The sequence below is a fragment of the Bombus fervidus genome, chromosome 7 (genome assembly GCF_041682495.2).
Source record: "Bombus fervidus isolate BK054 chromosome 7, iyBomFerv1, whole genome shotgun sequence".
Lineage (NCBI taxonomy): Eukaryota > Metazoa > Arthropoda > Insecta > Hymenoptera > Apidae > Bombus > Bombus fervidus.
The window spans coordinates 8,790,485-9,053,832 of NC_091523.1; the positions used below are offsets into that span (position 1 = coordinate 8,790,485).

The window sequence follows — 263,348 nt, forward strand, 5'->3', positions numbered from 1 at the left end:
ATATCGATAGTATATGACGAAACTTTTACATTAATCATAATGATTTTTCAATAAGAATCTCGATTATCATTCAACTTTGATCGAAGAATTATTATATTTATATACCATAGTAATTAAATATTCATTTCGTGTTTCGTTCCTTGAGTATCTGCTACTTACATACACATCTCTATTGATTCTTCTAATTTACGTAAAGCTTCCCAAGAAGCTGTTCTCCGAATGAAGGACCATTCCATTCAAACATTCACGCCCCCGTCAGAGACGGCTGACTCATCGAGATTCCAACTTACATATATACCAACATATATAAATTCAACGAAACGATCTCTTCGAAATGTAACTAAATAGAAGAACGTTAAATATATACGACACAAATGCATTTATTTAAATCCATCGGTGAAGAAACAGTTCACAGTAATTAGAATTCATCGACGTAGGTACTGGACATTTCTTTCTAACAACTTTTCTCAAAGAAATAAATTTTCCAATCACGATTCCCGTCGATGGTGTTCAAAGCGTTTCACGGTGGCGTCTCTCGAGTTAAAAATGCCGATCGGCCGCGTCCCATCGCCATGGCGACGAGCGTAGACGTTATAGAGTGCGGCGCTCATTTGTTTGTCATTTCCTCGCGGCGACTCGCGGAAACAAAGGACGAGGCACAAAGCGCGAAACAAAAAGCAATCCGGCAGCGACGGGCGAGCAAGCGCGAAAAGCATCGAGGGGGTGGTACGGTTGGTAGGTTGATGGGGGACAACCGTTGTTGTTGCCTACGGTGGAGGAATAGAGGGATGACGCGATGGGGCCGACCGCGACGAAGCTTGTGTAGGTAGGCAGGAGGGAGAGAGAGTGAAATATCGGGAATTACCTGTTCGGAAGAGAGCATTTCGTCCTCATTTTTATTTCATTTCCGCGGAAAACTCGCCGACCGGCGCGGCGGAACATCCTCTGGCGGATCCTTGCCACGATCGAGCCGATCGAGCGATGCCATCGGTTCTCGGGAGATTGAGGAAATGTCGCGGAATGTGCATTTTCCTGATCTCGTAAAACTTTGATAGATTTTTTATCTAAATGTAAATCGTCAAGAGATACGATCGTGACACTCGTCGTCACAGCTCAGGCTGTTTGCTCGCGGTTATCTCGTTTGATACATCTTCAACTGAAGGAAATATTGGTAGCACGGGATAACATTGGTAGGAATGAGTTCTTATATTTGTAGGAAGAGTTTTGCACTTTTTACAAGAGGTTCTACGTTACATGGACATCTGAAGATGGGATAAGAACGATGCAAGCAGAGACGAGGAAAGAAAATGTTCCCAGCAAGGTCGTTTGATATCATTAAGCGTGAAGAATAGTATTAATATTACAAACAGTGATATCTGTACAAAATATGTTGCTGTGAATGGAGTAAAGAAAGTAGCTGATCCATTGCAATGTAACCAATGAGATACTTCCTTTTTCCTATAAATAGATAACTAATATACAATAAATAATAAAATAAAGACGTCATTAGGTTCGAGAATTTCATAATCGTAGAAATAAAGAGAAATTTTTTACGAATGTTCACTCGTACAACTGTCAAATCTTAGCTACTGATACTTCTCATACGATATACCAATATTATCTCAGTTACAGGTTCATAAATCGGAGTAGATTAGTTTCGAGCAGTTTAGACTATCAGGATCTAATAAGTAGGTTCAGATATAAGTTTAGATGTAAGTAAAAGGATGTTAGCAGTGAGTATACATTAAGTACCAAAGTGACGTCCAAAGAATAGATATGTGTATCCGTATACAAAATAGAAGTGCAAGATCCGAAACATGTGATACGGAATAGAATGCTGTGCGATTTAATATATTTCGTGAATTACATATTAATAAAAAAAATATTATTTCAGTTACAGAGTACCTACTATATTATTATTTCACGTCGAGCAGGTTCGCGTGATAGCAACGTGTCAACTATATATTTAAAAAGGTTTCGCGGGCGAGCAATTTAACGGTAATGATCGCGCTGTATTATAACGTTGGTGATCTGCATCATGGGATCTTAACAATGGCGATAATATCTGTCGCTAAGAACGAAGGTATTCTCGAAGGAAGAACGTCAATAATGACCACGGCTGGCCGTCGTCGTCTCGTTAGCAACGATGACTCTTCCACTTTTTAGATCCGAACAGCTATGCTTCGAAACTATTTCTACCTTTTCGTCTCACGGTAGCCGAGTGTCGATTACACACGCCGTGGTTATAAATAAACCCGCGTAGAAATTAGTTTATGGAGCGTTTCTTTCACATATACGATCCTGGATTAGCCGTCAGTTCCTTTCTCGTCGCTGACAGTCACAATTTTAAATAGACGCTTGTGCAATGATTTCCACTTTAATTATATTGCTTGTCTCGTTCGTTCGCGTTAGTAAGGGAAGGAATTCAATTCTAATACGACCATTAAGTAATTATTTTTTACGTCTGTTTTACCTCGTTCACAATCGTTACACGATTCCAAACGAGATCGTGCAAACTTTTCTCCACCAATGGAATTTATCTAGGAGCGGAGAGTTGTTTATTTTTAACTACCGACAAAGTTTTCGAATAACGAGCTGTCTTTATTCGTACATTTAATTGAACGAGAGACTTACTTTCGCCCGACGATTTCCGTCAGTTACACAAATGTTTTTTCCGTTCCATCGAAACGTTTGGCTACGATAAAAGCTTCTGCAGCTACATTCGTAATTATCGTAATTTTTTAAATTACTATTTTAATTAAAATAAAACATATGTTTCTACATTCACAGTTGCGATTTTCGTTAATGAGATCCACCTACAGTGGAAATCTGTGCTGTTAAACAATTATTTTAGTTTCATTGGCTCGAAACGATCAACGAATAGAATCGGAAAGTGATAAATTTTCCAAGTATAGAAAATTATAAATACCAGTTTTATTTGAACGCATCCACCTCCGCACAGTTTTTACGACTTCTTCGAGAAAAACAGACAGAAATATAATTTTTAAATTTTCGTGATTATTGCAGACATTTTCTTTATATCGTTCATCGATAATAATTATCAAAAAAAATTTCTGATAATGTCACACAACATTCCAAATTACAATTTTTATATTAATTCAAATATCGCATGTATGAGCGGGTTTCAGAACTCATTAAAAGGAAACGTTTAACGCATCCACTTTCACACAGTTTTCACGACTTCTTCGAGAGAAAGAAACAGAAATATAATTTTTAAATTTTCGTGATAATTACAGACATTTTCTTCATATCGTTCATCGATAATAATTATTAAAGAAAATTTCTGATAATGTCACACAACATTCCAAATTACAATTTTTATATTAATTCAAATATCGGATGTATGGGTGTGCTTCAGAACTCATTAAAAGGAAACGTAATCTCTAAAGTTTCACGATAATCATGGAAATCCATCGAGAGAACTTTATACTTGCCATTCATCGATGCTTTCGATCCGTGATACTAAGTAATTAACAAGCGTATTATCCAGGGTATATGACGTGTTGCAAGCCTATATAATACTCCTCCATTCTCCATTCCTTACTCTTTGGATAACCGAACGAGAGACCCATTGACTTCGTTCATTGATTTTACGTCAATCTGTGGAGAGCACCCTTGTGGGGTCTCCGTGATGCATTTACCATACGCGATAAGGGCGGTACGGGATGGGTTAGGGAACCGTCGACACACCCCATGAAAGGGAAATAGAATAGAAATGACCCCCCACGGGAGTCGCATTAGGGACACATGGCCAGGCGACAAAGCCCGATTTTCTGCCAACCCTCCAGGATCTTAGGCATGTATACGGTTACATAACGTTACGTGCTTGTTACCCCATGGATCTGAAGGGGCTGGAACCGAGGGTTGGAATATACACGCGTTACCACCCCTCGAGGGTAGAAACGCCATTTTGTATGTTCAGGATGAACGTCGGACGGACATTTTTCTATTCAAGATTTCAGGCCTTCGTGATCGTCGATGTGTGGACTTTATCGAAGTCAAGATCTCTCGAAATATTTTTACTTGCGTTCGAACAGTAACCGTTGTTGCTTCGTCCTTTATATTCCGAAAGGATCTAAAGAATCTTAAGTACCTTGGTCCGTAAGAGTTCGTTAAGATCGCGTCGTTTTAAACGTTTGAAGGAATCATTTTCGCTATTATCTTTCTATATCTATTAGCTATGATCAGAGAAGAGAAAGGACTGCTATAACCGGAGCTTGTGTCTTCCTCGAATTGTCCAAGATCATCTGGAAGGATTCACTTTCACGGCTCGAAGTGCTGAAACGACAGGACTGATCGCGGCAAATGGATTCGACGGAGCGTACCGTGTAAACCGGAAGATTTGTCGATCCATATCGCGGCTTCTATGGACACCTGTTGTGTCACCAAGGATAGTTTTAGTTTCGCGTTATCGCGACCGGTTGAGTGAGTTTTCGTGTAAACTCGACATATCAGCTCTGCCAGGGTGGTGAAGCGGGGCAAAGCGGAGACAAAGGTTAATTTGGTACGAGCTGTAATCCGTCTCATCCGTCGGATAGAGCAGCAGGACCCCAGGACGGATGACAGGAGCCCGGATTAGTGCCTTGTTCCGTCAAGGATTATATCGAGCGCGAAAAAAAAGATTAATCGATATTTCTAGTTTAGCAGGCTGCCACCATACTTTTAATGAAGTTACCCCTGGGACCATTCCGCGTTCGTGTAAAACGCAAAGAATCGGTGTCGGTGTTTATTATCAACAGAAGCAATAATCAGCAAGTTGAATAATTCTCATTCGATATCGTCGAGAGATACTTGCTTTTCCTCCTTTTTAATTCATCGTTTAAATCGACGCACGTATCCACCGGCGCAATTCGATGCGTAATTTAAATAAATCATTGTTCGATCGGAGAACGAAACGAGAAACGGAAGCATTTAGATTCGTGAAAATTCTACAATTCCGTGCTGGCAATTATTCAATCAAAAAAATTCCATTTTTTACGCAACGTTATCGCACGTCGCAGAAAGACGAGCACCTAAAGTATGAAATTTGGAAAATGGTCGTCTTCCGCCGGACTTCAATTAACGAGGTACAGTGTGCCGGTGCCGCTACCGCCACCGCCGCCTCCGCGATTTGCCTCACCACGAGGTGGAAACGTGCCCTGGATCGCGATGTTACCATTGTTCGTCATGGTAACATTGCGATACGCGTGTAACCATTGCGGGACTGGGAAGTCGAGACTGGCGTGTTCGTCTCGTCGTTAATATAATGACGAAAATGGTGAAACGGTCCGACATCACGTAGAGGTAATTCGGCACGCGTACACTCGTCTATCAAATTGATTTCCACACTCTGCGTCCTTACCAACACGTTTATTTCGTCACGTTTGCCGGACGTTGGGTAATGCAACATCGTTGGCAAATAACGAGAACATTGACAAATTTTTTTTACTCCCATCGAGGCGTGATTGTCTTTCCAATCTCGTTATACCGTTATTATCATCAACATGAGATTGTAATCGAATTTTTAAGAAGAAGACAGAAGAACTGTAATTATCTAAATTGGAAAATATTTTACCTATACACACACACACACACACAGTGTTTGAAACTGATCCTTAAAGTATGTTTCAAAATAAGTACGCATTAAAAGCATGTTATTGCTGTTGGTGTTGAAACAATCAAGATCGTAATCAAATTTTCTGAAATGTTAACACATTTAATAATGCTAAATGGCATGTATTATTGTAATTATCAATCTCAGATTGAAGTCGAATTTTTCGAAAAAAGAAAGCAATCTAAGATAACATTTTCAGTTATTGAGCCTGGCTTTTAAGTATACTTTAAGCCAAAAAGATTACGTTAGATGGTATTTACTGATTTCTGTTAAATGAGCATCTTTTGGTACAGGTAATTTCATTGTTCAGAACAGGTCATGGGCAACGTGTATTTTTTTCTACAGATGTTGCACGTAAATGGCTGGTAGAACTAGAAACGGTAGCTCGAGCACAGGACGTGACGGATCACTTTTGGAATATATGTTGGAGAATAAGGATCGAGGAGCGTAAGTGCAACCGTCTCAACGCTGGTTCTGCTTCCTTTCCTTTCTAATTGACCAACGTTGCCAGTCAATTGAGTGGTAAATTATAGGTCTCAGAGAAAGGATAATGATTATTAGTCGAATGCTAGACTATAAACAAACGATAATAATTTCGAGTTCCGGCAAAGGAAGAACACGTTGGAAATCATACACGTAACAGGAGAAACTATATCTACAAACTTGTACGTTATTTAATTATTCCAAACAAATTCACCCCTTTGTTTGTCTGATTAAAATTTTGATAACTTCATTTGTCGAATTAAATCAATATCTACATATCGGTATACATAGCTATATATACATGAAACATTCTGACCGAAACGGTGGCAACGATTTAGCGGGTTAAAGGCGTTCACAATGGGGTTCGACTAGGTTTGAGGTTTGAGGAACGATTGAAAATGGTATCTAGATAAAGCTGGGCACATTTAAGAGTCGATCGAAATCTTATCGGTGATGGCGATCATAGACGCTGTGGGTCACACTCGAGTTGGCTGTTTAATTTATCGAGCGTGACGATAATAACTCGGCACGGGTTTCGACGCTGCGGAACGAACAAGGGCGGTCGATGATGACGATGATGATAATAATAACGGTGCCGGTCGTAATAATAAAGAGCCAGTGGAGGGCCACTCTCTGCGATTCGAATACGCCGTGTGGTTATTTCAAAGGTCTACTTAGCATTCGGTGTCACGTAGAGCCCACGGTTTAATACATCAAAAACTCGGGAATCCATCGTCTACCCTCTCGGTCCTCCTTACCGTCGCGACACCCCTGAGGGTACCACCGTATTCATTTGTTCAAACTTGCAACCCTCTCGAGGACTGTGCGTGCCTTTTGTTTTGGCCGACACGAATTCTGATTGGATCGTTCGCCAGGTACTGCCGGCCATGGCAGCCTTTTCCCGGACTAGGGTTATCGGGCCAATAGTCTCCTCGAGGGCGTTTCTGGGCGGGGATTCAAACGCGTCCTACATCTGTCGCTGTTGTCATCATTATTATTATTATCATCGTGGCTCGTTGGACGTACACCTTTATGAGTTTCCGGCCGAACCCGCAATGTCGGTAACGCCACCCTTATATGGCGCTTCCGCCACTACCTGCTAGGTGGCGATAGTTACATGTCTGTTGACGTTTGATAGAAACATGTTTATAATCTATAACGATATTGATATTAATGGATTATTAATTATTTTGATATTAAAAGTAGATTTTATCGAAGATTGAAATTTCTTATAAGATAAAATTACTGTGGCAGATTGATGAGAATAATGAGTTTATCGCGTTTATCACGATAGGACATTTTACTTTCGATTAACATTGCATTAATATGTCTGTAGAATAATACACATGTAACGATACGTATGTAAAATATGTAGATATTAATACTGTAAGATGTTAATTCAATCTTTAGAAAAATACATCACATTTTCAATTATAGTCGTTATTCGAATATTAAATACACATATGTAAACGTCCATTTATGGAAATTTACATGACGATGTTTCCCGCGGTTATGTCAAAAAATTAACGGTCATCCCGCCATCTATGTAACTCATAGTTGTTACAAAACGGCGGTACACGGTGACGTGCTCTTGTTTTACAACGATAAAAATTACAACGAATTAGCGAAACCGGCCGTTTTATCCCCGGTCTGTGTCGGGTTGAAGTATCGCGCGAGTAAATTCGAGTGCGTTTAGAGTACTGAAGTGGCTGAAAGTTCCGTGGTAAATGCAATTTTCGTCGAACGTCGCGATCACGTTGGTCGCGTTGACGGGCATATTTTTAAAAAACGGAGAGGAACAACGCGCTCGGGGTTCGTTGAATGACGTTAATCGCTTTTAGTGTTCTCGTGCGGATCGTTTAATGGCATCTAATTTCACGTGGTCCTGGGAGAGAGCGAGAGAAAGAGAGAGAGAGAGAGAGAGAGAGTATTCGGTAGAGTTTACAGCGTCGTAATTTATCGACGTCGAGGCTTCGATCTGCTGCCTGTTGATCGTGGGAGCCCAGTGTCCTTAACGGGTAAGTGAATTTCGCATGCATGTCGATCCAGCTGAAAGAAATACGCCATGTCAGAAAGCGGAGTCGAGTGAACTTCGGCACGATTCATCCTGTCAAAGGTCAGAGGTTTTAATATCCTGTGCTGGACACCCACTTGGCAGCGATAATTCGAATTAATAAGCGCAAATTGCCGAGTCGTGGTTAATACAGGCACATTTCGGGACTAACTCTGTACCGCGCATAGGGATATTTTAACCTCAACGAAATGGATTCTCGGAACATATCGGAACGACCAATCGTGACAGACAGCTTCCGCAGTCCTCAGAATCGTACGTTCAGAAATTAATGCCCGTAGATCGGTCATATTGGAATCAAACGTATAATACGTTCGTTCTATTCCGAAATTACATGCAATATGTAATTACATCGATATCGTTGATTACGCGTACATGTAAGGAAAATGTTTAGGAACAGGTGTTTACATAAGATATTCAAGAATTTTGGTGTTACTTCGTGGAAACTCTCTAACGATGTAAATAAACGAGAGGTTATGCAAACATACGTTATATACATCGATCTATTTTTATCTTATTGTATAGTAATATTCAAATAACTTCTTTGTATTTTATGTATTTTTCTTACAACATTTTAAACAATATAAATTTATATAATATTATTTTTTTATTTATATCTATATAACATTCAGATCAAGTTTAGATCAGATTAGTCAGAAAAAGAAAAACTGGAAAGTATTCAGAACATAGGATTTTCGAAACGCGTGTTTAATCGTAGTTTTCAAAAAGCTTATTTAATATTGATATTCGCCCGATAATGTTCGACGTGGCCGCGGTTTCCAGACGAAACATGTTTTCGTCATTAATCGATACAGTTCGCTGGCCAAGAGTGCCAATATTTTCCACAACGGACTTTTAATTGTCTGGTGCTTGCCGCGGTATATTGCGTTGCATTGTGCAGCGTTGAAAGAAAACGTGTCGCGTGGTCGAATCGAAATTAATATTTTCTATTTTCGCGGACAATATCCCATTTTGTATAGCCGAGCGCATTCGCTTATTGTCTCGTCGTGTATGAACGCACGAAGCGTCGATACAAGGCGTGGATATGCGTGTATAGAACAACCAGCTAGAGAAAGTGGGAGGGAGAGAAATGGAAAGGAAGAAAAGCAGAGAAAGACGCGAGCGTAGTAAAACATAGTGTTAGGTAGAAAAAAGAGGAAATAAAAAAAAATGACGACACTTGTAGAGACGCGTCCATACTTTTGTATCCTATTGCTGAGTCCGGGGTACAAATGACACTCATTTGTACTGATAGGGATCGTTGCTCGTCTCGCAAAAAGCGCGGGGCTTAATGACCAAGATGCACCTATACGATATCTCGTCACAGATCCGTCAGCGATATCGAGCGTGGCTCAACAATGCGTCCGTCGGAATTAAAAATGTATTATACAAGCTGTCGTTCGGCCTGTGTTCCGTTTAATCGACTCGATCCTCGTTACAACGCGAAACGGGAAAACACTCCACTCGAATGTGCTCGTTTCACGTTTTACCGTTCTGGTCTTTTTTTTTTGTATGAAACTTCTTTTCGGCACTGTTAAAATTTTCTTTCTTCGTTAACATGTATGGAAATGAAAAATTCAGTTTTTGAAAGTTAAATAGAAAAGATAGATAGATAGTTATTGATGTAAAACATGTTAGGCTATGTTTGATTCATAGATGTATAAAATATCTGGTTTCGATGTTACATTTATGGGCGTGTAAAATATAGATTATCTGAATGTAACTGAATAAATGAAGTAATAATATAAGTGGAACTTTCGTTTATCTCTGCAACGATATCTTCCCGAGTTTGTTTCATATAATACATTACAATTGAGAAACTTTATTAAATTCTGATTAACCGATCCTTTGAATTCTAGCATTTCAGCATGAACCGAATAATGTTTATTCTTCGTAATTATAATACGTCATAATACGTCATTCATCGCTGTTGAAATAATATTTAGATAATAAAATGTTAACATTTGCATAATAATACACGTCATCTGCGAAGATAGCGTACGTGTTTGTATCATAAAAATGATCACGTGTTCCACACAAACGAGTAAGACGTTTATAATAATTTATAATAATATGAATATGTCGATGCTAGTCTGACACTATTCTGTGCTATTAAATGAGCGATACTTTTACTTTTAGTTTCGTCGTATTCGCACGTCATTCGGGAAGAAGCAGCAATAATAATCGAAGTAATAATAAATCATTCGTTATAACAAAAACAATTATCTGACAATATCTTAGGAATATTCTGTAGAGTGCAAAACGCAGGGAAATCGGTGGGATAAGATAAGTGAATAGCTGTTTCTCACGGAGTAAGTATATTTTGGCAGCTACATTTGGTTAGAGCGGAGATTAGCCGCAGTAATTATCGGGGTAGCATTTTCCTTTGAATCAGGCCTAGTATCGAGCGATTTAGCGGTTCCCGCTCGGCCAGAGGTGATGATGCAAGCCGAAGACGATAATCAGCACGATAATGCGAATGATTGTGTAGAACGCCGGTCCGTGTTAATTATATGTTCGCCGATATATCGCGCGACGCGCCTCCGTGCATTATCCGATTTATCGCCGGCGGACGTTTGAACGGATACGCACTGTTGTGCACGCTGCATAATGCGTTGAGTTTACGAGTTTGCAAAGTCTCCTTCTTGCATTCTTTGTCACATTTTCGTTTGAAAAATTCGTGAACTCGTATTTCGTACATTTAGGTACATTAAATTTATCTCGAATCGATATCTCGAATATTACAAAGTTAAAGATAAATTTTTTGTGAATGGTTACGTTATTGTCCCGTTAACCTTTCACATTGCGAGACTCGTGAGAAGGTTTACGGATCAGATTTAAATATGAAAAGGCACATTCGATAGGATTGGTATTATAAATGTGTTTAGTTAACTAATCAAGCAAACAAATACGTACGTCTTGTAAATAATGTAATGTTAATATGCAGACAGCTACTATAATATGATATCCTCTAATTGTTTTATAACAAATTCGGTATATGGATAGATATTGTTTGTTACAGCGTGTAAGGGATTTTCTTGTTTAAAGAGCTAGGAAAATGTTTCTTAAAGCGACGGCTACAAAATACCGATGAATAGATTACCTAGTTGATTAATTTGATTAGAATTCGGTAAACTTCGAATCTTCTATCTATCGCAGCTGTTCCTATTTTCCAACAGGAACTAGATTATATATTCAAGTATATTACCGAAGAGTTTGCCAAAGAGACATGAATTCTCGTTAAAACACCACCTTATTCCTGTTATAAATCGGCGAATTAAACGTTTCAAGCTTCACGCGCACGTGAGTTTGCTTGGGGACGCTAGCACGCTTTTAACCATCGGCCTAACCGTTCATCGAGCCTTACCTCTTTGCCTCTGTGAAACCGTTAGTTGTTGCTTCGACCAACGAAAAATCGCCGCGAAGAAGCGTAAAAGACTGAAAAGGCGAACGAAAAAGAACGACGAAGAAGCGAGAGAAACACGACTGTAAAAGAGAAATGGGTGAAATAGGGACGCTGACGAAAATAGAAAAAAAGAGAAGAGGGAGGAAGAGAAAAGAAAGAAAAGTAGAAACGTCGCGATGCGGCGGAGGAAGTTGAAAAATGTCAGCCGGTAAATTGGAAGTACGGGTCGAGTACGGCAGCCCCGACGTCAAATAAACATGCCAGGACGAGCAATTTCGTATATTAGAAGGTCCCGCAGGGTAGGTGCATCCTGCGTCAGGGCGCGTGAGCTACGGTGATGATGTTTGACCGCAGGACGCATCAGGGACTCACTTGCACGGCCGATGCAATTGCATATGCCGACCGCAAAGTAAATGGGCACTGGCTGGTGGGAATTAAGGATTCTCGCCGGAGAAATCGAGTGTTCCCTGTGCGCAACGTTCGATCAGTTCATGTACACGAGATACACGGTGACGATTTTCCATGGTTCTTGGGAACGATTTGAGCAAACAGACGACGGCACTTCGTTTAACGCCGCTGTTACGAGACGGCAGATTGATGAAATCGTCGGTTATTCCTGCGGTCTTGCGGTGAACAATTTAATGCACGTCTTTAAAGGACGTCGCATCGACCAATGTTTCTTTTGCACTAATAACTGGACGTTGCATAATCCGAACAAGATTCACGGATGCGTGATTGGATCGTAAATGGAACATCTTTGCATTGTTTCCAGTTAGTAACCGCATAATATGGAACCTCGTGTCAATTATGTAACGTGATTGCATCAGATCGCGTAGAATATTACTTTTTCTAACGGAAGAAAAATATCGGAGACCTTCGTCGATTACCCGTGTTATAAAATTACCTATTCGTTGACTGTTTCAACGCAATTACGAGAGAAAGACGTGAAATATGTCGGTCACGTAACGATCCGAACGTCGAAACAAAGCTCTTCGGTAATTTGGCAACGAGTTGGGGAGAGAAGGTGAAAATCTTCGAGGTTAAATTCGAGACACGCGAAATTTGAATAATCTTCAGACGAAAGTCGATCTGGCAAGGGTGGCGAACCCTGTAATCTCGGCCACGTGCAATAACGACAACAGAAGGGGGAAAATGGTCGGAGAGTGCAAAACGGGAGAGCGAACCAGTCGATAGCAGCCGACTCAACCGTAGGAGGTTCGAGCGATAAGTATCTAATAGGAATGTAGTACGAGCTTGTAATAACGTTACACAACGAACCGGTGTAATACGATTGATCGTGAAAAAATTTATTTGCCCTTACCTGCCACGGATCCACGGAGCTACGTGAAAGTCCCTCGAATATAAGATTCGAGGGAATCGAGCGGCACTCACGAGTGCAATTCGCCAAATCTAATTTGCATGCGATCGAACGCGGAACCCACTTAAGCACGGAGTTCCGCCGTGGAAACTTCCCGCGGGGGAAAAAAGTTCTCGTCATGACTGCATTTCGTTTCGAGCTCGTTGAATTAGATGCCGGTATAATGCCGGCTTTCTGCCATTTTGATTATTTCGTTCCCCCGTTTGCTCGATACGGCTTTAATCCGTTTGTACGCTTGCTGGAACAAACCGTTCTGAATTTCATTTTTCCGAAAGGAGTTCATTCCTCTTGAATCGATTCTGCGAGTTTGATTTTACTTCACGATTAATAGAAAGTATTTCAATATGATATAAAGAGTATTTTAATACGGTCTGCTAGGTTTAAAGATAAGATATAGATAAGATTTAAATATTATTAAAGACAAGATTAAAATAGAAGAGATACGAAGTTTTCTTAAGGATCGATATTTAATGTTACGCTAATGAAACATATTTAAAATATTCGAGAGGAAAGGATGTATTTAGTTAAAAGGACATATTTTGTTAGATTGTCGTGAAATCAAACAAAAGAACAATTTTACTAATACGAGATCGATCAACCGCGTATCATGTTTTTCTTTTGGTCTTCGGTTACTTCATTAATAGTACATCGATAATTACTAGAATCATCTTAGTATCGAATACGATCGACGACAAGGGAAAGATATCGTCTTGAATGAAGAATATAAAAATAATTCTCACTCATCGAATATTCGTAACACGTAATTCTCGACCGACTAGATCGGAATCGGTCCTCTGACAATAATTCTTACGGAAGAGAATCTCAGCCCGTGATTCGTTTAAATTATAACGCCTAACGTTGTCGAGGCAAGCAAGCAAACACGAGGGCGCCGGGATCATCCCGATACTATCGATAAATTCAAAGAAGAGAGGGGTCCAATCCATTCGAAATGCCAGATCCATTTCGCGCCTGCTCGATCTTCCCGGAGGGCACACCAGTGCCGTAAGGACTCGTAACTAGTTAGAGGGGAAGTGTTTTGTCCCTTCCTTTTTCTTCCTCTTTTTACCTCTTTCTCATCCTTTCGCTGCGACGCAACGATTGCTCGTACCATTTCCATGATGAAACAGCCGATGGTGGAGGGGCCATAGAAGGGGGCATGTAACGTGTCGACGACGTCTCGACGATGACTGGTGCATCCTGCTCGAGAGACGCGAACGAGAGACGCGTGATTCTCAGAAAAGGCCAGGTCTGCCTTCGGCCCGTCCGATAGAGTCATCACGTGTCGGCGCTAGGATAGTGGTTTTATTGTAACATATCGAACGTGGATACCAGTTGGGGGCCAGGTTCCGAAGGAGAGAGGGCTGCGGGCACGTTCTTTCAGGCCAGCAGCCACAGAGAAGAAACGAATTGCGGGGCTAGTTGTCCTGTATCGCAGCGGGATGTCTGAATGCACGGTGTATGATTGATCTGACACGTAGTGGGGGCACCGTGGTCTGGTCGCACGTACCTGGTACTTCGATTCGTTCAGCAACCCTTCGCCTTGGATCCTCTTTCTATCTTTGTTCGCGAACCGTTTGTCGATATTGCAAACCACGCATCGTGACGCGTTTACAATGGAAATCCAAAGGATCTTGTACTTAACGATCGCGTCTCAGTTGTAAGCGCTGTGAAACGTGTTTGCTCGCGTGTGCGCGTCCTGGGATAATTAGACCTTCGAGGAATCGTTTCGTGAATTTCCACGGTTGTTGCTGATCGTTCGATAACGTTGATAGACCGAAATTGGTTTCATCCTACGTTAATGACACCTTTTCAGAGAGCTTCAATTATCCCCCGCTTGTTCCCCTGCGGTCTACTTGGTCGGTCGGTCTCGTCGTCCATACGTGGTGCCGCGACAAAAACGCGAGCGAGAACGTGAGACGTGTTAATTAGAAAAATGACGAAACGAACCGCGACACACGCGGTGTTCTCGCTAACGCGAGAGCACGGCCCTCGCCCGGGCAAAATGCATTATCGTAAGTACAAGATTGCGTGTTTCAATTATGAGAAGGCTCGCTCCGAGGTATATTGGGATTGCTTCCATCCTTCTCTTCCCGTTGTCTTCTTGGTCCACACTGGGAGAATCGCTTCATCATAATCGGTCATCCAACGTTTTTCTACAGAGCATACCCCCCGCTGTCTCTACGCCCGGATATCTTAGCATCGAAATGCCGCGCTGACAGGCAAAGAATTTGATATCGTGATTAGCTCGTTACGGTATTGTGCGTTAACGCGTTGCCACGAACCCTGGACCTTGCCCGATTGTTATTTCACTCGAAACGCGGCCGAGCGAGACTTTACAAGCCCTCAATTCGTTGTCGAAGATGCGGAGTAATTGATTTCGAGCCACCATATGCAAATAGGGGATGGAAGCTGTGGTTCGTGGCCGATGTAAATGTTTAATTGGATCGTGCGGGTACGTCGAGGGAAAATAATCCTGTGGTTAATACGTGCGTGGGAACCAATTAATTATTAGAAAGGCAACGTCAGCCTCGGGAAAGCGTACATTTTTTCTATTAACTCTAAATATTTAAATATCTTGAAAACACGTATAACAACATCGCAAGTTTTTCTCTTCTTCTTTCAAGCGTTCCACAATGTCTGCTAGTTTTCTTTTCTTAATCAAATTGAATCTAGAACAACAAAATGAATGAAAAGAGCTATTACGAACTAAGTCGAGTTTATTCTACAAATATTTAACTAATTGCTCATTTACCTATATATAATTACTTTTTCCTTTTCAAAAGATCCGCACGATTAAGTTTACGTTCGATAAGATTACTTCGTAGAATTTCTCGTATAAAAAGGTTCGTATTATAATAGTACTCATTCGATAAAGGTCAGTGTTGAAGGTGTATACGTCTTGTTTGCGAAAAAAGTGGCGAAGGAGTTTCTTGGCAAAGACTATCGGGTAGATCTGTCGGCGAGATTCGCGGAGTATTCGAAGGTGTTACTGGAACTCAAACTCGGCACTCTTCTATTTGCCGTTTGAGTCCTTTCGACAGGGGTGCAGCGGCACAACCCCCGCTGCTCAACCATGGCCTCATTACCAAAGCAAATATTTTATAGACGAGCCCTCGGTGACGACTCGAGCAAGAATCTGAAGGAGGCGAGATGCTGCCGGAATCGATGTAAAAAAAGGCCTCGAATAAAGCGCGAGTTCCTTTTTCCTGTCTTCCAATCTCTGTCCTCAACCGAACCCCCTGGCTCGACCTCGCTCCGTAGGCGGCGGGAAACGACAGGGGAGGAAGAGAAAGAAAATAGAAAGAGGAATCTCTCTTTTCACTGGCTCTACCCGATTTACTTTTCAACTCGCTTGTTTTATATCCACTGTCGGCCCCTCCTTGTCCTCTCGAGTCGTCGATATTCCGACGTGAAACGATCGGCGTTAAAAATTAGATAGGTCGCGCGGCCTCTCTTCACCCTCTTCGCCCCTGTTTCCGTGCTTGCCGCGAAGTTGACTAAAAGATGGAAACGGGAACCACGGAGGTGGAATCTCTTTCTTTTTACCGTGGACGTCTGCGTGAAATGAAGTCGATGATATTATTACGGCAACGTAAGCTTAGCTTCACTCCGTTCTTCGTTTAGTTTGGATCAATCGTAGGACGAGTTCCGTCAGAACTAAAAAATCGCGATATCTTCTGCTTGATTGGATATACCGGGGACAAGCGTTTTAGCTTGTGTTTTACATGTTGAGATTTAGTTGAGACAGTGGGGTTTAGTCGTCCTACGAATAGACACGCGTGGAGGAAATATGAGACTCCTCCGCTACACTCATTGCAGGATCATCGCTGTTAGTAGGATGATATAAAACCGTCTCATCCCATCTTATACTGATCTCGACGAGTATATTTCTTTTTTCGTTTATCATTTCTTGAAATTCTTAATGACGTTAGAATATTCCAAGTTTGAAGATCCCCTTTCGTCGTTGCTGTAATGCACGATATTCTGGATCGTCAATTTCTATAATACGCTTAAATTGATCCTTTAGGCGACGCTGGCATTGACGCAGTGTGTCCTTTAGTGTTCGACTGAATCGTCAATTTGTCTAGCATTATCCAGAACGTAAGGAAAGGATGGAGGGTCGAATTGTAGAGGGGTGGCGAACTAAGGAAAGGAGGGAGGAGTGGGAGCAAAGGCGGACCCAGCGTCTCCAAAGGATTTCGTGTATTTAGGATAACAAGCTGCTCCGCCCCTGAATTGGTATGCAGAGACCCACGAGTAACTCCTTTATATTGACATATCGTGGAACGTGATCCAAATACATGCGACATTATACCGAATTGCGAACAAAGCTGGCGCCGCTGCAACGGCAGCAGCCTCGTCAAATTGTCCATGAATAGAAAACAAATCGTCCGTAAGGCAAATTCGTGTTCCCGGGGAACGACGTAGCCGTACGTACGAATCGATTACGAATGCGACTCGATGTCTGCGTCGATTTTGCTACCACTGCGTTTCCACATTTATAATTATGAATTACGGTGGATCGTGGTTATATACGCAAATTTATATTTTTCTTAATTGAATTTGTTTCGCCCTTTGAACATTCTAACGAATATTTTACATTGAGTATCTTTTTTTAATAATACGATCTTTTATTACGACCGTGTAGATACGAATAATACACTTATGAACGTGACGTTACGTTCGACGTGGCTGCGACACGAGGGTCAAAGGGGAAAATTTCAAACGCGAAACTCAGGAAACTGATATCGATGGGTCACGAAAAGCTGACTGAAAAAATAATAATAGGAAATGAAGGTCCTTTCCACGATCGCGCCGGCCAAATAACAAAGTAACCGAAGATGGATATCCGTTTCAAATATTCACGCCCTTTTCGCGCCATGGCGTGAAATTGATGCGTTTAGGAACCCCTTTACTGGTAGGCGGACAGTTACGCCGGCATAAATATTGCCAAGAGCCCTGCTGACCACATGGCACAGATACGGCCCTGAATAATGTGCGTGCTTGCGTACTGCGTTTCCGCAGGCTAACCGAAAGATTTAACCATAGCCGAAACATAGCCAAACATCAAATAATTTATTATTAATTTCATTGTTTTGTCTATGCAATGAACATTATCGAACAACGCGATAATCTTCGCAAATGCTTCACGTTGTATCTCTCTGTGACAATTTTAAAGACAATAGAGAAATGGCGTTTCGACGGGGAGGAAAATCTGTACGTTGCGCGCCGGTGTGTTTACCTCGCCACGGTTACATCGGCTTTGCGAGGTAGGAAACGATATTTGTTCAGGCATCCCGCTAGGAAATTCAAGGCGACTAAGAGATTATTCGCGGCACCCGTTGCGTGAATATATAATAGCGTGGCGTGTTTATGTATCCAGCTATGACAGGCACTTCCGTTTCCGTCGAGCGCTCTTGACTTCGTTCCGTTTCTGACCGCGTAAATGTGTTTACACCACGCTGTCGTCTGTCGCTGGTCTCCCTCGTGAGGAACGTTCCTTGTATTCGTCATGCACGAATTCCCAATTTTCCATTTTGTCAAATTCCATCGATTCGTCGAGACGTACTTTACACAGCGTTTGTAAATTTTTTACGATGCAGCATTGCTGACGATCATCATATAATTTTAGCTTTTCGCTACTTTGAAAATGACGATCAGCAATCAACGTCCCGCGAGACGCGTCGTAGTTATTAATTCGAATATAATTTCCGCAATTATTTCGAAGCAGTCGCCCGTTATAGAGCGTTATTTATTTTTCTTTTTCCATTTACGGCTCGTCCTTCCGGCCATTTTCCTCACCAATTTATCAGCTTCTACCGCCCTCTCACGTCCATTAACTTAATTAATTTTTCTCAAGTGTTCGTTCTACGTTTCGGACCGCGAAAGCTGTGTGCCGAGAAGTGTCAAACTAACGAACGTGTTCTGAAAAATGGAAGGCTCCAATGGTGGCTCAGGTGTTGATTGTTTCGTACACGTACAAACTCGCGGTTGCTCGCGCGCGCGCGCGAGCTCGAACGCTCACAGGGCGGCGAATGCCAACGGTTTGTACGCTGCTAATCGCCATCTGTTCCGCCAAGTGACTCGACACATTGCAATATTGTTAATTATTCAAATTCGCGTTGTAACGCCATGCTTGGTAGATGTTCGGTAATCTTATCGAGGCAACCTCGCTACCTTTTGTACACACATGCATCCACTTCGCACCTCATTATCAATTCTTAATTGAATTTTACCTAAGTGAATTCCGTTAACCCGCTTGATATCTCTAACATCATCCTTACGCGAAACTCGTCCTCCGTGTTCATTATTTCATCACAAATATGATCTTGGTAAATTACATAGTAAGATCCTTGAAAAAAACGGAGAAATCGCTGAAAACTTGCTGAAAAATTCATGAAGAACCCTAGCTTAGGAGCGACGATGTGAACGAAGAAGTTCAGTTCGTCACGCTAAAGGAGTCTAATATTAGAGTAGGCAACGATCATATACTATGAAATACGTACCAAAGAAATCAGAGTGAGCAGCATGTGAAAAGATAATAATTCGAGAGAAGAAACTAACCTTGGGCCATGCGTTTCACAATAGATCATTAAAATTTCTAAAAATCCAATGAAACGGAAGGCTATCGAATTGGTTATTTTGACCATTCTGGCATTTCTATAGTCGCGATTATAATTCCGATCTCAGGTGTTATCTATGTTATGATTCGTAAATGAAACAGTTGCAATCGATAACAAAAATGCGCGTGCTCTATCATTATGATTGTTCCAGGAAAAAATGGTCGTATGGTAACGAACCAGTTTCCCTCGCCAGGCGCAATTAAATAGAGAAATACGCGCTCTACGTTCATACATCAGCCCCAACTGCCCCAACTCTACGTCTAAAAGTGTCTTCCACTTATCCATGGAACGCGAACTTTTACTTTTGCTGACGCAGATATGAGTAATTAACCCCGCGAGTAATTTCCATCCGGTCTGGAGTCGGAGCACGAGCTCGGAGCGGTCCTGGGCGTCGATCATAATTCGAACTGGCCAACAGCAACGACAGCAAAACCGCGGCAGCAACGTAGAGACACAGAAGAGTTCTGACACTCTCTCGCCTCGCGTATGGTACCTATATCATTGGCTCGGGTTGGGCGGAGTACGGCGTGAAGTTGGCGCCGCCAGCGATAGATACCGCTAATTATCGATCGTAAATAACGTCGCGGGGCGCACGGCAGCCCGATCCTATCGGTCCTTCGGCCGGTTTCATCCCCCCTCGTGTTCCGCAGTCTTTCGATGATATAGGTGCTATGTGTCGAGTCGCCTCTAAAACGGGGTTGGCCGAACCTCGGAGGAACAGGTCCCTCCTGACCACTCTAACGTCGTTCTCTTGGGTGTGCAGTCGCCTCTCAGGGTGGCTTGGATATATTACAAACGGTGCTCGTGCACGGTTATTACAACTTGTACGCGGTTATAATTGCGGGCAAGAGGCCCACCGGCTCGAAACGTGTGATTTGTGCTCCCGCGGGAAGCAAAACGGCTACCTGGCACGGTTCTCTACGGTGCCGCGACACGCATACATGGCTACTCTGTAAAACGTTCCCGTATCGATTCTCATTCCGATAGCGGTGGCCTCCTTTTCAGAGAAAATCGGAGCTCGCACGTTTAATGTACGATCCTGAATGCTAGCCTGTCTAGCAAAGTATAAATAGCCCTTTGGCGATATCGGCCCGTTCCTCTAGCTACCTATTGCTCTTCTGTCTAGCGTCGTCGTTGTTTACGAGTTCGATATGGTAATGGACTGGCTGTTGGACTCGCGTAATCGAACGGATATTACCGGACGGGACTTTATAAAATCTAATCTAATCTAATACGTTGAATCGAAGACAGATCGAAAGGGAGACGGTTTTGATCATTCGCGTTTAATCCTCTTGATAGCTCCGTAGCGGTTTAATTTACGTACTACGCTGCCAGGTTCGATGAATGCTTCGTAGATAGCCAACGGGGAACGCGGTATCGATTTTTGTCTTGATACGGTTCCACGGCAGTTCTTTGGCCATGTTCAAAGAACGTGCCCGACGAATACCACAAGTTCGACGAACTTAAACGGATGCCATAGAACAGCGACTCTTCGTTTCGATACTGTGCTTTTAGAAATCTTTCATCGAGTTCCAGTCGTCGATTCGTCAAACGATATCGTTCGCGAATAATCGATGAATTTCCTACGTCGCAGAACAGCTTGTTGACACTGTGCTTCATATCCCACGTGGATCTTATATTTACGTATAACAGCATAGATCATTTATCTAATTAATTTCCTGATCTGCAAATTTAAAATTAAAGTATCTCGTTCATCCTACGTAAAAAAGAGTTTGTCGTTCGTTTGCCTCTGTGTAAAATTTCTGTCTTTCCAGTAATATTCATCTTCCTACTTCCTAAAGATCAAAAAACCGAAGGAAAGGTTTCTTACTCGACTTTGTTCATTTACGAGCTTCTCTTTAACATTAAGCGACCAACGCTCTCCCTACTCTTAATGGCTGATACACGATTACTCGTGTTCGTCGTGCTGCAGTTGACACCTTCTGCGAGGCTATATTTCCTTACGTGCCCCACCCATCGGCTTGTAAGCAGAGGAAGTGCTTGTTCTCTCTCGGTCCCGTGAAAGGGATGGTCGTTTGACACGGTCGCCTACGCTGGGTGTCGGGATAAAAGGGGGGAGTGGGAGGGGGTAAGTCGTGCCCTATCATGCGGGGGCGATATCGCGTTACTAGAGCCGGCTTTGATCTCGCGACACTTACAATTTTCCCGACTGGCGATACACCCTTATTTCGCATCGCGCCACGCGAGTCCTAATGAGAGGCTATGTTCTCTGCACCCAGCACCCGTCTCTTGCCCCGTACCAGGGGTTACCGGTAATCACAAGGCATGATGGCTCGTTCCTGGTGCTGTGTAACCCACCACCCCTGGCTATCCACCACCAGCTACCTCCTCGTCCTTGTCGCACCGCTTCCGCGTACCAACGCCCCCTGACCATGAGGAACAACGTTGTCCAGCCGTGCTCGCCATTACGCCGTGTGAAATGCTAATGCGAGAAGCTTCGCTGGCGTTTATCGTGTCAGACGATAGCACGAGACAAACCGAAGATTCATTGACGATGTTCACGATGCTACTAAATTTGTTTATTTAAAGCTTTTTATTTTATTGAAATTTTATTGGAATTATTGTATTGGATATTCACAATGTTGCTAAATTTGTGTATTTAAAGCTTTTTGTTTTATTGAAATTTTATTGGAATTGTAGTTAGTAGCCTGATTGATACTTATGGAGTTAATTCCGGATTATTTCTTTGTAGTACATTAAAAAAAGCAGGTTGCTATCTGGAATACCAGATCCTAGAAATATACAATGTGCTATTTTTCACAGGATGCACACATATGAAGAAAATTGATATATTAATTTACAAGTGTCTTTTACATTTTAAGATTCAAGGTTCTCCTCCTCTTACGCTCTTCTATCATGTATAAATAATTCGTATCTCTATGGTGTATTTGAACGTACAATAGGTTAGCTATTCAAGAATCTAAAATAAAAACAGAATAGCTACATATATCTAAGAAGAGTAATAAGCAAGTGTAAATTAAATAATATGCTAGGTGGTTATAAAGGTATATAAGGTCAATTAAGACTGTTTACTATTCTTATATCACTCTAATTCTCCAAACCAAGAATATTAAAGGTTATCTACTGATCACCGTAATTCATCGCCAAGAAACAGACGACTGAAAATCTTCGATTACGATACAAATATCAAATTCGAAGATCATACAGATTCCTCTGTGTGAATAAGAGCAAGCGTTTCCCATTGCGTACACACGTGTCAGAGCCATCGCCCGAAGCTTCGGTGTAAATACAATAACCCTTTATTTGTTCCCTTTTCCTTACGGGGCTGGCCGTGATTCAACAATACTCGACGTGTAGGCGGCAAACATCGCAGCCACATCGGGCCACTCGCCCTCGGCGATTTTCGCGAAATTCACCCAACGAATCCACCTATCGACGATTCGGAGATGAACGATGGTCCGTGTCGAGTGAGATTCGAACGCGTGAGCTTTCGACAGCCAGGATGAACGAAGACGGGAGCACGCGTTCTCCTGGATAGAAGCGAGAGTGACGCGTGATAAACTTGAGGAAACTTCGGGGTGGAGTTGGATAGAGAGAGAGAGAGTTGGTAGATGGGAGAGTTAAGGGTATGGGGAGGGTAAGCGTTGTTGGACACACAGAGCAAACACTTCAGAAGATTGCCGTTTCTGCGTTGCAACCACCACCCTTCCATCCTACGGAAATCCTTACTTTCCCCGAAATCCGTAATCTTCCTGAAGGGCGGATTAATTCTCTGGACTTATCACGTGTGCCAGCTTCGCTAGATCTAGATGGAAGCTATTGCCGATCTCCTTTTGTGGATATTGTACTTGCAGATGTTTTGATCATTGGATTGAATAACGGAGAATGTTGTAGCGTAGGTATGTTGTATGAAAAGTACATAGTGTAAGGGAAAAACAAGGTTCCATCTGAAGTATCCCAAAAATTCACCGTAACGCAAACCAGAAAGTTTTTATGAAACATTACGGAATTATCATTTTAACTAATTCCGTAGTTTTAACGTTAGAAACGTTGGACGCACAGTACACGTTCTTGTCATGCACAGTCAAATCCCTTTGCGTGCATTTTAAACTCTTCTTCGCTCGCTACCAAAATGATTTAGCATAAAAGTTCAGTTTTCGATCGAATTTTCTCGCCATCCACGATCGAATTTTCATTTCCATGATATCGAAACTACAAAACATTCTCGGCAAATTTCTCCCTACTGGTTTCCACATTTTACACCGTTTACCTCCGTGATAACGCGTATGGTTGAGAATTTCGCTTTATCTTGGCTGGAAACTCGGTTTCGTGCAGGTGGAATGCTAAGAACTCGTTTGGATATATCCTTAGCTTCGATGCTGATTCTGCGCTTCACGGGCCGCCGGGGGAGGGTCCTGAAGGAGCAATTAAGCCTGAAGTGTTTCCTGCAAGGTGTGACTCGTAGAAACGGACGGACGGGAACGAGAACGCCAGCCACCTGACACGAGAGACGACTTCTCTCGCACGTCAAACGGTAGTAATTCAACTTTTATTCGAGAAGGATGCGATATATTCAGCAGCCACGTCTAGAAGTCAGAAACCGATGCTCATCGATGGCTACGCGAGCCATGCGTAACCGTAAAATTACGACTACTGTTGGTAGTCGATTTTAACCGGCCGAGTGGATAGAAAATATGACTTACAGCGTGTCTTAAAGGAGCGTTTTAAATAAAACTGAATGGAGAAAAAGCGTATTATACACCGTAGACATATTATACATTGTGAGTATAGGGGTATCTGAGACAGATTGGATAGTTTGATGAAGAGGTCTGGATTTAAAGATCGTTCGTGCGTGTCGCGAACGTACTGGATAGAAATGAAATCCTCTAAACCGTTGTTCAGTGAAGTAACACGTATCGTAAGAAACTGTAAGTTTTTACGAAAGATCTTTGTCGTCTTCTCACATATTTTATGAGCCACCGTTCCCTGCACCATTGTATGTATTTTCATTTTTCCACTAAAAGAACGTCCAGCGGATCGTGAGAAATTCACCGCGCAACCGGCTACGCTTTGTGTATCAGTGATTTCCTCCAGAATGATGGTTACGCCGGATAATAAAACAAACGTGTTCTTTTCAACAGCGACAGAGAGAAAGAGAAAGAGAGAGAGAGAGAGAGAGGAGAGAGAAAAAAAGAAGAGAAAGAAGAAAGGGAAAAAAGGTGTGGAAAAGTAAGACAGTCGACGTGACGCGACGAGCATTTTAGTTTGCGACCATTCGTCGCGCGAGCTCGTATTTTCTTTCCTCCTTCTGGTTGCTTCTTAATTGCGGGAATAATAATCACGAAGTTGTCACGTTGGCTACGTGCTTCGCACAACCGGCGGAGGTTCCTGTCTCCTCGGGACAGAGAGAAAAAGGAAGCTGGCATAAAAGGGAGAATTGAATAAAATTTTGGCCCGTCATGCCTCGGATAAATCTGAATTAATTAAGCGGTTTCGGACTAGACTTTCAATCGTTTCTCTTTCTCGCTTCATCACTTTATCCTCCGCCCTCTTATTTCTCTCTTTTTATCTTTTTCTTTTCTTTACTTCCTCCTCCTGCTCCTCCTCAATGCTTCACTTCGCGTCGACTTCTCGTATTCGTTCTCTTCTTTTTTTCACGTGGAGATTTCGTGGTAACTTAAACGCGGGAGCCATTCGGTAGCTGATGGGTTAATTGAGAGTCGAACTAGCCCTTAGATACAAAGGCCTTTCAAGGAACAACGTGAATGCGATGACGAATTGCGCTCACATAGTATACACACTTTTGTGTCACGTTTCATTGCTTGAAAAACCAGTACGACAATTGCCACTTTCTTTTTTTGTGTTTGTTGTCAATTCAGTGTTATCTGTTATCTTTGTATCTCTGTTAGTATAATGGTCGGCCGAACGTATTTACGCTTTTTAAGGAGAATATTCTGATAGATAGAACAGCTTGTTCTACCTCGTTGTCTGTACGAGAAAGCTGTAATAACAACATGAATATTTCATTCTATCGAGAGCTAAAAAGAAAGCTAAAAATCCTCTTGAACTGGACCCTAGTTGAACCTTTTCGGGTCATCAGCAACCGTTAATTGTGATCAGTAGTCGAATTTTAGCGTCCTTGAGACTGGTTCATCCACCCAATGAATTCAATGTTTCCGCAGCTTGCGACAGCATCCGGTAATGAGATGGTTCTGTATCAGGTTCCTGGACCAGTTTGTCTTTGCTCCGCTGTTTTTCTTTGCTTCCTTCCCCTCTGCTGCTATACGATGGACGATGGTCAGCACAGTGGTTAAGTAACTGGTTCGTTAGAATGTTTATTTGCTTAGGGATCTTTTGTCAGGCCTTCGACTAATGTTATGACGACCTGTTACCGTCCCCGGTTTCTCTTCGTCGCATATGTTTCGTGAGCACAACGGACGTCTTTCAGCTATTCTGGCGGTCTTTCTGAAAAAAATCTCACGTTTCTCCAAGACAAATCTGTCGAAAAAAATGTCGACTTCCCAATTCTTGTCCGTCTAGTTAGTAATCTACGTTAAGCTGCATAATTTGCTCATAATGGAATAATAGAGTATTCAAATCTTTCTTTTTCTAGTTTGACAAAATTGTTAGAAGTTTGCGACAAGCAAAATTGTTTGGCACGATTACAGCGTAAAAGTTAATATTAATTCAAATAATTATTCATTTTTAAAAAATCATAGGAAATCCTTTAAAAGATTCCTTCGTAAGAACCGTTGTGAATCTACACCATTTCTACGGAAAGTACAAATCGGATGTTTCGATAATTTTGGAAGTTGTAGTATCAATTACCTAAATATTTTCTCCATTTAAGCTATTAAATTAAAAAGATACGACTTGCTTGTCAAGTTAGCCTATGTTCTCGATGTTCGTATCATAGAAAGGGATAGGTATAGGTTGGGACTGGAAATGAAGACGTTTCAGTCGTGAAAATTCCTTTCATCAATTATAATCGTCGACGTGCACGGGACAGTAGCCGTTCATTAAAAGCGTATATACGAGTCTGCTCGTTGCTTGAAGAAAAATACGCTAACGATACCGCTCGTGAACGTGTTCTGAATACTCGGTTCGCGCTCTCTTCTGTATTCGTAATCCCCCCAGTCGCGGTGTCTGATTCTTGGCCGAACGTGGCCGTTCGGGAATAATGCAAAGTGTAGAGTCACCCTGTGGATGGTAGTCAGGTATCGCTTCTGCTTCTTATTTATATAAATGACCAACGCATAACTCGCAGCAGCCGAAGACTAACGCAAGCCTATTGCCAAGTTGAATGCTCTGCTAACGTGTCGACTCGATGATAAATTAATTGTGGAAGGGAACGGTTGTGTTATGGTTAATGTCGAGATTCAGTTTTCAACCGGTTTCTTTTGCTCTCCTGCATTATTTTCAATCTACCTAGAATTCAATTTATACCTTTGTTACCGTGATATTGGTTTTTAAAATTATTATTCCTTTTTTTACATAGGAAATAATATGGATAATCGTTTAATGTTTTGGAAGCAATCATTCCTTTAATAGAAATATATCACAGTTACCGGTGCCATGAATCGATAACTGGTTACTCGTATGCTTAAGCGATATTGTGGACGGATCCGACTATGGTATTCATTGTTGACTCGTCACGCTTTTCAAGAGACGTCTTCCTGTTTAAAAGCGCCATAACTTGTCACGTTGGATTCGCGGGCTACCGGTGGCTTAAGAATCGCATTCTGCTTTTCATCGTTCACCTCTCGGTTAATTAGCAGGAATAAAAAGCATATAAAAATGCAGCTGTGTTTAAGTGGTTATAAATTTGTTCCTTCCTCTTTCAGTATTCTGCCGCACAGAATTTCTCTTCTATTCATCCCTTTCGAATCTTTGACGATACTCTAATATATATATATATATATATAGGTACCACTACCCGAATATCAAATCTACGAGCTACGAGTAACCCATACAAAACTCCTCTTTACGTTTCTTTCCGCGAAGATGCGCGAAAGATTCGTGTCTTCATTGTGTGTATCTACCCTCGAAATAATAGGCCGCTCAACCAGCGAGCTTGGTTAACCCCATTTACTTTTCATTCATGGAGGAATTGGCTTGTTCCTTTTGTCGAAAACAATCGTTTTCGTCGACGTACGTAGACTTGTATTGAAAATTTCCTTTTGGAGGCAGGGGAGAGGGACACGACACGTCTCTCAATCCCGTTAGTGGAAAAAGACATCCTGGGATTGCCTGAATCGCGTACGATTATTCCTCTGGTTCATGTTAAGATCTTGGTCGACTAGCGATCAAATCGATTGTAATCAGAACCCATCGAAAATCATCCCCGGATCTGACTGGGTGTATGGCAGTAACCGATGAATATTAACCAGCAAACAGCGCTGGCCAGAGTCTGCTGTTGGAATGAAGCGTAGCCAGAGCGTGGTGAGAGTGGACCACGTTGGAGTAGCGAGTGCCAGAGTAGGAGGGTACATATTCATGACGTTAACGAGCCTCCGTCGAACGTTTAATTCCGCCAACCGCCTGAGTTGGGTTAGGGTAACTCGCTCGGCAAACACGAGCCCTAACTAACCGTGCATCTCCCAGTCCTGTTCTCGCTCCAACCCGCTCTTACGCTCTCTCCGTCACTCACCTTCTGTTACCATTGTGCTCGTCATCTTTCATCTCTTTCGCTCTCTTTTCGGTCCCTATACCCTATGGTCCCCTATTTGTCTTTCGACACCGCGAAAGAACAACTCTAGCGACGATAGCAAGTGCGGTTGCGCCTGCTTGTGACGTTTATGAATGCAGGTATTGCGGAACTTCCGTTCGGACTGTTTAAGAGAGGTGTTTAATCGACGATTCAACTCAAATATTGGTAGGTGTGGAAAAAACTTCGGCCTTTCGATAATCAGACCAACGATGGTTGCAAATGAGTTAACGATGTTTACAAATCCGCGACATTGACATAGTTGTTCCGTGTATAATAAAGCTGACTTGATTACGTTTTAACGTAGATACGTATCCTAATGTAGCTGAGCGTTCTATAAACTTCTAGATAAAGCACGATGAAATATAGGTGTATATTTAGCTTTAATTATGATCCAGTCTGGCGAAGGTACTTTTCATTACGAAAAAACAAAGAAGAAACAGAGAGTTTCGAAAAAAACTCGTGGAGTTAATGCGTTTTGCATCGATCAATCGCGTCTTGTTCTTGATAATGCAAGATAGCACAGCAGCAGGTAACTTAGGTAACACGAGAACTGGAAACGAGCACAAGAAACAGCACCAGCTTACGTACATTCCAGCGATCGGATATCTGGAACCCACCTTCTCCCAGGACGTCTTACTTATAATACCAGAGCCTGGACGAGTCTCGGGTTAACGTGTTACAGGAGTGACTTGCGACTTGGTAATTTCATCCCTGGCGTGGTGCCTCCTTCTCTTTCCTTTTTTATTTTACGAGCCACTACCTCCGTCGCCATCGCCATCATCATCATCTTCGTGGTCCTACTTCGCCTCGGTCGCAGTCAGCGTCATTCTGGCTATATCGTACCTGCGCGTTGGCTATACACGTATCAACCACATTTTGACTAACACACCGAGATCTTGAGCGAAGAGTCAGTCGTGTTTGCCTACAAACAATCCACTTCAACATAAGCTACGTCTCTTATAAGCATTTCCTCCCTCTCCTACGATCCTTCCACTTCGATCCTTCCCGTCGTTGCGTCCTTGTCTACGACAGAGTCGAAGCAAGTTAGCCGAACGTAGACATCTTCAAACAAACGCATTTTCCCACGTGCAACAGTCCAATCTGTTCTGACGATCATCGAATTATCTTTCGATTATTAAATCACTGAATTTGAATAACTAAACCAGATTCTGGCCGAGACTATTTGTAGACGTTAAAGCAGAAGAATCTGGTGTATTTTGTGAGATAAGCGTGGATCAGATCCCTTCGAAGGTAGCTAACCATACGATCAACTCATCCATTATTAGGGGCTCTTTACAGATTATACGTGTCATACTTCGATAAGCGTAGGCGCAACATCGTTCTGAACGAACTGTTTAATGCGGATCAGTGTATCCATGCAATGAGAGAGAGAGATCCACCGATACCCTCGAGATCCATTTTGACAGTTGGCCTTTTGTTTTACTCGATGGATGATGATGATGACTGAGAAGGTTTCTCGGACCACCGTCTCACCATCCCTTGTTAGAATATAATATGAGAAGACTTCGTCTAGATCTGGTGGGCGTCCGTAGGTGGTGTTAGTGGCGCCAAAGATAATCCTCGCGATAGTTTCCCCTCTTCTTTCCCTCACGTCAATCAGGATTGGATTCGGTTTAGAGCTCTCTATAGCTGAACCCGTCGTATCAGAGGTGCTCAAATGGAATCCGATAACTGTATAGTGAAATATCGATAGATCCAAGATTTTGCTCCTATCGTATTAAAAAATTCATCGGCCACTCGCGATCGCGTGTTATGTTCAGACGTATTACGCTTCTGTTGTTAAAAAGAAAAAAAAAATATTCACGAACGAACGTACACTCGCATGCGTGAAACACGTTACCTACAAACGAACAAGAAAAAAGAAAAAAGCTGTCCGCGGTTAAACGAATTACGCTATAGTTAGAACGAATATGTTCTTTGAGGAATTAACGCTTTGAAGTTCATGTTTTATAAATTTCTCAATTTCATTACGCAGATAACACGATTAATGTCCAGTTCTGAAAAAACAGATGATTTACTTCTATACGCCGACTTACTATAATACAAGGAAATGGCGCAAACAACGATAAGTGCCAAAGTCAATTTAAAACATAACATTTGTAACATTATTTTTCTCTATTTTCCAATCTATGAAGTCGATCGACGATGTGGCTCATATCCAGATTTATACGCAAATGGCTACATTGTTCTTCAACTACTTTATCTATGAGAACGGCAGTTCGTTGCAGAAACACGTTAGAGAAAACATTCACTCCGATCATAGCTTTAAGTTAAATTAAACGAATATATTACGATAATATCGATTATCCTTTAAGAAGGAGACCCGACCGGTCTGCTCCGGAATCAAACTTGCCCAGGTGCACTTGTACATCAAACTCACTTCCGCTGAGAAAACTCGTGTACTTACACGTTCCAACCAGTATGTATAGGGTCCGTTAAGGGGTACTTAATGGCTATTTAATTCCTAATCCAACCGTGGCTGCAGCTTCGCCGACGGCGCTACTTTCGCAATAATCTGGCTGCCGCCCGTTGCCGTCTTCCTCGAAAACAGAAATACGGCAAAGACGGTCTAATCCACCGCATCTGCGATTCATGAATCCCTCTGACTCTTCCACGCGTCGCACTTCTGCCGCCCTCCACCTCCGCCACCTCTTTTGCTACCTCCTCATTCACCAGCGACGCCGTGGTACTACTACTCCCTACCAGCTTACCCGGTTTACCCAATCGGCCGACGGGGCTCCCACTCTTCCACTTTGTAGAGAGCTACTTCCATATTTACATGGGAGGTAGTCGCAAAAGCGAAGTTAGTGTGGCTAAGCTGATTTAAGCATTCGTTATTATAATTCTTGGAGAAGCAACGGCGGCGCTTTCCAGTTTGAGCCGCGCTCAACTTCCAGCACCATCGCCACCGGGCGGAGGTGGGATTGCCGCTAAAAGGATGCCGCGCGCGTCTGCTACAGCGGTCGCCACCGCTCCGCGCTCTTTACCGCTTCATCAGGCTAGAATTCTAATTTATCCTATGAATTATCCGGCAGAAATAAACTTCAACGTTTCCCGTGATTACGTTCATTGTGACTCGTTGATTTCCCTTGTTTCCCTGCTGGTTTTTAGCCGCCGTGTCCGATGATATTGCCATGTCGTTAATTATCGCGTCGCGGAATAAAGTTTGTATCGCTTGGTATTTGATTTCTTTTTTTAATGCGCTTCAAGCACGCTGTTAGAGCTCGTTAAAATCTGGTCGATTTAGAGAAATTAAATTGGAATTAGAAGTTGTAAAAATTGTATAATTGTAAATTTTCCAATCCGAAGGATCAAGCACGAACGTTCGAGTCGTAAGGTCGTTTGAAAACGATTCGTCTCCGAAGGTAGCCGCATCAAGTTTATCGGTGATGATTCTTTGATGAATTTCACCATTAGACGGTTTCGTACTAATTAGCAGCCGTAAAACACTTTTTCCTGTTTCTCTGTCTATCCCGTAAGCTTCTGTGGGTTCCACGGCGTGTATTCGACGGTAATTAAGTTTTGGTGTTGCTAGCACGCGTAGTCGTAGCCTAGAGGTATCCATATCTCGGCCCGGTCGGTCTTCTAAGTTCAGAATCCATCGTGCACGATTAATTTCCCGGGGTCCCCTGGGCAAATTTCAGGCTGGTACGATCACTTGGTCCGTTCGTCTGTCCGTATTCTTAATTAATAACCGAGGCAGCTGCCCTGACGCTGACGTCATTAGCCTTTTTGCCTTTCTTCCTCTTATTCGTATCCCTTGTTTTTTAATTCCCGTTCCCGCTTATGAGATATCGCTAATATACATCACTAGCGCCACCAACGGTGTACCGTGGAAAGCCTTAATGAAGCCGTACACCGTCATTCGGCCATGTTAAACCTAACCTCTAAGCCGACAATGAAACGACCTGACGAGATGATCGTGTGGCCAAGCCGAGAGATGAATGCAGCATGCACCGTGAAATTCGCTAAACAAATGTCGCTCGTTTATGACGCTTCGAACGCTATCGACATAGGTACCCGCGTTTCTCCTCTCTACGACTCTAAAAGAAACAACTCTCTTTCCCGACTACCTGCGTGCCAACGCGTGGCTCTCGAATCCAGCTGACTGTTAGCGGATGCACAGTAATGGCGATAATGATGATGGTGATAGAGGCTTTATGGGTCTTCAGAAAAACTGACGCTGGAGCATGTGTGGAAACGGATGAAGTATAGGCAAGCCTCTGTAGCGCTCGGTTAAGCCTGTTGACGCAGCCTCGCTTGACTGATTGCTGAGTCGAAGCGATCAATTCGAGTTATCGGTCCGTGGTACAGACGCGTTCATGGATTCAATAATTTTATGCCAAGCGGAAGATGTCTTGTAGCTAGGAATAAAAATCACGTTATAATCTATGTAGCAAAGTAAATGTTTGTCTTGCGTTCGTTGTGTCAAACACTGGTGGAATCAGGTTCTCTTGGTAATTGGTAGATTAGGCTCGCCAACGAACGGTAGTTATGGAACTTGTATAATACGACGAACTTTATATATATATATATATATAGTTCGTGGTTCGTTCATCATTTACCCGAATTCCCAGTGTCTGAGTCTTGAAGCAAACGTTAGCGGGCATCGAAAGAGATCGAGAGAGGCATCAACGGGTTGATGGTATCTACGACCTTCTCTCTGTTGAGAATTCTGTCGGTGTCGCGGTTCCTACAGAGGTTAGGCAAGCCGGGGACTCGATAACGAATGGCCGGTCGTTACGGTAAATGTCTTACTCGAGGCCCCGAACGACCGATGGAGACCACTGGGATAATGATATTATTACGGCCATCTTGATTCTCCTGGGCTACACTATCATCATACGTCACCCGTTGCGCGCGGACGCGTTGAATCCACGCCGTATTACGGGCATATATTTCCTGGCGTGTCCTGGCCCGAGCAGTTGCTTTTTGCCGCGCGGTTACAAAGTATGATGATCCTGCGGAGACGGGCCTGATGAAATCATCAGGACGCGCCAGATCGTCCGTGGCTCGAGTTAATATCGACTAGAGACGCCTGCCAGGACAAAACGTTCCGTTTCTTCGTGCGGAATGAGGCAATTTGCTCTGCCTCCACGGATGGTAAGGGAAAGAGGCGAGAGGCCTCGCGGTGAGAAGGACCTGCTGCTGCAACTTCCGCAATCATGAACCCTTTCGCTCCTCGGAATCGTTTGGATTCGTTTCACCGGTTCGGGAAGAGCGTTATAATTGATTACAGGATAACCTGGATGCTTCGAAGGACCGATTTATCGGGAAAGTTTATTTCTCAAGTGGATTTACATGTACACAGGAAATCGAGTGGCTGGCAGGATCATCGAGGTTCAGATTTATTCGCTCGGTTCGACGGTAAAATGAAATAAAGAAAAAGAAAAAGGGAGAAAAAGGAGAGAAAAAGAAAGAAAAGCAACGACGTCTGACGGTTCTCGGAATCCATTAGAGAAACCATTCGCTGTTGGACGATTTTAAAAGCCGAAGTATTGCTTTAGTTGGCGTCGATATCGACGATAAAGATATACACGTATATTCTTCCCGGTAGGTGGAAAGGAATCGCGCGAGGATCACATCGTTTAATCATCGTTTTAACAAGCCTCCGTGCTTGTCTTTCGTTCACGCGACCGAGTAATTTGGCAAAAAAAGAGACGGCCATTTTCCAAGAACAATTTCATTCCTTTTTGCAAGCCTGAAATTCAGAAATTAACCGGACACGTGCCGTTTCTGCTTCCTCGAACAGTTGCCGTATAATTATCCGCACGAAATGTATCTTTTAAGGACTTGGTTATGAACGCGTGTGCTGGTTCGCGTTCGTTCGCAAATGTGGGTCAGCCTGTTTGTCAATCAATCCTTAATATAGCCTGCCTCCCCTCTTGTCGTTTAGGTTGCAGTCAGTCGTGGCTTGCGTGCAGTTACGTTGATGAGAGTGAACGTCTGCCATTATTGAATTCTCCTGGATTTTAAGTGATTTAAAAGAGGAAGAAAAGAAATACCAAACTATCTTCGAATGTCGCTTGAATTTCCTTGAAACCACGACACGTTGGATTTAAGCTCGTTATCGGTCGACGATCTTTCTCAGTCAGCGATAGGTCGGCCATCGATTTCGTTTTATAAACGTTCGAAACGAGGTGACCAACGACGTTTAACGCCAGGATAAGAACGAAAGAAGCGACAAATTAACCACAGACTGCGGCGGCTTGACCTCGTTGGCCGTCGTCGAAGTTAGAATACAACAGGGATACGACGAGAGAAACGAGGATAGAAAATGAGAAACGATAGAAAACCTCGAAGAAGAAGAGGGAGGCGGAGGTCCGCCAGTCCCAGCATCCTCTCTGATGAATTACTCCTCTGGCGATCAGTAGTTCCCAACTATTCCTCCCTTCGATCGCTAGATATCGACAAGGAAAAATATTCGATTGGAAGTTACATTGGGAACCACTGGCAAATACTGATCCGGATAATAGGAGTCCTGAATCCTTCGAGGCAATGTTCCGCAGACTTCCTTGTGCCCGTACAATGTACAAATACAAAATGAAGAGTGTATATTTTACTCTGGAAATATTTACGCGCAATACCTGGTTTTATCCGTGTTTGATGCAGCAAGAATCAAAATTATCTATTTAGAGAAGAATTAGTTTTTAATATCTTGAAAATTTTTTAATTACGAATTCGTAATTACCCAATTTTGTTGGTTTTGTTCGACCATGATGTATTTATGAATCGAGGCGGAAGATCAAAATTTTTAATATCGTGCTTCAAATACTTATAATTTTCCTGTTATTTAAATTACTTTGCTTTTATTCGTACCCGTTATATCGACTGACGCAAAGGATCGAATTTTGTCTAAATAAGGATCTAATAAAGGATTTATTTGTCTAAATAAGAATTATTATTATTCATCTTAAACTTGGAATCCTTCTTGTTTCAAATCGCCCAATCGATACTCTCTAAAACCCATAAATCAAGGTTAAAAATCACGCAGTGTCATTGATTAGAATCACGTCGAGTTTACTCCTTCCTCGTTGAATATACATCCTCTTGGATATTCTGTGCGTTTTTCACGCCGTTCAATGGTAGAGCGCACCGTGTAAAAACGGTCGACATCGTCAACGGCGACGTCGTCGACGTCCTCGAACAACGATGCCTCACAATGAAACATGAAACGTCGAGTCGGGCTCCTCGCTCCACCGGGGAGGAACTTACCGATTAACTCATCTATCAGAGGCATTGTTGCCCTCAATGAGAGGATACCGGTCGCATTTATTATGGATATCGCGTTATTATACTAACCTACTCGCTTTTGTGCGGCGATATAAGTTTTCCGGTCGGTTGTTCGTCGACTGACCATAGGGGCAGCATCGGTGGAACGTCACCGAGATCACTTTTATAGCGGTAGATCCATTGAAGATACATAGGAATTAATTATTCGATAATTGGACAATATTTTCTAAACACATTTACATTCTCAAAATAATTAGGTACACGCTTTATGTAATTTAAGGAAATTCGAGTAAAACCAGGATTTTCAAAGAAACATTAAATAGTTCTAATGTTAATAAAGTAAAGAAGTTGGAAAAGCTGTGGTTTATGAAAAGGACCTCGTGGGCGATGTATAATTTTGAAGAAAAGATAAAATGGGAAATAATAGTGATTTTAAACGTACTTATATCATTATTATATTATATTATTATACTTATATATTATATAAATATAATTACGATTTCGTAGTATGATTTGATGAAAAATGGATATCATAGCTAATATACCATTTCTACGATTTATAGTAATAAAAATTCATCCAATTCATTAGACTTCCGATTAACGTCATCTTTACAAATCTTTATAAATCCACGCAGAACAAGTCAACGACATTTTCTCGATATCTTACGACTGCCGTATTGTAATTCCTTCGTAATTACGGGTAATTTCGTTGGAATTTGAAAATAAGTACAAATATTGCAATTAGATAACGTCTAAGATATTGTATAAAATTACGTGTGCAAAAACATATTACTTGATTATTATGATTAACCTAGCACTTGACCCATAAGCAATCGCATGATCGCCGGGAGATACGTACTTTCCCTTCGACGAAATAATCCGCTGGTACAGCGGCATTATTAAGAGACGAATCTTCGCTTACTGTTGAAAATTGCAGGCAATCGCGTGATTTAATCTGCAATCCGTATGACGAAAGTCGCGGTATCATTAAGAAGATTTTAATCACCGCCTATTAATGTCGCATTAAGAAATCAAGATTGATCGTCTGCTCAGGCTCGTTCAGCCTTCCGTAGATCTCTTTTTTCATACTCTATATTAGTATAACGCGGCCGAGATTGCTTCATCCGATGATACAAAACGTCTTTCTCTGTCTCGACGCGATGGAACGCGTTTGCACCGAGGGGATATAATAGTTTGAGGACTAATCGTCGTTAACACAACGAACGCTCGCTAGTAAGATTAATATAAACGACCACGCGATACAATAATAGCCGTGTAATAAAAGAATACTCGATCACTTTCACGGAACGTCCAGGCTTATACCAATAGAAATTAATTACGATCGCGATTATATGAGCCGCGAAGAAGCGACTTTACTCGTACCGATCAACTTTATACTTGCAAGAACAAAAGAAATTGACGATATTCCGAATATTATTATTTTAAATTTACTTTCAATTATTTACCTGTAGATCATTATTTTCTCTTACTATCTTCCTATGATAATTATACGTAAAAACGAAATCGTTGTCTTCCGAGAATCTCGTAAAATCTGCCAGACCGCCATCAGTGTATCTATCGCTACCAGATTATCCACGAAATTATATTCTTCCTTTTGCTACCATTATGCATATATGCTAAGAAATTCGATTCTTCACCATCAATGAGACCATTTTTGCGAATGTTACCATTAGGGAATAGTTTCATGTTGAAGCGGTCGATAGACACAGCGAAACGAAGATTCGCAGTTTGCTCGTCTACCTTCTACCGCTGAATCTTGCCGTGTCGATCCTGGCCTGGGGATACCAACACCTCTTCAGCAGCGGTGAGAGATCAGATGTACATACACGCTTGCCGGATAAGTATCAAGTATACAGGTCGAGCAGATATAGTCGGCCAGTATCGACCGGGTAGCCAAGTTCAACAGCCAATCCTCGGCTGCGCGTTAAAACCACGCCCTTTATTTCGCGGTTGCATTAACCACATCTCGCTGTCTGTATTTAAGTCAACCCGGGGATACTTAAACTTTTTCGCCGACGCGGAGGCAGGGGAAAGGGTTAAAAAGCTGGCGACGCAGAAGCACAAGTCACGTACGTTGAATTAGGAATCCTTCTCTCGTCACGTTTCTTTCCTGCGATTTCGTTTGGATTGGCGATCGAACGGTTTCCTAGAGCAACGTCTCGCGTACCTCTTTATCTCTTACTCTTGCCACAAAGCCACGCGACGAAGGGAAACTTTGATTCTACCCTGCAACGAAGTAGATATTTTCACTTCGAATGAAATTAATGACGTTGCGCGGTAATTGTTCGTGGAAACATACATACGTGTCGTTAACGAACGTTCCACGAGTACCGATAGCGGAAATACGTGCACAGAGAGAGAGAGAGAGAGAGAGAGAGAGAGAGTTGGGGGAGAGAGAGATGCTCACCGTTTAATTGAATTCATTCGATCGTAACGAAGAGGAATAATTACGTTCGACGCGCCCGTATACTACTATTACAAGTCACCGAAGAAAGTGTCATTAAAAGCGACAGTAATCACGGTACGTGCCAGTTCTATCTGCCTTTGTAAGTTTGATTGGTTTTATTGCCGCGAGATCGACACGGAATTCGAAGAAATCGATGGTCCCCGATGTCTGTACCATTAACGTGCCAGATATGTTTGATGGAGCTTATTAAAAGAACGAGCTGTAGGTTAATCGAAGAGAGTTAAGCTGGCTGTATTTTTATCGCTGAAATATATTATCTTTGTACCGAATGTTTATTGAAACGAATATTAACACCCTTAACTGTACACTGCGTCGATTGGTTGCATGAAACGATCGCGTTGCAAACGTGCGTGCAAGACGTTATATTGTTTAAACGGTAATGCAATTGCGAATAATTTTACATAATAATTAAAGCCACTTTGACACAACTTTATATTTTCCTCTCGGTATTTGGATTAATTTAAAGTTACTGTTCGCGATATAAACACCTCATTAGTTAAGCGTTAACGTAATTAGAGACGTTTTTCATTCTGTTTTTCGAATGTATCCTATTGAAAGCGTCGAAGACTTATTTTATCCCGGCTGCACGAGTGGAAATTACACACGTTGCACCCTATGAGGTAAATTTACCGCAATTTACTACCATTAAAGCTCTCGTATTTATGTAAATAAGGAATTCGGCTCGGTTTGGTAGGAGAGGAAATGCAAAAGGGGGTAAGGGTGTATTGGTCTCACCCAGCTCCGTTAAGGATATCGGATGCTAAGATGGAAGGTGCGTCGATGTAACCAAGAGAGAAAGAGAGGGTGAGAGAGACGGAAGAAGGAACAGAAAGCTCTCGTTAATGAGCTTCCTCACCCTCAAAGCTTTGAAAGCCGGTTACACTCGTCTCACTCGACCTGGCGGAGCAAGAGAGTTGTTCAATTCAAAGCTTCCAGGAAATTATACGTCTGTTACCGTTCTATCTTGAAGTAAAGGCTCAAAACTCGTCTCTAATAACGGCAATAGCGTATTTTAATCTCGGTCCGAGGTAGTGCATTTGTCATTTTCCTGTCGTACAAAAGCTTCTCGCCTTAGAAGCTGGAATTTGCCTCGATGATTATTCGTTCAGCACGGTTTAACCACGGCGACACGTTGGATATCAGAGGAACTTCCTTCTCGCTCGTCAGGAAGTGAACGTTTCGCGACTATGTTTCTATATTTCCGTACTTGAAAGTATAAAATTATTTCCCTCGATGGAGAAATTTACCATCCAGCATCTGTTATGCCGTTGAAAAGGATGCGTATTTTATAAAAGGAAAGGAGGAAGAAAAGTGTGTCTTTCACGTAACGTAGGTATCATAAACTACAGAAACATCGATTCATATGAATTCATACGCTATGAAAGAAATTTTTATCTTGTACAAAGGAGCAACACAAAGATCATACGTTGAAAAAGAGGAAAGAAGATAATCCCAGGAAAAGCACTTGAAAAACTATCAAACTTTCAAGTATCTATAAATAATAATATTAATATTGCAAGTAATTATTCTTACAAAATATATTTCTATGGGGTAGAAAACATAGGAAGAACCAGATGGGTTGCCATGTAGTAACGATATCATTTTTAGGCCTTGCAATTTGTTCTAGTAGAATGTCTATCATAAATGTCTAATCTATGTGTATACAGTAATCATTAACTAATCATTTTGTGGACATTGAACCGATGATAATCATAATTTGTCATTATTTAACATTTATTATTCACCTATGTTACACAAACTAGGCAATGCTTGTAACAAATGTAAAAAGTGTGAAAAAGTCTTCTCGTCTGCGATATTTGTCGAAGAAAATGAGCGATAAAAACGTGTCTTACGCTTGACGTAAGTCAGTTTCACGGTATGCATCGTTGATAAACGACGTCGAAGTTTCCCAATACTTCGAACGTGTTACCTTTCTTGCCATCGTGTATCATGACACGAGCGCCTGGGTTTTCCACGATGCTTCCCTAAAAACGGGGTATTAGGAGAGCCATCTGGACAAGGCACTTCGATGCTGAAGTATTCCACGCGAACGGAGTTTCGACTTGGGTACGATGTCATCACGGCAATTTCTCGGGGGAATGGTTACTTACAGTGTTGGCTTAAACAACATACTTAACCGGGCTACTTAGTACTCACGGCCGCAGACGTACCCCTTGCAATAATAACATTTCACCCCCTTTAATCCGTAGCCTGCTGTTAGTCCTCGGCTAAGTATCTGGCCTTCTCTTACCCTCCATTCTCGTTCCATCGCTTTTCGAGCGAAATCAAAACACGGAAAAGCCGATACAGTTTTGCGTAATACCCTCGTCAGAAACTTTCTCGAAATGTTGTCGGTCCTGTTGCTGAAGGGGGCAAAAGATCGTGGCTCGAGAGAAAAAAGGAAACTACGGCGACGAACGGTTGTTTTATGTACAAACTGCAGCTACAATGAAAGTCTAATTAATTGGCCAATGTTATCGTCGCTCGTAAATACCAAGGGATGAGATTTTTTTATTTTTGCTAACCGGGCGATTTTTATACGGTTACTTCGTATTGAAGCGACCGTTGTATGTTACTTGCGATATTTATAATTATTTGTGGGGCTGAGCTCTGTCCATTGATCTTTGGAGAACGTCGTATTGGTACCTCGCGCCTATGACTGAAAAATAAGATAGCGTATATAGCAGGCGAGATGCGGATTCCACGTAGGTTTTACAGAGTTAGAAGGTACCCCATCGAACATAATACAGCATAAACTCCAGAGTGGTAAGCAGCTTAGTACCTCGCAGGGGCAGTAGTGACGCCTGACATATCCATATATGTTGCAGATACGTGACAGCTTGGACGTAGATGTACCAAGAATTTTCTTCTTACCTCGAACATATGTAGATATACGTATTTCCACACCTAATTATGCTTTGTGATATGAAACGCACACTTTTAAATTTCTGTTGCATTTGAGCCACGCGGCAGCTAATCCGATAAACCTCATCAAGATATAAATCATTTAATCAAAAAAAAAAAAAAAAAAAAATACTAAACGTTAATCGCACCTTCTATTACGTGAAAGAAATTAAGGAATTAGAGTTATTTGAAATTAGGTTGATTTTAGATAATCGGAAGTTGATAAAATTAGTTGATAAAGTTGGAGAAATGTGAGGAAATGAAAGTGATCAGCTTGGCTTCTGAGTGTCTCACTTATTATCTCTTGGATTTATCGAATCGTTGACTAAAACATCGATCAAAATTCATTATTGTTCGATTCGATAACAACGGTGTTTGTCACGATACAATAATCTATCGAAGAAAGAAAATATTTTCAGCCAGTTGTTCCAGTTAGCTAAATATTTTGTTTTTCCCATGAAGTTGTCGCAGGCCTGGCCGAAGGGGCCAGGGGTGACGCGTGACACACCCCCATTGAAATCCTATGCACGGGATATACTTAAATTAAATGGGCGCCGGTGTCGCATTATGGTCCAAAATGGCAAGTTATATCTAACCTCTCATTAACCCCGTGTGAACTCGGATACGATACGAGACCCCCGATGAAAGTCGACACGCCGATTTTCGAATTTGTAATTTGCAATGGGGCAGTTTATTATGGGTTGTAACAGGTCATGCGAGACGCTTTAATCGACCAGGGGTATATTTGTCCATCATCGGATGGCTGAAAAGATTTCAGAAAAAGTATCCAGAAAAAAATGTTTGATTGTAGACATTGCAGGGTGAGAATAAAACTCTATATAATAGAATTATACCCTGATATACGTTCTTTCTTGCTTACGACGTTTCTATGCAGCATTTCCTTAAACAGATTCGTGTCCACGTGCTTAGTTCTCATGGAAGTTTCAAAGAAACATTTAGTATAATTTACTATGTTATTTTAGTTTATACGTAATCGTTATTTCTAGTCTGCACGATTAATTTTACAACTACGTTCACTTTTACTAATTAATAGAAAAGACATCTCTTAATTTAATCAAATATTAAAACATACAACATGTGTATACACCGTCGCATGCATCATGTTACGTATGTCTTACGTCTGATTTACATGTCTTTTTCTAGTTGAATCGATCGTTTCGCAGTCGGTTATCACACGTAAGACTAAGGTACGGCTGTATCTTATTATCACGCATGGAAACATCGTTTATGTCTTTGGAACTTCTAACTTTTACAAAGGCGGAGAAATGAAAATGCGATTTGCCGCATTGTGGATCGTTCCGCGTCACCGTTCATGCTCCATTATTCCTTCTCGCGATCTCTCCAGCACAATACCGATTTCTCTCGGTGAGTATCGCGGCTTTTCCCTCTTCCTTTCGAGTTCTGATCGCACCCTTAAGCAGCCAAGAGTCCATGATCTCGCTGACACTGCCGGAAGGGCAGATCGAAAATATAGAACGTGTGCACGAGCGAGCGAAAGGGAGAGGAGGAAACGGGGATCCGGGAGTGAGAAAGATCCGTAAAGCCTGAAAAACTTCTTACCGTAACAATGGCGAGTAGCGATTTTAAAAAGATCCAAGGAAGATTTTACCATCACTTTCACACCTCTCCATGGCACCCCAGTGCCTGCCTAAGACCTACAACAAATACCTGGTGGGCATCGTAATCTCACTAAGGCCTCCCATAGTGGGGATCCTGTGGGCCCCCATTATGGTTTTCGCGGCATTGTCACGTCGTCGAATTTGTCTACAAATAACCACTAGAGAAATAGTTACTCTCTGTCGATACTCTTCTTCTGATCTCGCTTCATCCTGCTTTCCTCGATCACCATGAACGTCAACCATCTCTGTTCCTCTTTTTCCTCTGTCGACGCTTCTCCCCGCTTCCCTTCTCGCCCTCCCGCTCATTCCGGGTCTCCCCCATTCAGAATGGACTACATTATTTTGTTGTAAGGCCCCGACCACACCGTATTATCCTAACATCTAAATCCGGACAGCTGGATGTCTATCAGAGTCTCTCAACTAGAGCGCCTCTCCTTCTTAATAGATTACGCTCCCTAGTTTTATCCATCTGAATGCTGATAGAGAAACAAGGAATTCGATCGTATCGATAACGATCACCGAAGGAGATTTTTACACGAACGTTTTATTACCATGGTGGCTTGAAGAGCAAATGTTCACACGGCAAGGCATCGAAACGTGGTAATTTTTTTATTTGCGCGTAGCATTCGTAAATTTGGATCTTCACGGTGGGTCGTGTATACTCGATAATGATTCGATTAAACGTTATATGCTATTTAGGATAATTAAGCGATGGGCCGTGAAATTATTAAGGTGGAAAAATGCGTATATTATACAAAGATATATGAAATATCCAAAGTATTCGTTAAAATATTTTAACGAATATTTAACAAATATTTTAAAATATTTTAGATCTCTATTTCCTCAGTTACGTCGATGAAGATATAAATTTTCATAAACATTCTCGATATTAGCAATTAATAACTTCCATAATAACACCGCGGAAATCCGTATTTTATGTTAAAATCTTTTTCAATTCTCCATCAAAGTATAAAAAAGAAAAACAATAATTGTGAACGCTCGAATATCTGTTTACATCAACTTTCAAAATTAAATTATACTGCACCCTCCACGGTTACCTGGGATTGAGAACCACTTTCTAATGAATGTGCCAGAGGTGTCAGAGCAGCAACTGTCAAAACACGACCGGCAAGACGACCGTGCCATCCAGTGTGCGACAAAGATCAACGTAGAAATGGAAGAGAGCGAACAAGAACGGCCCTTTTCACGTCATATTGGGTATGTATCTTGAAAACGGTACACGGAACCGATGCGTATCGATAATCGTGACATTCATCCTTTCATTTCCCCGCCACGAAATTCTTTTCGCGTATCCGATACGTGGCGACGCGACGTTGAAACGAGGCATTGTTCAGGTTGCGCGTGTTTGTTGCACAACGGTTGCCCGCCTTCCGCTCGTTGAATTGCAGACGATGCTTATCGGGAAGACCAGGACGGATGTTTTTAAAAGAACGAGCAGAAACCAGAAATTAATAACTCGTCATCATTTAACGCTTAGCTCGTCGTACCATCGAGAATAAACATTCCTCGTGAAGTTATTACGATATAAATTCTCCGTTCTTTGTCATGATACGGGTAATTCGTCTTCGATCGAATCAATGCAACAACGTTCGTACAAATATCTAAACAAATTACTTTACAAATTACATATTGTTCTTTGATATTCTAATTCAATTCGTAAACGTTTACAAACATTTGTTGCATCGTTACGAGAATGTAAGTTTTCCATTTTCTGTCATGATACGAGTAATCCATCATCGATTAAATTAATACAATTACGTTCATAGCAATACTACGACAAGCTACTAGATACTCAACAATATTGCTATATTGTTTATCGATAAGTTATTTCGATTTATATGTTTTATAGATATTTCTCGTATCTTGGTCGGAGTACAAGTTGTCCAGTTTCAATCACGATACGCGTAATTCATTTTTCATCGAATCAACGCAATATCGTTCGTCATAAACACCAAAAGAAATTGCCGCGCGAATAGCACTGTCGCGTTCTTCGACGAATTTTAATTTAACTTGTAACCATTTGCAAGCGTTGTGTCGACATCGATCGTTCATCGATTATCTGGCCGGTGATCAGGCCGTTACGCGGCGATTAGCTCTCTCGAAGCCTGGCTCTAAACACATTTCGCTCAATGACCAGTTTCAATTACGGCAACTTTATCGAAGTAATTTAACAACTCGCCGGTGAAACGCGCCAGCCGCGGAGAATATCTCTCCATTCCCGGGCAGCCTCTAACGACTCCATCTTCCATCGAGGAATCCACCCAGCTGTCGAGAACTTTCGCCAACCGGTGCGACAGAGAAAGACAGAGCCTCGACTGGTGCGTATATACCGAATGAACGAACGCAATGCGAACAGCGAACCGCAAGGGCGAGACAGAGAAAGACGAAGATAGAATGTACGATATCATGGTGAGAGGAACGGCGACGTATAAAGTAGACGCGTGGAGAGTGGAAGGGTGAAAGAGAAATATATAATAGAGAGGGAAAGAGGAAGTGGTCGCATGTGGAAGCATCAGCAGGCAGCAGGGTGGAGTCGGCGACGAGGACGGTTAGGCGTGCGCTCTGGGCATATCGGCTTTTTGGAGAGTCTTGGTCGATGTTCCTGGTTCCTGGTTAACCCGCGGGATCGGTTACAAGGCAACCCAGCCAGCCGATTGGTCCATTTTGTCAGCGACACCCGCCCACGCCACGTTATCGCGCAACTACTCTCTTCCTCTCTGTCGCTTGCCTTCGTTCACCCTATTTTTCTCCCTTCCACCTTATTCCATCGCGTATCCCCTTACTCTCTTTCGCTAACTGCAGTCCGTGTCGATAACCTTCCTACGCCTCGTCTCCGTTCTCTTTTCATCTCTCCCTCTTCTCGCGCTCCTTTTCGTGCTTACGTTTTCCATGATTCGCCTTTCTTCTCTCTTTTTCTCCTATCCCTTCGCCGTTATCCCTTCGCCAACCATCGACTCGCTCCTATTGACCTTCGACGAGAAGAGAAAGATTCGTGTGTTTCGAACGCGATCTCTTCTTCCGTTGACTTCGTCGGGTTTGTTAACAGGGAGTCGAGTGACTGTGCGAATTTAGCTGGTTACTATAGCCGTGGGTAAGAAGAGGAGACCTTGCGAGCCGTTTAAATTGTGGGAAGGACGCGGCCACCTGAATCGTCTCGCTCTTTCTCGCCTTCGAGTTATTGTAATCGTTTTACCCGCGTTGCCTGGTATTGCTCGTATGCGCGTACCCACACCTAGAATTTGCCAGGAGTGTCGATCAAAGGCTAGGCGTGAATTAGCCTGGCTCGCGGAAATAACGATATTAATAGATACAATTGGCACGAGAAAATTGGCCGACGAGCGAGCACGCGAAACGCGAATGTTAATTGCGCGGGGCAAACCGTGTTGATTTTAACGGGTTAATTCTGGCTAATGTTGGGAAATTTTGATAGGCCACGCGAATTTTGGCAGATGGATACCTTACTGGGTACGGTATCGAGTTCCATGGATGGAGACTAGGTGTTGTGATCGATTCAGGAACAAACGATGAATTGAAGACTCACAGTATAGTTTTGTTGTAATATCATAATAATCTGTTAATATATTTTCGCGTGAATGTATGTACAGGCGCAAATAATAATATTAATAATAATATTAATAATATTAATAATAATAATGAATCATCTTCTTTTCATATATTTATATATGTATAGTTTCGTGTTAATATTTTTTACGTTAGGTACTTATGTATACGTGGGCTGTAGTATGTTCATATTTATAAGAGGGAGAAAGGGCTGATTATACAAGAAATTCTGCTAACGTGTGTTGTATTTATGTGTATATCTACAGAGAGAGAGAAGGATATGCGAACCGACGTATGTTCGCGCTATTTCTTCTACTTCTTTCTCTTCTTCTTCTTCTTCTTCTTCTACTTTCGTTTCCTTTCTCTTCTTTATCGTTACCCAGACTCAAGTTGGTCGATCGATCGTCTTTGTCTCTTGACAATCGTGATCGAGCCGCGTATTACTCCGAGAGTAAACGATTCCTTTAACGAGCGTACCGATTAAGGAAATTTACAAATCTCTAATCTCTACCTAAAAGCTAAAGGAGGGGAACGTTTTGCGAAATACCTTAAATTATATTAACCGGTATTCAAATTATTTACCTCCAACAGACTGTTTCTTTATTTTTATGTATATCGATTTGTGCCGACAACAAACGATACTGTATCACTTGGATCCACTTGAGACGGGGTTTGAATCGCGATACATACAATCGTATCTGAATGTGGTTGATGGTTAGCATCATGAATGTTTTTCAAATTTCGTTTATTTTTTTTTTTTTAACAAAAAAAAAAAAAGGAAACAAAAATAAAAAAATATTTCGATACGAGACTTTGATGTTGTAAATAGATAAAAAGGCTCACTTATAATAGTCACGTACAATTTTACAGAACGAACAACGCGTTATTTTCGAAGCTCGGCCTCAGTCTACGTTTAGGCCGTTCATAGTTCTACGATCTTGGGTTAGTGTCCTTTTTTATTTGGATTAGCCTAAGATTTGAAACAGATTCACGTTAAATTTTCACGTTCAACGTTGCTGGCCAACATATTTGAAATGATAGTTTTCAGGCCGATTCTTACATTCAAACAGCGTCTTTCTGTTTTACCGGAGATATTGCTATTGTACAGACTACAAAATAGGGAAAAAAAACGAAATACGAAATTTGTTATTCTCAAATACGAATCGATCTCGCGTTCCGTTTTCATTCAACGAAAAAATGTGTCGTTCAAAGTGTGATCTCGTTATGTACATGCGATCATCGTTCGCATCTGTTTCGGATAATTGCACACGTCCGCTTCTGCCACCTACCGACGCATCGTCAATTGGAACATTCGGGTTGCTTTATATTATCGTGCAACATACAATTACGAATTCTACATCGTCAGCCGCATTGCAAAATGTTCACCTTGTTTTACTACTTGGTAACGAACACTTTTAACGTAAATTTCAACAACAACATCTTTGTCCAAGTAAGATTTTCTATTTTTGTTGACTTTTCCTTGATATTCGTCTTTTTAATAATTATTTCGTAGATTCTTAGAGCTTGAAAATCTTCGTGTTCGCTTTACTCCTTTCATAAAACCTCGAAACGTTTGTCGAGAAATTGACTCTCGTCGCTAGCTATGATTTTTCTCGATACAATGGATCGATCGTGTTCATTTTCCCTTGAAGTGACATTTCCCAATTCGTCGTATCACGCTGGCGAGAAAGGTCTGTGAATCTGCGGTGGTTTCGGATTCAGTGGAGGTGGTGTCGCCACCCTTATCAATCCCTGGCCTTGAGACTGACCCTGGGGAGTCTGTTGACTGGCTGTTGGACTACCCCGCGAGGAAGGCGTGTGAGGGCTCGGAACTGCAACCCTTAGCGGACCCGTCACAGACAAGTTCGTCGCCATTAATGGTGGGCTGTGAGCTTCCGATAGGCTGTCTGACAGGCGCGAAATTCCACCATCGGAGAGACGCGAGCCTTCCGATATCCTCGACATTCCTTCCGGTAGCTGATGCTGTATTTGCGGATGATGGAGCAAACTATCGTGTGGGTGCAGCCTTGGCGGTGGTAGACCCAGTGGATCTGGTAGTCTGCAATTGAAAAGTGTAGTTTCAAATCAATATTTTTTTAGAAAAAATATTTTCTTCGTTGCTTTCGAAGAAATTCCTTTCATCGATGATAACTTTAGTAAGCTCGTGCGCTGATCGTCGTGGTCGTCGTTAACGACACATATTGCACTGAATCTTTCAGAATGATTGCAGTATGTTAACATATTTGTCAATTATGCAAGGATTAGTAACTTGTATGACGATATAATACTTTAGAAAAATAGTATCGTATTGTACTCTAAATATATCAAAACATTTCGATCAACATGCATCGAGCACTAAGCTCCTTCAGCATGTAATTTGCAAATGGCGAGGAAACTTGGAAATACAGATACCGTCTGTTAACAGGATTGTTCCTTAAATATATAGCAAATTCTACAGTCACGGAATACGAATTTTATATGATAAATTACTGTCATCAAACCAATTGATTTATTTTGTCCAGCGATGAGGCATTGTCAATTCGAATAACGAGTTAATCTATAATCTCCTCCTGTTAACAGATTAAAGAAAAGACTTTTACAAAAAATCCTCCCGATCGATCCAATAGATAAAACGCGAGAGGATTTTGAAACGTTTAGTTTTGAACTTTCGAGATCCATCAAACGCGGATTAATCAGAGAGTGCACGATTAAGGATAGGTTTTTAAAAGCTACTCACCTCGACCCAAGATCACCTCTCGGTCCCACAGCTTGGAACGGGCTCGTTTCCGTCAGCCTGAAGATTCCACCGCCAGAGATGTTCGGATGATTGTGTTGCGGGCTGTGCGGTCCAAATCGGAAACCCGCCGGCGGGAATTTGAAGGCCGTCGCGTGGTTGAATCGAAACTGCGATTGCGAAGGATCGAAGCGGAAATTTAAGGATGGTGGAGGTAGAGGACCTAGAGGCCCGAGAGGAACAGGAGATGGTTGATGAGTTGGCGGAGGTGAGGAACTCGGCGACGCAGGCGACGTTCCACCAAGCGAGATGTCAGAATCCTCTGAATCGCTTGCTCCTGGTCCAGGACTCAGAGTGCGTCGTGTACTCCCGTTTCCTGTACCAGATTGCTGCTGCATTCTGAAACACAACATGGTTGAAACACAGAACGTGTTTTCGTGTTCATAAAATTTACGTTAATTGCAGTCGAAACATGGACTTGAATGATTCGAGTCTTCCAAAAATGTATTTTTATTTTCTCCTATATTCTCTGTTACGATATATTTCATGTCCATACTAGGTTCAGATAATGTTAATAGCTTTCCTTAATTTAGCATAATCAAGCGTCTTATCTGTATACATACACGAATTGAATTTGAACGAGCGTTAAATATTTCGATCGTGTCGAAACATTATACCTGAAACTACCCACTTGAAAACTCTGAACCACCTAAACTTTGTTAGAAATACAAGCTGCCTTTATCGCCGATATTACATTGTCTTATACGACGTACAGAAAATTAGCAATTTTCTTAAGCGAACCAACGACGTTTCTCGCATCTTCTATCTCTTATCGTTCTTTCGCGGATCGTTTACTCGAGCACGCATCTGCCGTTGAAATGTTAACGAGAAAGGTCAGCAATTATTATTGGTAGCAAGTCGGTCACCTCCATCTCGTAGCTGAAGTGGCGCGTAGGCGCGTTGATCGCGATGAGAATTTCAATTCGTTCCCGTCCTAGGACAGGCTTAGGTGGATGTACCCCCGACACTGAAAACACTTTGTTTCCAGTCATCGCCGCGGAGCGACTATAATTAATGAGCGGGCTCATCCTTCCCAGGTGAGCAGAAGGATTCACGGGAGAGTAACGACGATTCCCTAGGACGGGTTCGTACAAAAGGAGGATCCACCTCATTACTCGAGAGATTACGGATAGATACAGAAACGCTTCGCGAACTTCTCACGCGACTCATCCATTGCGGTCAGAGATAAATGACGAACAGTCGTGGCACGATCGGAACGGATGTCCCGACTTGTCGACGGGAAAGTATTATTCATCGTGCCCACCCACGGTCAAGTATTAAACCGGCCGGCCGACAAAGGTATCGAGAAAATCCGTATTATAATTCGCTTTATCGACGAGCCTCGTGAGAATGCGTTTTTCTAGGCTTACGAGCGAAGGAATTTTCAACCGTAGAACCATGGAAGATGGAAACTGCAAATACCTTGAACTTAAGGTGAACATAATTTTTCTGCCACTTTCGATCGCGTAATCCTGTAACACGGGAAAAGGAAAACACCGTGCGAAGAATTGTACCTCCATCGTGGAAAACGCTTTCTCTAGATGTGGTATTAACAGAGAGGAGAATCATTCGCTAGTCTGCCAGAGACAATGAGATGTTGTGGTCGCCTTAAAAGCCTCTTTACTCCAGATCGATTCAACGCCGAGGCTCCTGAGATACTCCCGTATTTTCTTTGCTAATCGAGTTTCCAGCCCGCACTGTTACCACGGTAACACCTCGAGTGATTTCGAACAGGTTCGCTGCTCGAACGAGAATCGTCGGATCGTTCGATGCTTCCTCACGCTCCAAAAAGACTAACGTACGCGTAGGAACCGCGCCAACTATCCAACTGATTCGATCATTTAAGTTTAGACGCTTGCCCCACGCGCTGTCCATCTTCTTCGCGCCTTTGTAATCCCATTTTTCATAATTTTACTTTCGTTTCAACTTCTCTTGTTCTTACTTCGTGTCTTATGACAAAATGACTCAAAAACCCATATAAAACAGAGAGCATCAATATTAAAATAAAAATTATTATTTAAACTAGAGATACTCGCAAAGTACATTAACAAAAAAAAAAAAGAAATTCCTATTTATTTGTTACTCGTAAAATTATCACCTTGAGGTTTGCTTCTGCATAAACTTCCTGTTTCACAACGTCCATTATCAAGGGGTTAAATCATATATCTCGCCGGCTCTTTTCTATTCACCAACATCCCCCGTAAGTCTGACATTCCTTTCACACTTTCTATATATAGAAATATATAACGAGACGTCAATTTCCCTGACGAAGGTATGAAAGCGATTTATTCGATTCCGTGGGTAATAGAGGAAGGTAAGAGCGGTAGCGAGACGCGATTCGAGTAGAGGCCACTCTCACATGGACCTGTTTGAAACGCGTTGGACATGGTAATCGAACCCGTACCTACCTACTCTCCTTTTCTCTCTCTTTTTCTCTTTCCCTCTTCCTCTGTTGGTTCTTTTTTTTTTTTTAACGTGTCTCGCATCAGCGGGACACTCGACGCGTTTTAATTATGCCTCAAGACCGCTTCCCCTTTGTCTCGGCCCTTTCACGAGACACCCGCACGAGCGGTGCGACTTATTATGTGCCAGCCTCTCCCGTTTTGTTCCACTTAGTGCTCGTCCACCGATCGTCGTCCCTATTCAACGCGTCTTAATGTCGTGGCATTAAAGTGCGGAGGCTCGAGCTTACGGTGTCAATTTTTCGCCGTGAATACCACCAGACCGACATTAATTTCTCTGATTCTTTGCGCGATTTATAACCAACAGTATCTTTGGAATGTTATTCGAAGATATATTTGAAACTGATACAGTATATTCTATATTGAGAAATATTTTATATCGTCAACATCGAACGAAGAATATATCAGCTTAGACATTTGTTATGTTAAAAAGTAACTCTCCTTAATACGAATCTATGGAAGTAAAAAAGAATACCGCCGATGTCTTCCTCATCATTGCTGTTGAATCAATAACAAAATTAACAACGATTTAAACTTTCGCCATACGATATAGGTTTCTTCGTATATACGATCTCTCTAAAGATTGACTTATTGATTGATAAATTAATACTTTACCGACAGAGACCGATATTCTATTGTACGATCGATGTTAACTTCTACAGATATTAAATCCATCGGCTGTATTCCCATCATTATCGTCGTGGAATTAATCGAAAGCTTAACAAGGGGGCGTGGTGTTCCATTTCAAAATACGAATTTTATTCCTGTTCACACGTACGAACAATTACGAAACTGCGAGACAGCGTCGGCGCGAGTTATGCCAGCAAACCGTGTGTTGCTTCTATACTGTTTCCGCGGTTAACGAGGGATATCGGCGTTCACGGTTCGGCCGCTCGTTAAAACTCAACGAGCTCGCTACGAAAAAGGGCCACGGCCCGACGAATATTGCAACGAGCTCCGCTTTTTCTCTTTCCTTATTTTCCTTTTTTATCGTTATTTTAGTAGGATCCGGTATGTTTAATATATTCGCGGCATGTGTCCGTGCGCGCACGCGTTCGCAAAAGTTCAGGGCGTATTTCGCGTGGCGAATCGAGGACCGCGTCGAACAGCTCGAACGAGCTATCACAGGTGACGCGGTAAGTTTCGGCACTGCCGATGGCCATGATTAAAAAAGAAATTCATCAAGCGGCTTCTACCGCCGCCGGGGAAAGTATCAGGTGCAACGTAAGGAACGCCGCGCGGCGATGAGGATGCGCCCCGCCGTTAAGTATTTACGCCGCATGACGAGTCACTTTTGTAATCCCTCGTGTATGTTGTAAAGTATTATGCACGCGGACGGCGACGCGGGTCTCAAACCGTGACGGAAGCTACTGTAATTACGCGCAAGATGGTCGTCCTTGCGGTGTGTGCCGGTAGAAGAGTTCGCCCGATTGATCTGCGATCGAGAAACTACGGCCGGTGAAAGGATGCCGGTTTTCGTGCCGCATCTGACAGCCTCTTTAAAGAATGATTCGATCAGTTTTAACACCGTCAATATCTATACGATATTTGTGCTCGACGATGATAGTCGAGAGTAAGGATTTTCGCGAGTTAGATTTTCGGCGCAGCATATGTAAGAAGAGAGTTCACTGACAATCTGTATAATATTCGCCTGATCACAAATATTTAATATATGTAGGAATATAAATATTATAACTTGAAGAGTTTGTAGACGAATGAATATTTCATAAGTAGACAATATTATATGAACCTTTTTTGTTCATGTCTCAGGTGGTTATCAAACGTGTTGGTTTGTTTAATAAAGAGACGAGTGATAAAATTGTAATAGACAATTACATTAAAATCAATATAAGTACAAGTACAGAAATAGTGTGTACTGGACGTAATCGTTGCTCGCTCGAAATAATTCAATTCTTGTATCCGTTAACTATTCAGCTATTTAACTGTCCTAGAGAGCACGTTCGTCTATTTATATCAACAAAGTTAGAGTTCATATGTAACTCCGGTTGACGATTACAAATAACGGCAATAATATTTTGTTTGGAGTTTGTTTACCTTTAGACCTAGCAAACCAAAACAACGTTGGTATTCCAAGCCACGATGATATTATGAGTCTCTCCCGATTCAAATCTTCCGTTGACTCATGTGCCGCTACACGTTCAATTGTGTTTGGGGATTTTTTTAGATTCCAACATTTCTAACCTACCATATTTGAACCACGAACAATTTCCTCGCTGCAGACTAATTCCATACAAAAGTATCAATCCTTCACTCGAGAATGACTCGAATTTTACTCGCATTACTGTTTTTACTCCGTACCCTACTTGCAACATCCAAAATATCTCCAAGCTAGTCTCTGCTCTCCTCTCGAAACTAGTTTCTACGATTCTCCCAGGTACAACAAAGCAAAGGAAAGAAGAGAGAGGCGAAAAAAACGCGTGGAGAACGATCAATTTCAACTTGATATCGGAATCGGATCTATTCTCGACTCTACTAGAGTGACGAGGGATATCATTTTAACAGAATCTACCCCCGTGTGTCGAACATAGAAAGAGAGAGAAAGCCGTGGATTTTCGTGCCGTCTCGTACAAGTCCATCTCCTTGCTGCCCCCTTCCCTTCCCCGGGTGAACCCTCGATTTAGACCAACCCCGTGCCATGCTAAATACTCGTTGCGCACAATGGAGAACATATCATTCGAAAATCTGAGCTATACGAGGGCCTCTACAAAAGGTAACTGGATACCGGTACGTGGAGGAGACGGCATGTGAACAGAGGGCCCGCGATTTCAAGCAACCGGGACCCCCTCGACCCACCCCACCCCCTCCTGCCCCTCATCCATCTCTTACCATCGTTTCACCGCTTTTTTTCGTCTCTAGCTCATTTTTAATAGCCGCTAATAGAGACGTTAAAACGATACGGGCCCTCTTGGCCGACTCGATTCCGATGCTCAATTCTTTCTTCGCTTACAGCCACTCTTTTTCTCTCCCTCTCTCTCTCTCTCTGTCTCTCTTTCTTGTATTCCACCCCTTGGGTATAGTCACGTCTACGCGTGTTTGTCTCTTAAAACATCGCCTTCCACCCTCGATTATATACTGTTGGCTATTGAACGTTTGAACAACGTCTGTTTTACGTAAGAAACGGGGGTAACTGTTGGATGAAACGCGTGCTTAAATAAATGGAGTCGGTTTATTTAATTTGTTATAGCAGCGATGCCTATTTCAAAAGAGACGAAATTGGATTTATTCGTGTTTTGAGCGCAGAAGTGTAGAGCATGTTTACCTTCGTTAAGGAGCGATGATTAATATTATCGATAATATTTAAGGTTCTCAATATTACTGTAGGTAAGAAATTCTCTAGACAATCGATAAATATTGTCAATCCAACGTCGAGAACCGTAAGTACTGACAATAATATTGACAATAATATTGATCGTCCGAATTAATGGTTCTTTAAATTCACAACATCGATATTTAATATTGCGAAAATGAAGAGTGAGTGAGCCGAAAATTACATGTCTATTTAGCACGGTTGAGAAAACAGCTAGTAGATTTCCATGGGAATAACAAATTCCTCAAACCTGTAGATGATTAATTTATAGGAGATTCACCTTTGTCGATAAAAAGAATGCTCTATCCTTAAAATTCTCGCGAAATGTGACCTTCTTACGCTATAAATCAATCGAATTTGGATTTTCTCAACTAGCCAATAGTGGTCGTTCGGCGTTCACGACTTTCTCGTTGTACAGTGATCTCTTGTAGCTCTTCCTTTTAATCGTATTATACGAGACTTATTGGACGAGATATTTAACGGAAGGTTGGAAAGCGTGGCGTTGAATTCGTCGAATGAATCATCGGCTAGTGATTTGTTTGTTCGTTCGCGTTACGCTGTTACGCGCGAAAGGAAATGAAGAACGCGTTGCTCGAGGAAGAAGCGGCGGAACGAATCGTGGCATCCGCGCTTTCGCGAAAATTTCATCCTCGACGCGTTCTTTTACCACTACCGAGTTTCTCTGAAGTAGAGGATATATCTGGTGGCACGAAACGAAGGAATGAAACGATGGAACGAACGCGAGAGGCTCGTTCACAGGTAGCCCATGATTTGCAGTATTTTAATCCGGGCCGAGATCGGGGAAGCGCCGTCGTCGTCGTTCGCCACAATATGGCGTCTAAAAGCGAACACGGCCGCGTTTAGAGTGGCCCCGTTTGCGGCTCGACGATCGTTTTCGTCTTCCTGTTACCCTCCACTCCCGAGAAACCGGGCAAATGTTTGTCCGCGGACAAAGAGAGTATCCACTGACGCGAGCGTTTCTAAAATCAAGACTCGTTCGAAGGGTCATTAAGGATCACGCAGCGAAATAGCGCGTGAAAGTTGCGAAAAATACGAGTGAAGAATATCGCGTTATCGAGTTATAAACATTGTAAAAGATAAGTTAGCAAATATGTGAAAATATTTCGCAAAATCAGATATTATTCGCGAATATTCCACAAAAAATAGAAAAAAAAGAAATTAAACAAGAAGGAGATATCCTATATACATTGATATATATAATGCATATATGAACATATATAATATAGGAAGAAATAGTTTATAATATTTTAAATAATACTCGGTTAAGTATGATTTGTAACGGTATTCCCAACGACCGACCTAACGAAGATATCGTTCGAATTTACATAATAACATTTTCGATATATCCAGTAACATCCGCTAACAGAAGTATCAAATAATAGTAAATAAGATTTTATTAGAAATATTCGACGAAATATTCTATAATTACAAATATCAAACGCCGGATAAATAGAAAAATACAAAAATAAAAATTCGATAAGTAGAGTGTGTGATACCTAACAGCATAACTATGACGCATTAGCAAATTATTGCGAAAAAGAATTCTCAACGATTTCGTCTGAACGACACTGTTTCCCGCTTTGGAATATCCTCGTCATCTCCGAAGAACGACAAATAATTTTCTACAGGGGCATAGACATTTCGAGTGTTTGCGGAGGTCCCTCAGAGTTAGGCATCCACTAACCTGACCGCTTCGTGGGAAAATCCTCGGAAATTAAATCCTTGCCTTGGCCTCCTTTGAGGAGGATGCTTCGTCGAGACTAATCCCGTTGTTTTAGGCTTTTCCGAGCGGCTCCCGGGACAAAAATTATTCTCGGTTAGTTAGACATCGCGAGTAGTCCGGAGAACATGGAACGCGATTTGGAAAAATGCTTGTCCGTCTGACGAGTCGTAGAAAAAATATTTGCACTCGACCGAGATAAACGAGGAAGAGGGATAATTTTTCTTCCGGAAAACGCGCCGCGTCTCTTGTTATTGCAAGTTTCGAACGGCGACCGTGTACCTCGCTGGAAAACAATTTACCAATCAGTTTAATGATCCGAGAGAGCAATTAAGCAGTTTCGATCATCCTTCAAGGAACAACACGGTGATGGACAAAAGTAGCAAAGTTGCAAGGATCAGGTTTTTCTGCTAAAAATACACGATTTCTCATTTTGAAGATTTTCCATTTGAAAGACTAAATGCATTATAAGCGATAAGCGAAACTATTTATTCTAGTTACGACACCGATCCCAATTCTTAGAATAATCCTGACCAATTTTTATTTCGTATAATTGAAATTTTCGAACTATATTTGTCTCGGTTATGGTTCCCATATACAGTTCCAGAATCACTATTCTTTCTTTTTTATATTCTACACCGATTGCAAAATGATCGTACAATCGATTCTTGTATCAGAATTAATTTTCCAGCGATCGAAATCTTAAATTTCTTAAAGCTCTAGAAAATTGTATATATTTTATAATCTGTTCCGTAGATTTTATAAATTGCAACTCGACAGTGATATTCTAGAAATAAATCGGGCAAAGAATATGAAGTTTTGCCGATTTACCTAGGATTTTAGAAGAAAACTTTGAAATGTACTTATGCTTTTGTTCATCGCCGCAGATCGTTATCGAATATTTCCCTTGTTCACTTCTACACGATGTTAAGCGTGTTCCTCTTCGTGTATCTTTTCCGGGGTTATTTTCTGCTCGATGAACCGGCCAAGTAGAACGCAAGAAAGCCTATTTGCCGCTAATCGCCGCTATATTAGTCGGCCATCTCCCGTAAACGGTACCTTTTTTCCATGACATTTGCACGAGCACGTTTAGAGACACGATCTCGATGAGAATTCCGGCGTCTCATTTAATTTAATGACCCGTTTTCGAGAAGCTGGTCGACGCATACATCGGAAATCACTCGGTAAATAATTAATGTGTAATCAGACTCCGTTTGTGTGCGCGAGTGAAAGGGTCGACGACGAATGCCATCGACTCACTCGAGGCAGTAGCAAGGGCGCCATCGAGGCAACGCGAGAACGGAAGGGTGTTTGTCAGCAAACACCATCGAGGACCTCTTAACGTATTCTAAACCTATGCGTGGAGCTCTTTTCGTCGGACAAACTGACGTGGAAGATAGGTATCAGAGAAGAAAGCAGGAGAGCTCGTGCTCGTCTTTTAATTTCTGTTCTGCATTCTCGAGAAATCCGACGGACAATATTTGCTCGACGAATTCTGTCTAGAAAACCGACTGGCGAAAACAAACTTCAGTCGTTTGTATATTGCTCGAGTTGAGACGATTAGAGTGGATACGTGAATTTATCAATTTATTTGCTTGGTGACTAGCAGTGGAAATTGGATCGATGTCTCGTTGCGAAAGGAAAGGTACATTAAACGATAGAAGTATTTGGATGTAAATTATATGCATAGGTATAAAACTTGTAGCAAATAGATCAAAATGTATGGAATATAGAGAAATATATAGTGGAAGAAACGAAATAAACTATCGTTCGTATATTTTACATAGAGTCACATGTATCTTCAAAATCGTATCGTTGTAAATCACAAATTGACCATTCTGATGATTCTAACAGTTCTAATGTTGCTTAATAGACTGTTATCGCTTTACGTACGGTACAATACCATAATATTATACGATTCTCTTGCAATATAGTTCTTGTTATTTGCTACAATGTATCATGAAATCAGATCATAGGATAACGAAGAAACTAAACGCGATTAAAATCACTGTGATTCCTATATATGAACTCTGTCGCAATTATAGTCGCAGCAATTTTCGAAACGTTTCGAAAACTACGTAAGCTTGCGTCGAATTTTTGAAACAGTAGAGAAGCTTCGTTGCTTAAAGGACGGTAGGAGTTTCTCAGGCGAAACGAGTGCACCACAATCGACGTCTCTCAATTATCGCATGACGAGAAAGAGGAGGAACTTCAATGGCATCCGATTGAGGCACGCGCCGTCGCTTAGAGGCTCTCCGAGGTTCGAGAGCCCTCGAATTGATTCGAGTCCCGTGGCACACTTCGGGGCAAATTAAGTTTCGCTTCTGAAATATGCTCTTCTCCCTCTTTCCCTTTCTTTCGCCTACCGCCTCACAGACCGCCGTGTCTTTCCATCGCCATTCATCTTTACCTGTCTTTTATCTGCGGAGATCGGTTCAGCGAATCGTGTTCCGTACCGTTGCGAATCGCATCGAGGTCGATTGTTTTCTTAACAAAACGTCGACCATGAGTAGGAACGACGGGAGATCGCGACACTAAAACGTTCCTCTATCGTTCCTTCTGTCCTGCCTCCACCCTTCCAAATCATCCTGCTTCGATCGTTTTCCTCACGACAAAGTGTGTCTCGTTGGGCTTCTAAAAGCGAGCAAAAATTTCGACAATACTCGGAGTGTATCGAATTCCCGAAAAAAAAAACTCTTGTCTCGCGCGATGAATGGAAAGGGGACGGGGTGGGTTTAATTCCTATTACACCGCGGACAAGGAACCCGAACGTAACTTAAGGAGGTCCGGTCGGAGCGTTAGTGAAGCGAGAAGCAGGCGAGCTGGCCGACCAGCGTGCAAAAAGAGGAAATAGCCCCCGGTAACCTCTCGTTTGCACCGGCGCACGCTCAATTAACCATTTCCAGAGAAAAAATTCGCCGGCCAAATTCTACGCGACAGCCCGTGAAGTCCGCGGCTCGTGTTCACCGCGAGGCAACCGAACTGGACGACACGGAACACGTAGGTAGAAGGAATCGAGAAGGAGAAGCAGAACGAAGCAGGGAGCACAGCTATATCGATGCGTAAAAAATGGAGAAAATAACAAAAACGGAAAGACAGCGGGCAAGACGAAGGGAGGAAAGAACAAGAAGAAAGCAAAGGGAGGACCATTGAGGCAACCCTGTATCGTTTTTCAAAGAGGTATACCCCTCTCCCATTTATCTCTTTCTTTTCGTTTCGACCTTGTTCTCGACTTTTCTTCCCTTCTCTCTCTCTCTCTCTCCTTTCCCGTTGTCTTTTTGTCTCTTCTTATATACACGAAGATCGTACCGTACCGTTGGGTGTAAGATTTCACGTATACGCGCGGGATGGATCAGATTGGCCTGGCCTTAAGCCGTCGCAAATTACCCCGTAAGCCTTTTAGTCGCCCTGTGTGTTTTGCTGGCTGCACCCTAAACCTCCCCCGTCCACCAGCTTTCCTATCCTACTCGTCGTCCACCTCTAGCCCCGCCATCCCTTCGTTCTCGACGGTCTTGCGTTATTATTTTGTTGCCCGGTAATATCCTCGAAACCCCCGTGGGGTTTCGCCAGGCCACTCTAAAGAGAATTTAACCGGAGCTCGCGGTCTAGGGGTTGCACGTTACAGAAATAGTTGTGAACTCGGCGAATTATCAATCGGCTACGGGCTTGCCCTTTTATCCCGCGAGTACAGAATAACACGGTCAACTTTAAATTAGGTGCGCACGTTCTAACATCTAACGTTTAATCGTTGGAACAATTAATTCTGGTACAGAAAGTAAGGGTGGTTCCATCGTTTTCCTCTATAGCTTGCCTTTGATAAAGATACTTGTGTATTACGTTGGCCGTTGTAACAAGTATTTTGTGTATTAGGAGACGCGCTTTGACACGGAAAGTATCGATTTGATATTAAAGTATGAAAGCTGTACCAGAAAAATCAGAATGGAAGGTATATAGAAGAAGATATAATACTTTTCCAAATATCATTAAAGAACCTTTAAAAATCGTAGATCTAAAATTTCTATGGAAAATTACAAACGATAATCTGGTAATTCTGGGGTTAAATTGGATAGGTATAAACGTTTGGAGCTTAATCGTGGGGAAAAAGAAATTTTGTACGGTTTTATGTTTCCCTGTGAAATTGATCGATTCGTTTTTCAAAAAATTGTGAATTTTAGTACTAAAAACAATGTTAAACAAAATTAATATTCGACTTTTTAGCTAGAAAATGATTGTACTCAATAAAGTTTATCTTTTGTGTAGATCATATTATACTCGTTTTTGTAATAGCTACTCTGAATATTAGAACAATTAGAAAAACATGTAATGAACATGTTCTTCGTGACTTCCCATTTAGACTGCGTGTATCATTGATGAGACGATATGATATGATACACGCTACAGTATTTATTCCGTGTATTCTATAAAAACGCATGTTCTATGGTAATTACGTTTATTTACAGTCCAATGTTACTGGCATTTCCGATTTGTCAATTGTCATCCTTGATTTATTTTACATTTTCAAATCGCTTATTAATATGTTTTCTTTACGTTTGGAAACGTTTTATAATAACGGTACCTGCTACGATCAGAATATTAAATTGGTCCAGACGTACCAACAGAAGCATCGTTACACTATAATGTTATTTCACAATTTCTAGTGCATCCTCGTTGTTCAACATCCTACTGATTTCCAATAATTGATTCACGAATAACAAGAAAATAACATCGTTTCCATAGAATTAATTATCATAGAAAACAACAGGCATTTCTGCGTTAAGAACGTAAAAGTTTCAATTTGCGAATAAACATTAGTCTAAGGAATATCTTGAAAACACTGATGGGATACGAAACGCGGTATATCGTCGCAGCTAAATCTGCCTTCTTTATCCGGTTGATCGTGGCAGCATCAAAAGACTAAGGCCCAAGGCCCTCAGGGCGCGGGAGTAAAAATTTAACGCAATTCCAAGTGATTACCGCGGCTCTGTGATACACCCCTTATGTATCCACCCCTTGATTGGCCTACATTGTCGATGCTTAACTGTTTCATGCACCAGTGACCGACTAGGGGGATATCATTGCGCGCGATAGGGGTAACGTTTTCATAGCCCCGGGGGCGGGGTTGTCGTCATTGTCAAGATTCAAATGTAAAAATCGTCGCGGGAGGTCGACGATATTCCGTAATCCCATGACTGGAATGATTACAACGTTGAAACGGCTTTTTGGTCGTATCATTTGTTCCCATTATAGCCGAAAATAATTCACGAATCGCGTGACGAAAAAGTTAACCCTTATCGCTGGCTGATGCCACACTTTTCTCTAATTCTTATTTTCTTTTCTATGTACATGCGCACGTACCATACGTTTGGGAACACCTATCGCCGTGTCTAATACGCGTCGCCCGACGTATAATTTCTTTATCTTCCAGTTAGATCGGTAATACCAGTATCTAATAATGGCTGATCCATCAAATATTTAGAGTCTAAAGTCCCTGAAACGTCAAACCTTTCATTCCGTTTCATAGTTGAACGTGAATAAAGAGATAGCTATCTTCGAACGATGAAGATCGATTTTATATTTTGCCGTAGTTTTTCCTATAAAGATAGATTGATGTGTAATTAAAAAAAAAAAAAAAAAAAAGAGGAAGGGAGAGAGATCGTACAGAGGGTGATATGGAATACACATGGTATTTCTTATGGAAAGTATTCTCTAGAAGGATCATCAGGCTTGATGCCTTCGCAGATAGGAAATAACTCTTCGTGGCTCGTTCGAGCGACAAAGAATTTATACCATAGGTTACTCGATACCTTCCCGTAGCATAATACGCACACCATACGTGCGTGCAACGCGCTTGCGACCCAGGTACGTACGCGTTAAACGTACGCGTCTCGTACAGAACGCCGGAGATACCATCTCGTTTAAGGATCAGGATCAGGAGTACAGTGTTGCATTACATCACCGGTCATGGTTATCCCTTAATATACCGGGTGTTCTCTTAACGAGCCCGTAAACGAGAATCGTGTTACGAAGGGATCTTTAACGATAGAAAAAAGAAAAGAAAAGATAAAAAGAAAAGAAGGAAGAGTCCGGACGAAGAAGTATCGGAGAAATATTTCAAGACATGTTCAAAGAAATGTTCAAAGAAATGTTCAAAGAAACGTGCAAGGAATATTTAAATATAGCGTCGTTTATCATAATACTGATGGAGCCCGGCTGTTTTACCCGGGACAGGATATCACAGCGACGTAACGTTTCATACAATTACATAATTAAAATACCGGCCGTGGAAGCCGCGATCGCCGCGCAAATTACAAACCGCGTGTCATCGTTTGACATCTAATCGAGCGCGTTTACGAGCTGTTATTACCGATTATTTCTGCTAAATACCAACGCCATATGAATTGCCAGCCTCGCGAGCCGCCTCTCAGAAGACACGGGCTCTGACATTCGCGTGTCGCGTTCAATTGCAGCAACGTGTTCATTTCGATCAACGGGGAAACGCACGGCGTTGGACATTCACGGACGCGAATCGACGAGGCTAAATCGTTCGTGCGACCGACAAAGATACAGAACATCGTATCGTATCGTGTATAAATGCCTGTGTCGCAAGATTTACTACGTCTGATTAAGCAATTAAGCCGTACGGAGGCGCTTGGTGGAGTTTTTGCCGCGTGGCCAGCCAGCAATTCTCGTTATAAATTCAACCGTCTTCGATATGGAAGCTTGCCAGGTACGACGCTGCCTCTTCCTCGGCTACTCTGCTTCTCCCTCTTTCGTTGTCTGCCATCGTCTTGCTTAGCTGCGGCCTTACGACAATACAAGACGAATGGAAAAAGGGGAGGGAATACGTCGGAAATCTCGTCACGGTATAGCCCGCTGTTAATTGTCGCTATAATCTACGCGGCAAGACCGAAATTCCAAGTTGCTAGAAGCTAACGATTGCGGAGCCGCAGAGAGGAACAGAGGGGTCGTTAATTATCTTAGCTAATAACGCGAAGGTTCGCGCGGGACGATCCCGACTTTCCATCGTCCAAGCTATTCACCAGTGATCGAGGAAGAGTATATTAATGGAATGGATGGAGGCAATCTTTTCGAGAAAACGGCGAACATATTAATTTTAACCGTATGATTGCGGCTCTGTATCGGTTTTGCACAAGCGGCCCGAGTTAATCAAGAATTGATTTATGTAACCGTGCGTGCAGCATAGGCTACCACTGAACGATGAATTACGGGAACGAAGCAGAAGCTGGAATTCACCGGCAATTATTTAGCAGTGATTAGACGCGATTTCGAATTAACAACGTCGAGAGCGGCGAGCGGCCAACAGTCGAGTCACGTCGAGAAAGAATCCGTTTAGCTAATTTCTGTCGGCAGACTTCGAGAAGAGCAGGCCCCCCCACGGCGTTCACTGTTGATTCATTTTATTAATTTTTCTCATTCCCCACGATAATTCGATCCGGAGACGAAAGCAGAGGCGTCCTCGACGACTGCTGAATTAAAGACATTACGACGAGTCACCCCCGAAATCGGTCCGTTCGAGCAAACTCCTTCTTCTGTTCTTTGCTGCGAGAAAGGGAAGAAAGAGAATAAGCGAGGAAATTACCAGGCCCGTGAAAATTCAGCGACGTCGCCCGTCGGATTTATTACCTACCTTCGACGTCATTATCATTTCCAAATTACGTTCGTTTCACCGCTTCGTTTCGAGATACCAAAGAAATTCTTCTTGATTAACATGCTACTATCGAGCGTGTAGATATATGTAGCGATTCGCCAAAGTATCCCGACTTCTAATTTAATATTACTAAAAATACAAATTCGTACGATTATATTACGCGCGTTGGTACGAAGATTTGAGATTCTTCGCGGACTTCAACGTCCATCGGTGTGAATCTCTTTCTCTGTTTCTTTCTTCTTCTTTTTATCTTTTTTCTGCCTTGTCGTCGATGAGGAATAGAACGGTAGTCTATGGGGAATAAACGTAGCCGAGCAGAAAAATTAAACGCATTCAGTATCCCATAGGGTGGACCAAAGGAGGGGGAGAGAGTGCGAATCAATTTCTGACGTGTCGGCCGTGTCCGTGTAAACCAATTTCAGGCAATTTCGCGTCAAGAATAGCCTCTTCAACAATGAATTGACCCCACGCGAGGACCTTTCCAATTTTAACCGATCTCGAGAATACTTCTTCGGCAACGGGCAGGCGTTCGTGTTCCAACTCACCGCTAGCTTCCCCTTCGGCGACGACGATCATGAGATCGAGATGAATCAGACATCGCCGAGAAAGCCTCTCCTCTCCTTGACCGAAAAATCTTTCCTTTCGATTTCGTTTTTCAACGAAGCACGACTCGAACGAAAATGTCATTTATAAGAGAGAGTTAATCTGAGATGTTTGATACTGAGTTTGTAAATATTATTTCGTTTAACGTATACTTGGTGAAAGAGATATAGCGACGTTATAAATTGACGCACGTTAATCGATAAAATCGATCGATGCAACCCTACTCAGAGGTGTACGCATTTTGTGGGAACGTTCTAAAATTTCAGACTGGAAAAATCGTTTGTCAATCGATGCAATAAGTATTGCGCGATAAGGAGAATAATAATACATTCGATAAATCAACGATAAGATAAAAGACACAACAGTCTTCGTTGTTTCGAAAGGAACAAAATCCCACGTCGGGAGTGTCGTCTCCCAAGGGAATCGCTCGCGTACTGCTTTATCGCGAGTGTATTTTCAGAGAGCCGCGTAGCCGCGTGTTCTGAGTGAAATTAGCAAATCCCTGCTCCCTCGAGGCGGCAGGATACGCGTCGTCCATGGTTTGGTCGTTGTGTTACAACACGCACCGCTTCATATTCCTGGCCCCTTTTCAATGTTCCGGTTTCTTCAAGTGTCAAATTTAATAAGCTCGCTATCCCGATTTTCCTCGGACCGGAATACACTCCGTAAAAGCCACCTTCGAAATATCGAAGCATTTTCTCGTGAATATAATTTAGAAGAACGTTTAGATTATTGTTCGATATTTTTATCGTAAGCTCGATAGAAGAGAAACGGTGAACTTTTTCCATTTGCGAGATACGTTATCGTATTGATGCGATAAATAGTAATCCACGCCGTATAATTTGCTTAGACGTCGTGGCGGAATTTAGTACGCACCCTGCAAAGGAGTCAATTCTGCGTTTCAGGGAAACTCGATTATCGAGGGCGCATAAATTGCCGATAGCTATCTGTCTTCCTCGTCCTTTCTTTCTCCTTCGATCTCGGTACCACGATTCCATTTTATTTCTCTGCCACCTCAAGCTCTTTCTAGTTTCCAGTGACGAATAATTAAGGCAATACTCTGTTCATGCAAATTTTGTTAACGTCCAACATGAGTAGTATGTCGGTTGATAGACGTACAGAAGTAGCGTTGCACGATGGTAGCTGTAAGGTGACTGGAAGGCAACTGGAAACCGCATGAAAATATAAAATACCGTTTGCCGTGAGAATGGAACAAACATATCAGACCAACGATCGAAACATTAGTGTTTAATATTAACGATTTGCGCACCGCTCCCGGATAATTACATTTCGCGCAATGACCGAGCCCTTGTTAAGACATTGGCTACCGGTTGACAACGTTGCATGCTGATACGACGTCATTAACACCAGCCACGTTGTTTCGTATATATGTCGGCTGCATATTGCACCGGGCAAACATTAAGGTCGCGTCCACCAGCTTATACTTTTATCGTTCGAACACACTTGCAAACTAAAGAAGTGTACAACGAACTCTTAAATGTAGCTGCATACACCTTCTGCTTGAGGAAACCATCGGAACGAGGTGTTACGCGTTCGACTTATGGTACTCGCGTACGAGTTGTACGCGCAAGAAGCTTAATGGCGATCAGAGAGGGTAGCTTGACAAAACGATAACAGCCGGTTACCCAAAAGAATTTCGTCAAATTATCTGGCCTCTCGATCGGTCCCGGCCTGTTTCCTGGAAACACGGTAGCTGGATTACATGCAGATTTCTACCAGCTCAGCTGGATCGTTACAGTTTTTGCCCGGGTTACACACTTTCGTCGACTGTTCACGAAGCAGCGGGCCTGCTTTTAAACCGTTTTAGAGCCGGCTCGCGCACACGCGCGTGCGAAACGCTGCTCGTAGATCGTATCTCGGTCGGGTGTTTACGCGAGAAAGGTGGCTGGACAACGGAACAAAAGGTCCAAGAAACTATACGCGGGGCCAGGCCGCGAGCTAAGAACTAATTAACCCGTTATCTCTACCGTCCGGTCACGATTAATTTCGCGTCTCGAGGGATCGTCGATGGTTCTTCATACATGTTTCGTATGTACGAAGAGTTATATACACGGCATTAATCAAAGTTGGAGGCCCCGGTGGATGCTTCCGGGACGAAAACTCAACCGTCTGTTTCGTGTGAGAGACTCCTTTTTAATCCTGGTTCCATCATTTACGTCAGAGGCTGTCGTTGATTCTTTCTGCGGCTTGCAACTTGTAATTAACTCCGGGTATAAAGCGGTATCAATCGTGGGCTCGATCACATGAATTCTCCTGAAATGCGTTTCCACGCGTAACTCTTGGTGCGGGACAGGTTGATTTTTCGAGATTTTGCAATGTAGCCGACGGGCGCCGACCGGTTTCTCGATTACGCTGAAAGTGGCGCGTTTTTTTTTTCTTTTTTCTTTTCCGATTGTACGGCCGAATCGATCGCGTATTGGACATCGTTGATAGCGAGAAGTAGCGAAATAGCTAAGTCACTCGCGCGATTTTAATACGATCTTTTGAAGCTTGATGGTGGTTCCACGGTGTTTAACGCTTTATCTCGTCAATTCTTTTAACAATCGCTAAATATTTATCGCTGTTGCTACTTCACACTTATTCTGGATATGTACGAATATGTTTCATATATTTCTTCAAAATAGTATAACTTTCTCGTTGTACAAAGTTTCGATTATACATTTATATATTACATACATCAAACTACACGTCGTCAACTTAAAAAAAAAAAATTGTTATTCCAAAAAACGTTAAACTAACTCTAACTAGTCGCGAAATATCGCGGAATCGTCCCTTTCAAAGATTAATATATATTGCTATACCGAAGAATATTGCTATATCGTGGTAGACTCATCGATTTTTGATTAGTTCGCCTAGATAAAGATCGATAACGACATTTCTGATAACAAAGTATTCATATAATCGCTGGAGACTCTGCTTCGTCCGAATTTTTCCTAGCGTCACTTTTTAGAATCTCCCGCCACTTCTCTTCTCGAGAGGACAACTCGCTGGTTTTTGCGTTTCACTCGGTTAATTTACAGCCCTGCCATAAATCCTTCTGTAACGCGGATCGCAAACGGCTACCGTATCTAAAAACATGGCTGTAATTATCGCTACTTTGTCCGCCGGTAATTACACCGTGCTATTACTCGAAAAATGCCTGGAGTGTTGGACGGTGTGCGCGCGTTCCATACAGACAGGAAGTACATAGAGGCGAGCGGAGGAAATCGTGCTTTAAACGATACCCACGCGCGTTCGTACGCGAGTGTTCGCTTGCACGTTTGTTCATGGCCCGTTCGTTTGATCGTGCAATTATTACGCAACTCATTGCTACTATATCACCTAACGTTTCGCATATAGCAGAGATTTTTCCATCAACCAGCCTAGCGCAAGCCATGGTGTCGGTATATATATATTTCGATATGTACATGCACGCGTATGATATATATATAGATATATTCGTACATACGCGTACGTTCGTCGCTTTTCCATTTCCGCTGTAATTAGAACAACCAGCTAGCCAGAGGTGAACCACGAGCTCGTATCTTGGCCGTCTAGTGGCGCTCGCTACGAAATTAGCAGCAGGCTTTTGCGTAACGCGAGAACGAAATTACTCGCCGGTCCCATTGTGCGCGCAAATGTATGCCTGTTTTTGTTTTCTGTCCTCTTTTTTTTTCTTTCTTCACTCTCCTAGTTGCAGTTGCTCTCGATTTTTCCCCTCGCAAATACCTGCAACCAGAAACGAACGAACGAGCGGACGTCTCGCGAAACTAGGCGTCTCGTTCGTAATATATAAGCCTCGCAGGCCTAGTGCCATGGCGTTGCGTATAGAAATTTCGATTCGACAAAACGATAAAACCGGTTTAGAACGATCCCGGTGGATTAATATCGCTTTTTAGTCGACGTTGAACGCCAGCACGGAGATATACACGGCGCAATGTCTCGGTTGCTAGTCTTCGATCGGCCGATCGTATTACGAGAACGTATCGTGGAAAAAGCGCGAATACTGTTCCCGCGAGTTCTAGTGATTAAAAACCGGTGTTTGCCCCGTAGCGTTGAGGTGTGCTCTCGTTGGTAGAGAGTCGTGTTGTAGGGTAAAGGAGAGGAGAAGACAGGTATATAACGCGAGTCACGAAGCGTTCACGCATTCGTCGTATTCGGAGCAACAGGAGCTTATCGCGGCGTGGAATCTTTTCCTCGGTCGAAAACCTCGCTTTTCTCCGTAAATTAGGGGCCCGTGGCTATTTTCGATGGCGGATGTGACGTTGCAGCCTTCGGAAGTGGCCCTTTTTGTTAGGAGCTGCGGACCATTCGCTCGCCTGGCCAGCGTTAATAGCAGATTGCTGCCCTTTCTGCTCGTTTGCCGTTAACCATCGCGCTTTTTAGCGGCCCTTCGTCTATATTGTTTTCGGATCTTATTCGCCTGAAACAAAATATTCACTTTGCCCTGTAGAGAGCTTCGTAACGGATAAAGAACTACCACCGGTTACTTTATTACGTATAACGAGTATTTTTCTATTCACACGTTTGTTTCTATCAGCTTTTATCGATTTGTTCGAGCATCTAATAACCGAGTAATTAGTAAGATATCCAAAGCTAATTGTACAAGGTCTCATCCATATAATCAAATGCACGTGGAAATAATATTTTATCATAGTTGATTCAAATATCTTATAACGAACGGCGATGAAATTCTGTTTGGTGAGTATTTAACATCGTAAATTGTTGAATAATAAGGATCTCAGTCGCGTGCACTATTTTCTGCCATCCGTGTTATTTTGATTTTATCAGATTTAAAGACCAATGATTTATGCATTTACGCGCAAGATTCGCTATATATAATATGATAATATAATAACAGTTTGTTTTATTATCAACTTTCCTTTTTTTATCAATCTTATTAAAAATTAATGCAAAACTTAGTAGATGCACCAAATATTTATGTTTCGTCTAAAAACGAATCCTTACGCTTCCGATGTGTGTCTCAGAACAACGTGTAAAATAAATAAATTAATTAATTCCATGAATTTGCAAGTATCTAAAAATACGTAGCGTGTATTTCGATGAATGGATAACGGCAATTATACCTGCGCTGTTGGAACGAGCACGATGGCGTTGCAAGAGTTCCTTTCAAACTAGATAATCATAAAATGCAACCCATTAAACCACCTCTTTGCTTACTATCAATGATAAAAAGGTTAGTAAACGATAACGATCCCCGGATAATTCGGTGCACAGGCAAGAAACGCCTCCGTTAGGAAGGTTATAACGATCGTGTAACGAAACGCGAGACGAGGAGGCGTCCATTTCGGTCTCTTCTTCCACTCCTTTTCAACCTCGAAGCTACATCTCGAAGGCAACCGAATGAGACGGCGATTTCTTTCCGCGATCCACGTAGCTGTAACAGGCGTGCAGTCGTTCGCGTAAATGACGACGTTGGTAACGGGGATTATCGAGGTCTCGTTAAACGTCAAGCGTAAATCTCCACTGAACTGAAGCTCGCGTCGTCTAATTGTTTTACAAAAACAACCGGGAGAAATTTCAAGCACGGAATCTGTCACGTTGTCTCGCAACGATGGAATCTCGATAGGCTCGATTTGGCGTGTCTGACTCGCGGCTTCCTTTCTCCTCTTCTTTCTTTTATCTTCTTCCTCTTCTTCTTGTTCGATTGGTCGTTTGATCGGCCGGCGAATTTCACCGTGGCTGAAACGCGACTCGCAATTTCGCGGGATGAGAAGCAGGAAATGCCCGCGGAGAGCCACCTGTCGTTCCCGGCTAGTTACGTCGCGCGGCTTTCCGCTTTGACGCCGCGTGTCATCCGCGATTTCGTGCGCACGTAGCCGCGGCAAGAACGGCTACCCTTTCGCCCCGCCATTTGACAGATGGATCGCGAAGTATGCGAGAAATGCGAATCTACGAGTTCATCTTCCGAGAGACTGTACGACTGCGGAGCTTAATCATGGAACATCGAAAGGTATTGAAGCGGGGAAAAAATCAATGCTTCTTGGTTACGCTGGATCTATCTAGTGACGGAGCTTCTTTCGGTATAGGAACTTAAGATATTATTTGATCGTAAGATGAATTGTATCTGCTATTTGAACCTTGTGTTTTGGAACACATATTCTGTATTTATATATTAATATCGATTTTTTTTTTTTTTAGTAGAAACAGGAATGTAGCGAAAGCAAGGTTCTAAAAGTTGAGTTATTAACTTTCGTGATTGTTGAGGTTGACTTATAGAAGAACGAGTGGATGAATTTGTAATAGAAAAATGTATCGAAATGTTACAATTTAATAGAAGCGATAGGATACAATAGAATAGAAGCAATACATTTATAGCAAAGGACATTACAAAGAAAGGTAATCTTGAAGCTCTAAGTAAAGGCTATAAGAAACAGCAATAGAAATTTACTTATAGATCCTTTGTTTCTAGACCTTGTAACCCAAAACATAATTTATATTTAACGGTACAATACAATTTTTTTTTCTTTGAAGTAATTACTTCAACAGTGATCGACCTTTTGCAACAGCAAAGCTTTTATGATACGGACAATGTTGTATACCTGAATAATTCATCAATTCTAAAACCATGGTATTTTAATAAAAACGGAGCAGTATACTAGAGTATACAGCAATATAAATACAGTCTATACCTTGTTGGAAAAGCTGTATAAATTTCGATGAAATACGTTCGTTTAAAGCAAAACGATACAAGTTTAAACGCCATCAAAATTGTTAAAATTCTCAATTAATTTTCGATATTAAACTAGTAGTAGGTATTTATATATTCGCAAAGTAACCACGAAGTTAACTACAGTACAGTCGCGCAGTTTCGCACATTAGTGCGTTAAATAGACGCGAGGCAGTTGAAACAACGTCGGTGCCATATTTAGCTTCGTTGGTCGCGGTGACGTCCGAAAAAGTAGCGAAGATTTATGCGCTTGAGTGGTCGCGATTCGGACCACGGAATATCATATGCATGTCACCGTGTGTCTTTCTCGAAACGAAAGGTGGTCGAGAAACGCGCAAATCGCGTCAGCCACGCGGTTAATTATCCCTTACTAATCAGCCAGAGGTGAGGCGTCCATCTGGTCCTTCAGCAAGGCCCAAAGGCTGCGCGCGGCCACGATGGCACGACGATAATCGCAAATTGGATTATAATTTGCAGGAGATAAGTCACGCTCGTCACCTCGACTGCGAAATGGCCGAGAACCGGAGACCGAGAGAGGGAATCCGCCCGCGGAAGAAAGAGAGGACGCATGAGAGCGCGTTCGTCGAGAGCCCTTTCGACTCCCTCCGCGTCTCTTTCCGCAGCGTACCCAGCTTTCCTTCACCCTCCCCGTCAATTATTTAGTAATTGAATGCGAGGAAGCCGAGAGTCATCGTTTAAATTATCATTTCTGGTGAGCCACCGTCGGCGTTACTGTTTATCAGCAGCTAGATACAAAGTAAAACGAAACAACGCTAACAATGTCCGTTCTACCGTTCTTCGTCTCTTCGCCGAGTATTCTTATCTTCTTACCGGATCTCTTCTTACTGAAACGTTCCCGTGGAACGTTTTCATTTAACGCGTATCCGCGGCTAAGGCTCATTTGTCGATACTAAGGGTTAAAAGACTTCGTTTCCTAGTCAGAAGATTGTCTCCACGACTAATGCAGGAAAGATACGATGACCGTTTAGTAGAGAAGAATGATGGCGGAAATGTACGCGAGAAGAAACCAATCTGAGAGATAACGAATCGACTTTCTAGCCGGTATCCGTTTAGGATATCGAATAGCCTCGAATAGGACGAAGGTTAGAGACAGGGGAGACCTTGGCGCAACTCCGAAGAGTTCGCCGTCATCGCTAGCCGAGCTTCTCCTCTGTGAAGCGCACGATTCGTCTGGAAGGAGCGGTTGGCGCGGGCGCGAACGCGTTCACCGCCGATCCTTATCCGTCTAATAAATAGCTCGAGACGTGACTACAGCGTTTCGTGACAAGTTAATCACGCGGAGAAGGAGCAATCCCCAGGAGGAATCGCTCCGGTACCCCTCGCTATAGATGAATCCACAGAAACTGCACATATTTATGTAAATGGCCGCCAACCCGTGTTCCCTAGCCTCCTCTTTGTTTTACAAATATGGCACTCGACGCCGCAGGAACCGGGCGGCCATCTTTGTTTGATGACTCGACAAGTAACGCCGCGACTTGTACGCCAGCAACCCCGCCGATCATCGTCCACCCATTGGCATACGATTAACACGAATTCCGTGGGCCGTGTTCAGACCTACGACGAAGACTACCGGACCCGTTATCTATCATTTTCTTCTCGTTCGATTACTTGCGTAATTGTTGTTACCGGTTATCGTGGACGGCTCGACAACGTCGAGCGGTACCACGGTTTGCAGATTTTCTAGCCGTGAGAGCGTAGGCAGGACGATTAACATAGACGTGACGACGATTGTAAGATGACACCGGGAATGATTAACGCTCTAGGCGTGTCTTCATTTAGCGTGAGTGTTGCTCAGCGTAGGCAGGAGATATTTCGATTGCAGAATTGGGAAGAGCGAATATGCGAATATGTTGCATCCTCTTGTGGCTGGCGAGGATAATAATTCATAGTCGTACGACTGTTTCTTAAATCGATGTGCCTGCATTGACACCAGGGCTGTCAAATCTCGTCTGCTAGGCATTTTTTAACGAGCAAATAAAACACTCAGACACGTGTTTAATTGCGAGGTTCTGCGTTCACAAGTGTCGTCGTGCTTACGATCCTCCTCGAGGAGACCGTCCTGTCTTTTAACAGCAACCTTTAAATTCTGTCATATCCTTTTCCAAACTATCGAATCTTCGACGACAGGAACTTCGAATTGCTAAATTGCTTATAATTTCGAATTTCACGTTTGTCAACTGTCGTCCATTCAAAGTTTTCAACCCTTCTTTCGCCATACTTTTTGCCACCCTGGCCGTAACGCAGCTTTCAATAAAGTAGCTTTAGTATGTAGAAAAGGAATTATATATTCTGTTGATAATTTTGAGCACGTTAGAGCATATCAGATTTATATCGACAAGCAGATGACGATTTCTCTCAGCGAAGGATTAAACCTATCCTCTTACCTCACCCTCGGACGTGGTTGTTTTCCATTTTACACGGTGTATGTTTGCGTTTCTTGACGGTCGTAGTCGCGACGGAGGCGGGATTAGTCCAAATGGTAATCCGGTAGGCAAAGCGTGGTATTACACGACCGGTAGCTGGCGATGTTTTTCCAACGGGGACACGTTAACGCCCCGTCACTTGTTTCGTGTTTGCTCGCTCGTTTGATCTTCAAGCACGCTTCATTTGACGCTTATTTGCCCTCTGCGAGCAGTAACGTGACTGCGTATGCGTCTCGTCTTCGTTCCGCCGCCAAGAGTCGCAACATAAGGCTGAGATTTCACAAGCAGCCTCGACTTTTTCAATGAAAAAGACAAATATCCTCCAACTCCGGCTACGACGTCTCCTTCTCAATGTAACGAACGTTCCACTACAAGTAACCATTTTTCCTACTCGTCAGAGACAGTTGTTTCATTCTCGGAACGTAATCGTGGTCTGACCGATTCAACCGCTTTCACTCGATTCCTAAACGAACGTGCTTCGATGGCAAGGCAAACCGAGCGATCCCATTCGTGCACGATTCACGCTCGTATCTTTTCGATCCTACGCGTTGATGGGACAGGTTCGTGTCGGTTCGAAGAGAGACGAGAACGTATGGTAGTAATGGTGAGGGATCTCCATCCGGTATCGGGCACGAGCGACGATCAATTTTTCTTGAACGTGAGGCCGCGGACGTCAGGACGTGCGGATATGAAAAATTTCGAGCAGCCGGTAATGAGGTGCGTTCACAAAAGAGCCGCGTTCACGTTTGGACAGCCACTGTCATTTGTTCTCGGATCCACGGTCATTTGTCTGCTCACGGGCCGGCCTGTCTTTTGTTACACCGTCAAAACAGTATTGTGCCGGACTAACGACGTTCATCTCGCGCCACCCCTCTGCACCGATACACCAGGACCATCGTTTGATTTACGCGTGCTCCCCGTCTAATCGTGCGTTTATCAAGGTCTCGCCTACGACTGAACGATTCTTGAAAATTTATTCGGTCGAATTTCCAAGGTTGAGAATGTTCTCGAAGAATCCGATAATTCGCAAACGCACGAATCGTCGAAATTAACGTTACGTATTTTCAATCTACGCTTCGTTCTCGTTATATCCATCCAGCTACCCTCTTAATAAATTACCGGCGTTTGTTGTTGGAAGTATATTCGGTTGGGTATCGAAGGAAATATTCGACTGCGATCTTCGAAGCTAAAATCAGATTGCGTAATGTCTCGCTCGTATTACTCGTATCCAACCTACTTAGCCGAGACACGCGAAATCAAAAATGATCAAACGCAAAGGTTCAGCGATCCGGTTAATTAATGGCGCGTAATTCCTATCGGGTTTTAATAGATATCGCATAGTCGACTACAACGTTTAGAGCTGTCGGCGATCGGCGAAACATTAATCAAACTAGTTTCCCAGCGAAATTATAATCCGGTCTGTTCTCGCGTCCCTCTTGCGGTACTTCTTGAGTGAACAGAAATTGCAGATATCATCTATATGTAATTAGAAGCTCGACAATTTTCACATTCATGATATTCTTGTTTCTCCGTTCTCTGTTTCTCTCTCTCTCTCCTTTTTAAAAAACTGGTTCACGCTCGATCAACCAACTTTCCCGAAATTAACTGATCGAAATCACGCGTTCGTTTAATCGGTACATTGCACATTTTCTAGATAACGGTCTCTGTTTTATATTATTACATTGTAGAGCCTTCATTATCCGAGCATGTTTTGCCACGTGATATTCCACTATGCAAACGTTTTAATAACCCAACTATGTTTTTATCAGTCGGATTATGTTTTTTCTACTACTTATAATATGAAATTAATATTACGTGCTTTAACGCAGTGTGAGTAAATTGGTATCAAACGAGGGATTAGAGACGAAAACAAAAATAGTTTGGAGCTGAGAAATTGGTAATGCAAATATTACTAAAGATCAATAAAAGCAAAACTGTCAAAGGCATTTTCGCTTCGAATCATTTACGGTATTAAAAAAAAAAAAGAGAATTTATAAATGGCTCATAAATTAAATGTAATTTAACCATCTAATTTAACGCTATTCTAAATTATATCTAACGCTATTTCGATTAATTTCTGTCATCTAGCGATATCGAAGATATTAATTTAACGAGTAATTATCTCGCGTTACTGTTGTTTACAAATATTCCGTCTGAGTCAGATGATAATCGTCGTACGAAGAAATAACAGTACTTTCACCCCAGAATTCTCTTGTTTAAACCGTATCTCTATTAACTCGAATACCGAAGGTTCAAACTGTACTTGTTACTTTTGTTGCTTCGTTGCACGAGACGCGTACAATACGGATCCATTTCGTTGACAATCGGTGGCACCACCCACCGAGATGCTGCGGCTCAGCTATTAGCATCCGGGAACAATCGACCGCCGCGGGTCATGACAGCACGAGAAACCTTATGAATTTATCGTAATTTTATGTATGGCACAATCAGCGGCCTCGGTGGCGGATAAAAAGGAAGGCGTGATTTACTGCCTTTTAAGAACGCGGCCGTCTCGCGGCCACTGGGGGACCACAGTAGTAGAGTTCAGTGTATGACTGAACGCGTTGAAAGTGATACTTTCCAGGTCCCTTTTAAAACAAGTCATTATTTATAATGTCCACGCACGACGTTTATTAGGCACTCACGTTTATGTTTTATTTTTAACCAGGCGCATTAGCGTCTGCAACTTTATATAAAATCGAAACAGCGTCTTCGAAGACGTTATAATATTAGACGTAGGAATTTTTAATTCCTCGCGATTACTAAAATACACGCGCAACAAAATTAACGTTGACTTCTATCGAGATAGAAACGTAATTATATATACTTATGGATTTTCATTGCAAGAGTTTAATTATAATTATCTGTGAGTGGTTTTTTTCATCATGGTATATTACAGATCAGTAGTTCTGGTGTTAATGCCGCTGACTATTTCATTCCAATAAGTTTTTTATCTTCCTCTCGCGTGGCGCCTTCCACAGAACGGAGTACGAGACGTTGAAATCACCAGGCTGCCCCTAAGTCATTAGTGTGCCACGGCATAATTATACAGCTAATGATATCCTGAAGTGTTTCGAGACACCATGGTCGTCGATGTTGAAAACATCAGCCGGGTTGCACGAAAGATAAACCTTCTTGACTTCCCGTTACCCGCATTAACCGTACTACAAGTAAAGACGAGTCAACTCGCGATGATATCATAAATTTCTGCATGCACTGAGGAGGAAACAAAGTTGGAAAAGGCCGGTGTGTATGCCTATCTTTCACTATCATTTATGACAGCAAACGCATCGCGTAAATTACCATCCTTTAATCAATTTTCTTTACAGCCAACCCTGCATCCTTTCAAAGTACCTACTTACGCGAAATACATAAAATAGCTGACTGAATCAACAAGATCTACGCGTCCAACAACATTTACGGAAGCGTGTCTAAGCTTTTTTCGTAGATCTACCACGTCTTTCAAAACCTTCGTTTCAAGCGTGCAACTGTACTTTCAACGATAACTCGTCGTAACCGTATTAAGCATCATTCGCTTAGCTTGTTAACCATCTTTTACGACAATGCTTCTCGAATTAGAAAATTGAAAATTAATAAAGACACGGTCGATTTCAATTCTACTCGAATCGATTTTGTTTCGCATGCAGATGAATAAGTCACACGTATGATGGTCGACAATCCTTAATTTAAAGAATACGCTATAGATCAAGGATTCTAACGACGAGTTAACTGGTCTTCATCGGTTAATAGATTTATCATTATAATTATAGTGACACAGATGTGGCTCCACTTTTTTATCTTCTCTTGTATTTCTTCGCTCCAATTAATCCCTCTTTACCGTGCATCTGATATCAAATGACTTATGTCGGTTAATGAAGAAGTAAGTGAAATATATATACATGTAACACGAATTACATATTCGGTCTGCAAATTCAACGTGTTCAAGCACATCTGATATCCCGAGTAACGAGGATTCCTCGAACGAAGTCAGCTGCATCGCGACACACATCGAGGTGGGCCTTTTTGCGGAACGGGCTAAGATAAATGACGAGAGGATTAATCGCCTGGCGATCGGCGGGACCAAGCGAACAAAACTGTGTGTAATCGTCGGCCGTGGTGCACCGGTGGCCGTTAATCGGTTGTTGCAGTCGAGTAATTTATGCAGTGTGCAATCACCGCGGCCACGAATTGAGCCACCGCAGGAAAAAGGAGCAGCTCGGTTCGAGATTTACTGCGTGCTCGGCTTGATAGACTCTGCAGGGAAGGAAAACAACCGAGAAACGACGTACCAATCAAAACGCACATGACCACTTCACCGACTGAATTCCTGATTTGCATGCCCTGGTCCTTAACAAACAATAGCCGCCGGCCACCTGAACAACTTAATCTGCAGGCCAATCGAAACGCGTAATAAATGCAACGGGACTATCGTCTTACCGTAACGCGTAACGATATGCTGTCGCGTGTAACAATTCGTGAAGGCCACTTTAAGGATCATCCTTCCCTCCTGATGAGAGACACCTTACCGTGCGAACTTTCGCTGTCTCGATCTTTATCGTGGAAATTTGAACTGAATCAGCGAGGTTGAAACGTACAGCAGAGCACAAAAATTTAACACGACTGATATATATGATTAGATTTTCATCCAGTTCCGCTTGTAAAGATTTACGCTATTGCACACAGCTTTTGATAACACTCCCTTAGATCGGAAGATCACGATGGTCATGGTAAAGTAATTTTCTCTTCTACGAGATATCGCTTCGATCAAATCAAATTTTCCAGTCTTAGTGTACGTCGAAAAACAAATATTCAAATGTTAATTCCTTGAATCCGATTCGAACAGTTTAAACCATACTCTCATCGTCGCATCACTTTCACCAACATGTATCAACGTCCCTACGGTGCATTCTAATTTGAGATATTCACCCTTGCGCGTCTATCATATCGAATTCTATCAGAAAACACTTGATTAAATTTCGATGTAGGTGTAGTAACTACAAACATCTGTGTGTAATATCGCGTAACAATTCGTAAGGAATCGCGACGACCACCTGTAACTGGTATCATCCTTTGCCTGACAGACGCCTTTCGTGCGCACCTTTGTTCGTTCCTTCGGTAGTTCGTACTCCCGATCTTTATCATGGAAATTCGAACTGGCATAGCGTGGATGAAACCTCGACGTAATTCTCAGTCTGAAGTTAAATAGCGGTGGTGTCTTTGACGAGTCGAACGCAGATCGCTTCTCGTCCGGTCGACTTTACCTAACGATCGGAAACGATGTCGTGGCTTGACGAGGCTAGTACGCGCGGTGCAAAGACCTGGCATACTTTGTAACCTCATATACCGTGTCTAATTGACACGCGAGGCGTAGGGTATCGCGTCTTGGCCGAGCGACGATAATCTGGGAAACACCGAGTCCGGTATTACGTATTATACTTTATAATAGGAGCGGCGGACGACGACGACGAATAAAGGCGACTACTACTAGTACTAGCGGCAGGGGGAGAAAAGAAAAGAAAAGAAAAGAAAAAAAAAGAGACGAAGAAAGAACGAAACAACGAGGGAATCGACGCCGACATTCAATTTTCTTGCTGGCGACTCGAGGCTATACGAGTGAAAAAAGAAAAACGAACACGTCTAACGTGGTTGGCCGACAGAAAAAGTCATCCTAGTGGGCAGTACCATGATGTTCGACGGCTCTTTTATGCCACGCGACCTGTTCCATCGACGTGTAATGAAGACGTATTATTTAATGTACGTGCCGATCTGCCTCGCGATTCTGTGGCCGCCCCGGCTATTGTGCGCTCTACACACACCGTAATCGTCGAATTTATCGGCGGCCACCGCGTCTCCGACTCCTACCCAGCTCACGCTGAATTTTACCAAAACACGCTCTCTCTAGCGTTTCACGGCCGATTACCGTTCGATTTCGATGCGGTTCCTCGGTCGTTTCGTGGCCGCGTTAAAGAGGATTAAAGATTCATCGACCCAAGTGGCGTCCTATAATTCTACGTGGTAACGTAATCATTCCGTGGCGGCTTATTTTATCGCGTCAGATTACTCTCGCGCTTCGTACGTAAGCGCGATCATAGCTTCTCATTTGGAATTGAAAATCACTGCCGTGGACGTTCGATACTTTCGTCTGCTTTTACGTTTATACTTTGGTGCTATAAATTTTTGCGTCATTGCTAGGAATACATAGATTTCCAAGAAAGATCCGAGCCAAACAGTTTAACGTTTAACGTATATACGTCCTACAAAAAGACCATTTTTATTTAAATTAATACAACGCCTTATAGTAAGATTTTATTTCTGAAGTTAGAATATGAAACGTATCAACGTTCCAGTAAAATCGCACCACTTACTTGTGCTTGGTAACTATATGTATATCGGTCGCAAGGATGTTAACAAGTAGCTGCACGAAATTTTTACCAAAGTTCCTTTTTCATAAAATTTTGCGCACATTTTGCACGATCGTTCGTACGCTTGAGGAATTCTTAGAGAGATATCGTCGAGTTGCTCGCTCGATTGGTCGCTATATTTGTGCAAGATCGCATCGGTACACTACGAGGGTGGTGAAAAGAAAAGCGACGTGGCACAGTGAAGTGTGAAAAAGAGAAAAACAAAACACACTCGGAGGACCAGCTCCGAATCGAGTGTCACTTGTCTTCGACGCATCGAACATCCCCCTGGGCGCTCGTCGAGTGCGTTCACCAAGGGGGAGAAGCGGTCAAATCGATACAGTGTTTTGTTTTAAGTGACGTTAAAAGGATCGGACGAGACAAAACACACACACGAGGGGTGAACCACCCCCATCGTCCAACTGCTCGTGTCGCAATTTTTTTGACACGTTCTTTCCTTCTTATCGATGAGCCATTGTCCGTCTTTCCATATATTATATTCTTTTAATTTTTAGACATATATATATTTATATGCATATGTCTAAAAGTCTCACTGATTTTTCCTGCTTCCGACCTTTTCCACATTTCTATCGGCGCGATTCACCGCCGGTGCGTCAGGTTGAATCGCAGAAAAATTTCAACAAGTTCGTCGAGCGGTTAAAGCGTCCATAAGAGTAAATCTCCGACATTTGTATCGTGGCCAGGGGCTTTGTTTAATAAAACCGCGCAACGAAACATCGATGATTTGATTGCGTACAGTCAGGTTGGGGCGGTTTTTTTCGCGTGTTGCGCACGTCCACTGGCACACCGAATCGAAAAGAACCACGGGACATTAAGTATGAATGAACTCGTCCATATAAAATATGCAGGCACGCGTGGAACGCGAAATCCCGCGCAATTTACCCGGTCGGTACACTGCCGTCCTCTCTTTTGTATCGGCATCAACTCGTATAATACCATTGATAATTTTTTCAATTTATAAAACGTTACACACAAAATACAGAGAGAGAGAGAGAGAGAGAGAGAGAGAGAGAGACATGGAGAGAGACGGGGTAACGCGTTGCCTTCGGTGGTTCGACGGGGGCGGTCGATCAAAGCACCGTGGCATTGTGACGAGAAACACGAATTCCTGGTCTGGAAACGAGTGTTTTAACAACTCCCTCCCTCGCGGACCCCCCGTTGCCCGGACCCGGGCTCTCTCAAAATCTATTTTCATCGTCGGACAGATGTAACTTCGCTCTCTCGCTGGCAGCGACGCGTGCATCGATCGTCAGATGTCTCTCCCGTGAGCCCTCTCCGAGCCCCTCGTTCTCTCTCTTCAATCTGCAGTCAATTGTTTCCAGCTAAACTGTTTGCCTTTCAGTCGGCACCCTTTTGCCGCACGGCACCGTCTATTTGCTCCGTTTAATGTGGCGCGCTTTCGAGACTCGCCCGAATTTTCCAACGACAGAGTAACAGAGATGGATTCAGTGAGGGAGAGAGGTTGTCGTCGGGTTCCATCGAGGGGGTGAACAGTCGAACGCAAGAAACTTTTCGCCGGGGAACGCGAAAGGAGGCTCCTCGAGTAGCGAATTTCACCGGTGTTTCTGTGGAATCGTGTGAAAAAATCTTTACGAGTACACACAGGCAAATTGAACGAATCTTAAGATACTGGAACGATAGAATAAAGTCATGGATAAGGAATGAGAACGAAAGTTTTGTTTTATACGAACCAGTTAATGCTGAGTTTCAAGTGGTGGAATTTGCAGCCGAGTTCCTATTATGAGAAATACGACCGAATGTAATTTCAATTATGAGGAACGTGAGAGTCCTTTTAAATGGATATAATAGGTGATCGCTTGATATAGAGGCGACATAATAACGATCGTAATAACGAAAGTGTATAGAGGTTCTCGACTTCGGTTTCGTTCAACGAGCGCTCCTATTTATCAAAAGTAGTAACAGGTAGAGACCTTATTGTGTACGTTATCGCAATCGATGTTACGTATTCATCGGTGAATCAGCATCGAGTTTTGATCTTTAACTTTGAACGAAGAAAAATTCTGACGAAATTCAGATACACCGATCTTCTTTCAAACTCAGAAAGTCCCGTAATCTCTGGTTTTCTTCAGAAGTAAAATTACCATTGAAGCGTAGAATATATATCAAATCGTAGATGAGACAAAGAAGAAGTTGAAAAGTAGAAGGAAGGTTGAGGTAAATGTACAAAATGCCAAGGAGGATATTCTTAAGAACATTAAAAGGTCGTTACCCTCCACGCGTAATTTCTTTTCAACGTTAAATAGTCGGATACTCTGCTACCGTCTCTCGTATTTCTACCAAGAACTTCTATTCTGGTCACAAAGTATTTCCATTAAAACGCACGGAAATTCAGCGTAAAATCACTCTTTTATACGGAACAGGGTATAAAGACTCGATAACTGCGAAGCAACCACGGTTTCGTTCCTTTTTCCCTTGTTTTTAAGGGTTCAACCGCGTTTACGACGCGTATACAGCGTATAAAGCTGCAGACTGGTTTCACCGGTGTTTGTTATTCATTAGTTTTTTAACGTCTGCAGGGGAACCGGCCGCGTAATTACGCCTATAAGTTCCACGTCTTGTACTCTAGCTGGGGCACGATGAAATTAAGACGGTACCGCGATAGGTTTTCAATTCGAAAACAATTAATCACCACCGCCTCCCGCGCGTCCGTGCCTTATATCCAGTAACGGCTTAATTATAAAACAATCACGCTCAAGTCGGGGCACCGGGTACACGTAAAAGGCGATCGAGACGCGAACGAGCCTCTCGCTGGAATATGTGCTAAATCATCTGCTGGTCGTTTGTTGGCAGGTACAGGGGCCGCCTCCTGGTGTAACTATCAGCCGTGGGGCCAAGAAACGAGAGACGATGCCTTCGATACTTCGACGATATAATCCGCTCTCGTTTTCCTTTGATCCACCTTCGACGACGAATCGGTGAAACAGTTGGAACAGCCTTCTATTTCGTTGTCAAGTTCGCAAGAATTAGATTGGTAAGTGAATGTGGATGAAAATTTTATTTCGTTCTTCTATCAAGTTATTTTTTTTATATTCCGCTGTTCTCTTTTTTTTTTCAATCAAAAGTTTAGCTAAAAATTACAGAAGAGCACGACGAATTGAATCGTTAATGTATTTTTCCTCAGTTTCTATCGAACCTTTGCCTTGGAAAGTAACATTTCCACTCCTATCTTAGAAAATTCACATGATTCAGAAATTAATTAAAATTTCTGACAAAGGTTTCTATCGTTAGATTATTAGATATATGTAAACAAGGAACGCGTGGATAAATTGTAAGGTAGAAAATATATATTTTAAATACTAAAGTCGAAATATAATTCAGCTGATCCAGGTCCGCACGCTAGCAGTGTTACCCTATGACTGAAAACCCTGAAGCCAACGTCGCTTATCTACTATTTATGGTTTGCCTTCGACCCAGTCTTTTGTCTACGCTGTCGATGGCTTCGGTGCTTGAGAAAACTAAAAGACCAGATGTAGAGTTTTCTTAGAAGTGATGACCACTTCAACACATCGAATCTCGAAAACTACCTTTGAAATGTTCTTGCGTGCAACGCGGCTACGTCGGATCAATATTTTCCGTTGCTACTGTCGCTTTACTTTTACAACATTCATAAACTACGCGTTGTCGCTAGTATTATCGTTACGATCTTCTTACGATGTTCGATGCGATATATATAAATTTCCACGATAGAAAGTTGGTCCATTCCTAGTACCAAAGTTTCACAAAAGAGAAATCGATCGTCCTCGAGAGATCATAGACCACCGGTTCTAGCAGAGTTAAGTTACAAATCCTCGAGTCAAGCGTATCCACCATATTCCACCTATCCTGACAAAAGCGAATAACCCTGGCCGGACCCACGCATCGATCCACGTAAATCAATCTTCGCGAGCCACTCTACAGCGCGACGTTTCCAAAAATTCCCGATCCTCCTATACGGTTCATCGATCTATCCGATCTTTCCTCCGGTAACCAAAGTCGCCGGCCTTTTATGTACGCGTCGCACCACTGATCCCAAGCAGGAAGGTGGACACACGACGAAATACTATTCGATGGAAAGTTCTAAAAAAGCGCTGCCGACGATCCTGTGGATGGGTCTTCCCGAGGTGGGCCCTGGTAATCAAGATGATCGATATCTTATACAGTCCCTGCTTGTACTCTGCCTCTTCTCTTCTCCAATCTTCTTCTTATTCTTCTTCTTCGTCGTCTTCTTCTCGTCTTCATTCATGCTCAAGGAATTCCTTCTGTTTACGAGTTCCTGAAGATCGCGGACCCCCCTGGCCGCTAACCGTCTCGTGGTCAGATTGTCAGCCGCTTAATTAACCGTGAAACGAGCGAGGGGTAGTCGGACACCATAGACGAGACCGCACGATGGCAGGATATTCGATACACCCCCGAACTCTCTCTTGCTGGAACAGCAACGCGTGGAAAGAGGAAAAAGAGATTGGAATTGAGAGAGGGGGGAGTAACGATGGAAGGAGGAGAGTGGATGAGGTTCGCCTCTCTATACAAGGTAGTCCTTGAAGAGCAACGTAGGTAGGTTGCTCCAACCAGGTAACCGGACACCCTGATCACGGACCGCTGGAACTCTATATCACAGGTGGTAGTGGCTGCGTACGAAGGTCCTTTGACTGTCAAAGAGATGCTCTTTTTTTATTCCCTTCTAAGAAGCACTTTTCTCTCTTCTGGATTCGTTACGGTAATTGAGTGTATTAAGAAACTTGCAATAAAAATCGAACGATGATGCATGTTCGTTAGTTTTCATTGGAATTATCAAATTTGATGCGATCATCTACCGATGATGTCTTCCATTTTCATAGAGATTTTTCGCAAAGTAATATCACTTTCTCTGATTTCATTCACGCATTCGTGCGAGATCAACGCGACAGTAAGAAATTAATGCGGTTAAAAAAAACATTTGATAAATTTGCAACACATTCTGAGATACAAGAGTTCTGCCATAATTTACGAGTAAGTAAAAAAATGCACAGCCTATCGTTTGTCCACATTTTCCTACGACTAAACATCCCAACAGAAATTTTTGCCTTTCTATCAAAGTTCTATCGGTATCGATTAATTTTCTGGCATAGTACGGAACGCGTTAAGGCTCTACGATGATCCCGACTTCGCAAGTAGCAAGTTTCCTAGTTGGCGACCCGACTCCGTAACCCACCACTGCCGGTGACGTTAATTGATTCGTAGCTCGATCGATTAGCGTAATACCGGCCCCCGACTTGATTCGAGCTCGTCACGTTTACCAAGCGACGAAACACACGGCTTGCGAAACTCTGGACGAAATCAAACAGGAACCCTTGGGGGAGTAGACAGAGATTTTGCAAACGACCTTGGTTGTCTCGTATCGAAGCAGGATATCGTTAATTATCCGACGAGCACGTTATTGCAGCACGCGTGTAATGAACAGTGTCAGGTGATCGAAGCTCGTTTCAGTGGATCGGTTGGCAGCGTTGAGGCCAGCCAACAACACGAGGTATATTCTTGTGCGTCGGCACCCCTTTCCGAGTTACTTAATATCATGCGATACCATGCCGGTGATTCATTGCTCGTTACGCGTTCTTCGACACCTGCCTAGGCGCGGGCAACCGGATTTCAAAGGATCCCAGCGAAGCTGCAGCAGTGCAACGCCGTTGTTAAAGAGGAGAAGTCGATGAACTGCCCGTCGATCGGCTCTACAACCCGACGATTTTAAATTCGATTCACGCGATGGAATTTTATATTTCATTTCCACCGTCTGACGAACTGCTTCGAATAGATTACCAGACTCACGTTGGTTATTTATGCGATCGAGTGCACAGTGTGGCTTAAAAAAGCAGCGCAACACGATCTCCGTGCTGGGAAAAGCGTAATAGCTGTAAAGAATGGTAGAACTCTATGATGTTCAATGGAAACAGTGACCCGTAATAGATAACAACGTAGCATAATTATACACACGTAAGCATCTGAGAGGCACAGCAAATTGATTCCTCGATCTCACTGTCTAGCTACGCGATCAATGTTCGATTCTTCAGAAACAAATGACTCGCGATTTTCGTAATTCCATAGATAATACCGCCACTTATAAACTAAATTTCATTTCGAAGCTGTTTAATTTATGAACTTCGTCGATGTAGCTTCTGCAGAAATTAATACGTGTTACCGTGGTATTTGTTCCGCTTTTGTCGCACTCTATCATTCAACACATACAGGATGTACTTGAGATGTAAACAATCTACGAATCTCTTTTCCACCCTCCACACAACTCTGTCCCCTAACGCGAAATCAATTTCCTCGAGACACGTGTCAGCCGACCAAACATCGTAATTAAAAATGTCCCGTTACCATGTGCAACACTCCTCGTATATATTTTTTTAGGGAACCAGAGTTAGAGTCTCGTAAGTTCGAGCAGCAACACGACAGGCTAAGGAAGGTGGAGTCAGTGGGGCCCATACACCGGCACAGATCCTCGGAAGGGAGGCTCGTTCGCGACTGCGTTTCATCGCTATATTTCATTTCCAAGTCCTGTGAACAAAGCGGTATCGAGAGAAAGGGTATCGGTTACCTCATGAGTCCCTTCACGTATCTCGAGTACTCTTTTCAACGCCTTCCACGATCCCTCCCGCTCAAAATCCTCTTCTCTTTTCTTTTCCTTCTCTCTTAGCCTTTCTCATCTTTTCTTCCTCTTTCTTCTTCCCGCGAGTCTTCCTCTCGTTCGCCACCGACAATCCGGCATCTTTCGCTGTCTTCCTTGCACGGCTCCTCGCCACGGCAACCCGGCTGGTACGTTGCTTCTTTTCAGCGCGCATAATACGCTCCTTTAGCTCCCTAATGAGCGGCAATTACGGTGTCTCTACGACTAACGATCAGTGACGATCGATGATCCCTCTCGCGGAGGGAGAGCACGCCCTCCGTGAACCGGTGGTCATTTGTTCGCGGGGAACAAAACAAAGGAAACTGGAAGGAGTGTGTACGCGCGAGCGTGTAACGCGTTGTTGAATGAACCGATGAGGTCGCACGTGTGTGATCATCGTCCTCCGTTGGCCCGGCAAACGACGTAGGACGATGGATCGAAGGCGTGAGCGATGACCGATCACGATCCCAACGTCAGACGGATGAACATAGGAGAGTAGGTGAAACAAAGGGAAACCTGACTCGTCTCGAGCTTTCGTATAATCTTGTCAGGGAAAGGATCGCGTTCTCGCGTATTACGTTAGAGACTGACGTTGTGGAATCACAAAGGAAGTAGCGGCCTACGGTGCACCGGTGTAATTGAATTAGTTTCAGGACGTTGGAAGCGCGTCTTATCGCCGTCGATCATGAATTAAATGCCAAAAATTACAAAAGTGTAATTATTTTGGAGTTGCGTGCGAAGAATGGAAAATCATGTAGATTAGTTTGTTTCGTGAGAATGACGCGAGTCACGTTATGTAGAAGCCAAGTTGATTATCTTTATCGAGGACGACGATTTGATTTTAGAAATGTTAAACAATCAACGTTGTATGTCCGCGAGACAGTCGCTGAGATTCGCTGAGACGTGTCATTTTTGATACTTAGTTATTTGATCGATCACTGTGATATTAACGATAAGTTCGATGCTACAAACTGCTGGATTATTAAAATACTAAATGCATTGTGCCGAAGATAATTTACAAGGCGTACGTATATATACATTTTTCACATTTTTCCAAGTAATGAATCCAAAAAGAAAGAAAACAAGAGAGAACGGAGGAAAGTTAATCCACGAAAGATCTCTGAATGAGTTACCGAAGGTCGATCGTCTCCATTAACGAAATATCGTTAAGTTCAAGTAGAATTAACCTTTGCATGAATGACAAAGCGTTCGTTGCGCTCCGTTTGCCGTTTAATATTAGCTCTACGATTAAACGCGTCACGTGAACGAATTATTTATATCTCGCTTTACCAGTCGATAATTCCCAACCATATCTTCTTCAATCGCCTGCGTACATGCGTGAGGAAAATCTCTTTTCTCAAATCCTTTCCTACCGACGCTCCACCATTATCCTTTCAGCGATACTATATAATCAATGATATCATAAACGCGTAAAGTAAAACGAAGATCAATTGGAACGATTTCAATTCCATTGGGATACAACTATCGAAATCAACATTTTCCCTCGAAACGACCACGTTACGCTCCGAGTATAGGTTTTCGTCACGAAACGAGATCGTCGAACAAATCTCTCGTATCTAGCAAGGACAAAGGTTCTGGGATGCTGTCCAAGGCATTAACTGCAGGATACTGGACGGTGGGAAGAGGGTGAGTCTGTACACGGAACGGGAGAAATTGCCGGATGCACATCACCCGAACGATTCCGTGTCCGAATCGATATCACCGTACGAATTAGTAGCTTGCGGTCCAATATCTCACCCTAATATTTGGGCCGCCCTCCTCGTCCAGAATGTTCAAGCCCCCCCCCCTCCTCCTACCCTCTCTCACCTTCCTTCGTACGTTTCTATATCCGCGTTCGTGCACACACGGCACGCGTGGTGTGCACGAAGGGGAACCCCCATGGCGATGGCGTGAAAACAGTCACCAGGCTCGAGTTCGCCTGTGCCCTGCTCGACGAAACAAAAAGCGACCGTCACGGAAACAAGTGACAGCGGAACACCGTGTCGCGTCAATTACCACCTCCTACTACACGCTTTTTTCTATTTCTGTTATTGGTGCACCTAATTACACGTCAATATGTCTCGAACGGAAGATCGGCGATGAAAGGACCACGGAAGGGAGGTTCGAAACTAGATGTTCGGGGCGACCCGTGTGTCAGAGAAGAATTAGGGTTACGGAGAAGGCGGCGCTGCGACGATTTGTCAGGAGATTTGTAGGGTGTCTTGTGGTTTTGGTGATGAAGAATTTTGTGGTGAAAAGGCGGTGTGTGAGTGTGTCTAGAAAAGGTAAATAGTCCTGTTGGTATTCTATATACGATGAAAATTTGTACGGTGGTTTGTAATTACGAATGAAGAAACTTTGTGGTGACTTAAAAACGACGATACATTAAGAATATCGAATGAATGAGATATAATAATATGTGGTTAAATAATAAGAAAGAAGTGGGAGGGATTTGAAAGGCACGGCTTTAAATCAATGGACTCACCTATAAACCACTGATAAACTGCAACGAGGTTAATCGTTCGAGCTTTGAAAAATTATATCCTGATCATATATTCTGATACTTTCGGTTGCTACCAGGTCTATCTAATCTTACATTTAACGCAGTATATATAATAGCAGTTGGGCTCCTAATTATAGCGTGCTACGTGTTTCTAACGCAACGTTTCTAAATTCAAAGCATGTGATCGTAGAATATAATCGTTTAATACGATGAAATCAGAGATCTGACTTTGAAACAGTGAAAATCAACGAACGATCCATAGAGTAGAAATATGATTCAGATTGACGCGATAGAATGGAGGAAATATTAATGAACATTAACGTTAAGAGGGTAACTGGTGTTAGAAAGAGCGAGGAAACGCATTGGAGTGCGCTATGGTAGAAAGAAAAAAATACGATTAGCGATAAGACGAGGTGGAAGATTTGTGGAGGGCCGCCTCGTGAATCCTTAACGAGCACTGTCAAGGGTGCCGCGGAGCGTGACAATTAACAGCGTCGCTAATGCGATCGCGTTTTGGCTGCCATTTAATTACGACGCATACCAGTCGTGCGTTCTTCTCCTCTCCTCTCCTCTCCTCTGGTCTTATTAATTCATCGTTTTTCCTGCGGTTTCGTTCACGCGGCGCGGGCCGCGCGAGAACACGAATTTCTCGTGATTCGACCGTGCCACCGTCGCACCATCAATCACGTTACATCGTGACAGGCTTTTGACAAAAAGCTGCCACGCGAATTCCGTGGCCACCCTGAGAGAGAGGCTGCTGGCCAGTAATACCCAGGCGTTTCTTTTCCATGGCTTCCTGAATATCGCTCAGAATGTCGAAATACGGAATCATTAGTAACCGGCCGTGGACGATCCGCAAGCGAGATCATCGCTTCTCTCTCCCGTCTTTCTGCATCGTTGCTGGCCATGGTAATCTATCACGAAGGGCTCGTGCGAGCAGGTGTCATGGCAGTCTGCCGCTAATGATCCTGGACATCCAACGTGGAATTAATCATTGCCTTTGTCTCTCCCGTGCTTTTTGCCATCGTCGTACGCGATGCCGCGCTCCTTTTCGGCTCTTGCTTTTCCATCGCGCGCAATTCGCCTGTTGCTCACCTCTCTCCGTTCCTCTGAGCTTCCTTCGGTCATTATCATCGTTAATTTCTCGCTCGTCAACCGTCCACCGATTTCCGACGTTCCTTAAACGATCGACTCTTTGCCTGTATCTCAGATAGGCAAAACATTTTGCTTCCAACAACCGGCCTTTCCCTTCCTGAAACCGTGGTTGCCAACTACGAACAGAGTTGCGGCTAGAAAGTTGAAATTGAATAGGTGCTGTATTAACCAAGTATACATCGAAACTAACAATGTCTATGGGATCTTTTAGAGAAGGCTAGTGGAATAAGTTAATTCGAGCAAGGGTAGAAACATGGATGATTTTGCCGCGTAGATCGCTCGCCGCTTTTCAATCGGAATTCTGTTCGTTTCGTCAGACAGCTGTCGTTCTATCCAAAGAAGAATGGGTCCGAAGACGCCAGCGACAAGACCTTCCTTTTTTTCTTTCGTTTTTCTTTTCCCTTTCTCTCTCTCTCTCTTTCTCTGCTTGTATCACGGAGCAAGATTGCGCAACGTGTACGCCGATGACATTCGCGTCTTCTTGTATTCCTTTCTCGTTTAGGGTCATCAAGATAACGGAGGAGATGCGACTGATGCACGGTCACGACTGAACGAGCTAACAGGTATTCTCGCGATAATGATTGCCGCGAAGGCTCACTGCAGGAAACGGCGCGCGGCCGTAAATCCTGCGGCCACTCTTTACGCTGCTTATTGAAAATTAAAGTGGAATTCTTTGCCGTTTACGCGCCGGCGAATCAACGGCATTATCTCAATCGTTCGCTAATCGAAATCCCTCTCCCGTCGATGCGATTCGGAGAAAAAGGATCGCGGCGAAAGAAATTTTCATTAAGAAAAATAATCGTCCGGAAACATGCACGCGTTTGTAACGAGCAATCTCTTTCCTTCTCCCTCCTCTCCCATACCCTCGCCCCTTCATCGAGTCGTGTTGCGATAAAGAGAAAAGGAACAACACTTGCGCGTTGAGAATTCGACGAGGCGACCACAAAGAAAGAAAAGTAAGTAGCACCCCACAGATCCTGATGGAACAGAAACAGAAGGAAGGAGGAAAAGAGAGGAGAAAGAGAGAGAGAGAGAGAGAAAAAGAGAGTGGAGGGTGGAGTGAACGAGGTGGCAACCAGACAGGATCTGCGTGGAAACGCAAACAGCGCCGGTCTCTAATACACCGGGGACTTTATCAAAATCTGATAACTTCAGAAGCGAAGGCAACAGCGAAAGAGGAGAGAGGTGAAACACGCTCGAGCTAAGCCACCCCCGAAAAGCCGGCTACGCGGAGGGTTGTTGAGGTGGTTATCCCCTCTACTTCCTACTGACATCCCTATGAAAAGCCTTGCCACTCCTGTTAGCTCTCCTTCGATATAACGTGTATACGTACGATATGAAAATTTACGCTCGAGGAACGCGTTTATATACCGAGGGAATCTCTTGGTATCACGAATACCTTCGAAAATGCAACGTTATTTTCTTTAAATTAATATGCAAATACTAGAAGAATCCCAGAATTATCGCACTTTCGTTGTGGATACACGTGTACGACGTGTAGAAATCAGTAGAAATGAGTCTATCCTCAATGATCCAATAATGCTTAGCACCTCGAATTTCGACGTTTCCAACGATCATGCTATAGACTACTACTTTTCCATACATCATCATTTGATATACTCTTCCCACGCGATCTGATTTCCGCGATTACATTTTCAATAGCGTCTGACAACGACAGAAAGATTCTCTTTGCTTAACGCATATGTCGCGTCATCGGTAAATCAGATAGACATTGCATGACGCACATAGTACGTCACCGGTTCCAAATGAATTAAATATCAGCAACAATCCCAGTCTGAAAATCTTCTTCTCCCCATAAACAATTTATCATATGAATAATTCGCTGAATATACGCGACAATCTCGGTTCGAATACGAAGTTGGCGATCTGCAAGTTGCCGCAACGTAGCGCGGTTTAGAACGTGACCGATTGCTCGCATATAGCAGAGTACTAGCAGACGGAACGTACGTGTCCCAGCTTCGTCCTCGTAATATATAACTCCTACATAGAGATGAGCATACGTCGTCGTCGTTTCTCGTATCACGTACTTACACAGATTCAGTCATATACGTATGAAGAAACACATACACACACACTCACGCAGACACGTAGATAGAGTTCAGACAAGGTACATAGGTATATGCAAGTACGTGCGAGCACGGAGATTGCTCCGGGGCTTTCGGGGTTGAGCATATTGAATAACTCGCTCGCTGGACCGCGAAAATATACCGCGAGGCTGCTAGTATGCGGATCGACGTTCCTGAAAGGACCTTGCAGGATCCTCGGGGCGGGCACTGTATCCTGTCTACAGTGTCTACCTAACCCACCCTGAGCGAAATGACGACGACTATACCTAACGTTGGAGGAGACCCGGACGCCTGTATTACCTCCGTGCCCGATGCTGAAAATGCATCACTAAGGGAATTTCGCGTTGCGATAGCATTATACCGACGAAACGATCGCGCATGTGTGTGTATGTGTATATACATATACATATATAGACGTATACATATATATATATACATACACACAGCATATGTATATACGTAAACGCAACAAGATCATCTTTTCGTGTTCCCTTTTACCCCGTATACTGGTAAAATCCTGTTAGGAATAACGTGTTTTAATCGTTTCTCCGATTCGAGGAACTAAATCTAAAATCGATGATGGATTCTTGTGGTATTTTAGATCGTGGATCTGTTTTGTATGGTTATTGGCTGTTTCAAGAGGGTTTACGGGTAATTCTTGCGGTGAAAAATGTTGCGCTCGGATGTTTCGAGCGCCAGTGAATGACAAATGGGAATGGGGGCAGAGGGAGAAAAAAAAAAAAAAAAAAGAAAGAAGAGGAAGGGATAACTGCGATATAGAAGTATTTTGTACGGACGTCGAGTTCAATACACGAATCGATGTTTTTTAGCGAAGCAGTCGAAGCTTTTGGTACGCGTCGGGCCAGGATGTGGGTACGTAAGGGAAGAGGAGGAGGATTCGTCCGGGGGATTCGCAGGATTACGTGCAGGAAAAATGTGGCTCCAGGCCAGAAACGGAATGTCGTTACGCTGGGGTAACGATAGGTACGGGTAAGGCCATTGTCGAATAACCTGACTAGAATACACAGCTTCTATCGCCGGAAAAGTAAAGAGAAATGGTCATCAGGGCATTTACAACCCTCGGAGGTCATTCCTTTGCAAATTCATAACAAATCAAAGTCCTTCTTTCTGTTTTCTAAGCTTTTTTCTGTCGTTAATGAAAGTAATTTCATGTCGTTGAACTCTTTCGATTTAGCAATGGAAACAAGCGAATTGCATTTCCAATCCTCTTCAAACGTTTATTGAATATTCAACGTTATCGTGTGAATGGTTTTATGTTACAAACTATTAGAGACTAGTTGCTATGAAAATGACGTGTGAAAGTTTAAAATTTAAAATAAGAAATAAAAATTGTATCGTTTGAAAGTCGATGTCTGAAGTTTCAAAACTCGATATTTGAAACACGAAATTTGAAATTTGAAAAAACCTTACTACAGACACTGATGCCAATTAGTGCCGCAGAAGTAACGTCTGACCTGCAATTACTTTCTCTACTTTGAAACGCAGTACGTTCGAATAGCCGAGCAGTGTATACACGTTGAATGTAATTTCGAGACTACTAATTGAACAAAAATCATCGCTATCGAATACCCGGAGAACGATGCTAGCGATTCGAAGACCGGGTATCCAAATGCAAATTCCAAAATTACTAGAATTCGTAGGAAGTTGAAGCTGTAAGGAAACGATCTGGATGCAGAGTAAAGACAAGCGCAAGACTGAAACGTGTAATCTTTTTCCCGTTGTGCGGCCTCATCAAGATCAATTAGACCAGTATAGTCGGACGATCCTCGGTCGTTAACGATATATCAATTACAGCATAGACGTAGGTAATAACTATTAATGACTTCATTCAGGGCACAGTAATTACAGATGTCCGAGCATGACCAAGAATCTGGGTCGAGACGATTTTGAACTAGCGAATTTACTAGCTGTCGACATAAAAAAAAAAAAAAAAAGAAAGAAAATACGAATTCGTGGTTCCATGTGCGAGTAAAATGACACGTTCGTTTAAAACAAACTTTTATCTTACATTGCAGCGAATCTTCGAGTTTATTAATAGTTTGTGGAAAAGGTAGAACTGAACGCGTCTCTTATAGCGTACTGATCTTTAAAATGCTTTTTCCATCGTAAGACTTAAAGTAATTTGAAACATTAAACGTGTTTTCATTTTCTTCCTCGACTCTGAAGATGTGCGCTACGAAAGAATGTCAAAATGCATGCTTGTATGCTTTCGTTACGCCGAAGGGTATTCAATTCTTCAAGCATTTGAACCTTTACGGTGTCATAAAATACTTTAACACGTGTGAAGCATATGCATGCGAACTTGTGTACACGAGGCACACAAAATTTGTAAAAGGTTTTTCGAACGACCATTCATAAAGTCGTAAATCAAAGAGAAATTTGGGTTCGTTCCTCGAGGTTTCTGACATCAGAAATACAGAGAAATTTAGTAGAACTTGCAGGTACAAGGATTGTGGGGAAAACCAACCTTAGGATCCTATAACGGAAACAATGTTAACGCTATTCGGTCTCGGCAAGTATTCGTACAATATTGCCACCAGGCGTTGCCCAAGACCGAGGTGCTTCGAATCGGAACGACAGGTTGTGCAGCTGCTTTTTCTACGATCGACGCCCGAACGTCGACCTCTTAGCGACGATCAGTCGTGACTAATCGAGATTGGAGCGGATTATCACGTTCTTTTCTTTTATTTTAGTAGCGGTAGAACAGTCGAAAGCGCCTCGACAGTTACGGCGCGGTTCTGCTTGGTAATCCGTTAGATGATCTGTCTATATCAACCGTTGTATTATACGTCTCTCTTTATCTATCCTAAGACGCTAAAATTAAATTTTTTATTTCCCAAGAGAATTCTAGCCCGTAGAATAAAATAAACGAACTTTATAACCGTTAATTTACGATTATTTAAATGTTGGCAAATAATTTAATTGGCGATAGAAATCGCCGGATGAAATATCCATTAATGATGCAAGAAGATGTTGAAAGATAGATCTGGTTATATCATTCGATAGCTCGTTTCATATCCTGTTTGAAACAGGAGAGCGCCACGAAATTGACTGGGACGGTGTTCAGAGTCGATTTGGGCAGGACTCGTCTATGCAGAGGACGTATCGTGGGACGAAAGGAGAGGAAAGCATCGACGAAATACAATTTGAAAGACGTAATTCGAAAATCGTTGTACGCCCGACGGCAGCGACCCTCCGTCGGACGTCAAAATGAAATTACGCGACCCTCGACGCGGGGACCTTGGGACCAGCACAAAGGCTCGTTTGCCGAGGACACAGCACAACAATCTGACTAAAGGGACCTAAACCACTAATCGTTTCGCGATTAACTTCCATTAAACGCTACTTAATGAACAAAACTTTCGCGTCCTGCAACTAACCGCAATCGTTCACGTATAAAAACGCAACGTATAAGAATTTGTTAATCGACTTCCGATTTATTATAAAATAAACTTTCTCACTGGCTAAATTAAATTCCGTTAAATTAAACATAGCACTCGTGATCGCGTGACTAATAATAGTAACGTGAAATAGATCACTATATATATATATATATATATATATATATATTCTTTTCAATAAGCTTAATATATTCTTCTTCGTCCTACGATATACTAAAACAGTGTCTCTTAGAAACTTAAAAGGTAATTGCGTCGATCGAAGGAATTATTTCTCGTTCTATTAATAACTCGTTGTTCGTAATTTCTTTAACTGAGAAACAATTAACCCAGCATGACAGTTGTTTCAATCAGTAAACGATGTATCGATAAACAAGAATATAATAAATGTACCTATTTTTCGCAGCAGCAGCCCGATCCCTTTGTCTTCTGTTCTTGAACCAATTTCCAACTTGGGTAGGAGTGAGCCCCGTGGCAGCAGCCAATTCTCTCTTCTTCCCAGGATTCGGATACGGATCTTGAAGATACCATTCCCTCAGCAACGATCTAGTCCTCTCCTTGAAGCAATGAGTTTTCTGTTCTCCATCCCAGATAGTCCTCGGCAACGGAAATTTCTTGCGAACTCTGTACTTATCCACTGGACCCAGTGGTCTTCCACGAAGCTTCTCAGCTTCTTGATAATGCGCCTCCAGCCACATCGCTTGAAGTTTACCATGAGAGTCCTTGGTAAACTTATGTCTCTCCAGTATGGCGTACAATTCTCTATAGTGGCCCGAATGAAACGCGACAATTGCTCTAGCTCTCAGTACGGCCTCGCTTTGATTCAACTCTTGAATGTTTGGATGAGCTACTGGCAGACTCCAGAGGAATCTCGCCAGTCTCTCGATATCGCCGCTTTCTTCGAGGGTCTCGCAGACGGTGGCAACCTGGCCGACGGTGAATGATAATGTTGGCAATGCAAAAACAGGAGCAGGTACTATTGGACCATTGGTTGTGGGTGCTGTGGCACCGGTACCCGCTGGTGCAACAGCCGACATCTCTTTTGGTTACCTTTCTACGATCCACGTATTTCGTGTGCTCTAAGATAACCTTTTCACTGATAACTTTGTCAATACATCGATTTTGCCACATATAACTGACGATTCCACACGATAACCTAAGAAACTCTCCGACTCGGTTTGTGTTTACTTTTGGCGCTTTTCATCCTGTTGTCTCGACTCGAATCTTACTCAACTTCTTAGCTGCTCGATCACTTCTATGGAACTCTCGACCATCAAGGTACAACTCACTTCACGAATAGTTTGCACTGAATATACTGTTTCAACTGATTGGACACAAAATGTTCACCAGTTTCTAATGACACGAGGGGTGATGTTGTTTCCAATGTTTCTGCAGCGAAGAACGATACATGATTTACGGAATACGGTTCGTCGAGAAATACGAGTTTTTCCTTTCCAGAAATACGAAGGGTTCGCAGGATAGTTTCGGGTAACATTCGGGAACGGTCGGTTCGCAACGAATGAACCATTGGTTGCTGTCCGTTGCTTCGTCTCTCGCTGACTGAATCTCACCCCCGAACGCTATCCGTCAGATGAACCCCGGTGCAAGTAACATTCTCCAAGTAGATATCCTACGGGGTCACATCGGACGCAATAGCACACGTTGACGTTCTTCTCAGCCGTGGGGATATCACGCGAGGCCGCTGTTGCCTGGATCGTATCGTATAGCAAACTGGTTTCGTTTACAAGCCGGCATCTCGGCACCGGCCCTACCCAGCATGATACGTTTGTACGCGCCCGTTACAACCGGGTAGTCCCGCCGACTCTTGCGACCTACCTCTACATCTCTCTTTCGCTTCCTCCCTCTCTCTTTCCTACTTCCACTTTCGTGTCCTCGTCCTTTCTCCCTGCCCCTGGTTTGAAACACCAACAGAGGGGTAGCTGGAGAAAAAGAGACGGCTATACTGATGCTCGGGGGGCCAATGTACAAGCCACGCCCATCAGCCAAACTGGGATTGGCCGGATCCCATCCACGTTACCATGGTAACCTTTCTTCGTCCTTCCGTAACCAGCGTCCGTGTTCACGTGTGTGCCCGTTTAATTATCCCTTCCACGTGCTATCCAGCACCACACCGTTCGCACCCCACCAAAACCTTTCCGCAATCCACATCGCCCCCACTCTCTGTCTATTCCTTCGATCATCCCCTTCGCTCCTCGTGCCGTAACCCATACCCCTGCCAACGATCCGCGAATGCTCCCGCCAGAGACGTCCCTCGTATCCCCTTACCTCTCGCGCGAACCATAAAGCGAGAGAGACGAGGGAACACGGAGAGAGAGAGCACGATCGATTCGCCGAGCAGAAAGTGGGATGGAGAGTATGGAAAAGTGGGGTGGAAGCAAGGACGCGGGGAACGAAGGCATGATCCCCACGTTCAACTGCTGCCGTTCCTGCTGCCGTTCCGTACCTTCTGTTGCTCCTGCTGCCGTGATCTCTCGACGAACTGCTTTCGAGACCAGACTCGCCGCTCTCGTTCTCGTGCAACATCCACGACTCTAAGGTCCATCGGCTTTTCGCCTCTCTGTTTCTCTGTCACTATGTTCTGCTCGCGCCATCACTTTCTCGCGATTCTCGTCTCGACGTTTGGCATCTTTCTATAAAAATCTCTGCTTTCTAGAGAACATTCTCTTTTCATTTCCGTTTCACGTTTCGGAAACGTGGGATTCGTGCATGTGCTTCCGGGGGATGTTTCAATCGCGTCTTGGCTATAAGTTATGTTCGTTTTAGCGCAGACATGTTCGAAGCTCCATTTTAATAGGATTTTTATCGCCGTTAAGAACTTTCCGCAATTTTTTCCGAAGATTTTTCTGTGGTTAAATTACACATTCGTAGTTTCGAAGGATCGAAATGTCGTCTCTTTGTTGGCGCATCCAACGAAAAGAGGACGTTGAACTTACGGACTCTTGCGCCATTTTTCATTTGTCGCGACTTCGACAGAATTTCACGACGCCGATATCGGGGCAATACGGACAGAAGCCCTTTATCGACACGCGACTAGATTTCATTTCTCGTCAAGACGACAGGTGCACGCGTATCGAGAAGCCGAGGACGCGCGACGGCGCCGAAGGCGTCTCCGTTTTATCGAACGCACAGCCGCCGCAGCAGCTTCAGTCTCGTGATAAATATTCTGATTTGTAACTCTGACGTATCCAGGCCGACGTGTCTACTTTCCTACCTTCACGATATTGGTCGTCAGCCTTTTTACCAACTTTTTCACCATACTTCACCTCTGCTTACCTTCAAACAACTTACATGCCATTCCATATAGCAACCCTTAACACCGACTTAGACGAATTGATAGAATAACCTGGCAAAATCTTCTCGTAAAATCTGCCTAATATTTCCACGAATTATTGTAAATATTATTTAGACAACAAGGAAAGAGCGATCGGCTGAAAGTATACCAAGACCAGGGTTCAGGAACTCGTTAAGTTTTTGATATTAAACGTCACTTTATGACCAAAGAATAGTATTTTGCTACAAGTTGTTGAAAATGAAAACGATCTGTGATATCTTTGGTTCGAAGATGTAGATCTCGCAGAAACAACCCGTAAATTATTATTATAAATTTGAATGTCTTCGATATTTTAACTTTACGACGATTTGTGATTGCGAGGAGGTTGAAACGGCAGTTTCTAAAACCGAATAAAAAGATAATTTTCACAAACGCGTGCAGCGATATATTTGAATTTTAAATTTAATTCTTCTCTCGTAAGAAATAAAACACGTGACTTGTCGTCAACCTATCTCTCCCGTAGTCTTGGCATTTATTTTCGGATAAGTTTCTTGGATATCGCGTCACTCGAACGAAATGGAAGGAAATATAATCTCGAGCGTCGATGATGCCGTCGATTGGTCTCGTTTTGCAATCCTTCGTTCCGTTATACGACCGATACCAGACCGATTGGCCCTAGTTAAATCGTATTACGGGAGAAGCTGGATTACGAGTTTTTCGAAAGACATCCTTCTCGTCGTAATTACCTGCGTTCTTCCGATTAAGAGCTACCATCCATCCGTTTGCGTCACCTCACAGGTAATAAAGTAAGCAGAAACAAATACACTTTTTAACAGTCATTGCTTGATAGTGATGCAAGTACGCGCGCGTACGATAGACCAGTGTTAGTGTTCAAAATTTTAATTGCCATAGCGTGAAATCGCTTAACGTTAAACTCGGATAATGACTCGATTTTATTATCGAAGGAATAAAGGAAAGTTGCCACTTTTGTAGCTATCACTTTCTCCTCGTTTCCAAGAGGTAGGTAGCGTGAAATACTATTTACTTCCGCTAGTTTGCATAAATGAAATATTTCTTTTCTTTTGTCAATTTTTGTATATTGTGTATATTATCTTCGATGGTAATCTGCTTGATAATGAGGGATCGGGTTCCCATTTGTTTCTATTCATTAATATATAACCTCATATATTAAGCCTTATATATTTATTTTCTAAGGTTTAATGAGTTTTAGTAATAACTATGGTAGTAATATATCCTGACAGTAAATGCATTAGTAAACAGGTAAGTCAAAGATGTTTGCGCACTTAAGACGACTATTGAATTTTTATATCTCAAACGAATTCGAATGTCAAATTAGGTGTGCTCAAACTGTTCCCAAATTTTATGTTGAAACTTAAGGTTAGTAATAGAGAAGTATTATAGGCTATGTCGTAAACCTGTTGAAAAGTGCTAAAAGAAGAGGCTAATTATACGACATTTTTACTATACACATATAATACCTGGGATCTACTAACGTATAAGCTGCCTGTCATCTAATAATGTATATAATATCTGCAGTTTAGTAATATATACATATTATGTTTTCCTTAGCATTATTTTTATATGTATAAAAAGTATTATCAACCTAACTATTTATAACTATTTATAACTGAAATATCAATTATCGAATTTATAACAAAACATGCTAGAAAAATGGGAATTCTCTAAAAATTTACAATAAAGACAGAATGTTCTATTTTGGTCGAAGACGTTGAAAATCAAGTGTAATGTGCTTAGAATATGATTTATTTCAATCCAAAATATGTTTCTCTCGTGCGTTGTAGAATACTTGGAAAGTGACAATTCCTGGGTTTTTCCCATCGGTCTTAACAATACAATAGACGTCCACGAGTCGACTAGGTACATGTAATAAAAGACTCAATGAAGAGGTACCAACGGATCCCTGCTGAAACTACCAACGGATCCCTGCTGGAATTACCAAAGGATCCCTGCTAAAACTACCAACTGACCGCCAGAATTCAGACATGGTAGATACTTACTTACCGAACTTAGGGCTCAATTATCCTACGACTGGTGGTTTTATTCTACTCTTGTACGTTCCTTGAACTGTTGCCTGTACTATGTGACAATTTTACATTTCCTCTGGTCTTGCAGACTCCGGTCAAAAACATCTGGTCACTTTCATATTTTTAAACAAAATGTATAGTTGAAGTTGTAGACGTAAATTAAGATACAGATTATAGAAATCATTTATTTTCTTCCCAGCAAATTTTATCGGTTATCAATCGATGGATAGACGTAATTTATTTTAAACGGATTTATAAATGGAAAATGTCAGTTGTATAAGTAATTATCAATGCTCGCGCCTCTATGATCACTATATATATATATTAACTCTTTCTGGTGGCTACTGATAAACGTTAATCACTTTATTCCAACTACAGACCTGACGGACTTGCACAGCTGCTAAATTCTAATCGTCGGCGTTTGTTTCGGACGGCTGCAATTCTATTTAATTAAACGCGCATTGATAAATATATCAGTGATTAATATAAATGCGTTTGCGTTCGACGTGAATGCACGATTCAAATTGATATTCGGACAGAGAATATTTTTGATAAATAGAGAGATGCGTATCGATAGGGATCCTCTATATTTGCCAGAAAATTGTTGCTAATTTCGGTTAATGGATGAGGTTATGCGATCCTGATCGTGACTCTCTAACCGAGTTTAGTACGGCGCGGATTCTTCGTTGACCTTCACCTGTCTTTAATCTTCGTGAATGGTGAGCAATTAATCGTCCCGTCTAATGGATAAATTCCTCTGATTGCACGCATTAGTAGGCACGAACGAACAGATACGTGTTTGTAGAGTTGCATAGGCGACGTTGGAATACGCGTATTGCATAATGCGATAACGGACGCACAATTGTTTGCAGATAGTTCTCGCAAACATTGTCAATAAATACACGTAATCGGCCAATGTGCGAGTGTATTATTAAAATCAATTAGTTTCTTTAATTACGATGTTCTTTCAAACTTTCTTAAACTGTTGCATATTGTTTCACAAATTTCGAACAGAATAGGCATGTATCAATGAGTAAATGTGTTTATGAATTCATGGGAATTTTAAAGATGATAGGATACCCAAAAGCAAATTTCTATTATATAGTAAATGAAAGAGATTTTTGATTAGGTTTCATTTCCTCGGTAGCGTTCGTAAAAATATTTGAAAATTTTCCTAAACATTCGTAGCTTATTAATCAACTATAACGCCATTACCCTGCACTGTAAACGTATAGATACGTTTTACTTATTCCATAGCTACACGTAATCATTTCCCCAATTTCAAATCGATGTAAAAAGACAGCGAACAAATTGTTGCAATTTTATTTTTTTCGTAAGGAGACAAACGTCAAACTTCGGAGAATTAATAGCGAGTTGTATAAATTAAAATTCAAAATTCCCAGCAGCTCGTACAAGTCATTGGTGTTTTACGTCGACTACGCGAAATTTCATTCTTAATTATGTACTAAGGAACGTGACGGATAAACGCGTTTAACGATGACCGACCATGCGCCACGATTGAATGATGAATTACATTTGCCGTCGAATATAATAGAATATCGGGGTGCGAAATGTCTCGCAGATAAATGTCGCGATAACGACAGGCAGGCTGTGAGTATTACACCGTTCCATCATCAAACCTCCGATTACGCGGATCGATCTATCGGCCGCTGGTGTCCGTTTGTTTGCTGACCTTCCTAGACAAATGATTTCGTCGCACGACAAGCATTTTACCATTTTCTTTTCCCATCTGCTTCTTCTTTTCTTCGCTGCTGCACCACGCATCTACACTGTCGTTCAGAAGTATTAGGATGTCTGTTGATCTCTATAATACCGTGATAATTGATTCAGACGATGAAAGAAGAGATCGGAGGTTTATGACTTTACATTGGTGCAGGATAATGATCGAAAGTACACGATGAAAGTTTGCAGAAATTAGGTGCAAGAGCCGCAGAATTAACAATTACCTATTCGCCTTTGCAATCGCGTCAAATTTTCAAACAAAATTGAAACAGATGAAAAGGGAAATTCAGAGAAGAATCAAACTTGTGGAATGATTTATAACACACATAGGGCTGGATATAACGTGAAACTTCGTAATACAAATATTAAAACTGATTAAAGCTGCGTTCCAGATATGTCACGGACACGCATAAAGAAAATTAACATAATGCTATTGCCTCCGTATAATTGATCAGATTGGTATTATAATACTCGAAATATACATAAACGCTTTCGTCTAAAGTTTCATACGAAATGTTATAACGATAAGCTTTAACGTTAAAACTACCAAACTTAGACACTTTGTGTTTTTACAATTCACTAACAACACGCGAGACTCTTGAAAAAATTAACTGTTACTAACAGAAACGTTTATTCCTATCGCGATTACCTCATCAATCCTCATCATCCATATACGATATCTTTAAATACAGTTAAATAATTGATAATATTTCAGTATCAATAATTTCCTAATGATTTTACAGCTATACTTTTTATTGTATACTTTACCTTACGCTAATGTTCTAATCCTTAGGAACGGCGGTGTATGTCCCAACTTGTTCCAGTTTCCAAAGCAATTGCTCGTTCGTTGCTTCCAACAACCTTCCATCTTTTCGACCACGTTCCTCAAACTCGACGGGGGAAATCTCTCACTCGACGAGAGGGCGAGAGAGAAATATTCGCTCCTCTTATCACGCGTTCTCCGCTCGTACCGGTAACAAGGCGTCATCTCGCGTGTACCGGGCCCCCGTACAAAGGTTCTTTCATTGAATTCCATCGGGCACCGCTATTACTTTCCGCGATGAGAACTGTCAAGCGGGACTCGTTACCGAGGGTAGATTAATCACGGTCTAGAAACCAAAGAAAGGAAAACGTCGGACGGCGTTCGCCGCCGCGTATCGCCCGGATACATTGTGTCCGCGCTCGCGACACGCATAATGAATTACGCACACGCCGCACCCGATGTCTCTACGGATTAGAATATCGAGCATGCGAGGACGTTCCGCTGATTCGACGTTGTGGACATGCAAGATATAAGAGAAACGAATGTTGATTTTTCCAGGACTGAATTTTTGTTGATTCGTTGATTCGAAATGAGGATTTTCAACGTTATCTTGAAGATAGAATTTCAAGTGGAGGAAGAAGAAGTTGGCGTGTTAATTATTTGCGGCAATTTATTGAACTTTGTAATACGTTCGAATATATCTTTCTTTTAACTTTTCTTTTAATATTTTGAAATTACATGCTCGTATTTACTGTATCTGATAAATATGATTTTAAGTATGTCGTTGTATCGTAAGCGAAGGATCATTTCGATTAAAATACGTTTTAATAAAAAATTCCGTTCGAACGTTAAAACGCATTAAACGAGCTGCAACAAAAATGTGAAAATTTAGAATAAAATGTATCATTTTATGTACTTACCTAACTTTTGTCTGAGATGCGAGTCTGCGTTGATTCTTCCAGAAACGATAGAATATCGAGGCAGACCCGAAATCATTGTTTGGACAAATTTAACAGTTCCGATGTAGCGTAATATTCTTTTCGCGATTTATACTTAGACAATCACCCCTGTACAAACCGTATCTACGCTTTATAATCGAATACTCAAGGATTACGCGTTTGGTAACGTTTAAAAGCTAACAAGGCACCGCTGCAAACGCGCACGGGATTACTCTGTATGTATTACACAGTCGAATAAAACGTTCCTGTTTGTCCCAGGATTAAATCGTGCAAATCACTCGTCGAAACGATTCCATCGAACGCAAGCACAGTTCTATCCGAACGTACGAGGAGTTTTCGTGCACGACACCAGCCTAACGGTGTTGGTTGCCGGTACAGAGAAATGGGGAGCGTTACACATATCGTTGTGGAATAATCCTCTTCTGGTTGTGCGGGCTATAGGGTGCCTAATATGGAGGCTTTATTATTTAACGACGTGCTAATGGGGCGTTGCTCGGCCCGGCCTCTGTATTATTCCGCAATCTTGCGTGCGAGTGTATTCCGGGACTGGGGTCCAATCAGATTCCTCTCTATTAAAATCTTCTTTACAGTTTATCGTACGTGTTACAAATTCATCTTCCGTACGCTTCTTTCAACTATACTCTTTCAACTATATCCTTTGGAATGTTCTTCTAACCCTCGCTCATTTGGTATTTCCTCGACAAAGTACATATGTACTTGAAAGCTTAACTTCGTATCCACCGTGATCAATCAATAGAATTATCCTCAAGACGAAAGAAGGATTGAAAACATAAAGTAGAGAACAAAATTAGCGGAAAAACCCGTTGTTGAATGGTGCGATTTGAAAGGAAGATTCAGGGATTCGATTGTTCTCTGTGCGATACTTCGATGTTTGCGTTGTAGCTTGGTTTTCTACCGTTCTCTTGACTCTGTTCTTCGACTTTTCTGCATTCGTTTAAGCCATCCGAATTCGGAAGAATGTGTTATACAGATGTGGCTGGTTTTCACCGGTGCAGACACGTAGGCATGTTTCGTCGAAGATGTAATCGTGTGTAATTTTGGTGTATTAAAATCTTCTCTGTAAGAATATCGAACGTATCTGGAATTTATATTTCATCAACTTGTTTCAACACCATTTCGTTTTACGATACTCATCGTCGTCGCTCGTTTACCATTTGCTCGACGATGTATTCCGAAGATTAACTTCTTCTTATCTATTACGATCAGCTAACAAAGGCGTCCGAAAGATGAAAGTAGGTGGGCTGAGAGGCAGACTAGTAAAATGCAGCAAAAGAAGTCGAGAAGTCGATTTTTGGGTAGGTCATTGTCGAGAAGTTGCAAGTGGCGCCGGGGATGTCCCTCCTCGTGCTATGTTTACAGAGGAAACTTGGAAAGCCGGGGATGAAATTTGAGGTTTGAAACGGCCGCGACGCGACCGAGGGGTTAGACGTAGACGGTGAAGGAAAAGCTGGCGTGGATCGGCGCGGAATTCGTTCCAAAGTCTTGACAGGACTCATCTGCGCGATGGCGCCACGGCCATTTGTTTGTTTTACTTTTCTGGGCAGGCTGCCTTCTAACCCGGCCCTCCATCGACTCTAACCGTGAGTTAATGAGGTCGTTAACGAGACTTCCACTAATTCCACTATCTTAGCCGGGAAGCTGTGCCGCGCCTTCTTTCTGCCAGATAATATCGTACCTTGTTGGAATCCATGCTGGTTTTGTTTCCCTTGTTTCGTTCGACCAGCCACCTCGTGGCGGGCCTTGAATCGACGTCTCGTACGACCCTCTTTCTTTCCCGTCGACGTTTAACGTGTTCTTTATTTTTCAATTATTACTCCGTTTAAAATAAAGCAATTAAACGAACGTTGTCTTTTTTATTTTATTTCTCGATCTTTCCGTTTCTAACGGACTTGTAGCGGCGCATGAGCTAGAGGACAATTCAAATTATGTTGTTGTTTTGCCTCGGAGTAGCAATATCGTTAGCATACACATAATGTAATAATAAATAAACTTCGGACAAAACAATGTCGCCGCTACGTGCAACCATCAAACGAAGACGAATTTGAATTTTCCGACCAGTAAAATAAACGGACGCGATCGTAAGGAAGTTAGTATCTATGAGTATCTACCGAGTGTCTATCAATTATCAACGAGTTATTAGCGATCTTGTTCTGCGACTTATACACTGTCTTAGCGAATCCGTTAGAACATTATCTGTACTTATTTATTTAACATTTTAAATATACTTGACGGTTTGAACAACGAGCAATCTCGTCTAATAAATCTCACGATTAACCATCCTCTACACAAGTCCTCCATAGACCCAATGTTTCTCGCGACTGCTTTAGGATTTCGTTTCGTTCGACTCTTGCAGCCGCTATGTTATATTATTAAACTGTTTGAAATTTTTCGCATCGCGGCATGATAGGAAAAGTAAAATTACACGAGCTGCTGAATTATATCGTACTATAAAGTAATGAAAATAGCCGTGATAGTATTAACGGTGGCGCATAATTAATCGTTACGCGGCTCTGTCTTACGGATTACCCGCGATTCATTTTTGAAATGGAGCGACGTACAGCCCGACTCCGTCGTCAAACTTTAAAGCGACGCACGTCGTAGAAAATATATCCCGGTGCAAACAGGATTTATTAAAAAATTGCTTTTCCGCGGAATCCTGTTTGCGCGTTCATCTGGCCGACGCGCTTTTTCCTTCGCGCTGGAAAAAACCTCATCGTTCACCGTTATATCCGAAATACGGAAGACTCGTAGCGACAGGCTTTTTCAACGCGCCACCCCTTTTCTTTTTTCCTCTTTTTCCTTTCAAATATATACCAAAAGAGAGAGAGGGAGAAACAGGGAGAAAGGGCGAGAGAGAAAAAGAGAGAGAGCTTGCCGTGCGCCGATTAAACGTTCCACGCTTTTTTTCATTCCACCTTCGACTCTTCCTCGCCCACTGATTCCCTCCTTTCCTTTTACGTTTCTGTTTTTTAAACCCTCTCCCCCTCCCTATCCCTCTTCAACGATCGTCATTTTATATTCTTTACGTCTACCTTCGCCCGCTCTTCTATTCCACCTTTTATTTTCTTTCTCGATTTTATCCCCTTATCGCGGTCCTCTCGATTCCTCTCTTCGCTTCCACCTCTCTATCCTCTCGATTTTTATTCCCACACTCTTCCATTATCTTTTTGCCCCCGTACGCACCCCTACCCCTTCCACCAGCTTCTCTCTCTCTCTCTCTCCCCGTTTGCCGGCTCGTTCTCTTCCGTCTCTATCCCTCTATCTTCGTGTCCGTCTCTTTTCACCAGCCGCGTCCTCTCATTATTACGCTTTTTCGTGCTCTCCCCGGCAACTCATTACTATTTTTCGCACGGTTCGCTACGCGTGCCGTTGCTCGAGCGACCGATAAATTTTGCCGCGATATTGCGTTTGGCATTATCGCAATCATGAGCACCAAGTACCTTCCTTGCCGCCCTTCCCGCGTCTGCCAGCCCGCGTCTGCCAGCCCGCGTCGTGTCGCGCCGCGCGTGTAAATACGCGTCTGTATTTCTACGTGTTACGCGTGCATATATACGTGTGCATGTGTTCACGTGTGTACGTACAGGTGCGTGTGCCATGCACGTTGTCCCGAATTTACATCGCGCTTTTAACATCGGTCGCCTCCGCCATAATTTCCCCGCTGGTACCCAAAGCTGGCCGACCGGAACGCGCGGCTCATTACGTTTTATCCCATGCACTGACACTCGAATTTCGGCCGAAATATGTACAAAGAACGCGGCCTGACGCGGCCATAATTCGCCGACGTGACGGTGATTTTACATTCGCCGGAAAATTGACGGCGCCGATGATTATCGCCGGCCAATCTCCCGTCCCTTCATTCCGCGTGTTGTTGCCCCGCGTGTTTTTTCCACCCCTCCTTCTCTAACCCGCCATTCTCCATCCCTCTTCCTTTTTTCCTTCCTCTTCGCGTATTTTTCTTTTTTTTTTTTACAGACATACTTTTTTACACGATGCACTCGATTTTTCATTTCAACGAAAATCCTTTCGTTGCTGCGAGTATTAATGAGATCGACGGACTGAGAGATTCCGTGTTTATAGGGGGATTATCCTTCGTTCCGTTTCATTCGTTGTAATTAATGCAATCGTAGGATCGATCGATAAAACGAATATCCAACGCTAACGCTAAATCGTCGTCGTAGGAAAGAAATCTTCTTTCCACGGATTGTTTTCATAAAACGAGAGAAATACATCGAAACACCTTCCTCTGTTACAATACAAATCAGCCAACAAGAATATAGATATATATATATCGGTGTTTGTTATTTCAATTGGAAAATTTGTCCGCGCGTCGCCTGTCGTCTGCAACGTTCTTCCCGTACGTGTGTTTTCGTACGTTGGCTTTTTTATTAGCATAAAAACCACCAAGGAAACGAAAACGTTAGAAAGAGACGTGAAACGAAGAAAGAAAAAAAATATACGTTTGCGACTAAATGCACTCGTGAGAAGGTCTATTTCTGATGCGTTCAAGGGTGGCACTCGTCACTCGGTAGAGACGTCAGGTCGGCGAGTGCAACGGCGCCACGAGGCAAGAAGACGATGAAGGAGCGCAGGAAGTGGCCGGGAACTCGATCTCGCCCCGGGCAAATACGTTTGCCTCGGGGCTGTTTGTTATGTTACATCTTTGCTTGGCGAACGGGGTGGCCTTTTAAAACGTCTCGTTGTCACTTCGTGTGGCGCTAGCACGAGAACCTTGTCGACGACGACGACGACAACGTCGACTCGTTTCCCTTGGTAATGCGAAAAGGGGCCTGTCTAATCTTCGAAAAATCCGCGAGCTTTTACGCGGCTCGTTCTTCTCCCCGTTTATCTCGAGGTATAACAACGAGCTGAAATTAAACGTTACACTCGGTCTTCGTTGCCGCGAGCCATCTCCTTCGTTTCGAAGGTTACTGCCGCTTAAACGCCAACGAGATTTTTGCACCGGCGCGACGCTCTCTACAAAGTGGCAATAAAGCTGTCGCGCGTGTAAAACGCAGGGTAAATAGACGACTGGCACAATGACCAAGAAAAATCGAGCTACCAGACCTTTGACCTTCCTGTGTGAAAGTTCTTTTCAATGCTTTAAAGTTATCGTTGATCTTGGTAAATGTTCCTCGATAAGAGAAATGTTAGTTAACTGTCGCTATTTGTAACGCAGTACGAATCCAGATAGTTTCCACCATTTAACAAGTCGTAAATGTGAACTTACATACTTATTCGAATACGAAACTATCGAAAACTTTCATAAGATAAAAAGATACATCGGAATGCGTTAAATCAATATATTTGGTAATAAACATATTATGTTGTAAATTTTACCTTGTTTTATTACGTGAAATAAAACGCATTCTATCTATAAGACAGTAAAATATATTTCAACTTACTTTCTCGTTCGCAAATAAATTATTAAATTTCCCATTGATAATAAGAATAAGTTTCGGTAAACGTCTGCGATCAAATAATCCTCAAATTTAAACCATTTCGCTCTATTAAAAGTATCGATATCCAAAAAGACAGTGCCACACGGACTATCCATATTATACTGCAACATTTTCGTTAAGATACTCGCTCGTTACATTATCACGTTATAGTACTTGATCGACGAATGAACGAAAAGCATGTTCTTTGACAATAAATAAAAAATATTTTCTTACCTGGACGCCTCATTTGTTATCCGCAAACAAAAGCCAAGAGAAAAACTTACCGTAGAGTCTCGTGAAAAAAATGAGTGTCTCAAGACTATTGAAGTTTCTGGATGAGCAACCCAAAAATCGGAATTCGGAATTGACAAAAATACCGTAAAAAGTCACAGGATGCGGATAATAGCATCGAAGCAATACAGCGATGGAAAAATTGTCGTATTGAACTTACTCGAGCTACCAGTCACAAGTGGTTATTAGCGAATCTTACATTAATCTTGCACGCGACGAAGGCCAGGTTCCAGCAAGTTCTGAGGAATTTTACAGAGCTCCAATAGGTCGTTGTTCAAGGTCTTAACACTTAGTTGGGTCTCTGTAGTGACAATAAAATCGAACGTATACCAGTCGTACATAAGTCGTCACGGCCGAGCAACAGCACATCTGGAAGTAATTACGGAGGATACTGACCTAACTCTCAGGTGTAAGATCCTTTAAGGTGGAAATAGAAACTCGAAACGGCAAGGTAGAACTAGACGCGGTATCGAACGTGACATTTCGTCAGGTACCGGGATTAGTGACCGATGCTTTTCGGTTTTCTGGTTTTCTTCCTCCTCACGGAAGAGCCAGAAGTCGCGATACAATCTCCTTTCTTTGCAGACGTTTCGAAACAGTGTGCCATCTGTAACCGTACACCGAGACAAAATGTATTATTCACCAGAAAAAGATTGGTCGTTGCTGTTTTACATGCAATCTCGACACCAGTTTCGTCGTCCCATTACCTTCGTTTTGGTGTTCGACACGTTCGTTCCGCTCTTTGGAAAAAAAGTGGTGTGTCAAGCTGTTGTGATCCAAGTCGTTTTTTATCTTGACTGTTTCATATTAGGTCGGTAAATATTATATACTTAAATATTATACACTTTTGAAAGCTATTTATAGCGCGAGTGTATTTCCCTGATTGGTCACCTATGTGCTTACACTGCTTGCAAAAAGCGTATTTATTTATACGCAAATAGCTACGAAAAGAAATTTCCCATCACGATATGTACTTCTATAACTTTGGAGCGCGTTGTGGTTATCTGCTTTAACAACAACGACGTGAATCACATCACGTCACATCACGACAGCTTTTATTAAGTCACATTGACATTTAGGTAATTTATTCTTTTTCTATCGTTTCCCGCAAGAATCATCTGGAAGAATCCGAGGAATACGAACACGGTGCACTCTAAATCAAAGCTTCGTATTATCCGAAGCGTTTTGCATTATATCGTAACATCGTCTTTCCCGAAATTTTAATACGAAAAGCAGGAAAGCGTAAGTAGTCAGGCATCGTGGTAACAGTTAATCGAACTTTCAACCGATTAAGTAACGAATTAAACCTAAATACAATATTACATTATCATTTCCTATGACTTTATTATACGATTTATGAATATTAAGGGATCTTTCCATATTGTTGGATTACATCGGACGATCGAGACTCTACTGTCTATGTTTGATCACCGTAGTCACTCGTAACATGCAACGATGACTTCGTTGTCAGCGATTATGATATATTATAATCATCCACGCCAACGAAACAGTTCTGTAAGATTTATTGTCGAAAAACTAAAGTCGGTAAAACTTTCTTTTAACAAATCCGCGTATTTGTCTATTTATAAATCCGATTATGTAAATACCTCTGGTAAGTTAGTTTAGATTTAAGAGCAGGAATTTTGTGTTATTTCCACGATAGAGAAATCGAAAGGTAGGAAAATGAAAATTTGACGCAGAACGATGAGTCGCGTCTCGACCAATTGCCATTCGATTCGCATTGCGATATTATTTCGCGGCTGGAACGTGCCTCGACCTGAATTGCCGCAGCTTCAGGCAGCCTCTCATCCCAGAGAAGTGCCCGTTGGGTATTTAAGAAGCATATTCCGTCCATTTGGCATTGTGCGCCGTCGAATGGACACTTTCGAGCGTAGGGCGAGAGAGACTAGCCGAGATCGAAGGATCAAGGTATTGATCGTAAGCGGCTTGCCCCGTGGGGACTTTACCTTTGTGCTCGGAACCAGCTATTTGCTAGCTTCGTAAATTCACACCTTGACATAATCGGAGTATCCAGGAAAGCTGGAGGCACTCGGCTATTAGAGTCGCGACATTTATACCGTTAGCGAGGCTCTGCCTCGTACACGAGGTTCGCAAAGGTATCAGCCACGTGATTGCGAGAAGCATTTTTCCAAAGTATTTTCGTATCAATGAAAAGTACATTTGAAATAGCCGTATCTGTGTAATTTGAAATTTTTTAAATGGCTCTCCTTCGACAGCTTTTCTCTGTATAATTGCAGTGTCGTATTGCTTGAAACAGTTAGAGAGATGCTGTCGCGAACGCTTCCATTGTATTCATTCAGTAAACAGAAACGTAAAAGCTTGGTCGGAAAACAGAAACAAAATTCAGGTATCGCAAATGAAATTTTATCGCCAACAAAACAAACAAATCTACTTTTATCAAGCCACGAGTGTGACTCGATATTGCAAGAGTTAAAAAAACAAAAAAAAAAAAAAAGAAAGGAAAAAGGAACAGTATGCAGCGTCATCTAAAATCTCCGTAACTTCGTAACTTCCGTTATCGCTTATACGTGAAATTAATATGTACGCGATATCGCGCTTCCTGCTCGAAGCTCTACGACCGTCATCCGGCCGATTTTTCCTCGTTATAAACTTGCTCGAGGGAAAAGCGCCATTTGTAACAGCAATAGGTAACCATGTAACCCCTGATTTGCCGTTTAAATCCGTGCTAGATCTCCGAGGGGCTTGGTAAAACGTGGCCATGGAAAAAGTCTGTTTTCTCTTCTATCATGGAGTTCGCGCGTAAATGCGTAACGTACGCGCTTAACACACGCCTATGCACGCGTGTAAGTGCATGAGCTTCTCTCTTTTTCTCTCTCTTTCTCTTTCTCTCTCTTCTTCCCTCTTCTACGGGGGACTCCATAATGTAAGTTCATCGCGGGCGCGCTGATGCGTATGTAATCCCGTGGTGCTTACCGATACTATCGTGGGTTTTATTTTCATTATTCATTTGTTCGACCCGTTCCCCATGGATGGCCGGCAAGCTTACACGCGTAACCCCGTGTTTCTATGTTGCTTTAATCAGATAAAACCCCGGAACGCCAAAAATCGCCGCACACTAAACCAGCCCTGCGCGCGGTTCTACTCTTTTCTTCTGTTCGCCAAAAGGAGAGCAGCCCTGATTTCCGACCCTCGACAACCGTGTTTCGTCGCGTTCTCCTTTTTGTCCATCGACTATCGCATCGTCGACGATTCCCTAACGTTTATCTTTCCCTTTACGACGAAACTTTCGGAGGCGACACGAGAATTTTTGCCTAAGTTAGGTTGGCTCGTACAGGGAGAGACAGTTCCGTCCTTGACAGTTTCTCGTGAAATATATTTTCGTGGACGATAGTTTGATTTTATTATACGAATTTTAGGTGTTGGATGAAATCGATCAAGTTATATCGCGCGATAGATTATGCTATTGCGTTTCGGGAATTTTAGTTAGCTCGCGAAAGTATTAATTTCGGCGAAAATGTGTTATATACGAGAGAAGTGTATAGAGAAAAACAGTTAATTAGGTTTAAAGGGGAAATATACGCTGTTTACGAATGTAATTCTACGCAGACCGAACATAATTAATCATACTACAATGATACTGACTCTAACTCGTAATTCTTCTTTTACCACGTATTTTATACACTTACGTTTATACGTTCGCTTATCATGTTTGTAATCCAATCATTTATGATTAATGAAACCGAAGAAACGAAAAATGAATAGCCGCCCGTGTATCTGCCACAGAATTCTTTAGATCGCCGTAAAACAATTTGCCACGTACAAATAAAACGATCACGAACCGAATGAACATGAATATTCAAAATTTTCGATCTACGTTTCCTACAAGATCTTTCAGTTTTTTCACGAGTGCCATCACGCGAAGGATGGAATAGTAAAAAAATGAGAACGAAATTACGGCAACGAGATCGGCATCTCTGGTTGCGTTCGAAGCTGCGCTGGGTTTGAAGCCGTCGCGGCGGCTCCTTTTTTTCCGCGTTTCCGGCGGCCTCGGGCCGTTTCAAACAGTAGGCGGAATGTCGGAGGAAACGGGAGGCCAGCGGGAAACGAGAGCAGAAAGGAAACGGGCGAACTATCGGAGGTACGGTAATTAGCAGGTCAGCTTAGTTAATGCAAGAGCACCGGCTTAACGAATCGTAATGGAAAGTGTGATATTTCGAAAATACGTTTCACCGAGTGCTAAGTAAGCCGTGTACGCGTTTCATTAGCTTTCTATATACATCCGAGATTCATGTCGAATAAAACGAAATCGAAGGAATCGTTTAATCGCTCTTCCATCCACCAGTCATCCCCTTTTTCTTTCCTTCTAATTTACCTTCTCTTTAAAACTTCCTTTAAAACTTCAAATCATACTATATGTAGCATGCGTAATTTCGGACATCGAGTGACTGTGTTTATTATTTTATTAATTTAACGTCGTTTTTTTCTAAATTTGGATATTTCACGGTAACGAAGCTGTGAACGAGTCGTACAGACAAGTGTGAACCTTCTGAATGAAAATCTCCGTGAGGTGTAGCGTACAGAAGCACGCGTACGTGCAATAATAGACGAAAATCATGTAAAATGTAGCCAGAGCTCGTGCTATGTACGATTCAATCGGAAAAAAAGACCACTTAGGAATAAAAATTTATATAGTTCGCAAATCCGTCGGTGGTTACTGTTTAATGTTTCATATACGCAGGGAAGAGATTTAAACTGGCAGCGATAAACGAAATTGCAATTGAACCAGTGAAATACTAACTAGTACACATCCGCTTCTCTCTTTCCGTATGCTTTGGTAGAACGAAACAAATGCAGTTGAAAAACTGTAATTCCACTTAGAGAAAATAGTAACGTTGAATATGTAAAAAATGTGTGGATCGTCAACGGGTTGATCTTCTCTTTTTCGCAAAATTTGTTACCTTTTTAATCCACGACGTCGACCAATTTTATTCTTCTTTTCTTTGCTTCCTCCCTTTATTTCTTGCTTCTTTTTCCATCGAAAATATCGGCAGGGCTATCGAGGCGTCTTAAGGGAGGATCTCGTATTTACTTGTGCCGGAAACACGATATTCCCGATACCCCGGGACCTGGGCTACCCACGTGTTTTACGTTGACCGTTAAAATTCGCTTCTCCGCGCTACTCGCGACATCCCGTGCCTCCGACGCTGGTAGGCAGTGTATTATTTTTCCGCTGGCTCGCCAAATTGGCTCGCACGGATTCGATCTCGAATTACGGACACTCGATATTGCCGCGCAAAACTTGCAGCATCCTCGTCCGGTCCCGACCATCTCGCTGTGGAATATCCAAAAAGGAGTACCACAATGTCCCATTGAGCGCGGATCGGTATAATCGAGCCGGGCCCCCGATCTCGTTTTGCTTTTCGTCCGATCGAACCACCCGTAACTCGGTTCGTCGATTTTCACGCGGCCGTAAACTGTAATGCAATTGATGGTTCTTTATTCTTTTAGCTTAGTATTTAGATTGGTAAATTTATAAAGAAAGTATGACGATCGAGTGACGTATAAAAAGTACACAGGGTTGCGATTATTAATAATATTAACGCGTTAGTTATCCCTCGGCCATATTTTTTTTTTACCAAATACATGGTACTTATCGTTTTGTTCTCTTCTTTTTGATGTCTTTCGATGAAATACAAACCCAAAAACATGACAGTCGCTGCAGCATTATTCAGAATCTTCACGTACAAAACGATTGAATATGTATTCATACGACCCGTTTAATGCAAAATTGATATAAGTCAATTTTTTGCCCATTTGATCCAACACCACATCTAGAAAGAGTAAGTTTCATTCTGCTTCGTGCAGAAATGGCGTAAGTATATGTTCGTTAATTTGCCGATGGAATTAGAGGAACAAGTGAGAATCGCTCACTCGGTCCATCGCAGAATATTTACTTTATCCCTCATTGTCCAGTGATCAACCTTCTTGACTTGTATCGCTTTTGCATTAAACGGCACGTACGTATCAGTGACGGTAAAGGTACTATACGTAGAGAGAGAATTTTCTCTTTTTGCTTAGATATTGGAATACGTATGTATATTTTGATAAACGAAAGCAAATTAATTAAAAAAGAGAATCCGGTCATTATCCACTGACAATATCATCTGTCAATAAAAAGAAATCCACATGGATATCGGAATTTTGATAGCTACTATCAACTATGTAGTCGTTCAGGCTAATTTTAGACGTCGAAGCATGCAAAATTAGTATCTGTTACAATTTCTTCATTTTTCCTCCGTATCTCTTCGAGATACTTAATCAGAACGATATTCACCATGGCAAATATTCACGTAAAGTGCTTAACATTTCACGTAGCTTCAGCGAATCGTGTAATCGCGTAATAGAATTCGCGTAACGTTAAAGTCTACGAAATTCGTATCTCGAATGGCTTTTGCTAAAACGAGTTTCGTTTGAAATATAAAGGAAGGAAAATTATTAATTGTTAGAACAGAGAGATTAGAATCGACCAGTTAAAAATTAAAACAACTAATAATTCTGAACTCTTAGAAAGAAGAATTAATTTCTTAATTCTTCGACTTGAATTTGACAGCGTTAAAATACGTAACATACGTCACGGTTTTCTCATTGACCATACTACTCTCCTAGCGTAATGTGCTCTTCCATATGGAAGGCTCTCCGTCCGTGGTCCGTAACCCAATAGGCTTCCCGTAGGAAGATCATACTTCGGTACAAAGGCTGATCGCTACATCGCACGCGATCACGATGCACGTCATGGAAATTGACGATCTTCATAGCACCATTTGCTCGCTCGTCCTCTGCCACGCCAATATCGCACTCCCTTTTGGAACAAAGTGCACGTCTTCAACACATTTTCTGTATTTAACAAGATGAACCCTGATGTCGTCGAATTTTTCGCTTCGTTCATAATTTGTACAACAAACTGTATCGATCATCTTCGTTCTTCCGTTTTCCTATCCAAATTGATATATCCATATGATATACTTTTTGTATTTGGAAGCTTCTACGCGTTTCAACATTGAATAAATACGATACTATAATTGTATATAATAGTAGTATTGGGTTAGCAACTAAGTGACTGCGGATTTTGTCAATATCACCTATTGACAATATTTTCTTGAAAGATTACCATCTTTCTTATTCTCCTACTTTACGTAATAAAACAAATGATCTTAACGCTCTGATCTTCTTCTCGAATCGGTATAACTTTGTAGGTTTAGAAATTTGTATATAATTAGACTTGGCATAAGTTTAACGCTATAATTATCGGTATCATTGTTTTAGAAGTTTCTTACTCGTGTATACTATAAGGCTGCGCAACAAATTCTATCAATGATATTATTGATTCTCTGTTTTACTTGTTGAATCTGGTATCGGTTTATCAGGTTTCATGATCGTGAACTTTTACATCATCGAATATGCAATTAACTAAATCCGACGCTAACAGCTTCTTCGATTTTTCTTTAAACGGGAACAAAACAGAGTACTCGACTCTTTCTTTTTATTTCCATGCTGACTTAAAAGCACATCGTATAAAAAATATTCTTCGGCTCGAATTGCCGGTAAAGGGGAAGTAACCCCATAGAATCTCAATTAATATTTGAACAGAAAAAGAATATACGCGAATTCGTCGATGCGTGGAATCATGTTGGAGCGCGCGGCTACCACCGCGGAGGATCTTTCAGAGGAAATGAGCCATCCACTGCTTTGTATCCATTCTCTTTTGTACCGCGGACATTTCGTTTCGAAATCGATGAGAAGAGGCGCGGTAAAGGGTTTCGAAAAATACGACGATACGTGCCGACAAAAAGACGTTTTATTCGATTCACAAAGAAGTCCCACATTGTTGGCTGTGCCACTCCAGGCGATGCCCGTGCACTCCACGTTGCTACGGTGTTTCGTGGTTCAAGGGATGCGCTAGAATCGGGCTGTACGTTGCCTCCTGTATTTACGGCTCGTTTTTCCGCGTTTCGACGCGTGGCGATTCGATACAAAGCCTATTGATGCTCACCCGCTGTACAATGTTACTCGTTAAATCTATTTATATATGAAGACATCGTTAATTCCTCGTCGTTTCCTGTTTCACGTTGTATATAGAAAGGTATAGAAAATTAGCTGTAGATGATGTTCCAACATTGGCGACGCTCGATGATCGATGAAATTTTATCGGGCAACGAGAAACAAGCGTTAATCAATGAAAGTTCACGAACTTTCTCGCCAAGATATCGATATCTGTACAAAATGTTCAAAACATTAACGATACGTGCGATTCATACTTCGACGCCTTCAAATTGATATATTCCTGTGGATTAGATTAGCTTCTGCAACTTAAGCTTCTTATGCTAGGTTTTAGATACGAACTTTGTATATAATTTTCAATATGAACGTATTGTACGAGTAAACAGACGATTGGTTCTTTATACAAAGATAAATTAAGAATGCAGGATAAAGTTTGTTTCATGTAAACTTTTGTATACGTATGTGCATTTACATGGCTCAGATAGTCATTAATCAAATTTCTCTTTCTGCCTTTTCGGATCCAATAGCTCGTAAAAATTGCGTGGCCAGATTTCACAAAAAACAATAACCGTATCTCACAATTAACCACATGCACGTTATTGATTGGTTGGCATTCGGAAGAAATGCGGGTCTTATTGACCAATTTACCAGCAACGTACAGTACTTAATTACATATTGAAGATTGATTTCTTTGAGAATTTTTTGTTGCAAAAATTGCCTTTTATTTATTTTTGCGTAAGAAATTACCACTCCTCTTTACTTTCAAACTATACCTTATATATAAAATCATTCTTCGACCTCCACTAAAATGACTTCCCAATCTTGAAACACCCTATATGTTATTTTGTACGGAACTCGGTTAGATTCGTGGCTGCGGAACCAGACCTAAGTTCCTAGCTATCGTCTTGTTCCTTTGTCGAGAAACTGTATCGCTTATCCTAAGTTAATACATTTCTAGTATATCGTTCTTCCGTGTTCATTCACTCGTCGTTTCGTTCGACCGTTTCGTTGGCCGCCAGGATTCTCACCAAATCGTTGGAGGACTCGTCGACGTTCGTGTAGGTGACCGTATCCCGGTTCTTTCGCCTGATGTCCCAGTGACCGAGCGGTCGTCTCAACAGGAAAAAGCCCGCAGCCAAGACAATTGCCACGACCAATATAAAAATGCAGGCCCACAACACTGGATGTAGCATCGCTGCATCGTCCTCGCATTCCAGCTCGTGACTTGGTATCTCGCTTAGCTGTCTATTGGAGTGTTGTTCAGGAGTTCTGCACCTGTGACAGAAATGAAGCAGTTGTATTTTCTGTATAAACTCGATTCATCGAAACGAAATTTTAGATAATTTAAACTCGAGCTATATCGTGCGAATGAAAAATGATAGATAGAATGATTGACAAAGTCCAATTATATCGACTGTTTATACTCTGCTAAATTTAGATAAAGGAAGTTCTACCATAGTAAAGAAAAATATCTTTCGACTGGGTTTTAAATATGTTAGGTGAATGGAGAAAAATAATTTTCCATATATGTGATAAGGTATTTAATATTATAGCAGAGTATTAGCTTAAGTAGCATGTAAATGTGTTAAAAGATTAATAAAAAAATAATTTTAGTAGTAGCAGAGACATCTATACTAAATTCGGAAAAGCCTTTGCTATTTGCTGCTCGATGCTTCAAACTATCGGCTGTTATTCGATGAAAAGTTTACGTAGAGTGCACGGGAATTTTTACTTACTTAATTTGTCGACTAAGAGCCTTCGTAGCGTTTAACATATTCAGCCATTGCATTTTACAGTCACAATGCCAAGGATTGTTTTCGAAGCTCAAGAATGTTGTTCTCTTTATTATCGACATGAGGTTGTAATCCAAGGTTCTCAGTCCGCAGTTGTTTACCGAGAGCCGCTGCAGTCGTGGTAAAAGATGATCGTTATATGGGATCATTTTTAAGGACATTAATGTTCTCGAACCATCTAAAGATAGTATTTCTAAACTGGTCAAGTTTTCGAAATCATTAAGTAATAATTCTCTCAAATTTTGCATGTTATTCAGTTTCAGTTCTCGTAACCGAGGCAAATAAACGTCTCGTAATCGTGATATATGAGTGTTGGACAAGTCGAGCTCTTCTAGATTGACTGGTAGCGATGGAATCCTACTGATGGGATTCATCGATAAATCTAGGGTAGATAAGTTAGTTAGCGTTTTGAAAAATTCCGAGGAGAAATACGACGACGATACGTTGCTCAAATTCAAATGTCGCAGCGCCTTTAAGTTCCAGAAAGCGTTTTCATGGATTCCATCGTTGATCGGATTGTTGGCTAACGTAAGATATTCCAAAATCTAAAAGACACGAATCGTTTACAGTATATTCATTTTTCAACTTGTATATTATATAATAAGAGGCAGTTACTTTGAAATGCTCCAACATAGTTTCGTTAACGATAGATAGTTTGTTCGACGAGAGATCGAGTATCTTGAGCTTCGGAATTCGATCGTTGAAGGCATTGTCGTCGATATATTCAAGTTTGTTATGGCTGACATTTAATACTCGTAAATTATACTCGTCTTTGCAAAGGAAGAAAAACCTTTGAAGATGATTCTGCGACAGATCCAATATTTCCAAATTTGCAAGGTTAGTAGAACAGTCAAGGAAACTGTCAAATTCGTTCTTCCTTAGGATGAGATCGGTAACTTCTTGTAGATTAATCTGTGACTGAATCTTCATGAAAAAGTCTTCTTTCTTCAAACCACGCTCGGACAGATCCACCTGCGATGAGCAGAAAAAGAGAAATAAGATTTCAAAGAAACATTATTCCTGCATGAAGTGAGGAGAAAAATAAACGGAAAATTTCGACGTTGTTCCTGCATGTGTCATTCGCGCCAATTTTAAGGGATACGAGGAAACGAATTTTGGCGCGTCGTTACGTCACAGTAAGTGCCATTACAATTTAAAAAATCGCGGCTTATCATGATGCAATGCAATATAATATATAATCCCTCTATACGTAATTATTTAAACCATCATCAAACGACCAATAAACAAATATTATAATAACGAACAACGTACAATTCAAAATTCAAAATTACTACGTATCGTACACAATGAATAAGTAAAAAAGTTATGTAAACAAGCGATTCGGGGAGCGAAATTAAAAAGAAATGTCACCAAACGGCTCGCGAATCGTTATCAGATCAAGTGTCAAAAAGTCGCGTGTATAGACCCACCAATTTCTTCGAGGTCGTGGAAGCAATTAAAATGAGGATTGTGATAGCCCTGAGCCACATTGTCCAGGTGGTGGATGAGTATGTGGTACACAGATAGACGTGATGGAATTTTGATTTCGTTTAAATCGATCACGTCGGGACCGTCTAGTTTCAACTATGCCTCTCACACAACGATCCGATGGAATGGCAACGAATTCATCCGCGGCATACTCTGCTCATGATTACAGTGCCGAATTAAGAGGGGATCAGGAGGGGCCTCAACATCCTGATGCAGTTGCTTCACCGATTTCCCTCTTTTTCGCGCCGTATTTTATAAGCTTTATTGCTTTATGGAAATCTTTCAGCGATATTCGAACCACTTATACTTTATTATACTTTAGAATTTTATTTATTTTATTATTTTATTACTTTATACTTATACTTTGACTTTTAACTTTTTTACACAACCTATAAATGATTTAGTTTTCTTCACATCACATAAAGTGTAAACTTCGCTTGCAATAAATTTAGTTGCAAGTAAAAAAGAGTCAGGTCGATAATTATTACGAAAAACTTTCGAATTATTTAATACTTCGTGGTAATTTTCAGTAATAATTTTTGGTTTCTTGCCAATGATAAAATATAAGTATCGTGTTCCTTAAAATTTGAATTATTCAGTCGAATCCTTCTCATGATATTATTACATCTATTAATATTTATACACTTTTCATTCGATATTTCAGTTAAAATTTGCCATTGAGTTTCTTTTTGAATTTTCAATTTCTTTTCAATTTTTCTATCAAGTTTTTTACACCATGGTCACGTTTATTAAACGACTTGCACACGTGAAATGTAAAAAAAATTCTTCAAATGTCCTTTCGAATGGATTCACGGGGCGCGCATCGTGTTAATCCGTTCTCGAACAGTTCAGAATCCGAAAGGCTAACGCACCACTTTTTCGATAAAGCGAGATTACGTCCCCGATCCGCTCTTATGATCTGCCCTGCGTTTGCTTTTTTCTTTCCATTAATCACGTGTTTTTTCAATTAATTTATATTCGCACTACGATATCGCGCGACAAAACTTACTGCCATTAAACGCGGGACAATTAAAAAAAAAAAAAAATATCGGATGGAGGTAGAGGAAAGAAACAGGAATGGTTGACATATGACGATGTACCATTAATATCATTGTACTCGAATGCACGATTAATTATTAGATAGTCGACGGAAACGTTGAAGCATATCTGGTTAACTCCCAACGTCGCGATAAAGTTGGCTCCACCAAGCATGTAGACTACGATAATGCGTTGCGCTTTAGTCTTATTGCAATTAATATAAAGTTGAATGCTTTTTGTTTCATGCCTGTGATACGACTCATCTTTTGGTGATTTTTTCTTTTTCTTTTTCTCCTTCCAATTTAAAATCTTATATCAGCAATGAACATTTTTTTCATCTTGAAAGTGTGATACTAAAGACGAATAAGATAAGATTTAATATCTCTTTTACTAGGGTATTACAAATTGTTGTAATTAGAGACACATGTAATATCATTTAATGGGTTAATTTGTCAGAGATTGTATGTTTAGACCATCATGTGTTTTAATTTACTTGAGTATCAACTTTAAATATATTATGTAAGATCATCGAGTTAGAATTTTAATCGTTGAAAGGCTAATATAGTTTATTAGGAAAGTCTGGCGTACGACGAACGTACAGATATTGGCTATCGATTGGAAAATCTATCTTGGAAAATCAATTGCGTAAATATAATATAAATGAAACAGTTTGTCAAGATTCGGGCATATCTTATATAGTATTCGCGCCAGCGATGAATTATTGCCGCCAAGATGTGTGATATACGTATATATAACAACAAATACTTTAATATTTTCGACGCGTGTACAATAACAGTGGCAAGAGGGTCGTTCACTTTTTTGGAGTTTGCGGCGTGCTTGTCGCTTTGAACACCAACGGATTCGATACTCGGAATATGCTCGGTAACATTGTAGCTAGGGTACCAAATACTTCCTCTGACATTCCCTAGAGAATACAAATATTTGATTAAAAAAGTTGTTAATTAGATAAAACTATTATTTGTTGTATTACATCTTTCGGATTCAAATTAAATCACCTTTGGTACCAGAAATTGCAGATTCTTCAATTCAGCACCACCCCAAGATGCCATTTCTATCATAAACCCTTTTACACACTTGAAAACTAATTCTGCTCTCTTTGTACACCACGCAACAGTCATATCCTAGAATAATAAAATAAGATTTATAATTTAATATTATTAATCATTTACTATAACTACATAATATTTCTCAACAAAGTATTAGTACAGAGATTATTTTTTTAAAGTGAAATATACCTCCGACATTTCATGAACAAGAAGTATTGGAATAGTTAGAGTGGTTACATCGTTGCAACAAGCAGTTTTTAAAATATTTCGTAATCCTAAAATGGCCGGGTGCCTCGAATTGATATCGCCTGTAAATTAAATAAAAACTCTTATCAACATGATCTGTAGTGAAATAAATACATATTTATTACTCACCAGATCGCAATGAATCGTTTACTACCATATGGAAAATTACATGAACTTGCGCTAAATTTGAATGCCTCGTAATATAAACATCGCCTGTCTGTAAACTTTTGCTGCCCGTTGATCTTTTTGTCTGTAGAAAAAAGATGCATTTAGACTGAATTGGATGAGATATCAATATCTAATTTCTTTTTAGTTTACTTTTACGTACTTGTGAATCGTTTCCTTCTTTGTGATGCGCTTGCCTCCAGGCAACAGCATCCTTCACATCCTCTCGAATTTTTTCTAGTTGTTCATCGATTGGTGGGAAATGAAACTCTGTCGTTAATTGACATATTGAACATAATTCTAAAAGAAAATTTAATTGTTAATAAGATATGTATAATCGAACAATAGCACTTGTTAATTTAGTGCTCAACAAAATAACGTGATACCTTTCGTTATTCCCGAATAACTTCCTAAATGATTGTCGCTCAACAATACTAATCCGCATAAATCATTAGAATATAATCCAAGAGCAGTCTGTAGTCTTTGAGGCGTTGGATCCATTCTATTTTAAAAGAAATGAAATGCTTTTTTTCAAACTAAATTTAAATACAAGGTAATCGTAGAGTTTTCTCTTTTTTTTTTGTTTTTTTTTTTAAATTTACCAACCCAGACTCGCTCTTTTTTGTTCTACAAAAATCTAAAACATCGCCTGTCAATATACGTATATTGTGCATCTGTTTCATCTGGGAACCCAAATGTATGGTGAAACTTTCTTCCAAAATAGGATATTCAGCCGTGTTCTTCTCTTCGCTATGAACAAAATTGTCTAATGCTGGTCGTATCGGTGGCATGGTCAGAATTGGAGAACCCCTAATAGTCATATAATCTATAATTACCAAGCCCATATCGCATCTCTATTCGTTATATTTATATATACGTACACTGGAGTTGGCAACATGTTAGTCTGCTGCTCTTCGAGTAACCTCATGATCCAGTTACGATATTGTCGCCTTTGTTCTAATTTCAGTGCGTCAACTCTTGACCCCCAATGACCTTGCAATAAACTTTGTTCCTCAAAATGTCGTCCCGCCATCTCGTTTATAGATTTTTCGGTAGAACCAGCTTCGAGAGCTTCTACAGCGACTCGCATCTCCTCAGTTTGCCTAAAAAAATTCATTTTTCTGATCAAAATCAATCAATTTCAAAATCAATATTGGATCACTTGTATTTGTACAATTGCAGGTCAAAACAAAAATATTAAAATGTCAGAAAATTTTAATTGAAGCTCTACTTTTATTTATGTTAGTTAGATAGAGATGAGTTAATTGCATTTCAGTTTTTATGTTCTGTAAATGACATTCATGCATATCACTATCATTATAATCAAAAGATATAGTCCGGAAATAGGGAGCATAGAGTACAAGGTTCATTTATAAAAAAATTACTGTTGATTTATATTGAAGCTGTTAATAATCTACATGAAAGGTCAATGCAAGTGATAATTTATATTACATGAACTACTGTGTATAATATAAATAGATATTAGTATATGAATCTAGTCTTTATTTTGTAGTGTAATATATAAACAGAAGAACGTAAAAAATAATATGTACAAAGTATTCTGTACAACATAATACAATATTGCTACTAACTTTTGAGTAAGTTGTTCATACTGAGAGTCCCTCATCTGAATAACTTCAGTTACTTCTCTTCCATGTTTATGTTCAGCTTGAAGAATAGGTTCTAATGATGGAGAATGTACCAATCTATGATATGCAACAGCAAACAATTCTTCATCCGTTGTTCCAATAGGATCAGCATATTCTACTGTCTTCTGCTTATAGATTTTTTCCCAGTTTTTTATAATATCTTCAATATCTAAGGTCCCAGATTTTGCATTTTCAAGAGCTTTTTCTGCTTTCTCATCATAAAATTCTAATGTTAATGTTTTAATAGTACGCTCCAATGATTCCAATAAGTCTAATTCCACATAGCATGGCAATTTAAAAGATGACATTATACGGTGCATAAGTTCCTTGACATTTCCACGATAAGGTATCTTTAATGGAACTTCCAATACATATTCCTGGTTTGTAGTACATGTTGGAAATTTATATATAAATGTTTTCTCTATATACTCATCCTCAGGCATATTCATATCTTCTAGAATAGTTTTTCATTATATTTTACAGGCCAGATATTTATTTTCTGAAGAAAGAGAGATAGAGAGAAAGAAATCTTTAGTTAGTTTTTATAAAAGAAATTATATAAAAAAAAAATTAACTTAATTTAACATTTAACTCTTAAAATATCAGGAATAATAAAGAGGAAGGTCAGCTTATTTCTCTGTAGTCAATAATGTTTTGCAGAGATCTGCTTTCACAATATTCAGGTCATAAGGTCAACGATAAGTTATAGAAACACCTCTGATTGCACCTCTTATCTATAATATATTAAAAACAATTATTTTCATGTATTAATTATAATGGCTTTAGATTTGGCTTTCAGATAAACTTATTATCAAACGCATATAAATCCGAGATTACTCTTATAAAAAAGTCAATTAAAAACATGCAACAAGTAATTTTAATGTAATTAAAAATTATAATAAAATTCGATGTCAAGCATTTTTAAGTGTATTTTGTACACTGTGTCATGTGCAATTTTTTGAAATAAATATGTTTTTCAACTTTTATTACCGACTTATGAGGGCGCTAGTAGAGAGGTCTTTGGTTTGTTTATAAATAATTATTTCGATGAATGTACCATTGAGTAATGATTTAAAACTCTAGCAACATTTATTTTAGATTCCCATGGAATGTAAATGCTTTTAAAAATATATGTAAGACAGCAGATATCATATTAAATTGATATATTTGCTACATCTCCCTACTTATGACTACTAGTCTAAACCTTGAAAATTATACTTGCAAGATGTTTACACTTTCGAAGCTAGCTAGCCTTGCCTTGTCAAGCGTGTTGTCACGTGGAAAGCTTATTTCTGTTTTGTTTCCAGCAAAACATTCTAAACGAACTAACGAAACACACACATAACAGTCGTCGAAACCATTTAACGCCCTCCAATCATTTGATCACCAGTTCGGCCAACCTAAACATTATTTATGTCGTTTAAGTATGTATGGAATATGTTGTTTACTGCGTTATATTTCGAACATATAGAATTAACGAACAAAATTTTGTTGGGTAAATTATTTACATTAAGTATTATAATGTATTGAGTACTGAATGACTGTCGCCTGTTCTTATTATTTGAATTAATATATTGTTACGTTGGCTGCATTCTACGAAACGTAAACGTCGGCGAAATTTTAGACCGTGATTTTGGCGGTAGTAGATTTTCAAGTATTAAATCACATTTTTGAATATGGTTGGAGACAAAAGTCAAAATGTAGAACTAACAGATCATGAAGCTGAATTATACGATAGACAAATTCGATTATGGGGTTTAGAATCACAGAAACGGCAAGTAAAATACAATCTAACCTAAAATTTCTGAAGTTTCAAAATATAATATAAGTTATTGTTTTATACAATTAATTAAGAAATACATTATCAATATATATTTAATTACCGGAATATAAACATTCGATTTATAAGTGTTTTTGAGTTGATGTGTAATATTAAACAATTATAGGTTACGAGAGGCGAAAATTTTATTAATAGGCCTAAATGGATATGGAGCAGAAATAGCAAAAAACATTATATTAGCAGGTGTTAAAGCAATTACATTTTTGGATCACAGAAATGTAACAGTTCAGGACCGGTGCTCACAATTTTTAGCACCTAGAGAATTACTTGGAAAAAATGTAGGTAAACAAACAACTTCAGATATAGAGGAAGGTATATTATTTATATGAAAATCATGTTTATAGAGGGCTGAAGCATCTGTGCAGAGAGCACGAAGTCTAAACCCTATGGTTAATGTAGAAGCAGATACATCTAATGTTGACGATAAACCAGATAAGTACTTTAGCAAATTCAACGTAGTCTGTGCAACACAATGTACTATTACGCAAATAAAGAGGATTAACGAAGCATGTAGAAAACATAATACTAAATTCTTTAGTGGAGATGTATGGGGATCGCTAGGTTATACTTTTGCTGATTTAATGACTCATGAATATGCAGAGTAAGTAGATTTCTAAATCAGGTTTTTGGAAATGGTTTTATTAATGAATGTAAGTTATTAAAAGTAAGAATTAATTTATTTCACAGAGATGTAGTACAGACAAAGAAAATACAAATCTCGGAAAGCGGTGAACCTATGCAAAAGGACAAATTTGAAAATATTGTTGTAACTGAAAGACACGTAGATACTTTTGTACCTTTTAAATCAATTTTAAATATTACAAAATCTTCTCTTCCTAAAGATTCAGAAATATATTATATGATATTAAGTAAGTGTTTTGAAAAAAGATTTTTATAATACTAAGGACATTTTTATATTATGTATTCTTATTTTAGTAATGCTCAATTATCGTGAAAAGTATGGCAAAGATCCATTGCCCAGTGAAAGAGGTTCTGAAGTTTTTGCGGCTGAAGCTGCAGCAATTATTAAAAAATACGATCTTGAGAATAAAATAAATCATTTAGTCGAGTATGTATTAGAAAAATTGTTATATTATTTAAAAAGTTTAACGTTTAATCTATTAAAAATTATATAGTAAAATTTATTATTGATTCAGGGGTGATTTATACGCTCAAATTAGTCCAGTGTGTGCCATTGTTGGAGGTATTATGGGTCAAGAAATAATTAAAACAGTTTCACAAAAAGGTACACCACATAATAATTTGTTCGTTTTTAATCCAGATACATTGTGTGGAAAGATTTTAAGATTAGGTCAGTCATAATAATTTTGCAGAGTGGTATGTTTTAAGTGCTCTTTTGTATACCAACTATTTCATAATTTCTTATCCCATGTTTTATTCCATAAGAATGAAATAAATTTGCTAAAAAATAAAGAAAGATACTATTGTGTTACAGCTATGTTCCTTTATGCTTTATTCGTCTTTAATGAGAAGTTAGTATCCACAAATAATTCAATATTATGTGTAATCACATTATCATAAAATGTCAGGAATTCTTTATACATTTATTTCAGGAAAGAATATTTTTTGAGGCTTTCCTGGCATATATTCTTGATTCAGGATTTCTTTCACTTCGAATTACATTACACTTCTTATATCTCGCTTCAAAACCGAAAAGAACATATCGCTCGAGTTTTGGAGCTGTAATTGCGAATTGCCGAGGTTTCCAATGTATATATTAAATATATGTTGCATTTCCATGTTCTTCATTTCGTGGCATATAAAAGTCAAATGCATACGTAAATGTAGTTTATCACAGCTCGCACGGGTTCTAAGATATTTTTGTTCAACGTGTACAATCCTTGGAAACGAAGGGGTCGTCGCGTGTACGTGGAAATATGACTCACTTTCCCGGCTTCCGCCGGGGCAATTTGTGACCCGCTTTGCGGATTTTTTTCGTGTCCTTTCGCGTGGAAAACGCGGTGGGAAACGTAAAATGGAAATTGAAAAATTGGAAAAGGGGGAGTCGAGTTGGAGCACGGCTCGTTATGCTTTATCGGCTCGCTCGATATTACCTTCGTTGCCGCGACAATCTCTTTTTATGCTTCGACATTATTTAAAACGTTGTACCCTTTCGTGCAATCTCCCTGATGAAATCCCATCACTTTTCAATGTCCAAGTTTAATCGACTTTATCCTACGAGAATTTCAACAAAGTCTCTAAATATATACAATATACAGGGTATTTCAAAGCGTAGAAGAATCGATTGTATGTATTGATTGAGGTTTACTTTCCAAGTTATTTAATTCTGCGAGCATGTGTATAACATTTTACCTATTTCACTCTCTTTTACGTTATTCATATCCATCATATTCATTTTTTTTTTTTCACAGATTCTTTTAATTTTCATTGCTATCTCTATTTTAGCGATGGTAATCAAATACTGTACCGTGTTAGATATTTGATATTTATTTTACCCTAACACCATGAAAGATGTAATAAACATGAACAGCGTCACCAAGTCTGATAAGTACGGAGAAACGGAGCACGTCTCCATTATTTATACCCGTCTATTTACTTTTCTCGTACACTGTCTCAACTTTCGTAATTACCTTTTTCTTGATGAGTGTAATCAGATATTTTACTATATTATCTAACCCAATCCGAAGAGATTTAATAAACGTGAACAACAATATGAAATCTGATAGGTATAGACAAGTTATCCAGCATCAAATTATTTAATTACGCGATGATCCTACGCCAAGCTTTTATCCATTGCTTTCGCGCGAAGTATCATACCTTGCTTCCTTGTCCGCGCATATCAGTTTCGTACGTAGGTGCTTGAGAATCGATTCGTTTTTCACCGAAGCACTATGACGTATCGTCTTTTCCCATGGACACGATGTTGCGTGTCCCAATGATCATCGCGAACGATCGTACGTAAACGCGAGGAATTAGCTTGTCAAATGTTCCTCATGTATATCCTTATCCTTCTCCTCCTTCTCCTCCTCCTCAATTACAGGTACTTACAGGCGTGTACAGTCGGGTTCCTTAACGATGCGTGCACGTGCTTTCACGGCTGTCGAATTATCTTTCACGAGGCGCTTTCACTCGCGTGTCTCCTGCTCGTTGAAAAACCATTAACTCAGCCGAAACTCGTATACGAACTGGTCACCCTTGCTTCCCTTAATTCGCATTGGTACGCTCCTTCGCGTTCGCTCTGCTGGTCCAGACTAGGTTGAACCGTTACGTGACTGATGTGCCGTCACATGTCCGCGAGCGCGACCAATTGTGTTGACTGGTGATTTATAAATTTAATAGTCCATCGTCATTCTGCCGGAAAAGAGTCTGTCTCGGTCTCGAGAATTTTGCTTGGGCGACAGATAAAAAGTTTCGTCGTTGCGAATGGGCGGAGATTGTTTGAATCTCTGAGCAGTGAATTCATTTCCGTTAGTAAACGTAATTTCTGGGCTTAGAGTTTAGATTATTGTTACTAAATTGTGGAATCCATCAGTTTGTAAAAGCTATTTGTAAAGGCTTATTCTTTATAATATACTTTGTAACCGAACAAGTTTGCAGAGGGTGGTTTAGATCCTAAGGAATTACCAGACTGATTAATTTGTGAAGGGTAGTTTATAGAGCGGAGTTCTAAGTGGAGAAATTCTAAAATTCATTAATTTGTTGAGCACAGCGTATAGAATTTATGCATACGGTTCCTAAATCAAAATATTCTAGAATTCATCACTTTGCAGAGGCTAGTTATATATATATAAAATTTATCTGAATGTTAAATATATTATTATGTGTTATTGTTAAATACACTTAATATGTTAAATATTGTTTTATATAAAAATCTTACGATTAATTAATATGTATACAGCTCGTGGGATGTGATTTTAATTAAAAAGAAATCCTGGAATTGACTAGTTTGTAAACTGCAATTCATAGAGTTTACGCTACTTTAGCGGAATAAATCCTGAAATTCTTTGTAAAGCTATTTTTTAAATGAAAAAAATCGTGGAATTAACCAGTTCGTAGATGGCAGTTTAAAGATCATATGGGTCGTTTTTGGTACGAAATCGTATAGCTACCGTACCTGTTATCGATGCAATGGTATGGTTTTATCGCGAGAACACTCGCCAGGTTCGCGTATCAGCAACGTGGAAATGCTCACGGTAGTTCTGAAATATGATCGACCTGCGCAACAATTTACTCGCGATATTATCTCACGGCAAATAGGCTAGAAGACGTAGAGGTACTTCCCGTGAGTCAGGTAAGGAATTTACCAAGACTACTGTCACGGCTACCGCGCGTACATTCATTGAATCAATACGACACGTACGCCTCTAGGAATGTTAAATGACTGCGGAGGAGCAAACGTAGAGGAACGCGTGTTTCATTTCCAGCGATATGCTCGTTTGAACGTTCCACCAAATTGCTCGTTAAAACGAAATTATCGTCACGCAAACGCGCCTGAATGATTTTATTCTTGAAAACATAACTTTGCAATTTTCAGTTTATGATTTCGTGTGTTATGGCTCCTACATATTTTTCATTTCTCTGTTTCTTAAACGAGTGTGTCATGATTATTCATTTTCACGTTCCTCTTGTGAAAGAATCATAAAATCGAAACAAAAACACACCTGTCGAAGCAGTAACGTTACTTGGACAATTGGATCGATGCAAGGTATGCGTCAATAGCAGCGAATGTGTAAATCATGAGCGCGATAATTTTACGTAATTTTGTAATTTTGTACAATGATACCGAAAATTTCAACCGAGAAAAGGAAAGATTCGTCGTAACGGTTACTTAACTGCGAATTGTCAAATTGAAGACGAACGTAAGTAAACGAACGTTTGTCGATCTAATTTACTATCGAGTTTCAAAGTCTAAGCATGAAATAAATTAAAAAATTTATTATATGGACATAAAGTAGTTTGCAGGGCACTTTTGGGACAAAAGTCCACCGTAGACGAAATAAGAAAAAAGAAGAAAGAAGACGAAGAAAAAGAACGAAGGGAAGAGGGTACGCCCTTTACACATTGCGGCTGTACACACTGATTTATGATGCGACGAAAATTATTGCCGCTGTTAAAATATCTCGAGGCGTATTTATTGACAGATACGCGTTGCCTCCGCGAGACCATTCGTAAAACGAGGTGGTCCTCGAGACAACAAGGCAATGCCGACTCTAAATGCTATCCGTAAAGCCTCTCGGTACAAACGAATCGTAAAGGTACCATTTTCGCCAGAAACTGGTCGCGTTTCTTCCAAATATGCAACTTTAATAGCTTCCCATCAAGACTTCCGAGCGTTGAAATCGAAGTTTCCGAGCATTTTACAGTTTAACCGAGCAAAGTAGTTTCTCTCGTCATCGCGCAATTCGTTCAACCCTTTTATTTCTATTATAGTCTTTAATTTCGATAATCTTTTTAAGTACTGTAATCTTTTATTTATGACACGAAGAATATTTATGTTATGCAGCAAAGATGAAAGTCTAAAAAAATCTCGAGATCCGAGAATTAATAAAATATTCAGCAGTAGGTACCTAAGTCGATGATGCTATAAGAATAATTAAGAAGCTGTTTAAATACTCTTTTTTTACGTTGAATCCAACAGAAGGGAAATTAAGATCTTTATCTCTTGTTAATTTTTAAAATCGTGATCGAATCTTTTTCTAGGAGAAAATTCATCGCGAATGTATCAGTTAAACATTGAATTAGAAATAATTATTGTACTTATACATTTTTTAAGAAGTAAATTACATATAGCTGGAATAGATCATTGAGATTCCCTAACGCTTAACAAAGAAAGGAATTAAGCTTTGTACGATAACGTAACTGTCCTAGCACACACAAGATTAAGCGATGACAAAAATGATATTATAACGATCATTCAAATTACCGTTTTTTAATAATCTGCCAATGTTTATAGAAATGAACAAAATTTGGAAAATCCCTTCGTCAAAGAGAGAACACGACGCCTGGCGCCTACGACACGCGATTTCAAGCGTCGCCGGTGGTGGCCGACTAAAATTAACCTTTCCGGCAACAACCCCTACGATTCCCCGTGTAAACATGCAACGGGAGTCGCCGTTGTGTTCGTCGCCGTGCTAAATCGTCCGCGCTTGTAATATTCGGGCAAGGATCGTCGGCGGCGGCAAAAATTGCGTACGTGAGGCAACTGCTTACGACTTCGTTCGTTTACTAGCTGCTTCCTATTTATACCAAACCGCCACGATGTTTTCTCCTTATCAGTGTGTTATTTTCTCTATCTCTACTTAGCCTCGGTTTATTAACTTCTTCCTCCAAAGGAACTATTTTCAAGGTTCCGTTTTGTGGTCGCGTTTCCACCCTTTTACGACGAGAACTTTTCTTTTATCAATGAATTTAATAATGTAATAGCGTAGACAATAAGGTGGAAAATTCGGAAGTGATATAACTGAATTATAATTTAAAAAAATGGGATTCCGCTTATAATTGGATTCTATCCGATTCCAACAAGTTTCAGTAGTGCGAGACATTATAGTAATCTAGCAGTTTCTTTAAAAGTCACCTACAAACGTAGTTCTCATAAATTAATGCTCTACGTTTATTATGTTTCCTAAAGTAATGAAAACGTATCGCAGCAAAGATAAAAGTTATTTAATTGTGAAACCAGAGAGATGATACTTTTAAAAGTTACATTACGTGACTAAATTCAAACTCACAAAGTCTTCACTTACACCGCTATAATTTTCCTTCATTGTTATCAACCTCGTTTAAGGAGTTTCGTTGCTCGTTCCGAGGACGAGATCTTGCGTAGGTGAAATTTTGCAAACGAACCCGAAGAAGGAAGGCATAAAAGGTTTTCATGGTTGATTTTCTGACCGTAAAGACATAATATTTTTTTCGTGGCACATTGGAGGCGCGTGGATCACCAACCTTCGAGTGCATTAACAAAATAACGTAATAAAATCTGCCCCCGCGGTCGCTGCTCTTTGTCCCTTCACCTCTTTCACCTCTTTCACCCCTTTTCGCCCCATTTTCGCTCGAACTTCTCTCGCTCGTTCTTTCTTTCCTCTGTCACACTCGTCTCTTTCGTTCGTTTTTCTTTTTCTAGGTGGCCGCTCGTAAAATCTGATACATTGTGCGGCCAGCCGTGGTGTATTCGTCATGTCGAGACACACCGAAGACACGCGATCGACGAAACGAAAGGATTGACCCCGTGGAACGTCCGTGACCAACCATCTTCTTTTTCTTTGCCAGGCACCTACGACTCCAGCGTTCCACGAAGTATCGATTTATGGGGTGAGTCGTATGAATACTTCCTTCCGTGGATTTTTATGCCGTGCATGATGCATGTAATTCAGCGTTTTACTGCTCACAGCGAGATATCCTTGATTACATTGTGTCTGACTTGCTTTGGGATATCGCCATGTTATGTAGCTTTGCGAACCATTTTAATTCACGAGGAAACTCGAAATCCTCTTCGAGCTGATGAAATTAACGACGGGGTTGATTTCAAAGATCAAAAAGTTAGCAGCGTTCGTAATTTTTTCATTGAAACTATTTCAATCGAAACTTTCGTTTTATTAATCGATTTAATGCTACGAAATTGGTTACTTTAAGGATATCTAATTCTAAAGAGAAGCACCGATATATTAGGGCGCTTAGCACGTCAAAATGGTGCTGCTTCTATTAACAGTAGCTTGCAAAAGTCATCGATGGAAATTAGAATGGAAGTGCAACCCTCTTTCTGCGGTAATATTTGCCAATAGAATGTTATTCATATTCATGCTGAAATACAGAAATGTAAATGAGGAATGGTTAATTATAAATCATAAATAGTAAAATTGCAACGCTACACGTCGGGTTTAATATATAATTAACGACATAATTGGACAGTCTATATAATGAATTAAAATACAATACAAACAGTAACGTGTATAATAATTACTATGCGAAAAGTACCTGCACACTACCAGGCAAATAATTCCTCAGTTCTTGAAACTGTGTATATAATTTATATATTATATAGTGTGTGTACGCTGAGGGAAGTGTCAGGTCTTAATCTTTAGATCTTCGCGCTGCAAGAATCTACCAACGAATCTCGTCTCCCAATCACAGAATCGCGAGAATTCGGGGCTCATCTCGAGTCGAGTTTCAGATTTCGAGCGTAGCTACGATTCCCTTGTAACATAGCCTGGCTTTACGAGCAGTCGCCAGTGCAGTTCCGACAGTTTTTAGGGTCAAACGAATAGCTAATGCAAATACGGCTTCGTGGTCGGCATTATTTCACCTCTTGTGCTTCCACTGTCGGCCGTTAGTCTGGACTGGCTGGAGACGAGCATCTTACTCCGTCTCTTTTGACCCTCCATCGCGTTTTCCATTGATTCGCGCGTCCCTTGTCTCGCTTTCGGGAAAGACATTACGCGAGAACTTAACGCTGTTCGTTATCAATTAAGACACGGTCGTCGCAATTAATTCCCTCGGCCGGTATGGAAACGAGAAGCGGAAACGGCGTCGTCTTACGAAGGCGGAGCGCGCGGATATTTCCTTCGGATCGTGGACGAGAGTCTTAACGATATACGCTGGGAATAAAGCGGCTTAGGAGAGAGCCACGTAATGATACTGATTAAGAGAGGGGATTTCGAGTCTTGTTTCATTTAGTTAGACAATGGCTACGTTTATTTCTACGATTCGAGGAAAAAGGGTGGGAAAAAGAAAGAAAGGAAGGAAGGAAACAAAAGAAGAGACGAAAAGAGAGGATGGAAGTTAAAGACGAGAAGGATATTTCTTAGATACAACATGATCTGTGACACAAGTTTTTTAGCGTCGATCTGAGCAGTCTTAATATAACTGTTTCGTTGCACAACAAGCTTCGCGTATTTGCTTCAATATGAAATATACCTTTTGCGCGTGTATGTGGGCGCTCTTGCGTAATTGAATTATCATTAACAATATATACAAGTCGCGAGTTATACGTTATTAGCTCTATGTAGAATATTCTGTACAATAGCTTAGTTATATATTATTATTATCTATGTTATTATCTACATTGATATTATTACACATAGCTTGGTTATTAACAAAACAGATGAGATTTTACATGTAAATTTTAGAAATTCCAGCAAGCAATTACTCCATATGACGTTAAATAGAGAAATCTATAACCAATAACTTGTTGCTTGCCAATTTAGTAATATTGTTAATTGGTAAATTATTGCACAAGACGTAATCAAAACACTACTACAAGTCAATCTCCATTTCATATCACGAGGAACATATTCCGAAAGCATAGATATTCGATGAAAAATCAAGAGCAATAACGTACAGTTCTTAAAACACTTAACATAACGTTGTTAACACAAATGAGACGATAGGATGCAAACGAACAGACGATCTCTTGGAACAAAGAGAGAAATCTGAAAATAAAAGTTCGTGGCTGAGGAGGTGGAAGGTTTTGGGAGCAACGCGGAGAGGGTTGAAATTGAATTAATATGCATAGCCATGCGAGGTCCGGTTTGGAGAGCGACGGTGATGGAACGACGAAATCTATCTCCGACGCGCGTCCCGGTGGCCGGAGAACAAACCTGTAATTTGTCAGAGTGGCGGTCTCTAAGCCCCGGCATTATAATTTACGCCTATGCAGAGAACAAACTAGAAAGGAGGAGGAGAAGGAGAGGGTCGACAGCCCCGGACAACACGTACTCTTGGCCCTATACCGCGAAATCGATTGACTTTTAGAATATTGTAGAGTGTAGATAAGTAAGCAGATAGCATTCATTATTCGTAGAAATGGGTAAAAAATGTCGCTATGTACTTTGTGGGTTCTTCGCAAATTCAAGGGATCCTCGTGTAACAACGAAAAAAGCAAGTGATTTTCACGAGCTTTTTTAGATTAGCTAACTGGTTATATGGAACCTTCGTAGACCATTTCGGGACATAGATAAAATAGTCGAAGTAAAAATCTAATCTTTTTATTGTAGTTCTTCTTATTTTACATGATACAAATCTTGTAATCATCTTTAACAATGTGAGCATTGTGGCGTGCAATATAGTATCTGTCATAGCCATCAGAAAGCAAAAGTTAAAAAATTTCCTTACAATTAGATAGCTTACGCTGGTATTGAATCTATTTTGAAAGGAAAACATGGGAAATTGGAAACTGGTAGAGTTTAGAAGAAAAATTTACGTATATTTACGTAATATAGTTATTCGGACCTACATATACACATCGATGTAAGTTTGTTCTTATCGTGTCTGCTACGAGAACCATCCGATTCAAACACGCATTTCGTACCAATCAGTTAAAAAAATGAATTGTCTCCATCATCTAAATATTCTATATAAAAAATGTCTACATATTCGAAACTATTCGCTCGATCCTATTAAAAGTTTCCTCATCGTAAGTCTCGAATCGCTTTCATTTCACTCTCCGCGAAACTCAGCGAAAAGATCGTTCTCTTGTTAATCTCGTTACATCGAGTTTTTCCTCTTTTTTTGTGGTAAAAATCTCAACGAACAGAAAGCTCGGTACAGCGACGAGTCGTTAAATCGTTCCTTTCTTCGCCAAGAAGAATTTGTCATGTTTCCTCCCGTTGCTTGCCGGTGCTTTAAGCCACTTCTTCTTAAACTTCTCTGGAAAGAACGCAACTCTCGACGAATCGGGAAAGATAGAAGAGAGAAAAAAAGAAGGGAAATCCTCGAGGGACGAAACCAGGAGAAAAAGATAAAAATCTCGCGAACGGCGGAACGCATCCGTTAAATTACAATGGGCACGTCGTCGTCGCGTTACAATGTTTTCCTTGGAGCGTGCGTGGAAAGAGAGAGGAAGCGTATCATAAGTTACCGTGTGTGGCAGAGGGACTGGTGACGTCGGTTCAGTCCATATTTCATGCTTTTGTTCGATTCTGTCGGGCATTATTTTAGGTTATGTCGAGAAATGCTTTCTGGATCGCGGTTTACCGTTCTCTTCCTCTTGCCACTTCATCCTATTCCCCAACTTTCTCTCCCTTTTTCTTTTTTTCACTCCCTCTCTGTCTCTCTGTCTCTCTCTCTCTCTTCGTCTCTACCCATAGCCAATAACCAAAGAGGGAGAAATATGTGGAGTTTCCTGGCCAACCTCACGAGGGCTCTAATGTAAGCCCCTTGTTCGAGGTACGATTTCATGCTGTACCATCGACACTCGACCTTGTTTGCCCTTTTCCATGTCTCCGCTTGGACAAATAATATCGAAAGGTCCGCGAGAACTACTTAATTCTGAAGTACACATCGTACGAAATATGCTTCAGGAAGATCGATATAAGCCGATTTTGTCTCTTGTTTAGGATCGTTTAAAACAATAACATCGTCATTTTTGTAAGGGATCAAGACACGAGAGGGAATCTTCCGATGTTTTTAGTCCGCGCCTAGTAGGATGACAAGCATCATTCATTTTGGACTGAAACTCTGATACAAAGTGTACGTACGATTATTCCATACTTCGTTCATCTAGATATTTATCAGTTTCGAAAATAGAAATAATGTTAATAAACAGTTTATTGATGAGCTTTCTCAGAAAACTTCCACGATCTCTGTCACTCGTTTCACGCAAATCATGTACACTTTAGGTAAATCATGTTCTCACGGTAGGTACATTTGGTCGCATCAATCTGAGGACATGGATGATCCTGAACATGAAGCCTTCTTTCACGTGCTTAATCCGAATCATTCGATCCATCCATGAACCTTTATTGGTGAAAACTATCGATCACTTGATAAGAACAACCCCATAATTCTTTTTCCTCGAGATGTGAATGATCGATAACGAAGGCAAGCGTGCTGCATCCTCAAGATTGTCCTTAGTTGACGAGAATTGTTTCCAGTAATCAATTTCCACCACTAAGTGGAGTACTTTCCATACAAATCTTCGCGTGGCTGAATCCTTGCAGCATAAATCAAACTGATTTTATCCCGTTCGGACGAGGGGGGCCGACTTTAACGACACACGTCGTTCGGAATCGTCGCGAAGGCTGCCCGCGTGTCATTCTTGTCGGTCGTTTAACAGCGGCGATAAAACACGTTCCACCTATCCCTTTCTACCTTCAACCGTCTTTCCTCTGTTCGTAAACGGCCGAAACCATCTCTTACCATGGTTGCACATGGCTTATAAGAGCGCGTGCCACTTTAAAGCATTTCTGCCGATATAAGGGGTTGACTTATGGCTTGCGCGATTCCCCCGAAAAACGACGGAGACGCCAAGATTGCGAGAACCGAGATACCAGTACCAACGAAGAAAAGAACCGAAAAGAAAAGGAAAGAAAGAACGAGAAAAGTCAAGTATGAAGCATACGAAGCAGGGTGAGAGAAGAGAAGAAAAGAAGAGAGCTAGAAAGAGGGAGAAGAGGAGAGACATACGCGGTGGCGTCTCGACCGGGACGACCGGGATATTGCATTGTGTTTTCTTTCGGGACAAATGATTTACCGTGTTTCCCCTTATATTGCCGCGAGCTACTACAGCCCCGCAAAAACACGTAAGGGGTTGCGAGAGTCACCGTGAATCGGCGACGGGGCCACGAAGCGCAAGGGGATGCCGTTGGTTGCACAAGAGAAAGAAAGAAAGAAAGAGAGAGAGAGAGAGAGAGAGAGAGAGAGAGAGAGAGAGAGAGAGAGAGAGAGAGAGAGAGAGAAATAGAGGCGGACGGAAAGCAAACCGTACGATATGGGAGGTATTACATATTTATGGGCTTCTGGTACGGGCACGGAAGCAAATTTCAGGCAAATCTTGCTGGAAATAACGTTAGAGCCATTGGGACGTAAGGCCGCACCGTTTTCGTAGACGACGAATATCGGCGCGGTCTCGAATATTATTTTCTTTCGGGGCGGCTGAGATTCCCACTATTTTTACGTGTACGATCCTTCGTCGGCTTGTTTATCGTTTATTAAAATCCAATATTTGAATATTTCTTTCTGGCTGGCGCGAAAAATCGTGCCCCCGTGTCGTGGATTCTCATCTCGTTCGTTGCTTGCAATGTTCAGATTAGTGTAGCTTTTCTCTGTATATAATTGGAATATTTCTTCGCAAGGTATTTTATTGACGATTTTTGTACGCCTTTCCTATGCCTCAATAATATAATATTTATTATATAATTCTCCAAAAACTATATGCAAGAATTCCTGTTTCTCACATTCGGTTCCAAGTAAATGTTCTCGAAAAGCGTTTGGAAATTCGCGAGTCAGCAGACAGCGAGGGAAACTCATCGAGAAGTCCGCGAATTAATCGCAGTGCAGGAAAGTTAACTCATAGGGAATTCTATCGGGCGTATCTACCAGCCAGGCTCATAGAGAATTCTACGGGGCAAATTTGCAGGAAATAACAAGCTACCGGTAGCAATCATGCAAATTAGCATTCGGTGATACATTATTCGTTTCCCATCGAAGCTACTGCGTCTTTGTCTTCGAAGGAGGGGTATAGCCTTCAAGAGGGTGGCAATTATCGTTTCTTTGTTCGTTGAGTGGTGCTCGCGAACGATCGCGAACTGTGTTCGTGAACATTATCGTTAATAGCGCCATTAACGTGAGATATCGTCGCGGATATTCGTCGAAGAAACCGGAAGGAGTTAACCTCTATTCCGTGGCGGACAGTGGAACTCGATGGACTGTCGACTTCCGATTTGTTTCGGCGATATTTTATGCGTGGGTCGGAGAACGACCCTAGGGGAGCGAGCACGACTGACCGGCGAATTATTGAATATTGAGCAGAGCCACTTCTTCATGATCGTTGGGAATCGAGGGAACGGGAAACAATGGCTAGCTCGTGATCGTAACTATCATTTCGGAAAACAGCCACCCCAGACACCGTGTTCCATAGAAAACTCGTAAACCGGTGGCCACCCGCAGCGAGACAAATTTTTATTAAGCCGATGCAGCATAGCGGGTGCTTTGTCGGTGATTAGAAGTTTAGCGAGGGGCTGGATAAGGGTGGAACGAAGTTAATTAAGCTTGTATTTAAAGGAAATTTGTACTAGTTTAAGTTCTCGAAGTCTCGGTATCAAATATTTAGATTTAATGTTTCAAATCTAAATATTTAAATCTCAATTTTTTATCACATAAATCATATAAATATTAAATATCGTTTCATTGAATACCGAAGTTCATTAATAAAATAGACAATTGATCCTTTAAATACTTTTGTGAAAATACCTTTGTATGTGTGTGTGTTAAATATTTTCAAGTTTGTTCCAAACTTTCCGATATAACGAAGATAGTCGAATCTCGTAACAGAGAAAACACTAGTGAAATTTCAAAATGTTTCGTATAATGCACATAATATATTCATAAAAGGTGTCTGCGAATGTTTGAATACTTTCGTGAGTCTGTGCAGTTGGGAAAGCCTGTCAGGGTTACGAACCTTGGCGACCGAGTAATTTTCGATTGCCAAGACGAAACGACGGATGAATAAGTAAGAAGATATCGGGCCTGCAGCAGTTTGCGATCACTTTGTAGTCGGATCGACTATCTTCGTCTCCTTGTGGATGCGTAGCAGCCACGGTCGAAAAGGGGTTGTTCGGGCTGGCTTTCCACGGAATGTCCTGGTTCGCCGTGGTTAGAGGCGGCTGGATACACTGGCACGGGATTTCGCGAGCAATTACGTGATTAAGACGCCTCCGGCTCTGCTTCGGGTCTACTAAGTACGTACTTAGGTCTGATCCGTTACAGTGCTAACTGGCTGTCTCTCCTACCATCTTGTTTCTCCCTTACCGTCGACTGTATCGTTTCTTGTCCTACTCTGCTGGTACGTGTATCTCATGACGAACGTTTACCCCGTCGGCCCTTCTTCGTGAATTTCGTCGCTTTTGAAAATAGAACCACGGATCGTGATTAACTGAACCACACAACTTTGCATAGCAACGACAGTTTCATTTATCATAGAAAACTTTTCGTGGGGAGTTTTATAAAAATCTGAACAAGTTGTATATATATATATGATAATCTACATTGTTCAATATCTGCAACTGAAGGATCGTTTTCTATGTTACTTTGATAATTTTAAACTCATTGTTGGTAACATACACGTGTTTACACTTTTTAAAATGATTATATAGTTCTTGTAGTCCATTTTCATAGTCATAGATATAATATGACAATTTATTAAGTCTATAGGAATGTTTTACTTCTGTTTTCTTGGTTGAGACCGTAAAACCTTCAAATGGATTATTCATCAAGCAATCTCTGTTGCACATTTTGTTGACTTTAACTAATTTATAGTAATCAAATTTTCATAGTAGACTGCGGATTTGTATAGATTTATCAGATTACATTTAGTAAGTAAAACAATTGAAGAATGCTTGTAAGAAACAACTTAAAATGTCCAAGAAACAATATTTCCAGGAGGAAGGAAAGCCTATACATTCAGGAAGTTCAAGTTCATGGAAAATATAAACTATATGTGCCAGTATGTTCCGCTTCTTAATTGTAAAGAAACCTCAATTTTCATTCACACTTTGGATAGTTGGCACAGACAAAAGCTAAGAAATAATTAATTTATTGGCACTTATATTTCTTTCTATGTCTTCTGGCATTTCTAATAACTAGTTAGAGAGGGAAATTGCATTAAAATTCTATACTACAACATTCTCATTCGTACGTAGAACATTTTCCTATAGAAAAACAAAATTGTTAAATTACAACCTTTTCTATAAGCACTCTCCAATGCATCTATCTAGGTTCAATTTGAAAATGTCTGATATAATTTCTCTAATAACATTACAATGGTTATTTTATTGCCACGACTATAAAGTCGTGCTTCATCCTTCCTTCTCCATGAATCTATACAACAGACCATCCGTAGAGAGGCTCACGAGGAATTAAAAACGACGGATGTCGCGTCCATCCTAGCTTTTATCTCCGGTCGCGACGTGTCGCGTACACTTTATGGCCTCGTGAAAGAAGTCCTCGTCGCGTTAGATATTCATTAGGAAGGGCGAACAACGTGGTCCCTCTAGTCGTTACGAAAAGACGCGGGCGAGTTGGTTGTCTATAATAAAAAAAAAAAAAAAAAAAAAAAAACAATAATTGGCTGGAGTAACGCGGGAGGTTTAAAAACATTTTACGACGCTCTTAATTAACCCGGAAATCACAATACGAGGCACAGCGACGTCGTTGGCGTTTCTGTTTGACGGAAAGCCTCGATTCCAACACGCGTTTTACGTTTTAATAAAATACTCTTCGTTAATTATTTGCGCGACTCGTTTCGGCTGTTTCAGCCTAGCTTTTACGCTCGTGCTCTCCTCTTGACGCACTTGTTACGCGCTCGATGTTGCTCCCTAAGCTTTCACGTTGATTCGCTCGTTTTCCTGCGAAAGCAACGTCGTAAAGTAAAGATTAAAACTGCCTGGTCTTCTGTGTATCGATGAAATAGTAACAAACTGTGTGTGGAGCGCTTTGTGCAGTGCTAGATACGATTACGTATGTATTTATTCATTTCAGCCTGATGGTGTAGAAATTGAACTTGGTTTAACATAATCTACAGACACAAATCATAACTAAGATACAAAGACACGAAACGTAAAACTCGTAATAACTAAAACAACATGAAAATATCTCGTCTATGGTTATCTTTCCTCTGTATCTGAGAATACATTGTACAAACCTTGTCTCTATTATACCAGCGCAATTATGTTTGAAGCTGTTGGAAGGTAGCTGCAATTTCATAAATCAAATCGTACACAGGATCTTCTAATATTCAAATTTTAATTTTTAAATCCGAGTTCAGATTCTTTTAACTTTTCAATGGACATTCGGGATATTCTACACAAGTGAATAAATAAATATTTTCGAGTACAAATTTTCAAGTACGACAAGTTCAATCACTTTTTCTACAATAATCTTTGTTTTTTTTTATTATCCACATAAAAAACGCTTTCTTTCGTCATCGTCGATCATCTGAAATTCGAGGCTCACCGTAGGTCATAACCAAACCATAATCTCAGACATGAAAAGAGGAGGATTAGAGAACCAACTATCTTTATTGCTGAGAGCGTTTAGTAAAAATCTCAAGCATAATCTCGACGAAATAGGATAGCTATAAAGCGTGGAGTGTATCAAGGAAGGAATCAGCGTGTTCCACCCTCTTTCTTCCAACGATTTCAACGCGTCGAACCACTCGAAGCGCCTAAGGGGTATATGACGCGTGGCATGGTGTGAACGAGGCCTCATTTGAATCCGAATGGAGACGATTTTCGCAGAAGAGGTTGTCAGTGAAATGGCAGGCCGCGAGAGGGAAGAAAGAAAGCAACGTAGAACGAACAGAGAGGACAAGAGAAACGGTTCACTCTACTTTCTGGCATAACGACGATGCCAGCAATATGTCACCGACAGATATTCCCGTTGGTATTTCAGAGTGCGAACTATCGACCGGAAGCTCATGTATTTCCGTTTCTATATTGCATCGGGCTCACTTGGATTCCTTTTCACCGAATCGTTTTTTCTTTCCCTCCCTTTCCTTTCTTCTTTATTCTTCTTCTTCTTCTTCTTTTTCGCGATGCTTCGTTTCAAGGAAACGCTGAATTCGCGTTTGCCGGTACGTCTCAGTCGAGGTTCTCTATTTCTTAGCGATAAAAGTAAACATCGAATTGAAAGTTTTATTTTTACGAGAGAAAGAAGTATGTACATTGATCTTTTTCCTGTTTTTGTTGTTTAAAGAAACTGCGATTTCTAATATGTACAGACTGTAGAAGAGATAATCGCTTGTGACTTAACGATATCGATAGAGTACCCTAAAATATTGCAAATGTTAATGAACAAATGTCCAAATGGATCACACAGATGCAACGCATCTCTTATGAATTTTCTTAAGCTTTGTCTCTTTCTCTTTCAGTCTTTCGAATGCTGTGAAGTAGATTTTACAAAATAGCAGATTAGAATGTTGAATAACGTATCATATGTGTATCATTATGATACCACATTTCGCGGTATTTTCACAAATTCGCACGGTCCTTTCAAGAAGTCACTTAGTTCATCTTCCCTTACAATTTATCTGAAGGTTTGTTTCATTTCATCGGCTTACATTATCGCTGAGGAGCCGCGGGGCAAGGCGGCGGATTAAGTCGCAGAAAAGCAACAGCTCGAAGCGTTCGTCGAATGTCGCTGTTCGACTATTAGCACTTCCTCCCTCTCACAACCTTCCATCCACTGTTTCGCTGGCGGGGTTATTATCCTGCCGATTTCATAACATCCTTCGAAGTCGACGCTTCCTTCGGTCTCCTCTCTTCTCGTCGTTTCCCCTCCTCTTCCGGGACACTACAACGCCGACACTCGCGCTCCATTAAAGTAATGAAGGCACTGTTGCCTCCGTCTTCGTCTGTCTTAGTCGCGTGACGCTACGGACACCAAAGGGTTTCCTTCCAAGGAATTTATTCCGCGTCGGGGGGCTGTTAAACTCAAAACAAACCCAGGCCAACCCATCGTCTTAGCCCTTTCTCATTTTCCGTGGCTCGCGCCTCTGCGCCTTATCCGTCGACGCGGTCGTATCGTCGCCGTCCTCGACGACGTTTCTTCGTTCGTTGTCGTCGTCGTCACGCCGCGAGAAAGACTTTATCGTTTCGCCTGCTTTGCATCCAGGGTATTAAGCCCACGCTGACGACCGGGTATTATTCTTAAACTACGACGCTCGCGGCTGTTCCAGTCCCTCGATTACCCTCTAATTCTAATTTGACGTTTTCCAACCTACCAGCCACCGGTACTTTCGCCTTTCATAAAAACCGGAGACGAGACTTCTGGTTATTTCTTGCTTACCGCGAAACTGGAACGACTGTTGCTTTTATTTTCTGAGACTGGTTGTCGGTGTCCTTCCGCGCTGGTAATTGCTTCCTTGGAAATTTGCTGATTATCTCCTGCGATGCTAGTGTTGTGCAGGTGTACAGCGGCTGCTTGATTAACCAAGAGTAGAAGGTAAGGTATTTCAGGATGTATTTGTCTGAGGTTTGTTTGAGAATTAGCTTTTTCGAGAGTAATTGGAACAGGTCATTGACAAATCGTCCTTTGCGTAAATTTTTTCGTTTTATCATCTTTAAATAAACAAGTTCCCAGTTCCCGTGACCGCTTATAATAGAATTATTTTGTTTCACAATAAAAATCTCATCTCACAATCGTAAAAGAACGATGATAAACACGATAATAGACGAAGAAGCGTGAATCACCAACGTCGATGATACTTACTTCCTATATGTGACTGCACGTCTTCGAGTCTTAATTTGTCAACCAGGAATCAGTTCATGAAAAACGCATGGAGCAGATCGAAGGATCTCGCGGTTCACGTGTACCGATGAATGTAGGCCCGACGTTGGCCATATGTCGCGTGGGTCGCGTGCCTTCACGAGTGGCCATTCGGTGGCTCAGTAATTACGTGCTCGAGGAATAATGAACGACTAATATTGTCGTCCTACCTCCATTCCCGTCTCCTTTCTTCGTCGGTCACGACTTATCGACCTTTCGTTTTGTTGGCTTTTCAGCCGGTTCGTAGCCACGCACGAGTCTTTTGATTCAACTCACGCGTACATGTATACTATATATGTATATCTTTTTTCTACTTTCTTCTTCTCCTCCTTCTCCAATTCATTTTGTATTTTTGTTTATTATTTCCTCTGCCCATTGTCTCGACAACATTTTGTCGTCGTATAGGGGAACAATTGATCTGCCGTGTTGCATTCGCGTTGCACCCTGCCCTCACCCCTCGTGCAAACGAAGATAAGGATCTCTGTCGGACAGGTGAGGCGTGGGAAGCTGAGGCCAGAAGCCGAGGGTTCGAATTCTCTCCACGTCCCTCAAACCTTCTGACAGCCTCCTACAAATAATTAAACTCTTTGTCGTTAGGTTCACCCCTTTCTATTCGGCTGGACCGGCCCTCTCGATTACTATGGATTCTTTCGACTCTGAATTGCGAAACAGTCAGCTCGAATGAACGCACGCCATCTCGACACTCTGAACGCTTTACTATACTACTTGTTACGGTCCATGAAATATTTTCTGCAGTGAAATTAGTTATTATTGCGTTAAGGATGACTTTTCGTTCTTTCTTTTGGTTTTTCGAACTTCGATACGAGTAGGTTTTCCCAGTGTGGTTACAGTAGATCTCTGCTCTTGTGATCTGTGCGAATGAAATTTCTTCTGGAAAGAAGAAATTGAGAATTCTTTTAAGGTAGTTCGAATTACAATTTTATTTGCATTGTACGAAGCAGTTGTTTGTACAACGTAAATTCACTGATTCTCCGTGTAAAATTTTGCGCAGTTCAAGTAAGTAAATTCAATCGGCGGAAGCCATACGCTAATTAAAACTTTGCTCAAATAAATAAGGTTCATATAAACATAAATCACTACGATAAATTACTTCAAGTAACCCGAACCAAACTATACCTGTGCCACGCTAAATCTTTGTACCAAGCTCACCCCGCTATTCAATCTTAAACTCTCATACTTCCATCTCCGGTAGATTGCCTTTTCGTTCCGCGCAAGTACCAAAGCCACATAATTAATTAAACTTGCCTAAAGTTTCCAAGACGGTACTGGTGTGTCGTTTGATTTGCGATTCGCGACTAGTCGATAGACTTTCACCGCGATACAGAGTGGAAGTCGCGACCGCGTGCAGTTCTCTTCTTTCGTCGGTGAAGAACCAAAGGATAAAAGAGAGGGAGAGAGAGGGAGAGAGAGAGGGGGAGAGAGAGAGGGGGAGAGAGAGAGAGAGAGCAAGGGGAGGGTTCTAATTAATGGGCGGCACTGTGCTTGACATGTTTACTCTGGGCGCAACCCCTTGAGCCTTCTCTTTCTATTCTTTTTTAGCGAGGGCGATACAATCCTTGCCCCTCCGTCTTACTTGCCTCCGCCTCTTTCACCTTCCCGTTTCACCCTTCCTCCTCCTCCTCTTCTTCCTCTTTCCTTCTTCCTCTCGCTCTGTTTGTTTTTCTCTCCTTTTTTTCTTTTTCCTTCCCCTCTTTCTCTTTTTTTTTTTTATTTCCACGAGTTTAGTCAAAAGCAGCACGCAAATACTCGCGCGCTCGACGAGCGACCAATTATGCTGACCGAAGAGCGTCGGCGAGAAACTTTAGAGTTCTGATTAAACACGGTGCCTCTAATGGATGGTGCTTCCAGCTGGAGGAGCTGGAAACACGTCATCCGGCAGATCGATCAACGCGACTACGTCGCACAGCTACGAGTTAAGTACGAAATGTAGCACTTTGCTCGGCCGCTTTTATATTTATGGGCTCGGTGACTCGGTGCAACGCGTTCGCGTCGAGGTAAATCGTTGAAAAGGAGCTGCCTGCTCTTGCGAGCTTTCCACTCCTTCCTCTTTCGTCTCCTTTACTCCCTTTTCTATTTCTCTTTGTGAATGCTGCGTGTTTCGCGCGATGAATGCGATGAAACGTAATTTCTGCTGAATATCCGATATCTTTTTTATTTTTTATCTTTTAATCCTCTGCGATAGTTCCTACATCGTTACAACGATAGGTTTTCTTCGGTTTTTTTGCGTGGAAAGAAATTATGTAGGATTAAGAGCGAAATGTTTGCGATTGGGATTTTCAAAGGATGACGTGTAATATATTTCAACTCGTGTTATCTCTTTTATTCTACTTTCTAACTAGGAAAGGTATATTATATATAAAAAATATTTAAAACTATAATACTGATATTCATATTTATGAGCGTAAGCGTTACCACCGTGGCGACGACGAATTTTACAGTTTCAAGAAAATTGCTGCAATAAGTGGTGCACGTAAATCGCGACGAAAACGTTGAAGAAACCTTAAGAGAAGTAAAAGCAAAAAGCAAAGATAGAAATCGACGTGAGGTGCATTTGCATGCTAGTTTTCGTCTTTTTTATTGGAAAACTAGTTCTGCTCTGATCAATAATTATCTGATTACGTTGAAATCAAATCAATTACTCATAGTTACCACAATTATCTCAACTTTATTGACAGCAATGATCTCATTAAACACGATCAGCTGGTTATTATTAAATACTTCAGCAAGCATTTTAAATGCGATTAGAAACTTTTCCAGTTGCGAATTTGTTGTGTTTTTCGATCAAATTGTATTTCTTTATCGTCAGAAAATTTCGGAGATTTCGGAAAAATACGAAAGAATTATTATCGATTTGCCTAGTTTCTAATGATTTGTCTTCTTCTCGGTTGAAACAAAAACCAGATCGAAAAATAAAAGAACCGAGATTGAATGAAACTGCAGTATCTTCAATAATGTATACGCGACTTTGATTGTGCTTAGCTCTTCTTCTACGAGTATTCTGTTGATAAATTTAGTAGAGTATTTTTCTCTGCCTAATGACTCACGCGGAATGTGTTAATAAGATCCGGCACGATGTTAGTCGAAGATGTTGCAACTTTGCGCGTGAACTTTTGCCTGTAAGGTATACGGACGTGATTAGAGCACGACGCAGGATACAGTGTTTAACACTGGCACTCGTGCAACCGGTTATCCCGATACGTGGCGTGCATTTTAAGCGTTTCAATTACATGTGAATTAGTGGTGAGCCATACTTGCTGCCTTGTTGCTTGCTTACCCGATACGCGTGTATACGGAGGCAACAGTTGATTGCAGTTCTTCGGACGAGGAAGCGGTTTTGTTGAAAATTTAATTACACACTCTGTGCGGTATTTTCTTTTACTACGAGCAATTAATTAGCAGGATTGGTTTCTACCGATGGTTGCTGTTGGTATTTTTTCCTAATTATATGTGATAGACGAGGAAGGTTGCAAATCCACTGTAGTAAAGGATTATGAAAGGTAAAGATGTAGGTAATTATTTTTTGATATTTTATTCGTCACCACTCCTTTGGTATAGTTTAGGGTAATTACCGCACGATTTTTGATTCGTTAATCATGGAAATATTTCTATTTTAATCGTTACACGCGTGTATTTTCTGAATATTGTAAAAGTATATATATTTATGAATTACTATAAAAATTTCCTTGTAAATTTTCTGATTTTTGCTTTATTCCACGCGTCAATCAAGGCTTGAATTATCTCATTATCATCCCCTATGTATTTTCTGAATATTGTAAAAGTATATATATTTATGAATTACTATAAAAATCTCTTTGTAAATTTTCTGATTTCTGCTTTATTCCACATGTCAATCAAGGCTTGAATTACCTCATTATCATCCCCTATTTCGCTTCAGATATGTCGCCAAACAATCAAGCCTCCGGTCTATTAACTTTGGAAACAACAAACGCAATTACATAACATAATCACAGCCTTTGGCTGCAACTTTCTATTACAAACCTGGTTCGATCGATGGACCTGTCCTCCTCGCAATTACCGCGGTTCTTGCCGCTGTGGGCGTCGTCATTTCCATAGAATCATTGAATCGCGTTGCGTACACGATTCCGCGGTGATTGCACGTTCTGTGAACGCATAATGAAACGTCGATGAATGCCACTCTCTGAAAACGCTTCGGCGAATAAATAGAGGAAGAAGACGCGAATAAAGGAGGAAACGTCGCGCTGCGAGACTTGACGCGTCGTAATGGAAGCGCGGTACGGTTGCACGCAATTTCCGACCTCGATGACGTTCGATCGATGCTCCGGATGATTATTATCTCCGTGGCTGTTTTGCACCGCGCCCTTTTAACCTTTCACGCTTTTCTGTATCGACGTGCATCTACGTACCGTGAAATGAACAAAGTTGCTTAACGTACCACCGCATTTGCTTCAATTTCGCGCCTATACAAAGTGTTCGGCTACAAGTGTCAGGAAATCTAAAGGGTGACTCTTGAAGCCGAAATAGAAATTAAGATGTATAAGATAAAGAATAAAAATATTATATTCCCGGTTGTGTTTTTAATTATTGACAATTAAAAATCGGCCAAAATATCCCTGCACGCGAGCAAACCTCCTTACACGAACGAAAGGAGGTTAGCCTAACGACTCGGCGCGATGTTTTTCGAAAGAAATGGTAGATCGGACATTAAAGTGCTTATTCATGGAAATCCACAAGAACATATCGGAGATCGCTTTATGAAATTTTCGAGTAGAGAAGATTAATGTTTCCTCTAATATTTTGCCTCCATAATTCATAAATAAAAAAGCGTATTTTCAATGTTCATAAAAGTTTTACATAGATACAATGATATGAATACCTAGTCAGGGTCGCAGCCTATTAGCTCATATTATTTGCCATATAATTAATAATTGTACCAGTTATACAGTTAATTGCTCTACTGTACAGTGATACAATTAATAATTATATATCAAATAATAGTGATTGCCCAGGTCTCACCACGAGGAGGTGCTGCGAATGGAGACCCACCCTATCCGCGACCCATCCACCCTCCTTGTACGCAACAAATCTTAATAATTCATCATCAAATAAATACTCCTTTTGGTGTGTGTTTGTACAGTGTTCAAAACAAACAGCAAAAGGAGCTTTAAGAAGAAAAACCGACGCGAAAACTAAAAACCTGACTAGGATTCATGAAACTTGAAATCTCAAAATTAATTCATATATATATATATGAATATATAAAGCAATGTATATATAAACAAAAATAAAATGAAATATGTGCTATATAGAATTAACTACTATGTAATATACATTCTACAGTGCCATGCTTTTACTACCACACCATGCTTTCACTACGATGCCATACTTCTTACTACCATATCAACCTATTTACTATCCACATCTTATCTACTTACTTAGATTACAACCTCAAAGTAGCCTACCTAACCGTAAATCACACTTACATAATAATGTAAAAAAAGGGAAAAGGAAGGGATATCGTATGGAGTATGAGTCGTCTTGCCTTGATGTCACGAAAGATCCTCAAACAAATTCAATCAGCGAAAGATTAGTAAAATTCTATAAAATATGTATAATTACTGCCTGATTGGTAAGGCTCAAACATTATTTCATTAGATTAGCTTCTTTCTTTTGTTCACTTCCTTTATTTCTCTCGTTGCTTTGAGCCTTAAGCATACTATATATTTAAGATGCTACGAAATATTCAAATATATAGTTGAAATGTATTTTCTGTAAATAGATAAATGAGAAACAAACTCATTTACTGGGTTAGTATATAAAAGAAACAGGAATCTCTAAAACGAGAACATTTTATACATAAAAATAAAGTATTAACGATTAAGTAGATTAAATTACTCTCGATTAAAAATGGGTAGTTTGAAAACAAGAATTTTAAGTAATCGAATTTAAACTGAATAAAAAATTGAATATCTCATTTGAATATTAAGATGAGAGAAAACCCGATTATTATAAAATCACATGCTTTGTTTTTTAACTTTTACTAGCTGTTATTTCCTACAACATAGTGACTTGCAACATAATGAACCGAAAGATATGCGCATAAATCATTTTTTGTAGAATTTTTGTTACAAATGAACGATGATCGCGAATGAACTTTTGTTTCATGCAAATGAAATTCGAATATTTATAAAATTCTGCATTACTATTAAAAGATTGAAAATACCGCGGTCGAAAAAATTCTAAAAGTTATGGTTCTAAGAGCGAACAATCACCAGCATTAATTCTAATAGCAATGAATTAAATTTTAAAAAATATTTTAAACCTTCATAGCAACATTAAGATATTTCATTATAATACTTTGTTACGCATGAAATTGCTCATAATTTCATACATGTATATATATAATGTATATATACATGTATTACATTCGTAATAAAGTTCTGTATTTTAACAGTCATGGTAACGTTAACACTGACAAAGGAATATGTCTTATTTTCAGTAAGCAGTATTTTCAGTAATAAACGTGGTAATAAGGGGCGTATTAATAAGGGGCGCTGAAAAAGAAACAAAGCAGTAGCCAGAAGGGCTACTAAAATTCGATCGTTTTCCACTCTATATAAACCCGATCAACAAACCGTGAGTGGAACGGAATATTCTTGTTTCGCAACGCTAACTTACTACTAATATTTATGAAGCAGAAAATTCTCAAAATCAAACGCGAAGAGTGCTTTGTTATATCTGCAATATTAATTTATCTATCAATAAAAAAAAAAAAAAAAAAAAAAATCCCGAAATTTGATACGCAACTCTAATAAATATAAATCTACGCACTCGTATTTAAACAATACGCAACACTAATAGCGAGAGATCGTAGCGCAACCATGAGGAGGTTGCCGATGAACGATCACACTTGTACAGCTCTTGTAGCTGTATCGTGTGATCCAGGAACAGTGTCCAACAAATACAGTCGGAAGGCATTTGGGAATTTTTTAAACGCAACTCTACTTAACAAAACGCGATCATTCATTATCGCAACGCTAAAGGGAAAAATAATTTAGAAATCGCGATGGAATAATATCGCAACGCTAATTCTTAAAGTGAAGTCAATGAATATTATTATTTACTATATGAAAAAGCTACTTTAAATATTCTGGTATTGCTACTTGCAATACTATAAAATTAATTGAAAACTAACATTTTTATAATGTAATTTTAAACAATAGAAAACAGGATAAATTCTGATACAAATAGTTCTCTAAGAAATTATAAAAATTTGTAATAAAAATTGCAAAAGACAATCGCGATATCGTAATTCGCAACTCTAAAGCAAACGCGATTATCATTTTATCGCAACTCTAATTCAAGTCGTAATCATTCTCTCGCGACACTAATAAAAAGCCGCGATGATATTTCGCAACTCTAATACAACCCGTAATTAATTTCTCGCAACACTAATCAGAAAAATCGCGATTTGCCCAATGGGACGATGGACCGATATACACATCGGCCAAAAAGGCAAAAGCTACTACTACTGCTACTTCAAATACTAAAAGCGAGCATAGTGACAAAGTAGTAACAAGAATGACTTCCCATGCTCTGGATGACCCAGAGGATGGGGAGTCATTAGTAGTTGCCCTCTTGAATGGCAGTTTGCCGGGCCTCTTCGGCATATAGCCTCTTCTTTCTTCGGGCGCAATGCCCGCTGAAACTTAAATCTAAGCTCGAGTCTTCTAAGTCGCAAACAAAAAAAAAACTTATAAAGGTAAAATAAAAATATAAACCGCGGAAGCTAATAGAAATGCACATGGACTGACCAACGATCACGGCAGTGATCGTTGCCCACTCGCATGTGCGTGCTCGAGCAATAAACGTTCGTTTCGAACTTACTCGCGACCGCGACCGCGACCACGAAATTCGAAAAAACGATAGGCAAAACCAGAGACGAGAGCATGCTCTACTCGTGCCGGTTTCACCGTCGATTTTTCAAATAAATTTCCAGAAACAGGTTGGTCACACGAAAACGCGCCTACCCGACCAGAGACTGTGCCAACCTGCCCGGCCCTACCTACTTATAATTAACAGACACACCAGAACGTATACTACCTATCTTACCTAGCGCTATATTTAAAAAATGGCAAAACAGGCACACCAACACACTCACTCCACGGTTCTCACACATAACACCCGGGCGCAAAGATCCTACACTAGAGAGGACGTCCCGGGACGCCTCCGACACCCGAGCTTAACACAACATGCACACTCTAAGGTACGTACCTTTTTCCTGAAATCGACTGACGAAGGCTAGTGACCATTGCGTATAACGCGATCAAACACGTCTACAGAAATTATATTATTAAAATAAATAAAAGTAAACTTGAAATTATAATTGCAATTGATACCAATATTAAGAGTGTGATTACACTTAATCGTGTAAATGATATTATCACAGATTGTGATTGCATCGAGACGTAAATTTAATCGATATATGTCTCGACATTTTTAATATTTGAAGTTTTAATGAATGAGAAAAAGCGACGCAATTCCACGGCCTAACAACACACACACATAATGTGGAAAATACGTCGTGCACGATACACTAACGCATCGTCAGTCGCTGAGAAATTATTACATTACTTAATTCTAGATCATCGTGCCCAATGTCTTTCTCCCATTCAAGTAGCACCTGGGCACGTGAATGAGGTCCTGACAATGGGCACGGAAAGGGTTAAATCTGAAAATCCTGATCTAAAGAGATGATTAGTTTGAGTAATTTTTATTTAACGGACTAACGCTCTTTGATTTTATATTTTATTACTTCGATTAACTTTACTTTATTAATTTAATAGTAACTAAGTAACTCTACTTTATTAATTTAATAAATCAGAACAAAATTTTAATATTGCAAAAAAGATAGCGTTAATTGAAAAAGACTGAGATTCAATCAAATGGAATAATTGACTCTAAATATATTACTAAGAAGGAAATAATCTCAGGCGATCTCTTTATCAAAGCACATACTCGAAAATGCAGAAGCAGTGTTCAAAATTATTGCTTTGATTCAAAAATCTGCCTGTCGCGAAGTGTCTTTTTGCACGTAAAATGTTACACATTCTTGTACGGAAAAAAATGAATTTTAACTCATATTTTAAATTCTAGCCGAAGTGAAATGAACTAACGTGACTTAATATTATCACGATTAATTCATTGCTTAAGATCAAGTATACTTATGCCATACAGGTATATTCGTGTTGATATTCATACGAAATATTAACATACATATTTATACATAACACGAATATATTCTCCAGTGTATATATTTAACCTAATTATTAAAAAACTAATTATTATAATCGCGATGTGCAAGAAGACCTATCCTAAACTAATAAATTTGAAGAAAGAGTGTTACTACTCACGGGTATAAAAAATACCCGCGGTCACTATGCTCGCAAAAAATTCTACGTAATACAACCAGTCACCCGTGCCGATTCGGACCTTTCATCCTACGACATGATTGAGTGACCGGAGGAACAGAAATGCATGCGACTCACCGTTCGAAGCGGAGAAACAGAGGACGTACCATGGATGCTGCGCTACCCCAGCGAATGTCATCAGGAAGACTAACATCAGGCAGGAACCGTTGAACGTTCAATGGTGGAAATGGAGGATGCGAAAAATCTGTTACAGAACAAAATACAATGTGTGATTGCTGATTATTTGAAAAGTTGGAGATAATGAAAAATGGAATTTTATTAAATTTGTATCTTTAGTAATGATAAAGATTGAAATTTTAATAAACTTTGATAAGTATAAAAGCTGAAACTCCAATATGAAAGTTCAAAATCTAAAAATTAAGAATCTAATGATTTCTGAAATAAGTTAGTCATTTGTTTCGTAATTTGGTATTAAGACTTTAACACTTATTTTATTTTAATGAAAGGATACCCTCGGAAAATGCTAACCTTCCAAATTTTTAATCAAATTGTATTTCTTAGTTGATAGTGATCAAAGAAAAATATACGGAATAGGCATAATTGAAGTAAATCAATCATTTATTTATCAATCATTTTTATTTTATAATTAACAATATTTCAAACAAAATATAATAAATAGAACAAATTGAAATACAACATATAAAACTACTTACATTCTTCAGCTCCTGGGGAGGCTTTATTCTCTTGAGGGAGGCACTGACTCTAATATCGGAAACAAATATTCAAAAAAATAAATATATAAAAAAAGAAAAATAAAAGACTATGTTACCGCGACCGCTTATATTATGATCGGCGAACAAGAACACTAATATCGCGTACAAATTTGATTGATAAAATTTTATTACTTTCGCGTGTGACTATTCGATGGAATTTAATCAAAACTATCGTGATTTTAAAATATTGAAAAGAAATTATCGCGTAGCAAACACTGACTCTACAACCGCATTGCGCGCGGTCACAAATATTCCCTGGAAATAAAACTGTTTAAGAGGGGGGGGGGGGGGGAGATGGAAAAGAAGCGAAACGTCGTTTCGATAATTTCCTTCTTTTTCCTATCAAACGTTTATTTAGAAAATACTGCTATTTTTTTTACACTTAAAAATTATTGTTAAGAAATTAGAACAAGTATGAAAAATATTAGTTGAAAATTATGAGATATTTCTCGATATCGAACAAATACTCACGAATACCGCGAATGCAATGCAGTTGTTTGCAAGAATTATACTATTCGCTATTAGAATATATACTGTGAATTTTCGTTATTAGAATGCGAAATATACATTCCACTAATGCACTATAGTCGCGTGTTATAAATATTGGAAAATATTTGCAAGAATTCAAAAGTTCGCCATTATATATACTTAAAGAATAGTGTACAAACGCGCGCGAAACCTTGCTTTGAAGTATTTAAATCTAACTGTTACTATGTTGCAAGTTTATGACGTTAACTGCAGTAAATTCACAAGTGAATTGTTGTGATATAATCGATAAGTGAAATGTCTATAGAAACAACTCAGTTTGAAATAATACGATAATTCGTTAAAAATTCGTTTGAAATAAGAGAATGATTTCATACATCGGTAATAGAAAAATAATTTATTTAATCGTCTTTACTTTTATGAAATATGTATCAAATATATTTTAAATAAATATAAATTTTATATCAAACGTTACCCATGCTTGAATAAAAAGACAACAGAATTGTTCATACAAAGCTGTCTTAATTAAAATAAATTCATTGGATTGATCATTAAATTGACCATAAATATTCATCGGATTGATCATTAATCGTCTTTGCGTTCATATGTTAATATTCCTGTTATTTTTATATTATTCCTGCTATCGATAAATAAGGTGCACAAAAAATAACTAGAAATTAAAACAAATGTATAAAATAATTAAATGAAATCACAGTAAAACTGAAATTTTATTATAAAAGCTTACGAAAGAAGTTAATATTAGAAGCTAATATAGCAACAGTATCATTTAGTAAATGACTGAAGAAAAATTAAAACAAGAAGTATCAGAAAACCGCTTAATTTCATTATCTTAATTTTCAATGAATCGTTAAATAAATGTTTATTAATTAAATGATATTAATATCAAGATATAAACGATAGTAAAAAATATAGCAATGAATAGTACGAAAAATATAGTAATAATAGTAATGAAGAACCGACGCGACCAATAGATTAAAATACGTTACAAATCTGATGCAACGGGAACTACGTTATTCAAACGACAGGAAACGACTGAATGATACCTTGTACTTTAGTTTCTCTGCGCAAATTTCAAAGCGATGGGGGAAGGGAGGAGGGACGCACGAGCCGACGGTACAAGCAGGTATACAGTTAACGATTACACGCAGTTACACATTAACGATCTACGCAGAAACACGTATACAACTACAAAACACTCATCTTCTACGCAAAGTTTACGCAAATCTTTCCAAATTTCAAACAAATCATGCATACACGCAATATCTACATCCTACACGATAATTACATCGATCTTTATAAAAATCGTACAATAGTACAATGTACTTAACATAGGTATCTATCTTACGATTAGTTAAGGCTAAAACGCACGCATCCCACGGTGTCCCATGGTGTCCCACGGTGTCCAACAGTGTCCCACGGTGTCCCACGTCGTCTCACGTTGTCCCACGTCGTCTCACGTTGTCCCACGGTGTCCCACGGTGTCCCACGGTGTCCCACGGTGTCCAATGGTGTCCCACGGTGTCCAACGGTTTCCCACGGTGTCCAACGGTATCCCACGGTGTCCCACGGTGTCCCACGGTGTCCAACGGTGTCCCACGGTGTCCCACGTCGTCTCACGTTGTCCCACGTCGTCTCACGTTGTCCCACGGTGTCCCACGGTGTCCAACGGTGTCCCACGGTGTCCAACGGTATCCCACGGTGTCCAACGGTGTCCAGTGGGGTCCAACGGTGTCCCACGTTGCAGTCCAGTCTAGATCATCCAAAATTCTTTTCGCGGCATTTGGAGATCTACACTGGACCAACGGTGTCCCACGGTGTCCAACGGTGTCTCACGTTGTCCCACGGTGTCCAACGCAGTCCAACGGTGACCAACGGTATCCCACGGTGTCCAGCGGTGTCCCACGGCGTGCGACGGTGTCCAACGGAGTCCAGCGGTTTCCAACGGTGTCCCACGTTGCAGTCCAGTCTAGATCATCCATAATTCTTTTCGCGGAATTTGGAGATCTACACTGGACCAACGGTGTCCCACGTCGTCTCACGTTGTCCCACGGTGTTCAATGATGTCCCACGGTGTCCAATGGTGTCCCACGGTGTCCAATGATGTCCCGCGGTGTCCAATGGTGTCCCACGGTGTCTCACGGTGTCCAACGGTGTCCAACGGTGTCCCACGCTGTCCAACGGTGTCCAACGGCGTCCCACGTTGCAGTCCAGTTTAGATCATTCAAAATTTTTTTCGCGGCTTTTGGTGACCCAAACTGGACTGGTGCGTAGTTCTTAGCTTGGCATCGTTTTCCAAAGATTAATCAACTGATCAATTTTTGGAAAACGATGCCAATTACCAGGTCTCACCACGAGGAGGTGACTACGCACGAGACCCGCCCATGAGTTATTTAACATTATGCATCGGTCTCCACATTCAACCTATTGGCAAGAATGTCGAGTTCTGGCTCTACTCGATCATGGGCCTGCGTAAAAAGATAGTTATTTCGTAGCCTAACCGCGAAACACATATCTCCTACGCAGCAGTTACACGAATCTTTACAAACGTAAAACAAAGCTTACACGACGCAATATCTATCTCCCACACAACGCAACATGTATCTCACACACAACAATTACATCGATCGGTACAAACATCGTACAATAATTCGCAATCCTATCGGCAACATTCCGTATCAAAGATACATTTGTCTAACTTGGAACGAAAGAAAAGAAATCAGGCTACTATGGAAAAGGAGCCTCAACAATCAGGCGATGAAAGAAAAACCGCGGTTCGCCCGGAACGAACGTAATCACGATCTCTCGAAAGAACTAACAAACCTACGTGACGTACCCCCGTGCACCAGATAACCCTAAGATTCAGTCGAAGCGCAAGCATTGACCTTCGCTCGATTCCTGTCACGTCGTTTGGATCTTATCACGGTCGATGGCACTTACCGATGATACCAGTGTCCAGCAAATGGGCCTGCAATTTAACACACTCCAACTGAACAGTTGAACCCGGGGAGGGACCGCTGAACAGGATTACAAAGGCAAGGCCCCAACTGAACAGTGGGGTCCACCCCCGCGAGTTCGAACAGGATTACGGAGGACATTAAACGCAGGTCCCCTGTCCAAGTACCGAAGCACCAATCGGACAGGATTGCGGACCTGCGACTCAATCGTCAACAGATCCACAGGTATCACCAGCGTGATGACAACGCCCGCGATTCGAGGCAAACGACGAGCAGTCGTCGAGAAGTCACCAAGACAAGAGGTGTTCTTGGGCGACCTTCGAATCCAAAGAGTTGTCCAGTGCACGTTGACCCGCGCGTACCCGGAATACGCGCGAGCGAGTACGCCACGTGGCAGTTTGAAAGAACTGAGCGACCGTGAACCGATAAATCGCGGGAACAATTTTTCCAATGTGATAAGCGAGGGGATCGAGAGAGACGAGATTTATATTTTTCGTTCCAAGATGGATAAATATCTTTGTACGGAATAAGCTTACAATGCACATAACATAGGTATCTATCTTATGATTAATTAAGGCTAAAACGCACGCATCCCACGGTGTCCCACGGGGTCCCACGATGTCCCACGGTGTCCAACGGTGCCCCCGCGGGGGGGTCTTAGTCCAGTCTAGATCTCCAAAACTATTTTGGATGATCAAGACCAGACTATATTCAAGTAGTTTTTAGCTTGATATCGTTTTTTAAATAATAATACTAATATTCAAAATAGCACTTAGTGTATTATTATTTCGAAAACGATACCAATTACCGGGACCCACCACGAGGAGGTAACTACGCTCGGGTCCCATTTACATAAAGAGTTTTTAAGCATTGGAAGCTGAGATGTAAAATTATTTTATAACAAAGAAGTAACGTGTATTGAAATTTATTAATTAAAATAGTTGTAGTATGTGGATCTGCATAATCATACTTGAATATTGAACTTATCATCGAAGAAACGAAACCATGCAAGATACCAATTGTAGTGCGTATGGATGAATGGTGAGATGTCGATGCCTTTGATTAAATCGCACTTGCTTTCTTGATTTCATGAATACGGTGTTGTTTCCTTGGTTTTGAGCAGACATGGAAAATTACATTCCATCCATAGACACTCAATTGGTACACTCTGCGTTACTATTGGTTTTATATGAAATAGTGAAATGAGAAATTAAATACTTTAGAATTTAAAATTAAAAAATAATGCTATATAGAAATACAATAGCACTTCAGAAACTTGAAACATTTCGTAAATATTAAATAAAACAAAATAAATCATTAGTTTACTCACAACGAATTGATGGTATTCATTTAAATCAATGAATGTAGAGTTGCTTTCGATTAGTGGTACAACTGTTATAAATTAAGAGCATAATTACTTTGAATTAATGGGAGGATATGGTTATAAATTATTGGTATAATTGTTAAGAATTAATGGAGTAATTGTTTTAGATCAATGACTTAAATGTTATAAATTAATGACTTAGATGATATAAATTAATAGTTTAAATATTAGAAATTAATGGCTTAAATGTATAAAATAACAGTTTAAATGCTATAAATTAATAGTTTAAATGTTGTAAATGAATGGCTTAAATGTATAAAATAACAGTTTAAATGCTATAAATTAATAGTTTAAATGTTGTAAATGAATGGCTTAAATGTATAAAATAACAGTTTAAATGCTATAAATTAATAGCTTAAATGTTGTAAATTAATAGCTTAAATGTTAAAAATTAATGGCTTAAATGTATAAAATAACAGTTTAAATGTTGTAAATTAATAGCTTAAATGTTGTAAATTAATAGCTTAAATGTTGTAAATTAATAGCTTAAATGTTATAAATTAATAGCTGAAATGTTAAAAATTAATAGCTTAAATGTTATAAATTAATAGCTTAAGTGTTGTAAATTAACGTTTAGACGTTATAAATTACTAGTTCAATGTTATTGTTAATAGTTTTTGTTTATTTACCTTACATTTAATTTCTTCTTCGATGTTCACTCTTCGGCAGTTCAGGCGCAAAAGAGCTCGCGCGCGATTTCCGTGTTCCTTATATACCTTTACAATATATCGAGATGTCAATCAAAGGGTAACGATCTTTTGACAAAGCAAAAGACGGTTTTTCCATCATAACAAAATCAAATTGACCAATTTCTTAATTTTTATCGTAAATAGGCGCCTTCAACGATTTAATACGATATCCATTTTTATCGTTTTAATAGTTTCTACAAGCTAAGACTATATTCACACTTCTTTGATACTAGTTTTCGACTATCAATTAATTTGAACAGAAAGGGAAAGAAAGCCTAACGGCAGTCGATGACGTTACTGTGAAATAAGTTAAGGTATTAAATAATAAATGTTCTTTTATTAAATATTCTTTTTTCCTGAATAACACTTACATCACTGTATGCGATATTTAAAATTCTTATATAATACTTACCTAAAAGTCAGGTTCTTTTTTAATTCCTCTCAAGTTAAACGAGTAAATTTACTCGTTATAGTAGTAATATAAAATGGCTCTTTTTTCTTCAATAGCGCCTGCATCGATGTACGTGATACAGATATTAATTATATAGCGAATAATATTCTTCTTTAGATCTATCAAAGGATTTATTAGGCTATTAACGAGAGACTTATTGATTCCTTAAAGAATGGTTTGATTGTTATAAATTAATGTTTTAAATGTTGTTAATTAATGTTTCCATTGTTATAAATTAATAGTTTAATTGTTATTAATTAGTAGCTTAGATGTTGTTAATTATTGGTTGGATTGTTGTAAGTTAATGGTTTAAAAGTTGTTAATTAATAGTTTGATTGTTATAAATTAATGGTATAACTGTTATTAAGTAATGGCTTAAATATTACAAATTAATGCTTTAATTGTTCTTAAGTAATGGTTTAAATGTTGTTAATTAATGGTTTGATTGTTATAAATTAATGTCTTAAATGTTAGAAATCAATTGTTTAAGTATTATAAATTAGTAGTTTAAATGTTAGAACTTAATGGCACAAATGTATAAAATAACAGTTTAAATTTCGTAAATTAAGGGCTTAAATGTATAAAATAACAGTTTAAATGTTATAAATTAATTGCTCAAATGTTAGAAATTTATGGCTTAAATGTTATAAATTAATGGCTTAGATATTCTAAATTAATAGTTTAAATGTTAGAAGTTAATGGCTTAAATGTATAAAATAACAGTTTCAATATTATTATTTGATATTTTTCTTATTTACCTTATATTTAAGTTCCTTTTCGATGTTCACTTTCCGGGAGTTCAAGTACAAAAGAGCTCGCGCGCGACTTGCGTGTTCCTTATATAACTTGACAAGGTGTCGGGATATCCCGGTCTACTGGTAGTGTAAGTAGATAAATAGTATAATTCTTTATGAGGCGCATCTTTCCCTTTTTTAAAATAATTTTACCACAGACGAGGAGCAGGAATAGACGTGATATTCAATGCTTATTCGACTCTCACGTTTTGCGGGTCACATGACCTCTCCATACCATTTTCGTGTCGCATGCGACGTTACTATTTCAGTTTAATACTGATTTGAATTAAAACTATAATCCTATACGAAATTATAAATAAAATATAAAACAGGATATTCAATACTCGCAAAGAAATATAATTCTATCGTGCTTCAGTGCTTCAGAAAACGACACACACTATCAAAATAATAAATTACTGTATAGTAAAGTACTGTAATAAGAATTAAATGAATCGTTTAATCAATTCTAAATAAAATTGCAATTTCATATATCTGAAACAAAAATGTGAATTTTTAAATATTTCCTATTTTTATCTTTGTATTCTCAAACCAATTAGTAATTATATATTATCTAGTATAGGTAATCTGATTCACTATCAGAAACTCGTAATACAATCTATCGACGTAACCGTTTCGATAATTTATCGATAACTAACAGACGGTGTACCTCGATGTTCCATGGTGTACTTCTATGTCACATGACATCCCACGATATCCCACTCTGCCCCACGGTAAATTCTCTTCGTGGATTTTCGTGTCTTTTCGTGTGCCAAACTAGACCTACGGTGTCTCACGGTGTTGTCCAACGGTTTTCCATACTGTCCCACGGTGCCCCACGGTGTCCCACATTGCAGTCCAGTCTAGTTCATCTAAAATTTTCTTCGTTACTTTTGGTGATCCAAACTGGACTATATTAGCGTAGTTCTTCGCTTGTTATAAAAACTAATCATTTGATTAATGTTTGGAAAACGGTATCAATTACCAGATCTCACCACGAGGAGGTGACTACGCACGAGACCCGCCCATGGGTAATTTAACATTACATATCAATCTCGACATTCAACCTATTTGCAGAATGTCGAGTTCTAACTCTATTTGTCCATGGGCCTGCGTAAGGAAATACTTGTTTTGTATCCTAACTACGAAACACCTATCTCCCACGCAGCGCTTACATGAATCTTTACAAATGTAAAACAAAACATATACAACGCGACATCCATCTCCCAAACAACGATTACACTGATCTTACAAACATCATACGATAATTCGTAACCCTACTGGCAGCATTAGGTATCAAAAAAACATTTGTCTAACTTGGAACGAGAGAAAGAAAATGAAGCAACTGACACTGCATGTACCATTTCGTGTCTTGCGAAAAGGATATTCGAATCGTTGTACGAAACTGTTTAACATTCTATTTTCGCGACATTAAACTTTTGAAGATATGGAAAAGAAACTCTAACATGATCGCAATAAGCTTTCCTTAAAAATGGGTAAACAAGAAGAAGCCCGAACAATAAGACGATGAAAGAAAATTCGCGGTGTGCCCGGAACGAACGAACGAGATCGCGATCTCTGGAAGAACTAACAAACCTACGCGACGCGAGATAACATTAGTGTTCAGCAGAAAGCCCAAGAGATTGACCGTCACTCGATTCCTGTTTTGCCGTTCGAAATTTACACGAATCACAGTCGATGGCACAGACCGATGATGCCAGTGATCCACCACTTTGGCTTGCAACTTAACACACTGCAACTGAACAAGCGGCGCCCGGGGAAGGACCGTTGAACAGAATTGCGAAGGCAAAGCATCACCGGTGTAACGACAACTCCCGCGATCCGACGCAAACGTCGAGCAGTCATCGAGCAGTCACCAAGACAGAGTAACCATTACTCACTACTACTTACGGGTATAAAAAACACCCGCGGTTACTACGCTCGCAAAAAATTTTACGTAATACAACCAGTCACCCGTGCCGAATCGGACCTTTCATCCTACGACATGATTGAGTGACCGGAGGAACAGAAATGTATGCGACTCATCGTTCGATGTGGAGAAACAGAGAACGTTACATGGATGCTGTGGTATCCCAGCGAATATCATCAGGAATACTAACATCTGGCAAGAACCGTTGAAAGAGCAATGGTGGAAATGCAGGTTGCGAAAAATCTGTTACAGAACAAAATACGATGATTGATTGCTGATTATTTGAAAAGTTAGAGATAATGAAAAATGGAAGTTTGTTAAATTTATATCTTTAGTAATGATAAAGATTGAAATTCTAATAAACTCTAATAAGTATGTGAAATGGAACTCTAATATAAAAGTTTGAAATCAAAAGATTGAGAATTCAGTAATTTTTTATGCATATCAGACAGTTTTATTGTAATCGAGTGTTAACACTTTAACACTTCGATCATTTTTACTTTGTAATTAACAATAATTCATGTAAAGTACAAAAGAGTGAAAGAATTGAAATACGATATATCAAACCACTTACATTCTTCAGCTCCTGGAGAGGCTTTATCCTCTTGAGAAATGCACTGACTTTAATACCGAAAACGAATGTTCAAAAATATATAAAGTAAGACTACGTTTCCACGACTTTGATCAAAACTATAGTGATTTTAAAATATTAAAAAGAAACTATTGCGTGGCAAACACTGACTCTACAAACCGCATTGCGCGCGCTGACAAATATTTCCTGAAAATAAAGCTTTTTAACAAAGGGGTGGGTAGGTTGTTGTTGATTAGTAGTTTAAATGTTGTCGATTAAGAGTTTAAATGTTGTTTATTAATAGCTTAAATGTTGTTAATTATTTGTTTAAATGTTATAAATTAATAGTTTAAATGTTGTTTATTAATAGTTTAAATGTTGTTGATTAATAGTTTAAATGTCGATTATTAATATCTTAAATGTTGTTAATTGTTTGTTTAAATGTTATAAATTAATAGCTTAAATGTTGTTTATTGGTAGCTTAAATGTTGTTAATTATTTGTTTAAATGTTGTTAATTAATAGTTTAAATGTTGTTGATTAATAGTTTGAATGTTGTTGACTAATAGTTTGAATGTTGTTGATTAATAGTTTGAATGTTGTTGATTATTGGTTTAAATGTTGTTAATTAATAGTTTAGATACTATAAATTAATAGTTTAAATGCCGTTGGTTAATAATTTAAATGTTGTTAATTAATAGCTTAAATGTTGTTGATTAATAGTTTAAATGTTGTTAATAAATAGTTTAAATGTCATAAATTAATGGCTTCAATGTTTTTAATTAATAGTTTAAATATTTTAAACTGATATTTTAATTTGTAATAGTTTTTCTTCGATCTTCACAGTCCAGGAGATGTAGCACAAATGAGTTCGCGCGCGAGTAGCGTGTTGTTTATATATTATTGTCATGCACTCGACAATATGCCGAAATGTCAATCGAACGGTAACGGCTTCTTTATATCTTAAAAGTTTGTTTTTCCCGTTATGACACAATCGAATTTGATAATTTTTTAATTTTTATTGTAAATTGACGCCTTCAACAACTTATTACAGTAATCATTTTTATAATTTCAGTAAATTTTACAAGCTTAAACTAAATTTACGCTTCGGTGGTACTAGTTTTTCACTTAAAACTGTGCTAATTTTTATCAAATGTCAGTTTATGATGAAAATAACTGTACTATTATAGTGAAACTGTGTAACTATTATAAATTAATAGTATAATCGTAAAAAATTAATGGAGTAATTGTTTTAGATTAGGGATATATTGTTATAAATGAATAGTATAACTATTATAATCTAGTTATTAATAAGTATATAAAATTTCTATTTCGATCTACAAGTTACCGCAGATCAAAAAACTAAGCTTCCGCGCGAATTGAATGTCCTTATGTATACATGATAATTTATATGTTATACATTTATACATTTATATGATATACATATATACTTTTTATACTGATGCGTACTATTGGTAGACTCGACTAACAACGAATTTAACTGGGTTTGACTGGCGTTGATTATGCTTGGATTAGGTTTATGGTCAGAGAAATAGAGACTTTTTCTTAAAAAGAATTTTTACTATTTTTTCTCTGGTCTCCTTATCTACGAATATACTCAAGTAAAAATATCTACTTTGAAAGGTACTTTGAATATAAATTCGGTTTCTAGTGATAGATAACTGTTAAATAGAGAAACATTATAAAAAACATTATACCAATTCGAGGAGCAAAGCATTTAAAAAATTTCAGTAATGTCTACTGTAACATGCGCGTTAATTACGTAATTTATTATAATATCCACGTTCGTTAATTTCTTGATACGTCGAGTACTTAGTATTTTATCCTACGTTTGCCATAAACGAGACATAGCTTTTCTCCAGAATGAGTACCTACTTGCGTCTAATTGGTACTCTTACGATCTCTTTTGTCATAAAGAAAGCAACTGAAGCAATTTCCTTGTACAAATAGACTCATTCCGCGTCAATATAATTTCTTTATATCTTCTTCAATACTTTTCCATAATCGAAGATATAATCGTACTGAGAAAATTGATGGTTCTTCCACATCGATTTTCCACAATCGTCGTTTTGACTTCAATCGAGCGCAGAGACGATACGAGATTATTGCAATTAAGAAAAAAAGACGAAGGTGAGGCGGGAAGGTGAGTTTGCACGCGATCGTTCCTGGCCATGCACGATCGATCGTGGTCACTTTGGACGATTATTCTCGTCTGTGGCGGGAAATTGCTGCTTTGTGGTGTCTGTCCTCTTACATCGTGCATAAGCGTGTCTCTGCGAATGTACACTTGTACACATTGTAGGCCGAGAGCAGTCAACTATGGAGATTACACGCGCAGTTCGATTCTGACATTATTGCGCTCGATCCAGTTCCAGTCACACGTGATTCGATGGTAATTGCGTCTGTGGTAATGTCCTGCGTTTTAAGCGGATACGCGCTGCTCCGCATGTCCAACGATTTCTGAACTGTGCGCTATAATTCTACGTTCGAGAGATTGCTTGTAATGATGGTAATGTTAGATCGATGTATTATTCGATATCCAATTGTTAGAGAACGTTAAAGAGCAAGAAATTTGGTACAATACGCGTGCGTTCAATATCAAAGAACGGTACGATAAAATTGCTAGATCTTTGTTTCATGTTATAGATCATTCAGATGAAAATTAAACAATATATGTATGTGTACAAGAAATGACCATTAAAAAAATAACTATTTAAATTTTGGTGAATAAGAGGGAAAGAATATATCACATTGATTTCACTGGTATAACAGTCGGAAAGATAAAAATTTCTATATGCAATTGGAACGCGCGAAGAATCTGAAAAATTTAAAAATGATACAAAGAAGTCTCAGAGAAATATAACGTTCTAAAAGCGTTTTCACTGCAATTAAAAGTCTTTTAATTGTTACCTGTTTAATATCATCATATATGAAACGATTTTAGTATCATACTAAAAAATTAAGAAACTCTGAGAATTCTGAGAAGGATCGAAACAACAAGTTGTAGAAAATTCTACATTTAATTTTCGCGTAATAATTTATTCTAATACAGTATGGTCGATGATTTCATATTACGATAAACGAAACTTGGTATATTGTGGTATAACGTAAACTTGGCAATCCGTAAAATCGTACGTCCTGCATTCCATACAGTTTCGAACATATTACTCTTTTTAACATCCTCAGCATTGTGCGTTGTACAAACTCGTTGGAGTTATCCGAAGTGACAGCCCGTTCTTCGAGTCGAAGTACTCGTGTAATCCTCGCGAATTCAATCTGACGTTGAAATTATTTATCATCTCCTCGTAACACTTGTATCGCGGTCTTATGCAATTAAATCATTGAAAAGCAGTCGAGTTTAATAGTACAGCGTAGAAACTCCATTTATCCTTCACGCGTATTTCGTTTTCCAAAGGCAACGCGTAAATTGCTATAATGTCGTAATTTCAAGCCGTCGAGCAGAAACCTCGATCTAACATCGCTGTTAGATCGAACCTTTGAAATTGCACAAATGTCTACTTCTTTTGTAACGGTGATACTTCTTTCTAAATTTATGTTCTTGTAAGTACGCGATTACGTCGATATCGCGTTGCAATGTAACCGAATCACGTTACTCTCCCGATGTTTCACGTTATTGTGTCAAATGTCGATGCATATACGCAAACAAGCGCGTTGCATATGTATCGACAGACGATTCTAAATAACCCAACACTCGAACTGATTTATTGAATGGAAATGAATTTGAAAATTTATTGAATCGAAATTAAATTTCTGATTTTTCCAATATCTATTAATATTCCTATTCGTGTAATTTCAATTCAGATGTACGTTATGTGTGGTATGTGACGCAGTGATTACAGCGTCGAGCTAAGCCGACATCATGAAACGCTGATGGTAATCGTAAGTGCTGACTACGGTACGCGACCAGATATTTGATCGTTAACATTATCGATTGCGCGATACTCTGTTGACACTGCGCCGTGTAAGACGTGTCTCTAATCGCGAGGGTTTGTTCTTCGATCGAGGGTGAAATTGGACGAGGGAGTGAAATTTCGTGTCCTCGTTTAGGTTTGAATTGGCACCGGAGACTGTTTTTGTTACGCCATAGGGCGTAGGTTTCATGTTTGAGTTTGATAAGTGGGTTCTCGGGAAAGTTGTTCAAGTAATTGATACTCTATTATTAATTCTCCATTTTCAAATGTATAATTCAATTAACAGGACCATCCCGTAAAAACTTCTCTAAACATGGAATTGATAATTGACGAAGGCATATCGGTTTCAAATTAGATCGATTTTGGTTCTTGCAAATGTAAGTTTGATATAATTTATTTCTAACAAAAGTGAAACGACATATTAACAGATAAAGGATCCGTGATAGAGAAATCATTATGTCGAAGAAATTGGAAATGCAAAAATCTCAAATGTCGCAAATCATGCCCGACTGGCAGTTTAATCAAACGTTAAATACTTTATTGTAAAACTTTGACGAAACATTAAAAAATTATCCACTCTGAGTGAATTACCAAGCAGAATTCATCATTTGTCATTTTACGACTGATTAAACGGTAATTTAAACACCGTTACACGGTTGGAAGACATTCCGATCGAAAAAGGGTGTAGAAAATAATCTCCAGTAGGATTCCCGCTATTCTTCACACAATTACGCCTTTAACTACCATATAATAGCTTTCATTACGTCCATTCGACAAAGTGATTTTTAATTATCCCTCGGGAACGATTCATCATCCGTCGTTCTTAACCTGCCCGATTAATGATCCCGCCAAGATCCTGTTCCATATTTATCTCGACCCTTCGCCTTCTCCGTGTCTCGGCACTGTCCCAGCAATAAATAAATTTCGTCACGAGATGGCCACAACTCTTCGCCAGTCGGGAGGACTCGTTCCAGCTATTTCGCGGGTCGGCACCAAAACTGGCCCGCCCTCCTTTCGTTACACGCATATATACAACCATGTACAACCTCACGCTCACACACATTCGTTTGACACGACACGAAACACGCGTACAGAGCGTTCGACTGTAAATCAATTCTACGCATCGGAGGTATTTCAGTTAAATGACACACGAGTGCCCCATGGAAGAGTCTCCCGTTTTTCCTTTGCCATCTTTCTTTCGCCAATTCTCACGCGAGTAGTATTATCCTCGTTCTCCTATTCTCACCCCGTTCTTCCTCCCCTATCCTCCTTTTTTCCTCTTCCTTTTTCATTCGTGTCTTTCTGCCTCGTTTCTCCTATCCTCGTCCAGTCTGCTCTTTTTCTTTCTCTCTTCCTCTTTCACGTTGGTCATACAACCCCGGCAGCGTGTAGGATTCTATACGGTTCGGATATAGAATTGAATGCGACGCATTGTCCGGCGTAGTCTGACCGTACGATATTACAAGAGGAAAAGGGGCGACACGGAGGGAATAGGAGAGGGAGCAGGAGAAAGATACTAGGGAGGATCGAATAGGGTGAAGAGGAATAAGTGTGGAGGGCGCCAAGTCTCCCGAATGAAACGAGTGGAATGGGAAGGATCGAGTTATGTACCGTCCACCCTTGGCCAATGGGCGCGTTAAATTATGCCTTGTCTCGACCGGGACGCTGCATCCAGACTCCCAAATACTCGGATCCTCGTTGTACCAGAAGCGACTGCTCGTATCGTTCTGGTATTTATACTCTTTCTTCTTTTCCCTTCCTGTTTTTTTCCTTTTTACTCTATTTTCCTTCGAATTGGTGGACCATGAAGCTTTTCGAATTGGCCTCGCGCGACCGAACTATACGTTGGACTATTTCTCGTGCCTGAGATTCCGCTGGTATTCGAAAAGGAAATATAAGAGCCTGTAACGAAACAGCAAAACGTCTGTGAAATCGTTAAACACGAGAGAATGCACGCGTGCGCGCCACTAGCTCGCTAATTATTTTCCCGGCGTAATTGCGGCTCGCAAAATATAAGCGCAATAGCATCGGGAAATGGGAGATGCTCCCATTGCAATAACATAATTACAGGCTGATATAATATATAATTCAATTTGTCGACTGTGTTTTGACTGGTTCTCCGATATGTGGGAACAATTGTAAGTGGTGGATGATATTATTTGTATGAGAATGTTGTTATGATAAACATTTCTTGAATGATTGTTAATCATTTTTAACTTTGCAGTAGAATTTTTATATTTTAACCGCACCCTTCTTTCGATGAATAAAAAGACTTTCAATGTTTTAAGAAAATGTTTCGTATAAAATTGGAACGAAAAATCATAGGTACAAGCGAACAGTTCTTCGAGACTTTAAAACTCTTCGTATATGGTAAAAAAGAACTTTGTCTTTAAAAAATGCTACAAAATTAGTGCATTTTACGCTAAGACGATTAAGCTGTATTATATTATTGCTTTACGTATGAAGAAATAAAGTTATTGTGTTTCACTTAAATAAATTATACATATGCCTGAGGAACCAAATTTATATAAAAAGGAAACGCTGCAAAACTCCACGATAACAAATTAATGCGTTCTATACTAAAAGGACTACTAGCTATTCTATTATTGCTCATATGTTATTACATATCTACTTTCTTTAAATAAAAACTGTTATGCCGTATACGAAGATTTTTGCCAATGACTGCATTAATTACAATTTAAGAAATGTTTCAACGAAGAAAACGATTGACTTGAAAACCACCCAAAGATCACAGCAGGGTTAGGCAAGAAGAATAGGAGGAATAGACGCAAGAAACGCTAAAGTGTTCTTAAATCTCGACTACTACGGTGTCGGAAGTACAAACGACCAGATGATCGTCGTCGATAAGGAATCTCGAACGATTTGTTGAAAACGATCCGTTGGCTTTTTTTTCCATGGTTTCTCCATGATCCAGCGTCGCATCTTATCCCACCATTCTCACGGGAATTCGTGTTCCTGTTCGGTAACGAGGCAGGAACAGGAAGAGGTGGAAGTTTTATAGGCGAAGGCTCGCGTTAAAAGCGAAAAGACACTGGTACAGGAAGAAGGAGAAGAGGGTTAGGAAAAGAGGGAAAGATGCGGGAAATATAAGGGAACATCGCGATTCAGGGATCGCGTAATGAGACTCTCAAAATATAGCTAACGACGATTGTCGAGGGTCAGTCTACCGTGCTTTAACCGTAACTGTCTATTTTTATTATTTTCCCTGAATCTCCACTCTCTTTCTCACCCCCTGCTCTAAGGGGGTAGTGGCGTTCCTTTATCCTCGACCGTCTCGACGCGTCGCGGCGTCGAAATAGCCCCGGAGATAAATTTAAGACGCTTACTGCTTTTGGATGCTCGGAGAAGTCCTGTGAGTCTTCGCGCCGATGAACACTCCGAACGAGTCTCTTCGATTTCGCGCCTCGAAACGTTCCGACGTTTGGAAATCTGACGTTGAATTTCCTTTTCCTCCATCGTATAACCCAAAACAGAAAACCAAGAAAGAGGGAGAAATGATAGAACCGCGAAGTAATTTGAAGTTTCGCAATCTTAGGGTATATCTTTTTATTCTAACCGATAACAGAAATATTCTTTGTGCGCCCCTGTATTTAAATACACGTTACGAATTGGCAGTAAATTTGAATACATTATACGTTCTTTCTAAAAACATTAAGAAAAATACATCTGTATTAATTGTTTGTTGTAATAATTAATTGTTATTAATCATTGATAGAAGAACTTTTTCCTGCAGTCTAAAACAGATTCTATTCTGGCAGGATTAAGTAATCATTTAGTGATACTTTCGCTTCTCCTTTTTTACCCTTTTTCTTTCTTTCGTTACTGAAATTCCACGTAAAACGCGCTACATTTTCGACGGTGTTTTTGCGCGAATGCGCCGACGAATCGAATTTCGCGCAGGCGTTAGCGAGCTAGCCACGAAGAATGAACAGTGTCAAAAAAACGAAAAGGGAAAAACGTCAGAGGAAAAGGCGAGAAAAAAAGCGTTGATTTTGGTAGAAGAAAAAATAAAAACGGCCGCGTTTCGTAGCTATAGTGCAAACGGGCCGAGTTTCAAATAAAATTCCTCGACGCATCGCGGCCGTTCGTACGTGATTGATATCGAAAATGTAGTTCCCAGGGCAAACTCGTTGGCGTCAATTCGCCCGATAACATTTTTCCCCGCCCTCGCTTTCCCCTGGTACCGCGTTTTTTGACATCTGTTTGTTATTGCCGCGTCACGAGACAGGATATCGACGCCGGGAAAAACGCGCGTTTTATTAGACGGAATTTCTAACTGCAACGATTCATCCCCAACTGTCTGTTCCTCTTATTGTTTGCCCATCTCTTCGTCGAGACGAAATTGCACTGATACGACAGGGACTCTCGAGGCCGACTGAAAGAAACACTCTCCCCTGAAGTAGAAAGCATCGCGTTTCTCATTGTCGTGATTGCTATCGTCGCCTAAATGCTGAACTACGAGGAAAACAGTACTGGTCCGGATTATTCGAAGCGACGCAAACGTTTACCAAAGAATCAGGATACTATGTGCTACATATAAGATCTAAGAGATCTAACTTGTGTTTGCGAGGTCAAGATCTCTGAGATAGAAAACGTATCTTGTTGAGAAAATGGTCTCCCACAGAGTATTTGCTTACAATTTTTCTCCTTCCTATCACACGAGAAATGAGTGATTTAAATAAAAATTTTCTTGACATCGTGAATGAGATGAAAATGGTAGGAGATTACTGGAAAAAGATGTGATACACCGCGTGACTCCATCCTTTGTATTTAATATTATTCGTATTTAATATATCACTCTCTACTAACGAACATGGTTCTTTATCCAATAGAAATTGAACTGCTGAATTTCCACGCAACCCTAGAATTTGAAATAGCACCTACATTTATTCTAAACAAAATTCACAATTACATGTAGATTAGAATTTACTTATAATTCTATAATTAGTTCCTACTCCACTTCTGACTCCAAATACATAGTCATTGAACTGTTACGGAAACCAGAGAATTAAAATTACACCGGTGTACATCCTCCTACCCCTTCGCTTCTAAAGATACTCCTACTCTATCGCTCCTCTATAAGGTCATACTCTTGGTAAGGACCAAACGAAGCACAAAATGTAGCCCGAAAGGACAAGAAAGGAGATACTGGATACAAAACGTATGACACAAAACGTAAAGCCGAGAAAGAGCACGCTGGAATAGAATGGGGAACAACGCCGATCGAGAGAGAAAGAATGCGTCCAGGAGCGTAGGAATAGAAAGATAGAGTAGAGGATATTATCGAGAGGCATGATAGCACTTTCGTACGTAAAACAAGCGAAATGGTTTTGACATGAAGTGCAGGGCCACCGAAGGCGGGTGGACGGTAGGGTAGGCCGGCACCATTCCATAATCCATTGTGTCCAGTGCCAATTAAACGGTGCTGCCATGCGTATGGTCAGGAACTAACCGGCCGTTCTCAACACGGTCACGGGTCTACGTTGGCCGCGTGTACGTTCACGCATACGTGTGTCCCGCCGCGTAAGAGGAGCGCAGATAGCTGCAGGAGGAGGCGAAACAAGGAGGTAGTGGACCGCCACACGCTGATTGGGGAGCATCTGGACCTCTCCGGACGTACCGGCAATTACCGGACCGGGTTACCTATAACTGTACACCCCCCAGCTTCATGTACACTCACCACCACGCGAACGATCAGCACGGTGCACAGGCTGTTTCATAAAATATCTTGTCTGGATGTACTTACGTGATTTGGTAGGAAGTTTTATCGACGGATGTGAGGATCAAGTCGTCAGGTTATTTTCTTAGGTGGATATCGACGTAGAGCGAGAGAATTTTAATTTAGTAATTTGAACTTTGAATATAATGATAAATTTTCATCTTGGTGAATCCTTTTATTGGCGGTGAAGATCGATTTTGAGGAATGGTTGGTCGCCTTGCTTCTTTTTGCGTAGTTTTCGCTGCTTTCTTAATTGTATAATTTTATTGGAAGTAGATTTAGGAAGATGTTTGATAAGTTCAAAGTGAAGAGAATATACTGTGACAGAAGAACTATATTGTCCATATTTTTATTAAAGATGAGAATCTTGAGAGATGCTTGATAGCAATGTTTTTATTTGGCTGCTTTTTTATATCGTTTACTATTACATCGTATCACATAGAAAATTTTATATCGTTCCAGAACTTCGTTTGTCTATGGAATTCTCTATTCGATATCTGAAACAACCTGTAGCCCTTGTCTAACACAGGCTTAGCTGTATTAGCGATGGTGCATGCGATGCGTTATAATCGCGATGGGTCGCCAGTCGTGTGCACCGGATCAGTAGAAATCTGTTGATTGGTCGCCGCCACTTGATCCATAGCAGACCATCGTCTAGTCAGGTCGGTGGCGCTGGCTTTTCTTCGTCACGACAGCGCGTTGCGGTTTCTCCTTGGTATCCGTGTGCGCCAGGCACTCGTTTGGTTATTCGAGACGCTCTGGTTTCCCTGTTCGACCAGATCTGATTGTTTCTGGTACGTTTGCCCCGTCGCGAATTCTAGAACCGAATCCTAGAACATCAGAATAGTGAAACGATGTCTGTGTAACATCGCGTGGCTATGAATTAAAATTCGTTCCGTGCTTGCTTCCGTTCAGGCATTAAATTCTCGTTTCAACGATCTGCGCAGTGGATAGGGAGTAAAACAAAGAATGGAGTTCGAATGTTTGTTCTCGAGCTGGTTCGTAGCTCGAAGTAAAATCGAGCGTTAAAGAGTGGTCCGGAGATTGTAGGGGAATTGGTATGTTATTGATCAGACAGAGTAATAGTAGAGTTCGTTGAAATTCGTTTCTTCCTAAATCGGAGTAAATTTCATTTCCGTGTAGGAATTGTATTCTTAGATCATTTTAATGAGATCCGAAGCATGATTTCAACATAGAGCAAGTTAAATGAATCTCGATAAATTTGAAAAATTTAATCTCGCGTAGCTATATAATAAAATACGAGCGACATTAAATTTTCCAATATTGTGGATCATGATTTTTTAATCTTATACGGATCGGAGATTATTTTATTTGTTTCTTTGACTACGATCCACGTTAAAAAGATATGTAATAAGAAACGAAGACAAGAGGGTTAACGAACTCGTACGATCACCATGAAAGGTATCGAGACATTTAGGCACGAACGATCGTAAACAATTAGAACGATCGTGAAGGCGCTTGGAAGACGAGCCGCGAATACAGAGTCGACTCACGTTATAAATGCTAACAACGCATCGGATTTACATTAGCAAACATAGATATCGCGATTATATCTACACCGTGCGACCTGCTGCGTCGCGAACATCACCATACGTTCAGCACGATTAATGGGGCAATAGTGTGTCAGCAAGGAAACGAAAGCCTGAAGAATACATCACGATGTATATGTAACTCGATAGTATATCTCATTTCCGAATAGTTCGTAATGGAAAAAATCTTTTTATTACTACTACTTAAACATTAAAAATTTATACGTGATACAGTCATTTTTATGATCTACACGAATATACCGACTTCTTCCTTGATTTTATCTTTTCGTCGCCACAATATAACCATTTAAATTTGATACATAATTAATTTTACAGATCTTAGCTACAAGTCACATCTACGTGTCATAAGATTTAAATAATTCTATGAACGTTCTTTTTGTTATAACTGTCTAGCCATTTAAAGCTTATACATTCTGTAATTATTTTGTCGATTGCATAGAAATTTTGATTTCTTCCTTGCAACCATATCCTTCTTCATATCTCCGTACCATCTATTTACATAAACATTTGTACAAATCTGTACGGAATTATCTTTTTCCAAATACCAGATGCCACGTCATGTCGCTGAAATACAAGCTCAGAAGCTCGTAATTGCCTGTGCAACCTTTCCTCTACCAGACGTCGTATACCTGAAATCACAAGATACATCTTCAACGTGCCTCCAATTCTCTTCGTCGTTCTCTTAACGTCACCAACGATTGCTTGGTCACGCAGGAAGATTGAAAATTTCCAAGCGTCCCAGCATTCTTACGGTGCATCTGGAAGACGCGCCGCGACTAATCGAGCGTAGAGATCGATGGAAGCCAGAATCTTCGCACACGTGAACCACGAAGAACAAGGCTTCCACGCAGACACGTGTCCGACCACGTGTGTCCCGATCCACGGCCGTTACTCCTACCTTACTTCCACCTTGTCGCGTTACCCTGCCTTGTCTTTCTTTCTCCTGGACCCCCCTCAGTCACTCTCATCTCTTTTTAGTCTTTCTAGCCTTTCTCCGTGTATACATATGCATGCATGCAACTACGTATGCACGACCACGTTCTGCTAGTCGCGAGAGATGTGCTTTTATTATTTTATTACACAACGAGTTCGCTGGTTCGCGAGGAAAACTGAGCACGTTAAATCGGAGATTCTTCTCACGTCGTCTAGCGTGGTTCTTCTCTATTTCGTTCTTTTCTTTCGACGGTCTATTTGTTTTGTTCGTCGATATATGGAAGGATCGACTTCTTTGTGTCTTTACTGTCTACCCTTTTGTATGCGATTTTTCGCGTTTAGTTTCTTATACTTATGGAATGTTATAAATCAGAATATATTTCGCGTGTTTAATCCTCAATCCGTACAGCTGAATATTATTTCATATGAAAGAGAAATTATGATTTTCATTTAACGTTTAACGTATGCTAGATACAGAGAAAAGTATATTAAATTCTTCAAGATATCTCTCCGATTGATTTCTTAACGCCAAGAGCTTCGATGATTAAATTATAAAACCTGTGCCAAAGAAATTAAAATGACAAATTGAATGATATAAAACGCAAAAAAGACAGTTAGCTTTTTCTTAGCAAGCATACAAATCCTCAAAAATAAAGTATTGTAAACCAGTAAAATCTATCAGAAATTACAAATTGATCACTATGGCCACTCTGTCAACTACCCCGTTAACGAAGAGATACACGGCGTACGAGATAGTCCATAAATATGAAAGAAACATGATCATGTTACTTTTCTGTGATTATCGTGCATAACGTTTCAACCGCAGATACAATCTTATGTTGAATAAGAACCGACATATGTTCAAAAAGAACATTACTTTAATAAGTTATTTATTGTACGAAGGAACAATTACCGACACGCGATCATGACTATTGAGCCAGATACCCGGCAGCAAATAGTCAACCGAACGACATCCGATCGGCGCAATAAGACGGGCAGCCGCGTCGCTATTTACGAGCACACGGGGTCGCATAAATTCATTTATCCAGAAGTTATCGATAACGTTCAATAGCAATCGGAAGATTTACGGCGTCGAAACCCTCCGTTCTTTCCCTTACAGCCGATCATTTCGTATACTTATGTATATACAGGGTGTGCCCTACTTTTGCGGCTAGACTGTAAGAGTACAATCTATAAGTAAAACTAAAGAAAAAGTTTGACTATAAACGCTTCTTTACAGAGTTATATACAAATATTGAACGCAGCCTGAATACGAAGGATTGTGTTTACTTTATTTCTATAAAGAGTAACTGCAATTGTTCAAAAAAATGCTTCAATTCTTATCACAAAGCGCATGAATTTATTACATGCCGAATTTGCTGAGAATTTTATTAAATGTCTAAGTTGTTAAGTTGGGTAATTACTAAGTAACATAAATTAATTACTTTTGTACTATACTACGATCTTTCATATTGTGTAATAACAAAATCGTTTCTACGCACATATTTCGCGCTGCGATCAATATTGGCTTATAATTTTGTAATAAAACGTTTACAATAAAATTTTAACATTGTTACTTATTCTCATACGTAAACTATCCTCTTACAGTTAGGTTGGGAAAGCGAGAAACACCCTGTATATGTGTACGCCTTATTCTCTAATTCTTGTTGCCTGTTCTTTTTCCTGTTCGGTTGTTCGCGTTATTACGTCCGCCCCTTCTTGCCCGTAGTCGTTGCAGAGGCATCGAGATCGATGATAATTCCTCGTTGCGAGGGCGAGAAGAACGATCAAAGCCTCCGTTCGTCAAATTATTTTCCAAGCGTCGATCGAACAAACGTTAAGTTCCAAGGCCGGTTTCAATTAGGATTACTTATTTTAATTCGCTCTCCTTCGCGAACTTGAAACATTAAATACACTTTAATGAGCTTAATGGCATTTTAGTGGGAGGGATGCCTTTGAAGAAAACTTGGCGCCACGGAACTAGGCCTTTCCTCGCTCGTCGATGAGAAACAGAACTTTCATGGAAAGTTTGCTGGTGTAACTAACGGTTAACCAATGGACGGCTGTCTACTAGTTAGACCGTACAGTCAGTTGAAGACAGTGGAACTTCTAGTCAAGAACTTAAATCGTTATATCGGATTACCAACCATGAACTAGACAGAATATCTTCATCTATATAGCCGCAAGGATAGATAATTTATCAGATTTTCCTCTGGACGATCGACATTCCCGTTTTTCCGGCGCTTATAATTTAAGCGATCGCAAAGTTTCGCCTGATGGAAAGTTGGTAAGGCAACGATGAACTAAGAGGGAAGGGAGAAACATAGAAGTTTTTGATACTTCGATCGTCTGCGTTGCAGAGGGATAGTAATAAAATTGAATGGTGGATCGATGGCCACGTTAATTGGAAGATCAGTCGGGTCAGTTGTAATTGCTTTATCGCGGGAATGATAGGTTTAACCAGGATCGCAAACCTACTGCCTCGTTACAACGTTTCATGTTGGTTATTATGCAATTAGTATTGCGTAACGTTCGACGTGTGCGCGGTGCTTGAAGAACGGAAACGAGGTATTAGAAACGTTCACGGCAATCTCTTATTAAACAATTAACTGGACTCTGTGAGATTCTAATTTCTCTTTCATTCAGAATTATTTGTTTAGGCTTTCTACGGTCATCCAATCGAACACGAAAAGGTCGAAAAGGTGTAACAAGATCGTTACATCTAACAATAGGAGGAAAGAAAAAGATGAAGAAGTTATTAATAATTATTACAATTCGTATAATATACTTGAACATCGTCAATTTATTTGAAAAATTTGAACGAAGGCTTCGTTCTTCTCTCGATAATTTTGTAATTTTAATCCTATAACGATTTCATAATTGTGGAATAAACGGTCTTTTACATAGAACTTAATACATTCGAGATAATACCTCGTGATATAAGAGAATGTAATGGTACGGTGAATTTTCAGAATTTTCTCAAATAGTGTAATTAGGCACTCTGTCATTATTCCGTCCTTAAGAGCCCACTTCCAGTGGTATATCGTACGGAACGGGTTCAATCATTATCACGTCGGGCATTAAATCTCGGATCCTTTGGACTAGAACCCTGAAGCTGACCATCGACTCCGTAACCATTCTCCAGTCATCTACCGTGCTTTGCCATTACCAAGGATCGTGGCAATTATTATCCAATTAGTAGTGCGTAACGGACACCGCGTATATACCGTTCGAAAAACCAAAACGAGCCATAACCACAAAGAAAAATCTCGTGGAAAAAACAAAAGAGGGAAACGATTACGGTATAAAACGAGAAAAGAATACGATGGATGGCTTCAAACGGGGTAGACAAAAGGAGAAATAAAGCAGGATAAAAGTCGGATTTTTTAATCGTTTATAAATCTAACGAAGCTTAATATTGGATTGTCTGATTATTTCTAAATTGATTAAACCTTAATGTTGGATTTCCTAATTATTTGTAAGTTCTTCGTACGCTTTTCTCACACGACAGTACAGATGCGCTAGTGAATCGAAAAGCAATGCGCGATGTTCGCATACGACATAGAGAACACTTAATGTTCGCTGTACTTTACGAAGGTAAATAGGAAAATAACATTAACCGTAAGGTATGTGTGACTTCCGTGATCTCAATAGATCTTTTCTCTCTCTCTCTCTCTCTCTTTCTCGACTATTTAAAAAATCGCAAGAAATCGACAACAATGTAAATACGAAGGATCAAGATCGAGACAAACTAAAAAAAAAAAAAAAAAAAAAAAAAAAACGACGATTCGACAGGAAGTATAAAAAGGGAGGGCAAAAATGGAAAAAAGGAGAAGAGGAGTAGAAGAAAAAATAAATCGCAGGGGGAAAGGGAGAAAGAAGAAACAAGAGAAAATGAAGAAAAAGCAGAAGAGAAAAAAGGAGCGAAGGGGAGAAAGGGAGAAAACCGGCGAGCGAGAGAGGAGAGAGTGGCGGGGTAAGGTCAGTGCCGTGGACATAATATGGTTAGTGACCGCGTGACGTCACAGCCGCACCACGTGACTACGATAAAACAAGCTGCTTCCGAGCAGGGATACGCAGTCGAGGAGCGGAGAGGGTCGTGCAGCGTAGCTGACCGATCCACGGGAAATAGTGGGGTGGGGGGCTGAGAGGGGCAGCGCGTAGTACTACGCCTCGTACTACACGTGCGTGCGTGTGTAAGACGATAACGAGGATACACGCATTCGCTCGTGGCGAACACGCATTCGCTCGTGGCGAACACGTAGTTCCGCGTACGCGACACAGAGATAGAGCGAGTAAGGGGGTGGAAGAAGGGAGGAGGTTGGTCGGTGCACGAGACGCAATAAGAGCGTACGATTAGAGACGACTCCCGGGACGCAACTGGGAACGCATGATTCTCGTGTTTGGAAATTGGTTTAGCTGGTGGATATATGAACGGAGAGATTTAGTTGTTGGACGTGAAGTTACGTGCGTACCAGAGATTGTAGAGCTACGGACCTTGTAGATGGGTTTTGGAAGGCCCGAAATGGGATTATGTAGGATGACGTCTGATACGATGGTTACATTTTGGCGTAGTTTACAGGGAAATATGATTTTTATACGATAGTAACCCTTTTTTATGGTATCCTCTAGCGATGAAACTTCGAAAATCGAGGGCTCTATTTTGGCAAGCATTTGTGAATTTATTTATTAGCAGTTGCCTTTACGTTTTTATTTCGCGTGAATGAGAACGGAAGTAGATAACAATTTGTAAAGTATAGACGACACTTTTGCTGTGGCGGCGGCAGAATGTAAAGGATTGGAAGATTGTGGGCGCAGTTTGCAGCTTGAAAATACAGAGACACGTTGGTTTCGTTTTATAGTAGCACAGAGGTTTAACGATTCGTTGGTTTTAAACGAAGCGGGAGCAAATAAATAAATTTCTTTATTGCATTTGTTAAATATTTGACTAACATCGCCTAACGATATTTGGCTCTTTTAACAGCAGAATATTCGAAAAAACTCTGTACTGGTTAATCCGACAGAAATGCTTTTTCGTTCGGTGTTATTTTCATACGTAGGGTGAGTCGTGCCCGACATAAAATATTTCCAGCTGGTCGTTAACGCATAGAATAATTTACTCTTTCCCGTGCGTGCGCAATAATCGCGGTGTCGTGTGCACGTGTTACGTAAACACGGTATATTATTTCGTGTAATTTAACCGCCTATCTCTATAAATAATGCCTCGTGCACCGAGCCCACAGTATATTGACTCCGAAAGCCCTAATGAGTATCTGTCCTATGATTTCACGCAATTTCCATCGACCTTTTAATCGAAATTCCCCCCTTGTACGATTTATCCGTTATTAAACCGTTGCGAAATTCGTGGAAATATTATAAAGCGCAACGACATCGTTATACCTTTGTTTCTCGTTTTCATGAATTTGATGAATTTCATACGTTAAACGAGTAAATATACGTTTAATTATTACGAGTAAAATATATAGGAAAAGAGAAAAAGGAGAGAGCGAAACTGGGAAGATGCGAGGGGAGGGATAAGAGTCGAAAAATATTGGATTCAGCAGGATGAGTGATATCTTCCGTATCGAGAAAGGATGTCGCCTATATGTGTGGGTGAACACACCGTAGACGAGGCCAGGAACATAGTCTTTTTATCACAAGTATTTTACATAAATATCTCGCATTATTAACATCTTACTATCAAATATCTTACAGAGGAGAGGAATAAAAACGAACGAAAAACTAGAACGAAATGAGAAACTAGTTGAATTCCCCATTTAATTATGCAGTGATCTTGTTTTTCAACAAATTATTATTTGGTTCTAAGATACATAAGATATGTAAATCGTATCGTGAATTCTATTCGATAATGCTTGTCATTGTTTGATTGCTGGATTTAACGAGTTTTAATAAGAAATATACTGCTTTAAATTAAGTTCTGAACGATATAATGGCGCGACAGAGAGAACTCGTCTCGTTTTCGAGCGAAGAGGTACTTGCGAGTTTAATAGTACACTTGGAGATTCCCGTTTTAGTGTCGCAAGTTTGCGATAAGACGCGTATGAATATATCGTAGTAACGTTTCGGAAGCGAAATTTAAGGGTAATAATGCCAGACCAGCCGCACACATTCGGCATAATGCATTCCCGCGATATTCCAACGTCTCTCTCTAGCTTACTCGTCACGCTCGTTCACAATTTCCACGATACACATCTGCAATTCAGATGCGGTCGCGTCAATCTGATCATTCTGCGACGGTCTGCATTGACAAGATATTGTCATATTCTCGAATAGACTTTTTAAAGCAATTCCACTTGCTGGAAAGACAGAGGAAAAAGAAGTAAAAAATATCCCAAATTGTAAAAGATGCAATGCATCATAAAGGTAAAAAAGCGAATATTTTCTTAACGTATTACGATGTAGGAGAAAAGGAGAGCGTATTGTTATAAAATATAATAATATAGAGAAAAATAAAAAAGCTGGAACCTTTGTGACGTAGATAAACAGAATGAACTGACGAATTACAAAATTTTGATATTACTTTCCCAGTTGTATTTACACATACATATTGAATCTCCCGCAAATTTTGTTATTAACTTGAAATTGATATTATAGATATCGTCTTAGTAATCTCCTTTATTTCAATTTTTCACGAAAGAATTTTCTAAAGTAACAGAACTTTAATTTATTTTCTTTTCAAATTCTTTACTTCTGTGGAACACACAATGATGCCAAACTATCGTCCAGTAATGTGCACCACGATTCCACAACAGCAATATAAAAGAATCTTAATAAATACTATAAATCGTCTTACATAGTCTTTTGTCAAGAATATCGCATTAAAAGCATTCAACGTACAAGCACGTTTGCGATAGCAACACGCGACTATTCGTTTCACTATCTCATTAACAAAGAAACGAAGCGTTCCGATCGATCGATACGAACGTATTAATTAATGAAGCGACCTTAAGCAGGCAATAAAAGCATCTCGAGGCACGATAAAACGTCTCTGTCGATGAAGTCTCTACTACTCTGCGGAGGAGGCGGATGGAGAAGAAGGTGGATTGATAAAAGAGGAAGGGTAAAAGGAGACGAAAGGATGGAAAAGAACAGCTAATGGAAACGTCAAAATGTAACGGCGCTACGAGGCACGTATAAACGCTCGGTTGTTCTGTAATAATGCCGGTATTGTTGAGCTTATCAAGCGGGGCTAATTGGACGCGAACAGCTGGGCCGGCTAGTTGCTGTTCTACGACGCTTCGAAGCGACCGCCGCCTCTACTTTACACTGATAATGTAATGGGACCTATCTGGAACACAAAAGCCGGCAATAGTTTAATGGATTTGTCTCAAATTGTCACCGACCGTCAAAACAAACCCGATGATCAGAGAAGAGGGAGAGGGAGAGAGACAGAGACAGAGGGAGGGAGAGAGAGAGGATGAAATTGCGTTTCGCTACCGCGACAATGCGTCGACGTATTAAATGCATAATTATTGCTGACCGGTACTTCGCTACCCGTTGCAGCTGCATGATTCGCCAACGAGATTGCTGATCTGTCGATTGGTAATCGAAGTTGCGTCGAAGGTTGTATGGTGCAGTGTTTAACGGCACAGGGAAATCAGTGCGTAGTAGTCAGCCTTTTTATAGCAGTCAGGTTTACAGTTATCGTATGGAAGATTGGATATTTATGGAGAGAACTGGGATACGAGGAAATTGAAATTTGGGTTAATTTATTGATCAAGACGAATGTTTTATAATTGGCAGTAGGAATTAAAGGTTAACCATCTGTAAGTAAGGTGAATTATTAGCAGCACGAGCGAAATTTTACCGTTGAATTCTTTTTACGGAGCGAGTTCCTATTATTATCGAAAACAGTTTCGAACATTTGACGTAATTAACGATCGTACGATATATTAGAGAGGTTGAAAAATATTTCAGAATATTTTTAGATGTTGCGGAAGCTTACGGGATCGGAATGGCTTGGATGTAAACAACTCAGTTTGCTCAAAATAGTATGGAGAATTAATAAACACTAATAAATTTTAATTAAATCCAGGTTTTACAAACACCGATATAATGAAACACGTAGAAAGATAAAAAAATCCTAAAGGAAAAAGCTATTATGTAGATACGTTCAAGACTATTAAAGCGACTATATAGTTAGTCAACTCTTTTCCAGTTAACAGGTGAAAAATCGAGCTGAATAATTCATACGTTTAAATGTATCCGTTTTGAACGATAATGTCATATCTTTTTATTGAACGAGTGTGCATAAAAATCAATTTCAAGACGATAGTTATAAAGCACGTATGAATGAGTCGTTTAAATGAATTATGATTCTACTCGTTTACTTCGAAACGACCGAGCTCGTGTAAGCAAAGCCATTTTGCATTCACGAGAAAAGTCATTTGCCCGTGCGGGAGAACTTCGCTTCAGGAACTGTCATTAAGGATCGTTCGTTATTAAGCTCACGAAGGGGTCGCGAATAACGTAGAAAACAGGATTCTCTATACTTCCATCAGGAAGTTGTACTCATGTACGTTTATATGGCTACGACGCAGGCAATAAATATTATCGATAAAAATTAACAATAACGGCGGTGAAAGATAACGCCGTTGTTAAAAATAGATTCTTTACTCACGTTATATCTAACGTTTCAATGATTTAAATTGAACATATGTTACTTGTGCAAAGATCGCAAAGAAATAAATACAAATTTGATTGCTTCTTTTTATGAAAGCAATCAATTCTTACAAATAGCATCTAACGTTCAATGTCGATGCTTAATGACATTTGAGAAACTTCCGCAGATTAAACGACAACGTTAAAAGCATGCAACGTACCACAGATAGCAATCTTTTATACGAGCTATTGGCTGTTCGATTTCATATTCATAGAAGTAGATACGGATTATTTCAGATTAACAAAATGCTCTGTAAATGTTATATGAACCAGTTCGAATTCATAGAACTCTATATCTTATAGATTACTTTGGACTTACTGAACTCGTTGTAAACATAGATTTGTAGAATTCGGAATAAATCATTTTACGATTAGAACACTTTGAATATTCGTAGAGCACTGGATCAGTCAAGATTCGAGGACCCCGCATTGGATCGATCTAAGGTCAAGAAATCAGAATCAGATCATCTTGAACACATAGAGTTCCAGAAGGAATAGCTGACAGCCAAAGAATTCAAGTCTGGTCACTTACAGGATCGAAGATCCGATTGTTTCAGAATTAAACGATTCTTTAATATCCGATTTGGATCGCTTCAGGCTCGGAAGATTATCGAAAGATGGAGTTAGACCATTTTAAGGATCAAAGAATCCAAGTTAGATCGCTCCAAGGAGTAAAGAATCCGACTCGAAGTATTCTAGTACCGAAGGATCGATCTCGTCACTCATTCAGGCACTTGGGTGGTGCAGTGAAACGATCCAACTTAAGGTTTTTCTCTGTAGACGATTCAAGTTTGGCCCCTTGAGTCTAGAACAGTTTCTTTCTATTCAGCTTCTTTTTTTAAGATGTCCTAATCATGGATTCTTCGATTCTAAAGTTACTACGTATGGACTTCTATTCTCAATCTTGATCTTATTTTAAAGTGAATCCTATTACAATAATTTAGCAATAACTAGAACTTTTGTGCTTCAAAATGATTCATAATGGATCTCACGAATTTCCAAGATACTTTGAATGAAAATCTCTTAAAAATAGATATATCTGCGAATGCAAAACGATGTAGATCGCAATTCACGATTCTGAAGATGCCTGATTCGAAGTCCCTTAACCTTATGCTGATCCAATTCGGTCTTGTCCCCAATTCCTTCGATATTCTATGGGCCCAACACTGAACCTGGTAATCTAAACTAATTCGCTGTGTATTCATAACTGTCTGTAATGTGTCCAATGAGTTCGGAGCCATTTATATCGTTGCCCATATCTTCATATCTCTATTAGCCTTCGTTTTTTCTTTTCCTCTTCGGGTGCCTTCAATATTGTTCGTTAAGCGGCGATACGTGTCAGGACGTTTGGTCACGTATCTTATTATAGTAGTGTCAGTGAATCTTAAGGAATATACACACGTTGAACGTAGTAATAATAGCCGGGACGATGCAATAGACTTTGCGTAAGCACGATGTGGTACGTAAGAAGCAGCGGGAAATACGACGAGTGTTGCGTTCATGGTTCCGTCGGTGAAAGATTTGTGAAAAATAACATACGAACCGTATGCACGGATGGCTTACACGTGGATTCGCTTTTAACAACCATCTGCAGCTTCTTGCCCTCGTGACGTAATTATAATGTTTTTGGTTCGTTGCGTTCATTCGAACTGCTCGGTTCTCGTTTTGTTTCCTTACTTTGCTTCTTATACGGTTTCCATCGAGACAATGCTTCGGTTGTCATTCTACAAACTACGTAGCGATAAACGAAACTTTTTGCGACGTTGAGTCGTAGCATCGAAATTGAAAAATCGAAATATTAAAGGTTAACTATGCATCCTGCTCCAAGTATTATAAAATTTATAGAAATTATGAGATTTTTAATTTAGCTGAAGTTTCATGGGAATATTTTTACAGATCACAATTTAATTATTCTTTTAAATGATTCATTGATCTTCTTATATTGATGTTATATGTTAGATACGATAGTTTGTTAACGAATTTTCCTCCGTGTTGGAACAAGACCGTAATGCATATAAAATTAGATTTTATTTAGCAGCAACCTTGCAGCACTTATCGTGCTTTTTTCTCGCCGGTATCGAGATCGAGATGCGCAATTATACTCATTAAATGGCGAATCGTTACGCATAGGAAGTGATTACGGTTCTTCATACTATGATTCAGTTCTGATTTCAAGCATCTTCTTCTACACCAAAACTAATTACATACAAACACGCACACAAACCATTGTTATCTTTTAATTTACGCTTATCACTCTTCACTTTAACAAAAGTAAATTTTAACAAAAGAACAAGAGTAAATTCAAGAAACTTTAACATTGTTTCTTTGTTGCATAAATCGGTCACGTCATAACCGGTCATACAAGTTGCTAATTTCAAGATAATTTTGTCATATTTGATAAAAGCACGTGTCTAATGGTTAATTATCACCTGACAACGACCAGGCGAGTTTAATAGAATTAAACTCCAAGAGAGTTTCGTGTTGATTTTAACGGAATCTCATGGTTCGGCCGCGAGACTACGCTTTCGTATTGAAACTTCGCTACCGGTTTCCGTCGCTACACGGTTTATCGAGTTCGAAACTGGTGGACCGTCCAATCGGTTCGACCATCGCGCAAAGTCTGTCTCCAGAGATTCTGGCTGTCCTTGGCTTCGCCTAAATTAGTCGATAAACCCTGGTTTAAAGTTCTCCAACTGTCGACCGGGTAGTTCAGCCCCTCGCTATTCCTCTGGCCACTCCGCTCTGCTCGGGGTTAGTATGAATTTACTCCCCCGCAGCGTGGGAGAAAAAGTAAAATAAGGGGCACACGGACCGGAAAGGGGAAGGGTTGATCGACCACGATGGGAATTAAAACGCGCGGAATGCTCGTGATTCGAATTAATCGGTCGTGCAGGACACTGGCTCGTTCGCAGCTCGATCAAAGTGGCCGTAAGTGAATTGAAATCATTTGAATGGGTTCTTCCTTTTACCATCATCCCTTTGTGCCAATGTAGAAGATGATAGGGTCCTTTCTGATTTCTGTTTTTAGGATATTAAATCGGGCAAGTAATATTTTTCTCATAGTTTATATAATCGAGCAACTGTTTAACTTAACTGCTGTAATCTAAGCTGCAATCATTTGTCTGCAACTTTTGTGCTCAATTATACGAGACTCGTATAAACATCTTGATATTTAAAAACATGTAAAGGTCGGCTATAAATGGAACGAAATTTAGCTACAAATTTATTTCATCCTTTGAATGTACAAGTATCTTACGTTCTTTATATTTTTATATATTCTATACATTTTTATATATAATATCCACCAAACGTACGCGGTGTACGGATACAGGAAACTAAAATAATAATATAATTTTATATATATATATATATATCCAGCCATAATTATGCGAATATCGTCAGTGTAGTTTTATCTGTCGACTACCACGATTCATTTCTGACGGGACTAAACTTCTACGTGAATATCTATTGTGAAAAGAGGAGGGTTAAGATATCACCAAACATAGCAATCCTTCTTTTCTCCGTAAGATATAATATTCCTCGCCATTCACCACAATGCATATTCCAAGTAATCTTGTTTCTTCCGTGTCGCGAAAGCTCGCGGATCTCGTCGTTATCGTAGCGAAGCATTCATTGGAAGCCGTTGGGTCGCGTTGGATCGCGTTTCCTCGCGTTTCCTTCAGATAAATCACAGAGTGCTAATGCAGCTGTGAGTGGTATGTACATACGTGTAGGATATGATGAGCTGGATCGATCGGATCGAACGAGGGCATCGAATTTCATTAATCGGTCGTTAGTCAACAACTCGAAGTATAAATCTCGCGGACAGTGGCGCAGAGAGTGGCTTCGAGCACGCGTAACTACAGATAACCGTTATCGGCGTGACTTTTTTTTTCGCGAGTCGAATCGCCTTTTTCCTTGCTTCCCATTGGTTGGGACAGTGACTCATTTACCGAGAGCAATAATAACGTTCTTCTCCATGGGCCTGTTCGAACAAGCTCGTCCCACTGCGTCTTGCCTCTCCTCTCCTCGGTTCGTCTCGTTTCATCTGTTACTTTCTCCGATCAGCTCATCTCCCTTTCGTCCTATCCTTCTATTCGTATCTCTCGTCTTTTGCGCTGCAGCAATCTGAGTGGGTCAGCCGGATAAAGAAACCTCGATGGTTTGTCGTCGTCAACTACGACAACGACGACAAGAAGAAGGCAGCGGAGGAGGAGAGGGTGGACGGCGATGAACTTCCACGTTGGCAAATGGTCATTGAGTCAATTACGCGGATAAAGTGCACCATTGTGCGGCGTAGCGGCGATTTTTCTAACCCCGTTCGCCGTCAACGACGTTTACACGGTTAGGCGGATAACGCCGCGCGTTTAATCACGCGTGCCTTCCTTTCCAACGAGATACGCTCGTGTTCGATGCGAGATCGCTGCTCCCTGGCTACCGTGCAGATAATTTATATGCCAGAGGAATGCGCTGGAGATGTTCTAATTAGTTATTCGTGTCGCAAGACGAGTCTAGAATATCCGGATGTTTCTAGTATCTTAATCGTCGTTCAACTGTTTGATGGAAAATTTCTTAATGTTCAACTTGTTGCAATTTATAATTTTCTCTACCAGATTATTTTTTACGCGTATAGAAAACACAATGCAGAAAGAAAACACCTAATGAATAGAAAACTCGAAAGAGTGGAAGAAATTCCGTGGACGAGAGAAATTCTGTAGTTAGTATAACGATATTTATTACCATAGAATATACTTTGTCATTTTAGAAGTAATTTTAACATCATAAAAACGCTGACTCTTTAATTACAGCATTAAAAACCTATTTCATCCAGTAAATATCGCGTCAATTCGTGTTAATGTCGACGATTATTCGTCTCGTGAGACGTGACAGTGAATTTCCTACCCGTAGTACGTTTATGAATTTATTTCGTTACGAAAGAGACTCGAGGTCACGTCGCGTTTAATGATACACATTATGCGTATTAAAATCCAACGATTTGTAAAACTCGACTCGAATAAATTGTCGAGTTGTTCGACATCGATGACGTTATCGTTTCTTTCTTTTTTTTTTTTTTTTTTACCGTGGGATAATGTGTGTGGCTTATTACCCGCGAAAAAGTAAATTACGATCATTCACTTTCCTATTGTATTTCTGTTTCTCTTTATTTCTACGCTTAGAATCGCAGTATCGACGTACGAAGGTAATGGACGGGTTAACATCGCGGGGCACGTGACCAGACAAAAGTTAACTATAGGTTTGAAACCGTAAGCGCGTTTTCACCCCTTTTTTCTTCTTCTTTCGATCATCGTGTCCCTATACCCGCCCCGGATGTGCGTGCACGTCAATTTCATCGGAGCCATTTCCCTTTTTTCTTCGTTTAATAGGGTTAATAGGGGACTCGTAGAAAATCACTCATCTATCGTGGAACGAGGGTCGATTGAAAGTGAAATTAAATCAACGAATATTTGTAAAGAGTATGGTCTCGAATCGAATTCAATGTGGAAGAATAAACTGTTATGATAGGATGGAAATTTTACGTTGAAAAAATCCAACAATTTATACAGCTTTCAACTAATACTTTCTGTAACGAAGAAAGTTTCGTTTTATGCGTATTTTCAATTCAATTCCTATTGAAATTTTGAACAAGTACTTAATAGACTTAATAGACAATTTAATTACAGTATAAATAAATAAATAAAAAACGGTGACGATATCATCGATGAATTTGCGTCAATTTTTGAAACGTTCCTCGAACAATTCTTTTCTAGCGTGTTTCGTGGCTCAAAGGGAAAACAAACAGGTGTAAAAATAGCGACGTACATGTGTTTATTCGAATTCGATTTGGCCCGCACCAAAGAAACCCGTAGATTATGCGCCAGGCATGGTAGTATCGCGTGCACGGGCCACGTAGGCTCTCATCAGCTAAGTGCACTTTCATCGCAACCTCGCGGATAATCGGCGTACGATTTGTTTTAGCAAATGAAACGGAAACGCGTCTCGTCGAAGTCGTTTAATTTCGACGATATTTACTCGCACCGCGAGCCGATATTTCAACGCTGATACGTCTCGCGAGTTACATATTGCACGCTGTTCTCTTGATTTTCAAGTGTGATAATCAAACTACCCTTTTTAGGAGAAACCTCCTATTTCCAATAAACGAAAACGCATAGAAACGAGAAGACAAGAAAGGATAAATGAATATTTGAATTGTTTGTTTAATCTTCTAATTAATACAAGTAGTTATAGTTTATCGTATTGTCGAATGGATTGTTAATATCTAATGTGCATAACATGCAACGTAATTGCCAACACGAAGAAAGATTCATTTCATTAAATTCTTAATGACTGTGTTTCGTTGTCGGGACTACTTCGGAAGCACGCAACGAGAAGAAGTACGATCCGTCGTATTGTAATTCAAGCTGCGTGACTAACGAGTAGTACTAACGTTCGTTGGTTTCAATGTGTGTGTATTCAAATTTGACATTTGGTCATTTCGAATTTTACCGAAGAAAATATCGTTAAAAGATTCTACTGTGACTTCTTTTTCTTATTTTATTTAACAATTAATAAAACGAACAGAATTACATCATATTCTTTATATGCATTAGGAATTACACGCATCTATTTAAAATAAAAACAAATGCGTATAGTGATTGTAATGTTATCAAGTTTTATATTTCATTTTCGTAATATCAAATTTTTGTAATCATACGAAAACACTACCAAACGATACGAAACTTAATTTGCTGGATTCCGATTAATCGGTTCATAAATGCTACGATAAATACAGTGTATGCAAATGCTTTTTGTTTCTATGTGTATTCACCGTAAATTTTATAGTAGAATCTCGAATGCGATCATTCCGATTATACCTGCATTTTTCTTTATTAATACGAATATACCATCAATTTCAATATCGCCAGTAGCTTCGAACATATAATTCATCCAACAAATGCACTGCACGTACGCATGACATCACGAGGCAAAAAGACATGGATCGGGAAATTACAAAAGTCGGAGGTACGAACGCGAGCGAAGTTGGAAGCAAAGATCTGGGCCGGCAATAATTAGAGTCTGCTCCCTCGAAAGATTCATCGATCTTCTGCGGGGGGCGACGCACACGGTGTGGCATCGGGTTAGCAACGAGGGTGGTCGGCTAATGAATTCTTAGTGTCCGTGCCTCGCTTTAGAGCATTCCCGGACACGCGAGCGCATTGCCGTCCCGTGTGCTACGCGGGGGTTAATTTAATACAGGTAGATTGCCCGCAGGTATCCACCCTAACTTTCTCCGTCTCCACCCTCAGCCGACCGTATCGTCGCGCCACCCTCCGCGTAATATAACGTCGTCACCCTTAGCTGCTCTCTCTCCGAGCTGTTCGCCGCGGAAACTAACGGAGAAAGAGAGAAATGGAATATCAGAGAAAGAGAGAAAATTATCCTGCATCAGCGAGCGTCACGGTAATGGGAACAGGAGGACCATTGAAATAATACGTCACGTTTAAGCGAGATGCGTCTTAGCAACGCACGTACACTACCTCTCAAAAGTTTGCGGTTACTTTTTCGGTTTTGACGGAATTTAATCTAACGAGCAAAGTACTGACTTTCATGCAAATTTATATTTTTACGGGCGCAACTAAATGAATGGAACTCAAATGGCGATTCATTTTACTTGTAAAAAATTATAACGAGTACTCCGCTTCGAATATTTTATATATTGTTGTATCTTACACGAAGACCATAGGAGATAGAGAAACGATCAGTACGTACATTATTGTTGATTATCGAATTTTAACGTCATTTTACGGATAAATAGAAAAGTGACATAATTGATATTGAACGACGTAAGCTTTTTGAGAACAGTTGATAAGAGTCGACGAAGTTTTGCGTGAGTGAAAGATGTAATTATTAAGACAAACGATATTTCAATATCATGAGTTTGGAAATTTTAAGAATGGTAAAACACGTGTTTAGATCCAAACTGTAATCAAAGCAACATGTAACCAAAAGCCAATTTTGGTGATATGGGATTGATCGATGGACAATTTGATCGAGTTTTATAAAATGTAACTAACAACTCGTGTTTTGTTTAATTATTTTCCAGCCATTAATTCTTCATTATTTTCTCCACTTTGTCACGTAATATTACTATGAGTCGATCAAAACATCCGGATACTTATGAGGGATAGTGTATACTGGTCCCTTGTGTCGATTTAGCGAGAGAGGGTGCGTCTTTCTTTCAGAACGAAAGGATTGCTGGAGGGTCGATGTTCTCTAGTGGCACGAAGAGTACGCTGTTTTCATTTTCTTTGCTTTTCTCCTGTTTTCCGGTTTCTTGGGCTTTCTCGAGGGATGAACGAGGTTGACGATGGTCGACGAGTCGGCTTCTGGTTGGATGTAAGGTGTGGATATCAGTGAAAGATCTACATACATACGTATAAAGAATTTTTGAACATGCGGTGTGCTTTGTGATCAATGTTCTTGTATAGTTGAATTAATGTTACTAGCGAAACTTCGTAAGTGTAAAAATACAAACCAGTGGCATCAAAACGCTATTATTGAAGCTCTCTTGTATAACAGAGACAAGTTTTATAATAACACAAGAACTTCGAGTAGAATTACAAGTCCGCTGATTATGTAGACCAGTAGTCTATAACATGAAACTTCTAACTTCTCAATTCACTAATATTATTAGAGGACTGGGATATGGCTATCAGTTATTTTCTTAACTTCTCCAGGGATATTGGAACACGCGTGATATATAGTTTTTTATTCAAATATGCTTCCAAACATAATTTCCAACCATTTCAACATACTTCCCAATATTATCTACCTGAATCAACATTTAAAAATACATTTCAAATAAATACAAACTAAAAGATACACAAAATTCTTCTATCTTTGATATTTCCCTCCCTGAAGGGGTTAATCGTTAGATCAAACTATTATTTTCTATTTTTACTTCTTCATATAAAATTCCATCTGACGAATAATAAACAATTGTTCCAGCTTTAATAAATTCGTTTGCAAAAATCATGATTACGCGAATTATTCATATATATATATCAAATTATTGTTCTTCATTTTCGTTACTCGCTATCGACCCGTATCACGATACGTCATCGTCAAATGCGCTGATCCATCGCACTGACGACTACGTGTCGCCGAATTCTCGTCGAGTGTCATGATTCACGAGCACTCCGGAACCTCGAGTACTCTACGAGATTCGTTCAAAGAAATCGAGTTGGTGGCTGCGTGAGATTGCAGAGTCAAAAGGAATTGGTAATTCGACTTTAAATTCCTGCTGGATATCTTCTCCCGGCGCGGCGGATCCGTCGATCGTTTTGTTCGCCGCTCACAGACTCAAGGCGTTGAGAATCTCGTTAGATCGATCGCCAGAGTGCCACGTCCAATTATCGTAATTCTCTTATCTGGCTCGGTTCTCGAACGTAGAAACTCGGAAAATGGTCTCTGAATAAATCAGGCCGGGCAAACTTCTCGATATCCCGACTTCGTGATCGCGTGTACAGATTCCTTTCGCGGCGGTGGGAGGACGGTGAATTGGCATAAACTTCGGTCTGATTGTCTGTGACGAACTCGTCGGGCGACTTTATGGGATTGTAATGCGTATCTAGTTTTACTGCCGTAATTCTCAATGTTCCCGCGAACTTCCCAGCCCCTCCTCTTCGTTGGCGACGCGTCACGAAACTCGTTACCCGGCGAGCTTCCCGGAAGATTTCTCGTACCCCGATGTTTTCGGTACTTGGAATCTTCAATGAGGTTCTTCGGAATCGTCGCTTTCCCACAGACCGACTGCGTCGGTCTGGCTTGGTTCGTTGATTGTCCTGCAATCAGAAGGAACGGTGTTTTATTTTGCGGTTACGTGTCATGACTTAGATCTTTTATGTAGAACTTTCAATCATGGGAATTTTTTGTCCGAAACCATCTATTGAAAATTGAATGTTCATTAAAGAAGATAATGAGTGAAACGATAGCAAATTCTAGGAATTCACCCCGTCATTTAGTCGCAAAGTATGATTTTAATTTTGGTAGAAACCTTTGGTTGAAGGAATAGGAAAGAAGAGGAGAGAAAAGGTGGAATAAAAATAAGGGGAAAGGACGTTCCGAGAGGAAAAGAAAAGAATGCAATGAAGGGAAGTTAATTCTTATTAGTTTGTTTGATCGTTCGTTTTTTATATTCTTTTCCTTATGAATATACATCTCAGTCGCTATACGTGTCACGAGACAATATGCATATTCCATTTAATAACCATAAATCGCGTGTCTTCTGTGAAAATTAAACGTTGTTAATTGAAATTAAACAACGTTCGCGTGAATGAAATTCACGACGAAACATTCATTTGTATTCACCAACAAGATCACTCGCTTAAATCTTCAAACGGTTTACAAGTCCCAAACACTATCAAACCCGAGCTAACTGAGCAGAATTTCTGTGATCCTCTGAAGAACGTTTTGAAGCGCATTCATCGAACCACATCTACTCAAGATAATTCCCGTGGCTTGTACGCGTTCGGAATTCGAATGAAAAGACAGCGTCGAAACCGGCGAGTACCACGAATGGCAAAAGGGGGTGACGTGCACCGATACGGCATATCGGGGATGAAACGACAAATACAGAGGATGGGCGGGGGTTGTATAGTAACATGACCCACCCTTGCATTCGTCCATCGCGTCTGTACTAATCTGTGGTCCAGTCGTAAACCGTTTAATTCCGTTTCGTGATAAACCGCGGCCGCCGTTTATTGCTCGACCGGTCACCACCCCCTGGCCCAACCCCTAGACGCGTCGACGGTTCGTTTCATCGATACGCGACGATTCCACGCGACCAAACGTAATTAATAGATATTATTTATTCGCCTGGCGTTTGTACTTGCTGGACGACGCGACGAGAAACGCAGAGTCGAGAGAGAGTGGACGAGTGAAATTGTGGGTAGAAGGGGTAGTTTCGTGCGTACAAAGGTGCGGCAGGAATGCGAGATGGAATATGAAAGGTCGCGAATGCCTGCGGCGCGTCTCTTAATCCGCTTTGCGTTTCACGGTGACTGAAAGAGGTTTCCCCTTTTCTCGATGAAACGACGACAGGGGTGGCATCCACGAGAACGGTCGTCGTGTCGAAAGACGAGGGTCCCTGGACGCGCGAGATGTATTTAATTGCGCTTTATCAACGCCGCTGACCGCGCTGCGTTTATCGCGATCGGGCTGCCCTTTCATTTTGGAAGGGTGGCTCTTCTCTGCCTACGTTTTATGATCGTCGAGGTACATACAGGTATATGTACATTCCTATAGATACCGGTTATGACATACGAACTGTATTCGTATGTAAAATAACAATTTTGAAGTATATATTCAATCTGGATAACCCATACCTGTAAGATACGATGTAACTTTCCTAGAAGAAGTACTACTTTCTTATTATACATGTCCGATGTTGTCAATCTTCAATATTTTCTTCCTATATGACGTTTTTCTTATCAAAGCAATTTATATTTTCTTCCAGCCGAGGTAGAAGTATCTTTAAAAAAAGGAATGAACTTTATTAACACAAGTCTTAATTGGCTCAGAAAAATCGCTCTTTCTCTGCGTTTGAGAAGCAACAACTGTTTCTAATCAATTTGTGCATAGATAAATAAAATATGAATACGCGAATATAGACTTGATCTCACATTAAAGCGTAGTAAAGGCTGTCTTACAACCGTGTTAAGTCCGTTAAGTACAGAATTAAAATTTCTCGAGAAGTCGTCACACAAGTTACGTTGTATCTTCTGGCGATGAGATCGCCAGGCTAAAAACAAGTTAGGTGTTTGAAGCGAGTCTTGAAGAGACCGAAGAATCTTTAGAAGCGTTTTTCCTTTGCGAAAGGAGAGGTTGAGTAAATTGGATAGCGACGATTAAAATCGCGGCACGGTCGACAAGGAACCGGCACTAAAATCGGAAACGCTCTCCTTTCCAGATTTACGCCTCGGTTCCGCTTAGGCATCGTCGTTCGAGAGACATCCATCAATTTAATTGGCCACTGTTACTCTTCCGCCGACGATGGACTATAAACCGTGGGTGGATTGCTAACGAGACAGCGGCAGCTCTCGGGGTAGTTCGGTTCTCCCTGTACCACGGCCCCGCGATTGCATATATATTGCATATCCCGAGCGAGCGAGAACGCCGGGCTAGCGGCCACTGTTAATCAGTTTAGAGTTTATGTCCGTCCATAAACCCGGCTCTACCCTCCCAACCCTTCGTCCCCTTCTCGTCTAGCTGTCATTAATAAAACCCCCGTTGATAACTCGAAAAGTCGCAAGATACACCGGATGGGTAGCCTAGCCACGTCGTTCGTCGACTTTCCCCTCGTTTTGTGTTAGTTCGTCGTTCGCCGTTGGTAGGTAGAGACGCGCACTCTGGAAGCCGATCCAAAGATGGAACTCGTTATACGCAGCAAAGAGTAGAAGGATTTACTGCCGAGATTCGCATCGTTCCGAGGAATATAGCAGCTTTTTCATTTTCATGCTGTCGCTTTTAATCCACTGTCCTGGATAATTAGCGGTCGCATCGATGGCCTCCGCGACGTTTCCCTCTTGCTACCCATCCAGCAAACTTCTCACCACCCTTTCCCCTGCCCTGTCATTTCTGTTGTCCGCTAACGAACCCCCAACTCTGTTTGCCCAAGGGCCGATTATATATTCGAAGGAAAGTTGTTCGTCCGCGATGTAAGCTCCGGAGTGCTGCAACTCCTCGATGGGGTTAAGGGTACTTCGATCACGGGCTTGCGAAGCTTGTTACCTCCCTGTGACGTTCTCATTCTATGATGTTTCTCTCGCTTATTTCTTTTCGTTACTGCAGGAAGAAATGATTCTTTGTGTGTAGAGTGCTCATATTTCTTACAGTAGTTTCTGTACAAAAGGATAATGTTTAATCACGTTTGTTGTATTGGCTCGTGTGTATTCTTATCTACAGTTATTTTCTTAATAACGTTTTACATTTATTATATCGTATGACGTAACACAAAATGTTCTTCAAATATTATCGCGAAGATGTGTATGATACGCATTTTTATTTTCTTTAGAAGAAATAAAATATTAAAAGCGACTACTTACAAATAAAAGCTTCCACCTCCAGGTCTTCTCTTGCAGAAAATTATTTTGATTATACACGTAGTTATATAGATAATTTAACATATAAAGTGACGATATACGCTTCATATAACTGAATCGTGCGATAGTTCTTCCACACAGGGATACCAAAAGGATCCAATATTCTATCAAGCATAATCGTAGAATCCATTCTTTCACAAAAATATCGTGTCTTTCCCTACACCCGGACAAATTCTCCAGGGTGTGCGCGGGTGTCGAAGGTCATAACGCGCGTTCGGCGACGCGTGTTAGGGGATTAAAACCGCGTATATACCGGCCACGTTCCCTGACTGATACGTTTCGAGTTTTAACGATGATCCAGCCAATAACTTGGGGCTTAAACCGTGGCGTGAGTTGTGGTTCGCGCTCGATCACCAATCATTGGTTATGCCTCTGGTAATTAACTAATGTTCTTCTCTATGCAAATTACGCGGCGCGTTTCGTGCTCCCGTTCGATTCATCGTTCATTCGCGCTAACCCGTTATTACGACGCGGTACCGCTGGTTGACGACCAAGAAACGATCGTCGAAGAGATACGAATGGAAGCCATCGATTCTGAACGTTGGTAATAATGTAATTAGTCCGCGAGCCAGGTCAGGTTTGCCTAACCGTGAAGAGGCTGCATCGAAGAAAATTGATGACGAGGAAGGAGCGTTGAACGCCCGTAGGCGACTCTGCTTGAGGATTAATCATCTTTGCATGAATGGAGATAGGGATAGTCTTGACGCACGAACGATTAACGATGCAAACTGATGCGCTCGTTTTTAAAATGAACGAGTTTCTCGTCCTGTTCTGCCGTACAGCTTTGTTAATATGTTCATTCGAGGTTGATAGGTTTCAAGTTTGCTACGGTGAGTGATTATAACTAGGTTTATTAACGTCCGCGGGGAGAACCGACGCTTCTTAGGTCAATTGGCAATGAGTTGGATTTTCTGTCACCTGTGTATGCTCTGGATTGACCTTAACGATATTTCCTGCGACTGTTATAGTCGGATATTTCAGGTGGCTCTAACAGCTGCTGTAGCGTGTCACCTTTCACACCTGTTGTAAATTATACCTGGCATCTATATCTACCGTGTCATGTGGTTTTCAGTATTTACTTTGGCTGTTACGATAGACAGAGAGAGCGGATCGATAAATCTGCTGCGGTATTCTATCTGAAACAAACCTCTGTTCTCTCGTTGATATCGGATGCAAGACCGGTTAATCTTTTTACGATGCGCACCAGCAGCTATGTCATAAGGAATCTTTATTTAATTTGATTAAAAATTTTTAATATCTTAATTGTTCCCTTGTTCTTCTCATCTATACAGATAGGTAACTACTGTCTCTAGTTTGCGTATAGATTTTATTTATTTATTCAATGACCAATTACTTCCTAAACCATCTACCATAAATTGTTATCATAAGCCATTGCTATAAATTGTTGCCGTCAACACTTATTTACACAGTACAGAAATATTTTCATAATTTGCCGCATTACTCGATTACGTTACATCGGCCGCATAAAATATAATTCGTCCAAAACGGACGTATTTAATAGTTTGTATTCTTCTTATTATTGTGCCTATGTTTAATTCATATTCCATTTCTTCTATACATTTCTCACTTTAATGAAACCCACCCCACGCTCTTTCCACACGCTCTTCACGTCAAGGCCATTAATCAGGACACCGAAACGGACAAACTACACCTGAAAAAAATTCCTACCGTTGTTTTTATTGGACCCTCGAAAACTACCGCCGACCGCCTCCTACAAAATGTTATTAACGAAAGACATCAAGAGCGGGAGAGAGGCCTCAACCATCGTGCACGAATGATGGGCTGTTATCACGATGATCCGCCCTTAAACTTAATTGAAAACGACGTAATTTCCATGAGTAGCGGTAGTTGGTCATTGGTGAAGGTCAGTATGCGTGCGAGCATGTAGAAGCAGCCTCGTTCTCGTGGAGAAGGAGTTCGTTCCGCGTGCGTCATGCACGCATGCGACAACGGGGGCAGAGGGTTCCCGTGGGGCGCACATACTCTAACGATCTTATCGAGGATACGCGGCTCTTACGAAACGTTCCACGTTACTTGTGCCCTTTCGCGGTCGGCTCGTGATAATTATTATATAGGAGCATAGTAGCCATGCCTTGGATGCAAATGAACGTCGTTTCTGGGAACGCGTCGCGACGTTACATTCTCAGTGTTTATTTATTTGTTTTGTCGTACGAGAATTTTCTTGGTGCACGAAGGTATAGTTTGTAAGAATAGTTTATAAAAATATAAACTATGGTGAGTCAGAAACGCATATGCATATTTCAGCAGATGAATGTTCATATTAGAATAAACGAAAAAGTAAATATAAAATGTAGAAGGTAAGTAAATAATAAACACAACTCAACGTGAGCATATGTTCGGAGTGTCTGTCTCGTGCCTCAACACGTGCTGCACGCCTTAACATCGAGTTCCGCGTTCTCTCGAAAGAACTGCGTGTTCTAGCACGTATATTCATCTTGTCGTAGATCGTGTACATTGTTCACTTGTGTTGAATATACAATACATTTTAAATGGACACAGAAACAAAAACATAGTGGGTTTAGATCATGGTGGTTGTGCAATGGACCTATCCATCACGAAGGTACTGTCAAAGGAATGTTCTTATTGTAAAAAGAAAACAAGATGAAAATCAAGAACATTTTCTTCGATCATTCATATCTTGAAATCTAAGATACGCAAGATATATGACGTTTTTTAATTTATTTCAGTGTGTAGATTCACCTTTTGAAGTATGGAACACTTGTATCTACGGTTCGTACTATGCTGAAATTGTTCAGCTTTTAAAACTTGCAATTCTCCCTTTTTTTTTAATTCCAAAAGCGTCTAAACTAATCCTGGAAACTATTTACGATCCCATACTTCAAATGCTACAAGTGCAACTCCTTGTGTAAATATGTTACGATCCCCTTATGCCTTCGAAAATCATAACGTTAGAAACGTCAACGAAATAACGATCAACTCATAAAGAAATCCCCGATAAGCAGGAGCAGATGTTCGAACAAGAACGTACGGAGAATCGGCGAACGAAATTCCGCGTCAGCTCGATCAAATTGAAATCGCATCGGCCGTGCTCTTCGTGCAATTTCGTTGGGGCGAACGAGTCTGGTAGTCGTCCTATCTCTTTCTCTCTCATGCCCCCTCTTTCGTTCTCTGTTATCGCGATAACTCGTCCGCGATCCTAATTGAAACCGCGAAACCTAATTCCCGAGAGTGTCCAATATAGGTCCCCTCCGCAACGTAACCGTTCAACGGGTCAATATATACATCAACGTTTCACCAGCCTCGTTCTTCTTTCTCCATCTTTCTCTCGTACGCTGTTCTCGTTCTCTCTGTTTCCCGTGGACCCTCCCGAATTTATTCCCGAGCTACTTTATTTGCTTTCATTAAGCGGCGTGCGCTGGCTGACGTGCGCGATTAACCGAACCCTTTCGCGCAATTAAAAATGGATAACGCGACCCGCGTAAAAATAGAACGACTCGAAGCGAGAAATGCTGGAAACGAGAGACACGCTTTCACGCGGCTGAATTGCACACTGTGGATAGATTTTAACGTTCGTCGTTGGTTCATCGTCGACTTTCAACGATATAGTTGATGTGACTTGAACGATAGATAGTTGAGAATGTACTACATTCCTGTGCGTAAGTCATCGAACGCTTGCAAAAATGGCTATTAAAACGTATATACCTTTGATATTACGTAATTTCAACATTTAACGTAAATGTTAACTGTGTTTCATAATGTAGATTTTCTCATGGGATAAAATCGTGCATATTTTAATTCGAGTAAATAACGAAAAATCATATACCTATAAAACTTATATGAATTCCTTTAAATTAATAGTTAGTATAGTAGAAAACAAATTAATAGTTTGTATAATAAATTATATAACAAATATATATTTGATCGAATTCATATGATAGGAATCACACTGATTTTTCGCGCTACCTGTGATGCGATTTTTCGATCATACAGTAAAAGCTCACGTTTAAATAAACGGATTTAACAAACAAGATCAACATTAATCGTGTGCGGACTAAAATTTGGTTCAATCAAATGAAGTTTACATAGACGGAGTTTTACGGTAACATATGGATTAACAAAATCAATCTAAGAAGTCGTATTACGTCTTAACAATCACTTTACATCGAAATAAATAAAGCGTCCGGAGATTTATGGACACGAACGTATGTATAATACATAGCCTTCTTGCATGTGGGTTGATAAATGTTTCAGTTTTGTTGTTTGATTGAATTAATATCGTATATTGATTGAATAAATACCACGGTTATTTTGCGTTAGAATTGCTAAATAACGTGATATTACTGTACGAAAATACGCTTTCAGAGATCTCGTAGTATCCAGTTTTAAACATTTACGTTTCCACATCGAATTTCTGGGCTGGATATTTTATTATATTTTATTACATTTTTCAATTTCAGAATATGGAACATATCCCTCTTCCGTGCTATAAATTAACTCGAACATATAAACGTTAAATAGATACGTTGTTGATTATAAAAGTATGACAATATCTCAAAATTATAAACAATTGTTGAAATAATCTCTATTCGTTCGTTTAAAAAAAAGAGAAGACAAATATTCGTAACGTATACTTTGCTTTTAAATATTAGATTTCATCTGAAATTAATTTTTACATTAATGTTTCGTGAACACACGCAAGAATGCACGAAATATCTTCCATTATTCGTTAACACTTTTCCTGTCGGTGTTTGCTCAGATCTACCGAGTATGTTGACTGCAATCTTCCTTATCGAATAACAACTACTAAAGTTACTCTCCTCGAAATATACGCCAATTAAGCGTATTTTACATAGAGCTTCGTCGTGTCTAGGTATTATCCTGTGTACTTATGCATCCTAGGCGTGTACGGCGAACTACCGCCTGGATAACGGAATGATCCATTAACCGTAGAAGAAGGTAATATGGTATTAACACGCGTGAAAGGGCGTGCTGACCTATCCCACTATCGAACAGCGTACGCTTACGAAGGGGAGAAGGTAATGGGGAGGAGGCGACCATCCTTTCTAACACGCTTAATTACCTCGAGATATCATTCCTTTAAAAAACATCCAAGGGGTCTGTTCCTTCATGATCGATACACAAATTCGTAGTTCCTTACGAAAATGACGGTGTAGTATCATTGAAGTTGGTGGAATAGTGAAATAAATTTGAGAAGTCGAAGTCTGACAATTCTGTCGCGTGAGAATCAAAAAATTTGAACGTTGGAAAATTGATAAATTTGCAAATTTGATAGCTTAGTATGTTGAATATCCTTTAATTTAATTTCACAATTTGAGAATTCGAAAGTTTGGGGATTTTTGAATATTTAAAAGATCGATAGTTTAGAGAGGTAAATATTAGAAAATTTGAAATTTTCCAAGTTGGAATATTTAAACCTTTGAAAGCTCGGAGAGTTGAATATTTGAAAATTTAAAAGTGTATACAGTTGAATATTTAAACGTTTGAAAGCTTAGTGTGGCGAATATTGGAAAATTTGGAATTTTTAAAATTTTAGTATCCGAGAGTGTGGGAATTTCGAAATTTTAATATTAAAAAATTGGAATATTCGAAAATTTGAAGAAATCGTCGTACGATTCGATACAGTTTCTAAACATTTCAATGAAATCTTCGTCTACAGAGAACCGTATTAATCGAACTCGCGCGAGAGCAAAATCCGCGTGCGATCTCTGTTTTATTGTAACGGCGATGATCGCATCGACGATGCGATATTTTTGAAGCGGGTTTCCAGCGGGGCGAATCTCATCTAGAAACGCCTACATAAGAGCCCGGAAAAATGCAGACGGTCTGGCTGGCACCGTGAATGCAGTTTCGGTGCAGCAACCGCGAGAAATATAAAATCCTTACCCGCGACGACTTTGAATCGCGAAATTATTCAAAGTGTTTCACGCGGTTTCGGGCACTCGGGCTATTCCTTTCCTTTTCTGTTCCTTCAGCAACCTCTTCTCTTTCTTATTCCGCCGTCACGACGGGGCAGTTTCTGTTTCAAGCCATTTGCAAATGAACTTTCCATAAAATTTTATCACGCGACCGATATAAAGGAGAAACGTCGCGTTTCCTTAATTTATACGGTCACTGTTCGTTCACGATTTTTCCTCTAACAACGTACCAAAGGTCTACGAACTCCGTGTATACTGATAATTTTACAATTAGAAATACCATCGAAGTTAAATAGCACGCATTCGATTTGCATTTAGAGATTATATAGAGAAATAACACGATAAATCGAGTTCTCTATATATTTTTTTTTTTTTCACAGGGAAATAGTTTTAAAATACCAAAATCGTTTTTTTATTTGATTTTCTACACGCTTGAAAAACTTTGAACTAATTTATTTTTAAAAGACACATCTTTGCATCTAACAGATTATTTTCGTTTTCAATTAGTAGACTACGGATGTTTATGTATTTATGGAAGATTTAAATGTACAAAAATATGCAAATTGTAAAACATAAAAAAATATGAAATATCAAGAATCAAATATCCATTGTAATATTTGATGAGTGAAATAAATTTCTTTCTTCGTATGTTCTTCTATAAGAATATAAATTGCCACAAGCATCTGCAGTCTATCAATTACGTTATATTAAAGTCGTCTTGTCTAATCGTCAAGTAACATTAAAGTCAGAAAATCAACAGAAACGTACGTATCACGCTTTTCTCCTCTGATCTCCATTTATAAGGGCGAGCGTTTAACTCACGACTCTATTCGACTGAACGAAGATAAACTTTCTTTCGTGTTTCTTTTTATTACGTCCTGTTAGTATCTCCTCTAACGTTGGATTTTTATAGCCATCGGTGATAATGATAAAGCCTGATCCACGGCTGAAAGGTGTTGCGCAAGAGCAGGGCGAAGCTTGACGAATAAGGTCACGAGAATTTATGACACTCGTTCTCTCGAGTTTGCGCCAGTTAAAACCACGAACGATTGAAGCAGAGATTTTACTAGACGGAAAGTAATTTTACAATCTACTAGTAGAGCTATCGCAATAAAATCCATAACTAAATCGATATTCGCATCTGCTGTACCTCGATATTAAAATTTATCGTCTATTGTTTCTAATTTCGCAGAGTTCCAATTGAGAATTTAATGGGAACAATTATATTTTCTATAGCAACTAGACACGCGCATGAAACGATGCATAATTTTTTGATTTATTTCGATAACTTAACTTTCATAAATACATATAGTAACCTATTCTTTGATATTTAAAGATAAGTATGCAAATTTCTCTATCAGAGTCTAGCTTTACTTATATTTTTTCCAAGTTAGAAATGTTCTCCATAAATTTATAAAATGTATTTGCAAGAAGTAACGTGTGCAGGATACGATGCATAATATTTGCATTTATTCCGATTTTTCTATGAATTTCTCGACTCTTACGAGTAACGTGTTCTTTAACGTTTAGAAAAATACACAGTTTTCTACCTATAATGTTCCCAAGGCAAAGATTCTCCTCGCAGATTCATGAAATGTATTTCGAAGGAATAATATCTATTCGATGGACATTCATGGAAGCTTCAAGCAGAACCGCTAACTCCACAAAACGAAACGATCTAATCAGAATGCAGAATCGAATTCACCGGTCGTGAATCGAATACAAACGACTTGAAGTGTGAAACGTGCAACATTGTCAAGCAAGAGGATATTCTAAAGCAGAAACCTGTTCAGCTATCTTTCAGAGAAGCTTGTCTCCCTCACATGGAAGCCACTCGATCTCCAGATGTATATCAATTTAATTTCCCAGAGGAAGAAAAAGGAAAGGAGTGCTCGGATTATTTCAACGTAATACGCTTGAACGATACGTCAGACGATCGTTGGTTGTATGGTCACCATGTACGCTGTATATACACACGCAGGAAAAGCTGGAGGAGTGAACGTTCGGGCCAAAAAGTTTTATGAGTTTTAATCAGACGAACGAGCGGCCGAGTGCCGTGACGCGAGTTCATTTGCGCTAATGAAATCACTGTTATCTCCTCGACTTCGTGTCTCATATTGCGCCAACTGCTGTTCCGCGTTGGCTCCGTATTGTAAAGCCTGATGGCCGGACGCTGGCGCTGGCTAGTCATAAGTTGGTGAAAGCAACGGAAAATATTGGTCTGCTACGTGTTGTTTTTCCTCCTTTCCTGCTGTTGTATTATACTTTATTTTGGTTTTGCGGATAGATGAAGAATTTTTGGTCACCAGGATCATCTTGCACAATAATTTATTAACGCTAGAACTACCGAACCAGTGAAAATGATTCATATCAGATTCTTTGTTCTCGCGGTTAGTAAAAACGTGCAAGTTTTTCTGGTGATGTTAATGTTTACTTTTAGATAGGCCAGTACAAATACACATACTTATTCAAATTTCTGTCATATGTTTCTAATTCTAGTCAAGTATACTCCATTTAGGTGTATGTACTAAGAAGTCGTTCATAGCTGGTGTGTGCTCTAGTATTAACTCTCATTCGTAGCACATGTCAATTTGGCAGATTTTTGACGTAGAAGATAATGCTATTTTGCCATTTGTAGACAAAATTAATCTGACATTTTGTGACTTGTATTTTTTAAAATGAGGTATATGTGTTTAGTATTGTTAATGGTAAAATGTGAGAACATAAGGTGTGACGTTCGCTACAAAAAGGGCCCTGTGCCAATTTGACACACATAATTCTCACTTCTATCAAGTCCTTCGACGGCCAGTTCATTGCTTTGCGATTGTTGCACGACAACTATGTATTCGTTGCACTATCCCTTCAGAATGCAGCTAGACAGATACCTCTGAATATCATTTGGCGTGAACATGAAGAGTAGTAAAAGAAGACGCGTTATGTATTCTCTTCGTTCTTCTCTTCGTTGCGAGACAAAGCTAAGAACAGTGAGATCGAAGCATTGCGAAGTTGGACACGTGCGAATGAAATTCGATACTTTCGAAGAAGAACTAACGTGCATGCGCGTGAACGACAAGGAACAAAATTAATTATTTATCTTTTCGTTTCATTGATGCTTTACCATTATGCCAGTCTGACGTAACAGAAACATTAAATTGGAAAAATGCTCGACAGCAGAGAGTCAACTGAATTGACAACTTACATATTGCTTCTTGACATCGGACACGCTGAATTTAAAATTAAACTTACCGAGCTCTCCGAATAGGAAATTAATAATGGGGCTACCGAATCGGAAATCACTAAGCCTAAGCCTAGCGAATCGAAAAATGGTAATATTGGGCCTACCAAATCGAAAATTAGCGTTACTAGGCCCAGCATTAGAAATCACTGGTATTAGGTTCGCCAAATTACAGACCGTTAAAAATAAGTCCATCGATTTAAGGATCATCGATCCGGAATCGCCTAAGTTGAAAATTAACCATATCAGACCTCCCAAATCGTAGCTATCGAAGCCCCAATATCCATCGGTGGGATCTTGAAAAGTTAACTCTCAAATCGAACGTGCGCATTGAATATCGTCGACGTGAAGTCTACTTGCTCTACCATTCCACGAATGTCCTCCTCTCGTAATTCACACTTTACGCGAGTACACGAATTAGCATAGACCGTTCGATTTGAACGCCGCTCTACTCCATAACGATCGTCCGTAGAACCGTTTCCAAGTATTTGCGATTGCCATCACATTGCAAAGTACCTGCGATCCCGATTATCTAAATGCCGAACGACCACTCCAAGTGGCTCGTCTTACAGAGCAATAATATTGTTGTTGGTTCCAGGCTGCTTTTCACACCCTATAGAGTTGTACTTTACGATATTGGCAGTGTAGAAATATATACTTGCCTGTACTTTGTGTATAAGTACAGTACCGTGCAAAAATCTTGGGCTATCTATGATCGTGATAGTCATAAGGCTAACTGATTAATATTCTTTGGAAATATTTTTATCGTATTTCTAAATTAATTCTACGTTGTTTCGTTTTGCATTGGATTCTTAGATTTTCAGAATTTTATATTTTTGGAATTTGTAGATTTATATGTTGCTTATACGTATACTGAATGTCCTGTAACTGAGATACAACTGAACGAGGAGCGAGATACATACGTGGAAAATTTGTCAAATATCACGCTTTCTTTTGCACAAAGATAGCATAAAAACTTGTTAAGTATACCTATGTGAAATTGGCTAATTCTCGAACAAAAGGTGGACTATTAATATGAAATTTTTCTAGGCATTAAAATAAAACTAAAAATGTGAAATAACATCTTTTTACGTCCGTTATCAGCTTGTACTTAATTGCGTCATTTAGTAATATTGTATCTTTTTTTTATTACCTAAATGTTATTAAAACCGTTCTTACATGTAACATGTATTACACAATTGTCAGTTTAACAGTACCAACAGGTGACTTGAAACTTTTGCACAGTATTGTACTCCCTCTATCGGGTCACAATGTTGTTGCATTTATATCAAATTAACGACTGGTTCCCACAATTTGCATAAGATAAACTCATCTTGCAGATACTAACATGCAACAGCAGAGTCGAGTCTATAAAGTTGAAATAGACATAGATAGTCCAAAGATCATTATTGCGAATCGTTATCATTACTGCAGAGACATGTTCGTTTTTACAAATATAATGTAGTTGGACTACCTAGAAAGCTTGTTCGTGTATTTTCTGTGTAAATATCGCGTGCAGATAGTCTAGCGGGCCAAATAGTTGGCCGGAAATATCTTTCGTGGTCGGTAAAAAGAAATTGGACAAACCCGCGGCTCAATGGAGAGCCAGCGGATATTATTGCTCGTCGTACGAGGCTTCCTGGTTGCGAGCGTAGTTCAGATAAATCTTGGACGTCTCGCGAAGGCGTTTAGTCCGCTTGGCTCGAAGAAAAGAATTTCTGTTTCGGGGGAGACAGAAGAATGGTCGTAAAAGTGATTGCAGGAAGGAGAATTATGGTTGCGTCTCGCTGGCTGCGCGACTGGTCGATAATTAATTAGAGGAGAGCAATAAGTGAATCTTGCGGAAGTATCTACAGTGACTCACGGTAGCTTTTGAACACGCTTGTTATAAAAATACTTTATTAGTATTGTTATGTGTTTTATACGAAATAACCTGAAATTTCATTCGTCTCGTAACGAAACGCATTTGTCGCAGTTATGTTGGTACAGTTTGAAACAAGTTGGAAGATAAAAGTTACAAGATACTTGCTGCTATATCATAATGATACTTGAACAGTCAATTATTCATTATATTACAATAATAAGTTTCAATTTTAGTATTAATTACACATACGTATTGTAATAAGTTCATAAATACTAATCATTGCTTGGATCAGATATGCAAACATCAGAAATTTTCCCCTCAATTTCGAAGAATCTTCTTAATCTAAATTATAATCGAGACGAAACATCTCTACAAAATTCGATAATTACAAATATCTCAACAAAAGCAGTTTGTTCGTAATTTTGTAATTAGTGTATATATCTCATCAAAAATAAGCAAAAATGTCCGAATTACTTTTACGTGATAGCAGATACATACACGTATAGATACATATATTATAAAAAAAAAAAAAAAAAAATACATATATATACATACGCATGACACAACACACACAATCTATTCGTAAAAGTTTTACATAGAAAATATTCGATTATTTTCACGAGCCACTGTTCATTATATTGTATATTGTTACTTCATTTCTTTCTTTTCTTCAGATTTTTCCCGCTAATAACAGATTCTATCGACTGGTAGTGGGAAATGAAAGGGAAACGGAGAATTTGTTTGAAGTTTATAGTTGAAAACGAGCGAACGAAAAGAGGAGTATTTAGATGCAAAGTAAAAGCTAGATGTAAATCATCGGTACTGTCTAGTCACAGAATCATGTGTTCAGAACGGGGAGGTTAATGATCAGTTTTCAGCCACCCATCGATTAGTCACCATCATAGCTGTAATCGCTTTTAATCCTGAGTTATTACTCATGCTAGATATATCGCTATTATCGCACCGAGTAATGTCGTACTATGTACGAAATGAACGCGAAATTATACATTCGGACCAAGCGTAGCTAAAATTTACGTAAAGTATTTGTAGCGCGACGATGTCACTCAGAAGCAAAACACGCTGTAACTCGAAAGTCATGTTCTTCGCGTATGTCTGAGATGTGCTCTGTAGAAAGAAATTTCTTAGCTGTTTGTATTTTCTACGCGCGCACATTAACAAATAATTCAGAGGGCCAACGTCAATGACATACGACATTTTGGACGTCGAAATTACCGATATTCTTTGAGAAAATATTCTTCTAGCCACTTTACGCAACATATCAAGTCTTTAACAACTTGGAGGATAATTATTCACAAAACATTTTTTGCTCAAGAGATATGAATAACGTAGAGGTGAGTCAGACAAAAACACTGTGCATATTATGTAATAAAAGTTACTTTTATAAAGCTACATTATCCTCAATACTTCTTCTGCTTATAAGAGAAAAAAATAGAAAAATCAATTACAATATTCTACTTAAATTTGACAGAGCTAATAATTATTCGAAATAGATAGTCTTCGTGGCAATAAAATACAATAATACAACGAAGTAGATAAAAGAAAATTGAAAAGATTCAAATACAAACGAATGCATAATGTTCTAATGAAACGGCGTTGTACAGAGTAAAATTTCATTACGAACTTTTCAAACAATCCATCGTAACAGTTGAAACTACAAAGTATTATACCAAACTTCTTTGAAAAATATGGATGAACGTGCAGGTTGTTGATGACCAGTGCCGAAAATCACGAAACGCGTTATCAGGATGTTTAATCAAAGGTCGTATACCAAGCCGGCAACGTTTGCAGCGTGAAATGGAAGAGAACAATTTTGAACCGGTGGGGTAACCTGGTGGATATCGCGTCGACGTGGTACATAAGCAACGTATTATCGTGATGGCGGACAGTGAATTAACGACGAGGCGATTTCCAGGCATTATATTGCGTCTGGCTGACAAATAGAGACGCTGTTATATCTCGTAGCACGTGTTGTTGGGTAATCAAGCGAAGTACCTGCCGGTACACGGAATATTTTAAGGTCAGATTTTACTATTTTCCCGTGCAACCTACGTACGCTGGCAACGGTATAGTGCCCCGTTGAAGCGGATGGCGTGCGACCAGGTATTATCGTATCCGTTTTCGTCGTCGCTTACCTTCGTGCACGCAGCACCAGACGATTCGACCTTCCGCACGGCGGAATTTCCTTTCGTCGAATCGGTTGAGTTACTCGGAACCTGCTATCGCGACAGAACGCTTTATTACCGCCGCGTGATTATTATTGTTGCGAGCAGCAACTTCATTTGCTCGTCGAGCGTCGTGCTCTGTTCCTTTTTTGCTCGATGATTCGAATCTTTACCGAATATTTGTTAGCGGAGACTTAGAAAGTTTACGAATCAACGATTGTTTTCGTTTCTCCTTCTCGTGTTCTTCTTTCGTTTTACATCGCCGCGATATTTGCGAAGCAGTAACGATTTAAGAGAGAAATAACAGGAAATCTAGGAAATAGATGTTGAAATTCGGGCGAGCTGTCCAGCTACGAATAAACAAGATAATTTAAGGGATATCTGTTTAAGACAAGGTAGAACAAAGGTGAAAATTATAAAACGTGTTCGAGGTTCTATTTATTAGCTATTTATATTTTAAAATTGATAAGAATATTCCTGAAATTCTGTAGGTCTATTATGCATGTGTTCCAATAAGGTGTTTCATTAAGAATTACAGATGTGAAGTGGTAGGATTATATTTATTTCAATTTAAAGTACATTGAATGTTACTAATCGTAAGTCCTGCGGCTTATTCCAAGTTCAATGTATCATACGTAAAACTTGTGGTACAGGAAGATGATATAAGCGATTAGTTGATGATATAAGATTCAAGCTTGGAGAGAACAGTTAGCAAAATGATGAATGATATGTTCTGAAACCAGGCTTATCGTTAATACAACTTATAACAGTAAAAGAGAGAAGATTATTTATTTGAACACCAAGAAAAAACTTGGAGCAACGTTTTCTACTCGAAGATTGTGCAATACGATTTATTTTCGTTTACTTCTCTCGCATGGTAATATTCTTCGAGTCATCTCGTAAGGATTCTACGGTATTTAATCTTCAGCAGTCAGTAGAATGGTTTATCAGTGCAGAATCACCGTGCAATTAGCTGGTGCTGCGTTAATAAACGGTACAAAGGATTTTCCCGACTGACGTTCGGACTTTTAGTCGGTGATTAGCGTCGAATTTCGCCGGGAAAACGTTTCAAATTAAGCGTCGCCGCACCTGAGCTTTCTCTTGTGTATTTCGAGAGCACTGTCGTGTGTGAGCACGTAGAAAGAGGCGTGCTCATATTTCACTGTCGCTTGGGGGTGCGATGTTACCGCTCAGTGGAACATTAGAGGATATTATGTATCGCATGCATCAGAAGTATTCCAGCTAAACGTCGCGGTAATTTATACCGAAAGTCGATGATCTTGCGTAAATCCCCGCATTGTCTACGACTCTGTGTTACTTAATGTCGCGATAAATATGCTATAATAATCTGTCCATGAACATATATAAAATACGTTTAGCAATCTTACTATGGTATTTAGGACCTCGAACTTCTACATTCTAAAATCTTGTTTTTGTTTTGATAAATAAAAATGTTTTTAACCAATTATGCAACTAGGCAAAACGAATACCTTCCTAGTTAGGAAATCGTTTAACAATTAATACACCGAAATCTATTTTAGCAGATATTGGCTCTTAGATCCTATAATATTGCATCGATTTCAAGTCGACTTCACGTCTGCGATTCTTGGATAGTTCGAATAAATCGAATGATTCTCACGTCAGTAACCCAACCCCTCCCCAACCAATATTTTTAATATCCCGATTCCTGCATCGAAATATCGTTTCTAACTTCGTTATCAATCCCCACAATCATGACCTGCATCATAAAACGTAGTGCTCAATGCACCTCGTAACACATTTCGCTATGTGTAAGACGCGTTATATCAAACCCAGAGAAGAATTTAGAAAGGAAAGAAAAGAGCAACTGAAAAGAATGCGAGGCGGCTATAAGAGACTAAATGAAGGAATTTACAAACGTTTATGTCGAACAAAACGGTCGAGTTTTCCGCGTGGTTGTACGCTTTGTGCGATCACGGTAATTTCATTTCCCTCGAAACAGGTTGAATAACCATCGAACACTCGAGTTCTCCGCCTACGAGCGTTCAGGGAAATTTTCTATGCAGGCGAATAGAGATATTGCACGCGGTTCGTCTTCCGATTTCTCCTTTTTCTCTTCTTCTTTTCTTCTCCTATTTTATTTTCTTCCGACGAATTAAAGAACTCACCCCTCGCCGTTTTCCCACACAACCGACAGAATAAAGGAGAGAAAGATGCCGGTAATAATAGTGCTCGCGGCGAGGCACGTTGCTCTAGCCGAGTCTATTCAACCTGTCATTCGCGTTTTGCGGTCACCATTGTGATTTGCAATGGTAACCCTTCGCACATCCTGCCTATTGTCGCGAAAACGTTCGTTCCTCTCTCTTGCTCCCACCCCATGTACTTCTATTCCACTCTAGACCGTTTCATTTCCTTGTCTCCTTTGTGCTCTTCCTGCTTGGCTTCTCTTCGCTCGCGTGTGTCACCTACTCTATCACGTTGCTACTTTTTCTTTAATTTCATTCACTTCGTATAATTTCCCATCCCTCGTTTATACATTTTTATCAATTTTTTATTAATCTCTTCGACAGCTGCCTGGTGTCTTTCGTTTTTCATATGTGATTGGATATTTAGATTTCCTCCTCGATCACTGCTTCTGTAAATAATACATAAACGTCATCTTCATTTATCCTGACTATTTCTTTGACATAAGTCTTCATTGTTATTCCTCACGCGATTCTAATTATTTAGTTTGGTATGACTGTTCAATTCCTTGTACTCTGCTTCAATCGCTTTAATTCAGTATCCTTAAAATTGTTACCTTTACAATTACTTCAAATCACATCGTTGTCCCGAAGAAAATTCCAGCTTAACATTAAATAATTAGAAATTTTACTCGAATCGACCAGTGTAAGTCGAGTAACAGTTCTTCGACTCCAATTACGTTTTAAGTAGCTTTAAACATTTATGACACTATTATCCAATCCTTATTGTATTCTCTTCTATTTTCCTCTCTTTCTTCTCTATATTTTCCAGTTTGCGTTTCTTTCGTTTCTCCTATGTCATTATACCTCCTCGTCTCCCATTTTTCATAATTCTCGGTTCTATCGTCCGTCTCTACCCCGAGTACTAACTTCACATCCCTTTCCGTCTATTTCTAGCTTCACTCCTCGCCCTCGAACTCCACACGACGTTCAATTCGAACCGGAAGCGTGTAAGCGCATAATTTTAACGGGGAACGCGTTTCGAAGCGGGTAAACGATCACGCGTACGCGTGTACGCGCATACAACACGGTTTGTAGATCGTGTGAAAATCGTTGTACCGCCGCACCGGTTAGACGCTAGTTCGAGCCTCCTCCAGTGAGTTGACACGCTCGATTCTTCGTCCTACTTTCGAATTGATGTAATTTTCGAATCGAATTATACGGTTCGGATCCACACGCTGTTATTCGTGTCTCGTTCGAGCTTGTACAATCAAGTCCAGCGTTTCTTCTTCCTCCTTTTCCTGACAGGGTATCACGGCTGCTGGAATTATGGTCTGTCTTCGCGGGGGGTACGGTCACTGGCTATGTTTGGGGCTTCACGCCACGTTAAAACGGTTATTATCGACTCGACAATGGTGACTGATTGGTTAAAATTGGTTTTTGTGATGTACAGGAATTATTTATATATTTGTAGCAGCACACAATCTAGAGGACAATTCGAATCATGTTGTTGTTTTGCTTCGGAGTATCAATATCGTTAGGATACACATAATGTAATAATAAATAAACTCCAGGAAAACAATGTCGCCGCTATGTGCAACCGTCAAACAAACTCAAATTTAAATTTTCCGGCTCTCCCCCGATCAGTAAGTAAGGTGACCAGTTTTTATCAGTCAGTCTCGAGCGATCTTATTAGCAATTTATACACTGTCTTTAGCGAATTCGTTAGTACCGAGCGTCTTAGCGAACACTCTCTGTATTTATTTATTTATTACTTTAAAATATACTTGACGGTTTTCCACTTCGAGTTATTTCGTCATTTAAACCGCATGACCAACCATCCTCCACATATTATTATAATAGGAAGAATTATTACAACCCTTTCGAAGGAGATTTCAGCTCTTGTTTCTTCTTTATATCGCAAGATTTTTACTATAAATATTCGAGTCCTGTTGCAAAGGAATCATAAAATCAATTTGATACGTCGACTGACTTCATTTACACAGTTTGCAAGACGAATTAGAAACATTTATATGATTTTAGTCTTAGAAGCAAGGATTTAATTTTTACTTGTAGAAAAGTCATGGATATTAATAAAATCATTTTCAGCACGTCAATAGAAATACTGTCAACGCATCAATAAAATATACACAATCTATAACAATGAAACTTTGTAAGAAATATTCCGGATTCAAAGCGCGAGGGTTTAAAGAAATACTTGCTCGATCGATTTCCTCCTTTGACGAAGGATGGATGAAGGGTTTGTGGAAGACGGTAGAAAAGGGAAGCAAGCAGCGGTTAGGCTAGGTCAGTTACCCAGACGGAACGAATTGGGTCAAGACGGAGTACCAGCTCTCCGGGGACGGTTTTGTATTATGCGTGAGACGACATATGGTTGCCGTTCGGACCTGCTACATTGTTATTCACGAGTGTTTGCACGTTCTTGGAAGGAACGTTTACGTTTTAGAATGTACATATCTTTAGCTTCAGTTTTGTTGGTACTTCTTACATTCAAATATGTTCGTAATCCAAACATACATGTCCTAATTTTTCATTTGACAAGTTAATCTCCGTTTAATTGATCTGTGATAAAAATGTTGGAAATTTCTCTGCGACTCACCACGATCAAATCCTTCGCGATGATCGCACTGAATACAACGATAGTTAATATGCGATATCATTAAATCGCAATTTAAATAATTAAGCTTCCACAGATAAATCAAATCGTTCATGTGTAAGTCTAGTTTCTTTGTCGTTCTAGACTTTCAAGAAATCTAAAACAATATTGAGATGTTTACGCAAACGATTAAAATGTTTTTCGATAGAAACAAAATTCCTGTTGAAAAAATTCAAAGATGAATATTCGCTCGAATTGTCAACGATATTGGCGGTTAACGTATGAAAATGTAGCTTCTAATACTACAAAAGAATTGCCAACATAAGGAAAGGATAGAATACAGTTATAAAACATATAAATTATAGAGAATGAAAAATTGGAAACACGAATAATAGGGGCTAACGTTCGCTTTCCCCGGTCTCCTCCCGCTTCCTCTTCTCCTATTAATTTCTGATTACAGGTTTTGAACGGGAAATTATCCTGTTTCGTGTTCCCGTGGTAAACAAATTCCGGTTTCCGCTCTCGAGAGTCAACCGATAAAACGTTGCAATGCTGCACTTCCGTCTAATTACCATATTTCACGTTTCGTATTGGAACTTTCAATTTGCCCAATAAAATTTTCATCGACGCCACTATATGCATCGGCGTCTATCCTCTGGCTAAATATTTCTCCACGAAATAATTTTGACCGAACGATGTATCGTTCGGGACTAACGGTGGTTAGTGTATCTAATTTTAACGAAGCGTAGTCGTTAAACAGAACGGGTTAAATTAAGCGGTGATGCATTACGCTGCCAGTGCATTTCGATTAGATTAAGCCGCGTCTCTATGACGTTCCGCAGAACGCGGTTTGGTTACAAACAATGCATCGGGGAGCACTAGAGTGCTAATGTTTCCCCATGTTACGTGACACCGTGTCCACTCACGAGTTCTAGCAAACATTTAAATATTATGTTATAAGTCATACTATAATTTTTGACAATTAAAAGGTACAATGCAATAGTGTCGCGTTAACCGATCAGAATTTTCATTAACTGGCTGCCGCTATACTCATTGTATTTAGTTAAGATATTCTATCTACCATCTCTAAACTGAATGAAACCAGAGTTTAACGATTTCTTTATTCCATCTTCGTCTTTCTAATATTCCAACATATCTTGAGAAACGAGAAAATGTTAGGATTCGTGCATTAACCAAGACAATTAGTACTTACTAATTTTTGCGAGTCTCAGAGCAATCTGACACAATAATTTACTAATTCCTAATATTAGTCCAATAAATTATGTGTCATAGATCGTAAAAAAAAAACTAGGATAATTGGATAGTTTGTAACTTGTAAAATTTAATTGCGAAATTTCATTGGCTCATAAATTTTACAGACATCTAACTAATAAGTTAAAAATCTTATAGTATCGAAGTGTAGAACTTAGAACTTCTTCGATTCTTACTTGTTGTATCCTTCGTAATAGAATCTACGCGAAATCATACTTTAAAGATATATAACGTAAGAAGTGTATCAAAAATCATTCACCAAACATTGGAAGATTTTTCGACGTCAGGATGTCGGTTTGTGCGACTGGGGGATCGGTTTGTATAGGGCACGTACATAATGTTGGATTTAGTGTCCGCGTTAAGGCTGTCCGAGTTCGAGGCTCGAGCTCGGAGCCGGCGAGATACCGACCGTGTATCGTGATTTGTGGACGTCAATACGGGGGTTACGCGTGACGTATCTCACCGATCATAATTACATCCTGTTACTGGAGATCCTGGCTCCTTGCTCGTCTACCTTCACGCACACTGTCTCCTCCATCGCTATAGACGTCCTTCGAGGGCCTCCTGATTTACCGACTTCCTCTCGACTATCGCCTAATGACTCAATCGCTTGTTCCGCTCTGTTGAATCGTTATATGAACACTGATAAAAAAAGATCATCGACCAAGAACCGCAGGAATAATTATTTTTCAAATAGTTTAACTTCCTCTATTTCTTTCTCTTCCAAGGGCTAAGAAAAGATGACAAGCCAATCATTGGAAGAACACTAGCCAGAAAGAAGAAATTTCCAGCTACCATAACTACTTTTACCCTTCCATAAGCAAAAACTACGAAAATACCACAAACTAATACCCGCAACAGTATCCTACAGCTATCCAACTACCTTCAGCTACACTAACGATCACTTCCTTCCTAAAAGTTGCAATTTAGTATCACAAACTCATACTTGTAAGATCTGTTGCCTCGAAACTTGCAAGCGGAAGCTTTTAACAATCTCTATCCTTCCCAGAAATTACAGTTTCGTGTCACAAACTAATGCTGCCAAAAGCACTTCGATCTCCAATTACCCTTCTCTTTTTCCAAGTATTGAAAGCAACCGGTAACCATTGACCTCAAACATATTGCACTACCAATATCCCTAACATTCTTCAGTCTAGAATTCCGTCGGAAAAAAGGCAAATAAAAATATTGAAACGTCGAAAGCGGATATCGGCAGTAATCTGGAATGGCAGTCGGTCGTCACGGGTGGCCAGTAATTCGAGTCCGTCCAATTCACCACGATAATTGCATTTCGCGATATGCCGAATCAGTGGATACGTGTCCGGCTAGCCGTAAGGCATCCACGGAGCATCCGAATCCTGTCGATCCTCTCTCCGTTAACCCGGTGCCAGTCGAAGCTACCTCCTGGCGGTCAGCCTTCGATTCGCGCTTCCATCCGGCTTCGACTCTCCCTTCCCGATAATGCTGCGCCATCCCTTCGTGCATAACCTTGCGTGTACATGTGCGAGTACATGCAGGGACGTTTCACCTATTAGTCGCTGTGGAACGGCAGCTCGCCATCACGCGACTCCACCGGCGGGCTAACATCAAAGCCAAAGGCATAGTTGCACTCTGGGGACGGCCTATAACGTGGCGAAGCTGGTTTACCCGGTTGCAGTTCTCTCCCTGAACTCTCTGCTGCCTGCAGGCGGACGACGATACCAACGAGAGGAAGCTGCCTCTACTGCACCGTTGCAATTTCACCCTGAATCTCCTGCCACGAATTTCCCAATCGGAATTTACCAGAATTTCCACCCTTAATGACGCCACCTGCTCCATAGCGTACGTCTTACGTCACGTGAGGATCTCGAGGATCGTTCGTGACGGCCGAGTCTTGGGGATGGTTCGAGCTATGAACGAGGATTTACGTTTCGGTAGTTTCAGGTGTCTTGGTGTTCGTATTATGGGAGTACATGTTTCTATGAGTTTTCTTTAATTGTTCATAAATAGGACATTCATGAAATATTTCTATGGATGGAATTAGAAGAGTAGAACTTTGTGGCAGAAATCTGTTTCGCCTGTCGAATACTGTAGCGAATAATTTGGATATTTTATATATTTGTATTTGAATATTTTTATAATACTTATTATCCATGCAGCTATATATCTTTAAATTTGTCTATGTAACTGTTGTACATGAAGTTTAAAGTTTAATTGCATGGAGACTCACAATTTATTTATAAGTTATAGCATTGCAATGCGTAATGTTAGATTAGATAAACTGTTTACGATACTTCGTGTTAGATTTAATTTATAAAGTGATTTTACCAAATAACTTTATCTTCAATGTGAATAAATCTATGTTTTCTACGGCTGTTTCTCGGTAACTGAATTGTCCGCTTTACATATCACCCCCATTAGGCTCGTAGACCAGACAGAACGCTCATGTTTTTAATGGGTCGTTCTTGAACTCTGACGATATATCGATGTATTTAAACACGTTTTATTTTTTCATGCGGACTTGCAAACGACATTACCAGGTATATAATTTGTGTCTCTGCGTTCACGCAATCACCGTCATATTTATATTTCATGTTTCACGATTTTACGTTGCAAACATGTAATTGTCACTGTGTCACTTCAAAGCACAGGAAGTTAGAAGGGGTAAACCGAAAGAGGGTAACAGATCGGCTTTGCTTTTCGAGAGGCGGGATTTTGTTCAGCGTCAGTGGAGTCGAAATTTTACGATCGACATTTTACACTGTAACCTTCTTACCCCACTTTTTTGTTACGTCAAACGGAGATATTAGATGACGGTCGGGCCAGTAAACGTTGGTAAAGGCAGCGCTATTAGTATAAATACGGTTATAATGCAGAAGTTAGGGTTGCGAAGGGTATAAACAGCCAGTAAATCAACAACTTTAACCTTTGTGCTGAAGGGACTCGAATAGAACTCGAAACCAGAACGAAAGTTTAGTACCTGATCCATCTACCGACACAAAACACCAAACTTTCCCTAGTCAATTTCAACGTGACTCCTACTCGAAATTTATGTGAATAAAACCTAAAAAACCAAACGAATCATGAAAAATACAAACTTTGTTTTTCTATTTTAATACATGTGTATCACCGATTCCGCTATTATAATTTCCATTCACATAACTTTTATTCGCTCGAATACTCTTTAAACGAATTCTCAGTTAGCAATCGTCTCGCAGTATGCGTGTATACCTGTCCCTGTATTCTCTCCAATAAATCACGAAATTAACTTGCAAGGAAATATATTCATCCCTGGAGAATGAGAAACCAGAAACGAAACAGTCCATCCGCGAAAGAATCATCTTTGCCCCTCGACCTCGTGACCTCAAACCGAACAACAACAAAAAAGGGAAAGAAAGAGAAGAAAGAAAGACGAAGGCAGTGCAGGTACGAAAAGGCGAGCAAAAGCCGATCGTCTTCGCCAGTGCGAGTCTTTCACAAAGATCGCCGAATTAATCTACCATTAATATCCGCTCGCGCACGAAAGAGCAAGCCGGTCGAGTGTGTAAAGCTTCTCTAAACAAGCGGTCGCGTAACAAATGGCAGTCGGTTCTCATTCACGTCCAGCTCGGCCGCTTTAATGCCGCGGCCATGTATGCATACGGCCGGAAGGTGATTAATGCCGAACAGGAGGGTCAAGATCCTTCACGATTAATCAAATTAAGGGGTGGAAGCGCAAGATAAAACTCGCGCTCGTGGAAAAGTCCAGTTAGACGCGTTAACCATCACCGTCTCTGTCTGTCGGCGAGGTCTCGCCCCGGTTGCTCGACCGTTGAAAGCGGACAATGAAAAATGACGAGCATGACTTATCTGTATCGAGGACTCGCGAGACGAACCACCGACCTTGAAGGGAGGCGTGACCGACGACGGGGGTTCGTTTCGTCGTCGGGAAGTTGACCGGCCCAAAATACACAGGGTTCGTGTTGAGTAATGACTGCTCGAATTTCGCGACGTTTAAACGGTGCTTGAGAGTTTCGTCAGGGGCATTGGGCGGGAAGAGAGACTAGCTGATGTCTGGAGGATTAATGTGCCTTCGGGCTCAATTGTTTCGTGATGAATGTTAAACAGATAGGCATTAGCCGTTATTGGAAATGGGGCGTAGTTGGTTTTTAATCAAACGAATTTATTAGGCGATTTGAGGAGGAAGATTTTTAGTTTGACTTCTTGTTTCTTTTTCTTTTCTTTTTTTCTTCATAACGTTTATTGACCCAGAAGATGATTATTACATATGTACGGAATTCACAATAAACAATGAATTTCGGTTATGGGGTGGATTAGGCAAAAGTATCGATACGTGACGGTACGACATTGCCATAGAATATTATGTATGTCGGAATTACATTGTTTTTTGGCATTATAATTTATAATTTGGATTTAAGTCGCCATAGAGTGGTGCTTATATATGATATTGTTTTTTCTTCCTATCTTTGTCCTGAAAATCTGGTCGCAAAAACAAGGCAGTTCGGTAGTCTGCTTGACTTCTTGTGTTTTTGGTTTGATTCTGACATAAAAGTATTTCGAACGAAAAACATATTTATCACGAAAGATTTAGAATTTGTGTGATTGTAAGTCTTTATCATGAAACGCTTAGTCACTTCACCGATTCGTAATCACCGATCACATACATAGCACAAAAATCTTCTAGACGGTATCTCGACGAAATCTTTCGTACGTCAGGATAGAAACAATAATTTAATTAACTGAGCCATAGTTTGAACGTGTACGTGCTTATGGTGTGTAATACGTACCATGAATATAACTCGTGTTTCTCACATTTGGATCTTCAAATTCGTCTGGCGAATCTTACAGGGTATTAGGAAGCAAGGGGTGACCAGTGTCAGATTGTATTCCAAATGTAGACGACAGCCATGGGAACGATTTACAATAAGAAGAAGAAGAACATTTTTCTGAAGGAGTAACGAGAATCGAACAATTCCAACGTCAGAAATCAGTACGTGCCGAAGCTCGAAAAACCGATCTCGTTATACACGAATCTTGCAGTTCCATCAACTCGGATGACATTCCAGACAAGTCGTTGAATCGTTTCAGCAGGCAGAAATGTCGGAAGAAGTCCAGCACAGCGAGGACAGCATGTAAATGAGTAATTGTCCCGCGAGATTAGCGACGCTGATGTCCGTTGAGAGGGTCTCGTCATCTCGTTCTAAAAGAATGAAATAAAAGGAGAAAAACGGCGAGCCATGACTTATCTGTATCGAGGACTGTGCAGCACGTTCTCTCAAGCGACGAGAGGCGTGACAATCGTAATCCCGATTCGTTCGAGGTACTTGAATGGGAAACGAAACTGGACACTGGTCAGCGAAAGGTTGCAGGGTGCACGGATGAAGATCCTTCGTGCAACGTGGCCACCATTGAAGGTCTAGCCAACGGTGATCGAAGATTAATGGCGGCTCCCGACCGTCCCACGACGATTTGTTATGTCCAATATCTCGCTATTAAGGACGGCTTCGCTGCTGAATATCCTGTTTCTTCGGTGAGATTCGCGACTATTTATTATTAAATGCACGTGTTTTAAAAGATTAGTTTCGTGCAGAAACTATCTTGTTCGATATTAAAACTACTGATCTTTAATTGGTACTTGAATGTATATTGTGTTGTATATCGTGCGTTATAGGTATTAGGATATTTACTAATTATGTTTACTGGGAAAACGTCAAATTTTACTTTATTTAGCTTTTTAGATTACAGCGTTAGGATAGACGCGTGTTCTGGTAAACGAAACATCTGAAGATCGAAATGCATACACTTGCAAAGGATCACGCAATCACTGTAATTATATAGTGCGATAATATGTTTATAATAAGATATGTAGGAAATAAAAATAGTGAAAAGTATTCAATCGGTACTTAAATACTTATAGCCGATAATGTACGTACTATATGTAAATGATAATAATCAAAGTAATACGATGAGGTACGCGTTAATCATATTTCCATCTCAATAAAAGTTGAAATTAATTTGATCAAAATTACCTGGATATTAGAAAGTTATAAAAGCAAAGAATTTGAAATTTGTCATTTTTATGGGTCTGATGGTTTCTCCTGTTTACTATATAATTTAAAGCAATTACATCTCAACCGCCTTTCAACTCGGAAAGCATTACACGCAACATTACACGGCAATAACCATCGTAAGCGAAAGATCTAATCTCCTCGAATTTACGTTGCTTTTAATTCAATATCCTTCCTTATAAACACACGCTAGAAATACATCAACCCTGAACAGTGGAACGTATCATCCTGCGCAGATTCACGGACCACCCTTTTTGTTCTGACGCGAAGCTCACGCGGTTTACGAGAATGAAAAGACTGGCCAGCCACGATGATCCCTCGTCGCTCTGCGAGATCAGGTTCCTCGACTACGATCGGTTCTCGTAACGAGTTCATATCTTGCGCATCGTTTGCCTCGAACAGAGGCAAAGCCCGTTCTCAAAACAGGGAACGAATCACGATGTTTCGCGATTCTTTCGAAACTGCACACCTGACGATCCACGAGGGGAAGAAGGGTCTTTGAAGATTCAGATACGCGATGATCGAGCCTAGATATATCGCAGAATGTTCTGACCAATGAAACGAGTCACAGCAGAGTTTGATCGTAACAGAGATGTTGAGTCTAAAGAGCGAAAACGATCATTGACCGATGAAAAAAGGATCGGAACGCGCTGTGATTTTAGGGGGATTTTTAAGCTGTTTCTAAGAGGTCACAGCAAATTTTAGTATGCTATACGAAAATACCATAAAGCTTTGTGATCGTTGGACTGTGTATTCTTATCCGTTTATGGAAAAATCGAAGATGCAAAAATGCTCGGAATACACGTGATACGCAAAGATATATAGAACTACGATTAGTTCAAAGTACACTATCGTTCATAATATTTAACACGTACAACAATTCTCCATTTAGGTTGCATTTTTTAAATTATTTCCATCGAAGTGTGAATTTACATAAATTTGGTGTTCTTTTTCATAAATGGCTAATTACTGGTTTTTCACCGGTGGCCTTCGCATGTAAGATAGCGAATTCGATGCAACGTATACGTATCAGTTAAAAACGTATTAGCTGAGATAAGGGAAACGAAATTAAGTAGAACGATAGAAAATTCGTAATACGTTCGATGGAGAGGACGTTTTTCGCAACGAAGAGGGTGACGGTGGTGACATAGAGGGAGAACGCGGAAGCGTAGTGAAATAAAGAGATGCGGAGATACAGAGGGGTAAAGCGGGGAGGAGTATTCGCAAACACGCGAATTTCAAAAGGCACTCGACTACGCGATGTCCCCGGCATAAGCGACGGGGACCTTTGACGACGTATGCAAATACAGATCGAGCATGATAAATTGCTCTTGTCAAGACACCCGGTATTTCGCACGAGCCCATAGAAACCCGTTTCCATAGGGAACGGATTCCGCATATAATTTCGTCGGCGACGGTTGAGGCTCGCAGCAACGATTCTCTTCTCTTTCCCCGTGTTCTTGTTCCGGCCGCGCTGTCTCTCGGTTTCCGGTGGAAACTTTCGCGAGATCCGTCTCGCCCGATCGAAACGCTCTTCCTCTTCATCCCTTTACGACGCTCCCCTTTCCTAGGCCGGCGTTATCGTCGACGCTGAATTTTGATGGAAATGTCGCGACACGTGCACCTAAATGTAGTTTCATGGCAATATCATGGTAGCTGATCGAATATTGCTGTAAACGAAGAAAACCACTCGCGTTTGGGAATTTATTAAATTTTTATTACATTTTTTTATTTAATTCTTCTTGGTTAAGATAGAGGTAACTGCTTTATTAGACACGTGGTTATTTTTACTGCGACGCTGCGAAAGAAGAACGAAGGAACTTAATCCTAGAAGATCTGAAATTTATTATCATTATAAAGAAATATGCCGAATATTATACCTTTTCTTGCGTGAATTGTTCCTTTTAAACGAAAGAAAGAATCTTTGCTATAAATCTGTTTTGTATATAGCTTTAGTTTCGAAAGACAAAAGAATTAAAAAATTATTGAAAGGACATAATCTCGAGATAAGAAACTGTAAATGAACCCTATTGGGATTCATATGAAATCTTCAAACTCATAATATGAGTTGTAAATGTCAACTATATAAATTGATCATTCCCACCGTTGAATGAATTGCTTATAAATTAGAGAATTCGAAAATATACTTAAAATATCTGTTGTGTCTACGTTGAGGAGTCAACCCAAATACATTTCCATGATAACGTCAGAAATAATATCAGATCAACATAATGCTTTACGATGATCGAGCCATTCAAGTTTCTCTTCATCCCCTTTTCACGTGTTCCTTTTTCTTTCCGTATAACACAAAGCTTCTACAGTCCCAACGTCCCTTCAGAGTCGTTAGAATCGCGCAAGACTTATCTCAGAGACTTGTATATATACCTACTGAGAAACTAGTTCGACTCTCGTCAGAGAGACGAGAGACCATTGGACGGAAGATTTATGTCGCGTTTAACACGGCTGCGCCTTTTGTCGAGGCAGTGGCAACATCACGCCTTCACGACTCCGACAGGGGTTACATCTATCTCGCTGTCATATCGCGTTAATGCAGCATCTCCACCGGTCGCGAGGTTGCTCCACGATTTCGTGGCTAAATCGTCTCATTAACGGGTTTCGTGGGGGGTCCCAGCTCATTTGCATCACACTCGCCCTTTGGAACCGGTCCAGCGACACCGTATTAACCCACTGAGACTGTTTTTACGACCGACTATTTGTTTGTCGTCTGGTGAAAGACGCTGCCTGTCAGCCTGGGAATGATCTTTGTTCTCTGTTACCTGGCCCAATACATTTCTTCTAACGATTTAACAAATTTTCAGACGTTTTGCAATCTTAATGTTTGTGGGAATCATCGTGCACTTGATATTTCCTTAACGATCTTGTTGAGAGTCAGAGACTTTAAGTTTTAGAAATTTTGGAGTTTTATATTATATTAGATTGTCCGAAAAGTTTGTTTGGTTTTATGAGGAAATAATAGACGCACAATGTTCTTTTTTTTTTTATTATTTTGTCGAATTACGTACGGCCCCGGGCATTTCACGTTGCTTCTGATGAAATTTCTGTGCATGAAAGAGTTCGAACAGGAGATGAAGGTATTTTGGTAAAACGCTGTCAAAGGTTTCTGTAGATACGAGATGTAAATTGTTTCTTGAAAGTAGATATCGATACGCTGTTTAAAAGTAAGAATTAGTGATCTCTAAAATGCGTGGATGATCAAAATTCAAGCAATGATTTAATTACAATCAGATTTAATGGGAAATGAGTAGTGTACAGATATTAGGTTGTCCGAAAAGTTCTTTTCGTTTTATGAGGAAATAATAGACGCACAACATTTTTTGTTTTATATTATTTTGTCCAATTACGTATGATCTATTTTGCTCTGTTGAGATAAACACCGCGACATTTCACAGACTTGGTTTCACGTTTGTATGAAGGTGCACTGTTGCAAAGAACACGTTTGCGAAAGAAAGATACTTTTCGGACAACCTAATGTTACTAGTTTCGTTATTGCTCTGGTTAGAGTTACTGTGAGGTATTGTGTAAGAAATTTAGTACAAAGCGTTTAGAATATAAATTTATTCTTAGAATAACAAGCGTTGCAGGTGAAAAATATTCTAAAGAAATTTATATATTTATCCTAACAGGATATTTTCCCTTTTGCAATGAGATATATGTTTATACTTTCCTTGGAATATTTCTTTTTGTTTCTTTTGAAATATTTTCTTTCATAAAAGTTTCTGTAAAATTTAAAAGAAAGATACGCGATAAAAATATTCTGAAATTCTATTCATTCTCGAAAATATTCATTTGAAATAAATTTGCTTTCAATATATATACCTGATCCATGTAATTATTTCTAACATTTAATATATGCATTTATTCATCTGGTATATCTTGTGTTCTTCTCTACCATACGATTCAATTACCATTTTCCACGAGCTTCTTCCTCCATTTGGAGACCTACGTGCACTTAATCGCGGCGAAACGCGTTTCCGATACGGCCAGCGCTCAGTTCCCCTTAATTTCGACGAAGGCAGACGTGATGCACTGATTTTCCCGACTCTCCAATTTAATCAGTGACCGTCGACGGTCCGTGAGGGCCGATGCAACGAAACCGGATCTCGAACTTCTGATGGAAATGCAAATGTCATCCGTCCGTCTGTCCAATCTGAAATTAGGCTTTCGTGGTCGGGAAATTTTCGTTTCTGGAAATCCACGTTGTCTCTTCGTTCAACACGGCAACGAAGATTAAACTCGAATCAATTTTCAGTTTCATAGATTCTTTAAAAATTTTAATTCTTCAACCACAATTTATAGAACATTTCATACTTTTTATTTACTCCTCGCTGAATGACGAAGCGGCACATAATCGTTCAAAATTTACAATTGGAAGAGAGAAATATCGCGGAAACTGAACGTAGAGATTTTCCAAAATAATATCGTGCAATAAAATATTTCATTGCAATTCTGTCCGAATAGAAAAATAACCGTAAATGTCATAAAAAATCTTAAAATATCCAAGAATTACTTTGCAATTATCTTTCTAAAAGGAATGCTATCTGGGTTTATGTCGAACCTGAACTTTCCAATCGCGCGCTCTAATTGCTCATCGGTTCCTGTTTATCCGGAGATACGCAGAATACTTCTACATACTTCTCAATCGCTAGCTAGGGCATTAACATTAATCAGTCTGATCGTTAACATTAATCGGTTGATATTACCGGCAAGCTAATCGAGACAGTTCGATCGCTGATCTCGGGTCACCGACGTGATCCACGTCGCCAGAAACGCGTTCATCCATCCGGCAAAGGCGAGACGATCGCTTGGAAATTGAAGCCGCAGAGGCGGAGTCCTCGGTTGACTCACTGGAAACCATGCACCCGAGATTGGCTTCGCGGAAACGCGATCTCTGCTCCAGAGACGACCCCTCTGCCTGTTAACAGTCTAATTAAGATGATAACCTGTTACTAGTGATAACGAGGTTCGCGAACCTGCATCGTACGCGTAAACGGTGGAAACAATTTCGGCGGATGAAATAGAACACCGACGCGATGGCTTAAAACTGTAGAAACCCGTGGGTGGTAGACCGTTTCCTTTTGGAAAAGGATCGTCTTGTTGTTTGTATGAGAGTTTCATTAGGAGCCTGAGAACGCTTCGTCTGCGATCATTTCCTCAACGATTCGCGTAATTAAGTCGGCTACGGGTATTCGTGCTTTGGAAATTAAGCTGGAGCTTTGCGTTTTTTCGAAAAATACTCCAACGAATCGAACTAAAAATCCTCACATAAATTCATTTAGCTTCGTTCAAACGTTTCTTAAATTTAATTTTGGATTTCTTAAAAAACATTCAGCTAATAGATAAGCATAAAAGAGAAGGTGGAATGAATCTGATAGAAAGTTTCTTCCTTTTTCTCAGTCCAAATATTTTTCAGAAAATATTCCATTAAATTTTGATCAACGATGAAATGAACTAAATGTAAAAACATATTTTCTCAAGTAAATTCACTCCATTGAAAATGTTCTCCATCCTATAACCTTTCGCCATTCAGTATCCTTTTAAAATTCCTGTCACCGCGAGTCATCACAAGTCTAAATCCTTGTCATACTTCATCGTCTTATACAATCATGCTTTGAGCTTTCGGCTTCCTGCTCTTCTCGTGGCTTTTACACGGCCAGAGACAAAATCGTGGAAAGAGACGAGCTATCAGCGAAGCATGAAATCATTAAACGTCGCCAAAGACCGAACTTGCACGGAATCTTACTTGGCGTCATGATTCTCCGCGGCGCTCATTTTAAATGAATTTCCCAGAACGCAGTTTCCATTCAGCGCGATAAAGACGCGTCGACGTTAGTTTCCCCACGGAAGATCGAGTTATTCGCGCGACGAAAGACCATGCAACGTCATTATCGGCTGTTCGAAACGAACAACCTACTCGTCGTCCCTTTTCACCTGACAAATCAACGGAACCGGAACGACGAGACTCTCGAACGCGAAACTTATCGTGTATAACGACGTTTTCCAAGTTGAAAAGCGCGGATAAAAAGGAGACCGTGCGAAGGGTAGAAACGAATCCCCATTCACAGAGTCGAGATGGGTTCTTTGGAATCTTTTCTAATCGCGTGTGGCGTTGGTCAGATTTCTAGCCGTTTGCACCAGATTTTCAGAATGTCCTGGGGTATCACGAGAGGGAGTTTCATACCGTTGATAAACGCGGTTGGGTAGGTGTCGTCGGAGAAAATAGGGTTGGAAAAGTGGAAGTTAATTGGGTCTGCGTGGAGAAACCGGAGAATATGTCGTTCGAAGGGTGTAGGAAACCGTGTTCGCTAGTGATGGAGCTTCAAGTGTACTTATGGTGAGGATGAGAGATTGGAATATAGAAAATCGAAAGGTAGAAACATTTTCTGTTTTGTTTCAAACTGCAGTGTTTCAATTATTAACTAACGTCAAATATCTTTCATACAATGTGCGACAAAAAATGAGATTGTGCCTGTACCTTCTTTTATTAAACAAATTGAGAAAAATTCGACTAAGATCGCCTTGATGGAGTTCTCTTTCGACTTGGCACAGAGCCGTATGCACCATCGTATGTCAGCGTTCAAAACGATTTCGGCAAATCATTTTCTGCGATGCAGATTGAGAAGCGTTGTTTTCCCTTTTGCACTTGCTGTAGACGAAAAGTGGACTCTTTTGATTCAGAAGACATGCAATCTCCGTCGCAAGTTTGTTCAGTTTAACAAGAAACTTGATGTTTATTCGTTGTTCAGTTTTCTTGTGCGACATTTTTCAACCGAACGCGCCTATAAATCGAAGATGCGTCCACTTGTACTGAGTGCAGCGATCGAGCTGATTTTTGCAACATTGTCGCTTGACAAGAGATCTTTGATAGTCGCCTTCTTCATTTCTCCCCTCCAACTCCTGCTTCCGGAGCTATAAATTCAGTCTCGTCCTTTTTTTTAGCGTCGCACATCGTAATACCGATTTCATCGTTAGAATCGCAAAGAAAAAAGCTCTCGAAATCAGTTATGATACTCAATTAAATTTCATTTATGTTTCTCAAAACATTCTCTGCCTTCCTTCGATCAAATATCAAATCTGTTAATATTTTCATATATTCGATTTCATATCTAATTACAATGGAACCTGGATAACTCGAACCTCTATACGACTACAATTTTGTTCATTCCCTTGCGCTCTGCGAGAACTTGCAGAAGTCGAAATAAAACTTACTGTTTTTTCGTCCAGTCGCGGGGAAACGCGATCGCGTTGAAGCGCGTCAACGGGAGTCGTAAATTATACGATTATAATAATTGACACCACGAACAGGTCGATCCCCTTATTTCTTGTGGGATAATAGGGGTGTTTGTTATGTAATGAATCTGTAGTCTACAGTTCTATAATATATATATTTACAATAACTTATAACACTTGTTGTCGCGTAGATTGTAGTGATGACGATATCCTGTTATTGAATCGGGAGTTGATTGACTTCGTCGTGATGGGAAGTACAGTAGTTGACTACTCGAATGTTAAAAGAACAAAAGTTGACTTGACTGCCCGAAGATTTGTAGAACAGTATTAGTTGACTTGACTACTTGACGATTTGAAGAACAGTAGTTGACTTGACTGCCCGAAGATAGGAAGAACAGTAGTTGACTTGACTGCCCGAAGATTGATAGAACAGTAATAGACCCGTCTCGTACTCTTAAGGAGGAAAGCTCGGTGTGGGTGTACCTTTTTGAACTAGGAACGCGGATTCGTTGTTCACACTTTTCGGTAGAAAAGTGAGAGTAACGATCCGCGATGCCCATTGGTTATAGCCAATGTTAATAAATAAAATATGAGGAGAAAGTCTCCTGCAGATGTGGCTCATGGGTGTCCTTGTTCATGGGGAAAACCCAGCTATTTCGCTAGGCAAACATCCGCTTTCTCCGTAATTAGTAAGAGCGTACAATAAACCTAAGGACTGTTTTAAGGGCCATCCATAATCTGAAGATACTTATATGAATAGAGATTAAGCTAAAAAGATTCGGTTTATGGTGGTTCCTTGGGTTTATTGCAGGTCAGTGTAACAATGTATAGCCCTTGGCGGCCAGACCATGAGGACGTAACACTTACATTGACTCGAGTTATCTGCCACGTGTGCAAATACATTATTTTACTTCTGTAACTCGAGTTTAGAATAGTCAGACTTCTACAGGTCCTCTGTAAATTTACCCTTGTAAGTCGAACTTTTATCGCTGCTGCCTCTACAGCTCGTAGTGTACCTATAGCTATGCTTCCAGCTGTTAGGATTGTCTCGAATAACACAAAACGAAAAACACAAGACGGCACAAGCCGTATTAGAACTCCTTTGTCCTTTGACCACGTGCATTCCATAGAAGCTAATCGTTTTTCGTCAGTCGAACGCACAATTGCTATCATCTCCCGCGTCTTTAACTTTTGCAACTACATTGAATAAAATGAGTTCTGAGAGGAAGCTCAAAGTACTGAGACTTCCCGACAAAGTGGACGTAATTGTGCTTTCGTACAAAGCCTCTGCATGTCGGATTTTCTTTCGTCGAACCTCTTTTACTCGCCAATTTTGATAAGTCGAAACTTTTACAAAATCGATGATTTTAGTTCTTCCGTTGAGGTTCGAGTTATCAAGGTTCGGTCTTAATGAGACGAATCGTAGAAATCTAGCTTCTCTCAAATCCTTATAAGCCTTCATCAATTCACCGAGTAATATTTTCTATAAATTTGTCTGCTTTCAGGGACGAAACGTCACATCGACACGATGATTTCTCATCGGCTAAATTCAAACAACATCGCATCCAGCGCGTCTTTAAAACGCTCAGTCGAACCATCGGCAATTTTTCACGCGATTCCAATCCACGAGGGAAGCGCGTCTGGCTGACGACGCGGAGGCGGCCGATGCGAGCCGGCCCGCACAAAGGCGCATCCTCGCGAGGAAATTTATCGCGACGGGACGACGTTTCCCGTGAAAAGCGTCGAAGAAAGAAGATAGAAACGAGGCGAGGAGCGCGGAGAACGCAGCAATCTGGTGAATAGGCGCACCTCCCAGAAGCGTCGCGAATCAATTCCCGGATTGACTCTGCACCAGGTTGCCGCGCCGATTTTTCAGCTTTCTCCAGGCGGAAAACTCGCACGTCTCGTATCCATGGCATATTTGCCTGGTTACTGAATGGAAAATGGATCGACAAGAATGCAATATCGGAACTCGCGAACAATCGTTCGATGTCAGGTAATGGAGACGATATCGATATGCCAAGAATTTTTGTTACCTTTGATCGTTGAGTGAAGCCCTTCGTGTTTAAGGTATTTATTTATTTAACGATTATTTAACGTGCTTCACTACTATTATGGCTACTATAGTGATCGATACTGGACTTGTCATTGGCGATTTGCCAAGTTAATTAAATCATTCGAATTAAAGAAACGTTGATGGAAATTCAGTAAATCTTTGATACTTTTGATATCATTTGATCAATCATTTTGATTTAAAGTGCCAGTTACATCTCTTATAAAATACTTGGCAAAAGTGTTCTCTCTATCTTAATCAACATAGATCATATTTTATTCTACAAAAATACTCGAACAACTAAGAAGACAAAGTTTTGCCAAGTCTTATTATTTCAAAGTATATCTAGATTACGTTAATACTTTGACAGCCACATTGATCATATATGACCGGCCATGGTTTCTCCTGTGACGCCACGGTGGTCATTGGTGACCGAAGCGCTCGAACTTCTTACAATTGTAAAAATTGAATGAAAATTGACAGTTACGGCATTTGGAATATAACCGATAAATAGAAGATACTTTGAAATAAAAAATGCCCCATTGAACAATTAAACATGTTTATTAAAACATCAATAAAAAGAAAGAATGAGAACAAATCGTGCAGCTAACAGTGCACTGCGTTTGCATCCATATCTTTGAGGGGTAATCTACGAATATTATTATAAACACATCTTAGAAAATAATTGTAAATGTTGCTTTATAATCACATAATTGAAGCTAGAAGCGTGCATGAGCAAATACTGTTCACTAATATCTTCTACACGTTTCAACAATATATTCTGCACGTTTTTCTTACGACGAAGCAACGAATGCGAATGGTTTGTTAAAATAAACGAAGCCTTGTTATAATATATCGTTATCAACTGTTACCAAGGCACCACGGTGGTCACCCGTGACCACCAATGAGATAAACGACCCATTCGGGAAGAATGTTGTCTTACATCATCAATTTATTATTATTTTGTCATTATATGCTTATATGAATAATAAAAATGCTCCCGAGACGTTCTGAGCGAAACATGTGATTTCGGCGTGGCAGTCAAAGTGTTAATATTTTGTGTGCACCTCGTTTTGCCTTTGAAACAAATACTGTAATAAGCGACTCTACTGTTTCGCTATGAGTAAGATAAATCAAAGATTAAATAGCAGTTAGTCAACGTGTTAGGATTTTGTTTCGTGAGTCGGTTAGAATAATCGAAGGTTTAGTGATCGTACGGGAGCTCGTTTATCGATGGACGAATGTTCACTGGTTGTATTAACGTGGAGACGAAAGCTTGTACACGATTGGGCGCAACAAATGAACGCGACAAAGGGAATCGAACGGCAGAACGATCACGGCAAATTGGTTTGACAACAATGGGATTTATTGCTGCGATCGGCCGCTACGAAAGATGATTGATATTGTATCCGCTTTTTGAGCGTGGATCGCCAATTGGAGTACGTGCAATGATTAAAGCGATTGATGGGTGTACGGTGCGCGAATGAGGAAGAGAAACGGGGTGTCGTTGCTGAATATTTCGGACGAACGTAGAAGAATTCATACGTAGTACGCGTTAGATTCGAACAAACGTCAATCAAATAGAAAATATTTTTTAGACAAGACAGATAGTTTATTTGAGAATTAAAATGGATTTGTCTTCGTAATTACTGGTCGTGAATCTCTGTGCAAGTTTGTATTTTATATGCATTCTATATATCTTTCTACTTTTATATTTCCTGTTAATTATAAACATCCGCAGTCTACTAATTAATACCGCGATTCAATAAAAAATAAGTAGCTCAAAGTTGTGTTATATAGAAGTGCAATATATTTCAATAATACATTTAATTACACTAGGGATAAGACGAATTCTACGTATAAATACGAAAAGACAATAGGTTAATTCAACTATCGTGAATAATTTTACCACCCCATCAGAATCAGCAATCAGCTAATAACCCATTACTTTGGTAAATTATTCCATCCATTCCCCTTTTATTCGTCGAGCAGAAAAGTTGAGAGATCGGATAGCAACGTCGATGACACGAAACGTAGCGAGCAAACTTTCCACCCCTTTAGTCAGGGGACGTGATTTAATATTCCTTGCTTATAAAACATTCCCCTCTCCGGCGTTCAGCCAATGATCTAATAGGAAGAGCATGTCCATTAGCGGTGGCTTCGTTAAAAAACAAAAGAAAAAAAAAGGTAAACAGAAAAGAGGAACAACGTGGTTCGATGTTTTGTACGGGACAAATGGATGGGCACGCGCGAACGTGGAAACTTAACGCGTCTCGCGTAAATCCAGAAGTGAAAATTCCCGTGAAAGGTTCTTTGATGACGTCGTGAACCGAACAGAGCAAAAGAGAGATCTCTGGTGGAATCAATTCGCAGATCGGCGCTTGCTTTCATTCTCATCGTCCGCTTCTCTCTGCACAAACGATCGCTGTCAGGATCGTATTGCTTCCTTTGAGCAATCCCAAACGCCCGATCAAGCGGGCAAATCGTTTTCATAAGCAGAATCGATTAAACTACTCAGCGTTTCGCTTCAATTGGCGAAGCTTTAAATCCACGAACACGGACATTTATCTCGAGGATTTGACTAATTGAGTATTAGGTAACGTAAATTGATTGCAAGGCTTTGGTTTGGTTTCTAAGTGACATATTGTTACCGTTGGTAGATTGCTAATGATCCTTCTTTTGATATGCATCCCGAAGGATTCGAGGCATATGCTATTTTATGGAACAACTAGAAATATTACAAAAATAATACAATTCGGAAATGAGGGACTGAACTTCGAACTGAGACTCGTTTTTCCGAAATTTTATTCTCAGCCTATTTCTGTTGGCTGGAAGAACAAATTCCGCGATGATATTTCAAGTAGGTAGTATATATAAATTATAATAGAAACTTAGCGTAAAGTAGGCTGAATTTATAGTGTAAATCTACACTCGACTTATCTGTTCAAATGTAAATTTCACTAAATCAACCTATTTAGTTAAGAACGATAAATGCAAAAACTCATTTCATTTATCGAAGAACCAAATAGTCTTTGAACTCGGTCTGCTATTATCAACGTATCATAGATACATTTCTGAAATTCCTAAACTTTCTACGAATTACATCAATTTCAACTTGTCCAAACATCCTCTCATTAACTCACCGCCTCAAAACCCATAACCCACCCTCTTGGATACTCATAACACTTTCCAAAGAAAAAAGCCGCCTAACATTCACGCTCGCCTAAACACAGCCCTGGGAACGCGTCTTCTAGCTCGGTACAACAGCGGCTTCGCACGTGGACTCGCAAAATGCGATCACACCCTTGTGGAACGCGCGATATGGTGCACAGGCCTTCAGAGTTCAGGAGTGCACCCTTTGGCAGGGCATCGCGTCGCCGAGGAAGAACTGCATTCATGCAAAGATGGGGGAGAGAAGGTGGAAGAAGGGGAAGAGGGTAATGGTGGTGGGTATCACAAGGATCGGGCCTGCTTCCTCTTCCAGTTCTCTCCCTTTCGAAGGCCGGTTTCAACGTCAGTCTCTCCCTCCTCCCACCATCCCTTCCATTTTTTCACCTCCCTTTCTCTCCCTTCATCTTTCCCTCCTTTTCGTTCTCTCGTTCCCTTTTTGCTGTCAGGGACAGGACGTTGACCTGACCTGGTGAAACACATACGGAGGTCCTTACACGGACTCTGAACCGCGTGGAACGCGGTGCACGCTCGAGAGAATGCACGAAGCAATCCCGAGGAGAGGGATTTTTACATCAAGTTCTGGTGAAGAGAGAGAAAGAGGGAGAGAGAGAGAAAGGAGAATGAAGCACGGTGGTAATGGTTGGCTGGTAATGGTGGTGGTGGTGTCGCGTTACGACGATGCTCCGGTGTCGTCGAAGCTGCTGAAACGTCACGCTGCTGGAAAACCAGCCAGCGAGAGAGGAGAGGATCAGCGAACGAGGAGTCGAGATTCCCGTTGTGGGAGCCTCTCTCGTTTCCTCTCCCTTCTGCCTTTTTCTCCCGCTTCGTCTCCCCGCAATCTCGTGGCCTCTCGGTAGCGCGATCGCGGCTTTTACGCCTTTCAAACAGCCGGTTTATTTGCAGCGCACCGTGTACAGGACGAGGCTATGTAAATTGTACGAGAGCAGGTCGCTCGTGCCCGCGGCCTCGTCACTCGGCGTCCTTTGAACCTTATCGAAGCGACTGGACCGAGCCGAGAGTCTGAATTATTCAGAGGTCGCTCGATGGAACGATTCGTCTTTGGGGGTTGAAGATCTGCGTGGACGCTCCTAGTGAAGACGCTTGAGAACGTTTCCCTTTTCAATTCTTTGATCCTGCGGTGTGTGTTTTATGTTCCGGGTTCCAGATTTCCAGCCGAATTGTGGATTTCGCAATCTTAAGATTTTAGACTTTGCGATTCAGAGCTTTGAACTTTGAATTCTGCGTTTTAGATTCGGCGTTCCGTGTTCTGAATTTTAAATCCAACATTCTGATTTCCAGATTCTACACCTTTCATTTTAGGCTTTTGCTTTCCGACTCCACATCTCGGCCAGTGAACTGTAAATTGTGAATTACCTTCGTGACAACATATGCTGTAATTTTCATCGTCGAGTATTTACACGCAATCCACGTTCCCCCATTTACCGCGTTCCAAATTTACACCGAGCCGTCCACGTGTTTTCGTTCTCGCCAATCTCGATACCGCCGATATCAATTATCCCCCGTCAGCGGGCGGTTCGCGTTTTTGATCGCCGACTCACCCTGCGCGCGGATCAGTCGCGACCGATCGACTCGGATGAAAGGGATGGAGTCACAAGGGGCTAGAATTCCGCGTCGCTACGCGTTATCGGTTGAAATCGTATCGGGCGGAATCGAGATTTCGCAACGCGTCAACGATACTGCGTGCCGCGCGCATTCGAGTGCATTGATCCGGTCAATGCAGGGCGGCTCGGTGAATGCGTTAAGTGCAGTCTTATATGGGAAAAGTAGGGAAGGGTGCACCGTGTGCACGGAATGGTGTGTAGTTCGCCTAGGGAAAGGGGTTGCATAGAAGCTCGGTGAATCGAAGGGAGACAGAAAGAATCTTCGTAAGAGCGAGACGAAGAAAAAGGGAGAAAGTGAGGGAGAAAAATATACCGAGTGCAAGAAGAAAAAAGATCAGAGAGGGAGGGAGAGAGAGACAGGGTAGGGAGGAGAACACCATACTTTATGAATACACCACCATTCACCCCAGTTATTACTTCCTATACAGGCTGATCCTCGTCACCGGTGTGCTATACAGCTGTTGTTGATATGACAGAGAAATTAGCGATGGAAGTGTTAGGTGATTGAATTATCATGGCTATGAACTTGTTTTAATTTGTTGAAGAAATATTTAGAGCAAATTTCACATATCTTTTCGTGTGTTTCTATAGTCCAGCTAAGAGGAGACGAAGAATTCATTTCGATTCTATTTTGCAAATTTATCATTCCTATTAGTTTAAACAAATGTAGATTGGTGGATCGTGTCGAGACTAGATAAACAAAGTACGTAACAGAATTTCTTTTGATTTTATTCTTCAAGTTTTTGGTTTCTGTTAATTGAAACAAACGATTTTACCTTTTCAATCGTAAATTTCTGTTAGTTGAAGAGTACAGGATCTAAAGTATACACAGTATAGTTCACTTTCCAAATTCTTGGGAGCATGAAGAAACTACTTCGCTTCGCTAACGAGGAGCACCTAGTATTAAAAAGTTCTTAGCTCTTAAAACTTCCGACTTAAAGGAGAACACCGTAATCGCTAGCCTTCCGTTCGTCATGTTTCTCCAAACATCTGAAATTTGTCCTCGTCGCAGGAATCACCCTGTACACTGTACACCAACTTCTCTCTTTGGATTCGCACGTACGCAAGAGCGCACGGCCACAGGCTGACGAGCGCGAGCGTCGTAAAAAAAGATGCAAATACATCGTCACCACGCGTGCATTGATAAACATTCTATGTATGGAAATAACACACGTGCGACCCCTTTGATGCGTTGCGGTCGCGAGCCCGTAAACATGTTCTTACTTCCTGATCCCGCTGCGTTCGCCTTGCGGCTCCAAGTCCGTGCACCGTTTCTCTCTTGATCAATGACTCCCTTCTCGAGTGTTTTCGTTATTCGAAATCGTTGGCTGGAAGACGCAGAGTTTGTTAGCTTGTTGAGTAGCCGACCACTTTACCTGTCCTTCGTTTCGTTATTGTACACCTCTGCTTGTGCTTCGTTTCGACGTTACCGTTGTTTAGTACCGGGCACCAGGTGTTTAATGGAAGCAGGGCTTGAGATTTTAGACATTTGGGAATTTCCACATACTCTGGTTAAATTAAGCTCGAGTGCGTCCTCGATTGTCGAGTAAATTGAGCATAGCTTCATTCATTTTTGTCGTTGATTTTATTGGTTTTGATTTGTTGCTTCTTTTACAGTTACTGAACCGTCTACGTAATTTTTTATATAATCGTGTTTAGTCACTCTTAACTATACTTGGTGGGGAGACTTTTGTAATTATGGAATTCAAAATTAATGGAAACTAATCAATTTCGATTTTAGTTCCTGTAAATAGAAATACATTTAGAATATAGATTATTCTTGATAGAATTATTAGATACGTCCAAGAGATTAACGATCTGAGTGATAGATTAATTTACTTCCGTTGATTAGTAAATTAAAGCATTTCTTTAAATTTCAGGAAAATATGAAAGCATCGTTGTTCGTAATTTTTCTAGTTTCCTTTGTATGATAAAAATTTTCTTTGAACGTTCTTTTTGTTAATATAAAAATGAGATTCGGATATAGAAATTCAACGACTGCATCAGAGTTAATATCGATACTTACAACCCTTCAAGAAGATAAAAATCTCAGACGTCTCCGACGTAGAAGTCAAAGAATATCGGATTGAAACGTATGAAATATTCGGGACATCATCCATGGATGGAATTTCGCATTCCAACCAAGGTTCGCGTGCAAAATCGTTGCTGCCGGTATTTCTTCGCTCGTCTAATCGCCTGACAGGACGATGAATATTTCAAGAAACTCCCGTCGACGAGACGTTGATCGCAGTCAATAAATAACGAAACGCTTTCGTCCCGGGTCAACCAACTCTACCCACAACCCTTAAAGCGATCCCCTTTGTTCACTCTAAAAAAACGCGCCGTTTCCATTTATGTCGCGCATCGCTCCCCCTTAAAATCAGCTAACCACTGTCCAACACAAGACCAAAAGCGAATAAAATGAAGAAAAAATTACTTTAACCCCGAACACACGCTTGCAAGCTTGCGTCGAGCGTTCGCGCGAATTCAATCATCGCAACCTGGTCGCTGTAAATCCGCGATAGGGCGTGCAATTCCATTCTGTTATTCAACTTTGTGCCCGAATCCCGATGATCCCATCGATCCGCCGATCCAGGTCCACGCGAACCCGCGAAATTCGAGGCTGGATTTTATCAACGACTCGCGGGGACGTCGAGCGGGATCGCCCATGGCGTAGGATTAACAACCGGATAATGAAGTCAGTGTTTCATGCCCTGTGAAATTGCGCTCGGTCCGCTCGCCATTCGATTCTCGCTTTGATTGCGCTATGGGCGAAAGCGCAATGCCCATAAACCGGTCCAGCGTTTAGCACCATCGCGAGAGTGGCCTTCCCTGTGGAAACCGCCACCGCTAGAGCGCACAGCGCCCCTACCATCGTACCGTTGGATTTTCCGCGGCCGAATTTCCCCGGCTTTTTCAGGCCAGTCGCACGCGGACGCATTTCGAAACGATGCGAACCATCGTTTCGCTTTTACGGGTCTTTCACGCTGTATTGCGCTCGGCTACCCAATGTGTTTTTCAAAAATTCCCGCTAAAACCAGCACCACTAACGGATGGCCGCTGCTGGAATGCAGACCTGCTTTTCCAGGTTGCTATTCAGCAGAGATTGTCTCTTGTTCCGTGTGTTTTTGGAGCTTCTTCTTTTTCATTTTGCACCTTTGATTTGTCGTGGTTAATTTCGACTTATTTTAGCTCATGTCTAGGAAGCTAATTGCTGCGACTGTTTATAATTTGATTATAGTTAAAAATTTACTAATAACATGTATATTTTGATATTTACGTATTTATATGAAATTAAAGTTTGGCATAAAATAATCGATTTTATGTAGGTGTTAAAAATGAAAGGAATGAAATGAAGTATAATACTCTTTAGTATAGAAGATGTTTATCATGGTTTATGAGCAACGTGCTAATTTTATCCTATTGTGTTATAAAATTATAAATAATGTCTTGTATGGGAACCCCTGTACACTACAATCTTTAAAGGCCTTCTAATTTTTATCCCCTTTTGCACAATGTTTTACTAATTAATAGTATCAGTAAATTGAAGGGTTTGCACATTGCAAATTATAAACTTCTCATTGATTTTAGAACTTCTTGTCAAATTGGATAATCAGGTAACCAGCAAACATTATAAAATTTACGTGCAGAGTTTCATGTGTTCTACCAGCAATTTTGCTCGTATCGTTCATGTTTATTAATGTTGTTAACTTGTAACTTGAGACTTGTAAAATTTCACTAACGACATTGGTTCGATTGTACAAGGTAACTCTAGTGGTTATATATACCATGTACAGAAAAGTTTTGTACCTTCTCTTCTATATATTTTCTATCATATATGCATTTATTAGGTTGTCCGCAAAGTTTCTTTCGTTTTATAAGGAAATAATAGATGCACAATGTTTTTTGTTTTATATTAGTTGAATATTTTATATTGAATTATGCACGAACATAATAATAGAAATATAACGAAATGGATCATACCTAATTCACTAAAATAATATAAAACAGAAATTATTGTTCATCTATTATCACCTTATGAAACGAAAGAAACTTTTCGGACAACCTAATAATTCCTTTCGTTACCCAAATTCGTTAAATTTTCCTCTTGTCGTGCTCAGTATAAACGACCATCTACCACCAACGATGTAAAATTCTGGATAAAGTAAGTTCAAAGCCGATACACGTTCGTTAATTCAATATCCCGTTGACCATCGATCAACGCATCCCGTTTCCCAATTAAAATAAGACCGGGTTGATTTTCATGTAAATTCGAGAAATCCATAATGCGGGGGCGGTTTTACCCGGGCCGTTCAATAAATCGAGGAATCGCAATCACCGTGGCTTTCAGGCCGGCCCCTCGTCAAGGGGTGCTCGTTGTCCATGGAGATGACGATGATGACGACGACGATGATTATCATCATTGTGGCCCCGAGCTTGATATCTCGCTGCAACCACGATGATATACCTCAATTTTCGTGACTACAAGCGGACACACCCCATCTCTCTATATCTATATATTTTCGGTCTTTTCATTATGGCATAATGAAGCGACGGGGTAAAAGTAATTACCTGTATAAACCGACGTTTTCATTACGCGTTATTTGTCAGCCGTTGGCGCAATCGTTACAGGATTCATCGGCATTAGTCGAGCAACGATTTCGATACGCTTAATGGCGAACCAGAATGAGATTCGTTGTGAAACTAACGAGAGGAGAGGTACGAGCTTGGTCAGCTGTGCTCTGAAACAAACCCTTTTCGATAGGATGAATCATCGTAGATTCGATGATCTGTCCAGGGAGGGTGTTTCATTCAAATGATCGTCTTTCGCAGCGTCGCGATATACGATTGCTTGGATGTTTCATTTTGGATGACGAGAAGGTCTTTCGCGTTTGTTGAAAATTCCGTAGAAATTTTACGAAGAATATATCTTTGTATTGAATAAAGAATATGTCTTTCTTACGGACAATATTATGTTGCAATCCATGCGCATTAAATTAACACGAAAAAGACAAAAGATCCTCGTGCAATCTGTTTCTAAAAAAACAAGGAAATATACACGCCATACGATAAAAAAAGCATTTACAAGTATTTTCCAATGGCGAGTTCCAAATTGATCATTCGAAACGTCGAAACGATCGAGAGGGATTACTCGGCCGGAATCCGGGAAAATATAACCATCACCCGGCCCATCGAAATTAAAGCGTCCGCGTGAAAATCCCAGATTTATGCCCATCTGGGCCTACGAAATACCGCACGATGATCTCGATCAGCATGAGCGATGATTCCCGTTTCGGAATATACATTTCCTCTCTTGCTTTCTCTCTTCGGCTTTCGAACGTGTACCAGCCAATATGCGATGATGAACTGCGTGGATTGAAAGCGATCACGGGTGTTAACAGCGTTATAACATGCATGCTGATATTGCAGCGGCCACAGTTACGGTGGCCATGGTGTTTTGCGTGGTAGGAGGTCGCGTTACGAAACCCCATGTAACATAGTCACTCGGAAATCGAACCATCAGAGAGATACTAGTCGAAGGTCGTTGTCGAAATTCACTTATACACGTTTCGCGTGAGAGTGGTTCCACTTTTGCGAATGGACTCGTTTCTTCTTCATTACGTTTTTTCCACCCCTCCTCTTTTCATCTACCCACCAACAGGATCGTGTTTCTTTCGACTTTGATCGCGTAGGTCGTCGTTTCATCCCCCTACGGGACGCATACGGCCCACTTGATCTACGGGTTTGTTTACTGAGGCGTCGCACAGTCCGGCATGCAATAGGCAAAAATCGAAATGATCATTGGTCCACTTTCGTCTTATTATTCAATGATATCATCAGTCTGTAAGTAATACAAACGTAAACAATAATTCCTTAAAAATTGATGGATGGTTAGTACAAATTGTTTGTTCATCAAACTCTAGTCGCTTAGAAATTGGATCACTCATTTATTATATTCTCGTTCGTTGGTTCTTGTTATATTAGGTTGTCCGAAAAGTTTCTTTCGTTTCATAAGGTGATACTGGATGAACAACAATTTCTGTTTTGTATTATTTTATTGAATTAGGTATGATCCATTTCGTTCTATTTCTATTATTATGCTCGTGCATAATTCAATAAACTAATATAAAACGAAAAACACTGTGCGTCTATTATTTCCTTATAAAACGAAAGAAACTTCTCGGACAACCTAATATAGTGCTTGATACACATGGAATCAGGAGATTTTGACCAAAGATATGTATAATTTTTATTTCCAATTGAACAATTTTCCCCCTTTTTGGAGAAAGCAATTTTAAAGGACCAGTTCAAATCATCCTGTAATTCTGATTGTTTCGTGTCAAGAAGGTATTGAATTATTGCACATTGCTATATTTGTTCTGTTACAAAACGCTACACCGGATGTTTGTAACATTTTTATTGTTAATCCATTCGTAATTTCACGGATTCTCGACTTAGTCGACGAGTGGGTTTCTGAACACACTTGTTGCAAGAAAATGTTAAAAGTTGCACAAAACTGTTCTTTACTAAATTATTTCCTCTCTGACGAAATGAAAGGGAAGATAAATGATTTCTGCACGACATTTACGAAAAAATCTCCGATTGGTACTATTTATTTAAACGTCACCGTGTGTGGTCAGATAGAGCAATAAGACTTAATGATAATGATCAGAGCTTAACTACCTGAATCTGAAGAAACTTGTTAACGTTTGTAACGGAATATCGCATTATTTTCCTATAATTTTCTCAAATAACTTCCAGAAATTGTTCCCAGGAAATTTGGAATGGTTTTCCCGTATTAACATATCATTTTGATCGATTAATCGGTTCGTTGATAGTCTGGCACGTTTATTAGGTTTTGTATGAGATCAGTAAGTGACCTAATACTTTTGATCAAGGTATACGTACTTGTAGACAGGCGACGAGTATCCATGTGTGAAAAAGTCGTGTAATTCGCAGTCCGAGCGCTAGGAGGAACAGCTAAGAACGAGCGATTCACGCGGCTTTATTACGAATTAAGCGCAATTCCGACCTGGCCCGGGGAAAACCGCGCGCTCGTAAACCGCAAATAATTTATGGTCACGGGTTAACCGTACTGGCGTGTGCGGACGTAATTTTTCCACGATGTCTGATGGCCGTCCAGGGTGGTTTAAAGTCAAAAGATTCTGGAGGATGGGCAGATTCCTTGTGATGATATCGGAAGAAGCATATAATATGAATGGCCAGGTTTGTAGAGCTAAACGATTTCCAAGTGGCTTCAGAGAGTAGTTCTGTTTTATGGGAGCTTTGGCTTCTAGAGATTTCCGTCTGAGGTACTTCTGAATACCATTTTCGTTCGATGTGAATATAGAGGAGTGTTCCAAAGCTCTGCTTTCGTATGGTATGATACGTGTAGAAAATTATAGAGCAAAAGACAATTTTATCTTTTATACTAAGGTCTTTAAGGTAATACCTATATCTACTATTTACTACATAATTTAAATCTATAATTCGTAGTTGACATCGGAAGTGACAAGTATCGCTTTCAATTAATATACACATAATCCGATAACAATTTGCATATTTCAGTAGCATTGTGCATTGTTACCACGAATCAAATTAAAATAGCTAAATACTCATGTATATTGATTTGCTGTTTCTATGATAAATTCAAGATTGTTACTTCGAAAAGTACTTTGACGCACAGCAGGTTTAACAAGTCGTCAAACTACACGTCGATTATATCAGATATTTCTTCTACTTTCCTCAAATATTTCTTTAACCAATCATTAACATTTATCACTATATCATTTGTCATTTTCTCATTTACCAGAGACCATTAATTTCTCATGTATTATCTTCCAACATCATTTCAAATTGGACGATCATTCCTCCGTGTTTCTTCGCCAAACAAAGTCAATGTACAGGGAATACGTTTCACCCCTTTTGATCGTTTCTCCGCGTTGACGCGCTGGCGCTCGTGTGCACGCATGTACGTACGAGCAATAATGCAGCGATACAGCCGATGTTTAGTAGTCGTATTATCGTGATCCGTGTTTGACCACGGTTCGCAGCCGCGGCTGTTTGCGCGATACACAACCGCGTAGATTGCTACCAGTCGGATCACGGTATCGGGCCAGATGTATCGTTAAGATATCGAACGTGATATCAAGCGTCGAATATGTCTGCCGCACGTGTACGTACCTGGTAACGATCCTGACCGAAACATTTCGCACAGGGAACGCAGACATCGATTCCCGCGCGTTTAGAGCCACACTCTTAGTCGAGCAGCCGATTTCCACGTGGCTAACTGCGAGACAATCTCGTTGAAACGACTTTTCGATGCAGGTGTCCGACGATTTCAACGTTTTACACCTTTTCCGCATGTCCTCGTTGCGATCTCTGCGTTTCCTCCCACCGTTAGCGGCCGATCATCTTATTATACGAGATTTATATTTTTTATTATTACAGTACATTTTATTGTATAATTGTGTTCTCAGCAATTCTATAAAATCTTCTTTTACAAACGTTTTATTCAAATGTACTTTCTAGACGGAAGGATTTTTCATTCTCTTCTTTGATCTCCGAGAGGAATTTATTACGTAAATGTAGTGACAGTGCTTGCAACGAGGTCCGTACAAAGAGCTTCCATCTCTTTCTGAAATGCAGAATCTACGTGGTTGAACAATACAGTTTTATTTGAAAGAGAGTCTCCACCTCTCGGAAATAACTAAAAGAAACCAAATACGAGATGCAATAACCTATTGTACTATTTCAGAATTAAAACACCCTTAACGCTCTCGAGCGCATAATCAAGGGACAAAAATTCTAAAACATTCGTGCGGAAAGAATCGATGGTCCCGCGATTGCTTCGATACTCCGATGGGCGAATCACCGAAAAGCATCGAGACGCGGCGAAGAGAGAAAGAGAATATTATTTCGCGTCGAATGGCGCAACGTCCGTAGAAGTGGCCACGTATAAATTGTCGGGCCAGTCGTCGAGAATGGGAAAATTTTTACGTAGCTCGATCGTTGGCTCGCGGACGCGAAAAGGGGTGTGAGAGCGTGGCGGCGTACGAAAGTGGCCTCTCTCGAAAAAAAAAAAAAGAATCGTTCACGCTTCTGGCTCGTGTGTACACGCGTGTGCATGCACGGCCGAGATACGAGGCCTCTTTACGACCAATATCTAATGGATTGCATCGGCCGAGCGCAAACGTTAAATTTGACGTTCACGATTATTGCGGCCCTCCGGGGAGGCCAGTACGAATACACGGCCAGGACAGTGGCCAGGGAGGGGTTGGGACGACGCTCGACGTTAATTTTATAATCCTGGCGAAAAAGTTACGACCCTCGGAGTCGACCGAGTCCGGATCTCTTCTCCTCGTCATCCACCCCGCGCTTTTATACTCTTCCCGCTTCACCACCCCCGCGTTCCCCGACTTTTCCACCATTCCACTAGACGGTTCCCGCTTTGTCACGTTCTATCGCTGAATCTCGTGCCACCGCGAATACTCTTTTATATGGCGAATACTTCTTGATAGGATTTCCCGATCTTTTGTCCCCTTTTTCTTGTCGATGAATATTCGCCCGTGATTGGGTTTTGTGAAAAACGATTTTGGAGCTATGCAGTTTCATATAGCGTTTTAGTCATTTTATTAGCTGGGTGATTTATGATTTCTTCGATGCATTTGTTTTTTTTTTTTTTTTTGTGCTTCGAGTAGTATTTTTTTTTTTTTTTTTTTTTTTTTAGTAAATAAATAATACATCTTGTAATACCAAATGATAACCTTGCTGATCGAATAATTTTTGATACAATTGTATCCTTCTATTGTCGAAAAATTTCTTTAGTCTGTGGAAAACATGAAAGAATCAGTTCAGTTTGATATTAAAGTATTTTTGATAACATTAAGGCTTTCCTGTTTTCTGAAACAAGTACAAGATCGAGCGTCAAGTTTTGTGCACTATATTAGAGATAATAGCGAAGAAGCTGATCCTACGGTGAAAAAGAAATGCAAACTCAATCTTCCACAGATTCAAAGGATGATCGTAAAGAAGCTGCAAGTCAAAGGCTATTAACAGTGAAAACGCTTTCTTCTTAAATATTCTATCCTTTGCCAGAGCCAAGCTTTCTCTAAAGACGTTTCATCCAGTAAATACGAATTACCGCATCTCAACAACCGCTCTATTTAGTCGATTTTCGGGTTCTTTACGCATCAGAGAGTCGGCCACGGTTGCAACCCTTCCACGAGGTTTCGGTAACTGTGGCGTAAGTCGAAAGGGTTTGTCTCGGTTGCAATATTCATAAGTAAGCGGCTTGCTTCTCGCGCTCGCCGTCGAGTTTAACGGAATTACGCGTTAACGGTCGATGCTTAAGAAAGTTGCCTTTGATGGAAACCAGGGATGCTTTCAAACCAGGGTTGACGCGTCTCGTCGAGCCACGGCTCTTTAGTCCACCGGTTTATTCGGCGACGACGAGACTGAAGAGGAAATTCTCTCGCGAGCTATTCTTTCGTTTTATTGTTTATTCAGAAACTCGTTAGAATTTCATGGGGCCGACCGTTTACGGCATGCAACGCGCACGCGAAACGATCTCCCATTTACAAGAGGGGGTGTAAGCGGCTTTTTTTCTGCTTCAGGGGCACAAAGAGCCTTGTTGCCGATGTTGCTCGCTTTTTGACCGCCCTCGTCGCACGCTTAGCCTTCACGGCGAATAATTAACGCGGTATCAAAAGGGATTATGAAAATATCGTGGACGGTGCTCTGGAACGTTCAACGAGAGTTTAAGTCCCACGTCGGATGAAAGGAGAAAATCTTCTTGAACGCTCTACTCCGACGGATATCTTTGTGCGTCACGTTGTTTGACTTTTGCAACATATTTTGAATCGCTGATCGTATGATACTGCAGCGATATTTGTCGAAATTTTCATATGTAGTTTCATATTTATCAATTACTGGAAAACAGTTTCAGTTTATTTTAACACGCGAGTTGCAAGCGTCCGTTCATTGGAATATACTGTTCGACATTCAATTAATTCCTGTTTTGATCCAATTCTTGAACAAAAACCAGTCAACTTTTTAATTTGTTCTCTGTTTTTTTTTCAACTTTCTTCTATTTGTACATAATATGTGCATTACAAATATTAATTTTTAATATTAATTCGAAATGTTCCTCGCATTTTGTATAATTTTCTGTCACCTTTCCCTCAAGTCACGAATCTTTTTTTTTATAACGTTTATTGTCTAAGAAGATGAGTATTACATGTGTATGTTATTCACAATAAACAATGAATTTCGGTTGTGGGCTGGTTTAGGCAAAAGTACCGATACGTGACGGTACGACATAACCATACAATATTATGTGTGTCGGAATTACATTTTTTTAGCGTTATAATTTATAATTGGATTTAAGTCACTGTAGAGCGGTGCTTATATACGATATTGTTTTCTCTTCCTATCTCTGTCCTGAAAACCTAGTCGCAAAAACAGGGCAGTTCGGTAGTCTGCTTTTGGTTTCGGTGGGGCTGTGGGATTTTGGGGAATGGTGGGAGAGGGTGGACGAGGGTAGGGAGAGAGAGGTCCTGTAGAATTATTTACAATATTTAGAATGTCTATATATTTACACTATTTACACGGTGGGAGATTTGAGCGTTGCCGCTTTGTGATTCTTTTCAAGTCACGAATCTCGTCGTGAAAGAATGATATTGAGACATCTTCGTGTTTCTGCAACATTTCGAAAGCACTGTCCGATCAAAGAGTGCAGTATCAGTCTGAATAAGTAATAATTTGTCGGTGATAAATCTGGACGCTGTACGCAGAAGAAATTCCCAGTTAAGGGTAGCGATTCGAGCAACATGCGTCCTAGCATTGTCGTCGTCGCTCATCGTGCTCACTGTTGTTTCGCGAGATTATTGTCACCAACGAATCACGATATTGGCGTTTCAAATAAATCAATACCGACAAAACAATCGCACAGAAACGGGGAAGATTATATCGAAATTTAGAGATCTATTATATAAATTGTAGATTTATATAAAAGTAACTTAACTACACATGATCGCTTGAAAAAAAGGCGAAAGCTTTTGCATGCACCTAATATATTCGATATCCATTTCGCCAATTCTGCAGTGTATTTGAAAAATCCTATCTATTTAAAAATTACACACGAGGAATCTACAATAGGTGGCGTAAAAGAGCAGACGAAAGAATAGAAAATCTTCGCGCCAATTTCATCAGTCGTTCGTATATCCTACAGAAGAGACAATCTTGCAATTAGTTTCTCCATACTTCGCTCGATCTCCATTTCACACACTTCCCTCTCCTTAAAGAGAATAGCGTAACCGCCTAGCAACGACTAAGAACCCAACGTCGCTCAAAAAAGAGGAATAAATCTGAAACATATCCCACGCGTGATTTACTACGAGATATCGGATCTGTCAAAGAGGCGTAAATTATGCTCAGGCAAAATTTCAGAGTCTCCCCTATCGGGATGTTTCCTCCCGCGTGATGCCGCAGCACGAAACGCTTCGAAAGCAGATCCTTGCCTCGATTTTGCAGTAATGAGTGCATCATACCCATTATGCAACCGAGGACGGGAGGAAGGATGCTCCTTCCACGAACCGATGCGAGTTCATAATCACGGGGACAAAGCGAATGCTCCGCAGCCGCGCTCCGGAAATGACGATCCTCGAAGAGCTTCCTTCCATCGTCCTTCTGGCTTCGGGAGCACCGGTGTCCTCGGGAGGACGCACAATGGCGGCCGTAATACGAATCGGCAGGAAACCGATGACGGCGTTGTTGCGTCCTCCGCGAGCACGGCCACAAAAGCACAGCATCTAGGTAATAACTTGGGGTAATCATCGAACGGGACGCCCGACCGTCTGGAAGGATGCGTGCCTGTTGTTCCTGCCACGAGAATATGTGGCCTGGTAATCACTCCTGTTCGTCTGAAATAATTCGTTTCCTTCTAGCGAGGGGGAAACCGAGCGGATGAATGCAGGAATCGCCGCTTCTGGGGGAGACGCTTTTTGATTTTCGCGTTTGCTTGATACTCTTACACCATATTTGTGGGTTTTGGTAGCTGATCAGCTGGATGATTAATTATTTTTGATAGGGTTGCTTGCTTCGTTTAGAGGACCTGGTTTGGTTTGTCAGTATATAATTAGAAACTTTCAGAGAAGAATTGAAGAATTTTAGTTGGTTACACTCGGAGAGAAAGTGACAGTGATATCAATCATATTATTATAGATATTAGTTACTTAGATATAGTTTATCTTGCAGAGATCTTAGTGATATCTCGAATACGATGGAAAAATATTTCCTATATTCTCAAAGTTGAGATTATATTATTAATATTCCTATCGTGATTTATTTTTACATTGGATCACAAGTATGAATTCGTGTACACGATACATCGCAGTCTGACATGATAAAATTCAAGAGTTACTCGTCTGTTCTGACTATACAAATGAAAAGTCCTTCTTCCCTTACAACTTGTCACCCTCGCTTCTTGATCACCTTGAACCTCTCCATCAGAATAAATTCATTCTCACGCATCTTTGTTTCTGCACCATATCTACATACAATAAACGATTAACTTCATCAAAAACATTCAGTTATTATATTATAAGAACCAACCTGCGTGTCCACTTAAAACTTAACTTCCCTTGTGCTCTCCGCGTGTCTTGCAAACGAACCAAAGGAATAAGAGGACGAGAAGGGTTGAAGATGAAGGTAGGGTGTTACTTTGCAAGAATTATTACTTTCTGCTGTAACGAATGCTCAGAATATACTTGTAAAGGCAGCAGAACACGACTCGCGGATGGTGAAGCGTCGGGACGCCGATTTTACGACGACGAACGCATCGAGTCGCACACTCGAACGAGCATTAACGCGAGCACGAATAGAGGAAGCGCGAGCGCGAGTGGAGAATCCTCTCTTGTCTTAGTGACGTCGTGGCGTCATTACGACTCGGTCTTTCCTTCTCTTTCTCTGTCTCTGTCTCTCTCTCTCTCTCTCTCTCTCTCTCTCTCTCTCTCTCTCTCATCCCACTCGAAGGACGATGCCGTGGTTTTAATTACGCGGATGAAAGTGCACAAGCTGACGCGCGTCCTTCCTCTGCTTCGCTCGTTCGACTCGCCTTTTAAATGGAGCAACGTGTGACACACGTGTGCTGGAGATGTTTCTTCATGGCGTGAAAAAAACAGGTTGGAAATGCGTTTATCGAAGCCTGCCTTTCAGTAGAATTAAATGAGACTTTTTACGGAATTTGTGTATTACTGCGTTATGAATGTTCAGGCACTTGTTCTAAGTGGAAATGTGTAAAAATGGATGAGTTAGGAGATGAACGTTTGCTTTGGTTTTACCTTTTTATCAGCAAAGATATAACGCAATTAACAGTATGATAATTAAGTCGGTGGAAAGCCATACTAATCAACTTCATAAATTGAAAAAGAGGGAAGAGTGATGATGTTGCAAAAAATATTATTTTAAATAATGTATCTTGTACGTTACATCTTGCACTAAAAAAATGATCTTATCTGTAAAAAAAGAAATTATTTTTGTAAATTAAGTTACTAAAAATCAGTTAAAATCTTCATTTTTGTGATATTGAATTAAGCAAAATCAATGAACGTATTTACTCACCTGATAGGCTCCACTTTTCAAATAATCGAATTCAGCTCGTAATAAATTCATTGCCGGTAAATAAAATCCATTTCTATTACGTGTAATTCGACGATGAATAAAACGTGGCTCCGTAATTCAAGATTGTTTAATTCGCGACGGGATGCAATGGAATATTAATCCCATCAAATGGAATACTAATGGAATATTAATTAACCGAATTGACTATTCAACCGATTCTCTCGCTTCACGTTCCTCCCCTACAGCAAGGAGGAACACAGTCATATCCATATATCATACAAGAAACGTGACTTTTCCCAACAATACTTATTCCAACCGAACACGCCATTATCACAAGTTAGATTGTAAAATCGAAGAACGTTATTCCAAATTGCACCATTCACTCACAAAAACCAGACTGTTCGCTATTAACCTATTAACCCTGTGCACGCTTCTTGCGCAACTGAACATTCTTCCAACTACGTTTCTTTCCTTCATAACACCATTTCCCTATTACCTCGATAACCATCGTTAAGACCAAGCATGCACTTCGACTAGCCAAGCAACTAGCCATTCAACCCTTCTTCCAACCCTTAAGAGTAAGAAAGAACCATGGAATTTCTTTCGACCCAGTTCGATCTAGTCTCCGTCAACAGTCAGCCTTTCGCTCCCTCTCACGAACCACCCTTCTAACCACCCTTCTAACCACCCTTGTGTAAAAGCATCCCAACAAACAGATCCTCCGCTATTTACCGAAGAAGCTTCCAAGCTGAGACTTGGCGCGAAAGTTTCGCGAAAGTTTCCGATCCCTCGTCTTTAAAGATAGGACGTTGCCCTGGGTGCTCGCGAAGGGAGGTTTGGTACCACTGGCATAGATGCATAAACGAGCAGCAGGCACGCACACAGGCTCGTGCGACGGGCCGCGGGACACACGCGTGCTGTGCGTGTCGACGAACGAGACGAGCGTACCTACATTACATGCAAATAAATATGCCATGCGAGGTGGCGAGGGGTGTATGGCCGCGCGGGATCCGACAGGGTGCAACAATAGGCCCTCACCGGTTGCCATAGTAACACCATCAATCCCTTAGCAACAGCTTGAGATCTTAAAGCCGAGGATTCGCTGCGACTCGCGTGGATCATTTAATGACACGGAGCTCGCTGATGGGATAGGGTTATCGCGGCTGATAGGTTTAGTGCTCGGGTCGTTCGGATGATGGAGGTTTCGGGGATTTTGAGATGAAGATGCTTGGATGAGGTTTGAGAAAGTTTAATGGAGGGACTAGGGAACTTGCGCGGGTCATCTGTTTTAGGTTCCGTGTTTTTGTAATTGGTGAAAGTATGTAGGTGATTTTGGGAAGCTTAATGGCGACTTTTATTCAGCTGGAAATATAATTATGTATATTTATTACGTTAATTCGAACCATTTATTTATGGGATATTATACAATTGTAGGGTCTTAGGAATTGGTAGCCTACAAAAATTGCAAAATCAGAAATGACGGCGAACTTCTTGTCCTGTCTTATCTCTTTGTCATTTGATTGTACACGCGAAGCGATTAATTTTCCAGTGAATTCTTTATTGATTTTCTAGTGACAAAATTTTTAGAAACTCTCTCCCTTCATTGCAGTTTTTTGTCTCCTTTTTTTAGTTACACATGCGAGGTAATTAATTTTCTAGTGAATTTTTTGTTGATCTTCTAGTGATCGGATTTTCAGATAGTCTTTCCCTTCGCCAGATATTCTCAGCCGAAATTGATTGATGTCAACCGTGGAAATTCGATAGAGTGCCTCTGTCGAGTCTCCAAACTTTCAGAGTCCATCAGAGAACCGCAGACGAATCTTTATCCGTTCAAATCTAGGAATGTGATTCGAGTGTTCTGTATAAACCGAGACGCAGAATTAAATCACGTTGGGTCGCGTTATCAAATTTCCATGCTTCCGTTCCCGCCCTCTACGATTCACCGTTTGTTCTTTTTCCGCGGTTATCGCGTCGAGACGTGACGAAATACGTTTCCCACTGCTTTTCAGCTTGCTCGTACGTGACGAAGATAACGATTTATCCCAATCGTAAAAAGAGGAAAAAATATAAAAAATTGCAAAAAATACCATCTCCCGACCAAGTAACCGCGGTATAATTATCATTCAACGATCTTATAGAATTTCACACTACGTATTTCCATACAAAAAAAAATCTGTTTCCTTCATCCACATTCGATATTTTTGTTGCGAATTAACATTTAACAAAATCTAATCTTTTATTTTCTGTGATTTTAATTGACAGAAACAGTAACGATACTGTTGTACTTTTATCAAATTCGTCTCTGCCTTTTCTACATGTCCGTGCAATTTTACTTCCTCCATCAACCAAACAATAAAATCACCACGATTAGAGTTGAACCTCTCGACCCGTACTTCTTTCTTCAAGAAAAAAAAGGAAGTCACCGTTCCTCTGACTCCTCCACTTCGTTCTTTTCTCGATCCAAAGTATGCAAGTAGTTCTCTTAAAACGACGTGACTCATTTGTCGGGGTAATTACGTATTTATCGCGCGAAATTTCGGACAACTTCCTCTCGCGACGGATCTGGCGCGCGAAAAAGAGCGAGAGCCTCGTTGCCGACGGCCGACAGCCGGATGCACTGCTTTTATCAGATTTCAGGTTGGCGGCAGACTCGCCTTCTTCGAGGCCACGAAACCCTCCGGTTAATTAACCGTGTCCGAGGAGAAAGGGAAACGGAACTGGGTTCGCGAACCTGTCCGTCAAACTTCTAACTTTTTTCCTCCTTTTTTTCCTCTTGGCTTTATGTTAATTTAATTAACGTGGCTCCTTAAGTTTCGCGGATAAAACAGAGGCGTAGGTCGCTTCTATCGTGATTAATTGCAAGCAGAAAGCGCAGATTGTAGGTGAATATTTTGAATAACTGGCACGGTAGATTCGTCCCGGTAAATCTTTCGGTTATTCCGTATTTGCTTCATGGTTTTAGTAGTTCATTTGATAAAATCAGTATACCGGTCGGTTATTAAAGTATTCCCGTGTCAGAGCTTGCTGTTAGACAGCCGTGACGGGCAGATAGGGAGCCGTAACCAGAAACCCGTAGCCTCTTAGTCAATGGGTCGATACCCTGAATACGACAGTGCATTCGGCGCCTGGCTATGCAACGACGATAGTTGGGAATTCAATTCAGCTAATACCGTCTTACGGTCCTCTACAAATCGACAGACCACCGATGCATTCAATGAATTCGGATCAACGTCACCCTACCTTTACTCGCCAGTCACGGAGAGCAGTCACGCTTTTGTTTCTGCTCAACGTTTTCGAACATTCATCGCGAAACTCGGTTATAATCGTCATTCCAGTTTGTAGTTCTGAATAGTTCTGTGATCTTCGTCAATGACGCGTTAAGGAACATTTGTGTTATAGTGGAAATTATTAATGTATATTTGTTATTTCAAGAGGATCTACCTATGTGTACAATCTAATTATTTATTTATGCCTACAAAGAATATAATTGAATATAATAATATAATTTAATACAATATATATAATTTGTTAGAAAGTTTGACTAAAATCGTTATTTTATTTTAGAAGCTTACATCGCTCCATTTTTACCACGAAGTTCGTATCACGAAAAACGGCGACAAAAATGAGTCACAAAGCCTCGCAAGGTTTCTACCTGTTCATAAATAATAAATACGAACCCTCAAACTTTTCCATACGCTGTTCTACTAAATATCACAACAAAAGTGAAACCTAACGTTTAGAATTTTTCATAGAGATCAACGTAGATAACGAAATACGAGAGGAACTGGTGAAAAAACCTCTGCTTCATAAACTGATATCGCTCGACTTTCGCCACCACAGTGTGAAAACTACCCTCCCAAAACCATCCTAACGATTGCCAAACACCTATCCCTCTCTCTTTCCACTCGCTTCATCCGCACAAAAAGCTCGTCAGAGTTGAACTTAACCCATCCTCGTGCTGTGGCATGTCTCCTGGACGTACGGTTTTGTCTCGCGGCGGGTCTACTTGGAAATTGGCAGAACGTTTCGCGGCCCCGTGGATCGGGCATTGATTAATGGCGCGCCTGTTGCAGCCCCGGTTACAATGCAATTTGCTTTGCATCGGGACGCGTACGTGTATATACCGCCGGTATATCCCGCGAGCGTGTGTTTGCATTCTGAGGGAGGCGAGAGGGAGGGACAGAGGATGGCGAAACGCGTGGGTCAAACGGGCGCGGTGTAGCATTGGGGCCGTTGGTACAGGAGACGATGAAAACGGGAGGGTGCATCGGCGGTCTGGCGGTATTTGCAGCGAAGTGACAAAGCCGTGACAAGAGTGACACGGTGGCATGGAACGGACGACAACTAATTAATCATCCTGCGGAACTGGCATCGCGTTCGGCGCACGTAGGAGCTGGTGCAATGAATGCACCGGCATGCACCTCGCGTCCTTTCCATTCGGACATGTGTCTAACCGACGCACACGAGCGCGTACCGCCCGCAATTGTGTAGATCGCCGGTGTTCGCCGTCTTCCTTTCATCCATTGCTTCTCCCTAGTGTCTCTGTCTTTTCCTCTATCCATCTTTCTCTTTCCATCCAATTGTTTCTGCCTGCGATTCTCGTCTTTCACCGATCGACCGGCGAGTCTGTCTTTGTTTACCGGACACCCTCCGGTACAGATCCTCGCCATTGGATTTGCCTATCGGCACTGTTGCAGCTACATTCCCGCCCTTCGCTCCCCTCGGCTACACCCTTGCTGGCTGATTGTGAGTCGCCGTCACGCTTACTGTCGGTCTACGAACGCGGTTCTATCGGCGAGCGAGCCGATTGTTTCGACAGAAGTCGGCCTCGCACATCCACGCATTAATTACTATGCATAAGCGATGGGAATTAGTGGGTTGGAATGTAATTCCTCTGCGTGGGCTTAGAATTCTGAGCGAACGGCGGAGATTTTGCGATTTGGAAAGTATGATTTTATATTAAGTTCTTGGTTATGGTGTCTTTAGGATTGAAGACGCTCTTGGTGCAACAGTCGAGGCTGTTTTAATAAAATAATTAGAGAGACACGCGCATGTCTGCAGTTAATGGTAGAACAAGTATAAATGGAAGTAAAAGTGATTCTATCTGAACATTTCTATGAAATAATAGTTTAAAGTAAACATAGCACAGAAAAATGTTATTATCATGAGAATATAAAGAACGGTTTCTTCACCTCGTATTTTCTTCTGAAAGAAATCGCATCTTCCATCAAATTTCACGGTTTATCGTTCCTCTCTTCAACTCGTAACTCGTGTATCATTTTTCCTTAATGATTCTCACCTCCACTGCCTGGTAAATCAGTTTACTCACAGCCAGTTTCTTTGAATCAACCTAAGAAACACTAAGAAACACGGTGAGAAGATGCCAGCTTGAAATAGAGAATCCAATTTCTTTTGGAAGAAGAGGCTCCGGTGTTCTCGATCGGATTCGGTCGACGAGACGGTCCAGGTCGAATAAATATCGTAGCAGTCCCGGGAATCAGATCGACTCGGGAGAAAGAGAGGCATCCATGTGTCTTCGGCAATTTCGTTAAACTATTGAAGTCAAGTGCCCCCCGGAGTGCAAGCCCTCGGTTACGGTTTTCTCCGGGACGTTCCATCGTTTCTTCTTGCTTCGTGTTTCTCCACGAATGTTTGAACGAGACGATAAGCTTTCTCAGCCAACGTACGCAATACACAACCTTTGTCAATTTTAGTCTTACTTGCGTTATAGTCTTCCTTTAGGGTAGACAAGCTCGTTCATTCCTTTATTTCTTTCTTTCTCTCTCTTTCCTCTCTCGTTCTCCTTTCTCGTTCATTTTCCTGGGCCATTAGCGACGAAGGAAGACATCAGCTTCCACTCAGTGATTACCGGAGAAGAATTTGCATAACACACGAGTCGCGCTCGTACGACGGCATTTACATTTTATTCGAATCGCGGTAATCGATCGGATCGAGTCTCCCCGGCGCGTTCTGGAATGAAATGAACGCGACGATGGAGGGATCCAGTGAGCCAGAGCATCGCCGCAGCAGAGGGTTTGGCTGCTTTAAATAAAAATAAAGTGGCCATGGATGCGGCCCGGATGGACGCATTAGCGATTGGGGAAAAGCTACGAGTTAGTTTTAACGAGCTCGCTTCGAAACTTCTCTATTATGGACTTTCCTCTTCCGTCCGTCGTCGTTTCCTCCCTTACTTCATTCTGTTTTTCTACCTGCACCGCGAGTGTGTCTTTTCCTTTGCCTGTATGCCAGCTTTGAAGCGGTAGACGGCTAATTAGGAACTGAGAAATGTTTCCTGGTTTACGTAGCATTTCCTAACATATTTGAAGTAGTTGGTTCGATTAGTGTAGTTTTGGTGAAAGTTTCTATAACTCTGTCACTGATAACGTATGTATTATAACATATCCAGCTCAATTTAAACAAAAACATGCAGTAAATGAATAAAAAAAAAAAAAAAACGATCAGTCGAAGTTTTGTCATAAGAGAATCTTCTTCATCATCTTCTATAGGATCACCGGATATATATTATATATCTGTTCCAAATACTATACATATAAACGTAAATTCTTTCATTTTATTGACAACTTTGTATTCTTATTATCTGCAAAATATTTAATCATCTGCTCTATTTTGGAAAGAGCAAAGAAAAAGAACGCACCAAAACGACTAGCAATTTCGAAACGATGTTCCGAGCGGAGCTCATGTATTTTCTGGATAATAATTTCGTCCGGAGTTTCTCTCCCCCTTCTATTACCAACCACAAATTACCGCGCCGCGGCGGCAGTAGTTTTGATATACGACCCGTACTCCTCCGCGATCAAGCGCGATTTATACGGTGCAACAATAACGTTTACCCTCGATACCGGTCCCCCGTGTATTTTACCCGGGGACAGTTTTACCGTCGCGCGAGGCGCAACCAGTGCGAATCCATAACCGCGTTTTATACACTTTATCTACATTAGCAGTCGTGCCACCGTACTCCGATATATTTATTACGCGATACAATTTTTATTTTATTCTGTTTGCGTGACGATTCTTTACGACCGACTAGATTCAAACTTTATATTGACAGTGCACGGCCGTTTAAGGGGTCATTTAATGATAATAAGAAACGAAGAGTCGTACGGGTTTACGAAAAATTGTTATTTCAAACGTTTCCTCTGTTTATGTTCTGTAAAAGAAAGAATAAGAAGGAAACGTGGACGCCTTATCACGGTGGCTGCAGTTGGAGGTATCTTTGCTACAATTTTAATGGGCAAGATTTGCCGTGAAGAAGATACGAATGTAATTTCAATGAAACTTTTAGTGCTTTAGGATATCTAAAAGGCTTACGTATTCTTAATGTTTCTCTTAAAATTGTTCCTTTTAGTTAATGCCGTTATACATCCCTCGCACATATTTTCTTGAATATCTACTAGTAACAGTACGTTTAGCTTAAACTCAATATTAGATTAAATAAATTCCAATAATTTACAGTACTATACTATTATCACTGAAACTATCAAACCGAACAAAATGACCGGTATCAGATTTTTTGTTTTTAAAATTATCCTGCATGCGAGTGTTTGCAAAAAATGAATATCTGTTAATAATATTTTTTAGGAAATAAGCGTATGCTACGACTACATAAATTTACTTATTTCTTTTTACTTTATTTTATATATTAAACGTCAGTAAAACCACATAGCGTTAAACCAACTTAACAAAAATATTTCCTTTTCACGGTACTCGAAACAAGGTGTCCTAAAACCAGAATGCAGTGTAGATTATTTCACAAAAGACCATTTCGCTATACCTTGAACCCGGTGCGTGAGGGAGCTGGAAGTTGTCCTGCTGCAGCTCTCAAGTATCGCGGTGCGCACGGTCGCGCATAATTCTGCCGCATTTCGATAATAATCGTAATTGAAGCATTTAATGCCCGGTGGCGTCGATATTCCAATAATTCACCGGCTCCCTGTCACGATGCGCAATGGTGTGAGGTGTAAGGATCCCCCCCGGTTCGATTCCCGTGGGATCCGGTCCTTCTCGGTTCCACGGCAATGCATCACTCTGTCCGCAGTCCCGTAACTCACCGCGCCGCTCGCACACGCGTGCCCGCGCCGACAGCACGCACGTAACGCACACGTAAACACATCGTTGGACACGCATGGTCAATAAACGCTCACATACAAACGATCGAGGATAGGTGTGCGCGCATACGATGCGACATAGCGATGGAAAGACGGGGTCGAACAGATATATGGCCCGAAGTGAACGACGTATCTAATCTAACCCTTCTGGACAAGATACTCCGTGATGCGCGACGGGGGTTGGCTCGACCATGCGTTAACCGTGCTACCCCCGGCCAGGCCAAGTGTAATCTAAAATTACAAGAATCCACTGGCCGGACCTGTGCTGACCGGGGCCATTTGTCAATCTGCTTGGACGATTGCTATCGACACTTTTCGAAAGGATCGGGCACGTAACTTTCGTGAAGTTGAACGATGTTTTCGACGACGCGGTTAACCCTCCGTTCTTTGCATCATTTCACGCAACGATATTCTTGCTAGAACGCAGTCAGGCGTTT

At 40.5% G+C, this 263,348-nt stretch overlaps 4 protein-coding genes and 1 long non-coding RNA gene across 5 annotated transcripts; 2 read left to right on the plus strand and 3 right to left on the minus strand.

Annotated features, from left to right (window-relative positions):
• Positions 1-7,659: 7,659 nt before the first annotated feature.
• Positions 7,660-237,016, plus strand: LOC139988950 (uncharacterized). The gene is made up of 4 exons (XR_011800236.1): positions 7,660-8,115; positions 83,101-83,281; positions 135,095-135,282; positions 234,823-237,016. It is a non-coding gene; the product is annotated as an uncharacterized lncRNA (long non-coding RNA).
• Optix (optix) lies at positions 46,214-97,917 on the minus strand. Its single transcript, XM_072006751.1, has 3 exons — positions 96,487-97,917; positions 48,873-49,268; positions 46,214-48,194 (listed from the first exon to the last, which is right to left on the minus strand). Exons 1-3 carry the CDS (start codon positions 97,128-97,130, stop codon positions 47,810-47,812), a joined length of 1,425 nt encoding a protein of 474 aa, XP_071862852.1. The 5' UTR covers positions 97,131-97,917; the 3' UTR covers positions 46,214-47,809.
• On the minus strand, positions 118,486-122,111 carry LOC139988942 (trophoblast glycoprotein). Its single transcript, XM_072006752.1, has 4 exons — positions 121,930-122,111; positions 121,115-121,471; positions 120,443-121,044; positions 118,486-119,981 (listed from the first exon to the last, which is right to left on the minus strand). The coding sequence occupies exons 1-4, from the start codon at positions 121,987-121,989 to the stop codon at positions 119,687-119,689; spliced, it is 1,314 nt and encodes a 437-aa protein (XP_071862853.1). The 5' UTR covers positions 121,990-122,111; the 3' UTR covers positions 118,486-119,686.
• LOC139988939 (FERRY endosomal RAB5 effector complex subunit 3) lies at positions 123,776-127,524 on the minus strand. Its single transcript, XM_072006749.1, has 10 exons — positions 127,386-127,524; positions 126,096-126,651; positions 125,385-125,606; positions 125,110-125,313; positions 124,890-125,005; positions 124,667-124,803; positions 124,468-124,588; positions 124,282-124,400; positions 124,042-124,167; positions 123,776-123,950 (listed from the first exon to the last, which is right to left on the minus strand). The coding sequence occupies exons 2-10, from the start codon at positions 126,599-126,601 to the stop codon at positions 123,837-123,839; spliced, it is 1,665 nt and encodes a 554-aa protein (XP_071862850.1). The 5' UTR covers positions 126,602-126,651; positions 127,386-127,524; the 3' UTR covers positions 123,776-123,836.
• Aos1 (SUMO1 activating enzyme subunit 1) lies at positions 127,752-129,445 on the plus strand. The gene is made up of 6 exons (XM_072006758.1): positions 127,752-127,926; positions 128,099-128,270; positions 128,337-128,593; positions 128,680-128,861; positions 128,929-129,061; positions 129,150-129,445. The coding sequence occupies exons 1-6, from the start codon at positions 127,829-127,831 to the stop codon at positions 129,313-129,315; spliced, it is 1,008 nt and encodes a 335-aa protein (XP_071862859.1). The 5' UTR covers positions 127,752-127,828; the 3' UTR covers positions 129,316-129,445.
• Positions 237,017-263,348: the final 26,332 nt, after the last annotated feature.

Coding starts and splice junctions, on each gene's coding strand:
- LOC139988942 (XM_072006752.1), bottom strand. CDS start 121,989: ATGTGGCTCAGGGCTATCACAATCCTCATTTTAATTGCTTCCACGACC. Junction 121,472..121,929: donor CCACGACCTCGAAGAAATTG/GTGGGTCTATAC, acceptor TGCTCATCGCAG/GTGGATCTGTCCGAGCGTGG. Junction 119,982..120,442: donor GCTCTTAGTCGACAAATTAA/GTAAGTAAAAAT, acceptor TTTCTGTCACAG/GTGCAGAACTCCTGAACAAC.
- LOC139988939 (XM_072006749.1), bottom strand. CDS start 126,601: ATGAATATGCCTGAGGATGAGTATATAGAGAAAACATTTATATATAAA. Junction 124,589..124,666: donor AAGAAGGAAACGATTCACAA/GTACGTAAAAGT, acceptor TTTTTTCTACAG/ACAAAAAGATCAACGGGCAG. Junction 123,951..124,041: donor TGCAATTTCTGGTACCAAAG/GTGATTTAATTT, acceptor TGTATTCTCTAG/GGAATGTCAGAGGAAGTATT.
- Aos1 (XM_072006758.1), top strand. CDS start 127,829: ATGGTTGGAGACAAAAGTCAAAATGTAGAACTAACAGATCATGAAGCT. Junction 127,927..128,098: donor GGTTTAGAATCACAGAAACG/GCAAGTAAAATA, acceptor AAACAATTATAG/GTTACGAGAGGCGAAAATTT. Junction 128,862..128,928: donor AATATATTATATGATATTAA/GTAAGTGTTTTG, acceptor TTCTTATTTTAG/TAATGCTCAATTATCGTGAA.
- Optix (XM_072006751.1), bottom strand. CDS start 97,130: ATGTCGGCTGTTGCACCAGCGGGTACCGGTGCCACAGCACCCACAACC. Junction 49,269..96,486: donor GCTGCTGCTGCGAAAAATAG/GTACATTTATTA, acceptor GTTGTGTTTCAG/AATGCAGCAGCAATCTGGTA. Junction 48,195..48,872: donor AGAGGTGATCTTGGGTCGAG/GTGAGTAGCTTT, acceptor TTTCAATTGCAG/ACTACCAGATCCACTGGGTC.